Below are 281,825 nucleotides of genomic sequence, written 5' to 3'. Positions count from 1 at the left end.
TCTGAACTCTGAACTGTGGGAGAGTCAGCTGAGGCTGAGGACCAATAGGATGCGAGACTCTGGTTAGAGAGAAGAGGATGCGTGTGGGCGGTGGGAGACATGAGTAAGAGGTGAAGGAGGAAGGAGGCGGAACCTCGTGTGCGTGAGCGGAAGGTCAGTGACCCATCCGCTTAGGTCAGAGACATTCCCCAGCCCCCAGGAGCATTACCCCTGTCATCGTAGGGTGCCGCTTTTGTAGGGACGGCCGTAGTAGTTAGGGACCTACCCTTTAGTGCGGGTTCAGCTGCGGAGTTGCGGACGCCATCTTGGTCTGGAGGACAGACCGCACAGATAACGGAGTGTCGGCGCAAGGCTGGAGCAACACTGGGGACCTGTGTGAAGTGGTGTGGTCACCGTAGTGACCGGAAGGTATCTTTAATCAACAAGTGCACCTACACCGGTCAACAGGCGCTGATCCCGCCTCCCACTAACTAATTGGGGGCACCAGTGTGCCAGCATACTATGCTGTACAGATACTAGTTACAGGACATACCCTTACAGGGCAAGCTGCATGACTACCTGTATGGGGTACAGTTCGAAGTACGCACGGACAACAACCCCATGACCTATATAAATACATCAGCCAAATTGGACGCCACTGGGCACCGTTGGTTAGCTGCCCTGGCCAACTATAGGTTCAACCTCAAATACAAACCCGGACCCACCAACATAGGTGCCGACGCTCTGTCTCGTCGACCTGGCCTTCAATCTACCCCTGATGAGGAAGTATGGGAAGAAATATCGGGTCCCGGGATTCGTGCTCTCTGCTCCGTGGCTGCGGTAGTCGACAATCAGGTAGCATTCTCGGAATTACGGGTTGCTGACTCTTTGGGATGCCACTCGCGAGCCATTCCTCGGGCCTATCAAGGTCGAGAAGGGATGAATATCACGGAAGATAATATCATCTCATGGAGGGATCTAGTGCATTACCAAACTCAAGACCCCATAGTGGAGATGGCTCGTCAAGCGGTACAACGAGATAATCCTTCTATACTGAAGCAAGCCCCCAAAAACTTGGTGAAACTCCTGTTGAACGAGTTTGGGAAGTTCGAAATGGACAATTGTTTGTTATATCGGGTGATACCATATCATAACCATCCCGATCGGCGTCAGCTGTTTCTACCGGAACGCTTGAGGACCCTTGTCCTCCGGGCCCTTCACGATGACCATGGCCATCTGGGCATTGATAAGACATTTGGGCTACTACAGGATAGGTTCTACTGGCCTAGGATGAGGGAGTCCGTGGAGCAGCATTGTCGAAGGTGTAACCGCTGCCTACAAAGGAAGACACTGCCCACCAGGGCGGCGCCCATGGCACACTTGAAAAGTTCGGGCCCCATGGATCTGGTGTGTATGGACTTTCTCTGTATTGAGCCCGACAGTCGGGGAGTTAGTAATGTTCTCGTGATCACTGACCACTACACCAGGTATGCCCAGGCGTTCCCTACGAAAGATCAGAAGGCCGTAACGGTGGCCCGAGTCCTGTGGGAGAAGTATTTCATTCATTATGGATTACCAAATCGTCTTCACTCTGATCAGGGCAGGGACTTTGAGAGTACACTGATAAAGGAATTGCTCACACTACTAAACATTGCCAAGTCACGGACTACCCCGTACCACCCCGAAGGGGATGCGTTGCCCGAACGGTTCAATCGCACCTTGTTAGATATGTTGGGGACACTGACAAGCCCACAAAAGACGGAGTGGAGTAAGCACGTCGAAGCGTTGGTGCATGCGTATAATTGTACCCGGCATGAGTCCACTGGGTACACCCCGTACTTTTTGATGTTCGGAAGAGAAGCCCGGTTACCGGTGGATGTGCGACTACGGATATCTACCGATGGGGTATCCAATAGGACGCATTTTCGATATGTACAGCGACTAAGGGACAGTTTGCAGCAGGCTTATAAATTGGCTGAACGAACGGCCGCGCAATTGAATGCGGGAAATAAAAGACGCTACGATCACAAAGTACGTCACAAGGAGATTCACCCCGGGGACGCGGTCCTCTTACGCAACTTAGGTGTTCCTGGGAAACATAAATTGGCGGACCGGTGGCGGGAAGGTGTGTACGAGGTGGAGTCACAAATGCCTGGCCTTCCTGTGTATCGGATCAAGGACTCCGAAGGCCGCGTAAAAGTGTGGCATAGGAATCATCTACTTCCCATACCTCAAGTAGGGAACAATGAGTTAGAATTATCTGCTACGCCAATAGATGGAGAAGCTGAAACCCCAGAGGATGGCCTAGAGACTGTGAAAATTGCCACCTCTGAGGATCCGATGGAAGGAACCTCTCAAAGGGGCCTTCCGGCCGCGGGGGCATCTCCCGAAGGAGCTACGGGTAAAGAGCCTCTTGGCCCGAACATTGATAATCTGACTCCAGTGAGTCAGTCCCTAGATCCACAAAGTCCATGTTTCACACCCCAAAGAGACTTTAATAATGCTGAAAACCCCTTAAGGGTAGAGATGGAAATACCAGATGAGACTGGATACTCTGCAGAGGAAGCAGAGGAGAATCAACCTCGGCAAAGTCAAAGAACCAGTCAGCCTCCCATGCGAATGGCATACGATCAATTTGGGGCACCCCATTATGAGGCTCAGCAGTGGGCTCGGCATAGAATGCAAGCTATGGTGGTGCTGTTCAACGAAATTTGTAACCTGATCTAGGAAAGAGAGGGCGGTGTAAATAAGTTCACATATATGTTGTTTAGGTAGTCCAGCGGGGACGTTGGATTCTGGAGAGGGGAGAATGTAAGGATGTGTATACATATATTTGATGGTTCCGCGCTGTCACTGACATAGGAAGCGCCATACTGTTCTTTTGCCAGTAAGGTCACTGAGTAAGAGTCAGGCTGCGCATGCGCGAGGAAAGCGCGCGAACGGCAACCAATCTGGAGAGACTTTGGGGGTTGCACTCTGAACTCTGAACTGTGGGAGAGTCAGCTGAGGCTGAGGACCAATAGGGTGCGAGACTCTGGTTAGAGAGAAGAGGATGCGTGTGGGCGGTGGGAGACAGGAGTAAGAGGTGAAGGAGGAAGGAGGCGGAACCTTGTGTGCGTGAGCAGAAGGTCAGTGACCCATCCGCTTAGGTCAGAGACATTCCCCAGCCCCCAGGAGCATTACCCCTGTCATCGTAGGGTGCCGCTTTTGTAGGGACGGCCGTAGTAGTTAGGGACCTACCCTTTAGTGCGGGTTCAGCTGCGGAGTTGCGGACGCCATCTTGGTCTGGAGGACAGACCGCACAGATAACGGAGTGTCGGCGCAAGGCTGGAGCAACACTGGGGTACCTGTGTGAAGTGGTGTGGTCACCGTAGTGACCGGAAGGTATCTTTAATCAACAAGTGCACCTACACCGGTCATCAGGCGCTGATCCCGCCTCCCACTAACTAATTGGGGGCACCAGTGTGCCAGCATACTATGCTGTACAGATACTAGTTACAGGACATACTCCTTGGGAGAGTGGCAGAGCCACCTGTGTGCAGAACATTATCCCTAACAAGGTGTGGCTGAGCCACTGTGTGTGTGTTACATGATGTGATATATAGAGTATAAGGGTTAAGACGTGTCATGTATACTCTCTAAGCTTTCGTTAACTAATTGCAATAGTAAAAGGTTGCCTGTTGCACAATACCGTTGTATGTTTCTTACTCAGGGCAGATTCTCTAATATGGGGATCCTGGGTAAGTGGAGGCGCTGCACCATGATAAGTAAGGGTATGACCCCAGGCTCCCCATCAGCGGAGGCTCAGAGCTCCTGAAGCCACAGGTATATACAACACCAGTAGTTCCTTTAGAGCAGGGATTCACAAAAAGGGCTACATATATATATAAACATAAATAATTTTCTTTTAGGCACTTTATTTATTATGATTCATGCATTCCCAATCAATGTTCATGTTCCATCATGTTATTCTGTTTCTGTCATTATGGGGTCTCTTTCACTATATATTCTTCTGTTCATTCATGTGTGTTTAACTTATGTAATAGCTTAATTTAAATGTAAGTATTTTATGCATCTTCCCTTAATGATATATATGGGAATTTATGAGCTAATAATAATTATCATACACACAGTAACCATGTCCTCAATGAATTTCAAGGTTTTAAATTTTTTCCCTGTTATAGGTACTATGTTGTATTTCAGACTTAGACATTTATAATTAGATAGCTATTGTGCAGATGATATGATTAACTATATTGTTTTTAATTATTGCATTTATTATTATTATTTTTTCATATCTTCAATACAGCACAGTATTTCAGGGATGCTGCGATTTAAGCAACAAGTTATTTGTTTTTTTTAAATTATGTCTTGTGTTCTTTTAACTAAGTTCTGTGTTTATATTGATAAGTTTTGAATAAAGTTTGTTGAAAGGAAAAAAATTGTTTATCACCTGACCTGCCTGGCCCATAGGAATGAACGTGACGTCAGCGCGACAACGTCTCTGGACGCGCGCTGATGACGTCATTCGTATGGCGCGACGGACAGCTCTTGTGAGAGTAGATACACCACCTGACTTGACCAGCCTATGGCTGTGTACGTTGCGTCACCGCGACTCTATGCAGACGCCGGTTGATGACGTCACACCCGCTGGACAACTCAGGTAAGTATAAATAGGCAGCATTTGTTTTACCTTGTCACCTTGATAAAGTACTCTGTGTACGAAACGCGTAGGTGCATTCATCTAGTCCCTTTTTTAACTGTATGTTCAGCTTGCAATAAATTACCCCCTTTGTCAGTTTTGGAGTGGCCTGGCCTTTTTTCCCTCTCTGGATACCGGAAGAAGGATTTCCTCGGCTGTGCTTCATCTACACCTACTATCTTCTTGAATCTACCACAGATGGATTGCACGCCAATGATGACAAGAGTGCCCCTGGGGTAACACAGGTAAAGAGCCGCAGTGCCTTATCATTTCCTGTTTACCACGGACATTGTCCTTTATATATAGTATAGCTGGTTAGGTACTCATTATAGTTGTGGATGTCAGGCCGACTCCACTAGTCACTAATCCCTTCTTGTTTTGTTCTATTACATTGGGGGGCACTCCATCATTACTTGGACTATCAATTATGGAATCATGATGTTCTTATCTATCGTATATAGAATTGGTTACAATTGTTGAGCACCACAGTTACCACGTTTTTGTCTATAATAAATCACCAATTTATGCAAGTTTGTATAGCATCCCTCACTGGATAACCTCAAGAAATTTTAAATTGATATTGAGAGATACACGGAGAGAATCTCACTGGGTTATAGCCAGGCAGTATCTATATAAGGACTAAATAGGATGATATACCTATAGCCCTGGTAGGTTTGGGCTATTATTCTTTACTCCTCCTGTGCAATAATCCCAGGTAAGGGCAGGTTTGCCAGGAGGTAAAATGGGTTTGCCCCAACCACTGTGATTCAGTTGGTCAGAGAAGGTAGTGCTCATGCCTTGTGTCAGTCAAGGGCACAGGGGTGGAACTACTGGATCTGTACTAAAGGGATTACCTTTTCCTGTTTGTGTGTGTTCCTCTCTAGCTTGGAGAGAGGTGGTTCCTATGAGTTCAGAGAAAGAGGATGGTGGGTTCCAATTAAGCTACCAGGGCTCTGGTACGCTGAAGGCTCTCACTTAGGGGAGAGGAGAGATACTCTCTTGCTCCACAAAGGAGTAAGGGAAGGAAAGGGCAGCTCTTATATTGGACAAGAAGTGTGTCTAGAGAGCATCCTGGTGGTGAACACCGTTCTGATTAAGTGCTGTGTGCTGTGCATAAACTGCTGCTGATCAGGACAATAAAGAACCCCTTTGTTTTACCTCCTGCCTGAGATGGGAGTATATTGGGAGGAGAGGGAGATAACTCTTTTGCAGATACTCCACCCCATACACCTGGGGGCTGCACAAGATGGAGGCACTGCACCATTAAGAAGAATTCGGGCTCAGCCCCAGAGAAGCCTGTCCTGTTATCCCCCATGACATCGCGGGAGACCCAGGCCCTCCTGTTACCAGTAGGTATGCACCACCAAAGTCCCTGTAACCAGAGTGAGAATCCCCTGAGGAGGTTCAATGTGAGATTGGGTGGGGGAAGACTGGCTACATACCCATATCCATACTCATATGCCACTGTCACGGTAGACCAGAACTTTTAACACCAAAATACCCGGATCCTTTGATTGAGCAAAGCAAGAGATAAAATAAATTATGATTTATTTACAGAATGAACACACACAGCTTGGTTTACAAAAACAACAAAAATACACTCACTTTGGTACTGGGATACAAAACGAATCTTTCCTAGTTGCAAAACAAACAGCAAAAATAATCCAGGCAGCATTTCCTTCAAGTAGCCTCTTCCTGCTGGAGTCTTGTAACTGGACACTTAGCATCTGAGAAACTTAGATGACTTAGGCTAAGGCCCCGGTCTCTCCGCTGTAACGCGCGCCTGCGCTTTTGGCGGCGCGTTCAGCCGATTCCCCGGTCTGCAGCTCACTGCAGGAGGAGAGACCGGGGGGGGCGTGGCGGAGGAGTGACGGGGGCGCGGACATGACGTCACCCGGCAGGTTCGCCCTCATTGGCTGAACCGCCGGGGGGCGTGCCTAATCGGTCGACGCGAGTCCTGCTCTCAATTCTATTGAGAGCAGGAATAGCTCTCGCGCGAGCGCTGTGGCCCCCCCTCGCAGCGGGCCCAGCGCCATTGCGGGGAGGGCTCTCGTGCGCACAGCGTCCGCCACAGCGGGGGCAAGGCCTTACTCAGAGCTTGGAATTCTTGAACAACACATTGAATCTCGGGTGAATCTGTTACAGCATGATGACTCTTAGGTGAATCTGTTACAGCATGATGACTCTGCAAACTTTGCCCCTTTGCCGCTTAGCATATGAGACCTTGCTCCTCTTACCTGATGCCGCTCAGTCTGGACAGGGTGACATCTTGCCAGGATGGCTTATTGAAGTTCTCTTCCCCTACCAAGCAAGCTAACAAATAGTTTAATACCTCCATATCCTGGATTGCCTCTGAAGCTTAGAGGGCAGAGTAGCCCCTCTGTCTCCCATGCAAATGGATTTTTACCCCTACGGAACATTACTGTAACTTAAAAACATATAACTCTCGCCACCTTATACCTGGTGAGAGATGTACTGAACCCCACACTGGGTTTTGGGCACTCAAATAAACGGTGGTAAGTAAATTGATACAGGGTGCAACAGGAACATAGGGGACACTATTTCCCCTAAAATCATGTACAAACATAAACAAATGTTCCAGCACTCTCTGTCTCTACTAACAAAATTATAAGAATCAACTGGGAGTAATGTCCAAAATTGAAATAAATTTAATGTGAACACAAGAAAACAGTAGCTTGGAGTGATGTCCCACAATGGAAAGAATGCCTCTGGGATATATGTGGTATGGGGAAAGAACACAGGGAAAGGGAGTGAAAAACCAAGACAAAGTGTGGGGGGAAAAAACAACACGGGAGGAGGGTATGGTAGGGGGGCAACGTTCCGAGGTGAAAACCTCTTCTTCAGGCCCATTCCCTTTGGTCCAAAGGGACCAAGAGGTGCTTCCCTTATCCCTCTTTCCCCAACAAAACGTCCAGCCCTATCCCAGATGCGCCTGTCGCCCATCATTTCACACAAGCTGGGCATAACGGTAGTCAGTGTAGATACCAGGTCATCGATGGTATGAGGAGGAAACGACGCAGGGGAGATTTACAGAGGGCACTACTGCAAAATGAGACACAGTGGATCAGTCGCCTTGACACGGTAAGCCCGAGAAGCATGAACAAAGAATTGGACCTCAGTTGCTATTTTTAAATACAACTTATAAGATAACGTCCCTGCAGACGTTTATAGGTGTTGCTCCTAATATCGTACGCCTTGATGCCAGGTACCTCCTCACCAGACCTGGTACACGGGTGCTTTGGCGGCGTGGGTTGCTCTGTGGTCTTGAACTATGTGGCTGGCCCATACTGTGTTCACTAGTGGTGGCTTTGTGTCAGTGATCCGTCCTTCCAACAGAGTCATCTACATTCACCTCTATCCCATGACTCCACTCTGGGAAGGTTATAAACAGTCTGATTTTTAATGGGGTCTTGCTTTTATTTTATTAGATATCTGTTGATGGGATGTCTTCCATGTGGTTCCATGGGATAGTGTGCATTGTGCCGTGCACATACTAATCATGTTTTCTCCCTTCTCATTCTACATGATCTCTGTATGCCCTTTTGGAGACGCTGACTATGTGATGTCTTCCTGAGCGGTTTTAACATCATCAAAGGAGGGCGTCACCATGACAACGGGAGACGCTACCAGTATATTGCATGCGCATGCGCCGGACAGTCACCGCGTTCAGCGGGTGAGGAAATTTGTGCGCATCGGGGCGCATGCGCAATGCGATGTTCTGGGGCACTGCCACAGAGACAAACTCCCGATTCATGCACGCGCAATGGAGAGGGAAGCTCTGATTGGTCGTGACGTCATTGGGCACTGACACAGAGACAAACTCCCGATTCATGCACGCGCAATGGAGAGGGAAGCTCTGATTGGTCGTGACGTCATTGGGCACTTACACAGCTGATCCACACACACATACTGCGGAAGCAATCAGTGTGCCGCTTTATAAGAAAAAAATAAAAACCGGGCGCTTCTCAAAGTGAATAATTAAATAACTATATAATATACGTGACAGTGATGTATAATTAATAATCAGTGCACAAAATTGTGTTTAGTGACCTTCACCAGTGTATGAAAAATTATATAAATATTAAAGTGCAATACAATGAATAAAAAAGCAGCTCTACACCCTTAGGATGGACTGTTCAGGTCCAGATGGTTCTTGTGTAGATTTTCAAATTGGAGCGGAGCGCTGGGTGACTCAGGATTATGAAAAAGAAAAATAAATACAATAGTGCAGATGGTAATGATATAAAAATATAATAAAATGTTCTCTGTAGTAGTGGTACTCACAGATTGCACTATCAAATATAAGCGTATCAGAGACCCTTCTCTCTCTGATGGGAGCCCTTTAATGGAAATCCCTCAGAGTGGTATGCTGATACTGGAAGCTTGTATTATGGTGGTTCAGTTATCCTCCCAGGGGTATGTAAAAGTGAAAGAGAGAACACACAATAGAGTAGTATAGTCTAAAATTGTATTGGCAGCAATCGATAATCATATGTATAATACACTCACATTTTGTAATAAAATTTGGTTCGTGGGAGAGGACAGCTGTGAATGGAGAACGCCGGTTGTTCCTGGAGCGGAGGAGCCCTTCCGCATACGTCACTGGTACCTTCGTCACGTCCTGTGGTGTCGTAAGTCAGGGCGGAAGAGGCTGCCTGGTGTGTCCGTCTCCTACTGGTTTGCCAGCAGTTGTCTCCCGGTTTCCTCAGCACAATCACCTCCCACAGCGGATCGATTCAACGCGTTTCGCTGTGGCTTCTTCAGGAATCGAATAGGTTAACCCCATAGGTCCTCCCTTATATATATAGTCCATCATAGAGCTAATTGGGGGGTCCTATCAGCTGATTACAATATTACATATCATTGGTAATGACGGTGTGTGTCAGTTATTTTAAACAGTGCAAGCAATATAAAAAGTTCATATCCTCCAATACAATTAATACAATTTCTATTACAACAGATAAAACAATAAGATTTTAATTCATAATATTTAAAACAAAAGATGATGTAAAAAGAAGTATATAAAAAGATATATGAAAAATATATGGAAAACGACGCAATGAGTGACGGAGTTCTAAAATGGATGAGGAAGATACACAAAATTAGAAGCAAATACTTTCTATAATATTATTGAAATACAAACATCACATTCTCTTAATGAAATTATATTAAGAACTTTGATATTAAAATTACCATAATAAAAACACCATAATGTAGTTAAAAACACATATTATATAAGAACAATATTATAAAAGACAATATTTTAAGAATGATGATGTTAATTAAGAACGTGTGTGCAAACTATTATATTAAGAAGGCACCAATGTCTATGTCAACATTCAGACCCTTTGGACTGAGGGTCTGTAACTTATGAATCCAAAAGGTTTCCCTTTTTGCTAAAGTGTTTAATCTATTGCCCCCCCTCCAATGTACTGGGACATGTTCAATACCTTTAAAAGTTGCAAAATTGGGATTTGATTGATGACATATAAAAATGTTTGGAGACATTGTGTGTTAAAATACCCTTCTTAATATTTAAAATATGCTCTAAAATCCGTACTTTTAGAGGCCTTGAGGTACGTCCTATGTATTGGAGACCACAAGGACACTCTAAAAGGTAGATGACAAAGTCAGTTTTACAATTGATGTACCCCTCAATTTTAAAAATTTCACTAGTAGTGTGAGATTTAAAATTGAATTTGTCCTTGTGTTTATGCGTGCATGCTTTGCATGCATAACAACCATAGAAACCTTTTGGTTTATCTAGCCATGTACTGGGTTCTTCATTTTTTTTTTTTTTTTCCTCTTCAGGAAGGTGGTCGGTGCTAATTTGCTCTTAAGATTTGGAGCTTTTTTAAAAATGACAACAGGTTTGTCAGGTATATGATCTTTTAAAATCACATCATTTTGAAGGATATGCCAATGTTTACGTATTATATTTTTGATCTGTGATGCTTCTCTATTGTACTGAGTAAGAAAAGCCATATTAAAATTGACATTTTTGCTTGTATTCTTATCTTTTTTACTTAATATTTCTTTGCGGTCTACAGTGTCTGCTCTAGTGACAGCTTTATCGATAGTATTTGAGTTATATCTCCTTTCCTTGAATTTATTCAACAGGACCTTAGATTGATCGTGATATATCTGTTCATCAGTACAGTTTCTTTTGATTCGTCTTAACTGACCATACGGGATATTACGAATCCACTCTGGATTATGGCAGCTGCTTTCTAATATGAAGTTGTTGCTATCCACTTTTTTAAAAAATGTTTTCGTTTTTATCAAATTATTTTCAACATAAATGGTTAAGTCCAAGAATTCTACCTCTTTTTTACTCCAATTGGTAGTAAATTTTAGATTCAAATTGTTCTCTCCCATATGTGTGAAAAAAGCTTCAAGTTCTTCTACACTGCCTCTCCATATGAACAGGATATCATCTATAAAACGACTCCATGAGACGAGGTTCGCACCAAATTCCTGGTTGGACCATATATAATCGTCCTCCCAGATTCCCATAAATAGATTCGCGTATTCATGCACCAAGTTACGCGAATCTATTTATGGGAATCTGGGAGGACGATTATATATGGTCCAACCAGGAATTTGGTGCGAACCTCGTCTCATGGAGTCGTTTTATAGATGATATCCTGTTCATATGGAGAGGCAGTGTAGAAGAACTTGAAGCTTTTTTCACACATATGGGAGAGAACAATTTGAATCTAAAATTTACTACCAATTGGAGTAAAAAAGAGGTAGAATTCTTGGACTTAACCATTTATGTTGAAAATAATTTGATAAAAACGAAAACATTTTTTAAAAAAGTGGATAGCAACAACTTCATATTAGAAAGCAGCTGCCATAATCCAGAGTGGATTCGTAATATCCCGTATGGTCAGTTAAGACGAATCAAAAGAAACTGTACTGATGAACAGATATATCACGATCAATCTAAGGTCCTGTTGAATAAATTCAAGGAAAGGAGATATAACTCAAATACTATCGATAAAGCTGTCACTAGAGCAGACACTGTAGACCGCAAAGAAATATTAAGTAAAAAAGATAAGAATACAAGCAAAAATGTCAATTTTAATATGGCTTTTCTTACTCAGTACAATAGAGAAGCATCACAGATCAAAAATATAATACGTAAACATTGGCATATCCTTCAAAATGATGTGATTTTAAAAGATCATATACCTGACAAACCTGTTGTCATTTTTAAAAAAGCTCCAAATCTTAAGAGCAAATTAGCACCGACCACCTTCCTGAAGAGGAAAAAAAAAAAAAAAATGAAGAACCCAGTACATGGCTAGATAAACCAAAAGGTTTCTATGGTTGTTATGCATGCAAAGCATGCACGCATAAACACAAGGACAAATTCAATTTTAAATCTCACACTACTAGTGAAATTTTTAAAATTGAGGGGTACATCAATTGTAAAACTGACTTTGTCATCTACCTTTTAGAGTGTCCTTGTGGTCTCCAATACATAGGACGTACCTCAAGGCCTCTAAAAGTACGGATTTTAGAGCATATTTTAAATATTAAGAAGGGTATTTTAACACACAATGTCTCCAAACATTTTTATATGTGTCATCAATCAAATCCCAATTTTGCAACTTTTAAAGGTATTGAACATGTCCCAGTACATTGGAGGGGGGGCAATAGATTAAACAATTTAGCAAAAAGGGAAACCTTTTGGATTCATAAGTTACAGACCCTCAGTCCAAAGGGTCTGAATGTTGACATAGACATTGGTGCCTTCTTAATATAATAGTTTGCACACACGTTCTTAATTAACATCATCATTCTTAAAATATTGTCTTTTATAATATTGTTCTTATATAATATGTGTTTTTAACTACATTATGGTGTTTTTATTATGGTAATTTTAATATCAAAGTTCTTAATATAATTTCATTAAGAGAATGTGATGTTTGTATTTCAATAATATTATAGAAAGTATTTGCTTCTAATTTTGTGTATCTTCCTCATCCATTTTAGAACTCCGTCACTCATTGCGTCGTTTTCCATATATTTTTCATATATCTTTTTATATACTTCTTTTTACATCATCTTTTGTTTTAAATATTATGAATTAAAATCTTATTGTTTTATCTGTTGTAATAGAAATTGTATTAATTGTATTGGAGGATATGAACTTTTTATATTGCTTGCACTGTTTAAAATAACTGACACACACCGTCATTACCAATGATATGTAATATTGTAATCAGCTGATAGGACCCCCCAATTAGCTCTATGATGGACTATATATATAAGGGAGGACCTATGGGGTTAACCTATTCGATTCCTGAAGAAGCCACAGCGAAACGCGTTGAATCGATCCGCTGTGGGAGGTGATTGTGCTGAGGAAACCGGGAGACAACTGCTGGCAAACCAGTAGGAGACGGACACACCAGGCAGCCTCTTCCGCCCTGACTTACGACACCACAGGACGTGACGAAGGTACCAGTGACGTATGCGGAAGGGCTCCTCCGCTCCAGGAACAACCGGCGTTCTCCATTCACAGCTGTCCTCTCCCACGAACCAAATTTTATTACAAAATGTGAGTGTATTATACATATGATTATCGATTGCTGCCAATACAATTTTAGACTATACTACTCTATTGTGTGTTCTCTCTTTCACTTTTACATACCCCTGGGAGGATAACTGAACCACCATAATACAAGCTTCCAGTATCAGCATACCACTCTGAGGGATTTCCATTAAAGGGCTCCCATCAGAGAGAGAAGGGTCTCTGATACGCTTATATTTGATAGTGCAATCTGTGAGTACCACTACTACAGAGAACATTTTATTATATTTTTATATCATTACCATCTGCACTATTGTATTTATTTTTCTTTTTCATAATCCTGAGTCACCCAGCGCTCCGCTCCAATTTGAAAATCTGCCGCTTTATAAACCTGGCAAGCACGTGTCATCCTTACCAGCCGCCCCGCAGCAGCAGCAGCAGCCCCGCAGCAGCAGCAGCCCCCCCGCAGCAGCAGCAGCCGCCCCGCAGCAGCAGCCGCCCCGCAGCAGCAGCAGCCCCGCAGCAGCAGCCCCCCCGCAGCAGCAGCAGCCCCCCCGCAGCAGCAGCCGCCCCGCAGCAGCAGCCGCCCCGCAGCAGCAGCAGCCGCCCCGCAGCAGCCGCCCCGCAGCAGCAGCAGCCGCCCCGCAGCAGCAGCAGCCGCCCCGCAGCAGCAGCAGCCGCCCCGCAGCAGCAGCCCCACAGCAGCAGCAGCCGCCCCACAGCAGCAGCCCCACAGCCGCAGCAGCCGCCCCGCAGCAGCCGCCCCGCAGCAGCAGCCCCACAGCAGCAGCAGCCCCACAGCCGCAGCAGCCGCCCCGCAGCAGCAGCAGCCCCACAGCAGCAGCAGCAGCCGCCCCGCAGCAGCAGCCCCACAGCCGCAGCAGCCGCCCCGCAGCAGCCGCCCCGCAGCAGCAGCAGCCCCACAGCAGCAGCAGCCGCCCCACAGCAGCAGCAGCCGCCCCACAGCAGCAGCAGCAGCCCCACAGCAGCAGCAGCCCCGCAGCAGCAGCCGCCCCACAGCAGCCGCAGCCCCGCAGCAGCAGCCGCCCCACAGCAGCAGCAGCCCCACAGCAGCAGCCGCCCCGCAGCAGTCGCCCCGCAGCAGCAGCCGCCCCACAGCAGCAGCAGCCGCCCCACAGCAGCAGCCCCACAGCCGCAGCAGCCGCCCCGCAGCAGCCGCCCCGCAGCAGCAGCAGCCCCACAGCAGCAGCAGCCCCACAGCCGCAGCAGCCGCCCCGCAGCAGCCGCCCCGCAGCAGCAGCAGCCCCACAGCAGCAGCAGCAGCCCCACAGCAGCAGCAGCAGCCGCCCCGCAGCAGCAGCCCCACAGCCGCAGCAGCCGCCCCGCAGCAGCCGCCCCGCAGCAGCAGCAGCCCCACAGCAGCAGCAGCCGCCCCACAGCAGCAGCAGCCGCCCCACAGCAGCAGCAGCAGCCCCACAGCAGCAGCAGCCCCGCAGCAGCAGCCGCCCCACAGCAGCCGCAGCCCCGCAGCAGCAGCCGCCCCACAGCAGCAGCAGCCCCACAGCAGCAGCCGCCCCGCAGCAGCAGCCCCACAGCCGCAGCAGCCGCCCCGCAGCAGCCGCCCCGCAGCAGCAGCAGCCCCACAGCAGCAGCAGCCCCACAGCCGCAGCAGCCGCCCCGCAGCAGCCGCCCCGCAGCAGCAGCAGCCGCCCCGCAGCAGCAGCCCCACAGCCGCAGCAGCCGCCCCGCAGCAGCCGCCCCGCAGCAGCAGCAGCCCCACAGCCGCAGCAGCCGCCCCACAGCAGCAGCAGCAGCCCCACAGCAGCAGCAGCAGCAGCCCCACAGCAGCAGCAGCAGCCCCACAGCAGCAGCAGCAGCAGCAGCCCCACAGCAGCAGCAGCCGCCCCGCAGCAGCAGCAGCCGCCCCACAGCAGCCGCCCCGCAGCCGCAGCAGCAGCCCCACAGCAGCAGCAGCCGCCCCGCAGCAGCCGCCCCGCAGCCGCAGCAGCAGCCCCGCAGCAGCAGCAGCAGCCCCGCAGCAGCAGCAGCAGCCCCGCAGCCGCAGCAGCAGCCCCACAGCAGCAGCAGCCCCACAGCAGCAGCAGCCGCCCCACAGCAGCAGCAGCCGCCCCACAGCAGCAGCAGCCGCCCCACAGCAGCAGCAGCAGCCCCACAGCAGCAGCAGCCCCACAGCCGCAGCAGCCGCCCCACAGCAGCAGCAGCAGCCCCACAGCAGCAGCAGCCGCCCCACAGCAGCAGCAGCAGCCCCACAGCAGCAGCAGCCGCCCCACAGCAGCAGCAGCAGCAGCCCCGCAGCCGCAGCAGCCGCCCCACAGCAGCAGCAGCAGCAGCCCCGCAGCCGCAGCAGCCGCCCCACAGCAGCAGCAGCAGCCCCGCAGCAGCAGCAGCCGCCCCGCAGCAGCAGCAGCCCCACAGCAGCAGCAGCCGCCCCGCAGCAGCCGCCCCGCAGCCGCAGCAGCCGCCCCGCAGCAGCAGCAGCCCCGCAGCAGCAGCCGCCCCACAGCAGCAGCAGCCGCCCCGCAGCAGCAGCCCCACAGCCGCAGCAGCCGCCCCACAGCAGCAGCAGCCGCCCCGCAGCAGCAGCAGCAGCCGCCCCGCAGCAGCAGCAGCCGCCCCGCAGCAGCAGCAGCCGCCCCGCAGCAGCAGCAGCAGCCCCGCAGCCGCAGCAGCAGCCCCGCAGCAGCAGCAGCAGCCCCACAGCAGCAGCAGCAGCCCCACAGCAGCAGCAGCAGCAGCCCCACAGCAGCAGCAGCAGCCCCGCAGCAGCAGCAGCAGCCCCACAGCAGCAGCAGCAGCCCCACAGCAGCAGCAGCAGCCCCACAGCAGCAGCAGTCCCGCAGCAGCAGCCCCACAGCCGCAGCAGCCGCCCCACAGCAGCAGCAGCCGCCCCACAGCAGCAGCAGCCGCCCCGCAGCAGCAGCAGCCCCGCAGCCGCAGCAGCAGCCCCACAGCCGCAGCAGCAGCAGCCCCACAGCCGCAGCAGCAGCAGCCCACAGCAGCAGCAGCAGCAGCCCCACAGCAGCAGCAGCAGCCCCGCAGCAGCAGCAGCAGCCCAACAGCAGCAGCAGCCCCACAGCAGCAGCAGACCCGCAGCAGACCCGCAGCAGCAGCCGCCCCACAGCAGCAGCAGCATCAGCCCCACAGCAGCAGCCCCACAGCAGCAGCAGCAGCAGCCCCACAGCAGCAGCAGACCCGCAGCAGACTCGCAGCAGCAGCAGCAGCCCCACAGCAGCAGCAGCAGCAGCCCCACAGCAGCAGCAGCAGCAGCCCCACAGCAGCAGCAGCCCCACAGCAGCAGCAGACCAGCAGCCGCCCCACAGCAGCAGCAGCAGCAGCCCCACAGCAGCAGCCCCACAGCAGCAGCAGCAGCAGCCCCACAGCAGCAGCAGTCCCGCAGCAGCAGACCCGCAGCAGCAGCCCCACAGCAGCAGCAGCCCCGCAGCAGCAGCCCCACAGCAGCAGCAGTCCCGCAGCAGCAGACCCGCAGCAGACCCGCAGCAGCAGCAGCAGCCCCACAGCAGCAGCAGCAGCAGCAGCAGCAGCCCCACAGCAGCAGCAGCAGTCCCGCAGCAGCAGACCCGCAGCAGCAGCAGCAGCCCCACAGCAGCAGCAGCAGCAGCAGCAGCCCCACAGCAGCAGCAGCCCCGCAGCAGACCCGCAGCAGCAGCCCCGCAGCAGCAGGAGCCCCGCAGCAGCAACAGCCCCACAGCAGCAGCAGCCCCGCAGCAGGATTGCAGAAGACACACGTTGCTGACAAGGATCAGACGGTTTGATTTCGCTCTATCCTGCTCTCCAGTTTGGAGCTTTTACTCTAGTTTTCTGTTTACCACATTATATTGATTTGTGGGATAGGGCTGGATGTTATTTTGGGGAAAGAGGGATAAGGGAAGTAAATCTTGGTCCCTTTCTCACCCTGTTAGCTCTCTCACTCCTGCGCTCTGCTCCCTTTCTCACCCTGCTAGCTCTCTCGCTCCTGCGCTCTGCTCCCTTTCTCACCCTGCTAGCGCTCTCACTCCTGCGCTCTGCTCCCTTTCTCACCCTGCTAGCTCTCTCCCTCCTGTGCTCTTCTCCCTTTCTCACCCTGCTAGCTCTCTCGCTCCTGCGCTCTGCTCCCTTTCTCACCCTGCTAGCTCTCTCGCTCCTGCGCTCTGCTCCCTTTCTCACCCTGCTAGCTCTCTCGCTCCTGCGCTCTGCTCCCTTTCTCACCCTGCTAGCTCACACCCCTGCGCTCTGCTCCCTTTCTCACCCTGCTAGCTCACACCCCTCCGCTCTGCTCCCTTTCTCACCCTGTTAGCTCTCTCGCCCCTGCGCTCTGCTCCCTTTCTCACCCTGTTAGCTCTCTCGCCCCTGCGCTCTGCTCCCTTTCTCACCCTGTTAGCTCTCTCGCCCCTGCGCTCTGCTCCCTTTCTCACCCTGTTAGCTCTCTCACTCCTGCGCTCTGCTCCCTTTCTCACCCTGTTAGCTCTCTCACTCCTGCGCTCTGCTCCCTTTCTCACCCTGTTAGCTCTCTCGCCCCTGCGCTCTGCTCCCTTTCTCACCCTGTTAGCTCTCTCGCCCCTGCGCTCTGCTCCCTTTCTCACCCTGTTAGCTCTCTCACTCCTGCGCTCTGCTCCCTTTCTCACCCTGTTAGCTCTCTCACTCCTGCGCTCTGCTCCCTTTCTCACCCTGCTAGCTCACACCCCTGCGCTCTGCTCCCTTTCTCACCCTGCTAGCTCACACCCCTGCGCTCTGCTCCCTTTCTCACCCTGCTAGCGCTCTCACTCCTGCGCTCTGCTCCCTTTCTCACCCTGCTAGCTCTCTCCCTCCTGTGCTCTTCTCCCTTTCTCACCCTGCTAGCTCTCTCGCTCCTGCGCTCTGCTCCCTTTCTCACCCTGCTAGCTCTCTCGCTCCTGCGCTCTGCTCCCTTTCTCACCCTGCTAGCTCTCTCGCTCCTGCGCTCTGCTCCCTTTCTCACCCTGCTAGCTCTCGCTCCTGCGCTCTGCTCCCTTTCTCACCCTGCTAGCTCACGCTCCTGCGCTCTGCTCCCTTTCTCACCCTGCTAGCTCACGCCCCTGCGCTCTGCTCCCTTTCTCACCCTGCTAGCTCACGCCCCTGCGCTCTGCTCCCTTTCTCACCCTGCTAGCTCACACCCCTGCGCTCTGTTCCCTTTCTCACCCTGCTAGCTCACACCCCTGCGCTCTGCTCCCTTTCTCACCCTGCTAGCTCACACCCCTGCGCTCTGCTCCCTTTCTCACCCTGCTAGCTCACACCCCTGTGCTCTGCTCCCTTTCTCACCCTGCTAGCTCACACCCCTGCGCTCTGCTCCCTTTCTCACCCTGCTAGCTCACACCCCTGCGCTCTGCTCCCTTTCTCACCCTGCTAGCTCACACCCCTGCGCTCTGCTCCCTTTCTCACCCTGCTAGCTCACACCCCTGCGCTCTGCTCCCTTTCTCACCCTGCTAGCTCTCTCACTCCTGCGCTCTGCTCTTTTCCTCACTGTGGCGGTGAAGGGGTTAACCAGGCCAATAATATAGGTATTATGCCCGGCTGGTTACCCCTAAACCTTGTTGGGGAGGAAGGGGTTAATTGTATGGTCACTACAATGCCATGTTTCCCATATGCATCTGTAATGTCTCTGTTTTGCAGCTCAGAAACTAGCTGCAGTCTTATTAATGTATGTTGAATGTGCAAACTGTGTTCGCGACACAAGGGGGAGCTCCTAGCGCTGTGCCAAGCGTTAATTGCATAAGCGTGCCTGCGGGTAGTGGCTACATTGAAGCTGTGTATCACTTCCTAAACCGCAGACGTCTGAACTTCACAAAGTCAATTGATTTAAGTGGTCTGGGTTCTAGCTGAAGTGCCTGAGCGCAACAATGTATCCAGCCCTCTCATTATCCACTTAATGTGAAATTGGTGAAGTGCGTCTGCGGTTACCGATCAAAGCCAGCACGGATACCTTGTATGTCGGCATGTAACCCAGAATGATTATAGGTAAACCACAACCCACCTCACAGAGCCTATTCAATTAAGTGGATAACTTGCGCTAGGAAGGAGCTAGGACTCTAAATTTTGGAATGCAGATAGTGGAGAATTTAACATTCACAAAAATATTATTGTATATCACCCCACACATACAGAAACCATATATAAAAATAAAATGTGTTTCAGCTATGTTTTAAAATGTGAAGACAGGAACCTTTTCCTGTCAGCCCGGCAATGGATCCATTAACATGTTAATATGTTTAGGATGAATGAGCTGAGGGATTTTTCACCTCCGTACTTCAAAGGGCACCCTGCTGAGTTGGTGCCCCAGTGTCTAGAGAAGTCCGGAGTTGAAAAACCTCAGAGACCCTAGGTGTTAGGGTGGCCGGAATATTGCAAAGTAGCAGATACCGGTGTGAGGTATGGGCTATCAACACTTGGTAGCCAAACCCCAGACTTACTGTTGCCAGGTAAGAGGTTGGGCCCGGTATACTAAGCAGCTTAGGTGCCAAGTTAGCGCATGCTCTTAGCAGACCGGGAAGCAACTTCTGCCTGTTTTGTGAGATACTGGCAAGTCTGGGATAGGTGGGAAAAGTTGTTCCCACTGGAGGATTGGCTGTGTAGGTTAGAGATAGGACCCTTAACCCTATAAAAGTGCCTGCAGCCCAGTCCTCGAGAGATTCATCTGAGATTCACCAAGGTTTGTCCAACTTACAGCGTCAGCGGTTCCGGAGTGCGAGGGGTTAAGAACATCGTAACAAGGATCGTGCCCCTCTTCCAGAATTCGTTTGAGCTAAGGATTCCTGAACAAATCTTGTAAGGACTTAAAAGATTTCCTTCGGCGGAGATATAGGGGTGGCAACTTGCGCCCCTAGCCAAGGACTGTCGCACGGCTCTATTCGCGCACCCACTCCCATCTGTGCAGGGGTGCCCAGAGACTTTGCTTGCAAGTCATTCGTTCCGTGGACATTTTATTTCGTTTCCTCATCCCAGTAAGTGTTTATCCAGTGTATTTGTGGGATAGGGCTGGATGTTATTTTGGGGAAAGAGGTATAAGGGAAGTAAATCTTGCTCCCTTTCTCACCCTTCTAGCTCACACCCCTGCGCTCTGCTCCCTTTCTCACACTGCTAGCTCTCTCACCCCTGCGCTCTGCTCCCTTTCTCACCCTGCTAGCTCTCTCGCTCCTGCGCTCTGCTCCCTTTCTCACCCTGCTAGCTCTCTCGCTCCTGCGCTCTGCTCCCTTTCTCACCCTGCTAGCTCTCTCGCTCCTGCGCTCTGCTCCCTTTCTCACCCTGCTAGCTCTCTCGCTCCTGCGCTCTGCTCCCTTTCTCACCCTGCTAGCTCTCTCGCTCCTGCGCTCTGCTCCCTTTCTCACCCTGCTAGCTCTCTCGCTCCTGCGCTCTGCTCCCTTTCTCACCCTGCTAGCTCTCTCGCTCCTGCGCTCTGCTCCCTTTCTCACCCTGCTAGCTCTCTCGCTCCTGCGCTCTGCTCCCTTTCTCACCCTGCTAGCTCTCTCGCTCCTGCGCTCTGCTCCCTTTCTCACCCTGCTAGCTCTCTCGCTCCTGCGCTCTGCTCCCTTTCTCACCCTGCTAGCTCTCTCGCTCCTGCGCTCTGCTCCCTTTCTCACCCTGCTAGCTCACACCCCTGCGCTCTGCTCCCTTTCTCACACTCCTGCGCTCTGCTCCCTTTCTCACCCTGCTAGCTCTCACTCCTGCGCTCTGCTCCCTTTCTCACACTGCTAGCTCACACCCCTGCGCTCTGCTCCCTTTCTCACCCTGCTAGCTCACACCCCTGCGCTCTGCTCCCTTTCTCACCCTGCTAGCTCTCTCACCCCTGCGCTCTGCTCCCTTTCTCACCCTGCTAGCTCTCTCACCCCTGCGCTCTGCTCCCTTTCTCACCCTGCTAGCTCTCTCACCCCTGCGCTCTGCTCCATTTCTCACCCTGCTAGCTCTCTCACTCCTGCGCTCTGCTCCCTTTCTCACCCTGCTAGCTCTCTCACTCCTGCGCTCTGCTCCCTTTATCACCCTGCTAGCTCACACCCCTGCGCTCTGCTCCCTTTCTCACATTGCTAGCTCACACCCCTGCGCTCTGCTCCCTTTCTCACCCTGCTAGCTCTCTCACCCCTGCGCTCTGCTCCCTTTCTCACCCTGCTAGCTCTCTCACCCCTGCGCTCTGCTCCCTTTCTCACCCTGCTAGCTCACACCCCTGCGCTCTGTTCCCTTTCTCACCCTGATAGCTCACACCCCTGCGCTCTGCTCCCTTTCTCACCCTGCTAGCTCACACCCCTGCGCTCTGCTCCCTTTATCACCCTGCTAGCTCACACCCCTGCGCTCTGCTCCCTTTATCACCCTGCTAGCTCTCTCGCCCCTGCGCTCTGCTCCCTTTCTCACCCTGCTAGCTCTCTCACTCCTGCGCTCTGCTCTTTTTCTCACTGTGGCGGTGAAAGGGTTAACCAGGCCAATAATATAGGTATTATGCCCGGCTGGTTACCCCTAAACCTTGTTGGGGAGGAAGGGGTTAATTGTATGGTCACTACAATGCCATGTTTCCCATATGCATCTGTAATGTCTCTGTTTTGCAGCTCAGAAACTAGCTGCAGTCCTATTAATGTATGTTGAATGTGCAAACTGTGTTCGCGACACAAGGGGGAGCTCCTAGCGCTGTGCCAAGCATTAATTGCATAAGCGTGCCTGCGGGTAGTGGCTACATTGAAGCTGTGTATCACTTCCTAAACCGCAGACGTCTTAACTTCACAAAGTCAATTAATTAAGTGGTCTGGGGTCTAGCTGAAGTGCCTGAGCGCAACAATGTATCCAGCCCTCTCATTATCCACTTAATGTGAAATTGGTGAAGTGCGTCTGCGGTTACCGATCAAAGCCAGCACGGATACCTTGTATGTCGGCATGTAACCCAGAACGATTATAGGTCAAACCACAACCCACCTCACAGAGCCTATTCAATGAAGTGGATAACTTGCGCTAGGAAGGAGCTAGGACTCTAAATTTTGGAATGCAGATAGTGGAGAATTTAACATTCACAAAAATATTATTGTATATCACCCACACATACAGAAACCATATATAAAAATAAAATGTGTTTCAGCTATGTTTTAAAATGTGAAGACAGGAACCTTTTCCTGTCAGCCCGGCAATGGATCCATTAACATGTTAATATGTTTAGGATGAATGAGCTGAGGGATTTTTCACCTCCGTACTTCAAAGGGCACCCTGCTGAGTTGGTGCCCCAGTGTCTAGAGAAGTCCGGAGTTGAAAAACCTCAGAGACCCTAGGTGTTAGGGTGGCCGGAATATTGCAAAGTACCGGATACCGGTGTGAGGTATGGGCTATCAACACTTGGTAGCCAAACCCCAGACTTACTGTCGCCAGGTAAGAGGTTGGGCCCGGTATACTAAGCAGCTTAGGTGCCAAGTTAGCGCATGCTTTTAGCAGACCGGGAAGCAACTTCTGCCTGTTTTGTGAGATACTGGCAAGTCTGGGATAGGTGGGAAAAGTTGTTCCCACTGGAGGATTGGCTGTGTAGGTTAGAGATAGGACCCTTAACCCTATAAAAGTGCCTGCAGCCCAGTCCTCGAGAGATTCATCTGAGATTCACCAAGGTTTGTCCAACTTACAGCGTCAGCGGTTCCGGAATGCGAGGGGTTAAGAACATCGTAACAAGGATCGTGCCCCTCTTCCAGAATTCGTTTGAGCAAAGGATTCCTGAACAAATCTTGTAAGGACTTAACAAAAAGATTTCCTTCGGAGATATAGGGGTGGCAACTTGCGCCCCTAGCCAAGGACTGTCGCACGGCTCTATTCGCGCACCCACTCCCATCTGTGCAGGGGTGCCCAGAGACTTTGTTTGCAAGTCATTCGTTCCGTGGACATTTTATTTCGTTTCCTCAACCCAGTAAGTGTTTACCCAGTGTATTTGTGAAGAGTTGTGTGTTTGTCTTAAAAGGAAATAAATTACAATTTATTTTATCCTCCTTGTTGTGCTCAATCCAGAATCCCGGTATTAATGTGTCGATGAGACCTGGTCTCCCGTGACATTCACCATGTCTGCGCTCTCCTCCCTTTCTCACCCTGCTAGATGTCTCACTCCTACGCACTCCTCCCTTTCTCACCCTGCTAGATGTCTCACTCCTACGCACTCCTCCCTTTCTCACCCTGCTAGATGTCTCACTCCTACGCACTCCTCCCTTTCTCACCCTGCTAGATGTCTCACTCCTACGCTCTGCTCCCTTTCTCACCCTGCTAGATGTCTCACTCCTACGCTCTGCTCCCTTTCTCACCCTGCTAGATGTCTCACTCCTACGCTCTGCTCCCTTTCTCACTCTTGTGATCTCTCTCACTCCTGTGCTCTGCTCTCTTTCTCACCCAGCTGGCTCACTCCTGCGCTCTTCTCTTTCTCACCCTGCTAGCTCTCTCACTCCTGCGCTCTGCTCCCTTTCTCACCCTGCTAGCTCTCTCACTTCTACGCTCTGCTCCCTTTCTCACCCTGCTAGCTCTCTCACTCCTGTACTCTGCTCTCTTTCTCACACTGCTAGCTCTCTCACTCCTACGCTCTGCTCCCTTTCTCACTCCTGTGATCTCTCTCACTCATACGCTCTGCTCTCTTTCTCACGCCTGTGATCTGCTCTCTTTCTCACCCTGCTAGCTCACACTCCTGCGCTCTGCTCTCTATCTCACACTGCTAGCTCTCTCAATCCTGTGCTGTGCTCCCATTCTCACCCTGCTAGCTCTCTCACTCCTGTGCTCTGCTCCCTTTCTCACCCTGCTACATGTCTCACTCCTACGCTCTGCTCCCTTTCTCACTCCTGTGATCTCTCTCACTCCTGTGCTCTGCTCTCTTTCTTACCCTGCTAGCTCTCTCACTCCTGCGCTCTACTCTTTCTCACACTGCTAGCTCTCTCACTCCTGTGCTGTGCTCCTTATTCACTTGATTTACTCTCACCTCTGGGACTCACTTTCCATCACTATTTGTTTGATACATTTATACTCCTGCTTCTTGTTATGTTGAAACTAATTTGTGCAAAAAACAAAAACTAATTTGTGGCCATGTTTCTTGCATACTATAGATTAGACATTAATCAATGTACTTAGTACATTCTCAGAGCTATGTACAGTATATAATACATACCCACTCACAGTGCAGACAGTAACTCATACATTACAGGACAAGCTGCACTCAGTGCAAAGTATAGAATATATACCCACTCACAGGGCAGAGAGTAACTCACATATTACAGGACACGCTGCACTCAGTGCTATATATATATAGAATATATACCCACTCACAGTGCAGACAGTAACTCACACATTACAGGACAAGCTGCACTCAGTGCTATGTCTAGAATATATACCCACTCACAGTGCAGAGAGTAACTCACATATTACAGGACACGCTGCACTCAGTGCTATATATATATAGAATATATACCCACTCACAGTGCAGGCAGTAACTCACATATTACAGGACATGCTGCACTCTGTGCTATATATATATATATATAGAATATATACCCACTCACAGTGCAGGCAGTAACTCACACATTACAGGACACGCTGCACTCAGTGCTATATATATAGAATATATACCCACTCACAGTGTATACAGGACATGCTGCACTCAGGACAGGACATGCTGCACTCAGAGCTATGTACTGTACAGAATATTTACCCACTCACAGTGCATATAGTAACTCACATGTTACAGGACACGCTGCACTCAGTGCTATGTACAGAATATATACCCACTCACAGCGCATACAGTAACTCACATATTACAGGACATGCTGCACTCAGTGCTATGTATAGAATATATACCCACTCACAGCGCATACAGTAACTCACACATTACAAGACAAGCTGCACTCAGTGCTATGTATAGAATATATACCCACTCACAGCGCAGACCGTAACTCACACATTACAGGACACGCTGCACTCAGTGCTATGTATAGAATATATACCCACTCACAGTGCATACAGTAACTCACATATTACAGGACCAGCTGCACTCAGTGCTATGTATAGAATATATACCCACTCACAGTGCAGGCAGTAACTCACATATTACAGGACCAGCTGCACTCAGTGCTATGTATAGAATATATACCCACTCACATGTCAGGCAGTAACTCACATATTGCAGGACACGCTGCACTCAGTGCTATGTATAGCATATATAACCACTCACAGCGCATACAGTAACTCACATATTACAGGACAAGCTGCACTCAGTGCTATGTATAGAATATATACCCACTCACAGTGTATACAGTAACTCACACATTACAGGACATTGCTATGTATAGAATATATACCCACTCACAGTGCATACAGTAACTCACATATTACAGGACCAGCTGCACTCAGTGCTATGTATAGAATATATACCCACTCACAGTGCAGGCAGTAACTCACATATTGCAGGACAGTGCTATGTATAGCATATATACCCACTCACAGTGCAGGCAATAACTCACACATTACAGGACAAGCTGCACTCAATGCTATGTATAGAATATATACCCACTCACAGTGCAGGCAGTAACTCGCATATTACAGTGCATGCTGCACTAAGTGCTATGTATAGAATATATACCCACTCACAGTGCAGGCAGTAACACATATGACAGGACACGCTGCACTCAGTGCTATGTATAGCATATATAACCACTCACAGTGTATATAGTAACTCACACATTACAGTACATGCTGCACTCAGTGCTATGTATAGAATATATACACACACAGTGCAGGCAGTAACTCACACATTACAGGCACACTGCACTCAGTGCTATGTATAGAATATATACCCACTCACAGTGCAGGCAGTAACTCACACATTACAGGACACGCTGCACTCAGTGCTATGTATAGAATATATACCCACTCACAGTGTATACAGTAACTCACACATTACAGGACATTGCTATGTATAGAATATATACCCACTCACAGTGCATACAGTAACTCACATATTACAGGACCAGCTGCACTCAGTGCTATGTATAGAATATATACCCACTCACAGTGCAGGCAGTAACTCACATATTACAGGACCAGCTGCACTCAGTGCTATGTATAGAATATATACCCACTCACATGTCAGGCAGTAACTCACATATTGCAGGACACGCTGCACTCAGTGCTATGTATAGCATATATAACCACTCACAGTGTATATAGTAACTCACACATTACAGTACATGCTGCACTCAGTGCTATGTATAGAATATATACACACACAGTGCAGGCAGTAACTCACACATTACAGGCACACTGCACTCAATGCTATGTATAGAATATATACCCACTCACAGTGCAGGCAGTAACTCACACATTACAGGACACGCTGCACTCAGTGCTATGTATAGAATATATACCCACTCACAGTGTATACAGTAACTCACACATTACAGGACATTGCTATGTATAGAATATATACCCACTCACAGTGCATACAGTAACTCACATATTACAGGACCAGCTGCACTCAGTGCTATGTATAGAATATATACCCACTCACAGTGCAGGCAGTAACTCACATATTACAGGACCAGCTGCACTCAGTGCTATGTATAGAATATATACCCACTCACATGTCAGGCAGTAACTCACATATTGCAGGACACGCTGCACTCAGTGCTATGTATAGCATATATAACCACTCACAGTGTATATAGTAACTCACACATTACAGTACATGCTGCACTCAGTGCTATGTATAGAATATATACACACACAGTGCAGGCAGTAACTCACACATTACAGGCACACTGCACTCAATGCTATGTATAGAATATATACCCACTCACAGTGTATACAGTAACTCACACATTACAGGACATTGCTATGTATAGCATATATACCTACTCACAGTGTATACAGTAACTCACACATTACAGTACATGCTGCACTCAGTGCTATGTATAGAATATATACCCACTCACAGTGCAGGCAGTAACTCACACATTACAGGACACGCTGCACTCAGTGCTATGTATAGAATATATACCCACTCACAGTGTATACAGTAACTCACACATTACAGGACATTGCTATGTATAGAATATATACCCACTCACAGTGCATACAGTAACTCACATATTACAGGACCAGCTGCACTCAGTGCTATGTATAGAATATATACCCACTCACAGTGCAGGCAGTAACTCACATATTACAGGACCAGCTGCACTCAGTGCTATGTATAGAATATATACCCACTCACATGTCAGGCAGTAACTCACATATTGCAGGACACGCTGCACTCAGTGCTATGTATAGCATATATAACCACTCACAGTGTATATAGTAACTCACACATTACAGTACATGCTGCACTCAGTGCTATGTATAGAATATATACACACACAGTGCAGGCAGTAACTCACACATTACAGGCACACTGCACTCAATGCTATGTATAGAATATATACCCACTCACAGTGTATACAGTAACTCACACATTACAGGACATTGCTATGTATAGCATATATACCTACTCACAGTGTATACAGTAACTCACACATTACAGTACATGCTGCACTCAGTGCTATGTATAGAATATATACACACTCACAGTGCAGGCAGTAACTCACACATTACAGGACACGCTGCACTCAGTGCTATGTATAGAATATATACCCACTCACAGTGCATACAGGAACTCACAAGCTTTGCTTTACTTACACAGATCTGTTTCCTTGATGTTCCCCAGAAAGCCAGACGATGGTGGGGTGCTGTCACAGCTCCTGAGATTCCCTTTTATTCAGGTCTGTTACATACAGGGGGAGCGTCCTGTAAACCCTTTAATGTTCAGACCAGACTATCTGTGTATGAGCTGCTAATAACTGTCACTGTTTAATGAGGATATAAAGGAGAGATCTGTCCATCTTTAAGATGTTTATAGTTCATCAGGTTCTCTCTTCGCAAGCTTCACTTATCCGAATCTCAAAGTTGTAGGATCTGTTTATAACTATATATAAGTGTGTGTATGTATACTGTATGTATGACTATATCTCAGACTGTCTCTGCTCGAACTGAAAACATATATATCTATATGAATATAATGGAAATAGTCGTGTTAGTCCAGTTGTGATAGAGGAAGAGAGGAAAACTCTCGAAAGCTTGTCCTAGGACATAAATTGTTAGTCCAAATAAAAAAAGGTATCACCTAATTCTGAGGAACTCATTTATTCTCCACTATATGAATATAGGTATTTTGTTTGTTTATATAAACCCCAATAATATGTGTTACAGAGTATCCGAGTCCTGTGCTTGCCCTCTCGGTATGTCCCATATATATATGTGTGTGTGTTACAGAGTATCCCAGTTCTGTGCTTGCCCTCTCGGTATGTCCCATATATATATGTGTGTGTTACAGAGTATCCCAGTTCTGTGCCTGCCCTCTCGGTATTGCCCATGTATATATACAGTATGTGTGTATATCTCAGGTAGCAGCTGGGAACTTGGTACTCAGAGGACACTGTAACATTATAATTAGTGGGGTTGGTTGTAACATTATAATTAGTGGGGTTGGTTTCCTTCTCTCACATCCCTTGGGCATCACAAAGTCCCAACACGTCCAGTGAATCCCCCAGTACCAAGGGGATCAGTAATTACAGTCTCGCTCTCACCTAATTACAGGGTCTCTGTCCCTCTACATCGGGGGAAATTAGATATAATGGGGGATTAATGGTGGAATCTGCATGCTGTGTAACTTTATGGGGAGAACTGCTGGCTGTTAACTTCATGGCCTGCCTCTGCTGACTGTCTCTCTCCCGTGTATAGCTCTGCTGACTGTCTCTCTCCTGTGTATAGCTCTGGTGACTGTCTCTCTCCCGTGTATAGCTCTGGTGACTGTCTCTCATGTCTATAGCTCTGCTGACTGTCTCTCTCCTGTGTATAGCTCTGCTGACTGTCTCTCTCCCGTGTATAGCTCTTGTGACTGTCTCTCTCCTGTGTATAGCTCTGCTGACTGTCTCTCTCCTGTGTATAGCTCTGCTGACTGTCTCTCTCCTGTGTATAGCTCTGCTGACTGTCTCTCTCCTGTGTATAGCTCTGCTGACTGTCTCTCTCCTGTCTATAGCTCTGGTGACTGTCTCTCTCCTGTCTATAGCTCTGGTGACTGTCTCTCTCCTGTCTATAGCTCTGGTGACTGTCTCTCTCCTGTCTATAGCTCTGGTGACTGTCTCTCTCCTGTCTATAGCTCTGGTGACTGTCTCTCTCCTGTCTATAGCTCTGGTGACTGTCTCTCTCCTGTCTATAGCTCTGGTGACTGTCTCTCTCCTGTCTATAGCTCTGGTGACTGTCTCTCTCCTGTCTATAGCTCTGGTGACTGTCTCTCTCCTGTCTATAGCTCTGGTGACTGTCTCTCTCCTGTCTATAGCTCTGGTGACTGTCTCTCTCCTGTCTATAGCTCTGGTGACTGTCTCTCTCCTGTGCATAGCTCTGGTGACTGTCTCTCTCCTGTGCATAGCTCTGGTGACTGTCTCTCTCCTGTGCATAGCTCTGGTGACTGTCTCTCTCCTGTCTATAGCTCTGGTGACGGTCTCTCTCCTGTGTATAGCTCTGGTGACTGTCTCTCTCCTGTGTATAGCTCTGGTGACTGTCTCTCTCCTGTGCATAGCTCTGGTGACTGTCTCTCTCCTGTGCATAGCTCTGGTGACTGTCTCTCTCCTGTGCATAGCTCTGGTGACTGTCTCTCTCCTGTCTATAGCTCTGGTGACGGTCTCTCTCCTGTGTATAGCTCTGGTGACTGTCTCTCTCCTGTGTATAGCTCTGGTGACTGTCTCTCTCCTGTGTATAGCTCTGGTGACTGTCTCTCTCCTGTGTCTCACTCTCTACTGAAAGTTGAAGTTATTGGGATGCTGACGTAAAATATCAATAAAAATATGAAATATAAAGGTTGTGAATTACCTGTGTGAGATTTGTGATATCTTAGAAAATGACGTGTTAGAGTCCTGCAGCTGGAGCACAATATAGGGGGTCTCTAGCCCCCTGTAAACAAGTGGAGAGAAAAAAAGGCTCTAGTGCATGAACTCTTACTAATGGCTTAAATAGTACTTAGATTATTGAAACACATTTTTGACCGTGGTCCTGAATGACAAAGCATATGAACTATAAAATAATACACATTTATTCAAATATAAATATTTAAACATAAATATTACAATCTAGTCTGTTTCCCGTCATAAAGCAATAGACATAGTCTGATTTATTGAAAACGTATATATCGCAATAATGCGCATTTATAATAATTAAATATGAAAAGCATCTAAATTAGGCACATATACTATACAAGTAAGACACCTAACTAATTTCGAAAAAAAAAATACCTAACCAATATTAATCCCTATTGGCAAAATTTAGAGTCACATCAATTTCAACAAAGTGTTTTTCTCTGTGTAAATATTATGCATATGACTGTGCATTTGTGGCCTGGTTCAAGGTATAGAAATATATTCCTCTATTGAGAAAATTGCAACAAAGCTAACAAACTTTAACAAATCCTAAATGATGGCAACGCTTTACAATGTATACAATTTGGAAAAGGGAGGAATTATACACCTCATACACATGGTTACATTGTTGCAGTGAAGTCAGTGAACATGTGATATACTGCTTTGGCTCACTATGACTTTAATAGTATGATGTTCTTAAAAGATACTCTGTATAAAATTGGTAAATCACATTTTGACAAGTATACACAGGTGCAGCGGCCGCTATTCGAACATTTTACGCGCTGTATCCTTTTGCTTATCGGGTCACGGTGCGGGATTTGTCGAAATAATCTCACGTTAAGACACGAGATTACTAGTGTTTTGATCGAGTGTAGGAAACGGGCATGGTCTCTTTGCCCAGCTCCAGACATGCAACATAGAAAATAAGCATTAAACAATGAAATAATTTAAAAAAATCAACTGACTTTTTTTTTTAGATTTAAAAACATTGGCGGCGCATCTATATATTAAAATAAATGCATAACTAGTAGTCATCAAACAGGTGGGAGGACTTCCAGGGAAGAGCCCTTGTATGCCTCAAAAGGGCGTTGATGCTGTCTCTGACAGTTCTCACATGATGACTGTTAAAATTAAATTAGCATTTCACTTCTTCCATAATTGTGCTCCTTACATTTGCAGGAAGACCCATCTTATATTTATTCCCTTCATAATTAAAATTTTTGGTCCACTCGCTGTACATCTTAAAACTGACGTGGTGTTTAAAGATGAACTTGGCATATTTCTGTGGTAGACCACCACATCTGATCTTGTATTTCTCACGGATGCTCGGGTGCAGGTCTCTCAGCATGATGTCTGAGACCAGTACAATCCTGGGTGCTGGAGCGGGTGTGCTTCTGGCAGCGGGTAGGGATAGATGGTCTGGGAGGATGCTTTCCTCCTGTCTTGGCCTTACCGGGGTTGTCATGACCTCCAACAGAAGGGTATGTGTGTATCCTGGAAGCGTGATGGTAAAATCGAGGGATTGAGAGGGTGTACGGGGGCTAGTGTATGCCACCAGTTCACCCTCCTGCTATGCGTCGGACATACAGGGGCAGGGGCTCCAAGCAAAGAATAGAGCCCCATGATGTACCTCTCAATCTTATCCAGACAAACACCCATGCACCTATCCATATTCTCCATGCGCCCCAAAAGACGATCCATCTTGGCCTCCATTCTGCCCCTGTATTTCTCTATGGAGTGGTCAGTCATTTCGATACCACTAAAAACATCCTGCATGAGGGCGACAGAGCTGGGTCACATTATGTTTTCTTAAAATCACTCATTTATTAAGCCCTTGTTGAGAAATAAATAAATAAAAAAAGATATGCTTTTTTCCCCTTTCTTTTTTCTGACTTGCAATTAACATTGGCTGTGAAGTCATTCTTGAGAAATCACAATGCAGGACTTATCACCCCTGCGCATGCGTGTGAAAACGGCAAAGACATTTCTCAGCCAAGATGTAAAGGCTCAAAGATAATGTGCCTTTTTGTTTTTTTTACCTAACGTCTCATGGCCAGGCAGAGGGAGGTGTGGAGAACATGTCCAAAACTTTTTCCTTGGCTTTGAGAGGGTGAGGGGGTGGGGAAAGGTGCAATGAAGTTAAGCCATCTTTGGCTAAAGCTGGGATGAGCACGCTGCAGGTTTACAGTAGAATGAAAATCATTTGAACTGTTTTACAATGTAATAAAAGTTAAAACTCCCTTGAGAACATGTTTCTGTGTGTGTGGTTTTTCCATAAACAGTATGAAAGCAGACCAGGCCTACTCAAATTTGAAGGTTTTGAATAGTATTCTCCCTCCTTAAAAAAAAATGTATGCCACCTCCTAAAGAAATCAAAAGGAAGTGATTTTATGAATGTAATAATTGATAAAATATTTAAAAAATGCATCACATTATGTTTTCTTAAAATCACTAATTTTTTAAGCCCTTATCGAGAAATAAATGTAAAAAATATATCCCTTTTCTTCTTCTTTTTTTTGACTTGCAATTAACATTGGCAGTGAAGCAGTGAAGTCATTCTTGAGAAATCACATTGCAGGTCTTATCACCTCTGTGCATGCGTGTGAAAATGGAAAAGACATTTCTCAACCAAGAATCAAAGGCTCAAAGATAATGTGCCTTTTTTGTTTTTTTGTTTTTTTTCTGACTTGCAATCAACATTGGCAGTGAAGTCATTCTTGAGAAATCATAACGCAGGACTTTATTTATTTAGTTATTAATATTTATTTTTGGGGTTTCTTATTCGAATTAATTACACATGCAAAGTCTAATGACTGTATACTGCAAAATGCAACATTATTGATAAAAGAAAACAGTAACATACAGTAGTGTTTTCCATTAACCAGGAAGTGGAATACTGTAAAAACAAAACACATCTCGTTGTGAAATTTTTGTACGGGCTATGACGTGCAGTAATTGAATCGATCACATACTGTACAGTACTACAGTGCATACTGTAGTGTTTTGTCAAAAATATTAGCGTGGCAAAGTTTTAAAAGCGTTTGCTGGTATTACTGACAAACTGTATAAAAGATAAAAAGGCAAAGTTAAAAAAAAGCGAAATTAGAGTTCCATCAAACTTCATCCTTATCTTTTGCTGCTCGATTTCAAAAGTTTATTTTCTGGAAAAAAAAATTATGCTATTAGTTCCCTACTGCACATGCGTCAACTTGCGCTATTTGATGCATGTCTACAAGCATACTTTACACTACTGTAGTGTCATTGGGAATTAAAGCTAATGCTGTATAGTGTAACCCTGTATAGTAACAGTACATTATATTTATCTTCATTATACATTTTGCCAACCGGGTGGAGATGAGCCAATGTCAGAGGTGTATTGTGCGTTGAAGCTGGGGTCACTCATGTCGTCTGCATTATAGTTGACAGGTGACTGCAGGTAGTCAGATGGGGCCAGGTAATAATGATTGTAATCAAGCGGGGTCAGGGTGCAATGATTGTAATCAGACGTGGTCAGGTAGCAATGATTGTAATCAGGCAGCTTCACTAGGTTTTCAGTGACGGTCGGCCAGCTTTGCAATTGTATTGGCATGGTGGGGTGTATTGTGCGTAGATGCTGGGGTCACTCATGTCATCTGCATTATAGTTGACAGTTTACTGCTGAAGCTGGTAGTCAGACTGGGCCAGGTAGCAATCATTGTTGACAGGTGGGGTCAGTTAGCAAGGATTGTAATCAGGCGGGTTCACTAGGTTTTCAGTGATGTCAGTGACGATCATCCTGTTATTGCGATTGTATTGGCAAGCCGAGGTTGGTACATTGCGGGGTCGGGAAATACGAATCTTAAATGGATTAAACCCAACCTTTCTCCTTTTGAAGTTGCTACCGACAAACATACCGGCAAAACCTGGGAGCACAGACCAACAACCCCTGCTATCTCCCTCAGGAGGGGCAGTGCGAAAAAAAACTATCCTCTGTAGTTAAAGTTTGCCTTATCGAATGCTTCCACCCACGATGATTAGGTGAAATTTGAAAAAATCGTAGTTCTCAATGATATGATGATATATCTATGCTAAAGTCGCCTTCTTATCTGTTCCAGCATTAATTGCAGAAAATATTAGATATGCGTAACCGACGTTCGGTTTTGAATAAAGACTTGGCATGATGTTGAGTGTACAGGTTCGGTCTATTCAGCAATTGTGCGGGCATAGTAATTGAGAATAATTTACACAACATTGTGTTTACTGTAGATACTGAAATTATGAAAACGTCTATATGTGATAACGTCTTCAGCGACCAAGGTCATTTTACAATGGTTCACTGTGGTGGACTCTCTTTTTATCTGGGTTTTAAACACCTGCAAATTGACACATACAGTACAGTAACTGTGCTATACACTGGATAGTGCAAAGGGGATTCATTTTGCACATGGCGGATATGCGAAGAACTGCACCCAAACAAATCGGAATCCAGGTAATTCAAAGAAATCAACAATGCTAAACACATGTGTAATTGGGGTGATTGGCCGCGTTAACGCTAGCGTTCACCGAGAATAAGGAGTGAATCACGCATTGGAATACAGCAGACTTTATGAAAACAGGTCAGAGAAATGTTCGAATAACGGCTGCTGCATCTGTAAATTCAAGGATATGTATAGCTTATTGCCCTGTTTCTATTATAAAACCAATAAACACAGGGAAGATTGCTGGGGACTGATGAAATTCCAACATTTTTCAACATGAATACTTTGTGAAGCATAAAAAAATCCCGATCTCCAATTTCAAAGCTGACTAAAATCTTTTATAAGGAAGCTATGGTTCTTATCATTGTCTGTATAAAAAGGTGTAAGACAGAGCATCCAATTAAACCCCTGAGGAAGCACACGTGAAACGCATAGGGTGAGAACCCAGGACTTTGAGAACACCCATAGCAATTACCTTTGTACTGTGTTTAAAAACCTCACCAAAAGCATTGAATTTGTACCATCTAAATCAGAGAATATAAGTATATATGTACATACAGTTTGTTTATTATCTCATTTCATGCATTGGGAATCCGTCATCACCGAATTCTGATTGCAACAACCAGGGCATTTGTCTACAACAGCCGACGGTTGGATATTACACCAGTGTGACTATTGTCGTGCTAAGCAACAGATATGATTGTTATTATGTCCTGATATGTAAAACCATGGAATTCAAAGAGGGTGCGCTTTCTTTTTCACACAACTGTATATAGTTTTCCAACACAATCCTCCTAGCAAGAGGTAATGTAACTGGATATTCAACAACAAATGGACACATGAGAGCTTTGCATTGTGGTACAATATATCTATAATATTAATTAAGCTTAATGTCCCTCCAACAGTACATTGATAAAAAGATTATACCTAGAGGTTTAAGAATTTTAAAGAAACCGTCGTTTGATATGGATGACGTATTTCTTAGTAATTGGAATGGGGCGTTAGAACAGTGATCTCCATCTTTAATGAAAATGTAGTCTTTTATAGAGAAGCGAAACTTGGGGCACTGGAAACTATTATTGAAGCAACTCAGACTGAGCTCTGAGTACATTCCACGGACCTTGAGTTTTTTAGACTTGAAACTATTACTAACATTAAGGTTGAAACATTTGAGAAGGAAATATTGTAAAGGAAGAAGTTTAAGCTCTACAGGTACAATGAGGACTATTCTAGCGGCAAGATAATGAACTGGAAACGTGCACATGTCTCTAAAACTACTGTTATGGTAATAAACAAACAAAAAAACACTTTAACTGGAATCACTTAAGAGTTGATTCCACTGGGGAAGTTTTTGAGGGACGTACGGAATCAGTTGATGAATCTGTAGAAAATGTGGATAAATTTCACACTATTAATAGATTTGAAACACTCACAGATTCAAACTCTTTAGCCAGACCCCATGAACATTCGGGTGCTCAGTCAGCATGCTCTACTAGAGACTTGAGAACAAGGCAGAAAGATGTAGGTACATCTAGTAAACATGAATCTAACAAATCTATTATCTCTTTTTTAGGCAATGGCCGAATAAATCCATCCGTAAGGATGGAGAAACCATATCCATTATGGGAAAACCAACCTCTGACATCAAACACGGATAAGGGTATAAAAAGAGGACAAGAGGAACTAGAGCAGGGAGGCAAATTCAGCAGAAGAAAAATAGATCGTTAATCGAAATCTCGGAGCCTCCCGGAGCCTAGCAGTATTTATAATCTACCCTCACATATTCTCACAGTCCAGCAAACATCATTACTCAACAAAGGGTTACATTTTGCTCCTAGCTCAAAACCTCAGGCCTTTGACCTCTTCGTGGATCTCAATAGTTTTGTACGTAAGTTAATACTCAAACTTTTTTTTCTAAGGGCCATGAAGATATATTACTAGGGCTTAATAAGAGTGACTCCAATTGCCTTGAAGTTCTCACCGATTTACTGGGAGAATCCGCTTCACAGGTGGATTTACATTCCCTGTTCTCTGATGACCATGATATTGGTGAAAACTGGTTCGACTTTATAGAGGATTCCTCTCCACAAGGAGTAGTTCAAACTTCATACAAACCTAAGTCCTTGTTCTATCCATATCATTCGAAGGGGTTGACCTTGACATTGAGACCTTTTATACTCTTGTGTTACAGCACCTTGAGAAGCTGTGTACTGAATCAACTTTCATTAAGAGTAATCTCACTGTGGGTGAGTCTGGAGCATTTAATGAATTAAAACAGTTGGACAATAAGATCACGATTAGACAAGTTGATAGGGGGGGTAGCATTGTGCTACAAGAACGCAAGGAGTACGTGGCCGAAGGATATAGACTATTGTCAGATAGTAGCTCTTATATCTCTCTTTGAAATGACCCAACATTGGATTATCAGTCTGAGCTTTGCACTCTATTGAAACAAGCTTTAGATAATAAGATGATTACGAAAGATGAGTTTAGATTTCTGTACATTAAAAATCCACATATTCAGATCTTCTATCACCTCCCAAAGGTGCACAAGAGCCTTGTGAACCCACCAGGTAGGCCCATCATTTCAGGGGTGGAGTCGATGACATCGAGCATGTCATGGTACATGGACCACTTTTTACAGCGTTATGCCCTCCTACTGTCTATGAACGTTCTCCCTACTAATTAGATTGTAAACTCTTCGGAGCAGGGACTCCTCTTCCATAATGTTAATTTTATGTCTGAAGCACTTATTCCCATGATCTGCTATTTGTAGTTATTTGTTATTTATATGATTGTCACGTGTATTACTACTGTGAAGCGCTATGTACATTAATGGCGCTATATAAATAAAGATATACATACTTATTGTAGATTATGTGGTCCAACTTCCTTCGTACATCAGGGACATGCTCCATGTTATTGACTCCCTCTCTTCCATCGTGTGGAAGTCCACCTATCGATGGGCCTCCTGTATCGTGTAGTCACTTTACACCTGCATTCAGCACGACAAGGGTCTAGAGGCTGTTGGGCACTCTCTGGGAGGTGGTGGAACATTACAGGATACTCAGTGTGCATTTATCCTCTCCCTTATCGGATTTATTCTTAATCATAACTATTTCCTGTTCGGTGAAAGCTTCCATCTCCAGACCTGTGGTATGGCCATGGGTATCAGGTTCGCCCCCAGCTATGCTTACCGCTTTATGGGGTTCTGGGAAACCAAGTACATCTGTTCCAATGCACGGCTGGGTGGCGGGCCTGGTGTTCTATGGCCGGTACATTGATGACATCCTTATCATATGGGATGGAGATGAGAGTGATCTCGAACAGGTCCTGGTGGATTTCAATCAGAATGATCTGGGCCTCAGATTCACCCATCAGATAAGCTCCTGTGGCACAGTTTTTCTTGATCTTGAATTATCAGTTGACGCTGACATGATTATTAACACTAAAGTGCACTTCAAAAGGGTGGCGGTTGTGACGGTGAGGATGTGACCAGGCTCTTAATAAAGGTAAAGCTCTGTTTTGGTTACCTCTGATCCGAGTATAAAAGTTCAAGAGTGTCAGCTCTTGAGCCCAGAAACTGTATACAGTATGCATAACCTGTAAAATGCGGTAAAAAATAATGTTTGTGTTTCTACCTTTCCAGGGATGCCAGCGAGCAGGGATTGTGACACTCCTGATGAATCTGTGACTAAGCAGGCAAAATGCGTAGAGTGGGAGGACCTTGTTACGCTTGGCCACGTAGGAGACGCGCCACAAACAGCCTGCACACCACGAGAACCAGAGTGGGTGTGACGTCAGAGTTCCGAGGACGCGACGGAGCAGACAATATGAACACAGTCCACGCTGAGTACTCACCTGGGACTGAGAGACGTCCAACCGAGGCGGGGCGGTGAGATCATTTGCTGTGCGGTTTCTTGTCCACACTGACTAGTGTTACGTGTCCATTTTAAATTGTACTATTGTAAGTGCTTTTTTATATATGACATAAATACTATCTTTTATCTGACTGATCTGTGCTATAGAGTCCCTTTCCATTTCTCGTTATTGGGGTCATCTCTTCTGAGATTCGTGGATGAGATTCTGATTGCCCCAGACCCACTGGGAATTACCAGATACAGCTTTGTCTGAAACTACCTTTTAACATCTAGTATCCTGTGAGTAGGCTTTGTATAGAGCCAAGCTACTAGCTGAGTATCACCCAACATTGCACTACACCTGCACTTAAATTGTTTGTGTTGCTGTCTTTTCTCCCTACATGCTCCCCCTGGATTGTATGAATACATTCCCACGTTTTGGAACCGGCGAAGACAGGTCCCACCGAGGGTCTGAGCAGGGAGTCAAGACTCTATTTTTGTATTATCACAGTTTATATTTTATATCACATTTTGTCACTTATACTTGCACTATAGACTGTTTCTTGAGTGCTGGATTTAGGTATTCACTTTATTAATAGTGATCACTTTATGTTGTTTGCACCTTTTCTTCACTTTCACTTGTTCACTATAAAGGTTCAAGAGTGTCAGCTCTTGAGCCCAGTAACCGTGTATGCATACCAGCACAAACGGAGCAGGAAGGACCCAGGACAAAAAATGATTAAAAGGGCACTTTAATGTGACAAAAGACCCATCCAACGCTGTGACGTTCGAAACGCGTTGGATGGGTCTTTTGGGACATTAAAGTGCCCCTTTAATCATTTTTTGTCCTGGGTCCTTCCTGCTCCGTTTGTGCTGGTGCGCTTTTTGGTCTCCTTTTTCCCTGTATTGCATTGAGTAGCTGCACAGCCTGCCTGCCTGCCCTACCAGGATGTGAGTATTTGTATATTTTTCAGGGGAACCTGCCAATGAGACTGATGGTGAGTGGGTTGCACCACACACCACCTGTCTTCAGGAGGATAGTACCCATTATATCACACAATAGGTACTATATCAATTGCTAGTACCCTGGTATAGTGGTCTGGCTTAATATCATTTTGAGATATACCTGCATTTGAGCGCTTCAGCTATTTTCCACCGTGTATGCATAACCTGTAAAATGCGGTAATAAAGAATGTTTGTGTTTTTACCTTTCCAGGGCTGCCAGTGAGCAGGGATTGCTAATGTATGAGTTTCAAGGGGTGTTTTGTAGAGGAATTGTTGTCAGAATGTGAATAAGTAGTTGGGATTCCGGAGTTGTCGGTTCCCCTAAAAATGTACCCGGGAATCATGTCTGATTTCTGGATACATGTAGGCACATTGTCGCGGCAATATCTCCCCTTGAGGGTTCCCTGCTTCAGCACAGCCCAGAAAGGTAAATGGGACAAAGGGATGAAAAGTGTCCCTGTAACTATAAGGGGTCCCTAGGTTAGGATACCCCCAGTTAATGCCCAGATAGCCCAGAACCTGTATTGGGGTTCTTGGGTGCTCCAACTGTCGATAAAGTTGTGAGGGGACTCAGAGTCCAGTCTAAGTCTAAAGATAGTGTGTATGGGGAATAAAGGCTCGTAGAAATATAAAGTGCAGCTTTCTATTCTATTCCCCATACCCAGAGACATGGGAAAGTATTAAAAATATATTTTCTTTAATACTGTAATATTGCTGGTATGTACTGTTGTGCACTGTATATGAGCTTGGACTTTCGGAACCAATGTTCAGACAGGCTGCCAGGGCAACCACGTTGGTTCCAGTAAGTCTGCTGGACATCAGAGCTGAAAGCCGCCAGAGGTGTGAAAGCCATTTGGCTAACAAGGAAAGGCTCAAGTACCCACGTCCTGGGATCAATGGCAGTTGCCCGGGCTGCCATTTGTCCTGCCAGACCTGGAGGAGCCTGACCCAGCGGGTGGCATGAGATAGCCAGGGACGGAGGTGGCAGGCTTGCGCATGTCCCTTGGCAATTTCAGATTTCCCACAGACCCGACATTCTATACCCGGCTTCGCTCTGATTGGCTACTGAGAAAGTTCCCACGCTCTCATTAGCTGTAGTATATTATGAATGGAGCCCAAAATACTACAAGAAACCCCTAAGCCAATCAGGTTAGAGATTCTCAACATATTTTAAGTAGGAAGGTGGCTCATTCCTGCTCAACCTTAATATCCATCATTAAATAGTTGTAGTGGCGGTGCAATGGGAAGAAACCGATATATTTCCAAAAAAGGTGTTCGAGAGATGATCACCAAAAAAGATTCCCAGTTAAGTTGCACTCAGCCTATTGTTTATTTTTCCTTATAATTAAACAGTAGGTTTCTTAAGGTTACTTATATTTCAAAAAACCCCAAGGAGATAAGTACATAGGGAAATACTAACATTTAAAATCATTTTATTAAACTCATCTATCAAAAATAAACCCAAATAAACTATACTATATTAAAATTCTTGCTTCTCTTTTTTACACAGTATGTGCTAATTGTTACACCAGTGATAATTATATCTTAGTCGTTTGGTTATCACACAGTCTACAGACGCTAGTATATGCAGAAGTGAAGCACCTTAATCCTAGATTTATCACTCTCAGTTGTACAGAGTATCAGTCGCACAAAGTATCAGTCTATGAAATTGAATACTTTTCTCAATGGTGGATGGTTACTATTGTAACACTGCTAAGTTGCAAACACAGCAATAGTCAGAACACAGTTATTCCTTACAGAAGGTAAGTATCAGTGTATGTTGTGTATTGTGTAGGACTGTGAACTCGCTCTGTAGGCTGCCCCTAGGGTCAATGCAGCCTTACTAAGAATTATTTTGGTGTCTTAGCTATGTAATTAGTATCCATGAACAGGATAAAATGCGGCTCTGATTTTACACGGGTTAAACAAGGGGTTAATGCCTTATAAGCACATATACAATATTAACACCAGATGTTACGTTTGCATATGGTATCGTGTAGGACTGTGAGCTAGCTGGGTAGGCTGCCCTAAAGGTCAATACAGCCCTACTAGGAATTATATATATTTAATTCTCACTACTTATGTCTTAGCTATATGTGCTTATTCACCATAGACAGAGTATAGTACAAATGTGGTTCTGATCTCACATGGATAAAGCAAAGGGTAAATGCCTTATCAACACATATATGCATACAATAATAGCACCATGTGTTTTAACCCAGGTCAGGTACTTCATATGAGTCAGTAATTGCACTTCAAAATACACTGTAATTATAAACCACTTCAGTTACCTTTTCATACTGTATGAAAAGATCAGAACCACATTTGTACTATACTCTGTCTATGGTGAATAAGCACATATAGCTAAGACATAAGTAGTGAGAATTAAATATATATAATTCCTAGTAGGGCTGTATTGACCTTTAGGGCAGCCTACCCAGCTAGCTCACAGTCCTACACGATACCATATGCAAACGTAACATCTGGTGTTAATATTGTATATGTGCTTATAAGGCATTAACTGTAAGGAATCCACTACTGGCTTTGACTTTTGCCTTGCAGACCTGTGCAGTTGCAGGCTTCCTCTGGCAATCTATGGCACAGGTGCTGCCTCTCATTGCAGCTTCTGCCCTGTGCTACTTCATTGGAGGAATTCTCACACACCCTCCCCTCCTGTGATTGGATCTCCGCCCTTTATATTCTAGGCGTTGGCTCTGAACCAGGGCCGAGCATAATTATTCCTACCTCTATGTTACTGTCTCTGCCACAAACCACCCCAGGCCTCTCTCCTAGCGTTCTTACCTTCCAAGTTCCTGAGTATCCAGAGGCCTGGTCCTGGACGTCTGTGCTGAAGCGTTGTTGCCAGCACTGGCCTGCTGCTATCTCCTTGCAGTGGCCTACCCTGGACGTCTGTGCTGAAGCGTTGATGCCAGCACTGGTACTGCTGCATTCCCTCCTAGCAGTAGCTACCCTTCCTGTCCTGTGGCCTGCCGCTATTCTCCTGTAGTGGCCTATCCTGGACGTCTGTGCTGAAGCGTTGATGCCAGCACTGGTACTGCTGCATTCCCTCCTAGCAGTGGCTACCCTTCCTTTCCTGCGGCCTGCTGCTATCTCCTTGCAGTGGCCTGCCCTGGACGTCTGTGCTGAAGCGTTGATGCCAGCACTGGCCTGCTGCTATTCTCCTGCAGTGGCCTACCCGGGACGTCTGTGCTGAAGCGTGTTGCCAGCACCGGTACCTGCTGCATTCCCTCCTAGCAGTGGCTACCCTTCCTTTCCTGCGGCTTGCTGCGATCCTCTTGCAGTGACCTGCCTTGGACTTCTGCGCTGAAGCGTTGGTTCTACCCGACGCTGCCCTGCGGTGAACTTCGGCCACTGCTGTCTCCTCCTGCTGAGATCGGCGTCATGGGCCGAGGCCGCTCCTCGCGCAGAAGCCACCCCCGCGCTCACGCTCCTAAGCTGAAGCGGGGAAATCCTGACTACCTGTTGCCGAACTCCTGCTTCCATAACGACGATGCTGCCTTCTCCAATCCTGACCCTGCGATGTACGACTACGAACTGCGCACTCCGGATCAGTCTGCGTGGACTCAGGTCGGTGATTATATAACCCCACCTCAGCCCCGCGGTCCGGTCCCGGTTTGTGGCGAGCATCGGCGTAACAGTATGCTCGGCCCGTTAAAACCGGACCGCGCCGTGGCGGGGGATGGCAATTTTCCAACTGAAGTTATGTCCCGTCCTGCGTATCAGCCCCACTATGAAGGCCAGTATTTGTGTGAAGTAATACCCCTGATGGATGAAATGTTTACCTATGAAGGTTTAACCCCTTTGCAAAGACAATGCCGTTGTGATCTCTTTATTAAGGCTTACTGTATCCTGAGCTTAAAACAGTCTCTAGCCGAATGTATTCGCTCCCCTGATTCCCCTTTAACCTGGGATAATGTGAACCCTATGGAACTGGCCGACGCCCAAGAGGCAATCTATGCCCTGGCCTCATCACTGGACATTCATCTAGTAGAACAGAGCGCCCTCCTCATGTTGGCTCAGTCTCAAGATACACTCCATGTATTTTCCTCAACACTAGACACTCACATAATAGAACAGGATCCCCTCCTTGCCAGCTATGCTGCTGCTTGGCAGATTCTCTGTGCTACCAGTCCTGTTACTAAACCTGTGGGGTTACCTCTCTCTCCTAAGAATGGTCAAACCATTTCTCTGTCGCTGCCCGCTAAGGAAGAAGCTGCCACGCTCCCTAATCCTGAGTTAACCTCCCTAAGTTCTGTCCCTGAGGTTATTTCGGTCTTAACCCCTGCTAGTCAGGCTTATGCGTTCCCCACTGTAAATCCCTGCAGTACCCAGGTCAGTGTGTCTTCCCTAGCACCAGAGAATGAATCCTGTTTGCCCTCTTTTCCTAAACCAAAAATTCTAAGCTCTGTTTCCGAGGTTTTTTCTGTATTAACCCCTGCTAGTCTGCTCTGTGAGGTTCCTACTGCTAACCCTAGTATTCCGCAGTCTAATGATAGGTTCCTAGGGCAAGAGGCAGAACCCCCTATGACCCCACTCTCGGAGACTAGCTTCTATTTCTCTGATTCTCAGGTACAGAGTAATTTAACCCTTGGGGTTTTTCCTATGTTAACCCCTGCAGGTCAGCCCTGTGAACCTTCCTTGGTAGATCCCTTTAGTTCGTCAGTCAGGGACACCTCCTTAGCCTCAGAGGATCAACCCCTTTTGTCCTCTGACTCGGCTAAAATTCTCGGGGCTATGCCCCCTGAACTTTCGGCAATAATACTGGCTCCAGTAAAAAGTATTCTGGAGCCGTTTGTTTCTCTAAACCTGTTCGCAGAATCCCTACTCCTAGGTATTTCACTCACCCCGTCTGCCACTCAGAGAGCTGAGACCCCTGCTTCTGAGCATAGACCCCTTTTCGTGGAATCTGTTGTCGTTTCTGAAGTCCCAGACACTCTTTCCCAAATACCCACTTCAGAGGCCAGCACAGTCGTGGTTGCCCCACTTGCACTGTCTGAGTTCTCCTTTTCCCAAATCCTAGGGTTTAAAGCGAACAGTACATATTATTCTCCTTTCCAAGTGACCCCTTCTGAGATCAGCGTATCTGCTGTTGCTTCCTCAGTACCATTAAAGTTAGGGCCCTTCTTTTTGAATGATCAGGCTTTCAAGTTTGAGACTCCCTTTATCCCTGACTTTGTAAAACTGCAGTCCCTTCTCACTGTAGTTAAAAGTTCTCCAGCAGCCGCTGAGTTAAGCTTTGCCGCTGCCAAATCTTCTGTTATAGAAGCAACCTTGCCTAGCTTACTTCTGTCTGCCCTATCTGTGATGCCTATCACCTTTACTAAAATTTCTGTTTTGCAAGGTATTTCTCCTAGTAAATCTGTGATACCTGCCATTCCTTTAATCAGTTCCAAAACCCCTGTCACTAAGTCTCCCATGGAGTCTGATGCCCTCACTAGGGATTCTCAGGGACCCAATTCTGTAACAAGCAAGATGTCCCTTGTGTCTGTTGGAGAGTTTACCCCAGTTTCTCTCACGGATCATGCCACAGCCTCCGGGATGATTAAAAATGACTTTAAGTCTGGGATGCCCATTCCTGTAATAATACTGTTTCACGCTGATTCGCCCACAGTATTCGGGGTATCCACTACTGACTGTATGTCTACTACCACGCACTCAGGGGTATCGCATTTGGAACGTTGCCTTTTTTCAGAAGATCCCGTCTTTAAAATGGACTTATTTTTCTCTGTGTCTTCCACAATACTTGGGGTACTTGCTATTGACTGTCCTGTCCCAAAACTAGGGTTACCTCTCAAAAAGGTGCCTGGAGCTACCGATGTTAAAGACCCTATGTTTAAAACAGTAACAATTTGCATTGCTTCTCCCACAGTATCATGTGAGACCTGGGTACCTGGGACCTCCACTCCGAAGCCAAGCTCTAGTTCTCTGTCTTCTTTCTCTGTGTTGGAGGCACCCAGCTTTAACCCCAAGACTTTTTTCCCTAAGGTTGATGCACCGCTTAACCGCCTGCCTTGTTTTTTGGATAAAATCTGTTTTCTCACCTTTCAAACAGACTCCTTACTCGCAGGTCTCTGTGCGGTGCCCAAAGTGCCCAATCGGTATGGCAATTGGCCTCTCCCTAAGACGAAGACACCCTTACTGGACCTCGTCGCTTTACCTGAAGCGTCCGTTCCTGTTCTCTATGGGTCCACTATGGGTATAGACATGCCTATTATGTCCTTCGCCAAGGCCACAATTTCGGATTTGATTCTCTCTAAAGATCACAAACCAAAGGAAGCGGATTCTTCTGCAACTGCCAGTACCATGAGTTGCATACACACTGCTACAGACTCTCGCAAATTGCTTGGGATAGCAACCCTGCTTTGTATCAAAAGTACCGCTGCAATAGTGTGTAGTGAACCCTCCCGCCCCATTCCCTTGCTAACCACCACCCGGAATTCCTTGGAAGCTAAAGACTCTCGCAACTTCCTCCGTGCTGATTTCACCAAAGACATTGCCTTCTCTGAAGGTCCCTCTGCCATTTTTGTCCAACAATCTGTGTCCTGTGTCCCGTACTCTTGGACTATTACTATGCACCGGACACCTGGCTACCGTCCTTCCGATGTTCCCATTCCGGAGCCCTCAGGTCCCATTGTCCATGTACTAAGAACTGCAGTACCACCGCTGTCTTTCATGGCACTCGCCAATGTACATCTGGATTGTGGACCTAATTCTCGCCGGAGACACTTCAGGAACAACTCAATGTCTCCCAGACCTATGAATGGTCCTGTTCACCCAGGCTTTTCACCCAGTGGTGGGGGTACTGTAAGGAATCCCAACAAACTATGGGCTTTCAACGCCACCTCTCGCCTAAGGAGGTTTAGGAACAATTCCATGTCCCCCAAATCTGTGATGGATCTTGTTCGTCCGGAGGTCTCACCTGAAGGGGGGGGTACTGTAAGGAATCCACTACTGGCTTTGACTTTTGCCTTGCAGACCTGTGCAGTTGCAGGCTTCCTCTGGCAATCTATGGCACAGGTGCTGCCTCTCATTGCAGCTTCTGCCCTGTGCTACTTCATTGGAGGAATTCTCACACACCCTCCCCTCCTGTGATTGGATCTCCGCCCTTTATATTCTAGGCGTTGGCTCTGAACCAGGGCCGAGCATAATTATTCCTACCTCTATGTTACTGTCTCTGCCACAAACCACCCCAGGCCTCTCTCCTAGCGTTCTTACCTTCCAAGTTCCTGAGTATCCAGAGGCCTGGTCCTGGACGTCTGTGCTGAAGCGTTGTTGCCAGCACTGGCCTGCTGCTATCTCCTTGCAGTGGCCTACCCTGGACGTCTGTGCTGAAGCGTTGATGCCAGCACTGGTACTGCTGCATTCCCTCCTAGCAGTAGCTACCCTTCCTGTCCTGTGGCCTGCCGCTATTCTCCTGTAGTGGCCTATCCTGGACGTCTGTGCTGAAGCGTTGATGCCAGCACTGGTACTGCTGCATTCCCTCCTAGCAGTGGCTACCCTTCCTTTCCTGCGGCCTGCTGCTATCTCCTTGCAGTGGCCTGCCCTGGACGTCTGTGCTGAAGCGTTGATGCCAGCACTGGCCTGCTGCTATTCTCCTGCAGTGGCCTACCCGGGACGTCTGTGCTGAAGCGTGTTGCCAGCACCGGTACCTGCTGCATTCCCTCCTAGCAGTGGCTACCCTTCCTTTCCTGCGGCTTGCTGCGATCCTCTTGCAGTGACCTGCCTTGGACTTCTGCGCTGAAGCGTTGGTTCTACCCGACGCTGCCCTGCGGTGAACTTCGGCCACTGCTGTCTCCTCCTGCTGAGATCGGCGTCATGGGCCGAGGCCGCTCCTCGCGCAGAAGCCACCCCCGCGCTCACGCTCCTAAGCTGAAGCGGGGAAATCCTGACTACCTGTTGCCGAACTCCTGCTTCCATAACGACGATGCTGCCTTCTCCAATCCTGACCCTGCGATGTACGACTACGAACTGCGCACTCCGGATCAGTCTGCGTGGACTCAGGTCGGTGATTATATAACCCCACCTCAGCCCCGCGGTCCGGTCCCGGTTTGTGGCGAGCATCGGCGTAACATTAACCCCTTGTTTAACCCGTGTAAAATCAGAGCCGCATTTTATCCTGTTCATGGATACTAATTACATAGCTAAGACACCAAAATAATTCTTAGTAAGGCTGCATTGACCCTAGGGGCAGCCTACAGAGCGAGTTCACAGTCCTACACAATACACAACATACACTGATACTTACCTTCTGTAAGGAATAACTGTGTTCTGACTATTGCTGTGTTTGCAACTTAGCAGTGTTACAATAGTAACCATCCACCATTGAGAAAAGTATTCAATTTCATAGACTGATACTTTGTGCGACTGATACTCTGTACAACTGAGAGTGATAAACCTAGGATTAAGGTGCTTCACTTCTGCATATACTAGCGTCTGTAGACTGTGTGATAACCAAACGACTAAGATATAATTATCACTGGTGTAACAATTAGCACATACTGTGTAAAAAAGAGAAGCAAGAATTTTAATATAGTATAGTTTATTTGGGTTTATTTTTGATAGATGAGTTTAATAAAATGATTTTAAATGTTAGTATTTCCCTATGTACTTATCTCCTTGGGGTTTTTTGAAATATAAGTAACCTTAAGACACCTACTGTTTAATTATAAGGAAAAATAAACAATAGGCTGAGTGCAACTTAACTGGGAATCTTTTTTGGTGATCATCTCTCGAACACCTTTTTTGGAAATATAGAGATTCTCAACGCCAGAAGTGCGGGCAGGCTTTTCAAAAGTGCTCTTGTTCGAATAGCAGAGCACCGGCTTCAGAAAAGTCTGCCCGGTGTCTACTTTTTTCGGCCAAGTTGTAATAATCGCACGTAGCGGCCGCGGCTGGGATTGCAAGCCAGTTTTTAGTTCCAGGAGTTTGGGACTAACAAACGGTCAAGAAAAAGTCCAAGTTCTCAGAAGAGAAGGGAGCGATGGCGTGTGGAACTTCACGCCGATTTGGGAACCAGAGGATTTCGGGCTAAGTCCCGGTCAGGGGAAAACTCTTATTTAGAGTTCCCCGCACCTAGGACAGTCTAATTTTCGAACCCCAGACCCCCAGTAAGTGTGGTTTTCGTCTGTATTTTGAGTTTCACTGTGTGTATGCCTATTTATGCGAATAAAATACAATTTATTTCATTATCTTGTTTTGGTCAGTCAATGACCCTGGTAAAGATGTACAATAAACCTGGTCTCCCGTGGCAGTGTCCCGTTCCCGAAGTCCCAGTTTTGTACCTAAATCACATAAAGGATCAAAACATACAAACTTTCCACGGCTTCACCTTTATTATGAAGACTGGCCACCCCTACCATCAGTCATCACTAGAGTCTAGGCACAAAGTTTATCTTTCCTGTCTTGCCTTCAAATTTTTTCTGGGAAAGCTACCCACCTATCTGAACAAGCTCCTCACCCCTACCACATGCAGCACTTATCATCTGACATCTGACTCCAAACGATTGTGCGCGGTCCCAAGGTTCAACAAAGTATCCTTCTCTTACCATGCACCTCACACCTGGAACAATCTACCGGAGACTCTCATAGCCGCCACCAGTCTAAGTTCTTTCAAAACTAAAGTTGTCTCCTGTGACAGGGTGAAGGAACGTCACCAGCCATATACCTGGCAACCCTATGTTTAGGCTTGCAGTGCAGCAGTGACGAGGTTAAGTTTCAGTGGAGAAGGGCTGCTTAATTAGTCTGACCCCAGCTGCATAATCAAGGTGTTTTAAACCCCCCAGGCTGTACACACATGCAGGCTAGCTGGTCAAGAGAGAGGACTGAAATACTGAAGAGATTACTGCTATAAGGTCTGTTTTCAAAGTACATGTGTGATGAACTGTCTGTGTCCTGCATGCTGAAGAGAAGCTGCCTTGTTTTCTATGCTGAAGAGAAGCTGCCTTGTTTTCTATGCTGAAGAGAAGCTATTTTGTTTTTGTCTGCTGAAGAGAAGCTATTTTGTTTTTGTCTGCTGAAGAGAAGCTATTTTGTTTTGTGTGCTGTATGTTTTAAGGCTCAATAAATAAGCCTTATCAAGAGACCCCGCGTGTGTGGTTGCATGTACCCTGCAACATCTCCCATTTTAATAAGGTCTGCAACTGTGTCATATGCCTAAAAGATAAAATATGTTAAACTGTTCATGCAATGCCTTTATTCATAATGTAATGTATAACCCAGGACATACTTGAAAACAAGAGGTAACTCAATGTATTACATCCTGGTAAAATATTTTATAAATAAATAAGTATCTCGTTAACGATGAAACCTATTCCACGTATTCTTCCATTATCTGTACCTCTGTAATGTAATAGATGTCCGCTTTTGAGCTCAATGAGGCCTTCAGCTTTTCTTCTTACTTCCCTAAGGCCAACAATATCCCATTTCATCTTTTCAAGTTTGTCTTCTAGTTTTTGCAGTGCTGCTTCACTGCAGAGAGTACAGCAGGCGTAGGTAGTCAGGTTTAGGTTTGAATGGAAGCTTTTGTTTAACCTCCAGGGAAACTGAGCACCCTCTGACTTCATGCCTTTTTCCTGAATGCCGTCATGCCCAGGGATAACCCGGCCTCTGGAGAATTGGGGCCATAGCTTTTTGGGGTGTTCCATATTTGGGGGTTGAGGCCTTACTTTTGATGCCGGTGTCATTTGGATGTTGGCAAATACCTTTTCCAGTTTAGCCAGGTATATTGTTCAAGCTTTCATAGTACAGTTAAACCTACCAGCAAAAGTGCCACTATACATCTTTCTGACACCCACTGCCATCTTCCCGCCACTTTGAGGCAGTGAGATGAGGATTTCAGGGAAGAACAGCGTGTGTATAATATATGTATGTTAGACAAGCAGAGCATGTATTTAAATAGAATACGCCAATATATTGTACTAGGATGTGTGTTCTAGTAAAACATATCAGTCTCTTATTGATTCAGTTTAATGAATAACCCTGAATGTGTCTACAGTATGTATCCAATACAATGTGTCTACAGTATGTATCCAATACAATGTGTCTACAGTATGTATCCAATACAATGTGTCTACAGTATGTATCCAATGCAATGTCTCTATGTATCCAATGCAATGTGTCTATATAGCCAATTTAATGTATCTATATAGCCAAAACAACGTGCCTATGTATCCAATGTAATGTGTCTATGTATCCAATGCAATTTGTCTATGTATCCAATGTAATGTGTCTATGCAGCCAATGTAATGTGTCTATGTAGCCAATGTAATGTCTCTATGTAGCCAATCTAATGTGTCTATGTATCCAATGTTATGTGTCTATGTATCCACTGCAATGTGTCTATGTATCCAATACAAGGTGCCTATGTATCCAATGTAATATCTATGTATCCAATGTAATGTATCTATGTATCCAATACACGGTGCCTATGTATCCAATACAAGGTGCCTATGTATCCAATGTAATATCTATGTATCCAATGTAATGTGTCTATGTATCCAATGTAATGTTTCTATGTATCCACTGCAATGTGTCTATGTATCCAATTTAATGCTTCTATGTATCCAATACAATGTTTATTTTATTTCAATATCTAATGTGTATTTGAATCCACTATCTATTGTGTTTTCTGAAAGAATGTGCTTGTGATTTCCACTAGAACATGAATTTCAATTGATTATGTATTATTGTTAATTAATGTGTCTAACATCCAATCAGTATTCTAAAATAATGCAACTATATTCCGAATAGATCATGAATGCTATAAAATGTTTCCATGGTTACTACAACTAAATGTGTATTCAAATAAAATTTGGCCATTATTCTAACATTACTGTGCGTGCATCCAATAATCAATATACAATTCCAATGGTGCTAAAGACTTAATATAATGTGGCCATGATTCTAAAAGGATGGGCATTAATGTTTCCCGTGGAATTTATTTTCTAGAAAGTGGCAAACATCTTGTGTACCCCCCATAGTTCCAAAGGAAAATGTATTCTAATGTGTAATTCCAATACAAATTGTGCTCTAAACCAACGCGTTCTGCGGCATTAGGGTGAAGCTCTGTGCATCCTATTTTGGACAGATTATTTCTGCTATTAAAACAGAAAAAGAGAGTCTATAATATTTCCTTTTTTATTTTTAAACGAAAGTGTAACTAAATGTGTGTAGATAGAAATGTAGAAATACTCTGGGTTTGTAACTATAAAAGTGCATCACACTTCAACCTCTGATTGTTTCCTTTAGTCCGGTAGGATATGAACTAATATTGAATGTATCTGTGATCCCGACTCGTTTATCTTTCATTTTGCCAACACGTGATTTAGATTTCTAATATTTGTTAATTTGTTGTTGTTCGAATCAATTAAAATATCACTTGTGAGCACAGTCACACGTCTTAGGCAGGTCTGCAACCCCGCCTTTCACCGTTATCTCCTAGAATACAGCGCTACCACTGCAGCAAGGGATTCTGGGAAATGCCATGTAAATGAGCACAGTGTCACCATTTGCTTCTTACCTATTTTAACATGGTGGTTTATAGGCTTATGCCTGCTGTATTACCCAGCTTTTCAGCACAGCCAGGGTTAAAGAATGACATAGGCAGTAAACCTACCAACAGACAGCAGTTCCAACCTTTTGGGTCTCACCAGTGTGAGGCCGGTTACACCGGCTTTGCAATATGAGCTTGAATAGGTTTCCACTTCCGTCAGAGGTTCCAGGAAAGGACATGCACATGAGCACACAGTGTCACTGCAACATGGTGGCTCCTCTGTCACACAGGGGGACAGGGGAAATCACCTGTTTACATAGAGCGATCGAGCACGGAGGAAGTTAATATTAAAGCAGTGTGCCTGACTGATCTTCTCTGCGTTCCCATTAGCAGGCTTAAAAAACCCTGCACAAATCCCTCTGATCCAGGAACCTGGGTGCATCTGGACCACACAAGAGGTACCACGCTGCACAACAGTCAGACCCCCTGGGCCGCTGTGGAGGATACCCGGGCTTTGGACTTTCTAAACCCCAATACTGACAGGAGGAAGCCGGGGGCCCAGAAGGTAAACCTTACCCCACACTGGACTTAGTTTTATTGTTGGTAAGGGGCATAGCCCCCCGACTCAGAGATAGGGAATAAAGGTCGGATGTTAGTCAGAGCCCCACGCAGAGATAGGGAATAAAGGTCGGATGTTAGTCAGAGCCCCACGCGGAGATAGGGAATAAAGGTCGGATGTTAGTCAGAGCCCCACGTGGAGATAGGGAATAAAGGTCGGATGTTAGTCAGAGCCCCACGCGGAGATAGAGAATAAAGGTCGGAGGTTAGTCAGAGGGAAAAAAAGGGGGGAAAATTTGCGCCAAAAAAGAAGGGATTAGCCTACTGTTCAATTTGTGGTTCCAGTCCTTTCCACGGAGTGATTTCGCTGCCTGAGTCTTTCAGAGGTTATTCACCAACCTCTGTATGGATTTGAATGGAAAAAAGGGGTTGAATGTCCTCGGGCGCGTCACTCTGCTTGCGGCTCCACAGCGTGTATTATATGCAAGGCAAAAGAGAGAGAGAAGGGCCACAGTGAAAAAAGACAGCTCAAAGTTTTGCACACTTTTTCATCAGGGTGGAGGGAAGGGGGGGGGGTGGTTGCGAGGGGTGAGAAAATAAAGACAAGGGATGGCTATTGTTAATTCAAATTTGTTGACTGGGGACACACTCACATTAAAACTCTCAAAACTTGAATTGGTATTTCTTTCTCTTTTTGTAGTAGGTGTCTTCAACAGATGTCTTCTCTTCTATGTGCAGGTAGATGGGTTGAGGCCGAGGAGATGCCTTCTCAAATCTTCCTTAGTAAAAAATAAAGGGAAAAATAGTGCAATACAATTTATTAACGAATAAAAACTTGAGATTTAAAACTTACAAGCGACCGATCAATTCGAGCATAGGAAGGAGATGCCGCCAGGTTCCACAATTAATCCCTTTCTGGGCAGTGATGTCCTGTATCGGCTGGTTCCCACTTGGCAGATGTATGCTGTCTGTGGCTTGGGTTGCAGGTAGCCGCAGTGTGGATGTCCAGAGCCCGTGCACAGGCTATGTCCTCCCCCTCCGGCTGCCTATCTTCCCCGTGCAGACAATTCCAGACTTCTCTGCTCCGCTGTGCATGCGCATGCGCAGACGGCGAGACGCTGGGCCAGGGAAATCAGACCTCCTCACTATGGTGGCTTGTAGAGACCAAAAAACGTCAGACGCGTTTCGCCAATGCTTCCTCAGTGACGTCAGCAGCTTCGGGGTAGCAGTAGCCTTTTATACCTTGTGGAGTCTCTGATCTTAACCTTTGCATTGCTGGTTTTGCTCTGACTGATTATCATTCCTTTTTCAGCCAAAAGTACACTATTACATCAATATACACAATAAAATTAAAGTGTTACACATAAATTTAAAAACAGGTGGCATATTTAGAAAACCTTTATTAGTCATATGTCTCCTGTAAGTTTAAAAAGGAAGTCTAAGAGTAGAGATCAATTGCGTATTTGAGATAGAAGGATAATTAAAACCTATTAAAGGATTTTGTATTCCTAAATTTAAATGAAAGTCTTCGATGAGGGAAAATTAAGAACATATTTTATTTAAGAATGTGAGTGGATAACTAATTTAATAATTTTAAAACCATGGTTTTTTGAAGATGCCATCTGCTTCACACCAATTTGTAACCCGACGTTTGCAATAAATACTTTGTAATAACTACTATTATTTTGACATGCTAGATAACTAATAAAACATATGTATTGCGTCAGAGTCTTTATTTGTTTGGAAGGATATTTTGACATTAAGGGAGAAATGCGGTGATTTCCATGTCTAGATTTAACCCCTTAGGTGCCAGGGATTGGAGTGTGAAAATCCAGAAGGATTCTCTTCTATTGATTTTCCTAATGTAATCTCCTCCCCTCCAGTCAGGTTTAACAATTTCAATCCCAAAGAATTTTAGACAAGATGGGTTTTTGTTGTGTTTGATTTTGTAATGGTTTGAGACACTATGCGTCTCTAAACCATTGCATATGTTTCTGATATGTTCTCCCAATCTTGTTTTCAATTTCCTTATTGTTCTGCCCACATACTGTAGGTTGCAACCACATTGTAGCACATAGATCACCCCTTTACTGTCGCATGTGATGTGGGATTTAATATTATAATTTAGATTTGACACGATACTATTAAAAGAAGTTACCCTACTGTTAGTTAATGTATTATTCCGACAGGCCTTGCAGTTTAAACATTTCTTGAAGCCCTTTGTTAGTTGATCTAGCCAACAGCTTTTGGTTTTGGGAGGTAGAAAGCTGGGCACCAATTTCTGCTTGATATTTGGTGCTCTTGAATAAATTACAGTAGGCTTATCTCCGATAATTTCTTTTAAAAGGTCATCTTGTTTTAAAATAGGCCAGTGTTTCTTTAAAATCACTTCAATTTCTTTTGAGTTTGTGCTGTATGTTGTGGTAAAAGGAATAAAAACATCTGATTTGTTTTGTATCTTTTTCTTATTGTAAACTAGCATATCTTTCCTATCAACCTCCCCTACTTTTTGTAACGCTTTGTCAATAGTTTCTTTATTGTAATCCTTCTCTAAGAACTTATTTTTCATAGGGATTATCTGTTCCTCAAAATCTCTTATTTTTGTACAGTTGCGTTTTAAGCGTCGAAATTCCCCGTATGGGACATTCTCCAGCCAATTTTGCTTATGGCAGCTATTGGCTTTGATAAAATTATTACAGTTGACTGTTTTAAAATGTGTTCTTGTATTAATTGCTCCGTCTTCAATAAAAATTTCTAAGTCTAAAAATATCACTTTGGATATGCTTGAATCATACGTAAAAATCAGATTCAGATTGTTGATATTTATAGTGGTGAAAAAGGTTTGTATTGATTCAAGGTCGCCTTTCCATATGATGATGATATCATCTATGTAGCGTTTGTAGAGCACCAGGTTTGCCTCCCATGTCTTGTTGGGCCAAATTATTTGATCTTCCCACCAACCAAGAAACAGATTCGCATAGCTGGGGGCAAACCTGGTGCCCATTGCGGTCCCTCGTTTCTGCAAGAAGTATTCCCCCTCAAACCAAAAAACATTGTGATGTAGAATAAAACTGATCCCCTCTGTTAGAAAACTTTTTTGTGTATCTTCCAGTTCTAAATACTTATCTAGACAATACCTTGTGGCATCACACCCCTGCACATGATCTATGCATGTGTAGAGTGATGTGACGTCACAGGTAGCAAGTATATAATCAGACTGCCATTGAATCTTCTCTAGTGATTGTATCACCTGTGTTGTATCTTTAATGTGTGAAGGCAGCTTTTTAACTGCAGGTTGCAGGATGGTATCTATATAGGCAGAGAAGTTCTGGGTTAAGGAGCCGATCCCCGATATTATGGGTCTTCCTGGGGGGTTTGTTAAGGATTTGTGCATCTTTGGCAGGTAATAAAAGACCGGTGTTCTCGGATTCTGAGTTGTTATAAAATCATATTCTTTTTTTAAAAGAATCCCTTTCTGGAGGCCATCGTTTAGGAGTTCTGAGAGTTCTTTTGTATAAGATATAATTGGATTTGATCTTAATTTCATATATGTATTAGTATCCCCCAGAAGTCTTTCTGCCTCCTTTATGTAATCTGGAGTGTCTAGAATCACCACTCCACCTCCTTTATCGGCTGGTTTGATTACCAGGTCTTTATTATCGGCTAAATTATCCAAGACTTCTCGTTCCTTCTTAGTAAGGTTTGGTCTTGTTTTACCTTTTTTAGTTCCTATTTTTCTTATATCTTCTTCCACCAGCTTTTGAAAGGTTTCCAAATATGGGCCCCTACAAAAGCTTGGGTAGAATGTAGAGGGTTTTTTTAAAGCCGTATGAGTAAAGAGATTATTTGTATCTCCTCCAATTGGCAGGCCTGTATCTCCCTGATCAGTTTTGGATTTTTCAAAGTACCTTTTAAGGGTCAGTCTTCTTATATATTTTTGAGCATCCATGAATGTTTGAAATACTGACGCTCTATTAGATGGGGCGAAATTGAGCCCTCTACTTAGAATACCCTCTTCTTCTTTAGTCAAAATGTGTTTACTAAGATTGAATATTCCTGAATTGTTGTTAGCTTTCTCTATCTTCGTTGCTCTCTTCTTCCCCCCTCTACAGCCTCTCTTCTTCCTCCATCTCTTCTTTCCCTGGACGTTATGTCCGAGGTTGCTCTCCACATCCGTGGGTAGTATCCCTCTGGTTCTATGTCTCGTTCCCACCCTCTCCTTTGATCTAGAAAAGGGAGGTCTCTATTCTGATATTGATTATCACTCCTCCATGGTGATCTCATCCTTTCACCCTCTCTTCTTTCTCTTTGATTGCCTCCTTCATAGCCTTTATCCCTTCTATATTGATACTCTCTAGAGGTTGTATCTTTATTCTCTCTGTCTTGATATTCTCTTTCTTTATATGCTCTGGAATTTCCGTCATCTTTTCTATTATTGTTAGTGGCTTTCCAATTTGTATATTTACTTTGTTTAGAGTTATCCCTAAAATAATCTCTATTCTCCTTGCGATTATTGGGCTGTGTATATCTATGCCTGTCTCTCCCTTTCTCTTTTTCCTTTTCTTTTTGCTCTGGTTTTTGTTTTCTTACTGACTTACTTCTTTCTCTTTTTTCTCTTTTATCAATTGTCCTTGAGCTACTTCTTTCCTTTTGTGTTACTGCTACCCCATTGCTCTTATCTTTGGTTTTGTAATCTCGATATTTATTTTCTTCATAATCTATTCTGTCCCTTTTAAATTTAGTCCTCTTATTGTCTTTTGTTGTTTCTTCTAGTTTATCTAGTCTATCTTTAATTTCTATTTCACAGTGGTTAAACTCCTCATGTTCTTCATATGCTTCTAAATTTCGTTGTGTTTCAATAATTTCTTTATCAATCCTTTTTAGAGTCTCCCCCCTTGTAATTGTTATAAATCGCATTAGTTCAAAAGAACAGTTGTCTAGGATTCTGTTCCATTCTTTAATGAATGTGGGGTTATCTTGTTCTAACGTTGGATTTTTATAGAGACGTAACCCCCTGGGTATTCTAGATTTTGCAATATATTTTTCTATTGCTGCCAGTTCCCAACACACTTTTATTTCTTCTGTCATTAGCTTTTCTAAGTTTTGGAATTCGAAAAACATTTATGTGTAACACTTTAATTTTATTGTGTATATTGATGTAATAGTGTACTTTTGGCTGAAAAAGGAATGATAATCAGTCAGAGCAAAACCAGCAATGCAAAGGTTAAGATCAGAGACTCCACAAGGTATAAAAGGCTACTGCTACCCCGAAGCTGCTGACGTCACTGAGGAAGCATTGGCGAAACGCGTCTGACGTTTTTTGGTCTCTACAAGCCACCATAGTGAGGAGGTCTGATTTCCCTGGCCCAGCGTCTCGCCGTCTGCGCATGCGCATGCACAGCGGAGCAGAGAAGTCTGGAATTGTCTGCACGGGGAAGATAGGCAGCCGGAGGGGGAGGACATAGCCTGTGCACGGGCTCTGGACATCCACACTGCGGCTACCTGCAACCCAAGCCACAGACAGCATACATCTGCCAAGTGGGAACCAGCCGATACAGGACATCACTGCCCAGAAAGGGATTAATTGTGGAACCTGGCGGCATCTCCTTCCTATGCTCGAATTGATCGGTCGCTTGTAAGTTTTAAATCTCAAGTTTTTATTCGTTAATAAATTGTATTGCACTATTTTTCCCTTTATTTTTTACTAAGGAAGATTTTAGAAGGCATCTCCTCGGCCTCAACCCATCTACCTGCACACAGAAGAGAAGACATCTGTTGAAGACACCTACTACAAAAAGAGAAAGAAATACCAATTCAAGTTTTGAGAGTTTTAATGTGAGTGTGTCCCCAGTCAACAAATTTGAATTAACAATAGCCATCCCTTGTCTTTATTTTCTCACCCCTCGCAACCACCCCCCCCCCTTCCCTCCACCCTGATGAAAAAGTGTGCAAAACTTTGAGCTGTCTTTTTTCACTGTGGCCCTTCTCTCTCTCTTTTGCCTTGCATATAATACACGCTGTGGAGCCGCAAGCAGAGTGACGCGCCCGAGGACATTCAACCCCTTTTTTCCATTCAAATCCATACAGAGGTTGGTGAATAACCTCTGAAAGACTCAGGCAGCGAAATCACTCCGTGGAAAGGACTGGAACCACAAATTGAACAGTAGGCTAATCCCTTCTTTTTTGGCGCAAATTTTCCCCCCTTTTTTTCCCTCATATCTATTTTATTCATTTAAGTTTGCAGCCTAAAAGTAACCTACACTATGGAGAAATTATCACTATACTACACCAGACTACATAGAGGTTCCATCTTAGAAGATGTTTTTGACACCTCACTAGGAGAAGACATGATCACTACAGATGAAATTGTTATTAGTCCTGGTCTAGATGAGGATAAAATGTTTTTCGAATTCCAAAACTTAGAAAAGCTAATGACAGAAGAAATAAAAGTGTGTTGGGAACTGGCAGCAATAGAAAAATATATTGCAAAATCTAGAATACCCAGGGGGTTACGTCTCTATAAAAATCCAACGTTAGAACAAGATAACCCCACATTCATTAAAGAATGGAACAGAATCCTAGACAACTGTTCTTTTGAACTAATGCGATTTATAACAATTACAAGGGGGGAGACTCTAAAAAGGATTGATAAAGAAATTATTGAAACACAACGAAATTTAGAAGCATATGAAGAACATGAGGAGTTTAACCACTGTGAAATAGAAATTAAAGATAGACTAGATAAACTAGAAGAAACAACAAAAGACAATAAGAGGACTAAATTTAAAAGGGACAGAATAGATTATGAAGAAAATAAATATCGAGATTACAAAACCAAAGATAAGAGCAATGGGGTAGCAGTAACACAAAAGGAAAGAAGTAGCTCAAGGACAATTGATAAAAGAGAAAAAAGAGAAAGAAGTAAGTCAGCTAAAAAACAAAAACCAGAGCAAAGAGAAAAAGAAAAAGAGAAAGGGAGAGATAGACATAGATACACACAGCCCAATAATCGCAAGGAGAATAGAGATTATTTTAGGGATAACTCTAAACAAAGTAAATATACAAATTGGAAAGCCACTAACAATAATAGAAAAGATGACGGAAATTCCAGAGCATATAAAGAAAGAGAATATCAAGACAGAGAGAATAAAGATACAACCTCTAGAGAGTATCAATATAGAAGGGATAAAGGCTATGAAGGAGGCAATCAAAGAGAAAGAAGAGAGGGTGAAAGGATGAGATCACCATGGAGGAGTGATAATCAATATCAGAATAGAGACCTCCCTTTTCTAGATCAAAGGAGAGGGTGGGAACGAGACATAGAACCAGAGGGATACTACCCACGGATGTGGAGAGCAACCTCGGACATAACGTCCAGGGAAAGAAGAGATGGAGGAAGAAGAGAGGCTGTAGAGGGGGGAAGAAGAGAGCAACGAAGATAGAGAAAGCTAACAACAATTCAGGAATATTCAATCTTAGTAAACACATTTTGACTAAAGAAGAAGAGGGTATTCTAAGTAGAGGGCTCAATTTCGCCCCATCTAATAGAGCGTCAGTATTTCAAACATTCATGGATGCTCAAAAATATATAAGAAGACTGACCCTTAAAAGGTACTTTGAAAAATCCAAAACTGATCAGGGAGATACAGGCCTGCCAATTGGAGGAGATACAAATAATCTCTTTACTCATACGGCTTTAAAAAAACCCTCTACATTCTACCCAAGCTTTTGTAGGGGCCCATATTTGGAAACCTTTCAAAAGCTGGTGGAAGAAGATATAAGAAAAATAGGAACTAAAAAAGGTAAAACAAGACCAAACCTTACTAAGAAGGAACGAGAAGTCTTGGATAATTTAGCCGATAATAAAGACCTGGTAATCAAACCAGCCGATAAAGGAGGTGGAGTGGTGATTCTAGACACTCCAGATTACATAAAGGAGGCAGAAAGACTTCTGGGGGATACTAATACATATATGAAATTAAGATCAAATCCAATTATATCTTATACAAAAGAACTCTCAGAACTCCTAAACGATGGCCTCCAGAAAGGGATTCTTTTAAAAAAAGAATATGATTTTATAACAACTCAGAATCCGAGAACACCGGTCTTTTATTACCTGCCAAAGATGCACAAATCCTTAACAAACCCCCCAGGAAGACCCATAATATCGGGGATCGGCTCCTTAACCCAGAACTTCTCTGCCTATATAGATACCATCCTGCAACCTGCAGTTAAAAAGCTGCCTTCACACATTAAAGATACAACACAGGTGATACAATCACTAGAGAAGATTCAATGGCAGTCTGATTATATACTTGCTACCTGTGACGTCACATCACTCTACACATGCATAGATCATGTGCAGGGGTGTGATGCCACAAGGTATTGTCTAGATAAGTATTTAGAACTGGAAGATACACAAAAAAGTTTTCTAACAGAGGGGATCAGTTTTATTCTACATCACAATGTTTTTTGGTTTGAGGGGGAATACTTCTTGCAGAAACGAGGGACCGCAATGGGCACCAGGTTTGCCCCCAGCTATGCGAATCTGTTTCTTGGTTGGTGGGAAGATCAAATAATTTGGCCCAACAAGACATGGGAGGCAAACCTGGTGCTCTACAAACGCTACATAGATGATATCATCATCATATGGAAAGGCGACCTTGAATCAATACAAACCTTTTTCACCACTATAAATATCAACAATCTGAATCTGATTTTTACGTATGATTCAAGCATATCCAAAGTGATATTTTTAGACTTAGAAATTTTTATTGAAGACGGAGCAATTAATACAAGAACACATTTTAAAACAGTCAACTGTAATAATTTTATCAAAGCCAATAGCTGCCATAAGCAAAATTGGCTGGAGAATGTCCCATACGGGGAATTTCGACGCTTAAAACGCAACTGTACAAAAATAAGAGATTTTGAGGAACAGATAATCCCTATGAAAAATAAGTTCTTAGAGAAGGATTACAATAAAGAAACTATTGACAAAGCGTTACAAAAAGTAGGGGAGGTTGATAGGAAAGATATGCTAGTTTACAATAAGAAAAAGATACAAAACAAATCAGATGTTTTTATTCCTTTTACCACAACATACAGCACAAACTCAAAAGAAATTGAAGTGATTTTAAAGAAACACTGGCCTATTTTAAAACAAGATGACCTTTTAAAAGAAATTATCGGAGATAAGCCTACTGTAATTTATTCAAGAGCACCAAATATCAAGCAGAAATTGGTGCCCAGCTTTCTACCTCCCAAAACCAAAAGCTGTTGGCTAGATCAACTAACAAAGGGCTTCAAGAAATGTTTAAACTGCAAGGCCTGTCGGAATAATACATTAACTAACAGTAGGGTAACTTCTTTTAATAGTATCGTGTCAAATCTAAATTATAATATTAAATCCCACATCACATGCGACAGTAAAGGGGTGATCTATGTGCTACAATGTGGTTGCAACCTACAGTATGTGGGCAGAACAATAAGGAAATTGAAAACAAGATTGGGAGAACATATCAGAAACATATGCAATGGTTTAGAGACGCATAGTGTCTCAAACCATTACAAAATCAAACACAACAAAAACCCATCTTGTCTAAAATTCTTTGGGATTGAAATTGTTAAACCTGACTGGAGGGGAGGAGATTACATTAGGAAAATCAATAGAAGAGAATCCTTCTGGATTTTCACACTCCAATCCCTGGCACCTAAGGGGTTAAATCTAGACATGGAAATCACCGCATTTCTCCCTTAATGTCAAAATATCCTTCCAAACAAATAAAGACTCTGACGCAATACATATGTTTTATTAGTTATCTAGCATGTCAAAATAATAGTAGTTATTACAAAGTATTTATTGCAAACGTCGGGTTACAAATTGGTGTGAAGCAGATGGCATCTTCAAAAAACCATGGTTTTAAAATTATTAAATTAGTTATCCACTCACATTCTTAAATAAATTATGTTCTTAATTTTCCCTCATCGAAGACTTTCATTTAAATTTAGGAATACAAAATCCTTTAATAGGTTTTAATTATCCTTCTATCTCAAATACGCAATTGATCTCTACTCTTAGACTTCCTTTTTAAACTTACAGGAGACATATGACTAATAAAGGTTTTCTAAATATGCCACCTGTTTTTAAATTTATGTGTAACACTTTAATTTTATTGTGTATATTGATGTAATAGTGTACTTTTGGCTGAAAAAGGAATGATAATCAGTCAGAGCAAAACCAGCAATGCAAAGGTTAAGATCAGAGACTCCACAAGGTATAAAAGGCTACTGCTACCCCGAAGCTGCTGACGTCACTGAGGAAGCATTGGCGAAACGCGTCTGACGTTTTTTGGTCTCTACAAGCCACCATAGTGAGGAGGTCTGATTTCCCTGGCCCAGCGTCTCGCCGTCTGCGCATGCGCATGCACAGCGGAGCAGAGAAGTCTGGAATTGTCTGCACGGGGAAGATAGGCAGCCGGAGGGGGAGGACATAGCCTGTGCACGGGCTCTGGACATCCACACTGCGGCTACCTGCAACCCAAGCCACAGACAGCATACATCTGCCAAGTGGGAACCAGCCGATACAGGACATCACTGCCCAGAAAGGGATTAATTGTGGAACCTGGCGGCATCTCCTTCCTATGCTCGAATTGATCGGTCGCTTGTAAGTTTTAAATCTCAAGTTTTTATTCGTTAATAAATTGTATTGCACTATTTTTCCCTTTATTTTTTACTAAGGAAGATTTGAGAAGGCATCTCCTCGGCCTCAACCCATCTACCTGCACATAGAAGAGAAGACATCTGTTGAAGACACCTACTACAAAAAGAGAAAGAAATACCAATTCAAGTTTTGAGAGTTTTAATGTGAGTGTGTCCCCAGTCAACAAATTTGAATTAACAATAGCCATCCCTTGTCTTTATTTTCTCACCCCTCGCAACCACCCCCCCCCCTTCCCTCCACCCTGATGAAAAAGTGTGCAAAACTTTGAGCTGTCTTTTTTCACTGTGGCCCTTCTCTCTCTCTTTTGCCTTGCATATAATACACGCTGTGGAGCCGCAAGCAGAGTGACGCGCCCGAGGACATTCAACCCCTTTTTTCCGGAGGTTAGTCAGAGCCCCACGCGGAGATAGAGAATAAAGGTCGGAGGTTAGTCAGAGCCCCATGCGGAGATAGGGAATAAAGGTCGGATGTTAGTCAGAGCCCCACGCGGAGATAGGGAATAAAGGTCGGATGTTAGTCAGAGCCCCACACGGAGATAGGGAATAAAGGTCGGATGTTAGAGCCCCACGCGGAGATAGGGAATAAAGGTCGGATGTTAGTCAGAGCCCCACGCGGAGATAGAGAATAAAGGTCGGAGGTTAGTCAGAGCCCCATGCGGAGATAGGGAATAAAGGTCGGATGTTAGTCAGAGCCCCACGCGGAGATAGGGAATAAAGGTCGGATGTTAGTCAGAGCCCCACGCGGAGATAGGGAATAAAGGTCGGACGTTAGTCAGAGCCCCACGCGTAGATAGGGAATAAAGGTCGGATGTTAGTCAGAGCCCCACACGGAGATAGGGAATAAAGGTCGGATGTTAGTCAGAGCCCCACGCGGAGATAGAGAATAAAGGTCGGATGTTAGTCAGAGCGCCACGCAGAGATAGGGAATAAAGGTCGGATGTTAGTCAGAGCCCCACGCGGAGATAGAGAATAAAGGTCGGAGGTTAGTCAGAGCCCCATGCGGAGATAGGGAATAAAGGTCGGATGTTAGTCAGAGCCCCACGCGGAGATAGGGAATAAAGGTCGGATGTTAGTCAGAGCCCCACGCGGAGATAGGGAATAAAGGTCGGACGTTAGTCAGAGCCCCACGCGTAGATAGGGAATAAAGGTCGGATGTTAGTCAGAGCCCCACACGGAGATAGGGAATAAAGGTCGGATGTTAGTCAGAGCCCCACGCGGAGATAGAGAATAAAGGTCGGATGTTAGTCAGAGCGCCACGCAGAGATAGGGAATAAAGGTCGGATGTTAGTCAGAGCCCCACGCGGAGATAGAGAATAAAGGTCGGATGTTAGTCAGAGCGCCACGCAGAGATAGGGAATAAAGGTCGGATGTTAGTCAGAGCCCCACACGGAGATAGGGAATAAAGGTCGGATGTTAGTCAGAGCCCCACGCGGAGATAGGGAATAAAGGTCGGATGTTAGTCAGAGCGCCACGCAGAGATAGGGAATAAAGGTCGGATGTTAGTCAGAGCCCCACACGGAGATAGGGAATAAAGGTCGGATGTTAGTCAGAGCCCCACGCGGAGATAGGGAATAAAGGTCGGATGTTAGTCAGAGCCCCACGCGGAGATAGGGAATAAAGGTCGGAGGTTAGTCAGAGCCCCACGTGGAGATAGGGAATAAAGGTCGGGTGTTAGTCAGAGCCCCACGTGGAGATAGGGAATAAAGGTCGGGTGTTAGTCAGAGCCCCACGCGGAGATAGGGAATAAAGGTCGGATGTTAGTCAGAGCCCCACGCGGAGATAGGGAATAAAGGTCGGATGTTAGTCAGAGCCCCATGCGGAGATAGGGAATAAAGGTCGGATGTTAGTCAGAGCCCCACGTGGAGATAGGGAATAAAGGTCGGATGTTAGTCAGAGCCCCATGCGGAGATAGGGAATAAAGGTCGGATGTTAGTCAGAGCCCCACGCGGAGATAGGGAATAAAGGTCGGATGTTAGTCAGAGCCCCATGCGGAGATAAGGAATAAAGGTCGGATGTTAGTCAGAGCCCCACGCGGAGATAGGGAATAAAGGTCGGATGTTAGTCAGAGCCCCATGCGGAGATAGGGAATAAAGGTCGGAGGTTAGTCAGAGCCCCATGTGGAGATAGGGAATAAAGGTCGGATGTTAGTCAGAGCCCCACGCGGAGATAGAGAATAAAGGTCGGATGTTAGTCAGAGAACCATGCAGAGATAGGTATGTTTAATTTTGTTTTCTTCTTATACTGTATGCTGATCAGAAGCAAAAGCAGTCTCCTGTTTTCACTTCTGCGCTCACCTCCTACAAGTCGCCTTTTGGATTTCAAAGATATCCGCTGCTAGTTTCTTCTAAAAGTCGTCAATACGTGTAAATGCGAAAATGTGAACGCAGAGAACGTTAGAAAAAAAACGGGAGAACATTCGCAAACTGGAAAACAAAAACAGTAATTCAAAAACTATTTGATAATAGGCACGAAATAGAGACAGCTTTGAGACCCCGGGACCATTGGAAGGTAGGCACCAGAAGCAAAATAATATTTATATGCTCTTTACAAACAGTGGTGTGCCATTTAAACCTACTATTGCTCCTCAAAAACTATGACACATTCGCAATTTTTTTTTACGTTTTCCCAAAAATTCCAAAAAATCCGGCGAATTGAATTTCAACGAATTGGCCCATTTGTACCCAAGGCATCATGTATTCTTGGGAGAACACGGATGTGAATTCATATACAGAAACACATGCATGCCGCCTACTGCTCACCAATGTCCTTCTGCCTTCTGGGACTTACAGTAACGGAGAAATATAACAAGCCTCGTCTGTGAATCAAATACTCACCAGTCAGGGACCCAATAGCATGCAGGGATTCAAAATGGCATAACATTAATAATACAGTATGTGCCCATTATTACAAGACAGGTTCTAACTGACGGAGACTGCTGGTGTAGAAATGCCGTTTTAGACCCCGCCACCATTGCCGGCTCACTTAACCGGGACCAAAAAAAAAAACAATTAATCCCGATTCTTTTCAAATTGCCTTTATTTTGATCTTATATTACATAACTCGGCTATGATAATAAGAGATACTGCAGCTTTACGAGAGGTAAACGGCTGTCCAGATTAGAATATAATTACATAAAACGCTCATTAATCCTCATTAATGCAATGTGCAGCCCCCGCGGACAGGGAAAAGGGTCCAATGAGGCCATCACAGTATGAAGTGACAATGTTTTTCTCCGTCCCATTAACGGACAGTGGCTGTATTATCTGCCTCCCCTCTTCTGTCTTCACTGACGTGGAAGGTTTCTGGTCACTTCCGATATCTCAGGCCACGGATTCCGATGAAGACTCCACTATGGGGGGGGGGAAACAAGAGAGCGGCTCCTATTAAAGTCCCGTGATATTCACCGTGGTATTATCAGCTTTCTGAGCTGAGATCTGAGGACGTGGCCTGGATTCTGTGGCTGCATTACATGCAGATCGATTCCTTACCCTTCCTAAGCCATTGGTGAGCAACATCCTATACTATAAGGGCTGGAAGTATATATATATATATATTGAGTTAAGTTATGGTGAGTAAAAAAAGTGACAAAAACCCTCCACAGCAAAGCATATAGCAAATGTAAATATACTGTATGCTCATCTGCATGTCTTAGACAGGCTGCAACCCCACCTTTCCCCATTATCACCCAGCACACAGCACTTCCACTGCAGCAAGGGATTCTGGGAAATTACATGCAAATGAGCACACAGTGCCACGTTTTGCTTCAAAAACCATTTTATACATGGTTCCCTATAGGCTTAAGCTTGCTGCATGGTCACAGCTTTGAGCACAGCCAGGGTTAAGGTGCATACCCAGAAAACCACCCACAGACAGCTGTTTCGACCTTAATGGGTCTCATCAGTGTGGGGTTGGTAAACTGGGTATGGAATGAAGTGCTGGGTGATAATGGTGAAAGGCAGAGCTGCATGTCATTTCCCAGAATCCCTTGCTGCAGTGGAAGTGCTGTGTGCTGGGTGATAATGGTGAAAGGCGGGGTTGCAGACCTGCCTAAGACATGCAAATGAGCATACAGTATATTTACATTTGCTATATGCTTTGCTGTGGAGGGTTTTTGTCACTTTTTTTACTCACCATAACTTAACTCAGTATGGTAGACCCCATCTTTTCACTTCATTGCATAGCCAGTGTAACCAACCCCACACTGATGAGACCCATTAAGGTCGAAACAGCTGTCTGTGGGTGGGTTTTCTGGCTATGCATCTTAACCCTTGCTGTGCTCAAAGCTGTGACCATGCAGCAAGCTTACGCCTATAGGGAACCATGTATAAAATATTTTTGAAGCAAAAAGTGGCACTGTGTGCTCATTTGCATGTCATTTCCCAGAATCCCTTGCTGCAGTGGAAGTGCTGTGTGCTGTGTGATAATGGTGAAAGGTGGGGTTGCAGACCTGCCTAAGACATGCAAATGAGCATACAGTATATTTACATTTGATATATATATATATATATATATATATAAACATAGTTACATAGTTACGTAGTAGATGAGGTTGAAAAGTACCAAGTGACATATACTGCTAAAAACACATTTATACAATACATGGAGAGATGGCAAACTCAACACATCAGAGATATCCGGGAGATATCCAAATGAGCATATGTTAAGTATATTTAAATTACTTAAATTAGCATTAGACTCTCATACACTCCCACCTAGTACACCTAGCACACCTAGCACACCTAGCAAACCTAGTACACCTAGTACACATAGCACACCTAGTACACATAGCACACCTAGTACACCTAGTACACATAGCACACCTAGTACACCTAGCACACCTAGTACACATAGCACACCTAGTACACATAGCACACCTAGTACACCTAGTACACCTAGTACACATAGCACACCTAGTACACCTAGCACACCTAGCACACCTAGTACACCTAGTACACATAGCACACCTAGTACACATAGCACACCTAGTACACCTAGTACACCTAGTACACATAGCACACCTAGTACACATAGCACACCTAGCACACCTTGCACACCTAGTACACCTAGCACACCTAGCAAACCTAGTACACCTAGTACACCACTGGCACATGTTCTTCATATACACTTTTTGTTCTTATTGAGCAGTCAGTGTAGGCAAAGTTATCTCTTGAAAGCAAGTTGAGGTCCAAATATTAAACCTGTCCATGAATATTCTATCCTCTTGTTATTCCTTTCCTGAGGTCCGAAGTTTAGAACATAGTACCACCACTTTTTAAGGCACTTTGACCCCTGACTTACAACTTTTCTTATTAACACGTGCGGTACGTACGAGGCATGTTCGTGTTTTGCCTCTTTGTATGACAGCATAAGACAGCTTAGTGCACAAAGTCCCAGAAACGTGTTCCTGATGAGTTATAATTACTTTTTTGCTGTGTTATCCGTGTGACGGGTTCAACGCACATCCATATACAGCCATAGTCGCAGCATTTCTGTTGGTGAGGACATTGGCTGTCACTTTGGCACTGCGCAGGAGGATATGGGTGATGACATGGTAGAAGTGTGTTCACCACCGGGCACTTCCCGGGTTTCTCTGCAACACAAAATGTTGAAAAATGTAGATATTTATCAGCACTAAAGTATGGCAGAATAAGGCCTTACCCCCCCTCTATCTCACCCCGCCATAAGCTCTTTCACACCAGGTAATAAGCGGCACTAGCAGTTTTATATAAGAAAACTAATAGGCTAATTGTGACCTTTCACATATTTATCCGATCTTCCCATGTAAGCGAGTGCTATGGGTACTGTTAAAGAATAATACATATCACTAATGTGAATCTAACGATAGGTAAAGCAGCAGACGGATTCTCAGGTAACTTGAGAGTGTGTTTCATACAGTAGGTTATTATTATCTCACATAAACACTACAAAGAAACGGTCACCTGGAAACCGTATCTCATTGCATTGTTACTCTGAGAATACAAGTGTAGCGGGGTACCCCCTGGCTACTAATTTTACCTGATGGGCTGGCAGTAAACCCTGGTATTCACAGGTCTGCCAGTAGTTATTTCGGGATTTTACCCTTCACCTAGGTAATGCATTTGAGTGACAGCAGTAGGTGGTACATGCATTGTAGCTGCCCGCCCTCTGGCTGTACTTAAGGGCAGGAACGCCCTAAAGTTAGTGCGTTCGTCCTTCCCCCTGAGGAAGGCAGGTCACGAATGGGAGCCTGAGATTGGGGCCTTCCCATGTGCTCTTCCCTCCGGGAGGAGTAGAGTGACTATACCTCTGCCTCCGCAAGGGAGGTGGGGAAGAGCTAGGACGGCTGCAGTGGCCCTAGGCCCGTAGTGACTGTCTAGGGACTATCTCCGGTGATACCGGGAAAGATAAGACTGTGATCCGGCAGACGACTGTCGAGTACCTGTAACTACCGAGAGAAGAGTGATAATAAACCGTTCCTGTTTTGCAATATACCTCCAGCCTGATGTGTGATCTTATCAGGGGGAGTGTTATAGTTCTACGTGGGAGATCGCCTCCATATCCCTGGGGCCTACGGCAGACGGAGGCGCTGCACTGCTAAGTATAATGTGGGGTATGAACCCCAGAAGCCTGTTCCAGCAAGTCCCAGCGTTACCGCGGACGCTCGGCCCTCCTGTTGCCAGCAAGTATGCACCACATACACCCAGTAATGGCCCCGATATGCGATTGGGGGGGAAACACCTTTACACATAGAACACAGTGTTGTGAATGTGGAGTTAATTGAGGAACAATAATGTCTGTTACCATTTTTCACAATGTATCGGGCGTGACCAAATGTATACAACAAAATAGAAAATTACACAATGCTACATCCAGTGTGGCAAAAATACAGAGTTAAATACGTAAATGTCCGTATTCTCATGAGAAAGGGTCATTTAGTTAAACCCTTTGGCCAAAGCGTTATAAGCCACGACATGACCACTATGCAGCCACGCCACGACATGACCACTATGCAGCCACGACATGACCACTATGCAGCCACGCCACGACATGACCACTATGCAGCCACGTCACGGCATGACCACTATGCAGCCACGCCACGACACGACCACTATGCAGCCACGCCACGACCACTATGCAGCCACGTCACGGCATGACCACTATGCAGCCACGCCACGGCATGACCATTATGCAGCCACGCCACGACACGACCACTATGCAGCCACGCCACGCCACGACATGACCACTATGCAGCCACGCCACGACATGACCACTATGCAGCCACGACACGACCACTATGCAGCCACGCCACGACCTGACCACTATGCAGCCACGACACGACACGACCACTATGCAGCCACGTCACGACACGACCACTATGCAGCCACGCCACAACATGACCACTATGCAGCCACGCCACGAAATGACCACTATGCAGGTCCTGTAGCATGGGGTATTTCTGTATTGTGTTGTACACTAAGGGGACTCCTGTTTTTAACTGCCCCACTTCTGATTTATTGTTCCCTCTCTGTGAGCATAGGCCATGGGGGTGTTAGAGAGGGAGGGGAGAAGTGGGGGTGTAAGAGGGGGAGGTGGAGAGGTGGCTGTAAGAGAGGAGGGGAGTGGTGGGGGGGGTAAGAGAGAGAGGGGAGAAGTGGGGTAAAAGGGAGGGGAGGGGTGGGAATGTAATAGAGAGAGGGGCAAAGGAGGGATGTAAGAGAGGGAGGAGGGGAGGTGGGGTAGGAGAGGGAGGGGAGAGGTGGGGGTAAGAGAGGGAGGGTGAGAGGTGGGGGTAAGAGGGTGAGAGGTGAGATAAGGGAGGGAGGGGGAGAGGTGGGGGTAAGAAAAGAGGGGGTGAATGGGAGGGAGGGGGAGAGGTGGAGGTAAGAGAGGGAGGGGAAGAGGTGGGGGAAAGAGGGAAGGGAAGAGGTGGGGGTAAGAGAGGGACGGGAAGAGGTGGGGGTAAGAGAGGGAGGGGGAGAGGTGGGGGTAAGAATGGGAGTAGGATAGGTGGGGGTAAGAGAGGGAGGGGAGAGGTGGGGGTAAGAGAGGGAGGGGAAGAGGTGGGAGGTAAGAGAGGGAGGGGGAGAGGTGGGGGTAAGAATGGGAGGAGGATAGGTGGGAGTAAGAGAGGGAGGGGGAGAGGTGTGGGTAAGAGAGGGAGGGAAAGAGGTGGGGGTAAGAGAGGAAGGTCGCTGATGGGGTGTATGTCACTGAGAGGGAGGACGAGAGGAGGGGGTAAGAGGGGGAGGGCGATAGGTGGGGGTAAGAGAGGGAGGGGGAGAGGTGGGGGTAAGAGAGGGAGGACGAGAGGATGGGGTAAGAATGGGAGGAGGATATGTGGGGGTAAGAGAGGGAGGGGAGAGGTGGGGGTAAGAGAGGGAGGGGAAGAGGTGGGCGGTAAGAGAGGGAGGGGGAGAGGTGGGAGTAAGAATGGGAGGAGGATAGGTGGGAGTAAGAGAGGGAGGGGGAGAGGTGGGGGTAAAAGAGGGAGGGGGAGAGGTGGGGGTAAGACAGGGAGGGAAAGAGGTGGGGGTAAGAGAGGGAGGACGAGAGGATGGGGTAAGAATGGGAGGAGGATAGGTGGGAGTAAGAGAAGGAGGGGAAGAGGTGAGGGTAAGAGAGGGAGGGGGAGAGGTGGGGGTAAGAGACGGAGGGGGAGAGGTGGGGGTAAGAATGGGAGGAGGATAGGTGGGGTAAGAGAGGGAGGGCGAGAGGTGGGGTATGAGAGGGACAAGAGGTGGGGGTGAGAGAGGGAGGGGGAGAGGTGGGGGTAAGAGAGGGAGGGGGAGAGGTGGGGGTAAGAATGGGAGGAGGATAGGTGGGGTAAGAGAGAGAGGGGGAGAGGTGGGGTATAAGACAGGGACAAGAGGTGGGGGTGAAAGAGGGAGAGGTGGAGTGTAAGAGAGGAAGGTCACAAGTGAAGTGAGTGGGTGTCACTATAATTTGGGATGAGAGTCTCAGTGACTGGGGGTTTGAGTGGGAGTTATTAGTGTCTGTGGGTTGGAGTGGGAGTGTCAGTGACTGGGGGTTGGAGTGGGAGTGTCAGTGCCAGGGGGTTGGAGTGGGAGTGTCAGTGACTGGGGGTTGGAGTGGGAGTGTCAGTGACTGGGGGTTGGAGTGGGAGTGTCAGTGACTGGGGGTTAGAGTGGGAGTCTCAGTGACTGGAGATTGGGGTGGGAGTCTCAGTGACTGGGGGTTGGAGTCTCAGTGACTGTGGGTTAGAGTGGGAGTGTCAGTGACTGGGGATTGGAGTGGGAGTGTCAGTAACTGGAGGTTAGAGTGGGAGTGTCAGTAACTGGAGGTTAGAGTGGGAGTCTCAGTGACTGGGGGTTAGAGTGGGAGTGTCAGTGACTGGGGGTTAGAGTGGGAGTGTCAGTGACTGGGGGTTAGAGTGGGAGTGTCAGTGACTGGGGGTTAGAGTGGGAGTGTCAGTGACTGGGGGTTAGAGTGGGAGTCTCAGTGACTGGGGGTTAGAGTGGGAGTCTCAGTGACTGGGGGTTAGAGTGGGAGTCTCAGTGACTGGGGGTTAGAGTGGGAGTCTCAGTGACTGGGGGTTAGAGTGGGACTCTCAGTGACTGGGGGTTGGAGTGGGAGTGTCAGTGACTAGGGGTTAGAGTGGGAGTGTCAGTGACTGGGGGTTAGAGTGGGAGTGTCAGTGACTGGGGGTGGGAGTGGGAGTGTCAGTGACTGGAAGTTGGAGTGGGAGTGTCAGTGACTGGGGTTTAGAGTGGGAGTGTCAGTGACTGGGGGTTGGAGTGGGAGTGTTAGTGACTGGGGTTTGGAGTGGGAGTCTCAGTAACTGGGGGTTGGAGTGGGAGTGTCAGTGGCTGGGGGTTAGAGTGGGACTCTCAGTGACTGGGGGTTGGAGTGGGAGTGTCAGTGACTGGGTGTTGGAGTGGGAGTGTCAGTGACTAGGGGTTAGAGTGGGAGTGTCAGTGACTGGGGGTTAGAGTGGGAGTGTCAGTGACTGGGAGTGTGAGTGTCAGTGACTGGAAGTTGGAGTGGGAGTGTCAGTGACTGGGGGTTAGAGTGGGAGTGTCAGTGACTGGGGGTTGGAGTGGGAGTGTCAGTGACTGGGGGTTAGAGTGGGAGTGTCAGTGACTGGGGATTGGAGTGGGAGTGTCAGTGACTAGGGGTTAGAGTGGGAGTCTCAGTAACTGGAGGTTAGAGTGGGAGTCTCAGTGACTGGGGGTTGGAGTGGGAGTGTCAGTGACTGGGGATTGGAGTGGGAGTGTCAGTGACTAGGGGTTAGAGTGGGAGTATCAGTGACTGGGGGTTAGAGTGGGAGTGTCAGTGACTGGGGGTGGGAGTGTCAGTGACTGGAAGTTGGAGTGGGAGTGTCAGTGACTGGGGGTTAGAGTGGGAGTGTCAGTGACTGGGGGTTGGAGTGGGAGTGTCAGTGACTGGGGGTTAGAGTGGGAGTGTCAGTGACTGGGGTTTGGAGTGGGAGTCTCAGTAACTGGGGGTTGGAGTGGGAGTGTCAGTGACTGGGGGTTAGAGTGGGAGTGTCAGTGACTGGGGGTTAGAGTGGGAGTCTCAGTGACTGGGGGTTGGAGTGGGAGTGTCAGTGACTGGGGGTTAGAGTGGGAGTCTCAGTGACTGGGGGTTAGAGTGGGAGTCTCAGTAACTGGAGGTTAGAGTGGGAGTCTCAGTGACTGGGGGTTGGAGTGGGAGTGTCAGTGACTGGGGGTTAGAGTGGGAGTCTCAGTGACTGGGGGTTGGAATGGGAGTGTCAGTGACTGGGGGTTGGAGTGGGAGTGTCAGTGACTGGGGGTTAGAGTGGGAGTGTCAGTGACGGGGTTGGAGTGGGAGTGTCAGTGACTGGGGGTTAGAGTGGGAGTGTCAGTGACTGGAGGTTGGAGTGGGAGTCTCAGTGACTGGGGGTTGGAGTGGGAGTCTCAGTGACTGGGGGTTAGAGTGGGAGTCTCAGTAACTGGAGGTTAGAGTGGGAGTCTCAGTGACTGGGGGTTGGAGTGGGAGTGTCAGTGACTGGGGGTTAGAGTGGGAGTCTCAGTGACTGGGGGTTGGAATGGGAGTGTCAGTGACTGGGGGTTGGAGTGGGAGTGTCAGTGACTGGGGGTTAGAGTGGGAGTCTCAGTAACTGGGGGTTGGAGTGGGAGTCTCAGTGACTGGGGGTTAGAGTGGGAGTCTCAGTAACTGGGGGTTAGAGTGGGAGTCTCAGTGACTGGGGGTTAGAGTGGGAGTCTCAGTGACTGGGGGTTGGAGTGGGAGTCTCAGTGACTGGGGGTTGAGTGGGAGTCTCAGTAACTGGGGGTTAGAGTGGGAGTCTCAGTGACTGGGGGTTAGAGTGGGAGTCTCAGTGACTGGGGGTTGGAGTGGGAGTCTCAGTGACTGGGGGTTGGAATGGGAGTGTCAGTGACTGGGGGTTAGAGTGGGAGTCTCAGTGACTGGGGGTTGGAATGGGAGTGTCAGTGACTGGGGGTTAGAGTGGGAGTCTCAGTGACTGGGGGTTGGAATGGGAGTGTCAGTGACTGGGGGTTAGAGTGGGAGTCTCAGTGACTGGGGGTTGGAATGGGAGTGTCAGTGACTGGGGGTTAGGCTAAGGCCCCGCTCCCAGAGTCAGCGCACCCGCACTGCTGACAGGCGGTGCGCTGAGATACACAGACCGCGATATGCGGTCTGTAGGGAGCGGGAGCCGGAGCGGGAGGTGGGCGGGAGGTGGGAGGTTTGATCGGGAGGTGGGCGGTTTGATCGGGAGGTGGGCGGGAGGTGGGCGGTTTGACAGGGAGGGGGGGCGTGGCTTGAGCGGAGGGACCCGCTACTCTCCCCCCCCTCCCTCCACGGACTCGGGCTGGAGCTGGAAGGTAAGTTTAAACACACACACGCAGGCACTCATTCATACACGCGCACACACACACACACACACACACACACAGGCAGGCACTCACGCACTCATACACACACACACGCGCGCACACACAGGCAGGCACTCATACACACACACACACACACACAGACAGAGGCAGGCACTCGGGCACACACACACACAGGCAGGCACTCACGCACTCATACACACACACACACACACACACACACACACACACACACACACACACACAGACAGAGGCAGGCACTCGGGCACACACACACACACAGACAGGCACTCACGCACTCAGACACATACACACACAGACAGGCACGCACTCAGACACACACACAGAGAAAGGCACTCACCTGCTTTCACTCCACACTCCTCCCCGCTCCCCGAAGCCTCTCCTCCTCCCGAAGCCTCCCCTCCCCATTGGCTCACAGCCACACACGTCACGCGTCGAAGCTAGGAAACACCATTCTGTGGTGTCTCCAGCGGCTGACGCGCGACAGCGTGTGATCAGCTGTGCAGCCAGTGGGGACCGGGACCGGCTCGCGAGGATTCCCCTGCTGGTGGGGAACTCGCTACATTGCCGCCCGCGCCAACGAGCGCAGCGGGACCGAGGCCTTAGAGTGGGAGTCTCAGAGACTGGGGGTTAGAGTGGGAGTCTCAGTGACTGGGGGTTAGAGTGGGAGTGTCAGTGACTGGGGGTTAGAGTGGGAGTCTCAGAGACTTGGGGTTAGAGTGGGAGTGTCAGTGACTGGAGGTTATAGTGGGAGTCTCAGAGACTTGGGGTTAGAGTGGGAGTGTCAGTGACTGGGGGTTAGAGTGGGAGTCTCAGAGACTTGGGGTTAGAGTGGGAGTGTCAGTGACTGGGGGTTAGAGTGGGAGTCTCAGAGACTTGGGGTTAGAGTGGGAGTGTCAGTGACTGGAGGTTAGGTGAAGTATCAGTTACATAGTTACATAGTAGATGAGGTTGAAAAAATACATACGTCAATCAAGTTCAACCTATGCTAAATTTAGACAACAGATACTTTATCCTATATCTATACTTACTTATTGATCCAGAGGAAGGCAAACAAAAAACCCCAGTGTTATATCATCCCATGCTATCTCATAAGGGGAAAAATAAATTCCTTCCTGACTCCAAGAATTAGCATTCAGATTAATCCCTGGATCAACATCCTTCCCATGTATAATTATTTGGTATATCCCTGTATACCTTTCCCATCTAAAGAGATGCCCAACCTTTTTTTGAACAAATCTAACACATATCTCTGGTATATATTTGGGAGAGCTGTTTGGTCTGCTCGCTATGCGTTCGGACGTCTCATTAAATATCACGACCACATGTTGCATTATGGTTTCTGAGATCAGAAAAGGACGGAAAGGCGCTCACCTATACACACAATCAATGCAGCAGCACCACCCAGTGGTAAAACTCAACATGACAGTTAAAAACTAAATATATAAAATAAACAATAAATATAGAAATAAAAACGTCTGTCTCAACTACTCAACCTTCATAACAAACAGCCAGGTTCTTCAGGGAGCACAGGTACAAAAGGGCGAGGGAGTGGTTGATAACAGCAATCACAGTAGATGAAACAAAGCGCATAGGTTCTGTGGCTAATAGCGCAGTACTGTATGTTAAAACTTTGAATACACAACGCAAACGGACACATCCCCCGGGATGCCTGTTATGCCATTCAGGCATCTTTAACGAGGGCAGTCTCTCTCCTCGCCGACGCTGATATCCGGCGTGTGTGGTTGCTTGGTGCTTTGCCTTGTGTCACTTCCGTATGCGGCTGCACCGAAAATCACCCCCCGCCCCCAGCACAGCTCTCACGTCCCGTCTCCCGGTCTGGTCGGTCTCTCCTCGGAGTGAGCAGAGGAGGGGACACCCGACCAGACCAGGAGATGTGACGTGAGAGCTGTGCTGGGGGCGGGGGGTGATTTGTTTTATTAAAAGTTTTGCCATACTGCGCTACTAGCCCCCTTTCTCCGTTCCCTGTAAAAGGTCTACACGGCACCTTCTGAGATCAGGGAGCAGGTGTTTGTCTGGGTTTGGATACATTCTATTTTGAATTCTATGAGTTATTACAATTTTGCGAAGAACGTCAGCCACTCGGTGTTGTATCCAGTAGGCTATGTATCTGGCACGTGACATCACACTGGTGACATCATAATGCACATAGCCTGGTGGCAGATAAGGAGGGTCGGATAGGTATAACGGCTACAATAGCAGGAAGAAATGGCAGAGCACAACCTGGGCTGTGCTCTGCCATTACTTCCTTCTATTTGGTTATGCTCTGCCATTTCTTCCTTCTATTGCATCCAATCTACACGGACGGAGGCACCAAGATTTCCTGGAACCTGGACTAACATGGACGCTGCAGCAGACCTGTGAGTTTTTGCTTGCTACCTGGTTATTGTGTTCCTTAAGGTATTTGGGTATTCAAGTGGGGTGATATTTAGCACTTTGGTTCCTGGATTTATTGAGTGCCGCTTTTGCTGGTTTACCAACTGGGATACCACACCCAGTACCCTACCCTAATCAAGATATATACTCCAGGCATCACACAGGAATAATCATCATCATACTACATCAATTGTTCTGTACACAGCCTTTAGCACCATGCATGGATACATTTGTTTTGTTATAACGGCTATGCAGAATTTTCGAATTAAGAACCATGTCCTAGTTACATAGTTACATAGTTACATAGTTACATAGTAGATGAGGTTGAAAAAAAGACATAGGTCGATCAAGTTCAACCTATGCTAAATTTAGACAACAGATACTTTATTCTATATCTATACTTACTTATTGATCCAGAGGAAGGCAAACAAAAAACCCCATTAAGGGGAAAAATTAATTTCTTCCTGACTCCAAGAATTGGCAATCGGATTAATCCCTGGATCAACATCCTTCCCATGTATGCTTATTTAGTATATCCCTGTATACCTTTCCCATCTAAAAAGATGTCCAACCTTTTTTTGAACAAATCTATTGTATCTGCCATCACAGTCTCCATGGGTAATGAATTCCACATTTTAACTGCCCTTACTGTAAAGAACCCTTTCCTTTGTTGCTGGTGAAATTTCCTTTCCTCCAACCTTAAGGGATGGCCCCGAGTCCTTTGTACTGCCCGTGGGATGAATAGTTCTTTTGAAATCTCCTTGTATTGTCCCCGAATTTATTTGTATATAGTGATCATATCCCCTCTTAGACGCCTCTTTTCTAATGTAAATAAATCTAATTTAGCTAGTGTAAGGAATAGGGGAACACACCCCCTTCGGCGTGCTCCCTCCTTACTTGCCGCATCTCAGTTCCCGCTCTCCTTATAGAGCATGCATGCACCCGCGGTTCCCTACTCGTACCACGGAGCCCGGCCACCCTCGGTCGCATCACACATTCTCTCACGCGTGGCGCGTACACGTGATGGCGTGCGCCGCCCTCCAGCTGCGAGTCAACTTCACGCCCCCTTGTGGCGTATTCTCTACCCATGCCTAGTTTCCCTGATGTCTCCCTGTATGGCGTGCGCCGTCCTCTAGCTGCGAGTCAAGATTCCCTGTTGATTCTCTGTGTGGTAGAAAAAGCAGGATATTCAGCGCTCGTGCTGTGTGATGGTGGTGATGATCCCTTTGCAGCATGTACATAGGTGTTCTCCTTGGTAGTACTTAGCCGTCCAGCTGCACAGCTGTTCTGAGGTGGGGTTGGATCCCCTCAGTTTTTGTGTATTTTTAATAAATTACCTTCCACTAATCCCTGGTGCGCATTTGTGCATTTTTTATTATCTTGATTCTCTGTGTGGCGGGCGCTGCCCCTAGCTGCGAGTCTTCCTTCCTATGCATCGCTGCCCCTAGCTGCGAGTCTTCCTTCCTATGCATCGCTGCCCCTTAGTCTGTTGGATCGCTCGGGGTTTGATCCTTAAGAGGGGGGCACTGTAACGATGCGCGGAACACGCCCCCTGCGGCATGTTCCTTCCGTACCTGTTTCCTTCTGATCGCCGCCCTCTAGCTGCGAGTCAAGATCCTGTGTCTTTAAGGATTCTGACGCAAACGACGCCATCTTGCTTCCTGGCAAATCCTGCCCTCCTCCTCCTGACAGGAAGTAAGCCTCTCTCTGACTTTCTCATTGCTTACAGCTGCTGCTTCCTTTAAATAGCACTCAGTGGCTACCTATCTGGGTTCCTGTAAGTACTACCATTGTATGCTGCTCCTGACTGGACCTCCTTGGGATCTTTACTCATCTCCTTTGGATTCCAGAAGACTGGGACAGTCACTCTTATACTACTGAGGTTAGTTTACCGTCGGGTAGTGTAGGTACCTGCTTAGTAGGGTTCACCTTGACGTGGTAGCAGGCTTATAAATCCTTGGCCAATGGATTAGACTAAGAACCCTTATGTTATATTTAGTTTCCCTGCACCTTGCTGTTTCTGGCATTATGCCTTTAAGGAGGCTGGACGTCCTCCAAGAAGCAATTACCCTTGTGGATGTTACCTTATGCTCTGGACTCCATGCTTATGTTCCTGTTCCATATTCCTGGTTTCCGTTTCCAGACTCCTGTGCTGAAGCGTTGGCTTCCCGCAATCCCCACGTTGGTGCCTGAGAGCGCGTGCACTCCTGCTCTGCTGTCAGAGCGTGCGCGCGCGTGCAGCGGGATCACTCGTGTCCCTGAGTAGGCACCGCACCTCCGGACGTGTAGCTAGCCTCTCCTCATAAGTTAGATTGTCCATCCCCTTTATTAATTTGGTTGCTCTTCTCTGCACTCTCTCTAGTTCCATAATGTCTTTTCTTAGGATTGGTGCCCAAAATTGTACTCCATATTCAAGGTGTGGTTACCACCATTGGGATTAAATGAAGAACTGTTTTATAAATATTTATTGTACATCCATAGTTCAACATTTGTTGTTTTCTCTTCCATGGTCATGCCATACCACACATTTCCCCACTTGTCACACTCTCTTCCCCCGTTGGACCTGTTCTGCGCGTTATCTTCATCTATCCCGCCTGCTGCACTGGCTCATTATCCCATCTATAGTTGCCAGTGGCACGGCTCACCCTTCGCGCGCATGCGCCAGTTGCTAAGGACACGATCAGGAGCTGCACTTGGATACCCTACTCAAACCAGCCAAAGGAGAGACGCGTCACCATGGGTACAGTGGTCTGCACTCGGCTCGCATTGAATCATGGGACCCTCACAAGCGCAGGTTACCAATGATGCCTGCGCACGCTACCAACAGACCGTGCTGTGAGCCGCCCCTGGATACCTGACGTCAGCCAGCTCAGTGAGAGACGCGTCGCCATAGATGCACATCCCGCCCCAGTGCGCGCAATGCATAGGATTTGGCCATGGCATTGTTTACACCAGCGCAAGCCACCCTCATTCCCAATGACGAGTTGCGTTGGGCTTCACTCACATTGGCAGTTTGTGCTACACATGAGCTGGCCTGTGATTGGTCTACAGACCAGGGTGGGGGTTCTACATCAGCTGCAGCAGGAGATTTTCGCTGACTTTGTATTGATTGCATTATTGATTCAGGTGGGGGTTTGCACATTGGTGTGGGGTATATATAGGAGTCACATTCAGGCACTCACTGCACTACCCTGGGGAAGGTCCACCTGCGAGGACCGAAACGTCGGTAGCGGTGCCCTGTATAACTAATACAAATCTCTCTGAACTTCAAACTTGCTGTGTGCTGTCTCTCTGTCATCGGACTGGTTCTGGTAACTGTACATTTATCTCATTTCTATGGGACAAGCATCAGCATTTTCTAGAGACGGCGTGTCCAAACTGCTATGCAAAAGCCACCGCCTGGACTGGAACCCTTACCCTGCTTAGATCAGCTGCCTAATCCTGGCGCGCTGGTAAATACTGTCCCGCTCCTCTCCATACACTGGGAACCAGTCATTAGCACAGGAGAGGAGCGGTATTTATCAGCTGAGGGGGCGGGGTGAAGCTTCGATCAACAGCAGCATCCCGTCTCCCTCGGCATTGGGGGGCCAGCGGTCGGGCCTGCAAGTGAGGGCCCACGGGGCTGGCGGGGACCCCAGGTCACGTGTTCCACCAATGTCCTACGCCTACTGGGACGTATGACAAGTCATCTGATTATTCCTGTTCCAGCTGCAGATCTATTATGGTTTGTGTTCCCTTCTCTTTAAATTGCGCACCTTGTTTATTGCACAAACTGCCTTTCCTTCTGCTGTATGTAGGTTTTATGTAAGATTCTGCCGCTGTTTTCCTGGGAATAAAACATACAATTAATCCGTTCGCTTTTGTCCATTAGGAAAGCTTTTCACTCCTGAGGCGAGCGCTTTTATTTGGCACGCACACCCAAAGTATGTGTGTGTGCTTCTCAGTGCAGGGAGGTGGCACTGAGCACATTGTGTTATCAGGGTGTCAGGGACTCCTGGGGAGCCCGCAAACAAACGGGCCTGGGGTGGGGTGCTACTCCTGGAACCCGTGGTAAAGTAGAAGGGCACCTGTGAGATTTGGGGGCTGTGCTCCTGTGGGGAGGGGAATGGTCTGACAGCCAGTAATGGTTTAACCCCTTACTCATAATCACGTGAGAAGCAGCCAGTGCACCTGGAGGTGCTTGCCCCCCAAAAAACCTGATTGGGGCAATATTTATTATCATCCGGCATCCAATGGAATTGGGTTTCTAGAAGTCGAGATTAGTGTGAGATAATAATATACGAAGGAGGCATCTGCTATATTTGCAGAACCCCAAGGTGTGTATAGTACGAGAGGCACAGTGTAGTAACACTTTGTGTTTATTAGTTGTGGAGACGGATGTGTTACTACATCTACATACAAGATGGTATTCCATGCCAGAATTACTACTGAATCCTATCGGTAATCTGTGGCATCCTGGGATCTCTGGATCAATGCACAGATAGGTTTTCTTTGATATACAGAAATGTATTGTTAACCTGTATCTACTGTACTTGTCACTCCCCAAATCCCAAGCCTGGGCACTTAAGAAAATATGCACTTTATTGCTTGGAAATGCCTCTCTACATGTCAATTTAGCAGTGAAAATACAGTGGTTTTGCCTTGTTACTGTTGGATCGCGCATGGTGCGTCTTGCCGTTCAGCTGGAGGGGTGCGTGGACTCCCCTCTCCACGTGCACACACGCAAGTCGGCCGTTCCTCCCGGACACGCACACGCAACTGCAGTGAGCGCACGCTGCGCGCTCCCTGCGCATGCGCGTCATCATAGAAGCAATGACGGGACCATCCTCAGCTGCGTTACACCTGGATCTAAGGTAACTGCTTCCTATCAGCTCTCTACTTACTGCTAATACACTCCCTCCTGCCTCCTCCTCATTGGCTCATCTCCCTACTTATATCCACCCAGTCCTGTCTTGTAGCTGAGCATAGACCCTTGTTAACGCACCGTGCTCATTGCAGCCTGAGCTTGCTTGTATCTGAACCTGTCTTGTAGCTGAGCATAGACCCTTGTTAACGCACCGTGCTCATTGCAGCCTGAGCTTGCCTGTATCTGAACCTGCCTTGTTGCTGAGCATAGACCCTTGTTAACGCACCGTGCTCATTGCAGCCTGAGCTTGCCTGTATCTGAACCTGTCTTGTGGCTGAGCATAGACCCTTGTTAACGCACCGTGCTCATTGCAGCCTGAGCTTGCTTGTATCTGAACCTGTCTTGTAGCTGAGCATAGACCCTTGTTAACGCACCGTGCTCATTGCAGCCTGAGCTTGCCTGTATCTGAACCTGCCTTGTTGCTGAGCATAGACCCTTGTTAACGCACCGTGCTCATTGCAGCCTGAGCTTGCCTGTATCTGAACCTGTCTTGTAGCTGAGCATAGACCCTTGTTAACGCACCGTGCTCATTGCAGCCTGAGCTTGCCTGTATCTGAACCTGTCTTGTTGCTGAGCATAGACCCTTGTTAACACACCGTGCTCATTGCAGCCTGAGCTTGCCTGTATCTGAACCTGTCTTGTAGCTGAGCATAGACCCTTGTTAACGCACTCTGCTCATTGCAGCCTGAGCTTGCCTGTATCTGAACCTGTCATGATCTCCGTTGTGACCCCTGCCTGTACCTAACCTGTCTCTTCTACATCCCTGGACTTCGGCGCGTTATTGGACTTCTGCTCTCTCCACCCCACGGCCACGGCTTACAGACTATGACTATTCTCCTCTTTCCAACCCCGGACCACGGCAAGTACTCTGACCCACCTACACTCTCCTACCCTGACCCGGCTACACATCCCTGGCTCTGCTATCCGGACCTGGCCCCGTGGTTGTAGGGCGGCGGAATATACACATCCCTGACTCTGCTATCCGGACCTGGCCCCGTGGTTGTAGGGCGGCGGAATATACACATCCCTGACTCTGCTATCCGGACCTGGCCCCGTGGTTGTAGGGCGGCGGTATATACACATCCCCACCTCGGCCCCGCGGTCTAGTCCAGGTTGTAGTGAGCCTCCGTGACAGAGACACAGGTGAGTTGTATAACTATATATCATGTTACCAGGACACATCTAAAGTGCATGTTGTTACCTTCTTCAGACTGCACACACTTCTTGCCACCATCGGAGATACAGCACTTCTCATTCCGTGAGCAGTCAGCATCACTACTGCAGTACACAGAGCTACAGGACAGGTGCTTCTCCTCCTCACCCCTGGGGCATGTCCCAGGAGGCTCTGCAGAGACAGACATGTGTAAGGACTGACGCCGAGGAAGGCTGTCAGTGATGTATGTATCGTCAATGTCTTGTCTCAGTAAGACACCGAGTAACGGGGAGCGCAGGGGGACTCAGAGACGCAGGATCGTACCCGAGAAACAGGACGAAGGTATAACTTGGATTGTGGCTTAGAGATACTATTCCTTGGATGCGATAAAAGGTGTTTCTCTTTCATGTGTTAATAAGAAGGAATGCACAGCCGTGAGGGAAAAATGTAACATAGCATATACAATATTAAACACACACGCACACACACACACACATGCGCACACAATATAACCCAAGAGATTTTAAAGGATTAACTGTTTGAGATTATGAATTAGGTCTAAAGACTCACGAAAGAACAACTTTTGTTGCTAATGTTGTGAATAAAGAATCAATAAAGTTGTCACGTTTCAAATCACCGTAGACCAGTTTAATTACAGTATTAGACCACAGAGATAACCATTAGTTTAAAACAGGAGACCAACAATTATTTAGAATTCAAGTCAACATTTACAAATCTAGAAGAGTAAAGAATAGCTATAATTATTTAATCGAAGGAGATTCTAGTGTGAATTTTGAGCTCTAAGGCTGGGATTCTGAATAAAAAACAGCATCACTGCTTTGTTCTAGAGTAAGTATCCCACTTCACACACCAACCAGAAATGTGACATTGTTCTGTTACCTGGTTCAGCGTGCCAGCAGCTCTTTCCACAGATATCACAGCACTTCCGTTGGCCAGGGCAGTCACAGTCGCTCTTACACGTTGGCTCTGAGAGAGGTAACTGACACGTCGCAAAAATAAAAGGACACCGCCCCTGTTTCACTGCAACGGGAGATCAATAATTTCAAGAGTGCATGGAATTTGCCTGTTTCTGCATTATCTTAATTAATAATAATTATATATATATATATTATATCCATAGTCTTTTACAGTTAAATATCCGAGCCTTTCATGTGGTCACCTCTGGTTTGGAATCCTGGCAGAATATTTACACAGCTAAATAGCAGACTCCCAAGGAGAGGAAAGGATGACATTGTTACCGCAGTGTGCAGAATGTGGGTGACTGAGGAGAGACTAAGTAATGTTCCCCTGGTCACACACACAGACTGCAAGGGGCTGAGGCAGGAAAAGAACCCACAAGGTTGTGTATTACCTGCTCTAATCCCTACACTACATACACAATCACACCGATACTGTGATGTATCGCTTAATTAGTTATTCTCTAACCCACAGGTTTCTCTGCGGAGGACTTAATAGGATTAATGCTTCCCCTCCTGTTTCTCTGGAACACTTCTAACGTACTTATCCTAACACAGCGCAGTCACCATACACAAGGGGGGGATGGGTGAGGCACAACCTTCTTCTGGGCAACACAACGGGATAATGCGGGGCAACTCCTACCTTTTACAGCGGTAACACATTTCCACCCACAGTCAGCACAGCAGCATTTTTGGGAGCTGCGACACTCGCGGTCACTGTGACACTCAGCCCGTCCAGGCTTGGTATAGAGGCAGGCGCTGGGATCAAAGTGAGGACAAACAAGTTGCACGTCTAACGGAGGAACAAGGACATCTGCTGGGGTTAGAGAAAGGATCAAGGTGAGGAACTGAGCTGGCAAAGTGTCTGTAGACATTTGGTCTTCTGGACTATTATTATCTCCGCGTTCATAGCTTTGCCACTGTGATGCATACACCACAGGTAGGGGCTTCCACAAGGGGTCACTAGTACTTCAGGTAGAACCTTCACAGACCTGTGCTCCTATCCAGGCTTTATTATTTATTAGTGGCTCCTCCTTCCCAGGGTTTAAGCCCGCCCCTCCCCACCTCCCTAGTTTGCAGGTCCTTTCATTCTGCTGGATATAGACCCAAGGTGGTCTTTCTCCCTCCTAATAGAGGTAAATGAGAATTGTAATCCAAATAGAGATATATATAAGTATTTTATCTGGTAGTGTTAGGACTTGCGAACAGGTGTCTGCATTGTGGTGGCTCGCAGGCTTACAACGCTTTGGCCAAATGGTTATAGTAAATGACCCTATTTTCAAGAGAATATATAAGTATTTTACTGTGTATTTTTGTCATTGTGATGTAGCATTGGGCTTCTGTGTTGTTGCTTTATAATACTTATAATGTACAGCACTGTTCATCGTAGTGTGGCCTTCAGTGAGATTGGAGGTGAGTTAATAACAAGCAATCTTCAATCCCTTCTGTGTATCCTCAGATAATGACAGACTTCTCTGTTCCTGACGGCTGCAGACGGCACCTATACAAGATTCCTGCCGCTGCCAGCAAAGGGATTACATTTTTCCGATTCCCAGGGATCCCACATGGCAGAATCTTGGTAATCCCACGCATCAGATTCCTGGTGATCTGATACAGCAGATTAACGGGGACCCCATGTGGCAGATTCCTGGGGATCCCATGCAGAAGATTCCCGGGGAATCCATATGGAAGATTCCCAGGAATTCCACGCGGTTGATTCAAAGGGATCCCACAAGCAGATTCCTGGGGATCCCACATGGCAGAATACATACCAACGTTATTTAAAAGGGTCCTACTCAATCTCCTGATTGCTGGCAAACAGCAAGAAATCAATGGATAAGTCTCTCCTAATTCCTCCCTTAGGCCGCACTCATGGTGGGGGCATTGCTATGCGCGTGCGCACTTTTGGGACTCTTACCTGATTTCCTATTGCAGTTCCTCAAGTGCTCGCGACGCTGTAGCGCGTCGATGCTGCTACATTTTGGCCAGGCAAGTCAATTTGTGATTTCGGGCTGCAGTCGCGTGATGTCTGCGTAACGTAAGCTGGTTCAGCCAATGAGGGCGCACCAACTTTGTGACGCGTCCGTGACTTGTTCGCCACGCATCCGCCATGCCCCCGATCACCTCCCCAATCTCCTGTAGCCCAGTGCACACATCGCTGGGGCTGCAGGAGTGTGCACGGTGGCGTGCACTGTGTGGCGCGCCTGCGCCACCATCTTGTGCTCGGTCTTAAGCTCCAAACCCCACATTAGATCTGCCTGTAGCACTTAGGATGAGGGAGGGGGCCCCCAGGAGCACTTTATGTCAAAGCGGGGATGGGATTAAAGATGTTTTGGGGCAGGGCTAATGACTATTCAGAAGCAGAGTCAACAATGTCTTGGGGGGAGCAAACCCCCCAATTTTGGTGGAGGAAACTCTGGCATGCATGTTACAGGGATCCCATGACTAGTTCTGTGAGATAGGTCAGTCTGCAGATGGAGGCGCTGTGGATGTGTTACTCCATGTTACCTGTGGTGGGCACCACACACTGCATTCTGCCCTCCGACAAGCAGCACTTCTCATGTGTTGTGCAGTCAGTGTCCCTGCTGCAGAGCATAGAGGAGCATTGCATCTTCTCCTCCGTCATCACAGGTAAGGGACAGACCCCTGGTGGCTCTGCAGAGACAGACACACAAACATGAATTACAGCACTGAGCGGGGATACACCATGACACCTCCTGGCACTGGAACACGCCTTGCATGGGCTCTTATGTCTTATACTGAGAAAATATGGGTCATAACTAGTAATAACTAGGTACAGGCCCAAGTATGGGATGCCGGAATCGACTGCAAGTTTAATTCTCTCACGTCACGGCCCACGTTACCGGGGCATTTAAACTTGCAGACGATACCAGCCCCCCCCATACCGAGGCTTGTATTCCGGCAAGCAGGATGTGAAACTAATGTGGTTCAACTCTGGAGACCCCCTGCTTCAATACTACGTAATTAAAATAAATACATTATGATCGCCTGTTAGAGCTGTGCAGGGAGAGGGACCGAGTCTGTCTGCTCTCACTGCGCAGCTCTTTCACACTGGTGCAGCCCGGCAGGATTAACACAGTCAGAGTCCCATTCAAAAGGAGGGACCCCCGCTGTAGTAATACTGATGCGTAATTGTGAGCAGAAAAAAGATTGGTTGAAACAGCCAAATCCAGTAAAAAGCACCATCAACGCACCGGGTATGTACAAAAATAAAAAACTTTTATTGTACTACATATTAAAAAACATACGAAGGAGAAAACAGGAAAATTCTCCCACGCGTTTCAGGCTACACAGCCCTTTCTCAAGGAGTATGCGTAATTAGTCGGGCCCTGGGAAAGACAGGCAGTTGTCAGGCAGCTTTCAACTGCAGTTTCCTTGCAGAATACTCATCAATACAGCTGCAACTGCCAGTTGTAGACTGCTTGAGAAGTCTGCACTAAAACCCATCCCACGCTGTGAGATTCCTGAAGCCAGGGTAATGGCCCATCGGATTAACACCGCAGGGGTTTCCTGCATTTCAATGGGTCTCACGCTGTGTGATCCTATCCGGGCTGGGAGTCCCATTCAAACACAGAGCCCCCTGCTGTGTTAATCCGATGGTCCATCACAGCCTGCTCTGGACCATCTCAGGAGTTACTGAGAGATGGTCACAGATTTTCCTTGGCAAGCTGTCTAAAACCAGCAGTTGCATCTGTACATCTTGCTGCACCTGTAAACGGGAATACGCAATTAACATGAAAAAGTCAAGGTTGTGGCAATACTGTACTGTATGTAACTTAAACGATGCATCATTTGCAGGCTGAGTAATTAAGCTGCACCTTTTAAAACTATAATGGCCTGAAAAAGAATCCAGGATAATATTACATGGGATGTAGGCAAGATTTGATTATCATGTACAACTGAGCCTGAGTTAAGGTCAAGGTTAAGGTCATCCAACACACACAATAACAACACACACACACACACACACACACACACACACACACACACACACACACACACACACACACACACACACACACACACACACACACACACACACATACTCAATCACAACACACACAACACACAATCATAAGTCACACACTTTCACCTGGGGGGAGTATTAAGCATGCTCCGGTGGGTAAACACGACAGGAGGAGGGGATGTCTGTGTGCAGGGAAGGCCCCGCCCCCGCAGCAAGGCCCCGCACCCACAGCAGGCAGACAGCACAGAGAAGCAGCAGCAAGCCCCGCCCCCTCTGCCGGCAGACAGCACAGAGAAGCAGCAGCAAGCCCCGCCCCCTCTGCAGGCAGACAGCACAGAGAAGCAGCAGCAAGCCCCGCCCCCTCTGCAGGCAGACAGCACAGAGAAGCAGCAGCAAGCCCCGCCCCCTCTGCAGGCAGACAGCACAGAGAAGCAGCATTACGGAGCTTCTGGCCACCCGTGCACAGCTCTGCCCGCCCCCCAGGTTTCGCTGCATGCTGCCTGCGCCCCCCCTAAATAATCTTTTGCCCCCCTAAAGGGGCGCGCCCCCCAGTTTGCGCACCACTGCTCTTGGAAATAATAGCTGAAGATCGGAGGGGGTTCCTGGACAGCTAAAGATACTTTGATGTGAGGAGCTCACACGCCTGTGTGAGTATAGCCGCTATCTTTTACAAGCTTTTACCCCAAACACTATTGATGCCTTTTTGGTTTATTATTTTTTTGGTGATTACATTCATGTTCAACCACTAACTGAGTTTTTTTATATACTTTTTATATACGTTTTGTATCCTCTGCTCTCACCACAACTATATCTCTACTTTCATTACACGGAGTAAGTATCCCACAGCACACACCAACCAAGAAGGAGATGTCGCTCGGTTACCTGGGGCAGGGTCCCTGCAGCTCTTTCCACAGACATTACAGCACTTCTGTTTGCCAGGGCAGTCACTGTCATTCTCACACGTTGGCTGTGGGAAAGGCCACGGACACCCATCAATAGAGGGGCATCGCCCAAATTTCACTGCAACAGAGAGACAGTAGAGAGAAAACTATTTAATAAATAGCCTGCAAACCTGTACGTTCATATCTATAGCAGCACAAAGTATGAAAGCAGACTGGAGCGGTACTGATAGTTCTGAAAAAAAACATGATTCAATTTATGAAAATACACAATATAATTTCAATCCATATTAACTATCTGAAGGAGTTAACTTAATGGACAGATACTGCCCTCTTATGAAGTAATTACAACTATTATAGGCTACATTTATTTTAATTAGTATTCATTTTTATGTTTTATCTGGAACCATTTAGAAATTGTTCTGAGTGCTCTAAGATTTTATTAATAAAAATGCAATAACTACACACAAACTGGTTCATAGACATTGTCACGTGAGACCAGGTTACTACAGGAGCCTGGTGTAAGGTTCGGGCTTAGGCCCCGTCCCCTTGACACGTCCCCGACGCCACGGGTAACGCGCATCAGGCTGAACTTGCGCGCAGGCACTGCGCTGTCAGGCAGGGGGGCGCCGCAAGTATCGGCCTCAGGCTCCGCCCCCGTGACGCATCCCGTGACAACATGGGTGATGTGTATCGCACTCAAGCTACGCGCAGGCACCACATGGTTGCAACTAGACTCGCTGCTAACATTAATCCACACCTGCAGGCAGGCACCTCCCCTGCGGATCATGTTCTTACTCACAGCCCTGTGCTTCTCTGCCATTGGTTATCTGTCCTTTATATGCTCAGCCAGCCCTGCTGCCAGTTGGCTGAGCATAAACTTCCTCCTTGTGACGTTGTGCTTGCCTCAAGCATCCTGCTGCCTTGTCTCTTACCTTGAACTTTCTTATCTTGCCTCCTTGCACCTTGACCTCGGCTTTTACCTTGACCCCCACCTTTCCAGACCCCTTGACCTCGGCTTGCACCTGGACCCCCTTGATATATGTTATGTTTTTCTATTCTATGACTTCGAGACGAACTCCCCTGACACATGTGCGGAGGTGTCAGGTTTCTGGTTCTGGAATGTTCCTTGAGAGTGCTAGCAGAGCAGCAGCAATCCCAGTGGACAAGTATAGGTACTGCAGGCTTAGAACATGACAAACACAAAACCAATTGTGTCCCTAATATACTGACAACAAAAGGCCAAGGTGTCATTTTCTATGTGAATGTCATGTTTAAAGTTACAAATGTCTTATTAATTTAGTGGTTTAGCTTGTGCATAATTTGTTACTGTTTGTTTATATTTAGGGAATATTGTTTTCACTGTATTGGTGTTATACTGAGGTATATTATCAGTCCAGAGAGATAGGAGAACAAACAAATATAAAGGTAATTTTATGTTAAATGGTCTGAAATATCTGTATAAAACCATAACAATAATACATCATTGGGTACATATGTATGGTATGCTTATTTATTGGTGTTATACAGCACTGGCAATGTATACAGCACTTTACAAAACACACAATAGGAGTACAGGACATTTCTATACAATAAGTGCAACAAACAGAATTACCATAAGGTAATGGGGCAGAAGGCGGAGCTCGAGCAATTAGGTAGAGCTCAGAGCAGAATGTGGGGCTCACGGCAGAAGGTGGGGCATTAAGTGGGGATCTGGGCATGGGGCAGAAGGAGGTGCGTGGGGTAGAAGGAGGTGCGTTGGGTAGAAGGAGGTGCGTGAGGTAGAAGGAAGTGTGTGGGGTAGAAAGAGATGCGTGGGGTAGAAGGAGGTGTGTGGGGTAGAAGGAGGTGCGTGGGATAGAAGGAGGTGCGTGGGGTAGAAGAAGGTGCGTGGGGTAGAAGGTGGTGCGTGGGTAGAAGGAGGTGCATGGGGTAGAAGGAGGTGCGTGGGGTAGAAGGAGGTGCGTGGGGTAGAAGGTGCGTGGGGTAGAAGGAGGTGCGTGGGGTAGAAGGAGGTGCGTGGGGTAGAAGGAGGTGCGTGGGGTAGAAGGAGGTGCGTGGGGTAGGAGGTGGTGCGTGGGGTAAAAGGAGGTGCGTGGGGTAAAAGGAGGTGCGTGGGGTAGAAGGAGGTGCGTGGGGTAGAAGGAGGTGCGTGGGGTAGGAGGTGGTGCGTGGGGTAAAAGGAGATGCGTGGGGTAGGAGGAGGTGCGTGGGGTAGAAGGAGGGGCGTGGGGTAGAAGGTGGTGCGTGGGGTAGAAGGAAGTGCGTGGGGTTGAAGGAGGTGCGTGGGGTAGAAGGAGGTGCGTGGGGTAGAAGGAGGTGCGTGGAGTAGAAGGAGGTGCGTGGGGTAGAAGGAGGTGCGTGGGGTAGAAGGAGGTGCGTGTGGTAGGAGGTGGTGGGTGGGGTAGAAGGTGGTGCGTGGGGTAGAAGGTGGTGCGTGGGGTAGAAGGAGGTGCGTGGGGTAGAAGGAGGTGCGTGGGGTAGAAGGAGGTGCGTGGGGTAGGAGGTGGTGCGTGGGGTAGAAGGAGGTGCGTGGGGTAGGAGGTGGTGCGTGGGGTAGAAGGAGGTGCGTGGGGTAGAAGGAGGTGCGTGGGATAGAAGGAGGTGCGTGGGGTAGAAGGAGGTGCGTGGGGTAAAAGGAGGTGCGTGGGGTAAAAGGAGGTGCGTGGGGTAAAAGGAGGTGCGTGGGGTAAAAGGAGGTGCGTGGGGTAAAAGGAGGTGCGTGGGGTAAAAGGAGGTGCGTGGGGTAAAAGGAGGTGCGTGGGGTAAAAGGAGGTGCGTGGGGTAAAAGGAGGTGCGTGGGGTAAAAGGAGGTGCGTGGGGTAAAAGGAGGTGCGTGGGGTAAAAGGAGGTGCGTGGGGTAAAAGGAGGTGCGTGGAGTAAAAGGAGGTGCGTGGGGTAAAAGGAGGTGCGTGGGGTAGAAGGAGGTGCGTGGGGTAGAAGGAGGTGCGTGGGGTAGAAGGAGGTGCGTGGGGTAGAAGGAGGTGCGTGGGGTAGAAGGAGGTGCGTGGGGTAGAAGGAGGTGCGTGGGGTAGAAGGAGGTGCGTGGGGTAGGAGGTGGTGCGTGGGGTAGGAGGTGGTGCGTGGGGTAGGAGGTGGTGCGTGGGGCAGGAGGTGGTACGTGGGGTAGAAGGCTGTGCGTGGGGTAGGAGGAGGTGCGTGGGGTAGAAGGAGGTGCGTGGGGTAGGATGTGGTGCGTGGGGTAGAAGGAGTTGCGTGGGGTAGAAGGAGATGCGTGGGGAAGAAGGAGGTGCGTGGGGCAGGAGGTGGTGCGTGGGGCAGGAGGTGGTGCGTGGGGTAGAAGGCTGTGCGTGGGGTAGGAGGAGGTGCGTGGGGTAGAAGGAGGTGCGTGGGGTAGGATGTGGTGCGTGGGGTAGAAGGAGTTGCGTGGGGTAGAAGGAGATGCGTGGGGAAGAAGGAGGTGCGTGGGGCAGGAGGTGCGTGGGGTAGAAGGAGGTGCGTGGGGTAGAAGGTGGTGCGTGGGGTAGAAGGAGGTGCGTGGGGCAGAAGGAGGTGCGTGGGGTAGAAGGTGGTGCGTGGGGTAGGAGGAGGTGCGTGGGGTAGAAGGAGGTGCGTGGGGTAGAATGAGGTGCGTGGGGTAGGAGGAGGTGCGTGGGGCAGAAGGAGGTGCGTGGGGTAGAAGGATGTGCGTGGGGTAGGAGGAGGTGCGTGGGGCGGAAGGTGGTGCGTGGGGCGGAAGGAGGTGCGTGGGGCGGAAGGAGGTGCGTGGGGTAGGAGGAGGTGATTGGGGTGGAAGGAGGTCCGTGAGGTAGAAGGAGGGGCGTGGGGTAGAAGGAGGTGCGTGGGGTAGAAGGAGGTGCGTGGGGTAGAAGGAGGTGCGTGGGGTAGAAGGAGGTGCGTGGGGTAGAAGGAGGTGCGTGGGGTAGAAGGAGGTACGTGGGGTAGGAGGAGGTGCGTGGGGTAGAATGAGGTGCGTGGGGTAGGAGGAGATGCGTGGGGTAGAAGGAGGTGCGTGGGGTTAGAAGGAGGTGCGTGGGGCAGGAGGTGCGTGGGGTAGAATGAGGTGCGTGGGGTAGGAGGAGATGCGTGGGGTAGAAGGAGGTGCGTGGGGTAGGAGGAGGTGCGTGGGGTAGAAGGAGGTGCGTGGGGTAGATTGGTGTGCGTGGGGTAGAAGGAGGTGCGTGGGGTAGAAGGAGGTGAGTGGGGTAGAAGGAGGTAAGTGGGGTAGGAGGAGGTGCGTGGGGTAGGAGGAGGTGCGTGGGGTAGAAGGAGGTGCGTGGGGTAGAAGGAGGTGCGTGGGGTAGAATGAGGTGCGTGGGGTAGGAGGAGATGCATGGGGTAGAAGGAGGTGCGTGGGGTTAGAAGGAGGTGCGTGGGGCAGGAGGTGCGTGGGGTAGAATGAAGTGCGTGGGGTAGGAGGAGATGCGTGGGGTAGAAGGAGGTGCGTGGGGTAGGAGGAGATGCGTGGGGTAGAAGGAGGTGCGTGGGGTAGATTGGTGTGCGTGGGGTAGAAGGAGGTGCGTGGGGTAGAAGGAGGTGAGTGGGGTAGAAGGAGGTAAGTGGGGTAGGAGGAGGTGCGTGGGGTAGGAGGAGGTGCGTGGGGTAGGAGGAGGTGCGTAGGGTAGGAGGAGGTGCGTGGGGTAGAAGGAGGTGCGTGGGGTAGGAGGTGGTGCATGGGGTAGAAGGCTGTGCGTGGGGTAGGAGGAGGTGCGTGGGGTAGGAGGAGGTGCGTGGGGTAGAAGGAGGTTCGTGGGGTAGGAGGAGGTGCGTGGGGTAGGAGGAGGTGCGTGGGGTAGGAGGAGGTGCGTGGGGTAGGAGGAGGTGCGTGGAGTAGGAGGAGGTGCGTGGGGTAGGAGGAGGTGCGTGGGGTAGGAGGAGGTGCGTGGGGTAGGAGGAGGTGCGTGGGGTAGGAGGAGGTGCGTGTGGTAGGAGGAGGTGCGTGGGGTAGGAGGAGGTGCGTGGGGTAGGAGGAGGTGCGTGGGGTAGGAGGAGGTGCGTGGGGTAGGAGGAGGTGCGTGGGGTAGAAGGAGGTGCGTGGGGTAGAAGGAGGTGCGTGGGGTAGGAGGAGGTGCGTGGGGTAGGAGGTGGGGCTCAGGGTAGGGTCTCTTACCTCGCACAGGGGCCACACATTTCCTCCCACACTCGGAGCAGCAGCATTTCTTGGAGCTGGGACACTGGACGTCGTTGCTACATTCATCAGGTCCCGGTTTGGAAGTTAAACAGGTCGTTCGGTCATAAGGAGGGCAAGCGTTGTATACGTCTGGCAGGGGAGGAGACACGTGGGACTTACTGACGGAGCCACGGAGCAGCTCAGCCCCCGCCATGTCTCAGAGTATTAGTACACACACATAGCATGGTATACACAGCATACAGGTGTTTGGGAGGGGAGCAGCCCAGCCCCCGCCATGTCTCAGAGTATTAGTACACACACATAGCATGGTATACACAGCATACAGGTGTTTGGGAGGGGAGCAGCTCAGCTCCGCCATGTCTCAGAGTATTAGTACACACATAGCATGGTATACACAGCATACAGGTATTTGGGAGGGGAGCAGCTCAGCTCCGCCATGTCTCAGAGTATTAGTACACACACATAGCATGGTATACACAGCATGCAGGTGTTTGAGAGGGGAGCAGCTCAGCCCCCGCCATGTCTCATAGTATTAGTACACACACATAGCATGGTATACACAGCATACAGGTGTTTGGGAGGGGAGCAGCTCAGACCCCGCCATGTCTCAGAGTATTAGTACAGACACATAGCATGGTATACACAGCATACAGGTGTTTGGGAGGGGAGCAGCTCAGCCCCCGCCATGTCTCAGAGTATTAGTACACACACATAGCATGGTATACACAGCATACAGGTGTTTGGGAGGGGAGCAGCTCAGCCCCCGCCATGTCTCAGAGTATTAGTACACACACATAGCATGGTATACACAGCATACAGGTGTTTGGGAGGGGAGCAGCTCAGCCCCCGCCATGTCTCAGAGTATTAGTACACACACATAGCATGGTATACACAGCATACAGGTGTGTGGGAGGGGAGCAGCTCAGACCCCGCCATGTCTCAGAGTATTAGTACACACATAGCATGGTATACACAGCATACAGGTGTGTGGGAGGGGAGCAGCCCAGCCCCCGCCATGTCTCAGAGTATTAGTACACACACATAGCATGGTATACACAGCATACAGGTGTTTGGGAGGGGAACAGCCAAGCCCCCGCCATGTCTCAGAGTATTAGTACACACACATAGCATGGTATACACAGCATACAGGTGTTTGGGAGAGGAGTAGCCCAGCCCCCGCCATGTCTCAGAGTATTAGTACACACACATAGCATGGTATATACAGCATACAGGTGTTTGGGAGGGGAGCAGCTCAGCCCCCGCCATGTCTCAGAGTATTAGTACACACACATAGCATGGTATACACAGCATACAGGGGTTTGGGAGGGGAGCAGCCCAGCCCCCGCCGTGTCTCAGAGTATTAGTACACACACATAGCATGGTATACACAGCATGCAGGTGTTTGAGAGGGGAGCAGCTCAGCCCCCGCCATGTCTCATAGTATTAGTACACACACATAGCATGGTATACACAGCATACAGGTGTTTGGGAGGGGAGCAGCCCAGCCCCCGCCATGTCTCAGAGTATTAGTACAGACACATAGCATGGTATACACAGCATACAGGTGTTTGGGAGGGGAGCAGCTCAGACCCCGCCATGTCTCAGAGTATTAGTACAGACACATAGCATGGTATACACAGCATACAGGTGTTTGGGAGGGGAGCAGCTCAGCCCCCGCCATGTCTCAGAGTATTAGTACACACACATAGCATGGTATACACAGCATACAGGTGTGTGGGAGGGGAGCAGCTCAGACCCCGCCATGTCTCAGAGTATTAGTACACACATAGCATGGTATACACAGCATACAGGTGTGTGGGAGGGGAGCAGCCCAGCCCCCGCCATGTCTCAGAGTATTAGTACACACACATAGCATGGTATACACAGCATACAGGTGTTTGGGAGGGGAACAGCCAAGCCCCCGCCATGTCTCAGAGTATTAGTACACACACATAGCATGGTATACACAGCATACAGGTGTTTGGGAGAGGAGTAGCCCAGCCCCCGCCATGTCTCAGAGTATTAGTACACACACATAGCATGGTATATACAGCATACAGGTGTGTGGGAGGGGAGCAGTTCAGCCCTCGCCATGTCTCATAGTATTAGTACACACACATAGCATGGTATACACAGCATACAGGTGTTTGGGAGGGGAGCAGCTCAGCCCCCGCCATGTCTCAGAGTATTAGTACACACACATAGCATGGTATATACAGCATACAGGTGTTTGGGAGGGGAGCAGCTCAGCCCCCGCCATGTCTCAGAGTATTAGTACACACACATAGCATGGTATACACAGCATACAGGTGTTTGGGAGGGGAGCAGCTCAGCCCCCGCCATGTCTCAGAGTATTAGTACACACACATAGCATGGTATACACAGCATACAGGTGTTTGGGAGGGGAGCAGCTCAGCCCCCGCCATGTCTCAGAGTATTAGTACACACACATAGCATGGTATACACAGCATACAGGTGTTTGGGAGGGGAGCAGCTCAGCCCCCGCCATGTCTCAGAGTATTAGTACAGACACATAGCATAGTATACACAGCATACAGGTGTTTGGGAGGGGAGCAGCCCAGCCCCGCCATGTCTCAGAGTATTAGTACAGACACATAGCATGGTATACACAGCATACAGGTGTTTGGGAGGGGAGCAGCTCAGCCCCCGCCATGTCTCAGAGTATTAGTACAGACACATAGCATGGTATACACAGCATACAGGTGTTTGGGAGGGGAGCAGCTCAGCCCCCGCCATGTCTCAGAGTATTAGTACAGACACATAGCATAGTATACACAGCATACAGGTGTTTGGGAGGGGAGCAGCTCAGCCCCCGCCATGTCTCAGAGTATTAGTACACACACATAGCATAGTATACACAGCATACAGGTGTATGGGGTCATTGCTACTTTAACTGGAGTTGGACGAAGAATGAACATCTATGGTAGTGATTTTAAAACCTCTCCTCAGACCCCCGGGGCCAGAGCAGGTTCTAGGGACAGGGACCTCCTTACTATTGTCTCAGTTTGTATTTTTATTGTTCTCCCTCCCACATTGTACCGCGCTGCGGAATATGTTAGTGACAAACAAATAAATGATGATAATTATACCATTCAATTTATATGAAAATTAGTTGAGTTCATCTGTGTGCCAAGGTATTGGTTATACTCTATAGTATTGGGTATTGGGTTAGTATTGTATTTCTTACCTGAGGAAGGCTTCACACACTGCTGGCGGTCTCCAGACACGCAGCACTTCTCGTACACTGCACAGTCATCGTCCCTGCTGCAGAAGACAGAATCGCACTGCAGGCTCTTAACCTCCTTTACCTCATTCACGGGGCAAACTCCATTAGGTTCTGCACAGACAGATGCATTATACCAACCAAAAAGGGTAAGACGTTTTGTAAACATGTCTGCAGGTTATCAAGAGCACTTTAGGACAGTGTCCTGAACTGTGTGACTGACTGTAGTATACTATATTTCTTTCATTACACAGAGTAAGTATCCCACCGCACACACCAACCAGGAAGGAGAAGTTGTTACCTGGGACAGGGTCCCTGCAGCTCTTTCCACAGACATTACAGCACTTCTGTTTTCGAGGGCAGTCACTGTCACTCTCACACTTTGGATCTGGGAAAGGCCACGGACACCCCATAATAAGGGGGCATCGCCCAGGTTTCACTGCAACAGAGAGACAGTAGAGAGAAAACTATTTAATAAATAGCCTGCAAACCTGTACGTTCATTTCTATAGCAGCACAAAGTATGAAAACAGACTGGAGCGGTACTGATAATTCTTTTAAAAAAAACATGGTTCAATTTATGAAAATACACAATATAATTTCAATCCATATTAACTATCTGAAGGAGTTAACTTAATGGACAGATACTGCCCTCTTATGAAGTAATTACAACTATTATAGGCTGCATTTATTTTATTTAGTATTCATTTTTATGTTTTATCTTGAACCATTTAGAAATTGTTCTGAGTGCTCTAAGATTTTATTAATAAAAATGCAATAACTACAAACAAACTGATTCATAGACATTGTCACGTGAGACCAGGTTACTACAGGAGCCTGGTGTAAGGTTCGGGCTTAGGCCCCATCCCCTTGACACGTCCCCGACGCCACGGATAACGCGCATCAGGCTGAAGTTGCGCGCAAGCACTGCGCTGTCAGGCAGGGGGACGCCGCAAGTATCGGCCTCAGGCTCCGCCCCCGTGACAACATGGGTGATGTGTATCGCACTCAAGCTACGCACAGGCACCACATGGTTGCAACTAGACTCGCTGCTAACATTAATCCACACCTGCAGGCACCCACCTCCCCTACGGATCATGTTCTTACTCACAGCCTTGTGCTTCTCTGCCATTGGTTATCTGTCCTTTATATGCTCAGCCAGCCCTGCTGCCAGTTGGCTGAGCATAAACTTCCTCCTTGTGACATCGTGCTTGCCTCAAGCATCCTGCTGCCTTGTCTCTTACCTTAAACATTCTTATCTTGCCTCCTTGCACCTGGACCCCCACCTTCTCGGACCCCTTGACCTCGGCTTTTACCTGGACCCCCACATTCTCGGACCCCTTGACCTCAGCTTGATATTGGACTCCCACCTTCTCTACTCCCTGGACCCCGGCTACGCTCAACAACTATCCGAATTCTCCTATCCTAGACCACGGCGAGTATCACGACCATCCCGACCTCTCCTACTCTGACCTGGCTACACGACTACCACTCTGCTCTCCGGACACGGTTACGCGGTTGTACGTTGGTGTTTATCAATATCCCCACCTCAGCCTCGCGGCCCGTCCTGTTTGGTGAGCACCCGTTTCACCTGGTTACCCCCTACCGTCACAGACATGCCATCTTGTGTTCACAGTAACGTGTAAAGTGCAGCAATGTAACTGCTAAAACCCTTTATCAGAGACATGTATTCGGTGAGATGTATCTCTCTGTATAGTGTCACGGGAGAACTGGAATTGACACCTTTTTACTGGGATCATTCACTGAGCAAAACAAGTTAGTAAAACAAATTGTCATTTATTCACTTAAAATAGGCGTACACACAATGGAACAGAAAATAAATAGGAAAGACACACTTACTGGGGGTCTGGGCTAAAAAACGAGACTTTCCTAGCTTAAATAGAATGTAAAACAACATTTTTAGTTGACCGGGACTTAGTCCGAAATATCCTGGAACTCAAATCGGCATGAAGTTCCTGACGCCACCGCTGTATCAGCTCCGGAGGACTTGAAATAACTTGACCTCGACTTACGGTAGTGTCATGGGAGAGGGGGTTTGGCCTGGTATTAAAGGGGTTACACCCCATTTGGCCACCCCCTGCTCTCACTTTGGAAGCAAGGGGTTAACTGGACTGTGGTCCAGTAATGTGTTTTTACATTGCTTCAGCATCCAACTGTTTATTCCCCTGTAAAAATGTATTGTTCTCATCCCTGTGTTTGCACCAACACATACACTGGGATTGATGCGGGAGGGAAGGGGTTAATGTTAATTCAGTGATTATAGCCCTTTGTTCCCTTTTTCCGCCTTTTCAGGCTCCAGTTTGCAGCCTTCCATAGGCCACCATTGCAGCTCTAAGCATTCCTATGGCAGATTTGGCGGTTTTGGACCTGTTTCCAGCGACGACCAGCAGGTGGCGTCCGAGAGGAGGAGCGGCGGATTCCAATTGTAAGTCAATGGGGCCATTGACTTCAATGGGGATTTCTCGACGTCGACCTCCAGGAACAGGTTGGCAGCCATCCAAACCGCAAAACCGCAGAAGCGGATACAATGTCTTTGAAAAGAGCTTTATCACTTGGTTCAAGTTCAATGACAATTGGCGTGGGAATCTTAGGTTCTAGGGTACCCAGAAATAAAATTATTTTTGCCCCTAGCCCCTAGGAACCCCCACACACGACCCCCATCGAGTCCGGGAATGAGGGACCCCCGTAAAGGGTCGTACTCATGAACAAGGGTCCTGCCATTGACTTTAATGGCGGAGCGGAGGTCCCATTGAATCCAATGGCGGCGCTCGCCCATGCATTGTCTATGGCGGCGCCGGCCATTGATTCCAATGGGGAAAAAGCTGCGTGACGTTAAAACGGCTAAGTCCGAATTGGTAAAAAGTGTAAGCCCATATCTCCGGTTCTGGAGGGACCAGAGGGCTGGGAGTTGGGTCGCATGCAGCCACGGTTCCGGCTTGAATGCATGTCCATTTCCAGCCCTCTCCGAACAACCAGACAGAGTGTGGGCAAATGTAAAGATTTGTGTTTTTCTCATAGACTTCAGTGGCGGAGCTTCCCCCATTGAAAGTCTATGGCGGCGAAGCCCATTGACTTCAACGGCGGAGCGCCCCATTGAAACCTATGGCGGCGGAGCCCGTTGATTTCAATGGGGAAAGAGTGAAAAGCAGAGATTCATTTTTAAAGGGAAGAATCCTGTATTTTAAAAGTGTTTTAACCTGCATTTGTGTATCTCCGGTTCTGGGGGTCGCAGGAGGCTGAAACTTGGCCACATTGGAGAGCCACTTCCGACAGGAAAAACTGGCAAGTATCAGCCCACTGGGCCCAACAGAACTGATTATTTTAATAGGTGAAGATATTAAACTGTGAATGGTATTTTGGGTCTGGTATGAGAACGCAGAGCCCATCTGCTATGTTAATAGGTCAGGAGGGCCTATTGTATATTAAAGCTTGTCATAAGTTACCGTGACAGGTAGCTCCAAAAGTCCTGGAACTAAAATCATCTTGAAATCCTAGCCGTGACCGCTATGTTCAATTCTCAGAAATTGGGCGCTACAAAGTGGGATTTAGAAAATATTTTGACTTGAAATTTCTTAAGTCGGCTCGCTTCTATTTCTCCAAGAGCATCATTTGGTACATTCAAATTTGCCGCTGCTGTTCTGGCGTTTAGAATCTGCTCATCAGTCTTGTGGGGCAAATGGGAGTCAAATCCAAGAGGCTGTCTGGCACACGTTTACTTCCGGTTGATAAGGATATCACGTGCCGGTGCTCACGGATGGAAGGGACAGTCCTGCAGAGTCCTCAGGGATTCACATGTAGAAGGCAAAATCCAGGCACACGGACTTCAATATCGCAAATTTATTCAGCAAATGTTAGTCCGAGGACTTTCCATTCAGCCCAGGATGTGGATACCCAAGCCTGAATCTCCTGCCCAAATTTTCTTCACACCTCTTGCATACTCTGAGGCACCAAGCTTGGTAGTCAAACGGTCTCTCAGAACCTTGGACTTGGAAGTCCCAGCTCATTATACCGTGTGTGACGGTAGGGGTTGCTATCGTCATAAAACTGCAATGAAGCCCAGCTAGCTACCCCTAAATCCATGTAACTTGGCCACCTATGTAAGGCTTATTTCAATCAAATGTAATTAATATCTGGGGGAGAACAGGGAATGTATAATGCACTATGTATGTGAGAATGTATTCCAAATGCAATCCCCAAGTCTAGTTGAGCAAGAAATATGAGGTAAAGTGTTTGTGATCTATGTGTAAGCATTGTGCTGTGTTTTGGGAGTCAGCCCTGTAAAGTGTTAATTGGATTATGTGTACATTTGTATGGAGGGGACTCTGATTTAATCAGCTGAGGTTCTTGTAGATAAATGTGTATTGAGACAATGGTTGGGATCGTGGAGGTGTTACAGACATTTGATGAGTGAGAAAGAGTATACAATCAGGGATGGGGATGGGTTCTAAGCACGTAGGGCTATATAAGGGGTGCTGCTGATCAGAGAATCAGATCTACCTTCAGAGAGCATCTGAGAGCAAGAGAGGCTAACAGAGACCGAGAGGCACTCTGGGAAGGAGTGTGGAGATTCTCTCAGAGGACCATCTGAGAGACTAAGAGACACTCTGTGAAGGAGTGTGGAGATTCCCTCAGAGGACCATCTGAGAGACCCTCTGGGAAGGAGTGTGGAGATTCCCTCAGAGGACCATCTGAGAGACACTCTGGGAAGGAGTGTGGAGATTCCCTCAGAGGACCATCTGAGAGACACTCTGGGAAGGAGTGTGGAGATTCCCTCAGAGGACCATCTGAGAGACACTCTGGGAAGGAGTGTGGAGATTCCCTCAGAAGACCATCTGAGAGTCCCAGAGACATTCTGTGAAGGAGTGTGGATATTGACAGTGACCAGCTGGAGATACATGTGAGTAGCTGCTGTGTGATCAGCACTCTGATATCCTGGACGAGAAGCGGACAGGGCAAGCCTTCTTGAAGCGGCTCCCTGTACCTAGCGAGGCTAGTCTGCTCCCCATCCCCCCAGTTGATATGGTATCATGTTTTGTGCATCTTTGTTTTGTCTGCTGGCGTGCCAGAATAAACCCCATTGTATTCACAAACTTTGTCCTGCACCGTGGCTAGACCAAACAGACATCCCAGGGGTGGACAGGTCCACAATCTGGCTCTAATAGTGGCAAGTGCGTCCTCCTTTGATGTAGGAGGCGGAAGGAGGGTTAGATTGTAGTTAATCTAAGCGACCCGAGTAGGAATACAGAGGGTCGTATACAGGGTGAGATACAAGGTGAGGCGGTGACCCAAGGAAAAGAAGCATGCAGAAGAGGTGTCACCCCCCCACCCCCCTCTCCCTCCCCAACCCCCTCCCGCATAGGGAGTGTTATGATGTATTATTATTTCACTAGAAAATGGGAGTTACACGGTGTTCAATGTTGAAAATCATTACAAATATTGTATGTACGCATGTATTGTAACATTGTGAAAACTAATAAAAATTTAAGTTATATAAAAAAAAAAAAACTTTGTCCTGCCTGGTGCTGGTGATCCGGTGGTTTTGGTGTAAAAGTACTGTTCTCCCGTGACACAGCGCACAAGCATATGTATTTTAAACACACTGTTCAATAAAATATACTTTATACTTTCCTAAGTCTTTTGGTTATGGGGAATAAAATAAGAACCTGCATTTTCATTCTTACTAGCCCCACACACAATAAAACTGACTTAGTACCCCCAGAACCTCTATACTTGGGCATTAACTGGGGATCCCCCCCTTTACTAGGGATATCTCACACACCTATGCCCCATTTACCTTTCTGGTCTGTGCTGAAGCAGGGAGTCCTAGCGGTGAGTCGTGCAAGCATTTTCAAGAAGGGATTTTGACCGGAGCATTGTGCCTATATGTATCCGGGATTCCGACCTGATTCCCGGGTACATTTTTGGGGTATCCAGCAACTCTGGACCCCGACTATCTAGGCAAAATCTGACAAGACTTTCTCCACAAAATCCCACTTGGAACTTGTAGCCCAGCAATCACTGCTTGCTAGCACACCTGGAAAGGTAAAAACAACCATTGCTTGCCCCCTGTATGTATGTATAACTATAAAATTAAAAAAAAACCTGTAAAAGAAAAATAACATACATTCCATGTTTTTCCTTACCTTTAGATGTCTTCACCCTCCGATTCCTGGGGACACCGCAAGCTCTCGAACCAATACACGAACCCAAACAGCAACAGGCCACAGGTAAAAAAAAATTAAAAGTCCTTTTCTTCTTTCTTTTTCTTCATCTGTCATTTGTAATCTAATTTCGGGGTCTTCTGGGGTCTTTGTGGGTCTTCTTCATCATCTGTATCTCCTTCCATCTTCGGTAGGCACAACCTTGTAATCCAATAGGAGGAGGAGGTCCTCCCTCCTCGGCTTCTTGCCGTCAAATTAGGCTGCATAGGCTTTTGTAGGCCTATGACGTCACATTTTCGACAACATGGTTCACACGGCTCTGATTGGCCAGTTAAAACCATGTGCCTTGTCTTTTTTTTTGGGGTGACGTCATGTCAAGGAAATGAAGCCAGCCAATCAGAAGGGCTGTGCTTCCTTTCCCTTTAACATGACGTCATCAAAAGCAACATGGCTGCCGTCACATGGTACTTGAGCCAATCAGACTGTGGGAACTAAATCCCCAATCTGATTGGTTGTTTTACACCATGTGACTCCCTTTGGATGACGTCACATCCTTTCCCCAAAAAAGTCTGTTACCAGACCGTGCCCAGGTTGTTTTTACCAAGGCACGCAATATCAAAGATAGAATTGCTCCAAGTATGCTTAAACCTCCACCCACTAATGGTACATGGTTAGGCCAAAAACCTGAAGGCTTTTTTAAGTGTACAGGCTGCAAAGCCTGAAAATTCTGTTTAAGTAAGGCTGATTGTTTCACCTCCTACGTGACTAAAGAAGTATTTAAAATTGATAATTGTATTAATTGTAAAAGCACATCTGTTATTTATTTACTACAATGCCCGTGCGGCCTACAGTATGTGGGCCGCACAATTGGACCCCTCCTCCCGGTGAGGGTTCTGGAACACATTAGAAACATTGTGAATGGGCTGGAAAATCACAGTGTACCTTTACACTTTAAAAAGTTCCATGACTCAAACCCGGAGGGGCTAAGCTATCTAGGCATAGATACGGTCACCTTACATTGGAGAGGAGGCAATCGTATTCAGGAGAATCCCCAAAAAGAAACCTTGTGGATACACAAACTGCGTACACTTAAACCAGGGGGTCTTAATATTGATATTGATCTGGTTTCTTTTCTGCACTGATCTTCATATATATATATATATGTGTGTTTTTGTACTGCGGACTATTTTTTAATATAGGGATATATTTATATATATATATATATATATTTATACATATTTTTTATATATATATCTATATTTGATACATGTTTTTTATGTCCATTTATGTTATAACACCACATATATATATTTTATGAAGCACTGAAGAATGTATATCTATTTAGGGTCTTTTATATATTTTAGATTTTATTATGTACTGATTGTTTTTCTTGTCTTCACTTAGATCCACCGGCACTTTACAAAACACACAATAGGAGTACAGGACATTTCTATACAATAAGTGCAACAAACAGAATTACCATACGGTAATGGGGCAGAAGGCGGAGCTCGAGCAATTAGGTAGAGCTCAGGGCAGAATGTGGGGCTCACGGCAGAAGGTGGGGCATTAGGTGGGGATCTGGGCATGGGGCAGAAGGAGGTGCGTGGGGTAGAAGGAGGTGCGTGGGGTAGAAGATGATGCGTGGGGTAGAAGGCGGTGCGTGGGGTAGGAGGTGTGTGGGGTAGAAGGAAGTGTGTAGGGTAGATGGGGGTGTGTGGGGTAGAAGGAGGTGCGTGGGGTAGGAGGTGTGTGGGGTAGGAGGAGGTGCGTGGGGTAGAAGGAAGTGTGTCGGGTAGATGGAGGTGTGTGGGGTAGAAGGAGATGCGTGGGGTAGAAGGAGGTGTGTGGGGCAGAAGGAGGTGCGTGGGGTAGAAGGAGGTGCGTGGGGTAGAAGATGATGTGTGGGGTAGAAGGCGGTGCGTGGGGTAGAAGGAGGTGTGTGGGTTAGAAGGAAGTGTGTCGGGTAGATGGAGGTGTGTGGGGTAGAAGGAGATGCGTGGGGTAGAAGGAGGTGCGTTGGGCAGAAGGAGGTGCGTGGGGTAGAAGGAGGTGCGTGGGGTAGAAGATGATGCGTGGGGTAGAAGGCAGTGCGTGGGGTAGGAGGTGTGTGGGGTAGAAGGAAGTGTGTCGGGTAGATGGAGGTGTGTGGGGTAGAAGGAGGTGCGTGGGGTAGAAGGAAGTGCGTGGGGTAGAAGGAGATGCGTGGGGTAGAAGGAGGTGTGTGGGGTAGAAGGAGGTGCGTGGGGTAGGAGAAGGTGCGTGGGGTAGAAGGAGGTGCGTGGGGTAGAAGGAAGTGCGTGGGGTAGAAGGAGATGCGTGGGGTAGAAGGAGGTTTGTGGGTAGAAGGAGGTGCGTGGGGTAGAAGGAGGTGTGTGGGGTAGAAGGAGGTGCGTGGGGTAGAAGGAAGTGCGTGGGGTAGAAGGAGATGCGTGGGGTAGAAGGAGGTGCGTGGGGTAGAAGGAGGTGCGTGGGGTAGAAGGAGGTGCGTGGGGTAGAAGGAGATGCGTGGGGTAGGAGGAGGTGCGTGGGGTAGGAGGTGGTGCGTGGGGTAGGAGGAGGTGCGTGGTGTAGGAGGAGGTGCGTGGGGTAGGAGGTGGTGCGTGGGGTAGGAGGAGGTGCGTGGGGTAGAAAGAGGTGCGTGGGGTAGAAGGAGGTGCGTGGGGTAGAAGGAGGTGCGTGGGGTAGGAGGTGGTGCGTGGGGTAGGAGGTGGTGCGTGGGGTAGGAGGAGGTACGTGGGGTAGGAGGAGGTGCGTGGGGTAGAAGGAGGTGCGTGGGTTAGAAGGAGGTGCGTGGGGTAGAAGGAGGTGCGTGGGGTAGAAGGAGGTGCGTGGGGTAGGAGGAGGTGCGTGGGGTAGAAGGAGGGGCGTGGGGTAGGAGGTGGTGAGTGGAGTAGGAGGAGGTGCGTGGGGTAGGAGGAGGTGCGTGGGGTAGGAGGTGGTGCGTGGGGAAGGAGGAGGTGCGTGGGGTAGAAGGAGGTGCGTGGGGTAGAAGGAGGTGCGTGGGGTAGGAGGAGGTGCGTGGGGTAGAAGGAGGTGCGTGGGGTAGGAGGAGGTGCGTGGGGTAGAAGGTGGTGCGTGGGGTAGAAGGTGGTGCGTGGGGTAGGAGGAGGTGCGTGGGGTAGAAGGTGGTGCGTGGGGTAGAAGGTGGTGCGTGGGGAAGGAGGAGGTGCGTGGGGTAGGAGGAGGTGAGTGGAGTAGGAGGAGGTGTGTGGCATAGAAGGAGGTGCGTGGGGTAGAAGAAGGTACGTGGGGTAGAAGGAGATGCGTGGGGTATAAGGAAGTGCGTGGGGTAGAAGGAGGTGCGTGGGGTAGAAGGAGATGCGTGGGGTAGAAGGAGGTGCGTGGGGTAGAAGGAGGTGCGTGGGGTAGAAGGAGATGCGTGGGGTAGAAGGAGATGCGTGGGGTAGAAGGAGGTGCGTGGGGTAGAAGGAGGTGCGTGGGGTAGGAGGAGGTGCGTGGGGTAGAAGGAGATGCGTGGGGTAGAAGGAGATGCGTGGGGTAGAAGGAGGTGCGTGGGGTAGAAGGAGGTGTGTGGGGTAGAAGGAGGTGCGTGGGGTAGAAGGAGGTGCGTGGGGTAGAAGGAGGTGCGTGGGGTAGAAGGAGGTGCGTGGAGGAGGTGTGTGGGGTAGAAGGAGGTGCGTGGGGTAGAAGGAGGTGCATGGGGTAGAAGGAGGTGCGTGGGGTAGAAGGAGGTGTGTGGGGTAGAAAGAGGTGCGTGGGGTAGAAGGTGTGTGCGGTAGAAGGAGGTGCGTGGGGCAGAAGGAGGTGCGTGGGGTAGAAGGAGGTGCGTGGGGTAGAAGGAGGTGCGTGGGGTAGAAGGAGGTGCGTGGGGTAGAAGGAGGTGCGTGGCGTAGAAGGGGGTGCGTGGGGTAGGAGGAGGTGTGTGGGGTAGAAGGTGGTGCGTGGGGTAGAAGGATGTGCGTGGGGTAGAAGGAGGTACATGGGGTAGAAGGAGGTGCGTGGGGTAGAAGGAGGTGTGTGGGGTAGAAGGTGTGTGGGGTAGAAGGAGGTGCATGGGGTAGAAGGAGGTGCGTGGGGTAGAAGGAGGTACATGGGTAGAAGGAGGTGTGTGGGATAGAAGGGGGTGCGTGGGGTAGTAGGAGGTGTGTGGGGTAGAAGGAAATGCGTGGGGTAGAAGGAGGTGTGTGGCGTAGAAGGGGGTGCATGGGGTAGTAGGAGGTGCGTGGGGCAGAAGGGGGAGCGTGGGGCAGAAGGAGGTGCGTGGGGTAGGAGGAGGTGCGTGGGGTATGAGGAGGTGCGTGGGTTAGAAGGAGGTGCTTGGGGTAGAAGGAGGTGCGTGGGGTAGAAGGAGGTGCGTGGGGTAGGAGGAGGTGCGTGGGGTAGAAGGAGGTGCGTGGGGTAGGAGGTGGTGAGTGGAGTAGGAGGAGGTGCGTAGGGTAGGAGGAGGTGCGTGGGGTAGGAGGTGGTGCGTGGGGAAGGAGGAGGTGCGTGGAGTAGAAGGAGGTGCGTGGGGTAGGAGGAGGTGCGTGGGGTAGGAGGAGGTGCGTGGGGTAGAAGGAGGTGCGTGGGGTAGGAGGAGGTGCGTGGGGTAGAAGGTGGTGCGTGGGGTAGAAGGTGGTGCGTGGGGTAGGAGGAGGTGCGTGGGGTAGAAGGTGGTGCGTGGGGTAGAAGGTGGTGCGTGGGGAAGGAGGAGGTGTGTGGGGTAGAAGGAGGTGCGTGGGGTAGAAGGAGGTGCGTGGGGTAGAAGGAGGTACATGGGGTAGAAGGAGATGCGTGGGGTAGAAGGAGGTGTGTGGGGTAGAAGGTGTGTGGGGTAGAAGGAGGTGCGTGGGGTAGAAGGATGTGCGTGGGGTAGAAGGAGGTACATGGGTAGAAGGAGGTACATGGGTAGAAGGAGGTGTGTGGGATAGAAGGGGGTGCGTGGGGTAGTAGGAGGTGTGTGGGGTAGAAGGAAATGCGTGGGGTAGAAGGAGGTGTGTGGCGTAGAAGGGGGTGCATGGGGTTGTAGGAGGTGCGTGGGGCAGAAGGGGGAGCGTGGGGCAGAAGGAGGTGCGTGGGGTAGAAGGAGGTGCGTGGCGTAGAAGGGGGTGCGTGGGGTAGGAGGAGGTGTGTGGGGTAGAAGGTGGTGCGTGGGGTAGAAGGATGTGCGTGGGGTAGAAGGAGGTACATGGGGTAGAAGGAGGTGCGTGGGGTAGAAGGAGGTGTGTGGGGTAGGAGTGTGGGGTAGAAGGAGGTGCATGGGGTAGAAGGAGGTGCGTGGGGTAGAAGGAGGTACATGGGTAGAAGGAGGTGTGTGGGATAGAAGGGGGTGCGTGGGGTAGTAGGAGGTGTGTGGGGTAGAAGGAAATGCGTGGGGTAGAAGGAGGTGTGTGGCGTAGAAGGGGGTGCATGGGGTAGTAGGAGGTGCGTGGGGTATGAGGAGGTGCGTGGGTTAGAAGGAGGTGCTTGGGGTAGAAGGAGGTGCGTGGGGTAGGAGGTGGTGCGTGGGGTAGGAGGAGGTGCGTGGGGTAGAAGGAGGTGCGTGGGGTAGGAGGTGGTGAGTGGAGTAGGAGGAGGTGCGTAGGGTAGGAGGAGGTGCGTGGGGTAGGAGGTGGTGCGTGGGGAAGGAGGAGGTGCGTGGAGTAGAAGGAGGTGCGTGGGGTAGGAGGAGGTGCGTGGGGTAGGAGGAGGTGCGTGGGGTAGAAGGAGGTGCGTGGGGTAGGAGGAGGTGCGTGGGGTAGAAGGTGGTGCGTGGGGTAGAAGGTGGTGCGTGGGGTAGGAGGAGGTGCGTGGGGTAGAAGGTGGTGCGTGGGGTAGAAGGTGGTGCGTGGGGAAGGAGGAGGTGTGTGGGGTAGAAGGAGGTGCGTGGGGTAGAAGGAGGTGCGTGGGGTAGAAGGAGGTACATGGCGTAGAAGGAGATGCGTGGGGTAGAAGGAGGTGTGTGGGGTAGAAGGTGTGTGGGGTAGAAGGAGGTGCGTGGGGTAGAAGGATGTGCGTGGGGTAGAAGGAGGTACATGGGTAGAAGGAGGTACATGGGTAGAAGGAGGTGTGTGGGATAGAAGGGGGTGCGTGGGGTAGTAGGAGGTGTGTGGGGTAGAAGGAAATGCGTGGGGTAGAAGGAGGTGTGTGGCGTAGAAGGGGGTGCATGGGGTAGGAGGAGGTGCGTGGGGTATGAGGTGGTGCGTGTGGTAGGAGGAGGTGCGTGGGGTAGAAGGAGGTGTGTGGGGTAGAAGGAGGTGCGTGGGGTAGGAGGAGGTGCGTGGGGTAGAAGGTGGTGCGTGGGGTAGAAGGTGGTGCGTGGGGTAGAAAGAGGTGCGTAGGGTAGAAGGAGGTGCGTGGGGTAGGAGGAGGTGCGTGGGGTAGAAGGAGGTGCGTGGGGTAGGAGGTGGTGAGTGGAGTAGGAGGAGGTGCGTAGGGTAGGAGGAGGTGCGTGGGGTAGGAGGTGGTGCGTGGGGAAGGAGGAGGTGCGTGGAGTAGAAGGAGGTGCGTGGGGTAGGAGGAGGTGCGTGGGGTAGGAGGAGGTGCGTGGGGTAGGAGGAGGTGCGTGGGGTAGAAGGAGGTGCGTGGGGTAGGAGGAGGTGCGTGGGGTAGAAGGTGGTGCGTGGGGTAGAAGGTGGTGCGTGGGGTAGGAGGAGGTGCGTGGGGTAGAAGGTGGTGCGTGGGGTAGAAGGTGGTGCGTGGGGAAGGAGGAGGTGTGTGGGGTAGAAGGAGGTGCGTGGGGTAGAAGGAGGTGCGTGGGGTAGAAGGAGGTACATGGGGTAGAAGGAGATGCGTGGGGTAGAAGGAGGTGTGTGGGGTAGAAGGTGTGTGGGGTAGAAGGAGGTGCGTGGGGTAGAAGGATGTGCGTGGGGTAGAAGGAGGTACATGGGTAGAAGGAGGTACATGGGTAGAAGGAGGTGTGTGGGATAGAAGGGGGTGCGTGGGGTAGTAGGAGGTGTGTGGGGTAGAAGGAAATGCGTGGGGTAGAAGGAGGTGTGTGGCGTAGAAGGGGGTGCATGGGGTAGTAGGAGGTGCGTGGGGCAGAAGGGGGAGCGTGGGGCAGAAGGAGGTGCGTGGGGTAGGAGGAGGTGCGTGGGGTATGAGGTGGTGCGTGTGGTAGGAGGAGGTGCGTGGGGTAGAAGGAGGTGTGTGGGGTAGAAGGAGGTGCGTGGGGTAGGAGGAGGTGCGTGGGGTAGAAGGTGGTGCGTGGGGTAGAAGGTGGTGCGTGGGGTAGAAAGAGGTGCGTGGGGTAGGAGGAGGTGCGTGGGGTAGGAGGTGGTGCGTGGGGTAGGAGGAGGTGCGTGGGGTAGAAGGAGGTGCGTGGGGTAGGAGGAGGTGCGTGGGGTAGAAGGAGGTGCGTGGGGTAGAAGGAGTTGCGTGGGGTAGAAGGTGATGCGTGGGGTAGAAGGAGTTGCGTGGGGTAGAAGGTGATGCGTGGGGTAGAAGGAGGTGCATGGGGTAGAAGGAGGTGCGTGGGGTAGAAGGAGGTGCATGGCGTAGAAGGGGGTGCGTGGGGTAGGAGGAGGTGCGTGGGGTAGAAGGTGGTGCGTGGGGTAGAAGGAGGTACATGGGGTAGAAGGAGGTGCGTGGGGTAGAAGGAGGTGCGTGGGGTAGAAGGTGTGTGGGGTAGAAGGAGGTGCGTGGGGTAGAAGGAGGTGCGTAGGGTAGAAGGAGGTACATGGGTAGAAGGAGGTGTGTGGGATAGAAGGGGGTGCGTGGGGTAGTAGGAGGTGTGTGGGGTAGAAGGAAATGCGTGGGGTAGAAGGAGGTGTGTGGCGTAGAAGGGGGTGCATGGGGTAGTAGGAGGTGCGTGGGGCAGAAGGGGGAGCGTGGGGCAGAAGGAGGTGCGTGGGGTATGAGGTGGTGCGTGTGGTAGGAGGAGGTGCGTGGGGTAGAAGGAAGTGCGTGGGGTAGGAGGAGGTGCGTGGGGTAGGAGAAGGTGCGTGGGGTAGGAGGAGGTGCGTGGGGTAGAAGGAGGTGTGTGGGGTAGAAGGAGGTGCGTGGGGTAGGAGGAGGTGCATGGGGTAGAAGGTGGTGCGTGGGGTAGAAGGTGGTGCGTGGGGTAGAAAGAGGTGCGTGGGGTAGGAGGAGGTGCGTGGGGTAGGAGGTGGTGCGTGGGGTAGGAGGAGGTGCGTGGGGTAGAAGGAGGTGCGTGGGGTAGGAGGAGGTGCGTGGGGTAGGAGGAGGTGCGTGGGGTAGGAGGAGGTGCGTGGGGTAGGAGGAGGTGCGTGGGGTAGGAGGAGGTGTGTGGGGTAGAAGGAGGTGCGTGGGGTAGGAGGAGGTGCGTGGGGTTGGTGGACGTGCGTGGGGTAGGTGGAGGTGCGTGGGGTAGAAGGAGGTGCGTGGGGTAGAAGGAGGTGTGTGGGGTAGAAGGAGGTGTGTGGGGTAGAAGGAGGTGCGTGGGGTAGGAGGAGGTGCGTGGGGTAGAAGGAGGTGCGTGGTGTAGAAGGAGGTGCGTGGGGTAGGAGGAGGTGCGTGAGGTAGGAGGAGGTGCGTGGGGTAGGAGGAGGTGCGTGGGGTAGGAGGAGGTGCGTGGGGTAGAAGGAGGTGAGTGGGGTAGAAGGAGGTGCGTGGGCTAGAAGGAGGTGTGTGGGGTAGGAGGAGGTGCGTGGGGTAGAAGGAGGTGCGTGGGGCAGAAGGAGGTGCGTGGGGTAGGAGGAGGTGCGTGAGGTAGGAGGAGGTGCGTGGGGTAGGATGAGGTGCATGGGGTAGGAGATGGTGCGTGGGGTAGGAGGAGGTGCGTGGGGTAGGAGGAGGTGCGTGGGGTAGAAGGAGGTGCGTAGGGTAGGAGGAGGTGCGTGGGGTAGGAGGAGGTGCGTGGGGTAGAAGGAGGTGCGTGGGGTAGGAGGAGGTGCGTGGGGTAGAAGGAGGTGCGTGGGGTAGGAGGAGGTGCGTGGGGTAGGAGGAGGTGCGTGGGGCAGGAGGAGGTGCGTGGGGTAGGAGGAGGTGCGTGGGGTAGGAGGAGGTGCGTGGGGTAGGAGGAGGTGCGTGGGGTAGGAGGAGGTGCGTGGGGTAGAAGGAGGTGCGTGGGGTAGGAGGAGGTGCGTGGGGTAGAAGGAGGTGCGTGGGGTAGGAGGAGGTGCGTGGGGTAGGAGGAGGTGCGTGGGGCAGGAGGAGGTGCGTGGGGTAGGAGGAGGTGCGTGGGGTAGGAGGAGGTGCGTGGGGTAGGAGGAGGTGCGTGGGGTAGAAGGAGGTGCGTGGGGTAGAAGGAGGTGCGTGGGGTAGGAGGAGGTGCGTGGGGTAGGAGGAGGTGCGTGGGGTAGAAGGAGGTGCGTAGGGTAGGAGGAGGTGCGTGGGGTAGGAGGAGGTGCGTGGGGTAGAAGGAGGTGCGTGGGGTAGGAGGAGGTGCGTGGGGTAGAAGGAGGTGCGTGGGGTAGGAGGAGGTGCGTGGGGTAGGAGGAGGTGCGTGGGGTAGGATGAGGTGCATGGGGTAGGAGATGGTGCGTGGGGTAGGAGGAGGTGCGTGGGGTAGGAGGAGGTGCGTGGGGTAGGAGGAGGTGCGTGGGGTAGGAGGAGGTGCGTGGGGTAGGAGGAGGTGCGTGGGGTAGGAGGAGGTGCGTGGGGTAGGAGGAGGTGCGTGGGGTAGAAGGAGGTGCGTGGGGTAGGAGGAGGTGCGTGGGGTAGAAGGAGGTGCGTGGTGTAGAAGGAGGTGCGTGGGGTAGGAGGAGGTGCGTGAGGTAGGAGGAGGTGCGTGGGGTAGGAGGAGGTGCGTGGGGTAGGAGGAGGTGCGTGGGGTAGAAGGAGGTGAGTGGGGTAGAAGGAGGTGCGTGGGCTAGAAGGAGGTGTGTGGGGTAGGAGGAGGTGCGTGGGGTAGAAGGAGGTGCGTGGGGCAGAAGGAGGTGCGTGGGGTAGGAGGAGGTGCGTGAGGTAGGAGGAGGTGCGTGGGGTAGGATGAGGTGCATGGGGTAGGAGATGGTGCGTGGGGTAGGAGGAGGTGCGTGGGGTAGGAGGAGGTGCGTGGGGTAGAAGGAGGTGCGTAGGGTAGGAGGAGGTGCGTGGGGTAGGAGGAGGTGCGTGGGGTAGAAGGAGGTGCGTGGGGTAGGAGGAGGTGCGTGGGGTAGAAGGAGGTGCGTGGGGTAGGAGGAGGTGCGTGGGGTAGGAGGAGGTGCGTGGGGCAGGAGGAGGTGCGTGGGGTAGGAGGAGGTGCGTGGGGTAGGAGGAGGTGCGTGGGGTAGGAGGAGGTGCGTGGGGTAGAAGGAGGTGCGTGGGGTAGGAGGAGGTGCGTGGGGTAGGAGGAGGTGCGTGGGGCAGGAGGAGGTGCGTGGGGTAGGAGGAGGTGCGTGGGGTAGGAGGAGGTGCGTGGGGTAGAAGGAGGTGCGTGGGGTAGGAGGAGGTGGGTGGGGTAGAAGGAGGTGCGTGGGGTAGAAGGAGGTGCGTGGGGTAGGAGGAGGTGCGTGGGGTAGGAGGTGGGGCTCAGGGTAGGGTCTCTTACCTTGCACAGGGGCCACACATTTCCTCCCACACTCGGAGCAGCAGCATTTCTTGGAGCTGGGACACTGGACGTCGTTGCTACATTCATCAGGTCCCGGTTTGGAAGTTAAACAGGTCGTTCGGTCATAAGGAGGGCAAGCGTTGTATACGTCTGGCAGGGGAGGAGACACGTGGGACTTACTGACGGAGCCACGGAGCAGCTCAGCCCCCGCCGTGTCTCAGAGTATTAGTACACACACATAGCATGGTATACACAGCATACAGGTGTTTGGGAGGGGAGCAGCTCAGCCCCCGCCATGTCTCAGAGTATTAGTACACACATAGCATGGTATACACAGCATACAGGTGTGTGGGAGGGGAGCAGCCCAGCCCCCGCCATGTCTCAGAGTATTAGTACAGACACATAGCATGGTATACACAGCATACAGGGGTTTGGGAGGGGAGCAGCCCAGCCCCCGCCGTGTCTCAGAGTATTAGTACACACACATAGCATGGTATACACAGCATACAGGGGTTTGGGAGGGGAGCAGCCCAGCCCCCGCCATGTCTCAGAGTATTAGTACACACACATAGCATGGTATACACAGCATACAGGTGTTTGGGAGGGGAGCAGCCCAGCCCCCGCCATGTCTCAGAGTATTAGTACACACACATAGCATGGTATACACAGCATACAGGTGTTTGGGAGGGGAGCAGCTCAGCCCCCGCCATGTCTCAGAGTATTAGTACACACACATAGCATGGTATACACAGCATACAGGTGTGTGGGAGGGGAGCAGCTCAGGCCCCGCCATGTCTCAGAGTATTAGTACACACACATAGCATGGTATACACAGCATACAGGTGTTTGGGAGGGGAGCAGCCCAGCCCCCGCCATGTCTCAGAGTATTAGTACACACATAGCATGGTATACACAGCATACAGGTGTTTGGGAGGGGAGCAGCCCAGCCCCCGCCATGTCTCAGAGTATTAGTACACACATAGCATGGTATACACAGCATACAGGTGTTTGGGAGGGGAGCAGCCCAGCCCCCGCCATGTCTCAGAGTATTAGTACACACACATAGCATGGTATACACAGCATACAGGGGTTTGGGAGGGGAGCAGCCCAGCCCCGCCATGTCTCAGAGTATTAGTACACACATAGCATGGTATACACAGCATACAGGTGTTTGGGAGGGGAGCAGCTCAGCCCTCGCCATGTCTCAGAGTATTAGTACACACACATAGCATGGTATACACAGCATACAGGGGGTTGGGAGGGGAGCAGCTCAGCCCCCGCCATGTCTCAGAGTATTAGTACACACACATAGCATGGTATACACAGCATACAGGTGTTTGGGAGGGGAGCAGCTCAGCCCCCGCCATGTCTCGTAGAGTATTAGTACACACATAGCATGGTATACACAGCATACAGGTGTTTGGGAGGGGAGCAGGTCAGCCCCCGCCATGTCTCAGAGTATTAGTACACACACATAGCATGGTATACACAGCATACAGGGGTTTGGGAGGGGAGCAGCTCAGCCCCCGCCATGTCTCAGAGTATTAGTACACACATAGCATGGTATACACAGCATACAGGTGTTTGGGAGGGGAGCAGCCCAGCCCCCGCCATGTCTCAGAGTATTAGTACACACATAGCCTGGTATACACAGCATACAGGTGTTTGGGAGGGGAGCAGCTCAGCCCCCGCCATGTCTCAGAGTATTAGTACACACACATAGCATGGTATACACAGCATACAGGTGTTTGGGAGGGGAGCAGCTCAGCCCCCGCCATGTCTCAGAGTATTAGTACACACACATAGCATGATATACACAGCATACAGGTGTTTGGGAGGGGAGCAGCTCAGCCCCCGCCATGTCTCAGAGTATTAGTACACACATAGCCTGGTATACACAGCATACAGGTGTTTGGGAGGGGAGCAGCTCAGCCCCCGCCATGTCTCAGAGTATTAGTACACACATAGCATGGTATGCACAGCATACAGGTGTTTGGGAGGGGAGCAGCTCAGCCCCCGCCATGTCTCAGAGTATTAGTACACACACATAGCATGGTATACACAGCATACAGGTGTGTGGGAGGGGAGCAGCTCAGCCCCCGCCATGTCTCAGAGTATTAGTACACACACATAGCATGGTATACACAGCATACAGGTGTGTGGGAGGGGAGCAGCTCAGCCCCCACCATGTCTGAGAGTATTAGTATACACACATAGCATGGTATACACAGCATACAGGTGTTTGGGAGGGGAGCAGCCCAGCCCCCGACATGTCTCAGAGTATTAGTACACACACATAGCATGGTATACACAGCATACAGGTGTTTGGGAGGGGAGCAGCCCAGCCCCCGACATGTCTCAGAGTATTAGTAAACACACATAGCATGGTATACACAGCATACAGGTGTTTGGGAGGGGAGCAGCCCAGCCCCGCCATGTCTCAGAGTATTAGTACACACATAGCATGGTATACACAGCATACAGGTGTTTGGGAGGGGAGCAGCTCAGCCCCCGCCATGTCTCAGAGTATTAGTACACACACATAGCATGGTATACACAGCATACAGGGGGTTGGGAGGGGGAGCAGCTCAGCCCCCGCCATGTCTCGTAGAGTATTAGTACACACATAGCATGGTATACACAGCATACAGGTGTTTGGGAGGGGAGCAGCTCAGCCCCCGCCATGTCTCAGAGTATTAGTACACACACATAGCATGGTATACACAGCATACAGGGGTTTGGGAGGGGAGCAGCTCAGCCCCCGCCATGTCTCAGAGTATTAGTACACACATAGCATGGTATACACAGCATACAGGTGTTTGGGAGGGGAGCAGCCCAGCCCCCGCCATGTCTCAGAGTATTAGTACACACATAGCCTGGTATACACAGCATACAGGTGTTTGGGAGGGGAGCAGCTCAGCCCCCACCATGTCTCAGAGTATTAGTACACATACATAGCATGGTAAACACAGCATACAGGTGTTTGGGAGGGGAGCAGCTCATCCCCTGCCATGTCTCAGAGTATTAGTACACACACATAGCATGGTATACACAGCATACAGGTGTTTGGGAGGGGAGCAGCTCAGCCCCCACCATGTCTCAGAGTATTAGTACACACACATAGCATGGTATACACAGCATACAGGTGTTTGAGAGGGGAGCAGCTCAGCCCCCGCCATGTCTCAGAGTATTAGTACACACATAGCATGGTATACACAGCATACAGGTGTTTGGGAGGGGAGCAGCTCAGCCCCCGCCATGTCTCAGAGTATTAGTACACACACATAGCATGGTATACACAGCATACAGGGGGTTGGGAGGGGGAGCAGCTCAGCCCCCGCCATGTCTCGTAGAGTATTAGTACACACATAGCATGGTATACATAGGATACAGGGGTTTGGGAGGGGAGCAGCTCAGCTCCGCCATGTCTCAGAGTATTAGTACACACACATAGCATGGTATACACAGCATACAGGTGTTTGGGAGGGGAGCAGCCCAGCCCCCGCCATGTCTCAGACTATTAGTACAAACACATAGCATGGTATACACAGCATACAGGTGTTTGGGAGGGGAGCAGCTCAGCCCCCGCCATGTCTCAGAGTATTAGTACACACACATAGCATGGTATACACAGCATACAGGTGTTTGGGAGGGGAGCAGCTCAGACCCCGCCATGTCTCAGAGTATTAGTACACACACATAGCATGGTATACACAGCATACAGGTGTTTGGGAGGGGAGCAGCCCAGCCATCGCCATGTCTCAGAGTATTAGTACACACATAGCATGGTATACACAGCATACAGGTGTGTGGGAGGGGAGCAGCTCAGCCCCCGCCATGTCTCAGAGTATTAGTACAGACACATAGCATGGTATACACAGCATACAGGTGTTTGGGAGGGGAGCAGCTCAGCCCCCGCCATGTCTCAGAGTATTAGTACACACACATAGCATGGTATACACAGCATACAGGTGTGTGGGAGGGGAGCAGCTCAGCCCCCACCATGTCTCAGAGTATTAGTACACACACATAGCATGGTATACACAGCATACAGGTGTTTGGGAGGGGAGCAGCTCAGCCCCCGCCATGTCTCAGAGTATTAGTACACACACATAGCATGGTAAACACAGCATACAGGTGTGTGGGAGGGGAGCAGCTCAGCCCCCACCATGTCTCAGAGTATTAGTACACACACATAGCATGGTATACACAGCATACAGGTGTTTGGGAGGGGAGCAGCCCAGCCCCCGACATGTCTCAGAGTATTAGTACACACACATAGCATGGTATACACAGCATACAGGTGTTTGGGAGGGGAGCAGCCCAGCCCCCGACATGTCTCAGAGTATTAGTACACACACATAGCATGGTATACACAGCATACAGGTGTTTGGGAGGGGAGCAGCTCAGCCCCCGCCATGTCTCAGAGTATTAGTAAACACACATAGCATGGTATACACAGCATACAGGTGTTTGGGAGGGGAGCAGCCCAGCCCCCGACATGTCTCAGAGTATTAGTACACACACATAGCATGGTATACACAGCATACAGGTGTTTGGGAGGGGAGCAGCTCAGCCCCCGCCATGTCTCAGAGTATTAGTACACACATAGCATGGTATACACAGCATACAGGTGTTTGGGAGGGGAGCAGCCCAGCCCCCGACATGTTTCAGAGTATTAGTACACACACATAGCATGGTATACACAGCATACAGGTGTTTGGGAGGGGAGCAGCTCTGCCCCCGCCATGTCTCAGAGTATTAGTACACACACATAGCATGGTATACACAGCATACAGGGGTTTGGGAGGGGAGCAGCCCAGCCCCCGCCATGTCTCAGAGTATTAGTATACACACGTAGCATGGTATACACAGCATACAGGTGTATGGGAGGGGAGCAGCTCAGCCCCCGCCATGTCTCAGAGTATTAGTACACACATAGCATGGTATACACAGCATACAGGTGTTTGGGAGGGGAGCAGCCAGCCCCCGCCATGTCTCAGAGTATTAGTACACACACATAGCATGGTATACACAGCATACAGGGGGTTGGGAGGGGGAGAAGCTCAGCCCCCGCCATGTCTCGTAGAGTATTAGTACACACATAGCATGGTATACACAGCATACAGGTGTTTGGGAGGGGAGCAGCTCAGCCCCCGCCATGTCTCAGAGTATTAGTACACACACATAGCATGGTATACACAGCATACAGGTGTTTGGGAGGGGAGCAGCTCAGCCCCCGCCATGTCTCAGAGTATTAGTACACACACATAGCATGGTATACACAGCATACAGGGGTTTGGGAGGGGAGCAGCTCAGCCCCCGCCATGTCTCAGAGTATTAGTACACACATAGCATGGTATACACAGCATACAGGTGTTTGGGAGGGGAGCAGCCCAGCCCCCGCCATGTCTCAGAGTATTAGTACACACATAGCCTGGTATACACAGCATACAGGTGTTTGGGAGGGGAGCAGCTCAGCCCCCACCATGTCTCAGAGTATTAGTACACACACATAGCATGGTATACACAGCATACATGTGTTTGGGAGGGGAGCAGCTCAGCCCCCACCATGTCTCAGAGTATTAGTACACACACATAGCATGGTATACACAGCATACAGGTGTTTGAGAGGGGAGCAGCTCAGCCCCCGCCATGTCTCAGAGTATTAGTACACACATAGCATGGTATACATAGGATACAGGGGTTTGGGAGGGGAGCAGCCCAGCCCCCGCCATGTCTCAGAGTATTAGTACACACATAGCATGGTATACATAGGATACAGGGGTTTGGGAGGGGAGCAGCCCAGCCCCCGCCATGTCTCAGAGTATTAGTACACACACATAGCATGGTATACAAACATACAGGTGTTTGGGAGGGGAGCAGCTCAGCCCCCGCCATGTCTCAGAGTATTAGTACACACACATAGCATGGTATACACAGCATACAGGTGTTTGGGAGGGGAGCAGCCCAGCCATCGCCATGTCTCAGAGTATTAGTACACACATAGCATGGTATACACAGCATACAGGTGTGTGGGAGGGGAGCAGCTCAGCCCCCGCCATGTCTCAGAGTATTAGTACAGACACATAGCATGGTATACACAGCATACAGGGGTTTGGGAGGGGAGCAGCTCAGCCCCCGCCATGTCTCAGAGTATTAGTACACACACATAGCATGGTATACACAGCATACAGGTGTTTGGGAGGGGAGCAGCTCAGCCCCCGCCATGTCTCAGAGTATTAGTACACACACATAGCATGGTATACACAGCATACAGGTGTGTGGGAGGGGAGCAGCTCAGCCCCCACCATGTCTCAGAGTATTAGTACACACACATAGCATGGTATACACAGCATACAGGTGTTTGGGAGGGGAGCAGCTCAGCCCCCGCCATGTCTCAGAGTATTAGTACACACACATAGCATGGTATACACAGCATACAGGTGTTTGGGAGGGGAGCAGCTCAGCCCCCGCCATGTCTCAGAGTATTAGTACACACACATAGCATGGTATACACAGCATACAGGTGTGTGGGAGGGGAGCAGCTCAGCCCCCACCATGTCTCAGAGTATTAGTACACACACATAGCATGGTATACACAGCATACAGGTGTTTGGGAGGGGAGCAGCTCAGCCCCCGCCATGTCTCAGAGTATTAGTACACACACATAGCATGGTATACACAGCATACAGGTGTGTGGGAGGGGAGCAGCTCAGCCCCCACCATGTCTCAGAGTATTAGTACACACACATAGCATGGTATACACAGCATACAGGTGTTTGGGAGGGGAGCAGCCCAGCCCCCGACATGTCTCAGAGTATTAGTACACACACATAGCATGGTATACACAGCATACAGGTGTTTGGGAGGGGAGCAGCCCAGCCCCCGACATGTCTCAGAGTATTAGTACACACACATAGCATGGTATACACAGCATACAGGTGTTTGGGAGGGGAGCAGCCCAGCCCCCGACATGTCTCAGAGTATTAGTACACACACATAGCATGGTATACACAGCATACAGGTGTTTGGGAGGGGAGCAGCTCAGCCCCCGCCATGTCTCAGAGTATTAGTACACACATAGCATGGTATACACAGCATACAGGTGTTTGGGAGGGGAGCAGCCCAGCCCCCGACATGTTTCAGAGTATTAGTACACACACATAGCATGGTATACACAGCATACAGGTGTTTGGGAGGGGAGCAGCTCAGCCCCCGCCATGTCTCAGAGTATTAGTACACACACATAGCATGGTATACACAGCATACACGTGTTTGGGAGGGGAGCATCTCTGCCCCCGCCATGTCTCAGAGTATTAGTACACACACATAGCATGGTATACACAGCATACAGGTGTGTGGGAGGGGAGCAGCTCAGCCCCCACCATGTCTCAGAGTATTAGTACACACACATAGCATGGTATACACAGCATACAGGTGTTTGGGAGGGGAGCAGCTCAGCCCCCGCCATGTCTCAGAGTATTAGTACACACACATAGCATGGTATACACAGCATACAGGTGTGTGGGAGGGGAGCAGCTCAGCCCCCACCATGTCTCAGAGTATTAGTACACACACATAGCATGGTATACACAGCATACAGGTGTTTGGGAGGGGAGCAGCCCAGCCCCCGACATGTCTCAGAGTATTAGTACACACACATAGCATGGTATACACAGCATACAGGTGTTTGGGAGGGGAGCAGCCCAGCCCCCGACATGTCTCAGAGTATTAGTACACACACATAGCATGGTATACACAGCATACAGGTGTTTGGGAGGGGAGCAGCCCAGCCCCCGACATGTCTCAGAGTATTAGTACACACACATAGCATGGTATACACAGCATACAGGTGTTTGGGAGGGGAGCAGCTCAGCCCCCGCCATGTCTCAGAGTATTAGTACACACATAGCATGGTATACACAGCATACAGGTGTTTGGGAGGGGAGCAGCCCAGCCCCCGACATGTTTCAGAGTATTAGTACACACACATAGCATGGTATACACAGCATACAGGTGTTTGGGAGGGGAGCAGCTCAGCCCCCGCCATGTCTCAGAGTATTAGTACACACACATAGCATGGTATACACAGCATACACGTGTTTGGGAGGGGAGCATCTCTGCCCCCGCCATGTCTCAGAGTATTAGTACACACACATAGCATGGTATACACAGCATACAGGTGTTTGGGAGGGGAGCAGCTCAGCCCCCGCCATGTCTCAGAGTATTAGTACACACACATAGCATGGTATACACAGCATACAGGGGTTTGGGAGGGGAGCAGCCCAGCCCCCGCCATGTCTCAGAGTATTAGTATACACACATAGCATGGTATACACAGCATACAGGTGTATGGGAGGGGAGCAGCTCAGCCCCCGCCATGTCTCAGAGTATTAGTACACACATAGCATGGTATACACAGCATACAGGTGTTTGGGAGGGGAGCAGCCCAGCCCCCGCCATGTCTCAGAGTATTAGTACACACACATAGCATGGTATACACAGCATACAGGTGTTTGGGAGGGGAGCAGCCCAGCCCCCGCCATGTCTCAGAGTATTAGTACACACATAGCATGGTATACACAGCATACAGGTGTTTGGGAGGGGAGCAGCCCAGCCCCCGCCGTGTCTCAGAGTATTAGTACACACACATAGCATGGTATACACAGCATACAGGTGTGTGGGAGGGGAGCAGCTCAGCCCCCGCCATGTCTCAGAGTATTAGTACACACACATAGCATGGTATACACAGCATACAGGTGTTTGGGAGGGGAGCAGCTAGGCCCCCACCATGTCTCAGAGTATTAGTACACACAAAGCATGGTATACACAGCATACAGGTGTTGGGAGGGGAGCAGCTCAGCCCCCACCATGTCTCAGAGTATTAGTACACACAAAGCATGGTATACACAGCATACAGGTGTGTGGGAGGGGAGCAGCTCAGCCCCCGCCATGTCTCAGAGTATTAGTACACACACATAGCATAGTATACACAGCATACAGGTGTTTGGGAGGGGAGCAGCCCAGCCCCCGCCATGTCTCAGAGTATTAGTACACACATAGCATGATATACACAGCATACAGGTGTTTGGGAGGGGAGCAGCCCAGCCCCCGCCATGTCTCAGAGTATTAGTACACACACATAGCATGGTATACACAGCATACAGGTGTTTGGGAGGGGAGCAGCTCAGCCCCCGCCATGTCTCAGAGTATTAGTACACACACATAGCATGGTATACACAGCATACAGGTGTTTGGGAGGGGAGCAGCCCAGCCCCCGCCATGTCTCAGAGTATTAGTACACACACATAGCATGGTATACACAGCATACAGGGGTTTGGGAGGGGAGCAGCTCAGCCCCCGCCATGTCTCAGAGTATTAGTACACACACATAGCATGGTATACACAGCATACAGGTGTTTGGGAGGGGAGCAGCCCAGCCCCCGCCATGTCTCAGAGTATTAGTATACACACATAGCATGGTATACACAGCATACAGGTGTATGGGAGGGGAGCAGCTCAGCCCCCGCCATGTCTCAGAGTATTAGTACACACATAGCATGGTATACACAGCATACAGGTGTTTGGGAGGGGAGCAGCCCAGCCCCCGCCATGTCTCAGAGTATTAGTACACACACATAGCATGGTATACACAGCATACAGGTGTTTGGGAGGGGAGCAGCCCAGCCCCCGCCATGTCTCAGAGTATTAGTACTCACATAGCATGGTATACACAGCATACAGGTGTTTGGGAGGGGAGCAGCCCAGCCCCCGCCGTGTCTCAGAGTATTAGTACACACACATAGCATGGTATACACAGCATACAGGTGTGTGGGAGGGGAGCAGCTCAGCCCCCGCCATGTCTCAGAGTATTAGTACACACACATAGCATGGTATACACAGCATACAGGTGTTTGGGAGGGGAGCAGCTAGGCCCCCGCCATGTCTCAGAGTATTAGTACAGACATAGCATGGTATACACAGCATACAGGTGTTTGGGAGGGGAGCAGCTCAGCCCCCACCATGTCTCAGAGTATTAGTACACACAAAGCATGGTATACACAGCATACAGGTGTGTGGGAGGGGAGCAGCTCAGACCCCGCCATGTCTCAGAGTATTAGTACACACACATAGCATAGTATACACAGCATACAGGTGTTTGGGAGGGGAGCAGCCCAGCCCCCGCCATGTCTCAGAGTATTAGTACACACATAGCATGATATACACAGCATACAGGTGTTTGGGAGGGGAGCAGCCCAGCCCCCGCCATGTCTCAGAGTATTAGTACACACACATAGCATGGTATACACAGCATACAGGTGTTTGGGAGGGGAGCAGCTCAGCCCCCGCCATGTCTCAGAGTATTAGTACACACACATAGCATGGTATACACAGCATACAGGTGTTTGGGAGGGGAGCAGCCCAGCCCCCGCCATGTCTCAGAGTATTAGTACACACACATAGCATGGTATACACAGCATACAGGGGTTTGGGAGGGGAGCAGCTCAGCCCCCGCCATGTCTCAGAGTATTAGTACACACACATAGCATGGTATACACAGCATACAGGTGTTTGGGAGGGGAGCAGCTCAGCCCCCGCCATGTCTCAGAGTATTAGTACACACACATAGCATGGTATACACAGCATACAGGGGGTTGGGAGGGGGAGCAGCTCAGCCCCCGCCATGTCTCGTAGAGTATTAGTACACACATAGCATGGTATACACAGCATACAGGTGTTTGGGAGGGGAGCAGCTCAGCCCCCGCCATGTCTCAGAGTATTAGTACACACACATAGCATGGTATACACAGCATACAGGGGTTTGGGAGGGGAGCAGCTCAGCCCCCGCCATGTCTCAGAGTATTAGTACACACATAGCATGGTATACACAGCATACAGGGGTTTGGGAGGGGAGCAGCTCAGCCCCCACCATGTCTCAGAGTATTAGTACACACACATAGCATGGTATACACAGCATACATGTGTTTGGGAGGGGAGCAGCTCAGCCCCCACCATGTCTCAGAGTATTAGTACACACACATAGCATAGTATACACAGCATACAGGTGTGTGGGAGGGGAGCAGCTCAGCCCCTGCCATGTCTCAGAGTATTAGTACACACACATAGCATGGTATATACAGCATACAGGTGTTTGGGAGGGGAGCAGCTCATCCCCTGCCATGTCTCAGAGTATTAGTACACACACATAGCATGGTATACACAGCATACAGGTGTTTGAGAGGGGAGCAGCTCAGCCCCCACCATGTCTCAGAGTATTAGTACACACATAGCATGGTATACATAGGATACAGGGGTTTGGGAGGGGAGCAGCCCAGCCCCCGCCATGTCTCAGAGTATTAGTACACACACATAGCATGGTATACACAGCATACAGGTGTTTGGGAGGGGAGCAGCTCAGCCCCCGCCATGTCTCAGAGTATTAGTACACACACATAGCATGGTATACACAGCATACAGGTGTTTGGGAGGGGAGCAGCCCAGCCATCGCCATGTCTCAGAGTATTAGTACACACATAGCATGGTATACACAGCATACAGGTGTGTGGGAGGGGAGCAGCTCAGCCCCCGCCATGTCTCAGAGTATTAGTACACACACATAGCATGGTATACACAGCATACAGGTGTGTGGGAGGGGAGCAGCTCAGCCCCCACCATGTCTCAGAGTATTAGTACACACACATAGCATGGTATACACAGCATACAGGTGTTTGGGAGGGGAGCAGCTCAGCCCCCGCCATGTCTCAGAGTATTAGTACACACACATAGCATGGTATACACAGCATACAGGTGTGTGGGAGGGGAGCAGCTCAGCCCCCACCATGTCTCAGAGTATTAGTACACACACATAGCATGGTATACACAGCATACAGGTGTTTGGGAGGGGAGCAGCCCAGCCCCCGACATGTCTCAGAGTATTAGTACACACACATAGCATGGTATACACAGCATACAGGTGTTTGGGAGGGGAGCAGCCCAGCCCCCGACATGTCTCAGAGTATTAGTACACACACATAGCATGGTATACACAGCATACAGGTGTTTGGGAGGGGAGCAGCCCAGCCCCCGACATGTCTCAGAGTATTAGTACACACACATAGCATGGTATACACAGCATACAGGTGTTTGGGAGGGGAGCAGCTCAGCCCCCGCCATGTCTCAGAGTATTAGTACACACATAGCATGGTATACACAGCATACAGGTGTTTGGGAGGGGAGCAGCCCAGCCCCCGACATGTTTCAGAGTATTAGTACACACACATAGCATGGTATACACAGCATACAGGTGTTTGGGAGGGGAGCAGCTCAGCCCCCGCCATGTCTCAGAGTATTAGTACACACACATAGCATGGTATACACAGCATACACGTGTTTGGGAGGGGAGCATCTCTGCCCCCGCCATGTCTCAGAGTATTAGTACACACACATAGCATGGTATACACAGCATACAGGGGTTTGGGAGGGGAGCAGCCCAGCCCCCGCCATGTCTCAGAGTATTAGTATACACACATAGCATGGTATACACAGCATACAGGTGTATGGGAGGGGAGCAGCCCAGCCCCCGCCATGTCTCAGAGTATTAGTACACACATAGCATGGTATACACAGCATACAGGTGTTTGGGAGGGGAGCAGCCCAGCCCCCGCCATGTCTCAGAGTATTAGTACACACACATAGCATGGTATACACAGCATACAGGTGTTTGGGAGGGGAGCAGCTAGGCCCCCGCCATGTCTCAGAGTATTAGTACAGACATAGCATGGTATACACAGCATACAGGTGTTTGGGAGGGGAGCAGCCCAGCCCCCGCCATGTCTCAGAGTATTAGTACACACACATAGCATGGTATACACAGCATACAGGTGTTTGGGAGGGGAGCAGCTCAGCCCCCGCCATGTCTCAGAGTATTAGTACACACAAAGCATGGTATACACAGCATACAGGTGTATGGGAGGGGAGCAGCCCAGCCCCCGCCATGTCTCAGAGTATTAGTACACACACATAGCATGGTATACACAGCATACAGGTGTTTGGGAGGGGAGCAGCCAGCCCCCGCCATGTCTCAGAGTATTAGTACACACACATAGCATAGTATACACAGCATACAGGTGTTTGGGAGGGGAGCAGCCCAGCCCCCGCCATGTCTCAGAGTATTAGTACACACATAGCATGATATACACAGCATACAGGTGTTTGGGAGGGGAGCAGCCCAGCCCCCGCCATGTCTCAGAGTATTAGTACACACACATAGCATGGTATACACAGCATACAGGGGTTTGGGAGGGGAGCAGCTCAGCCCCCGCCATGTCTCAGAGTATTAGTACACACACATAGCATGGTATACACAGCATACAGGTGTTTGGGAGGGGAGCAGCTCAGCCCCCGCCATGTCTCAGAGTATTAGTACACACACATAGCATGGTATACACAGCATACAGGGGGTTGGGAGGGGGAGCAGCTCAGCCCCCGCCATGTCTCGTAGAGTATTAGTACACACATAGCATGGTATACACAGCATACAGGTGTTTGGGAGGGGAGCAGCTCAGCCCCCGCCATGTCTCAGAGTATTAGTACACACACATAGCATGGTATACACAGCATACAGGGGTTTGGGAGGGGAGCAGCTCAGCCCCCGCCATGTCTCAGAGTATTAGTACACACACATAGCATGGTATACACAGCATACAGGTGTTTGGGAGGGGAGCAGCTCAGCCCCCGCCATGTCTCAGAGTATTAGTACACACATAGCCTGGTTTACACAGCATACAGGTGTTTGGGAGGGGAGCAGCTCAGCCCCCGCCATGTCTCAGAGTATTAGTACACACATAGCATGGTATACACAGCATACAGGTGTTTGGGAGGGGAGCAGCCCAGCCCCCGCCATGTCTCAGAGTATTAGTACACACATAGCCTGGTTTACACAGCATACAGGTGTTTGGGAGGGGAGCAGCTCAGCCCCCGCCATGTCTCAGAGTATTAGTACACACACATAGCATGGTATACACAGCATACAGGGGTTTGGGAGGGGAGCAGCTCAGCCCCCGCCATGTCTCAGAGTATTAGTACACACATAGCATGGTATACACAGCATACAGGTGTTTGGGAGGGGAGCAGCTCAGCCCCCACCATGTCTCAGAGTATTAGTACACACACATAGCATGGTATATACAGCATACAGGTGTTTGAGAGGGGAGCAGCTCAGCCCCCGCCATGTCTCAGAGTATTAGTACACACATAGCATGGTATACATAGGATACAGGGGTTTGGGAGGGGAGCCGCCCAGCCCCCGCCATGTCTCAGAGTATTAGTACACACACATAGCATGGTATACACATCATACAGGTGTTTGGGAGGGGAGCAGCTCAGCCCCCGCCATGTCTCAGAGTATTAGTACACACACATAGCATGGTATACACAGCATACAGGTGTTTGGGAGGGGAGCAGCCCAGCCCCCGCCATGTCTCAGAGTATTAGTACACACACATAGCATGGTATACACAGCATACAGGTGTTTGGGAGGGGAGCAGCTCAGCCCCCGCCATGTCTCAGAGTATTAGTACACACACATAGCATGGTATACACAGCATACAGGTGTTTGGGAGGGGAGCAGCCCAGCCCCCGCCATGTCTCAGAGTATTAGTACACACATAGCATGGTATACACAGCATACAGGTGTGTGGGAGGGGAGCAGCTCAGCCCCCGCCATGTCTCAGAGTATTAGTACAGACACATAGCATGGTATACACAGCATACAGGTGTTTGGGAGGGGAGCAGCTCAGCCCCCGCCATGTCTCAGAGTATTAGTACAGACACATAGCATGGTATACACAGCATACAGGTGTTTGGGAGGGGAGCAGCTCAGCCCCCGCCATGTCTCAGAGTATTAGTACACACACATAGCATGGTATACACAGCATACAGGTGTGTGGGAGGGGAGCAGCTCAGCCCCCACCATGTCTCAGAGTATTAGTACACACACATAGCATGGTATACACAGCATACAGGTGTTTGGGAGGGGAGCAGCTCAGCCCCCGCCATGTCTCAGAGTATTAGTACACACACATAGCATGGTATACACAGCATACAGGTGTGTGGGAGGGGAGCAGCTCAGCCCCCACCATGTCTCAGAGTATTAGTACACACACATAGCATGGTATACACAGCATACAGGTGTTTGGGAGGGGAGCAACCCAGCCCCCGCCATGTCTCAGAGTATTAGTACACACACATAGCATGGTATACACAGCATACAGGTGTTTGGGAGTGGAGCAGCCCAGCCCCCGACATGTCTCAGAGTATTAGTACACACACATAGCATGGTATACACAGCATACAGGTGTTTGGGAGGGGAGCAGCCCAGCCCCCGCCATGTCTCAGAGTATTAGTACACACACATAGCATGGTATACACAGCATACAGGTGTTTGGGAGGGGAGCAGCTCAGCCCCCGACATGTCTCAGAGTATTAGTACACACACATAGCATGGTATACACAGCATACAGGTGTTTGGGAGGGGAGCAGCTCAGCCCCCGCCATGTCTCAGAGTATTAGTACACACATAGCATGGTATACACAGCATACAGGTGTTTGGGAGGGGAGCAGCTCAGCCCCCGCCATGTCTCAGAGTATTAGTACACACATAGCATGGTATACACAGCATACAGGTGTTTGGGAGGGGAGCAGCCCAGCCCCCGACATGTCTCAGAGTATTAGTACACACACATAGCATGGTATACACAGCATACAGGTGTTTGGGAGGGGAGCAGCTCAGCCCCCGCCATGTCTCAGAGTATTAGTACACACACATAGCATGGTATACACAGCATACAGGGGTTTGGGAGGGGAGCAGCTCAGCCCCGCCATGTCTCAGAGTATTAGTACACACACATAGCATGGTATACACAGCATACAGGTGTTTGGGAGGGGAGCAGCTCAGCCCCCGCCATGTCTCAGAGTATTAGTACACACATAGCATGGTATACACAGCATACAGGTGTTTGGGAGGGGAGCAGCTCAGCCCCCGCCATGTCTCAGAGTATTAGTACACACACATAGCATGGTATACACAGCATACAGGTGTTTGGGAGGGGAGCAGCTCTGCCCCCGCCATGTCTCAGAGTATTAGTACACAAACATAGCATGGTATACACAGCATACAGGGGTTTGGGAGGGGAGCAGCCCAGCCCCCGCCATGTCTCAGAGTATTAGTATACACACATAGCATGGTATACACAGCATACAGGTGTTTGGGAGGGGAGCAGCTCAGCCCCCGCCATGTCTCAGAGTATTAGTACACACATAGCATGGTATACACAGCATACAGGTGTATGGGAGGGGAGCAGCTCAGCCCCCGCCATGTCTCAGAGTATTAGTACACACATAGCATGGTATACAGAGCATACAGGTGTTTGGGAGGGGAGCAGCTCAGCCCCCGCCATGTCTCAGAGTATTAGTACACACACATAGCATGGTATACACAGCATACAGGTGTTTGGGAGGGGAGCAGCTCAGCCCCCGCCATGTCTCAGAGTATTAGTACACACACATAGCATGGTATACACAGCATACAGGTGTTTGGGAGGGGAGCAGCCCAGCCCCCGCCATGTCTCAGAGTATTAGTACACACATAGCATGGTATACACAGCATACAGGTGTTTGGGAGGGGAGCAGCCCAGCCCCCGCCATGTCTTAGAGTATTAGTACACACATAGCATGGTATACACAGCATACAGGTGTTTGGGAGGGGAGCAGCTCAGCCCCCGCCATGTCTCAGAGTATTAGTACACACACATAGCATGGTATACACAGCATACAGGTGTTTGGGAGGGGAGCAGCTCTGCCCCCGCCATGTCTCAGAGTATTAGTACACACACATAGCATGGTATACACAGCATACAGGTGTTTGGGAGGGGAGCAGCTCAGCCCCCGCCATGTCTCAGAGTATTAGTACACACACATAGCATGGTATACACAGCATACAGGTGTTTGGGAGGGGAGCAGCCCAGCCCCCGCCATGTCTCAGAGTATTAGTACACACACATAGCATGGTATACACAGCATACAGGGGTTTGGGAGGGGAGCAGCCCAGCCCCCGCCATGTCTCAGAGTATTAGTATACACACATAGCATGGTATACACAGCATACAGGGGTTTGGGAGGGGAGCAGCCCAGCCCCCGCCATGTCTCAGAGTATTAGTACACACACATAGCATGGTATACACAGCATACAGGCGTTTGGGAGGGGAGCTGCTCAGCCCCCGCCATGTCTCAGAGTATTAGTACACACACATAGCATGGTATACACAGCATACAGGTGTTTGGGAGGGGAGCAGCTCTGCCCCCGCCATTTCTCAGAGTATTAGTACACACACATAGCATGGTATACACAGCATACAGGGGTTTGGGAGGGGAGCAGCCCAGCCCCCGCCATGTCTCAGAGTATTAGTATACACACATAGCATGGTATACACAGCATACAGGTGTATGGGAGGGGAGCAGCTCAGCCCCCGCCATGTCTCAGAGTATTAGTACACACATAGCATGGTATACAGAGCATACAGGTGTTTGGGAGGGGAGCAGCTCAGCCCCCGCCATGTCTCAGAGTATTAGTACACACACATAGCATGGTATACACAGCATACAGGTGTTTGGGAGGGGAGCAGCCCAGCCCCCGCCATGTCTCAGAGTATTAGTACACACACATAGCATGGTATACACAGCATACAGGGGTTTGGGAGGGGAGCAGCCCAGCCCCCGCCATGTCTCAGAGTATTAGTATACACACATAGCATGGTATACACAGCATACAGGTGTTTGGGAGGGGAGCAGCCCAGCCCCCGCCATGTCTCAGAGTATTAGTATACACACATAGCATGGTATACACAGCATACAGGGGTTTGGGAGGGGAGCAGCTCAGCCCCCGCCATGTCTCAGAGTATTAGTACACACACATAGCATGGTATACACAGCATACAGGTGTTTGGGAGGGGAGCAGCTCAGCCCCCGCCATGTCTCAGAGTATTAGTACAGACACATAGCATAGTATACACAGCATACAGGTGTTTGGGAGGGGAGCAGCCCAGCCCCCGCCATGTCTCAGAGTATTAGTACACACACATAGCATGGTATACACAGCATACAGGTGTTTGGGAGGGGAGCAGCTCAGCCCCCGCCATGTCTCAGAGTATTAGTACACACATAGCATGGTATACACAGCATACAGGTGTTTGGGAGGGGAGCAGCTCAGCCCCCACCATGTCTCAGAGTATTAGTACACACATAGCATGGTATACACAGCATACAGGTGTTTGGGAGGGGAGCAGCTCAGCCCCCGCCATGTCTCAGAGTATTAGTACACACACATAGCATGGTATACACAGCATACAGGTGTTTGAGAGGGGAGCAGCTCTGCCCCCGCCATGTCTCAGAGTATTAGTACACAAACATAGCATGGTATACACAGCATACAGGGGTTTGGGAGGGGAGCAGCCCAGCCCCCGCCATGTCTCAGAGTATTAGTATACACACATAGCATGGTATACACAGCATACATGTGTTTGGGAGGGGAGCAGCTCAGCCCCCACCATGTCTCAGAGTATTAGTACACATACATAGCATGGTATACACAGCATACAGGTGTATGGGAGGGGAGCAGCTCAGCCCCCGCCATGTCTCAGAGTATTAGTACACACATAGCATGGTATACAGAGCATACAGGTGTTTGGGAGGGGAGCAGCCCAGCCCCCGCCATGTCTCAGAGTATTAGTACACACATAGCATGGTATACACAGCATACAGGTGTTTGGGAGGGGAGCAGCTCAGCCCCCACCATGTCTCAGAGTATTAGTACACATACATAGCATGGTATACACAGCATACAGGTGTATGGGAGGGGAGCAGCTCAGCCCCCGCCATGTCTCAGAGTATTAGTACACACATAGCATGGTATACAGAGCATACAGGTGTTTGGGAGGGGAGCAGCTCAGCCCCCGCCATGTCTCAGAGTATTAGTACACACACATAGCATGGTATACACAGCATACAGGTGTTTGGGAGGGGAGCAGCTCAGCCCCCGCCATGTCTCAGAGTATTAGTACACACACATAGCATGGTATACACAGCATACAGGTGTTTGGGAGGGGAACAGCTCAGCCCCTGCCATGTCTTAGAGTATTAGTACACACATAGCATGGTATACACAGCATACAGGTGTTTGGGAGGGGAGCAGCTCAGCCCCCGCCATGTCTTAGAGTATTAGTACACACATAGCATGGTATACACAGCATACAGGTGTTTGGGAGGGGAGCAGCTCAGCCCCCACCATGTCTCAGAGTATTAGTACACATACATAGCATGGTATACACAGCATACAGGTGTATGGGAGGGGAGCAGCTCAGCCCCCGCCATGTCTCAGAGTATTAGTACACACATAGCATGGTATACAGAGCATACAGGTGTTTGGGAGGGGAGCAGCTCAGCCCCCGCCATGTCTCAGAGTATTAGTACACACACATAGCATGGTATACACAGCATACAGGTGTTTGGGAGGGGAGCTGCTCAGCCCCCGCCATGTCTCAGAGTATTAGTACACACACATAGCATGGTATACACAGCATACAGGTGTTTGGGAGGGGAGCAGCTCTGCCCCCGCCATTTCTCAGAGTATTAGTACACACACATAGCATGGTATACACAGCATACAGGGGTTTGGGAGGGGAGCAGCCCAGCCCCCGCCATGTCTCAGAGTATTAGTATACACACATAGCATGGTATACACAGCATACAGGTGTATGGGAGGGGAGCAGCTCAGCCCCCGCCATGTCTCAGAGTATTAGTACACACATAGCATGGTATACAGAGCATACAGGTGTTTGGGAGGGGAGCAGCTCAGCCCCCGCCATGTCTCAGAGTATTAGTACACACACATAGCATGGTATACACAGCATACAGGTGTTTGGGAGGGGAGCAGCCCAGCCCCCGCCATGTCTCAGAGTATTAGTACACACACATAGCATGGTATACACAGCATACAGGGGTTTGGGAGGGGAGCAGCCCAGCCCCCGCCATGTCTCAGAGTATTAGTATACACACATAGCATGGTATACACAGCATACAGGTGTTTGGGAGGGGAGCAGCCCAGCCCCCGCCATGTCTCAGAGTATTAGTATACACACATAGCATGGTATACACAGCATACAGGGGTTTGGGAGGGGAGCAGCTCAGCCCCCGCCATGTCTCAGAGTATTAGTACACACACATAGCATGGTATACACAGCATACAGGTGTTTGGGAGGGGAGCAGCTCAGCCCCCGCCATGTCTCAGAGTATTAGTACAGACACATAGCATAGTATACACAGCATACAGGTGTTTGGGAGGGGAGCAGCCCAGCCCCCGCCATGTCTCAGAGTATTAGTACACACACATAGCATGGTATACACAGCATACAGGTGTTTGGGAGGGGAGCAGCTCAGCCCCCGCCATGTCTCAGAGTATTAGTACACACATAGCATGGTATACACAGCATACAGGTGTTTGGGAGGGGAGCAGCTCAGCCCCCACCATGTCTCAGAGTATTAGAACACACATAGCATGGTATACACAGCATACAGGTGTTTGGGAGGGGAGCAGCTCAGCCCCCGCCATGTCTCAGAGTATTAGTACACACACATAGCATGGTATACACAGCATACAGGTGTTTGAGAGGGGAGCAGCTCTGCCCCCGCCATGTCTCAGAGTATTAATACACAAACATAGCATGGTATACACAGCATACAGGGGTTTGGGAGGGGAGCAGCCCAGCCCCCGCCATGTCTCAGAGTATTAGTATACACACATAGCATGGTATACACAGCATACATGTGTTTGGGAGGGGAGCAGCTCAGCCCCCACCATGTCTCAGAGTATTAGTACACATACATAGCATGGTATACACAGCATACAGGTGTATGGGAGGGGAGCAGCTCAGCCCCCGCCATGTCTCAGAGTATTAGTACACACATAGCATGGTATACAGAGCATACAGGTGTTTGGGAGGGGAGCAGCCCAGCCCCCGCCATGTCTCAGAGTATTAGTACACACATAGCATGGTATACACAGCATACAGGTGTTTGGGAGGGGAGCAGCTCAGCCCCCACCATGTCTCAGAGTATTAGTACACATACATAGCATGGTATACACAGCATACAGGTGTATGGGAGGGGAGCAGCTCAGCCCCCGCCATGTCTCAGAGTATTAGTACACACATAGCATGGTATACAGAGCATACAGGTGTTTGGGAGGGGAGCAGCTCAGCCCCCGCCATGTCTCAGAGTATTAGTACACACACATAGCATGGTATACACAGCATACAGGTGTTTGGGAGGGGAGCAGCTCAGCCCCCGCCATGTCTCAGAGTATTAGTACACACACATAGCATGGTATACACAGCATACAGGTGTTTGGGAGGGGAACAGCTCAGCCCCTGCCATGTCTTAGAGTATTAGTACACACATAGCATGGTATACACAGCATACAGGTGTTTGGGAGGGGAGCAGCTCAGCCCCCGCCATGTCTCAGAGTATTAGTACACACACATAGCATGGTATACACAGCATACAGGTGTTTGGGAGGGGAGCAGCCCAGCCCCCGACATGTCTCAGAGTATTAGTACACACACATAGCATGGTATACACAGCATACAGGTGTTTGGGAGGGGAGCAGCTCAGCCCCCGCCATGTCTCAGAGTATTAGTACACACACATAGCATGGTATACACAGCATACAGGTGTTTGGGAGGGGAGCAGCTCAGCCTCCGCCATGTCTCAGAGTATTAGTACACACATAGCATGGTATACACAGCATACAGGTGTTTGGGAGGGGAGCAGCTCAGCCCCCGCCATGTCTCAGAGTATTAGTACAGACACATAGCATGGTATACAGAGCATACAGGTGTTTGGGAGGGGAGCAGCTCAGCCCCGCCATGTCTCAGAGTATTAGTACACACACATAGCATGGTATACACAGCATACAGGGGTTTGGGAGGGGAGCAGCTCAGCCCCCGCCATGTCTCAGAGTATTAGTACACACATAGCATGGTATACAGAGCATACAGGTGTTTGGGAGGGGAGCAGCTCAGCCCCGCCATGTCTCAGAGTATTAGTACACACACATAGCATGGTATACACAGCATACAGGGGTTTGGGAGGGGAGCAGCTCAGCCCCCGCCATGTCTCAGAGTATTAGTACACACACATAGCATGGTATACACAGCATACAGGTGTTTGGGAGGGGAGCAGCTCAGCCCCGCCATGTCTCAGAATATTAGTACACACACATAGCATGGTATACACAGCATACAGGTGTTTGGGAGGGGAGCAGCTCAGCCCCCGCCATGTCTCAGAGTATTAGTACACACATAGCATGGTATACAGAGCATACAGGTGTTTGGGAGGGGAGCAGCTCAGCCCCCGCCATGTCTCAGAGTATTAGTACACACACATAGCATGGTATACACAGCATACAGGTGTTTGGGAGGGGAGCAGCTCTGCCCCCGCCATGTCTCAGAGAATTAGTACACACACATAGCATGGTATACACAGCATACAGGGGTTTGGGAGGGGAGCAGCCCAGCCCCCGCCATGTCTCAGAGTATTAGTACACACACATAGCATGGTATACACAGCATACAGGTGTTTGGGAGGGGAGCAGCTCAGCCCCCGCCATGTCTCAGAGTATTAGTACACACATAGCATGGTATACACAGCATACAGGTGTTTGGGAGGGGAACAGCTCAGCCCCTGCCATGTCTCAGAGTATTAGTACACACACATAGCATGGTATACACAGCATACAGGTGTTTGGGAGGGGAACAGCTCAGCCCCTGCCATGTCTCAGAGTATTAGTACACACATAGCATGGTATACACAGCATACAGGTGTTTGGGAGGGGAGCAGCTCAGCCCCCGCCATGTCTCAGAGTATTAGTACACACACATAGCATGGTATACACAGCATACAGGTGTTTGGGAGGGGAGCAGCCCAGCCCCCGCCATGTCTCAGAGTATTAGTACACACACATAGCATGGTATACACAGCATACAGGCGTTTGGGAGGGGAGCTGCTCAGCCCCCGCCATGTCTCAGAGTATTAGTACACACACATAGCATGGTATACACAGCATACAGGTGTTTGGGAGGGGAGCAGCTCTGCCCCCGCCATGTCTCAGAGTATTAGTACACACACATAGCATGGTATACACAGCATACAGGGGTTTGGGAGGGGAGCAGCCCAGCCCCCGCCATGTCTCAGAGTATTAGTATACACACATAGCATGGTATACACAGCATACAGGTGTATGGGAGGGGAGCAGCTCAGCCCCCGCCATGTCTCAGAGTATTAGTACACACATAGCATGGTATACAGAGCATACAGGTGTTTGGGAGGGGAGCAGCTCAGCCCCCGCCATGTCTCAGAGTATTAGTACACACACATAGCATGGTATACACAGCATACAGGTGTTTGGGAGGGGAGCAGCCCAGCCCCCGCCATGTCTCAGAGTATTAGTACACACACATAGCATGGTATACACAGCATACAGGGGTTTGGGAGGGGAGCAGCCCAGCCCCCGCCATGTCTCAGAGTATTAGTATACACACATAGCATGGTATACACAGCATACAGGTGTTTGGGAGGGGAGCAGCCCAGCCCCCGCCATGTCTCAGAGTATTAGTATACACACATAGCATGGTATACACAGCATACAGGGGTTTGGGAGGGGAGCAGCTCAGCCCCCGCCATGTCTCAGAGTATTAGTACACACACATAGCATGGTATACACAGCATACAGGTGTTTGGGAGGGGAGCAGCTCAGCCCCCGCCATGTCTCAGAGTATTAGTACAGACACATAGCATAGTATACACAGCATACAGGTGTTTGGGAGGGGAGCAGCCCAGCCCCCGCCATGTCTCAGAGTATTAGTACACACACATAGCATGGTATACACAGCATACAGGTGTTTGGGAGGGGAGCAGCTCAGCCCCCGCCATGTCTCAGAGTATTAGTACACACATAGCATGGTATACACAGCATACAGGTGTTTGGGAGGGGAGCAGCTCAGCCCCCACCATGTCTCAGAGTATTAGTACACACATAGCATGGTATACACAGCATACAGGTGTTTGGGAGGGGAGCAGCTCAGCCCCCGCCATGTCTCAGAGTATTAGTACACACACATAGCATGGTATACACAGCATACAGGTGTTTGAGAGGGGAGCAGCTCTGCCCCCGCCATGTCTCAGAGTATTAGTACACAAACATAGCATGGTATACACAGCATACAGGGGTTTGGGAGGGGAGCAGCCCAGCCCCCGCCATGTCTCAGAGTATTAGTATACACACATAGCATGGTATACACAGCATACATGTGTTTGGGAGGGGAGCAGCTCAGCCCCCACCATGTCTCAGAGTATTAGTACACATACATAGCATGGTATACACAGCATACAGGTGTATGGGAGGGGAGCAGCTCAGCCCCCGCCATGTCTCAGAGTATTAGTACACACATAGCATGGTATACAGAGCATACAGGTGTTTGGGAGGGGAGCAGCCCAGCCCCCGCCATGTCTCAGAGTATTAGTACACACATAGCATGGCATACACAGCATACAGGTGTTTGGGAGGGGAGCAGCTCAGCCCCCACCATGTCTCAGAGTATTAGTACACATACATAGCATGGTATACACAGCATACAGGTGTATGGGAGGGGAGCAGCTCAGCCCCCGCCATGTCTCAGAGTATTAGTACACACATAGCATGGTATACAGAGCATACAGGTGTTTGGGAGGGGAGCAGCTCAGCCCCCGCCATGTCTCAGAGTATTAGTACACACACATAGCATGGTATACACAGCATACAGGTGTTTGGGAGGGGAGCAGCTCAGCCCCCGCCATGTCTCAGAGTATTAGTACACACACATAGCATGGTATACACAGCATACAGGTGTTTGGGAGGGGAGCAGCCCAGCCCCCGCCATGTCTCAGAGTATTAGTACACACACATAGCATGGTATACACAGCATACAGGTGTTTGGGAGGGGAGCAGCTCAGCCCCCGCCATGTCACAGAGTATTAGTACACACACATAGCATGGTATACACAGCATACAGGTGTTTGGGAGGGGAGCAGCTCAGCCCCCGCCATGTCTCAGAGTATTAGTACACACACATAGCATGGTATACACAGCATACAGGTGTTTGGGAGGGGAGCAGCTCTGCCCCCGCCATGTCTCAGAGTATTAGTACAGACACATAGCATGGTATACAGAGCATACAGGTGTTTGGGAGGGGAGCAGCTCAGCCCCGCCATGTCTCAGAGTATTAGTACACACACATAGCATGGTATACACAGCATACAGGTGTTTGGGAGGGGAGCAGCTCAGCCCCCGCCATGTCTCAGAGTATTAGTACACACACATAGCATGGTATACACAGCATACAGGGGTTTGGGAGGGGAGCAGCTCAGCCCCCGCCATGTCTCAGAGTATTAGTACACACATAGCATGGTATACAGAGCATACAGGTGTTTGGGAGGGGAGCAGCTCAGCCCCGCCATGTCTCAGAGTATTAGTACACACACATAGCATGGTATACACAGCATACAGGGGTTTGGGAGGGGAGCAGCTCAGCCCCCGCCATGTCTCAGAGTATTAGTACACACACATAGCATGGTATACAGAGCATACAGGTGTATGGGAGGGGAGCAGCTCAGCCCCCGCCATGTCTCAGAGTATTAGTACACACACATAGCATGGTATACACAGCATACAGGTGTTTGGGAGGGGAGCAGCTCAGCCCCCGCCATGTCTCAGAGTATTAGTACACACATAGCATGGTATACACAGCATACAGGTGTTTGGGAGGGGAGCAGCTCAGCCCCCGCCATGTCTCAGAGTATTAGTACACACACATAGCATGGTATACACAGCATACAGGTGTTTGGGAGGGGAGCAGCTCAGCCCCCGCCATGTCTCAGAGTATTAGTACACACACATAGCATGGTATACACAGCATACAGGTGTTTGGGAGGGGAGCAGCTCTGCCCCCGCCATGTCTCAGAGTATTAGTACACACACATAGCATGGTATACACAGCATACAGGGGTTTGGGAGGGGAGCAGCCCAGCCCCCGCCATGTCTCAGAGTATTAGTACACACACATAGCATGGTATACACAGCATACAGGTGTTTGGGAGGGGAGCAGCTCAGCCCCCGCCATGTCTCAGAGTATTAGTACACACATAGCATGGTATACACAGCATACAGGTGTTTGGGAGGGGAACAGCTCAGCCCCTGCCATGTCTCAGAGTATTAGTACACACATAGCATGGTATACACAGCATACAGGTGTTTGGGAGGGGAGCAGCTCAGCCCCCGCCATGTCTCAGAGTATTAGTACACACACATAGCATGGTATACACAGCATACAGGTGTTTGGGAGGGGAGCAGCTCTGCCCCCGCCATGTCTCAGAGTATTAGTACACACACATAGCATGGTATACACAGCATACAGGGGTTTGGGAGGGGAGCAGCTCAGCCCCGCCATGTCTCAGAGTATTAGTACACACACATAGCATGGTATACACAGCATACAGGTGTTTGGGAGGGGAGCAGCTCAGCCCCCGCCATGTCTCAGAGTATTAGTACACACATAGCATGGTATACACAGCATACAGGTGTTTGGGAGGGGAGCAGCTCAGCCCCCGCCATGTCTCAGAGTATTAGTACACAAACATAGCATGGTATACACAGCATACAGGGGTTTGGGAGGGGAGCAGCCCAGCCCCCGCCATGTCTCAGAGTATTAGTATACACACATAGCATGGTATACACAGCATACAGGTGTTTGGGAGGGGAGCAGCTCAGCCCCCGCCATGTCTCAGAGTATTAGTACACACATAGCATGGTATACACAGCATACAGGTGTATGGGAGGGGAGCAGCTCAGCCCCCGCCATGTCTCAGAGTATTAGTACACACATAGCATGGTATACAGAGCATACAGGTGTTTGGGAGGGGAGCAGCTCAGCCCCCGCCATGTCTCAGAGTATTAGTACACACACATAGCATGGTATACACAGCATACAGGTGTTTGGGAGGGGAGCAGCTCAGCCCCCGCCATGTCTCAGAGTATTAGTACACACACATAGCATGGTATACACAGCATACAGGTGTTTGGGAGGGGAGCAGCCCAGCCCCCGCCATGTCTTAGAGTATTAGTACACACATAGCATGGTATACACAGCATACAGGTGTTTGGGAGGGGAGCAGCTCAGCCCCCGCCATGTCTCAGAGTATTAGTACACACACATAGCATGGTATACACAGCATATAGGTGTTTGGGAGGGGAGCAGCTCTGCCCCCGCCATGTCTCAGAGTATTAGTACACACACATAGCATGGTATACACAGCATACAGGGGTTTGGGAGGGGAGCAGCCCAGCCCCCGCCATGTCTCAGAGTATTAGTATACACACATAGCATGGTATACACAGCATACAGGTGTATGGGAGGGGAGCAGCTCAGCCCCCGCCATGTCTCAGAGTATTAGTACACACATAGCATGGTATACACAGCATACAGGTGTTTGGGAGGGGAGCAGCTCAGCCCCCGCCATGTCTCAGAGTATTAGTACACACACATAGCATGGTATACACAGCATACAGGTGTTTGGGAGGGGAGCAGCCCAGCCCCCGCCATGTCTCAGAGTATTAGTACACACACATAGCATGGTATACACAGCATACAGGGGTTTGGGAGGGGAGCAGCCCAGCCCCCGCCATGTCTCAGAGTATTAGTATACACACATAGCATGGTATACACAGCATACAGGCGTTTGGGAGGGGAGCTGCTCAGCCCCCGCCATGTCTCAGAGTATTAGTACACACACATAGCATGGTATACACAGCATACAGGTGTTTGGGAGGGGAGCAGCTCTGCCCCCGCCATGTCTCAGAGTATTAGTACACACACATAGCATGGTATACACAGCATACAGGGGTTTGGGAGGGGAGCAGCCCAGCCCCCGCCATGTCTCAGAGTATTAGTATACACACATAGCATGGTATACACAGCATACAGGTGTATGGGAGGGGAGCAGCTCAGCCCCCGCCATGTCTCAGAGTATTAGTACACACATAGCATGGTATACAGAGCATACAGGTGTTTGGGAGGGGAGCAGCTCAGCCCCCGCCATGTCTCAGAGTATTAGTACACACACATAGCATGGTATACACAGCATACAGGTGTTTGGGAGGGGAGCAGCCCAGCCCCCGCCATGTCTCAGAGTATTAGTACACACACATAGCATGGTATACACAGCATACAGGGGTTTGGGAGGGGAGCAGCCCAGCCCCCGCCATGTCTCAGAGTATTAGTATACACACATAGCATGGTATACACAGCATACAGGGGTTTGGGAGGGGAGCAGCCCAGCCCCCGCCATGTCTCAGAGTATTAGTATACACACATAGCATGGTATACACAGCATACAGGTGTTTGGGAGGGGAGCAGCCCAGCCCCCGCCATGTCTCAGAGTATTAGTACACACATAGCATGGTATACACAGCATACAGGGGTTTGGGAGGGGAGCAGCTCAGCCCCCGCCATGTCTCAGAGTATTAGTACACACACATAGCATGGTATACACAGCATACAGGTGTTTGGGAGGGGAGCAGCTCAGCCCCCGCCATGTCTCAGAGTATTAGTACAGACACATAGCATAGTATACACAGCATACAGGTGTTTGGGAGGGGAGCAGCCCAGCCCCCGCCATGTCTCAGAGTATTAGTACACACACATAGCATGGTATACACAGCATACAGGTGTTTGGGAGGGGAGCAGCTCAGCCCCCGCCATGTCTCAGAGTATTAGTACACACATAGCATGGTATACACAGCATACAGGTGTTTGGGAGGGGAGCAGCTCAGCCCCCACCATGTCTCAGAGTATTAGTACACACATAGCATGGTATACACAGCATACAGGTGTTTGGGAGGGGAGCAGCTCAGCCCCCGCCATGTCTCAGAGTATTAGTACACACACATAGCATGGTATACACAGCATACAGGTGTTTGAGAGGGGAGCAGCTCTGCCCCCGCCATGTCTCAGAGTATTAGTACACACACATAGCATGGTATACACAGCATACAGGGGTTTGGGAGGGGAGCAGCCCAGCCCCCGCCATGTCTCAGAGTATTAGTATACACACATAGCATGGTATACACAGCATACATGTGTTTGGGAGGGGAGCAGCTCAGCCCCCACCATGTCTCAGAGTATTAGTACACATACATAGCATGGTATACACAGCATACAGGTGTATGGGAGGGGAGCAGCTCAGCCCCCGCCATGTCTCAGAGTATTAGTACACACATAGCATGGTATACAGAGCATACAGGTGTTTGGGAGGGGAGCAGCCCAGCCCCCGCCATGTCTCAGAGTATTAGTACACACATAGCATGGTATACACAGCATACAGGTGTTTGGGAGGGGAGCAGCCCAGCCCCCGCCATGTCTCAGAGTATTAGTACACACATAGCATGGTATACAGAGCATACAGGTGTTTGGGAGGGGAGCAGCCCAGCCCCCGCCATGTCTCAGAGTATTAGTACACACATAGCATGGTATACACAGCATACAGGTGTATGGGAGGGGAGCAGCTCAGCCCCCGCCATGTCTCAGAGTATTAGTACACACATAGCATGGTATACAGAGCATACAGGTGTTTGGGAGGGGAGCAGCTCAGCCCCCGCCATGTCTCAGAGTATTAGTACACACACATAGCATGGTATACACAGCATACAGGTGTTTGGGAGGGGAGCAGCTCAGCCCCCGCCATGTCTCAGAGTATTAGTACACACACATAGCATGGTATACACAGCATACAGGTGTTTGGGAGGGGAACAGCTCAGCCCCTGCCATGTCTTAGAGTATTAGTACACACATAGCATGGTATACACAGCATACAGGTGTTTGGGAGGGGAGCAGCTCAGCCCCCGCCGTGTCTCAGAGTATTAGTACACACATACAGTAGCATGGTATTCACAGCATACAGGGGTTTGGGAGGGGAGCAGCTCAGCCCCCGCCATGTCTCAGAGTATTAGTACACACACATAGCATGGTATACACAGCATACAGGTGTTTGGGAGGGGAGCAGCTCAGCCCCCGCCATGTCTCAGAGTATTAGTACACACACATAGCATGGTATACACAGCATACAGGTGTTTGGGAGGGGAGCAGCTCAGCCCCCGCCATGTCTCAGAGTATTAGTACACACACATAGCATGGTATACACAGCATACAGGTGTTTGGGAGGGGAGCAGCTCTGCCCCCGCCATGTCTCAGAGTATTAGTACACACACATAGCATGGTATACACAGCATACAGGTGTTTGGGAGGGGAGCAGCTCAGCCCCCGCCATGTCTCAGAGTATTAGTACACACATAGCATGGTATACAGAGCATACAGGTGTTTGGGAGGGGAGCAGCTCAGCCCCGCCATGTCTCAGAGTATTAGTACACACACATAGCATGGTATACACAGCATACAGGTGTTTGGGAGGGGAGCAGCTCAGCCCCCGCCATGTCTCAGAGTATTAGTACACACATAGCATGGTATACACAGCATACAGGGGTTTGGGAGGGGAGCAGCTCAGCCCCGCCATGTCTCAGAATATTAGTACACACACATAGCATGGTATACACAGCATACAGGTGTTTGGGAGGGGAGCAGCTCAGCCCCCGCCATGTCTCAGAGTATTAGTACACACATAGCATGGTATACACAGCATACAGGTGTTTGGGAGGGGAGCAGCTCAGCCCCCGCCATGTCTCAGAGTATTAGTACACACACATAGCATGGTATACACAGCATACAGGTGTTTGGGAGGGGAGCAGCTCAGCCCCCGCCATGTCTCAGAGTATTAGTACACACACATAGCATGGTATACACAGCATACAGGTGTTTGGGAGGGGAGCAGCTCTGCCCCCGCCATGTCTCAGAGTATTAGTACACACACATAGCATGGTATACACAGCATACAGGGGTTTGGGAGGGGAGCAGCCCAGCCCCCGCCATGTCTCAGAGTATTAGTACACACACATAGCATGGTATACACAGCATACAGGTGTTTGGGAGGGGAGCAGCTCAGCCCCCGCCATGTCTCAGAGTATTAGTACACACATAGCATGGTATACACAGCATACAGGTGTTTGGGAGGGGAACAGCTCAGCCCCTGCCATGTCTCAGAGTATTAGTACACACATAGCATGGTATACACAGCATACAGGTGTTTGGGAGGGGAGCAGCTCAGCCCCCGCCATGTCTCAGAGTATTAGTACACACACATAGCATGGTATACACAGCATACAGGTGTTTGGGAGGGGAGCAGCTCTGCCCCCGCCATGTCTCAGAGTATTAGTACACACACATAGCATGGTATACACAGCATACAGGGGTTTGGGAGGGGAGCAGCCCAGCCCCCGCCATGTCTCAGAGTATTAGTATACACACATAGCATGGTATACACAGCATACAGGTGTATGGGAGGGGAGCAGCTCAGCCCCCGCCATGTCTCAGAGTATTAGTACACACATAGCATGGTATACAGAGCATACAGGTGTTTGGGAGGGGAGCAGCTCAGCCCCCGCCATGTCTCAGAGTATTAGTACACACACATAGCATGGTATACACAGCATACAGGTGTTTGGGAGGGGAGCAGCCCAGCCCCCGCCATGTCTCAGAGTATTAGTACACACACATAGCATGGTATACACAGCATACAGGTGTTTGGGAGGGGAGCAGCTCAGCCCCCGCCATGTCTCAGAGTATTAGTACAGACACATAGCATAGTATACACAGCATACAGGTGTTTGGGAGGGGAGCAGCTCAGCCCCCGCCATGTCTCAGAGTATTAGTACACACATAGCATGGTATACACAGCATACAGGTGTATGGGGTCATTGCTACTTTAACTGGAGTTGGACGAAGAATGAACATCTATGGTAGTGATTTTAAAACCTCTCCTCAGACCCCCGGGGCCAGAGCAGGTTCTAGGGACAGGGACCTCCTTACTATTGTCTCAGTTTGTATTTTTATTGTTCTCCCTCCCACATTGTACCGCGCTGCGGAATATGTTAGTGACAAACAAATAAATGATGATAATAATACCATTCTATTTATATGAAAATTAGATGAGTGACAAGGTATTGGTTATACTCTATAGTGTATATACTCTCCCTCTTCGGCCACCAGGGTTACTGCGGTATTTCTCACCTGTGTGCCAGGGTATTGGTTATACTCTATAATCTATACAGTATACTCTCCCTCTCCGGCCACCAGGGATACTGCGGTATTTCTTACCTGAGGAAGGCTTCACACACTGCTGGCGGTCTCCAGAAATGCAGCACTTCTCGTACACTGCACAGTCATCGTCCCTGCTGCAGAAGACAGAATCGCACTGCAGGCTCTTAACCTCCTTTACCTCATTCACGGGGCAAACTCCATTAGGTTCTGCACAGACAGATGCATTATACCAACTAGGAGGACGCGCACAGAGGTATGCAAGGGAGACTTGTTATGGTGAAATTAAATAAGCCTATTATTGCGCCTGTTTCCTTAACATCAGAAAATCACCCAAACAAGGGGTCAAACAAAGCTTCTATTCACTTGGGAGTATGTCTAGTGAAACGTATGCAGTCCATAACTCCTTTTAGATAAACATGTCTCCCAGCCCCAAACATATAGCTTGATATGAGCAGATATACAAAAGTCTTATAAAGGAAAGTCTTATCTGTTTCTTGTGATTGGAGAGAAAGTCTTCTCTGTTCCTGGGTTGCTGCCTTTTCCTCAGGTTTTGTCAGCATTCAGGTTTAGAGGTGTTTTCCCCTGTGTTTTGCAAGCAGCTCTGCTATTTCTTCTGGCAGGCTCAAGACATCTGTCCCCATGGTCAGTCTCACAACTTGTGAGACTCAGACACAATCTCCCTCCCTGTCTCAAAAGACAGGCTTTTCTAAGAAGCTAATCGGGCAGGTGGTGTCGGATAATAATCTACCAGCAGTTAACCACCACACTGCTGGATCAGAGGCAAATTTCCTGAACAGGGATAACTCCCCTGTTACATACCTCCCCTGTTTGTGGGAAGCTCGGGCTTGCCACGGCCAAAGCCCATCCTTCCACTCTCATTCTAGATATCTCTGTGACTTGAATGAGAGTGAATGGAGGAAGAGAACCCTCAGTCCCGCTGGGATCGGAGCCCTTTCTCCAGTTCATTCGTGTCTCCTCCCAAAGGTGCTTGAGATCAGCATTCCTCCATCGCTCGAGGAGGACTTTTTCTAAGTATAGTCTTTGTGCTACGTGCGCGGTCATGAGATTTCCCTCGCGTCGGGTGCTCGTTTTATTGCCGGTAGACTGTATGGCAGCAGTTGCAGAGCATTTAAAAACAGCCCTTTGAGTTTTCCGCTCTGGAAGCTGTCTCTCTGCACTTTTTCCACTTAATGGAGTTGCTAGTTCAGCCTCTTTGGGATTAAGTTGCAAATCCATATCTACTTCCAGAGAATGTCCCATCTTTTCAGCTTCATCAGCTAAGGATACTTCTGATTTTGATTCAGCACGTGTACCTTCTTTTGTTGCCTGTTCAGTGGCTGAAGGTTTTGCTAGTGCTTGTTTAGGTGGTTCAAATTTTGTAACCTTGTTTTTCAGACGAGCGGTATTCCCAGCTCTCACTGTACCCTTGTCTTCATGGGATTTTGTGGCTGTGGGATACTGACGCTTAGTCAGGGTCAATACTTGTCCTTGTAGAACTGTAATCTCATCCTCGAGAGATCCCTGTTTTTTGAGTGCGTCTTGCAAGTCTCTTCTCAGGGAATTTATCTGTACACTTTGTTTTTCTGAGCTTGCTTCCACATTTTCACTGCATTGTGAAGCACTATGAATTTCTTTGCTCGGGCCACAGTTACTTGTTTCAGTTTCTGGACCTTCTTGTGCTCCCTTTTGTGCCGAGTCACCTGGGTTCTAAACTTGGCATCTAGCGATGCTTTGGTGAGGTTCAGGGTAGCCTTCAGTTTCTCATGCTGCTTTGCGGGGACATACTGGGTAATCAGACGTTCCTGCAGCACCTGTATTTCTTTAACAGCCTGCAGATTGTCTTCCTGCAGAGTTCGCTGCTTCTCCTCAGCCATCTGGAGGTGCGTACGCAGACCTTGCAGTTGGTTCTGCAGTCGGGGCTCTGCTTCAAACTTCTCATCTTCCAACAGTCTATTTATTTCTTTAAGCTCGTGCAGCTTTTCATTCTTTTCCTTGACTTCGTCTGTCAAATTAAAATTTTCTTCTTCCAGTTTTAAGTTTTCTCTTTTTAATCTTAAATGTTCTCCTTTTTCAGTCTTTGTACTATTCAGGGCCTCCTTGCAGTCCTTCTTCCATTTACGCACATCTGCTTTGAGAATGACAGTCTCCTGGCGTGAGACTTCCTTCTCTAGGTTGAGGGTCTGAAGATCCTTCTGAGAGACTTTGAGATCTGTATAAATATTGACAATAGTTTCTTTAGAAATGTCCAGCTCCTCAGTAAGACTGTGTAGTTCCTTTCTGGAGACTTCCAGGTCTGTGTGGCAGCAGTTGGTCTCATGATGTGAGGCATCCAGTGCTCTGCGGAGTGTCTGAACCTCTTTCTGAGATACGTCTACCTCTGTCCTGGCACTGTTGACCTCCTGTTGTGCGGCATTCAGCTCTACGCAAAGAGTGTGAACCTCTTGCTGAAAGACTGTCATCTGCTTTAGTGCCTCCTCATACTTCCGCCTCAGCTTAGTCATCATTTTATCAGATTGGCTTTGCTTTTCATCCATGGCGGAAATAGTAGCGTTTGTAGTATCTAGCTCAGTCTTGAGATCGTCCAATTCTGTTCCAGATTCAGAGTACATTGCGAGCAATGTCTTCTGTAACTCATCATTATCTTCCCTCTCAAGTTTCAAATGTTCCCGGAGTAGATCACAGTCACGCCTGGCAATTTTCAGGGCGTCTTCAGGGCTGGTCAAGGGATCGTCACTCACTAGTTCTGGCTCTGCTTCCCTGGGATGACTGGTTAAGGGTTCCTCACTGTTGGCACCGGACAGACACTTCTTTGGGGTACACGACTTCTGCCTTGGGCCCTCTGGATATTCGATTATTCGCGGGACAAATTCTCCATTTTATCTAGGCTGCAGGGCATCTCAGTCCCCCTATTTCACCAAAGGATCTCCGGACGTGTCTGTTCCTTCCATGGTACGTGAAGAACCGCTTTCTTTTTCTTTTTTCGCCTTTTTGTTTTGGATGACTCCGTCTGATCCGGAATACTGGGGTCTCCTTCTTTATTTAATACTTCAGCGGCTTCATTGTATACGCCAGGCTTTTCTTGCAGTCACTTTAGCTGACAGAAATATTTGATGAGCTGCTGCTCCCGCGCTCTCTCCTGTCGACCATATTCGTCATCATAGAGAGCGGTCTTTTCGGTTTGTGCCGAGTTCAGGCACCCCCACCATTCTTGGGGTGTTTTGTGGGTGTGACTCGGTTCGGGTTCCCCGTAAAAGATGTCTTCCTCTTTATTGGACTGGAAGGGCCACTCTTCCGTGGGGTAGGGTCCATTACAGGCTGTTACCACTGTATTTGCTAGAACCCCCAAATGTGGTAGTCCTACAGGTGGGCATATTTTGCTTGTAGAGGTCGTAGCTCTCACAGGCATCTCTGTAGACTTTTCTTTTTCTTGGGTAAGTTTTACAATATCCGCAGTACTATGCATGCATTTTCTCTCATCAGGTATACTGGATGTGCAGTTGGTAGGTAAAAACTTCTGTTTGCTTTACACCATTTACTTGCTAGGTGCAAAACCCTCTGCTTCAGCCAAATAATGTGGTTTTCTCCTTCAGTTCAGTAGTGTTCAGTCTCAACTTTGGGTATTATGGCATTCACTCTTCACACTTTGGGATACCTTTTACACAGCTCAGCAATTCCTTTTCCCCAGTAGGGCAATTTTACCCTCAGCACTTGTTTACTGAAAATTCCCCTGCTTCAGCACAGTCTTGAATCAATTTTCACACTTTTCTGCATATACTCCATTCACAACTGGTAGTCCTATGCGGTGTGGCAGCCTTTACTTGCAGAATCAGTACCGCTCGTGTTTCACCATCTGTATTCACTGCTTCAGCGAAACATTTGAAAACAACAAACGCCTATCCTTTTTAAGGGCTAACTTACTTCTTGAACCCTGACTACAGCTGGAAGGAATAAAACGTATTTCAATGACCATATTACACTTTATTTGTGATAGTCAAAAAAGGTTTACCTGCTTCAGCACGGCCTCTCTCTCGCTCCTCTTGGAATCGGGGAAAAGAGTCCATCTGTGGTTTTGTAAGTTTCAGTGCAGTGTAGATTTCCTGCCTGGGTGTGTATCACTTTAAACTCTGTCTCTGCTGCATGAGATCTTTGTTTATGTTGCTCAGACTGTTTGTAGGCAAAAAGCACAAAAAAAATTTCACAGGCAATCTCCGGGCCCCTTTTAACTTCAAGGCCCACCCCTCGTCCCACTTCTGACAACCATATGTAGGAGGACGCACACAGAGGTATGCAATGGAGACTTATTATGGTGAAATTAAATAAGGCTATTATTGCGCCTGTTTCCTTAACATTAGAAAACCATCCAAACAAGGGGTCAAACAAAGCTTCTATTCACTTGGGAGTATGTCTAGTGAAACCTATGCAGTCCACAACTTCCTGTAGATAAGCATGTCTCCCAGCCCCAAACATATACCTTGATATGAGCAGATATACCAAAAGTCTTATAAAGAAAAGTCTTATCTGTTTCTTGTGATTGGAGGGAAAGTCTTCTCTGTTCCTGGGTTGTTGCCTTTTTCCTCAGATTTGTCAGCATTCAGGTTTAGAGGTGTTTTCCCCTGTATCTTGCAAGCAGCTCTGCTATTTCTTCTGGCAGGCTCAAGACATCTGTCACCATGGTCAGTCTCACAACTTGTGAGACTCAGGCACAATCTCCCTCCCTGTCTCAAAAGACAGGCTTTTCTAAGAACTAATCAGGCAGGTTGTGTCGGATAATTAACTACCAGCAGTTAACCACCACACTGCTGGATCAGAGGCACATTTCCTGAACAGGGATAACTCCCCTGTTACACAAACCAACAAGGGTAAGACGTTTTGTAAACATGTCTGCAGGTTATCAAGAGCACTTTAGGACAGTGTCCTGAACTGTGTGGTTGACTGTAGTATACTATATTTCTTTCATTACACAGAGTAAATATCCCACCGCACACACCAACCAGGAAGGAGATGTTGCTCGTTTACCTGGTTCAGGGTCCCTGCAGCTCTTTCCACAGACATTACAGCACTTCTGTTTGCCAGGGCAGTCACTGTCATTGTTACATTTTGGCTCTGGAAAAGGCCATGGACACCCCATAATAAGGGGGCATCGCCCAAGTTTCACTGCAACAGAGAGACAGTAGAGAGAAAACTATTTAATAAATAGCCTGCAAACCTGTACGTTCATTTCTATAGCAGCACAAAGTATGAAAGCAGACTGGAGCTGTACTGATAATTCTTTAAAAAAAAACATGGTTCAATTTATGAAAAAACACAATATAATTTCAATCCGTATTAACTATCTGAATGTGTTAACTTGTTTACCTGGGGGGGGGGTACATTAATGACCGATAATGCCCTCTTCTGAAGTAATTACAACTATTATAGGCAACATTTGTTTTAATTCGTATTACATAGTTACATAGTAGATGAGGTTGAAAAAAGACGTACGTCCATCCTATGCTAAATTTAGACAACAGATACTTTATCCTTTATCTATACTTACTTATTGATCCAGAGGAAGGCAAACCGAAACCCCCAGAATCATATAAACCAATGATGTCTCATAAGGGGAAAAATACATTCCTTCCTGACTCCAAGAATTGGCAATCGGATTAATTCCTGGATCAACATCCTTCTCATGTATACTTATTTGGTATATCCCTGTATACTTTTCCTATCTAAAAAGATGTCCAACCTTTTTTTGAACAAATCTATTGTATCTACCATCACAGTCTCCATGGGTAATGAATTCCAGATTTTAACTGCCCTTACTGTAAAGAACCCTTTCCTTTGTTGCTGGTGAAATCTCCTTTCCTCCAACCTTAAGGGATGGCCCCGAGTCCTTAATACTGCCCATGGGATGAATAGTTCTTTTGAAAGCTCCTTGTATTGTCCCTGAATATATTTGTATATAGTTATCATATCCTCTCTTAGCCGCCTCTTTTCTAATGTAAATACATCTAATTTAGCTAGCCTCTCCTCATAAGTTAGATTGTCCATCCTCTTTATTAATTTGGTGGCTCTTCTCTGCACTCTCTCTAGTTCCATAATGTCTTTTCTTAGGATTGGTGCCCAAAATTGTACTCTATATTCAAGGTGTGGTCTTACTAATGCTTTGTAAAGGGGCATAATTATGTTTACTTCCCTTCCATCCATTGCCTGTTTGATGCAAGATAAGATCTTGTTTGCCTTTGCAGCTACTGCCTGACTTTGGGCACTATTGCTAAGCCTGCTCTCTACAAGCACACCTAAATCCTTCTCCATCAAGGATTCCCCCAATATATCCCCGTTTAATTTGTAATTCGCCTTTTTATTCTTGCATCCCAAATGCATAACCTTACATGTATCTGTATTTACCTGCCTCACCTGCCTACCTCATCTGCCATTTACCCACCCAAGTTTCGAGTCTCTCCAAGTCCTTCTGAAGAGAAATTACATCCTGCTCTGATTCTACTACCTTACACAATTTAGTATCATCAGCAAAGATGGAGACTTTGCTCTAGATCCCAACCTCAAGGTCATTAATAAACAAGTTATAAAGCAGGGGTCCCAGTACCGATCCCTGAGGTACTCCACTCACGACTTTAGCCCAACCTGAAAAAGTTCCATTTATAACAACCCTCTGTTGTCTGTCCTTTAACCAGTTTTCAATCCAGGTGCATATATTATTACTGAGTCCAATTTGCTTTATTTTGTACACCAACATCTTGTGTGAAACCGTATCAAAAGCCTTTGCAAAATCTAAGAAGACCACATCAACTGCATTACCCTGATCTAAATTCCTACTTACCTCCTCAAAGAAACAAATAAGGTTAGTTTGGCAAGATCTATCCTTCATAAATCCATGCTGACTATTACTAATAATTTTATTTTCCATTAGGTATTCCTGAATATTATCCCGTATTAAACCTTCAAGAAGTTTCCCCACTATTGAAGTCAGGCTTACAGGTCTGTAATTCCCCGTTTGTGATCTAGCTCCCTTTTTAAATATAGTATTATTAAGTATAGTATTATTAAGTATTCATTTTCATGTTTTATCTGGAACCATTTAGAAATTGTTGTGAGTACTCTAAGATTTTATTAATAAAAATGCAAAAACTACACACACAACTGATTCACAGACATTGTCACGGGAGACCAGGTTACTACAGGACATGCCATTCTTGTGTTCACAGTTGACGTGTAAAGTGCAGCAATGTAACTGATAAAACCCTTTATCAGAGACATGTGTAACAGTGTTTCCCCCATCCGGTGGGAGATGTGGCCATTACGGGTCGTGTGGTGATATCTGCTGGTAACAGGAGGGCTGAGTCGTCTGCCGATGGTAGTGGGGACACAGGAACAGGCTTCTGGGGTCCATACCCCACATATCTCCTTAGCAGTGCAGCGCCTCCATCTGCCGTAGACTCCAGGAGCTGAAGTTGATCTCCCATGGTAGAACTTATTACCTCTCCCCCCCGTATGGTCACGCACCCGGCAGGAGGTATAACAACAGGAACATGTTTATTACTCTTCTGTACAGTTACAGGAACAAGGCAGGTTCTGCCGATACATTACTCCCAGCTATTAACTCAAGGATGGTCCCTGGACCATCACTTGAGGCCAAGGGCACAGAGCCATCCTAGCTCTTCCCGGTGGGAAGAGGACAGGAGAAGACCCAATCTCAGCCTTTCCTCTGTGCAATCTGACTTCCTCAGTGGGGAAGGACAACAACCAAATTTAGGGCAGTCCTGCCTTTAAGTACTGACAGGAGGAGGGCGCCAGGTCTGGCTCATCATAGGTCATGCCCAGGCCTGATGTCACCGCCTCCTGCTGTCACTCAAGTGCAGCTCCTCAGAGGGGAAAAATCTGATATCAACTACTGGCAACCTGATTGTACCAGGGTTTACTGCCAGCCCAAGGGCAGAATATTAGCCATCAGGTGACCCGGCTACATATGTATTATGTGAGATGTATCTCTCTGCATAGACTCTGTTACAGATGTAGCTAAGCTAATTGTCTTCGGGGGGATGATTAACACTATGGGGTTTCTTTTTGGAAGCATTGACTCCCCGCAGCGCAATAGTGGCAGAAACGGTCTCCGGTACCGTGGACTTAATCTTCTTTAACCGCGGCGCCCAGTGAGAGTGAGTCTTACTACATATATAGCTTGAACTGACTCAGAGCTGTGTTTCAGCATGCAACCATGGAAGTAATCGGGAAAGGGGGCAGGGTTTACGCGTAATAATGCACACATATATATATATACTGTATATTCATACATGTAGGTTAGGTATTCTCTTACCTTGCACAGGGGCGACACATTCCCACCTGCAGTTGTGGCAGCAGCATTTCTCGGAGCTGGGGCACTGGTTGTCATTGTGACACTGATCAGGTCCTGGTTTGGCCGTGGAACAGATCGCAGGGTCAAAGGCAGGACAAACATGTTGTACCTCTAAAGGTGGAGAGAGGACAGTGTTGGATCAGAGATGAAGGGAAGAAGTACTTAACAGCTCATGTACTGTATAGTCTCTGTGCAATCACGTAATTAATCCCATTCAGTGGATACCTCCCTAGGTGCCAAAATCCGGGAGAAGTGTAGGGTGGTCACAGAAGGTGGTAGCTCTTCCAGGACCCGAATGGAATTTCTTTATAGTGTGTGCAGAACTTCCCAAACCTCACAGGTCACTTCTTCATGTGCCCATTAAAACGTATCACAAAATCTGACTAATCTACATCTCTCCCAGAACAATATGGCTATTCAGACTTCACACTACATCATGGTATAAGACCACAATCCACTGGGTGACTTGAAATCTCAAAGGGATCATCGCAAAGGAAGCACAGATTGGAATTAGCATCTACTTCCCAACATCTTCCCCAGGCATCTTAGTATCACCCATAATTCTCCATCAGCATGATATCTGTGTCACTAGACTGCAGACAGAGAAGAGAGACCATTCTCCCATTGCTAGTTTATTTGAATGCCGGCAGTACCGCTCAGCACTACATTTCTTAGTGTACTCGTAGTCTGTTATACGGCAGTACAGTATATGTTAAACTTGGAAAGCCTCGGTGCTCCCTCAGTGCTGCTCACAGCAAAGCTTGAAGTCCCATTTAAAACAAAATGTAGTGGTAAGGTCAGTAGCGAGAGCTGAATCACTCCTTCTACATGCTCATTTTACAAAACTGCTCAACCAATTAAAAAAAACCCATTACATTTGGTATTGTTTCACTAATGAAACAAGTCATTTTAAATAAGGAATCAAGAAGAACGTCATTTATTTTCATTCCGCTGAGCAGCGTCTTCAAGTACTTTCCAAGTCTCCCAGAATCCCCAGGAATTAATATCTAGTTTCCCAGCAGTGATTGCTGCATTTAAATCCCCATTGCTTCCCCATTGGGGGCAGAAATGTTGGTTCTGTTGCCGTTACACCTATTTAATATGTTAGTATGACTATACAATTCTAAGCAGAGTTCAGTAGTTTTTAATTTGTTTAAAATACAATTTCTAATCTTTTTGCTACAAGAACGGGCAAAAAGAGATGCTTTTAAATCTGTCCTTTCATTTAAAGAGAAGTTAATGTCAGGCTCTGGGAACGGAAAAGTAGCATGTCTATATACTCTCCATCTCCGGCCATCAGGGATACGGCGCTATTTGTTACCCGGGGAAGGCTTCACACACTGCTGGCGGTCTCCAGAAATGCAGCACTTCTCGTCCACTGCACAGTCATCGTCCCTGCTACAGAAGACAGAAACGCACTGCAGGCTCTTAACCTCCTTCATCTCATTCACGGGGCAAACTCCGTAGGGCTCTGCACAGACAGACACACATTATATCAACCAAGGCGGGGAACAATATTTTCAAACATATCTGCAGGTTATCAAGAGAACTTCAGGACAGCGCCCTGAGCTGTTTGACTCCTAATGTGTAAAGAAATAAAAATAGTGTACTGCAGAGTAAGTATCCCACTTCACACACCAACCAAGAAGATAATGTTGCTCCGTTACCTGGTGCAGGGTCCCAGCATCTCTTTCCACAGATAATACAGCACTTCTTTTTGCCAGGACAGTCACTGTCACTCTCACACTTTGGCTCTGGGAAAGGCCACTTACATTTCGCCATAATAGGGATAATAGCGGGGCATCGCCCCAGTTTCACTGCAACAGAGAGACCAATCAGAGTGATACCCTACATGTATAGTCTGCGTGTCTGTGACGGTGAGGGGGTAACCAGGCTCAATAATAAAAGTTAAGCCCACTTGGTTACCCTGATCCGAGTTCTAAGGTCCTAGAGTGTGAGCTCTTTGACCAGACTGTCATATATGTATTACTGTGACTGTGTGTAAATTATGCAACAACACGTCAGACGCTCCTGACGAAGCCGACACTATCACATGGCGAAACGTGTTGAGTGGGAGTCTTTCTGCTACACGGAGCGCTTTGAAGAGGAGCCGCAGGCTGCTGGGTTGCCACCGGGGTGAAACCGGATCTGACGTCAGACTCCCAGACTCACGGAGACGCGACAGAGCAGGGGCTGGAGACAGAGATCTATCGGTGGCTGCAGGACGGTGAGCTGGTGTGCTGAGCGGTCTCTCCTGCTCACTATGGTAGTGTGACATGCCCGTTTTTTACTTATATATTGTAAGTGCAAATTTTTACATTTAGATTAAAACTTTTAAACCTGGTTGATCTGCGCTATGTAGCTTTTTCCTCTGTCTCTGCATTGGGGCAACATCTCCCTGAGTACTGGGGTCACTTTTCCTCTGATGACGTTGAGCTGATACATATCTACCCTGGATAGACTGCCAAAGCCTTGATGATATATTGCTGTTGAAACTCTTACATCTTGTAAGTAGGCCCTCTATATGAGCCAAGATTGGAGCTGACACTCGTCCGCCCTGCATTTCTCCTGCACTTAGATTTTCTGTGCTTTTGTGTTTTTTCCTCTATGCTCCCCCTGGAATCTGTGAATCTACTAAATTATGCAACAATACAGTATTTTTGTGTTTTTGCCTTTCCAGGAGTGCCAGCATGCAGAGAATGCTGGGCTAGGAGTTTCAGGGTGGGTTTAGCGGAGAAAGTCTAGTCAGATTGTGGCTATGTAGCTGGGTCCCCGAGTTACGGGATACCCCAAAGATGTACCCAAGAATCAGGTAAGATTCTCCGATACATTGAAGCACAGTGCTCCGGTCAAAATCCTACCCTGGAAACGTTCTTGTGACTCACTGCCAGAATTCCCTGCTTTAGCAAAGACAGGAAAGGTAAAAAGGGTATAGAGGATCAAGGTATCCCCAGAACAGTACAGGGTTCCCTGGTATAAAGGGGGATGCTCAGTTCATACCCATTTCACCCTGACCCAGGTATAGGAGTTCAGGGGGTGCCCCAGCTATGTGATAAAGCTGCAAGGTTTTTATTTGTGGAATGAGATAAAGTCAGGTTTTTACAGTGTGGCAGGGATAAGGCTGGTAAGAGTAGAGAGTATATATTCTTATTCTATCCCTAACACCAGAAAAGAAAAATTAGACATGTTTAACCCAATATACAGAGTCACAGTATATTTTATTAAAGGTTAATATTTGATACAGGTATAAACTTGTAGCCTGTGAATGAACTACGGTATTTCCAAGTTCGGGGATCTAAGAGACCAGACAGCCTTCAGGCTTGGTGCCACTGGGTCTCCTCTGGTCCCGGATTTGAAAGCCTCAGGGATGGCAAGGTGTTAGGGCAGGCGGAGTACAGGAGTTACACCTCGAGTACCCCCATTCTGATAGCAGAAAGGGCTATCCGGCCAACATTTGCCCAGCCGCAGACTTTGCGGAGCCAGGAACAGCGGGGGGCTCAATATGCTAAGAGGCAGAGGTGCCAGGTTGGCGCATGCCCCTTAGCAGAAATTAAATAGGTGCCCGCCTGGCTTCAGTATACCGGTAACTTGGTGATAGGCTGGCAGGGAAATTCCCACGCGCTGATTGGCTGTAGTAGTTTGTGAATGAGACTCCAAAACCTATAAGAAACCTTGCAGCCAATCAGGACCTCAGATTCTAAGCGCCAAACCATCAGCAGAAAATGTAAAGATGCGCTGGAAGGAATAGACGCGAGCCGGCTAAGAAGATTTTAACTCAAGAAATGTTCTAAATCCTGTTTTTCAGGGGCCAAGTTCTGAAAACGGGACGTAGCGGTCGCGGCTGGAATTACACGCCGAATTGCGTTCCAGGACTTTTGTGAATACCTCCCAGTACTGGAAAGGACTCGTTTGTTAACATTTAGTTCTAGGAAAGTTTAGTCCGTTAGCCCAGATCCCAGTAAGTGTGTTTTTCATTGCAAATTGTGATCCATTGTGTGTACTGTATATCTTTTCCTGGAATAAATGACAATTTATTTTACCTCCTTGTCTTGCTCAATCATATGATCCCCGTATAAAAGGTGTTAATAACCCTGGTCTCCCGTGACAGTGTCCAATAACAATATCGGAAATGTCTTGCAGGATTACCAAAGTATTTGTTAATTTCCCCCTATTTCTTTGTCCATCATGCATATGGCGTCATAATGTTGTTTGTATTAGACTTGTGACTTAAGAAGAAATTGATTGCCTAACCCAAGTGTAGCCAGGTCCCCTCTGACTCCCCAGACATCTGTTACTCTCTCCCTTACCTGCGACAGCGTGAGGGCAGTTGCAGGGTTGAGTGCATCGCCGGGTGCTCCCGGCGACATCAGTGGCAGGGCGCCGCCATCTTTGAGTCCGCGCATGCGCAGAAGCGACACGGCGGCCATCTTGCGTTTGGCGTTAGGCTTGCGCATGCGCAGACGCGATGTGGCGGCCATTACAGGGAGTGAGAAGAGGCGCTCCATAGTCAGGGACATCCCCCAGTTTGCACATGCGCAGTTAGCAGCAGTGGCGGCCATTACAGATCGCGCACGCGGCCCTAATGTTAAGGAGCTCGGCAAAGAACTACAACACCCAGCAGCCTCTGGGGGCTGCCCTATGATCTCTGTCACATGCAGCCAGACAGCCAATAGGGCTTGCAGCTTCTCCTGCTGAAGAAAGATACATTGTTGCGCACAGACCATGCGAGTTAGTTGGTGCTGAGATAAGGTAGGGGAGGTGTGTGTAGGTAGCAATGCTCCTACACTAGGCCAGGTTACCCCCTAGGCCCCAGCTAGGCCCAACTCCCCTTCAGTTTGTGCTGCTGTAGGGACGGCCCCTTAGGCCGTGGGCATGGTCAGTGCTTAGGCGCTGACCCGTGCTCACGCTCGGCAGTGAGCCCCTGCAGCCGCAATTACAGCGGCTTTAGCAGGGGCTCGCACACGATTCCGCAGGCATGCGGAAGCGTAGCCGAAAAGAACATTCTAGTTTCGGCGCTCATGGGAGCGCAGGGCCGGTCACGTGAGCGGTTCACCCAATGAGGGCGAATCAGTTCCGTGACGTCACTGGCCCCAAATCACCAAGTGCACAAACATACACCTCATCTTAGTGGGCAGCGCTGTTCCACACATGGGTGGGGTTTTGAGACTCTTGGGGACTTTTGGGTACAAGGACTTTGGGAATGCAGTGTGGGGTTAAGGACCTGCGAGTCGGAGGATAGTTGTGCTTAGTAGTGTTTCAGGGTGACACTGAAGGTTGCTGTTGATGTATGTGTAATGTGTTTATTTGCCCCTAAAGTAAACTGTTTCTATATATACACCTGTGGTGTATGTGGTTTAAATATGTGGATTCTGTATCAGGGATCATTCTACACTCCTAGAATCCTGCACAGGTGGAGGCGCTGTATATTGTAAGATCGTTCCAGAGGATCCACCCCAGGCTCTCAGTGGCGGAGGCTCAGGGCTCCTGTGAGCCTGACAGGTAAAAGCACCACACACCTGGTAACATACATATAGCTTCTCCTCACATGGTCTCTATCTGCGATTGGGGGGGTGGGGAGAATATGTATTACACAAGCAATAATAATAATGTCTATTTTAAATGCACTGCAATGTACACAACACAATACATTACGTGTTTCAGAAACCAGTCCCGTCACTGCAGAGGTTACAATGCAATATTTGGCACTTGAAGCACAGGGAATTAACGGGACAGGCACAAGGTCACAAGTAGTTGGCCATATTATTATTATCATTTATTTAGAACATGACAACATATTCTGTAGCGCAGTACAATGTGTGAGGGAGTTGGTGTTGGGGAAGCAGTAAGTGTGAGTGTGTGAAGGTAGAGCTGTGAGAGCAGGTAATGTGTGAGTGAGTTGGCGTTGGGGAAGCAGTAAGTGGGAGTGTGCGGAGGTAGAGCAGTGAGAGCAGGTAATGTGTGAGGGAGTTGGCGTTGGGGAAGCAGTAAGTGGGAGTGTGCGGAGGTAGAGCTGTGAGAGCAGGTAATGTGTGAGGGAGTTGGGGAAGCAGTAAGTGGGAGTGAGCGGAGGTAGAGCTGTGAGAGCAGGTAATGTGTGAGGGACCTGGTGTTGGGCAAGCAGTAAGTGGGAGTGTGCGGAGGTAGAGCTGTGAGAGCAGGTAATGTGTGAGGGAGTTGGTTTTGGGGAAGTAATAAGTGGGAGTGTGGGGAGGTAGAGCTGTGAGAGCAGGTAATGTGTGAGTGAGTTGGTGTTGGGGAAGCAGTAAGTGGGAGTGTGCGGACGTAGAGCTGTGAGAGCAGGTAATGTGTGAGGGAGTTGGTTTTGGGAAAGCAGTAAGTGGGAGTATGCGGAGGTAGAGCTGTGAGAGCAGGTAATGTGTGAGGGAGTTGGGGAAGCAGTAAGTGGGAGTGTGCGGAGGTAGAGCTGTGAGAGCAGGTAATGTGTGAGGGAGTTAGCGTTGGGGAAGCAGTAAGTGGTAGTGTGCGGAGGTAGAGCTGTGAGAGCAGGTAATGTGTGAGGGAGTTGGTGTTGGGGAAGCAGTAAGTGGGAGTGTGCGGAGGTAACGCTGTGAGAGCAGGTAATGTGTGAGTGAGTTGGGGAAGCAGTAAGTGGGAGTGTGCGGAGGTAGAGCTGTGAGAGCGGGTAATGTGTGAGGGAGTTGGGGAAGCAGTAAGTGGGAGTGTGCGGAGGTAGAGCTGTGAGAGCAGGTAATGTGCGAGGGAGTTGGGGAAGCAGTAAGTGGGAGTGTGCGGAGGTAGAGCTGTGAGAGCAGGTAATGTGTGAGTGAGTTGGCGTTGGGGAAGCAGTAAGTGGGAGTGTGCGGAGGTAGAGCAGTGAGAGCAGGTAATGTGTGAGGGAGATGGTGTTGGGGAAGCAGTAAGTGGGAGTGTGCGGAGGTAGAGCTCTGAGAGCAGGTAATGTGTGAGGGAGTTGGGGAAGCAGTAAGTGGGAGTGTCCGGAGGTAGAGCTGTGAGAGCAGGTAATGTGTGAGGGAGTTGGTGTTGGGGAAGCAGTAAGTGGGAGTGTGCGGAGGTAGAGCTGTGAGAGCAGGTAATGTGTGATTGAGTTGGTGTTGGGGAAGCAGAAAGTGGGAGTGTGTGGAGGTAGAGCTGTGAGAGCAGGTAATGTGTGAGGGAGTTGGCGTTGGGGAAGCAGTAAGTGGGAGTGTGCGGAGGTAGAGATGTGAGAGCAGGTAATGTGTGAGGGAGTTGGCGTTGGGGAAGTAATAAGCGGGAGTGTGGGGAGGTAGAGATGTGAGAGCAGGTAATGTGTGAGTGAGTTGGTGTTGGGGAAGCAGTAAGTGGGAGTGTGCGGACGTAGAGCTGTGAGAGCAGGTAATGTGTGAGGGAGTTGGTTTTGGGAAAGCAGTAAGTGGGAGTGTGCGGAGGTAGAGATGTTGGAGCAGGTAATGTGTGAGGGAGTTGGGGAAGCAGTAAGTGGGAGTGTGCGGAGGTAGAGCTGTGAGAGCAGGTAATGTGTGAGGGAGTTGGGGAAGCAGTAAGTGGGAGTGTGCGTAGGTAGAGCTGTGAGAGCAGGTAATGTGTGAGGGAGTTGGTGTTGTGGAAGCAGTAAGTGGGAGTGTGCAGATGTAGAGCTGTGAGAGCAGGTAATGTGTGAGGGAGTTGGGGAAGCAGTAAATGGGAGTGTCCGGAGGTAGAGCTGTGAGAGCAGGTAATGTGTGAGGGAGTTGGCGTTGGGGAAGCAGTAAGTGGGAGTGTGCGGATGTAGAGCTGTGAGGGCAGGTAATGTGTGAGGGAGTTGGTGTTGGGGAAGCAGTAAGTGGGAGTGTGCGGAGGTAGAGCTGTGAGAGCAGGTAATGTGTGAGGGAGTTGGTGTTGGGGAAGCAGAAAGTGGGAGTGTGTGGAGGTAGAGCTGTGAGAGCAGGTAATGTGTGAGGGAGTTGGCGTTGGGGAAGCAGTAAGTGGGAGTGTGCAGAGGTAGAGCTGTGAGAGCAGGTAATGTGTGAGGGAGTTGGCGTTGGGGAAGTAATAAGCGGGAGTGTGGGGAGGTAGAGATGTGAGAGCAGGTAATGTGTGAGTGAGTTGGTGTTGGGGAAGCAGTAAGTGGGAGTGTGCAGACGTACTGCACCGACACACTTTATTCGAGCAAATACCCGGTATGTACCTGGCAGATACCTGGAATGCGCCACTCCTCACCTCTGACAAGCCCCGTTGCATTTGCCTTCCCAGCCTGGGTTCATGCCTGGCTGATGGGCGGCTGATCTGTTAAATGATAATGATTAGGATTTAATAGGCTGCAATGCTTCGTGTGTCTACCAGATGGCATAAATTCATGAATTGTAATGCAGTATATATATATATACTGTGCAGTATTGCAGCCAGCGGGAATAAAATGCTTCAATCCCTGCTTGGAAAATAACTCAATGCACTCGGGCAGAAAACAGTCACAAACCTCAATACACCCGGGTATACCCGAATTCGTGGGACTAGCCAAGCTCGAATAAAGTGTGTCGCCAGTGTAGAGCTGTGAGAGCAGGTAATGTGTGAGGGAGTTGGTTTTGGGAAAGCAGTAAGTGGGAGTGTGCGGAGGTAGAGATGTGGGAGCAGGTAATGTGTGAGGGAGTTGGGGAAGCAGTAAGTGGGAGTGTGCGGAGGCAGAGCTGTGAGAGCAGGTAATGTGTGAGGGAGTTGGTGTTCGGGAATCAGTAAGTGGGAGTGTAAGGTTAAAACTGTCTTCTGACAGCTCTGGAATTGATAAGGTTAAACAGAATACGCTGGCCTTGCTATTTTCACGGGAGGCTATTGTAAATAGCTTTTAGACCAACTGTTTCGTGCCTGTCAAATGTTGTTAAAACAAGGCTACAGAGGATAGGGCTGCCTTATAAGTCACCATTGTATATTACTCTTGCTCAGCAGTTAAATGTTTTAAGATCTACAGAAAAGGCATTATGTAGAGGTTACATGTAAATTTAGATGTGTACCCATATTTGTAACAGATGACAACTGTATTTTTGTCCCTGCCTTATGTATAAATCCTGCTTCGTGAACCATTAAAACTCAGTTGTGGGAATTCAACTACGAGCCTCCTTGAATTCTTACAGCTCCGAGCTCGTATGCTCGTATTTGAAAGCATCCCATATCCGTTGCGTTTCAGTTGCTCCCGGGAGAAGTTATGTTTTGCTTACCCTAGAAGGACCTGATCTGTAGAGATCTAACAGGGAGTGTGCAGAGGTAGAGCTGTGAGATCAGGTAATGTGTGAGGGAGTTGGTGTTGGGGAAGCAGTAAGTGGGAGTGTGCGGAGGTAGAGCTGTGAGAGCAGGTAATGTGTGAGGGAGTTGGGGAAGCAGTAAGTGGGAGTGAGCGGAGGTAGAGCTGTGAGAGCAGGTAATGTGTGAGGGAGTTGGTGTTGGGGAAGCAGTAAGTGGGAGTGTGCGGAGCTAGAGCTGTGAGAGCAGGTAATATGTGAGTGAGTTGCCGTTGGGGAAGCAGTAAGTGGGAGTGTGAGGAGGTAGAGCTGTGAAAGCAGGTAATGTGTGAGGGAGTTGGCGTTGGGGAAGTAATAAGTGGGAGTGTGGGGAGGTAGAGATGTGAGAGCAGGTAATGTGTGAGGGAGTTGGGGAAGCAGTAAGTGGGAGTGTGCGGAGGTAGAGCTATGAGGGCAGGTAATGTGTGAGGGAGTTAAGGAAGCAGTAAGTGGGAGTGTGCGGAGGTAGAGCTGTGAGAGCAGGTAATGTGTGAGGGAGTTGGTGTTGGGGAAGCAGTAAGTGGGAGTGTGCGGAGGTAGAGCTGTGAGAGCAGGTAATGTGTGAGGGAGTTGGGGAAGCAGTAAGTGGGAGTGAGCGGAGGTATAGCTGTGAGAGCAGGTAATATGTGAGGGAGCTGGTGTTGGGGAAGCAGTAAGTGGGAGTTTGCGGAGGTTGATCTGTGAGAGCAGGTAATGTGTGAGGGAGTTAGGGAAGCAGTGAGTGGGAGTGTGCGGAGGTAGAGCTGTGAGAGCAGGTAATGTGTGAGTGAGTTGGCGTTGGGGAAGCAGTAAGTGGCAGTGTGCGGAGGTAGAGCTGTGAGAGCAGGTAATGTGTGAGGGAGTTGGCGTTGGGGAAGCAGTAAGTGGGAGTGTGCGGAGGTAGAGCTGTGAGAGCAGGTAATGTGTGAGGGAGTTGGTGTTGGGGAAGCAGTAAGTGGGAGTGTGCGGAGGTAGAGCTGTGAGAGCAGGTAATGTGTGAGGGAATCAGAAAAGGGAAGGGAAACACAAAATGGATGTGCACCCTAAAAGAATCCACTTATATGCACACCAAACTAATGTAAAAATTAACTTTTAATAAGTATCTTAAAACATATATTACCTAAGTAATGTGCAATGTGGATTAAAAATATATTAAATCAGACATATCTGGCATCCGTGTCTTTAACTATTAGGTCGTGCTGTCCCAGATATCCACTTAGTGTTGATGGGATACGAAAGACAGAGGATGCTAAGAGTCAGGGTGTTAACCGCTCTGGAGCAACGATGAGACCCAGTAGTGATAATATATACTTGTTCACAGATAGAGCTTCCTTGCTAGTTAGACCAGTGCTACGCACTGCAATAGGGGCGTTGGTGTATTGAAGTGCAAGTGCCTGGATAGTGAAGTTAACATATACAGTGTAATGATAATACAGACACTGCAACATACAACCACCAGACTCAGCAGTGCTGGAGTAAATAGCACAAAGATAATTGTGAAGGCACCTCTCATAGAGTGCAAGGAAAGCAAGCACACAAACTGTGAAAGTAAATAAATAAATAAACAACTATCTGCTAGGGTCTACAAAGTTAAAACCAGGAGACTACAGACACTGCATTAAAACAGCTCCAAGTAGGAGACTGACAACATTGCGCGTCCAACGCGCGTTTCCCTCCAGCAAAGGAGCTTCTTCAGGGACAAAATTTGTGTTTCCCTTCCCTTTTCTGATTCACTTTTCAGTTCACAGTTTGCACCCATCTTTTTGATTACCTCACTTACATAATTGATTACATTATACAATTGGTATGGTCCTGTGATCACTCCCTATCCCTTCGTTGTTTCTAAATGTGTGAGGGAGTTGGCGTTGGGGAAGCAGTAAGTGGGAGTGTGCGGAGGTAGAGCTGTGAGAGCAGGTAATGTGTGAGGGAGTTGGTGTTGGGGAAGCAGTAAGTGGGAGTGAGCGGAGGTAGAGCTGTGAGAGCAGGTACTGTCTGAGGGAGTTGGCGTTGGGGAAGCAGTAAGTGGGAGTGTGCGGAGGTAGAGCTGTGAGAGCAGGTAATGTGTGAGTGAGTTGGCGTTGGGGAAGCAGTAAGTGGGAGTGTGCGGAGGTAGAGCAGTGAGAGCAGGTAATGTGTGAGGGAGATGGTGTTGGGGAAGCAGTAAGTGGGAGTGTGCGGAGGTAGAGCTCTGAGAGCAGGTAATGTGTGAGGGAGTTGGGGAAGCAGTAAGTGGGAGTGTCCGGAGGTAGAGCTGTGAGAGCAGGTAATGTGTGAGGGAGTTGGCGTTGGGGAAGCAGTAAGTGGGATTGTGCAGAGGTAGAGCTGTGAGGGCAGGTAATGTGTGAGGGAGTTGGTGTTGGGGAAGCAGTAAGTGGGAGTGTGCGGAGGTAGAGCTGTGAGAGCAGGTAATGTGTGATTGAGTTGGTGTTGGGGAAGCAGAAAGTGGGAGTGTGTGGAGGTAGAGCTGTGAGAGCAGGTAATGTGTGAGGGAGTTGGCGTTGGGGAAGCAGTAAGTGGGAGTGTGCGGAGGTAGAGATGTGAGAGCAGGTAATGTGTGAGGGAGTTGGCGTTGGGGAAGTAATAAGCGGGAGTGTGGGGAGGTAGAGATGTGAGAGCAGGTAATGTGTGAGTGAGTTGGTGTTGGGGAAGCAGTAAGTGGGAGTGTGCGGACGTAGAGCTGTGAGAGCAGGTAATGTGTGAGGGAGTTGGTTTTGGGAAAGCAGTAAGTGGGAGTGTGCGGAGGTAGAGATGTTGGAGCAGGTAATGTGTGAGGGAGTTGGGGAAGCAGTAAGTGGGAGTGTGCGGAGGTAGAGCTGTGAGAGCAGGTAATGTGTGAGGGAGTTGGGGAAGCAGTAAGTGGGAGTGTGCGTAGGTAGAGCTGTGAGAGCAGGTAATGTGTGAGGGAGTTGGTGTTGTGGAAGCAGTAAGTGGGAGTGTGCAGATGTAGAGCTGTGAGAGCAGGTAATGTGTGAGGGAGTTGGGGAAGCAGTAAATGGGAGTGTCCGGAGGTAGAGCTGTGAGAGCAGGTAATGTGTGAGGGAGTTGGCGTTGGGGAAGCAGTAAGTGGGAGTGTGCGGATGTAGAGCTGTGAGGGCAGGTAATGTGTGAGGGAGTTGGTGTTGGGGAAGCAGTAAGTGGGAGTGTGCGGAGGTAGAGCTGTGAGAGCAGGTAATGTGTGAGGGAGTTGGTGTTGGGGAAGCAGAAAGTGGGAGTGTGTGGAGGTAGAGCTGTGAGAGCAGGTAATGTGTGAGGGAGTTGGCGTTGGGGAAGCAGTAAGTGGGAGTGTGCAGAGGTAGAGCTGTGAGAGCAGGTAATGTGTGAGGGAGTTGGCGTTGGGGAAGTAATAAGCGGGAGTGTGGGGAGGTAGAGATGTGAGAGCAGGTAATGTGTGAGTGAGTTGGTGTTGGGGAAGCAGTAAGTGGGAGTGTGCAGACGTAGAGCTGTGAGAGCAGGTAATGTGTGAGGGAGTTGGTTTTGGGAAAGCAGTAAGTGGGAGTGTGCGGAGGTAGAGATGTGGGAGCAGGTAATGTGTGAGGGAGTTGGGGAAGCAGTAAGTGGGAGTGTGCGGAGGCAGAGCTGTGAGAGCAGGTAATGTGTGAGGGAGTTGGTGTTCGGGAATCAGTAAGTGGGAGTGTAAGGTTAAAACTGTCTTCTGACAGCTCTGGAATTGATAAGGTTAAACAGAATACGCTGGCCTTGTTATTTTCACGGGAGGCTATTGTAAATAGCTTTTAGACCAACTGTTTCGTGCCTGTCAAATGTTGTTAAAACAAGGCTACAGAGGATAGGGCTGCCTTATAAGTCACCATTGTATATTACTCTTGCTCAGCAGTTAAATGTTTTAAGATCTACAGAAAAGGCATTATGTAGAGGTTACATGTAAATTTAGATGTGTACCCATATTTGTAACAGATGACAACTGTATTTTTGTCCCTGCCTTATGTATAAATCCTGCTTCGTGAACCATTAAAACTCAGTTGTGGGAATTCAACTACGAGCCTCCTTGAATTCTTACAGCTCCGAGCTCGTATGCTCGTATTTGAAAGCATCCCATATCCGTTGCGTTTCAGTTGCTCCCGGGAGAAGTTATGTTTTGCTTACCCTAGAAGGACCTGATCTGTAGAGATCTAACAGGGAGTGTGCAGAGGTAGAGCTGTGAGATCAGGTAATGTGTGAGGGAGTTGGTGTTGGGGAAGCAGTAAGTGGGAGTGTGCGGAGGTAGAGCTGTGAGAGCAGGTAATGTGTGAGGGAGTTGGGGAAGCAGTAAGTGGGAGTGAGCGGAGGTAGAGCTGTGAGAGCAGGTAATGTGTGAGGGAGTTGGTGTTGGGGAAGCAGTAAGTGGGAGTGTGCGGAGCTAGAGCTGTGAGAGCAGGTAATGTGTGAGGGAGTTGGTGTTGGGGAAGCAGTAAGTGGGAGTGTGCGGAGGTAGAGCTGTGAGAGCAGGTAATGTGTGAGGGAGTTGGGGAAGCAGTAAGTGGGAGTGAGCGGAGGTATAGCTGTGAGAGCAGGTAATATGTGAGGGAGCTGGTGTTGGGGAAGCAGTAAGTGGGAGTTTGCGGAGGTTGATCTGTGAGAGCAGGTAATGTGTGAGGGATGGGGAAGCAGTGAGTGGGAGTGTGAGGAGGTAGAGCTGTGAGAGCAGGTAATGTGTGAGTGAGTTGGCGTTGGGGAAGCAGTAAGTGGCAGTGTGCGGAGGTAGAGTTTTGAGAGCAGGTAATGTGTGAGGGAGTTGGCGTTGGGGAAGCAGTAAGTGGGAGTGTGCGGAGGTAGAGCTGTGAGAGCAGGTAATGTGTGAGGGAGTTGGTGTTGGGGAAGCAGTAAGTGGGAGTGTGCGGAGGTAGAGCTGTGAGAGCAGGTAATGTGTGAGGGAATCAGAAAAGGGAAGGGAAACACAAAATGGATGTGCACCCTAAAAGAATCCACTTATATGCACACCAAACTAATGTAAAAATTAACTTTTAATAAGTATCTTAAAACATATATTACCTAAGTAATGTGCAATGTGGATTAAAAATATATTAAATCAGACATATCTGGCATCCGTGTCTTTAACTATTAGGTCGTGCTGTCCCAGATATCCACTTAGTGTTGATGGGATACGAAAGACAGAGGATGCTAAGAGTCAGGGTGTTAACCGCTCTGGAGCAACGATGAGACCCAGTAGTGATAATATATACTTGTTCACAGATAGAGCTTCCTTGCTAGTTAGACCAGTGCTACGCACTGCAATAGGGGCGTTGGTGTATTGAAGTGCAAGTGCCTGGATAGTGAAGTTAACATATACAGTGTAATGATAATACAGACACTGCAACATACAACCACCAGACTCAGCAGTGCTGGAGTAAATAGCACAAAGATAATTGTGAAGGCACCTCTCATAGAGTGCAAGGAAAGCAAGCACACAAACTGTGAAAGTAAATAAATAAATAAACAACTATCTGCTAGGGTCTACAAAGTTAAAACCAGGAGACTACAGACACTGCATTAAAACAGCTCCAAGTAGGAGACTGACAACATTGCGCGTCCAACGCGCGTTTCCCTCCAGCAAAGGAGCTTCTTCAGGGACAAAATTTGTGTTTCCCTTCCCTTTTCTGATTCACTTTTCAGTTCACAGTTTGCACCCATCTTTTTGATTACCTCACTTACATAATTGATTACATTATACAATTGGTATGGTCCTGTGATCACTCCCTATCCCTTCGTTGTTTCTAAATGTGTGAGGGAGTTGGCGTTGGGGAAGCAGTAAGTGGGAGTGAGCGGAGGTAGAGCTGTGAGAGCAGGTACTGTCTGAGGGAGTTGGCGTTGGGGAAGCAGTAAGTGGGAGTGTGCGGAGGTAGAGCTGTGAGAGCAGGTAATGTGTGAGTGAGTTGGCGTTGGGGAAGCAGTAAGTGGGAGTGTGCGGAGGTAGAGCTGTGAGAGCAGGTAATGTGTGATGGAGTTGGCATTGGGGAAGCAGTAAGTGGGAGTGTGCGGAGGTAGAGCTGTGAGAGCAGGTAGTGTGTGAGGGAGTTGGTGTTGGGGAAGCAGTAAGTGGGAGTGTGCGGAGGTAGAGATGTGAGAGCAGGTAGTGTGTGAGGGAGTTGGTGTTGGGGAAGCAGTAAGTGGGAGTGTGCGGAGGTAGAGCTGTGAGAGCAGGTAATGTGTGAGGGAGTTAGCGTTGGGGAAGCAGTAAGTGGGAGTGTGCGGAGGTAGAGCTGTGAGAGCAGGTAATGTGTGAGGGAGTTCGTGTTGGGGAAGCAGAAAGTGGGAGTGTGCGGAGGTAGAGCTGTGAGAGCAGGTAATGTGTGAGGGAGTTGGTGTTGGGGAAGCAGAAAGTGGGAGTGTGCGGAGGTAGAGCTGTGAGAGCAGGTAATGTGTGAGGGAGTTGGTGTTGGGGAAGCAGTAAGTGGGAGTGTGTGGAGATAGAGCTGTGAGAGCAGGTAATGTGTGAGTGAGTTGGCGTTGGGGAAGCAGTAAGTGGGAGTGTGCGGAGCTAGAGCTGTGAGAGCAGGGAATGTGTGAGGGAGTTGGTGTTGGGGAAGAAGTAAGTGAGAGTGTGCGGAGGTAGAACTGTGAGAGCAGGTAATGTGTGAGGGAGATGGGGAAGCAGTAAGTGAGAGTGTGCGGAGCTAGAGCTGTGAGAGCAGGTAATGTGTGAGGGAGTTGGGGAAGCAGTAAGTGAGAGTGTGCGGAGGTAGAGCTGTGAGAGCAGGTAATGTGTGAGGGAGTTGGGGAAGCAGTAAGTGGGAGTGTGCGGAGGTAGTGCTGTGAGAGTAGGTAATGTGTGAGGGAGTTGGTGTTGGGGAAGCAGTAAGTGGGAGTGTGCGGAGGTAGAGCTGTGAGAGCAGGTAATGTGTGAGGGAGTTGGTGTTGGGGAAGCAGTAAGTGGGAGTGTGCGGAGGTAGAGCTGTGAGAGCAGGTAATGTGTGAGGGAGTTGGTGTTGGGGAAGCAGTAAGTGGGAGTGTGCGGGGTAGAGCTGTGAGAGCAGGTAATGTATGAGGGAGTTGGGGAAGCAGTAAGTGGGAGTGTGCGGAGGTTGAGCTGTGAGAGCGGGTAATGTGTGAGGGAGTTGGTGTTGGGGAAGCAGTAAGTGGGAGTGTGCGGAGGTAGAGCTGTGAGAGCAGGTAATGTGTGAGGAGTTGGTGTTGGTGAAGCAGTAAGTGGGAGTGTGCGGAGGTAGAGCTGTGAGAGCGGGTAATGTGTGAAGGAGTTGGTGTTGGGGGAAGCAGTAAGTGGGAGTGTGCGGAGGTAGAGCTGTGAGAGCAGGTAATGTGTGAGGGAGTTGGGGAAGCAGTTAGTGGGAGTGTGTGGAGGTAGAGCAGTGAGAGCAGGTAATGTGTGAGGGAGTTGGTGTTGGGGAAGCAGTAAGTGGGATTGTGCGGAGGTAGAGCTGTGAGAGCAGGTAATGTGTGAGGGAGTTGGTGTTGGGGAAGCAGTAAGTGGGAGTGTGCGGAGGTAGAGCTGTGAGAGCAGGTAATGTGTGAGGGAGTTGGCGTTGGGGAAGCAGTAAGTGGGAGTGTGCAGAGGTAGAGCTGTGAGAGCAGGTAATGTGTGAGGGAGTTGGCGTTGGGGAAGCAGTAAGTGGGAGTGTGCGGAGGTAGAGCTGTGAGAGCAGGTAATGTGTGAGGGAGTTAGGGAAGCAGTTAGTGGGAGTGTGTGGAGGTAGAGCTGTGAGAGCAGGTAATGTGTGAGGGAGTTGGCGTTGGGGAAGCAGTAAGTGGGATTATGCGGAGCTAGAGCTGTGAGAGCAGGTAATGTGTGAGGGAGTTGGTGTTGGGGAAGCAGTAAGTTGGAGTGTGCGGAGGTAGAGCTGTGAGAGCAGGTAATGTGTGAGGGAGTTGGGGAAGCAGTAAGTGGGAGTGTGCGGAGGTAGAGCTGTGAGAGCAGGTAATGTGTGAGGGAGTTGGGGAAGCAGTAAGTGGGAGTGTGCGAAGGTAGGGCAGTGAGAGCAGGTAATGTGTGAGGGAGTTGGGGAAGCAGTAAGTGGGAGTGTGCGGAGGTAGAGCTGTGAGAGCAGGTAATGTGTGAGTGAGTTGGGGAAGCAGTAAGTGGGAGTGTGCGGAGGTAGAGCTGTGAGAGCAGGTAATGTGTGAGGGAGTTGGGGAAGCAGTAAGGGGGAGTGTGCGGAGGTAGAGCTGTGAGAGCAGGTAATGTGTGAGGGAGTTGGGGAAGCAGTAAGTGGGAGTGTGCGGAGGTAGAGCAGTGAGAGCAGGTAATGTGTGAGGGAGTTGGGGAAGCAGTAAGTGGGAGTGTGCGGAGGTAGAGCTGTGAGAGCAGGTAATGTGTGAGGGAGTTGGGGAAGCAGTAAGTGGGATTGTGCGGAGGTAGAGCTGTGAGAGCAGGTAATGTGTGAGGGAGTGGGGGAAGCAGTAAGTGGGAGTGTGCGGAGGTAGAGCTGTGAGAGCGGGTAATGTGTGAGGGAGTTGGGGAAGCAGTAAGTGGGAGTGTGCGGAGGTAGAGCTGTGAGAGCAGGTAATGTGTGAGGGAGTTAGTGTTGGGGAAGCAGTAAGTGGGAGTGTGCGGAGGTAGAGCTGTGAGAGCAGGTAATGTGTGAGGGAGTTGGGGAAGCAGTAAGTGGGAGTGTGCGGAGGTAGAGCTGTGAGAGCGGGTAATGTGTGAGGGAGTTAGTGTTGGGGAAGCAGTAAGTGGGAGTGTGCGGAGGTAGAGCTGTGAGAGCAGGTAATGTGTGAGGGAGTTGGTGTTGGGGAAGCAGTAAGTGGGAGTGTGCGGAGGTAGAGCTGTGAGAGCAGGTAATGTGTGAGGGAGTTGGGGAAGCAGTAAGTGGGAGTGTGCGGAGGTAGAGCTGTGAGAGCGGGTAATGTGTGAGGGAGTTAGTGTTGGGGAAGCAGTAAGTGGGAGTGTGCGGAAGGAGAGCTGTGAGAGCAGGTAATGTGTGAGGGAGTTGGTGTTGGGGAAGCAGTAAGTGGGAGTGTGCGAAGGTAGAGCTGTGAGAGCGGGTAATGTGTGAGGGAGTTGGTGTTGGGGGAAGCAGTAAGTGGGAGTGTGCGGAGGTAGAGCTGTGAGAGCAGGTAATGTGTGAGGGAGTTGGGGAAGCAGTAAGTGGGAGTGTGCGGAGGTAGAGCAGTGAGAGCAGGTAATGTGTGAGGGAGTTGGTGTTGGGGAAGCAGTAAGTGGGATTGTGCGGAGGTAGAGCTGTGAGAGCAGGTAATGTGTGAGGGAGTTGGTGTTGGGGAAGCAGTAAGTGGGAGTGTGCGGACGTAGAGCTGTGAGAGCAGGTAATGTGTGAGGGAGTTGGTGTTGGGGAAGCAGTAAGTGGGAGTGTGCGGAGGTAGAGCTGTGAGAGCAGGTACTGTCTGAGGGAGTTGGCGTTGGGGAAGCAGTAAGTGGGAGTGTGCGGAGGTAGAGCTGTGAGAGCAGGTAATGTGTGAGTGAGTTGGCGTTGGGGAAGCAGTAAGTGGGAGTGTGCGGAGGTAGAGCTGTGAGAGCAGGTAATGTGTGATGGAGTTTGCATTGGGGAAGCAGTAAGTGGGAGTGTGCGGAGGTAGAGCTGTGAGAGCAGATAGTGTGTGAGGGAGTTGGTGTTGGGGAAGCAGTAAGTGGGAGTGTGCAGAGGTAGAGATGTGAGAGCAGGTAGTGTGTGAGGGAGTTGGTGTTGGGGAAGCAGTAAGTGGGAGAGTGCGGAGGTAGAGCTGTGAGAGCAGGTAATGTGTGAGGGAGTTAGCGTTGGGGAAGCAGTAAGTGGGAGTGTGCGGAGGTAGAGCTGTGAGAGCAGGTAATGTGTGAGGGAGTTGGTGTTGGGGAAGCAGAAAGTGGGAGTGTGCGGAGATAGAGCTGTGAGAGCAGGTAATGTGTGAGGGAGTTGGTGTTGGGGAAGCAGTAAGTGGGAGTGTGCGGAGGTAGAGCTGTGAGAGCAGGTAATGTGTGAGGGAGTTGGTGTTGGGGAAGCAGTAAGTGGGAGTGTGCGGAGGTAGAGCTGTGAGAGCAGGTAATGTGTGAGGGAGTTGGTGTTGGGGAAGCAGTAAGTGGGAGTGTGCGGGGTAGAGCTGTGAGAGCAGGTAATGTATGAGGGAGTTGGGGAAGCAGTAAGTGGGAGTGTGCGGAGGTAGAGCTGTGAGAGCGGGTAATGTGTGAGGGAGTTGGTGTTGGGGAAGCAGTAAGTGGGAGTGTGCGGAGGTAGAGCTGTGAGAGCAGGTAATGTGTGAGGAGTTGGTGTTGGTGAAGCAGTAAGTGGGAGTGTGCGGAGGTAGAGCTGTGAGAGCGGGTAATGTGTGAAGGAGTTGGTGTTGGGGGAAACAGTAAGTGGGAGTGTGCGGATGTAGAGCTGTCAGAGCAGGTAATGTGTGAGGGAGTTGGGGAAGCAGTTAGTGGGAGTGTGTGGAGGTAGAGCAGTGAGAGCAGGTAATGTGTGAGGGAGTTGGTGTTGGGGAAGCAGTAAGTGGGATTGTGCGGAGGTAGAGCTGTGAGAGCAGGTAATGTGTGAGGGAGTTGGTGTTGGGGAAGCAGTAAGTGGGAGTGTGCGGAGGTAGAGCTGTGAGAGCAGGTAATGTGTGAGGGAGTTGGTGTTGGGGAATCAGTAAGTGGGAGTGTGCGGAGGTAGAGCTGTGAGAGCAGGTAATGTGTGAGGGAGTTGGGGAAGCAGTAAGTGGGAGTGTGCAGAGGTAGAGCTGTGAGTGCAGGTAATGTGTGAGGGAGTTGGCGTTGGGGAAGCAGTAAGTGGGAGTGTGCAGAGGTAGAGCTGTGAGAGCAGGTAATGTGTGAGGGAGTTGGTGTTGGGGAAGCAGTAAGTGGGAGTGTGCGGAGGTAGAGCTGTGAGAGCAGGTAATGTGTGAGGGAGTTGGCGTTGGGGAAGCAGTAAGTGGGAGTGTGCAGAGGTAGAGCTGTGAGAGCAGGTAATGTGTGAGGGAGTTGGCGTTGGGGAAGCAGTAAGTGGGAGTGTGCAGAGGTAGAGCTGTGAGAGCAGGTAATGTGTGAGGGAGTTAGGGAAGCAGTTAGTGGGAGTGTGTGGAGGTAGAGCTGTGAGAGCAGGTAATGTGTGAGTGAGTTGGCGTTGGGGAAGCAGTAAGTGGGAGTGTGCGGAGGTAGAGCTGTGAGAGCAGGTAATGTGTGATGGAGTTGGCATTGGGGAAGCAGTAAGTGGGAGTGTGCGGAGGTAGAGCTGTGAGAGCAGGTAGTGTGTGAGGGAGTTGGTGTTGGGGAAGCAGTAAGTGGGAGTGTGCAGAGGTAGAGATGTGAGAGCAGGTAGTGTGTGAGGGAGTTGGTGTTGGGGAAGCAGTAAGTGGGAGTGTGCGGAGGTAGAGCTGTGAGAGCAGGTAATGTGTGAGGGAGTTAGCGTTGGGGAAGCAGTAAGTGGGAGTGTGCGGAGGTAGAGCTGTGAGAGCAGGTAATGTGTGAGGGAGTTGGTGTTGGGGAAGCAGAAAGTGGGAGTGTGCGGAGGTAGAGCTGTGAGAGCAGGTAATGTGTGAGGGAGTTGGTGTTGGGGAAGCAGAAAGTGGGAGTGTGCGGAGGTAGAGCTGTGAGAGCAGGTAATGTGTGAGGGAGTTGGTGTTGGGGAAGCAGTAAGTGGGAGTGTGCGGAGATAGAGCTGTGAGAGCAGGTAATGTGTGAGTGAGTTGGCGTTGGGGAAGCAGTAAGTGGGAGTGTGCGGAGGTAGAGCTGTGAGAGCAGGTAATGTGTGATGGAGTTGGCATTGGGGAAGCAGTAAGTGGGAGTGTGCGGAGGTAGAGCTGTGAGAGCAGGTAGTGTGTGAGGGAGTTGGTGTTGGGGAAGCAGTAAGTGGGAGTGTGCAGAGGTAGAGATGTGAGAGCAGGTAGTGTGTGAGGGAGTTGGTGTTGGGGAAGCAGTAAGTGGGAGTGTGCGGAGGTAGAGCTGTGAGAGCAGGTAATGTGTGAGGGAGTTAGCGTTGGGGAAGCAGTAAGTGGGAGTGTGCGGAGGTAGAGCTGTGAGAGCAGGTAATGTGTGAGGGAGTTGGTGTTGGGGAAGCAGAAAATGGGAGTGTGCGGAGGTAGAGCTGTGAGAGCAGGTAATGTGTGAGGGAGTTGGTGTTGGGGAAGCAGAAAGTGGGAGTGTGCGGAGGTAGAGCTGTGAGAGCAGGTAATGTGTGAGGGAGTTGGTGTTGGGGAAGCAGTAAGTTGGAGTGTGCGGAGATAGAGCTGTGAGAGCAGGTAATGTGTGAGTGAGTTGGCGTTGGGGAAGCAGTAAGTGGGAGTGTGCGGAGCTAGAGCTGTGAGAGCAGGGAATGTGTGAGGGAGTTGGTGTTGGGGAAGAAGTAAGTGAGAGTGTGCGGAGGTAGAACTGTGAGAGCAGGTAATGTGTGAGGGAGATGGGGATCAGTAAGTGAGAGTGTGCGGAGCTAGAGCTGTGAGAGCAGGTAATGTGTGAGGGAGTTGGGGAAGCAGTAAGTGAGAGTGTGCGGAGGTAGAGCTGTGAGAGCAGGTAATGTGTGAGGGAGTTGGGGAAGCAGTAAGTGGGAGTGTGCGGAGGTAGTGCTGTGAGAGTAGGTAATGTGTGAGGGAGTTGGTGTTGGGGAAGCAGTAAGTGGGAGTGTGCGGAGGTAGAGCTGTGAGAGCAGGTAATGTGTGAGGGAGTTGGTGTTGGGGAAGCAGTAAGTGGGAGTGTGCGGAGGTAGAGCTGTGAGAGCAGGTAATGTGTGAGGGAGTTGGTGTTGGGGAAGCAGTAAGTGGGAGTGTGCGGGGTAGAGCTGTGAGAGCAGGTAATGTATGAGGGAGTTGGGGAAGCAGTAAGTGGGAGTGTGCGGAGGTAGAGCTGTGAGAGCGGGTAATGTGTGAGGGAGTTGGTGTTGGGGAAGCAGTAAGTGGGAGTGTGCGGAGGTAGAGCTGTGAGAGCAGGTAATGTGTGAGGAGTTGGTGTTGGTGAAGCAGTAAGTGGGAGTGTGCGGAGGTAGAGCTGTGAGAGCGGGTAATGTGTGAAGGAGTTGGTGTTGGGGGAAGCAGTAAGTGGGAGTGTGCGGAGGTAGAGCTGTGAGAGCAGGTAATGTGTGAGGGAGTTGGGGAAGCAGTTAGTGGGAGTGTGTGGAGGTAGAGCAGTGAGAGCAGGTAATGTGTGAGGGAGTTGGTGTTGGGGAAGCAGTAAGTGGGATTGTGCGGAGGTAGAGCTGTGAGAGCAGGTAAAGTGTGAGGGAGTTGGTGTTGGGGAAGCAGTAAGTGGGAGTGTGCGGAGGTAGAGCTGTGAGAGCAGGTAATGTGTGAGGGAGTTGGTGTTGGGGAATCAGTAAGTGGGAGTGTGCGGAGGTAGAGCTGTGAGAGCAGGTAATGTGTGAGGGAGTTGGGGAAGCAGTAAGTGGGAGTGTGCAGAGGTAGAGCTGTGAGTGCAGGTAATGTGTGAGGGAGTTGGCGTTGGGGAAGCAGTAAGTGGGAGTGTGCAGAGGTAGAGCTGTGAGAGCAGGTAATGTGTGAGGGAGTTGGTGTTGGGGAAGCAGTAAGTGGGAGTGTGCGGAGGTAGAGCTGTGAGAGCAGGTAATGTGTGAGGGAGTTGGTGTTGGGGAATCAGTAAGTGGGAGTGTGCGGAGGTAGAGCTGTGAGAGCAGGTAATGTGTGAGGGAGTTGGGGAAGCAGTAAGTGGGAGTGTGCAGAGGTAGAGCTGTGAGTGCAGGTAATGTGTGAGGGAGTTGGCGTTGGGGAAGCAGTAAGTGGGAGTGTGCAGAGGTAGAGCTGTGAGAGCAGGTAATGTGTGAGGGAGTTGGCGTTGGGGAAGCAGTAAGTGGGAGTGTGCAGAGGTAGAGCTGTGAGAGCAGGTAATGTGTGAGGGAGTTAGGGAAGCAGTTAGTGGGAGTGTGTGGAGGTAGAGCTGTGAGAGCAGGTAATGTGTGAGGGAGTTGGCGTTGGGGAAGCAGTAAGTGGGATTATGCGGAGCTAGAGCTGTGAGAGCAGGTAATGTGTGAGGGAGTTGGTGTTGGGGAAGCAGTAAGTTGGAGTGTGCGGAGGTAGAGCTGTGAGAGCAGGTAATGTGTGAGGGAGTTGGGGAAGCAGTAAGTGGGAGTGTGCGGAGGTAGAGCTGTGAGAGCAGGTAATGTGTGAGGGAGTTGGGGAAGCAGTAAGTGGGAGTGTGCGAAGGTAGGGCAGTGAGAGCAGGTAATGTGTGAGGGAGTTGGGGAAGCAGTAAGTGGGAGTGTGCGGAGGTAGAGCTGTGAGAGCAGGTAATGTGTGAGGGAGTTGGGGAATCAGTAAGTGGGAGTGTGCGGAGGTAGAGCTGTGAGAGCGGGTAATGTGTGAGGGAGTTGGGGAAGCAGTAAGGGGGAGTGTGCGGAGGTAGAGCTGTGAGAGCAGGTAATGTGTGAGGGAGTTGGGGAAGCAGTAAGTGGGAGTGTGCGGAGGTAGAGCAGTGAGAGCAGGTAATGTGTGAGGGAGTTGGGGAAGCAGTAAGTGGGAGTGTGCGGAGGTAGAGCTGTGAGAGCAGGTAATGTGTGAGGGAGTTGGGGAAGCAGTAAGTGGGATTGTGCGGAGGTAGAGCTGTGAGAGCAGGTAATGTGTGAGGGAGTGGGGGAAGCAGTAAGTGGGAGTGTGCGGAGGTAGAGCTGTGAGAGCGGGTAATGTGTGAGGGAGTTGGGGAAGCAGTAAGTGGGAGTGTGCGGAGGTAGAGCTCTGAGAGCAGGTAATGTGTGAGGGAGTTAGTGTTGGGGAAGCAGTAAGTGGGAGTGTGCGGACGTAGAGCTGTGAGAGCAGGTAATGTGTGAGGGAGTTGGGGAAGCAGTAAGTGGGAGTGTGCGGAGGTAGAGCTGTGAGAGCGGGTAATGTGTGAGGGAGTTAGTGTTGGGGAAGCAGTAAGTGGGAGTGTGCGGAGGTAGAGCTGTGAGAGCAGGTAATGTGTGAGGGAGTTGGTGTTGGGGAAGCAGTAAGTGGGAGTGTGCGGAGGTAGAGCTGTGAGAGCAGGTAATATGTGAGGGAGTTGGGGAAGCAGTAAGTGGGAGTGTGCGGAGGTAGAGCTGTGAGAGCGGGTAATGTGTGAGGGAGTTAGTGTTGGGGAAGCAGTAAGTCGGTGTGTGCGGAGGGAGAGCTGTGAGAGCAGGTAATGTGTGAGGGAGTTGGTGTTGGGGAAGCAGTAAGTGGGAGTGTGCGAAGGTAGAGCTGTGAGAGCGGGTAATGTGTGAGGGAGTTGGTGTTGGGGGAAGCAGTAAGTGGGAGTGTGCGGAGGTAGAGCTGTGAGAGCAGGTAATGTGTGAGGGAGTTGGGGAAGCAGTAAGTGGGAGTGTGCAGAGGTAGAGCAGTGAGAGCAGGTAATGTGTGAGGGAGTTGGTGTTGGGGAAGCAGTAAGTGGGATTGTGCGGAGGTAGAGCTGTGAGAGCAGGTAATGTGTGAGGGAGTTGGTGTTGGGGAAGCAGTAAGTGGGAGTGTGCGGAGGTAGAGCTGTGAGAGCAGGTAATGTGTGAGGGAGTTGGTGTTGGGGAAGCAGTAAGTGGGAGTGTGCGGAGGTAGAGCTGTGAGAGCAGGTAATGTGTGAGGGAGTTGGGGAAGCAGTAAGTGGGAGTGTGCAGAGGTAGAGCTGTGAGTGCAGGTAATGTGTGAGGGAGTTGGCGTTGGGGAAGCAGTAAGTGGGAGTGTGCAGAGGTAGAGCTGTGAGAGCAGGTAATGTGTGAGGGAGTTGGTGTTGGGGAAGCAGTAAGTGGGAGTGTGCGGAGGTAGAGCTGTGAGAGCAGGTAATGTGTGAGGGAGTTGGGGAAGCAGTAAGTGGGAGTGTGCAGAGGTAGAGCTGTGAGTGCAGGTAATGTGTGAGGGAGTTGGCGTTGGGGAAGCAGTAAGTGGGAGTGTGCAGAGGTAGAGCTGTGAGAGCAGGTAATGTGTGAGGGAGTTGGTGTTGGGGAAGCAGTAAGTGGGAGTGTGCGGAGGTAGAGCTGTGAGAGCAGGTAATGTGTGAGGGAGTTGGCGTTGGGGAAGCAGTAAGTGGGAGTGTGCAGAGATAGAGCTGTGAGAGCAGGTAATGTGTGAGGGAGTTGGCGTTGGGGAAGCAGTAAGTGGGAGTGTGCAGAGGTAGAGCTGTGAGAGCAGGTAATGTGTGAGGAAGTTAGGGAAGCAGTTAGTGGGAGTGTGTGGAGGTAGAGCTGTGAGAGCAGGTAATGTGTGAGGGAGTTGGCGTTGGGGAAGCAGTAAGTGGGATTATGCGGAGCAAGAGCTGTGAGAGCAGGTAATGTGTGAGGGAGTTGGTGTTGGGGAAGCAGTAAGTGGGAGTGTGCGGAGGTAGAGCTGTGAGAGCAGGTAATGTGTGAGGGAGTTGGGGAAGCAGTAAGTGGGAGTGTGCGGAGGTAGAGCTGTGAGAGCATGTAATGTGTGAGGGAGTTGGGGAAGCAGTAAGTGGGAGTGTGCGGAGGTAGAGCAGTGAGAGCAGGTAATGTGTGAGGGAGTTGGGGAAGCAGTAAGTGGGAGTGTGCGGAGGTAGAGCTGTGAGAGCAGGTAATGTGTGAGGGAGTTGGTGTTGGGAAAGCAGTAAGTGGGAGTGTGCGGAGGTAGAGCTGTGAGAGCAGGTAATGTGTGAGGGTGTTGGGAAAGCAGTAAGTGGGAGTGTGCGGAGGTAGAGCTGTGAGAGCAGGTAATGTGTGAGGGAGTTGGGGAAGCAGTAAGTGGGAGTGTGCGGAGGTAGCGCTGTGAGAGCAGGTAATGTGTGAGGGAGTTTGGGAAGCAGTAAGTGGGAGTGTGCAGAGTTGTGAGAGTAGTGAAGGTGGAAATAATTCAATATACTTCTGAAATATTTTACCAAACACCAGTAACAGATATGCTGTTATATCAGCTAACGGCAGACACCTTTTGGCTGCCGTATTTGCTGCGACTCGTGTTATTTCTAAGAGAATGTGAGGACCACAGGATCTGTATTGAGTTCATCTGCTTCAAGAGATGTGATTTTCACAGTGTACCCATCCTTCTCCTCTCTTACCTTTAACTGGGGCAACACATTTCCACCCACAGTTGGAGCAGCAGCATTTCTTGGAGCTGGGACACTGGTTGTCATTGCTACACTGATCACGTCCAGTTCTTGCCATGAGACAGAGTGCGGGATCGAAGGGAGGACAGACACTTTGTATGCCTTAAAATGAGAAAGGATATTGTGAGGTTAGAGAAGGAACCAAGAAGGCCAAAGCCGCTCACTAAAAGTTTGTTAGCATTTGCCTTGTTCTCCCTTCTTACCAGATTATTGGTAGCACGACCAGTCTGGTACATGACGTCAGGAGGTTTTGTGTTAAGCCCTCAGTACCGGAACAACCCAACCCCCAACTTGTCAGCCACAGACTCCAAAATTGGCTTAAAATGGAGTCGGCTTGTTTTAATCCACCTGCATCTTATTAACGCACCAAAATCATAGATTGTAAGCTCTATGGGGCAGGGACTCACTGTGCCATTCAACCTACACTGAGAGCGCTATGTAAGAAGAAAAAAATATCACTCATTTCCTTTCTGCCAGGGGGAACCCCCTCCCCTTTAAATCCTGTCGATGTAATTTATGACCCTGTTTGACTCTAAAGCCTTGCACGTTCTTCTTGTTCCAGGAAACGTCACCGATTCAACATGAGTGTCTCATTATTCCTACTGACAAGGACACTGAGGGACAAGAAACATAGAACACACAACCTCCAAGGAAATAGTAGGGCCTGTGGTTACTTAGTGACACTATTCCATACGACACGTTTCAGCGTTGGAAGACACGCTGCGCCTCATTCACTTGAGTGGGCAGGAAGGTGTCCCCTCAGCTACAGGAATACCTATTCAACCCTGTGCCTCATTCTCCTTTCTGGGCTGTGCTGAAGCAGGGTACCGTAGCGGTGAGTCGTGCTTATGTTTTCAGGGAGATATTATGGGGACAACGTGCCTACATGTATCCGAGACTCGGGCATCAACCTGGGTACATTTATAGGGGAACCGACAACTCCAGACCCCGACCTCCTAGGCACATTCTGTCAACGGTTCCTCTGCAAAACCCCCCTGAAACTCATACCCCAGCAATCCCTGCTCGCTGGCACGCCCGGAAACTCATACCCTAGCAATCCCTGCTCGCTGTCACGCCCGGAAACTCAAACCCTAGCAATCCCTGCTCGCTGGCACGCCCGGAAACTCATACCCTACCAATCCCTGCTCGCTGGCACTCCCGGAAACTCATACACCAGCAATCCCTGCTCACTGGCACACCCGGAAACTCTTACCCTAGCAATCCCCGCTCGCTGGCACGCCCGGAAACTCATACCCCAGCAATCCCTGCTCGCTGGCATGCCCGGAAACTCATACCCTACCAATCCCTGCTCGCTGGCACGCCCGGAAACTCATACCCTAGCAATCCCTGCTCGCTGGCACACCCGGAAACTCATACCCTAGCAATCCCTGCTCGCTGGCACACCCGGAAACTCATACCCTAGCAATCCCTGCTCGCTGTCACGCCCGGAAACTCAAACCCTAGCAATCCCTGCTCCCTGGCACGCACGGAAACTCATACCCTAGCATTCCCTGCTCACTGGCATGCCCGGAAACTCATACCCCAGCAATCCCTGCTCGCTGGCACGCCCGGAAACTCAAACCCTAGCAATCCCTGCTCCCTGGCACGCACGGAAACTCACGCCCCAGCAATCCCTGCTCGCTGGCACGCCCGGAAACTCATACCCTAGCAATCCCTGCTCGCTGGCATGCACGGAAACTCATACCCTAGCATTACCTGCTCACTGGCATGCCCGGAAACTCATACCCCAGCAATCCCTGCTCGCTGGCACGCCCGGAAACTCATACCCTAGCAATCCCTGCTCGCTGTCACGCCCGGAAACTCAAACCCTAGCAATCCCTGCTCGCTGGCACGCCCGGAAACTCATACCCTACCAATCCCTGCTCGCTGGCACTCCCGGAAACTCATACCCCAGCAATCCCTGCTCGCTGGCACGCCCGGAAACTCATACCCTACCAATCACTGCTCGCTGGCACACCCGGAAACTCATACCCTACCAATCCCTGCTCGCTGGCACGCCCGGAAACTCATACCCTACCAATCCCTGCTCGCTGGCACGCCCAGAAACTCACACTAGCAATCCCTGCTCGCTGGCACGCCCGGAAACTCATACTAGCAATCCCTGCTCTCTGACATGCCCGAAATTCATACCCTAGCAATCCCTGCTCACTGGCACGCCCGGAAACTCATACCCTAGCAATCCCTGCTCGCTGGCACACCCGGAAACTCATACCCTAGCAATCCCTGCTCGCTGGCACACCCGGAAACTCATACCCTAGCAATCCCTGCTCGCTGTCACGCCCGGAAACTCAAACCCTAGCAATCCCTGCTCCCTGGCATGCACGGAAACTCAAACCCTAGCAATCCCTGCTCCCTGGCACGCCCGGAAACTCAAACCCTAGCAATCCCTGCTCGCTGGCACGCCCGGAAACTCATACCCTAGCAATCCCTGCTCGCTGTCACGCCCGGAAACTCAAACCCTAGCAATCCCTGCTCCCTGGCATGCACGGAAACTCAAACCCTAGCAATCCCTGCTCCCTGGCACGCCCGGAAACTCATACCCCAGCAATCCCTGCTCGCTGGCACGCCCGGAAACTCATACCCTAGCAATCCCTGCTCGCTGTCACGCCCGGAAACTCAAACCCTAGCAATCCCTGCTCGCTGGCACGCCCGGAAACTCATACCCTACCAATCCCTGCTCGCTGGCACTCCCGGAAACTCATACCCCAGCAATCCCTGCTCGCTGGCACGCCCGGAAACTCATACCCTACCAATCACTGCTCGCTGGCACACCCGGAAACTCATACCCTACCAATCCCTGCTCGCTGGCACGCCCGGAAACTCATACCCTACCAATCCCTGCTCGCTGGCACGCCCAGAAACTCACACTAGCAATCCCTGCTCGCTGGCACGCCCGGAAACTCATACTAGCAATCCCTGCTCTCTGACATGCCCGAAATTCATACCCTAGCAATCCCTGCTCACTGGCACGCCCGGAAACTCATACCCTAGCAATCCCTGCTCGCTGGCACACCCGGAAACTCATACCCTAGCAATCCCTGCTCGCTGGCACACCCGGAAACTCATACCCTAGCAATCCCTGCTCGCTGTCACGCCCGGAAACTCAAACCCTAGCAATCCCTGCTCCCTGGCATGCACGGAAACTCACGCCCCAGCAATTCCTGCTCGCTGGCACGCCCGGAAACTCATACCCTAGCAATCCCTGCTCGCTGGCACGCCCGGAAACTCATACCCTAGCAATCCCTGCTCGCTGTCACGCCCGGAAACTCAAACCCTAGCAATCCCTGCTCGCTGGCACGCCCGGAAACTCATACCCTACCAATCCCTGCTCGCTGGCACTCCCGGAAACTCATACCCCAGCAATCCCTGCTCGCTGGCACGCCCGGAAACTCATACCCTACCAATCCCTGCTCGCTGGCACACCCGGAAACTCATGCCCTAGCAATCCCTGCTTGCTGGCACGCCCGGAAACTCATACCCCAGCAATCCCTGCTCGCTGGCACGCCCAGAAAGGGAAAACACAACAAATGGTTTTATTACAGACAGTATAATGCAGTAATACAATGTTACTGGGCCCAAGAGCTAACTCTCTTGGACCCTTATACACGGAGCAGGGGTAACCAAAAACAGGCTTGACCTTTATTATAGAATCTGGTTACCCCCTCCCGTCACGATATTCATAAAAGTGCCTCTGACTGAAAGTCTATGTGACATGTCGGAGACTGTGAGGACAGGATTATAATGAGATGGGAACGCATTAAAACTGCGCTCCACCAGAGTGACTGTGCTGCCCGCTCACCTGACGGACTCCGGCCGGGCAATGCCAGGCAGGTGTCCCATGTCACTGGGACATGACTCAGAGCGTTTCCTGGCCTCTTAACTCCTTCCACGTGTCATTGTTTGGGATTGGAGAAAGGGGGTACGGCTCAGGAAGGGGGTGCTGACCTTAAATGGCGACTCTTCCGTTTGCAGAGAGATTTACATATTACAGGTAGTCTTCGCTTTCCAACGTTTCCCTTTACAATGAACGGCAAATCCAACGCTTTACAATGCAACCCTATGGGCTGCTTTTCGACGCCGGAATGCGTTATCCGACGCTCACCGTCACTGATTAACATGGGACTCACTTTACAACGCTACTTCCAGAACGGGTTCTGGTGGATAACCGAGGACTACCTGTATACCTGATAGTTGTCTTTGGCACACAGAGCAGAATTTGATACATCCAATTGATATATACTGTATATATTTTATTCTTCATCAATTACCCATATTGCTCCATAACTCCTCCTATTGCTTCATATAACCACTCCCTAAAAGACATCCCTATTTCCTCTTAATGCTCCATATAACTACTCCCTATATATCCTCCTTCCTCCCTTCTTCATTCATCCACTTTCCCTCCCTTTGTTACTTCTCCTTCATTATCTCCCTGTCGTGTTACTCACCTCCATCCCATATCTTCCTGCATGTTACTCACCTCCCTCCCATATCTCCCTGCTGTGTTACTCACCTCCCTCCCATATCTCCCTGCTGTGTTACTCACCTCCCTCCCATATCTCCCTGCTGTTACTCACCTCCCTCCCATATATCCCTGCTGTGTTACTCACCTCCCTCCCATATCTCCCTGCCGTGTTACTCACCTCCCTCCCATATCTCCCTGCTGTGTTACTCACCTCCCTCCCATATTTCCCTGCTTTGTTAATCACCTCCCTCACACATCTTCCTGCATGTTACTCACCTCCCTCCCATATCCTCCTGCGTGTTACTCACCTCCCTCCCATATCTCCCTGCCGTGTTACTCACGTCCCTCCCATATCTCCCTGCTGTGTTACTCACCTCCCTCCCATATCTCCCCGACCTGTTACTCACCTCCCTCCCATATCTTCCTGCTGTGTTACTCACCTCCCTCCCATATCTCCATGCCCACTTACTCACCTCCCTGCCATACCTTCCTGTCGTGTTACTTACCTCCCTCCCATATCTTCCTGCATGTTACTCACCTCCCTCCCATACCTTCCTGTCGTGTTACTCACCTCCCTCCCATATCTCCCTGCTGTGTTACTCACCTCCCTCCCATATCTCCCTGCTGTGTTACTCACCTCCCTCCCATATCTCCCTGCCGTGTTACTCACCTCCCTCCCATATCTCCCTGCTGTGTTACTCACCTGGTCCATCTGCTGCCCAGGTCCCCACACAGCACAGAACGAGCCCCAGGAGGGAGCCAGCGGTTGGAGACATGTTGGTCTCTGGATCTGTATCTGAGTCCCCAGGGCTGTCACACACTGGGATTTATACCCTGAGCTCAGGTAGAGTGTGGGTGGGGGCACTAAACAATACTCAAATAACAAATCACACCCACAAATCCCTGTCAGGGACCTGCAGAGCATCATTGGGAAAAGAGTTAACCCTCTGTTTGCCAACTTTACAAAGAAAGCTCTTAGGAGGGATTAGGTTAAAATGAATCCTTTAGAATGGGAGACAATCTAGCAGAATGGAATGGATTCAGTGTGATAATAACTATAATACAAAGAAGGTGGTTTATCGGAGGTCTCCCTGCTTTAATATCAGTGTGAGAAACAGAACTATATAGAACCCCCTTCCCCTATGGGAAACTACGGGTGATGACGCGTGCTGCTGTACCTGTGCGGCTCACAGGAGGCCAAAGTTTCCGCTTCTGGGGGGTCCTGGGGTACTATATCTCGCGGTGCAGCGCCTCCACCTATGAGGATCCCAGCGTAAGCGGGACGGCATTTCATAGGACACAATAATTACTATACAACCTGGTATAATATAAATGCGCTACCGTATTACTGTTTAACAAAGATAACAATATATCCCATCAATACAATGCACTAACATCAATGGTGGTCCCCAAAGTACTGAGGGAGCCCTGGGCACCAATACCCCATGTGTCCTGCCCAGCAAGTCCCACCCAAATGTGTGTAGGTGCACGTTGGGGATCTGCCTGGGTACTCCAGTACCCAGGTGCTGCTTATCGCGATAGGTTGGAGCGGGACCGACATAGCGGGGCCACCAACACAAATCCCCTCTCCTCTAAGGGGTCCGGATCCTCCTTGCTGTGTGAGCTCCAGCCGGAGGGCCTCACAAAATGTCTGTGGCGCCTGTAACCTGCTCCCAGGCCGCTGGCGCTGCAAGGGCGTCCGTCAACCGGTGCAGCAGTACTGCCTGATACTAAGGGAAGGGCCCCTTGTCACGGGAGACCAGGCACTTCCACCTTTATACCAGGATCATACACTGAGCAGAACAGGTAAATGAAATAAATTGGAAATGTATTCGCAGGAAAAGGCATACACACAATGATACACAAACTACATAAGAGACACACAATGATACACAAACTACGTAAGAAGAGACACACAATGATACACAAACTACATAAGAGACACACAATGATACACAAACTACATAAGAGACACACAATGATACACAAACTACATAAGAGACACACAATGATACACAAACTACATAAGAGACACACAATGATACACAAACTACATAAGAGACACACAATGATACACAAACTACATAAGAGACACACAATGATACACAAACTACATAAGAAGAGACACACAGTGATACACAAACTACATAAGAGACACACAATGATACACAAACTACATAAGAGACACACAATGATACACAAACTACATAAGAGACACACAATGATACACAAACTACATAAGAAGAGACACACAGTGATACACAAACTACATAAGAAGAGACGCACAGTGATACACAAACTACATAAGAAGAGACACACAGTGATACACAAACTACATAAGAGACACACAATGATACACAAACTACATAAGAGACACACAATGATACACAAACTACATAAGAGACACACAATGATACACAAACTACATAAGAGACACACAATGATACACAAACTACATAAGAGACACACAATGATACACAAACTACATAAGAAGAGACACACAGTGATACACAAACTACATAAGAGACACACAGTGATACACAAACTACATAAGAGATACACAGTGATACACAAACTACATAAGAAGAGACACACAGTGATACACAAACTACATAAGAGACACACAGTGATACACAAACTACATAAGAAGAGACACAATGATACACAAACTACATAAGAGAGGCACAGTGATACACAAACTACAGAAGAAGAGACGCACAGTGATACACAAACTACATAAGAGACACACAGTGATACACAAACTATAGAAGAAGAGACACACAGTGATACACAAACTACAGAAGAAGAGACACACAGTGATACTCAAACTACATAAGAAGAGACACACAGTGATACACAAACTACATAAGAAGAGACACACAGTGATACACAAACTACAGAAGAAGAGACACACAGTGATACACAAACTACAGAAGAAGAGACACACAGTGATACACAAACTACAGAAGAAGAGACACACAGTGATACACAAACTACAGAAGAAGAGACGCACAGTGATACACAAACTACAGAAGAAGAGACACACAGTGATACACAAACTACAGAAGAAGAGACGCACAGTGATACACAAACTACAGAAGAAGAGACACACTTACTTGGGACCTGGGCAGAAAACTAGACTTTCCTAGCTTAATAGAACGTAAAACATGAGTCTTTAGTTGACCGAGACTTAGCCCGAAATGTCCTGGAACTATAATCGGCATGAAGTTCCTGACGCCACCGCTCCCTTCCCTCCGTAGGACTCGAAATGGCTTCACCGGGACTTAACCCCAAACGTCCTGGAACTAAATTCGTCTTGCAATCCCAACCGCGACCGCTACGTTCCTTTCTGAGCACTTGGCCGCACAAAGCTGGACTTGGAAAACATTTCTCCTCGGATTTCCTGGAGCCGGTGTCTTTACTATTCGTCTTGGAGCATCTTCTGGTACATTCAAATTTGTTGCTGCTGTTCTGGCGCTTAGAATCCGATGACCGGATTGGCTGGGGGATTCTTATAGTATTTCTGAGTTCATTCATGAAATACAACAGCCAATTAGAGCGTGGGAATTTTCTTACCAGCCAATCAGAGCGCTGCCAATCTTGTGAAGTCGGGCAAGCGGGATTCTGAATCAGCCAAGGTCATGCGCGAGTTTGCCACCTCTGCCACTTGCTATTCAGAAGCCGTCCGCTGTGCTAGGCTCCTCCATGTCTGGTTGGGGCAAATGGTAGTCCGATGACTTTCATTCATCCCAGGACGTGGGTACCTGAGCCTAGCCCCGCTACTCAAATGGCTTTCACACTTGGCAATCTCTGGTGGCTTTCATCTCCTATGTTTGAGCAGACTCACTGGCACCAAGTTGGTAGCCCAGTGGCCAGCTCAGAACATTGGTTCTGAAAGTCCCAGCTCATTTTTACCGTGCACAAGCATATACTGTATGTATTTAAAACACTCTGTTAATAAAATACACACTAAAATATCCTAATTCTTTCTGGTTATGGGGAATAGAATACGAAGCTGCACTTTATTCCTTACTCGCCATATTCCCCACGCGTTGTAAAATAGACATTTAGTTTAGTCTTTTAAAACTCCTCACCTTATTTATGGTTGGAGCACCTCAGAACCCCTATAATGGTTCTGGGTGACCTGGGCATTAACTGGGTATCCCCCTTAACCTAGGGACCCCATGACTGTTCCAGGGACCCCTCACATCCCTATGCCCCATTTACCTTTCTGGTCTTCGCTGAAGCAGGGAATCCTAGGTGAGTCGCGCAAGCGTTTTCAAGGGGAGATATTGCCGGGACAATGTGCCTATATGTATCAGGGAATAACACATGATTCCAAGGTACATTTTTGGGGTATCCAGCAACTCTGAACCCTGATTACCTAGCCACAATCTGACAACACTTTCTCCGCAAAACCCACCCTGAAACTCACAGCCCAGCAGTCTCTGCTCGCTGGCACTCCTGGAAAGGCAAAAACACATACATTCTTTACTGTCGCAGAATTTTACAAGCATGTACAATCATTGGGCTCAAGAGCTGACACTCCCGAACCCAATTCAAGGATCAGAGGTACCCAGATGGGCTGAAACCTTTGTTGTGAGCTTGGTTACCCGCTCACCCTCACAGCTACATTGATGTGGTCAGACTGGGTGAGCCAAGGGGTTCTAATCTGCCATGAAAAGCTATGTTTGTATGTATGTGTAAAGTGACTCGCTGGGTTATATTCACTGAAGTGACACAGACATTATTGCATGATGAAGAGCTTTCATGTGACTTAATCTACTGATCTATAACAGATACTAAAGTGAACACTCATTTATCAAAAGCCTTCCTGCTGATAAACGTTGGTAATTCTGGTTCAAAAACTAGAACCAGATTAATAAATAAAATTATCTAATTCCTTCCAGTGAATAGCTTTGCCTGAATATATGGCATACAGTATGTTGCACCTCAGTTTCGCAGCTGGGAGACATTGATCACTGACTTACTTGGAGGTGAAGGGGTTAAGAGCTCTTCTGACTTATAATATGCCAACATTTTCACAGTTAGATGGGTAAAATCTATAACTGTTGTGTAACTTGTACAGACGTTAATGTCACACTGATCTCTGGCAGAGGATGGATGTGCAGTGGTGTATTGTATTAGAGGGATTATTGCAAAACTGAAGAAGTCCCTCCTAGAATTACCTGTGCTGCACATGCTGTAATGTTCCCCCTTTCATACGTCTTATCATAGCTAAGAATTTGGTTTCTCCCCAGTCCAGGGAATGGCGCATATTCAGCCCTGGACTTCTAAAGACACCCCACTTGCGTGCTGCCAGGATGTCTGAAAAAGTCCGGAGTTGAAAGGCTTGCCGGTACCGGTTAAAGAAGTTCCGTTGTCGTTGCCGTTAGCCAAGGTCGGGGAAGGAGAATTCCGGAAGGTCGAAGTCCAAGCAGGATTAGAGAGCCAGAAGATAGCGTCCGCCAAGCCAAGTAGATCCTGTGTAAATAAAGAGAGTGCCAGAGAAGACTTCCACAGTGGAGACTATGTCGAGCAATGAGTGAGTGACAGAACAGGCAATATAAAGTGCGGCTGACCAATCAGAGCCGGGGGCAGACCTGGAGGAATGCGTGGAGCTGTCTCAGATAGGTCCGCTTGATTGGTAGGCAGGTGAGTACCTCCATTCTGGTATGACAAAGAAAGGACATAGAGTCCAACCAAGGTGCAACAGAAATAATTCACAGGTATGTCATATACCATCCAATAAATCCCATATGTAACGGATAATAGCAATCTTGATCCTGGGTATACAAGTCCTAATAAAGCTGCTCCAATATATTAAATAGGAGTACTGACATGAAGTGTCATCAGAACCTATAGTTCATGAACACGTGACCGCCAAATTGAAGGGCTTAAACCGCAGAGTGGGATTTATAGGGTACTGAGGAGACACAAATACCAATGGTAGAGTGTCCCCTTTTAACCAACCACACTCAGATAGAGCCCCAGAGCATATAGGTAACACAGTCAGTAAACAGCCAGGCAATACCACAGTACACTCACTGTTTGTATAAAGTGAAAGCGAACAGCAGGAACTCCGTGTAAGCGTGCATCCAACTTGATAGAAGATCAGGAGAAGAACAGCCTCTGGGGAGGAAAGTGGAGCACAGCGCAGGGCCAAAATACAGGAACCAGCACACCATAGGTTAAAAACTACTTTATAAAGCGACTAGGGGAGACACCAACTGTGGAGCAACCACCCACTGACGCGTTTCGGGCTAAGCCCTTTGTCAAAGGGTATGACCCCAATACAAAAAACACACATTTATATACACAATTTACATAATAGATCGCGTCTTTAGCCGGAAGTGACGTCAGCGGACCCAGCCGAGGGTCTCGCGAGACTTACCAGTGTACCCGGAGTCTCAGGAGACAAACAGAGTAGATCTCACTGCGCCACCTGGCTTGGAGGACGCGTCAGTACATAAACAAAGACAGTGTATCCGGATACACAGTTGGTGTCTCCCCTAGTCGCTTAATAAAGTCGTTTTTAACCTATGGTGTGCTGGTTCCTGTATTTTGGCCCTGCGCTGTGCTCCACTATCCTCCCCAGAGGCTGTTCTTCTACTTCCATTCTGGGGAAACCGCCTGCACGCCAGCTGGGGGCGTGGTTTCACTGCTAGTGCAGTGAATAAATTATTTTCACCCGGCACGCGCTGTCCATGCGCGCGCCCGGGACAAATGGCAGCCGCATGATAGAGGGATGGGTTAGGAGCCGAGGCGGACCGCCGGGGATGGCGGGGAACCCCCAGGGCAGCGGAAGAAGACCGGCACCGGCGAGGGGCATGCATCACGGCAGCAGCGGGAGGCAAACGAGGTGAGGAGGGGCCGGGCCGCGGGCGCCGCGATCCCCGAATCCTCACACTTAGAGGGCGGAGCAGCCACTCTGTGTATAATAACATGATACCAGGCAATAATCAGTATATAATATCATACCAGGCAATAATAATGATATAATATCATACCAGGCAATAATAATGATATAATATGATATCAGGCAATAATTAGTATATAATAACATGATAGCAGGTCCAGGGTACATCCTGAGGGTGAAGCCCAAGAACTGTCTGAGGCTGTGTATGCTGATCATCTGCAGTGTAACCAAATTAAGTGATCCTGTTCAAATATATCTTCCAGCCTGAGACTACAATCTATCAGGGGGAGGGGAAGTAAGTTCTCCTGTAGGGATTGCCCCCACATCCCTGGGGCCCGCAAGAGATGGAGGCGCTGTCACCGTGAGAAAGAATCAGTTACTACCCCCCAGAAGCCTGTCCTGTTCTCCTCCACAACACCGCAGGAGACTCAGATCCACTGTGAGACAGCAGGTATGCACCACACCACACACCGTATAGCAGTGAAATCTCCCAGAGGGTGGGGGGAACATGTGTTACAATTAGTATATACAGGAGGGCCCCGGGCATGCGGCGGGTTCTGTTCTAAGGGCCCGTCGCAAAGCGAAAATCGCTAGAAAGCAGAACCGGCGATTTTCAGTGAGTGCGCATGCGCAGACCGGCAATTCGCCCTTCTACGCATTCACAACTTCAACAAACCCCCCCCCCTCATTCTGCGCATGCGCGACCTCGGACCGTTCTGCGCATGCGCAGATATGGTGGCCCCCTGTTCAATACCGCCAAATCGGCGAATCACAGAGAAGCGGGGCCTTGTTGTAATAACATGATATCAGGCAATAATTATTATATGAACAAACAAAAATACAGTTATCGCTCAGTACCGAAGACATACAATTTAGTATCAGGCTCCAGGTGCGTAGGGAGAAGATAAAGCACAAACACAAATGGCGAACAGAGTCACCCGGGTCCCTATTACAGTAGCACGCAATCATGGTGCACAAGTACAATTGACAAGGATTCATATCCATTGCTTTAACCAATATCCCACTACCCCAATGAGGGTATAACAACAGTAACAGACAGACGGTCTGTATAAAAACAGAAAATAACAAAACTTTAATGTTGACAGATAGTCACGCCGAAACAAGTGTAAGTATGTACAAGTGAGTTAAAAAAGGAATAAAAATGATCTCGAGGGGGGGTGTATCAGGTTGGAAGCTGGTAGTGAAATCAATCAGCTTAATAGCTATATTATGATATAATATAGGCCCCCTGAAGAAGTGTCTGTAGACACGAAACGGCGTCGGGGTGCAGTGACTTCACGGTTGTGGCGCCTGCGAGCGGGACGGTGTTCAGGACAGTGGTAGCGGGAGATCTTCTCACTCTGCTCGGAGATACGGTTGTATACAAGACACCACTGACATTGTGGTGTTGCAGCTGCAGCTTTCTGATAATGTCAGTTCTGGGGTTGAGGGTTGGCGCATTATCTGACAAGAGGCATCCTTAGGTGTACAGGTGTTTACCACTGCACCACTATATACTGCCTGCACTTACAGCGTGTATGTTGTTATACACCACACTCTTTATTATAGCTACCTCTGCTGCGGCTGCAGCTTATGATATACCACGTGTGTATTCAGTTTGTGGTATATATACCTTAGCAGGGTTATATTAGTATTGACTATACCGCACCACTATTATATATGGATTGATTGGTAGTGAGGCTAAGATTATCATAATATAGCTATTAAGCTGATTGATTTCACTACCAGCTTCCCACCTGATACACCCCCCCTCAGGGGAACATTTTTATTCCTTTTTTAACTCACCTCTACTTACTTACACTTGTTTCGGCGTGACTGTCAACATTAAAGTTTTGTTATTTTCTGTCTGTCTGTTACTGTTGTTATACCCTCATTGGGGTAGTGGGATATTGGTTAAAGCAATAATTATTATATGTAATCCATGCGGGACCCACCCACCGTAGAGGCTACACCAACATCGCTGGGATCAGTGGATCCGCTTCACCTTCTGGCCGTACCCGGGTGCAGGAGCACCTGGGCAGGTACTCCAAGTGCACCAACTGTACACACATTAGTGGGGCAGCGCTGTCTCACACTTTGGGTGGGTTATCTCTGTGGACACCAGGGTGGTTGGGTGCCCAGGGGCACCGCAGTACTTTGGGGTGACCACTACCGGGGTGTAGACACGGTGAGGGGTGATGGCCATGCGAGGCCTGGTGGGTAGCTGTAACCATTAGTTATCGTTATATAGTAAACTTGTTCTGCGTGACCCAGTGCGTGCTCGTTATTATGTGTCCGGTAACGGGGTTATTCTACATATAGAATCCCGTACAGGTGGAGGCGCTACCGAGCACCGATCCAGGTACACCCCAGGTTCCCAGCAGCGGAGGCTCAGGACTCGTGAGCCACAGGTATTGCACCACACATACGCTGTAGCTACACATCTCCCAAGGGGGTGGGGAAAGTGTGTTACATATATAATATGATATCAGGCAATAATTATTATATAATAACATGATATCAGGGAACAATTATAATATGATATCAGGCAATAATTATTATATAATAACATGATATCAGGGAATAATTATAATATGATATCAGGCAATAATTATTATTATATAATAACATGATCAGGCAATAATTATTATTATATAATAACATGATATCAGGGAATAATTATTATATAATAACATGATATCAGGGAATAATTATTATTATATAATAACATGATATCAGGGAATAATTACAATATGATATCAGGCAATAATTAATATATAATAACATGATACCAGACACTAATGTTCATATATAAATATAGCACGGACAGAAACCTCGCACTGTCTCTGGCTGTCCCAGGCTACTGTCCTCACCTCCACCACGCATGCGCAGGACACTGATCACAGCCCTGCCCCCCGGCCGATTAGCTGCGCATGCTCAGAGCGGGTTGAACGCTTGTGTCTTGCGCGGTGGGAGGGAGAGAGCTCGCGCGGCCGGCTCCGGCTTTCTGCAGTGATTGGTTGCGCGCGCGCAGAACGGCCGCGCGCGCGCCTTGGCCGCCATTTTTCGGACTGGATAAACGCCCCCGTCGGTTACCATGGGGATGACGTTACATGTTCTCCAGCGGCCATCTTTAATTTAGGATAAAAACAAAATAGCCAGCACTGTATCTTTATTTTATTCACACTTATTACTGCTGGGGTCCCCTGCCTGCCCTGAGACCAGTGTGAGCTCACTGGGGGGGAGGGAACTCTCACAGAAAAGGGGATTTATCAAAGTAACATCCCATTAACACACTTATAAAGGAAGGAATGTGTGTTTATTTGGGCTGGTGTCACTCGGTGTGCTGTGGCCTTATTATTACAGTATAGTAAGTAAGCGCTTGTGGTTACAGTGCCCCTGGGTAGGCACGCTCAGCACTGAGCCCCTGCAGCCGCAATGAGAGCGGCTTTAGCAGGGGCTCGCGCACGCTTCCGCCAGCGCGCGGAAGTGTGTGACATGAAAATTTTAGATTTGGCGCTCGCCGGAGCACAGGGCCGGTCACGTGAGCGGTTCGACCAATGAGGGCAAACCAGCTCCGTGACGTCACTGGCCCGCCCCCGGACGACGCGCTAACCAAGGCCAGGGAAAGCACCCGCTTTCCCTCAGCCTCAGCGCGCCTCCGCACGGGAGAAGGCACCCTGGACGCAGCCTAACACAGTGTTATAGGAGAAACTGCTGCAATGTGAGGGCCGCGCGGGACGTGTCACATTTGTGGCGTCCTCATTCTCACAAGGCCCAGCCCTGATTCTCTGGGAGTCCCGCTCATTATTAATACCGGCGTCCCGTCACCGTGCCACATTAAAATGCAACTGAGAATGACATTGATTTCAGTCCCTGACACCCGGAGGCCGGTGCGGTTTTGTGTAAGAAGCAGCAGAGATAATGAAGCTGTCAGAGAGTAATATCAGACCCTCCGGACACAGGCGCTTAAATGTCACTTTTGTAAATAGCAGATCTTCCGCCATTTAGCACAGATCAGTAGGCACCATCGCAGTTTCTCTGCTCGTGCTGGATGGAGACACTTTCAAACGATGGGGTAATACACTGTTCGCGATGCTCAACAGGTCTCTGGCAGTGATGGGGTAAATACACCGTTAGCGATGCTTTGCGGGTGACTGGCAACGATGGGGTTAATATAGTTAGCAATGCTCTGCGGGTCTCTGGCAACGAAGGGGTTAATACGTTACTAGTGATGCTCTTCGGGTCTCTGGCAGTGATGGGGTTAATACATTGCTATTGATGCTAAGCGGGTCGCTGGCAGTGCTGGGTATAATACATCACTAGTAATAATCTCAGGTCTCTGGCACTGCTGGGGTTAATACATTGCTAGCGATGCTCTGCAACTCTCTGGCAGTGCTGGGGTTAATACATTGCTAGTGATGCTCTGCAGGTCTCTGGCAGTGCTGGGGTTAATACATTGCTAGTGATGCTCTGCAGGTCTCTGGCAGTGATGGGGTTAATACATTCCTAGTAATGCTCTCGGGTCTCTGGGAGTGATGAAGTTAATACATTGCCAGTGATGCTCTGTGGGTCCCTGGCAATGATGGGGTTAATACATTGCCAGTGATGCTCTGTGGGTCTCTTGCAGTGCTGGGGTTAATACATTGCTAGTAATGATCTTCGGGTCTGTGGCAGGGATGGGGTTAATACATTGCTAATAATTCTCAGCGGGTCTCTGGCAGTGCTGGGGTTAATACATTGCTAGTGATGCTCTGCGGGTCTCTGGCAGTGCTGGGGTTAATACATTGCTAGTAATGCTCTGCGGATCTCTGGCAGTGATGGGGTTAATATATTTCTAGCGCTACTCTGATAGTCTCTGGTAGTGATGGGGTTAATACATTGCTAGTGATGCTCTGCGGGTCTCTGGCAGTGATGGGGTTAATAGATTGCTAGTGATGCTCTGGCAGTGCTGCGGTTAATACATTGCGTGTCTGGCAGTGCTGGGGTTAATACATTGCGGGTCTCTGGCAGTGCTGGGGTTAATACATTGCTAGTGATGCTCTGTGTGTCTCTGGTAGTGATGGGGTTAATACATTGCTAGTGATGCTCTGCAGGTCTCTGGCAGTGATGGGGTTAATACATTGCTAGTGATGCTCTGAGGGTCTCTGGCAGTTATGGGGTTAATACATTGCTAATAATGCTCTGCGGGTCTCTGGCAGTGATGGGGTTAATACATTGCTAATAATGCTCTGCGGGTCTCTGGCAGTGATGGGGTTAATACATTGCTACTGATGCTCTGCAGGTCTCTGGCATTGCTGGGGTTAATACATTGCTAGTGATGCTCTGCGTGTCTCTGGTGGTGATGGGGTTAATACATTGCCAGTGATGCTCTGGCAGTGCTGGGGTTAATATATTGCTAGTGATGCTCTGCGGGTCTCTGGTGGCGATGGGGTTAATAGATTGCTAGCAATGCTCTGCGGGTCTCTGGCGGCGATGGGGTTAATAGATTGCTATTGATGCTCTGCGGGTCTTTGGCAGTGATGGTGTTAATGGAAAAAAGGATGGTGTGTTTAGCGCTAAAAATGAAGTGTATACAAATGCAGTGCAAGAAATATCTAACAACGTGGTAAAAATATTAATACAGTATGGCAAGGCTGCCAGGAAAAACTAACCCAAACACAGTTAGTGATAGACAAAGAAAACAATACAGACCGGCGCCTTAAAGTCCAAATGGGAGATATAAAAGTTCAATGGATGATTGGAATGACCAATGGATGTTAATAGCAGGTCCCTAGGAAAGGCGCAGGTGAGGGTAGTATATCTCTCTGATGGATGGTGTTGGTGGACCCGTGCCACGTGTAGATGCCTGCCGGAGCTTCCTTGGATATACTACCCTCACCTGCGCCTTTCCTAGGGACCTGCTATTAACATCCATTGGTCATTCCAATCATCCATTGAACTTTTATATCTCCCATTTGGACTTTAAGGCGCCGGTCTTTATTGTTTTCCCAGTGATGGTGTTAATACATTGCCAGTGATGCTCAGCAGGTTTCTGGCAGTGATGGGGTTAATACATTGCCAGTGACAGCTGTTTGCAGTAATAAGTACCTCCTGTATCTCAGGCTGCGTGGGTCCCTCCCTCCTCCTGTATCTCAGGCTGCGTGGGTCCCTCCCTCCTCCTGTATCTCAGGCTGTGTGGGTCCCTCCCTCCCCCTGTATCTCAGGCTGCGTGGGTCCCTCCCTCCTCCTGTATCTCATGCTGCGTGGGTCCCCTCCCTCCTCCTGTATCTCAGGCTGCGTGGGTCCCCTCCCTCCTCCTGTATCTCAGACTGCGTGGGTCCCTCCCTCCTCCTGTATCTCAGGCTGCGTGGGTCCCCTCCCTCCTCCTGTATCTCAGGCTGCGTGGGTCCCTCCCTCCTCCTGTATCTCAGGCTGCGTGGGTCCCCTCCCTCCTCCTGTATCTCAGGCTGCGTGGGTCCCTCCCTCCTCCTTTATCTCAGGCTGCGTGGGTCCCTCCCTCCTCCTGTATCTCAGGCTGCGTGGGTCCCTCCCTCCTCCTGTATCTCAGGCTGCGTGGGTCCCCTCCCTCCTCCTGTATCTCAGGCTGCGTGGGTCCCTCCCTCCTCCTGTATCTCAGGCTGCGTGGGTCCCTCCCTCCCTCCTGTATCTCAGGCTGCGTGGGTCCCCTCCCTCCCTCCTGTATCTCAGGCTGTGCTGGGTCCCTCCCTCCTCCTGTATCTCAGGCTGCGTGGGTCCCCTCCCTCCTCCTGTATCTCAGGCTGCGTGGGTCCCTCCCTCCTCCTGTATCTCAGGCTGCGTGGGTCCCTCCCTCCCTCCTGTATCTCAGGCTGCGTGGGTCCCCTCCCTCCTCCTGTATCTCAGGCTGCGTGGGTCCCTCCCTCCTCCTGTATCTCAGGCTGCGTGGGTCCCTCCCTCCTCCTGTATCTCAGGCTGCGTGGGTCCCTCCCTCCTCCTGTATCTCAGGCTGCGTGGGTCCCTCCCTCCCTCCTGTATCTCAGGCTGCGTGGGTCCCTCCCTCCTCCTGTATCTCAGGCTGCGTGGGTCCCTCCCTCCTCCTGTATCTCAGGCTGCGTGGGTCCCTCCCTCCTCCTGTATCTCAGGCTGCGTGGGTCCCTCCCTCCCTCCTGTATCTCAGGCTGCGTGGGTCCCTCCCTCCTCCTGTATCTCAGGCTGCGTGGGTCCCCTCCCTCCTCCTGTATCTCAGGCTGCGTGGGTCCCCTCCCTCCTCCTGTATCTCAGGCTGTGCTGGGTCCCTCCCTCCTCCTGTATCTCAGGCTGCGTGTGTCCCCTCCCTCCCTCCTATATGTCAGGCTGCGTGGGTCCCCTCCCTCCTCCTGTATCTCAGGCTGCGTGGGTCCCCTCCCTCCTCCTGTATCTCAGGCTGCGTGGGTCCCCTCCCTCCTCCTGTATCTCAGGCTGCGTGGGTCCCTCCCTCCTCCTGTATCTCAGGCTGCGTGGGTCCCCTCCCTCCCTCCTATATGTCAGGCTGCGTGGGTCCCCTCCCTCCTCCTGTATCTCAGGCTGCGTGGGTCCCCTCCCTCCTCCTGTATCTCAGGCTGCGTGGGTCCCCTCCCTCCTCCTGTATCTCAGGCTGCGTGGGTCCCTCCCTCCTCCTGTATCTCAGGCTGCGTGGGTCCCCTCCCTCCCTCCTATATGTCAGGCTGCGTGGGTCCCCTCCCTCCTCCTGTATCTCAGGCTGCGTGGGTCCCTCCCCCCTCCTGTATCTCAGGCTGCGTGGGTCCCCTCCCTCCTCCTGTATCTCAGGCTGCGTGGGTCCCTCCCTCCCTCCTGTATCTCAGGCTGCGTGGGTCCCCTCCCTCCTCCTGTATCTCAGGCTGTGCTGGGTCCCCTCCCTCCTCCTGTATCTCAGGCTGCGTGGGTCCCCTCCCTCCTCCTGTATCTCAGGCTGCGTGGGTCCCTCCCTCCTCCTGTATCTCAGGCTGCGTGGGTCCCTCCCTCCTCCTGTATCTCAGGCTGCGTGGGTCCCTCCCTCCTCCTGTATCTCAGGCTGCGTGGGTCCCTCCCTCCTCCTGTATCTCAGGCTGAGTGGGTCCCTCCCTCCCTCCTGTATCTCAGGCTGCGTGGGTCCCTCCCTCCTCCTGTATCTCAGGCTGCGTGGGTCCCCTCCCTCCTCCTGTATCTCAGGCTGCGTGGGTCCCCTCCCTCCTCCTGTATCTCAGGCTGCGTGGGTCCCCTCCCTCCTCCTGTATCTCAGGCTGTGCTGGGTCCCTCCCTCCTCCTGTATCTCAGGCTGAGTGGGTCCCTCCCTCCCTCCTGTATCTCAGGCTGCGTGGGTCCCTCCCTCCTCCTGTATCTCAGGCTGCGTGGGTCCCCTCCCTCCTCCTGTATCTCAGGCTGCGTGGGTCCCCTCCCTCCTCCTGTATCTCAGGCTGCGTGGGTCCCCTCCCTCCTCCTGTATCTCAGGCTGTGCTGGGTCCCTCCCTCCTCCTGCAGGTGATGTCAGAGTTTCTGTTGTCTTCTTAAGATCCCTGTGACTCAGCCACAGCTCCGGAGACCAACATGTCGCCAGCCACTGGCATCCTCATCCTGGGACTCGTTCTGTGCTCTGTGGGAAGCTGCGTAGCAAGATGGGGAGCAGTTACTCCAAGTAAGTAACACGGCAGGAAGGTATGGGAGAGGAGTAATACAGCAGGAAGGTATGGGAGAGCAGTAACAGAGCAGGAAGGTATGAGAGGGGAGTAACACAGCAGGATGGTACTGTATGGGAGGGGAGTAACACAGCAGGAAGGTATTTATTTATAAGATGTTTTTTACCAGGAAGTAATACATTGAGAGTTGTTTTCAAGTACAGTATGTCCTGGGCATAGGAGTTAAAATGACAAATAATACATGGTTACAAATACAGTCACATAAATGAACAGGGTATACATTATATACAAGACATTGCATGCATACTTAAAGATAATATATATTATAAGCGTATGTAACAGTTACAGATCAGATTAAAATGTGAGACAGCTTTGGTTTTGAAAGAACTGAAACTGGTGGTGGATGTGAGAGTCTCCGGTAGACTGTTCCAGTTTGGGGTGTAATGTGAGAGAAGGAGGAACGTCCGGATACTTTGCTGAATCTTGGGACCATGAACAGTCTTTTGGAGTCAGATCTCAGATGATAAGTTCTGCATGTGGTAGGGGTGAGGAGCTTGTTCAGATAGATGGGTAGCTTGCCCAGAAAGTATTTGAAGGCAAGACAGGAAAGGTGAACTTTGCGCCTAGACTCTAGTGATGACCAATCTAGTTCTTTGAGCATTTCGCAGTGATGTGTGTTGTAGTTGCATTGGAGAACAAAACTGCATATTGAATTGTAGAGGGTGTCAAGTTTGCTAAGGTGGGTTTGAGGTGCTGAGCCATATACTATGTCTCCATAGTCAATAATTGGCATTAGCATCTGCTGTGCGATATGCTTTCTGACCAGCAGGCTTAGGGAGGTTTTGTTCCTGTAAAGTACACCTAGTTTGGCATAGGTTTTGGATGTCAGGGTATCAATGTGCATTCTGAATGTTAAGTGGGAGTCAAACCATATGCCCAGGTATTTAAAACTAGTGACAGGGGTTAGGGTGGTGTTAGTGTTTGTTCTAATCAGGAGCTCAGTCACTCGAAGGTTTAAAAATTAAGTCTTGGTCCCAAATACCATTGTTACAGTCTTGTCAGTGTTTAAAAACAGTTTGTTTTGGGAAATCCAGTTTTCGAGTCTCAAAAAGTCAGACTGAAGTATGTGTTGAAGGTCAGAGAGGCTATGGCTGTGTGCATATAGGATTGTGTTATCTGCATACATGTGTATTGAGGCTTCCTGACAAGCTGTGGGAAGATCATTGATGAACACTGAGAAGAGTAGGGGCCCCAGAACATAGCTTTGTGGGACACCACAGGTGATATCCAGGGGGTTGGAGTTAGAGCCTGAGATGGACACATGTTGGGATATACTTGATAGGTAGGACTGAAACCAGTTTAAAGCATGTTTCCCTATTCCAGAGCTCTGGAGTTTGTTAAGCAGGATAGCATGATCAACTGTATCAAAAGCCTTTGCAAAATCTAGGAATACTGCACCAGTGAGTTGTCCCAGTTCCATTCCACACTGGATTTCATTGCAAACTTTTAGCAGGGTAGTTACGGTGGAGTGTTTGGGGCGAAAGCCTGATTGGAATTGGCTAGGGAAAATTGTCTTGGTATAGTAATCGCTTAATTGGGAGTGGACACATTTTCCCATGACTTTGGATAGTATTGGGAGAAGAGAGATTGGCCTGTAGTTTGAGACAGTGTTTTTGTTCCCACTTTTGAAGATTGGGACAACTCTGGCAGTTTTCCAGGTCTTAGAGATATGGCCTGCAGACAGGATAGAGTTGACTATGGAAGCAAGCGGTTTGGCAATGGCTGGGGCACCAAGTCTTAGGAACTTAGATTGTAGTAAGTCAGGTCCACAGTGGCTGCTTAGTTTTAATTTGAGGAGTGCTTGTGTAATCTCCTCTTCGGATACTGGACCAAATTGAAAATTGTGGGCAGTGTTGGGACGGGGTGGGGCTAAAGGGGTACTCCCAGGATGAGATTCAGGTTTGTGGTTTGGGCTGCGTTTCGCTAATAAGTTAGTAGCACACCCCACAAAGTAATCATTGAATGCATTTGCAATGTTGGTGGGGTTTGTCAGAGTAATATCCCCCTTAGTGATATTACTTGGTTGTTGATGGTTAGGAGCCTGGAATATGTTGTTGATAACCTTCCAGAAGTTAGCTGGTTTGATGTATTCTGGAGGAGATTGTCAGAGTAATATCGTGCTTTTGCATGCCTTGTTTGGTATGTGAGGGAGGTGAGTAACACAGCAGGGAGATATGGGAGGAAGGTGAGTAACACAGCAGGGAGATATGGGAGGGAGGTGAGTAACACAGCAGGGAGATATGGGAGGGAGGTGTGTAACACAGCAGGGAGATATGGGAGGGAGGTGAGTAACATGGCAGGGAGATATGGGAGGGAGGTGAGTAACACGGCAGGGAGATATGGGAGGGAGGTGAGTAACATGGCAGGGAGATATGGGAGGGAGGTGAGTAACACGGCAGGGAGATATGGGAGGGAGGGGAGTAACATGGCAGGGAGATATGGGAGGGAGGTGAGTAACATGGCAGGGAGATATGGGAGGGAGGTGAGTAAAACGGCAGGGAGATATGAGAGGGAGGTGAGTAACATGGCAGGGAGATATGGGAGGGAGGTGAGTAACATGGCAGGGAGATATGGGAGGGAGGTGAGTAACACCGCAGTGAGATATGGGAGGGAGGTGAGTAACATGGCAGGGAGGTATGGGAGGGAGGTGAGTAACATGGCAGGGAGGTATGGGAGGGAGATTGTGGTGTAGCCGTGTGTCTATGAGGCTCCAATAAAGTTTTTTCTACTAACCCGGAAGTGCCCTGAAGTTTGTCACGGGCTTTGGCACCGGAACCTTTTCCTTCTAGGGACAGGATACGTGACTGAATTAGGATTTTAGTTGCATCATGATTGAGAAAAGTGCATATTCCGGCAATATCTCTGAGGTGATATTCCCATGTTTACTTGTATCTGCCATCACAGTCTACATGGGATTGTGGGTCAGAGCAACAGTCTTAAGCGTACCCCAGTGACACATTTCCTAATGATATCTCATAAGGGGAAAAATAAATTCCTTCCTGACTCCAAGAATTGGCAATCGGATTAATCCCTGGATTAACATCCTTCCCATGTTTACTTATTTGGTATATCCCTGTATACCTTTCCTTTCTAAGATGTCCAACCTTTTTTTGAACATCTATTGTATCTGCCATCACAGTCTCCATGGGTAATGAATTCCACACTGTAACTGCCCTTACTGTAAAGAACCCTTTGTTGATGGGATATGGGAGGGAGGCGAGTAACATGGCATGTAGATATGGCATAGTACCAGAGGATTATCCGATCCAGAACCACGTACCCCCGCCTTGCAGCGCAGCCGCGGCAGCATCATCACCAGAACCGCGGCTTTAAGCTTTTTCAGCTGCAGTTCCAGAGACCAGAGATGTATTGATACATCTCTCTGTCAACTAAATCCAATTCACACCGCTTCCTCAACCATGCATTGAAATCTCTTGTAAGAAGAGTCGTGCCTATAGACTCGCAATACCTGAGGATGCCACCTGCCTAAACGCTGTCCCTAACCCCAGAACTCCCTAATCGCCTCCTGTACTACTCTAACTGCATTCCTAGCCAGGTCATCGCTTAGGTGGACAACGACCTCTCTCCCTCCTGTCTTGCTGCCCTAACAACTCCCAGAATGCACCTCCTATTCATCTGATCTGTAGCGCAGGTGGGCACCTTATCTCTTCCCCTCACTAGCTGCTCCCACATCTATACCCCTGGGATCCCATTATCCTCGCTGTGCGCCTCCTAAACCAGAACCTCCCCCTCCCCCACCTCTCTCCCACATCTATACCCCTGGGATCCCATTATCCTCGCTGTGCGCCTCCTAAACCAGAACCTCCCCCTCCCCCACCTCTCTCCCACATCTATACCCCTGGGATCCCATTATCCTCGCTGTGCGCCTCCTAAACCAGAACCTCCCCCTCCCCCACCTCTCTCCCACATCTATACCCCTGGAATCCCATTATCCTCGCTGTGCGCCTCCTAAACCAGAACCTCCCCCACCTCTCTCCCACATCTATACCCCTGGAATCCCATTATCCTCGCTGTGCGCCTCCTAAACCAGAACCTCCCCCTCCCCCACCTCTCTCCCACATCTATACCCCTGGAATCCCATTATCCTCGCTGTGCGCCTCCTAAACCAGAACCTCTCTCTCTCTCTCTCTCTCTCTCTCTCTCTCTCTCTCTCTCTCTCTCTCTCTCTCTCTTTCTTTCCCGAAATATGAATCTTTTAAAGCGGTCTTAAACAAGCGAAACCGTGCATGTACTGAGGCAGCGTTACTGAGGCAGCGTTCTGTTTGGGGTTTCCTGAAGATTAGATATCCTGTTTCTCTGAGTCTGATGCTACAGTAGCAAACCTTCTCGTCACAGATGGCAGAGAAACCCCTTCCACTGCCTGTACCTGCTCTCTCCTCTGTTTCTAAGGGCCGTTTGATACTGTGTGCGGCCGTGCCCAAGTGCATGTGTGAACGCGCGTGCACGTGCCGCATGCATTTCGCGTGTGGCGTGTATTAAATAATATTTTTTAAATAAAATAAAATGTAATAAAAATAATTTTTATTTATTTAACTTTGACACACACACACACACACACACACACACACACACACACACACACACACACACACACACACACACACACACACACACACACACACACACACACACACACACACACACACACACACACACACACACACACACACACACACACACTACAGCGCGGGTAGCGGGACACAAAATCATTCCTTTTCTCATCTTCTCCCTCGTCGGTCCGCTCTAAGCTCCCTGCCGTGCGCGCGGCACTATTATAGAATGGCTGGCTATCCTCAGCCAACTTAAACTGCCGCACGCGCGGCATCTGCAGGATGTATAGAAGGCATGCACTCTCTCTGCATACAGGATGTATAGAAGGCATGCACTCTCTCTGCATACAGGATGTATAGAAGGCATGCACTCTCTCTGCATGCAGGATGTATAGAAGGCATGCACTCTCTCTGCATGCAGGATGTATAGAAGGCATGCACTCTCTCTGCATACGGCATGCACTCTCTCTGCATACAGGATGTATAGAAGGCATGCACTCTCTCTACATACAGGATGTATAGAAGGCATGCACTCTCTCTGCATACAGGATGTATAGATGGCATGCACTCTTTCTGCATACAGGATGTATAGAAGGCATGCACTCTCTCTGCATACAGGATGTATAGAAGGCATGCACTCTCTCTGCATACAGGATGTATAGAAGGCATGCACTCTCTCTGCATACAGGATTATAGAAGGCATGCACTCTCTCTGCATACAGGATGTATAGAAGGCATGCACTCTCTCTGCATACAGGATGTATAGAAGGCATGCACTCTCTCTGCATGCAGGATGTATAGAAGGCATGCACTCTCTCTGCATACAGGATGTATAGAAGGCATGCACTCTGCATGCAGGATGTATAGAAGGCATGCACTCTCTCTGTATGCAGGATGTATAGAAGGCATGCACTCTCTCTGCATACAGGATGTATAGAAGGCATGCACTCTCTCTGCATACAGGATGTATAGAAGGCATGCACTCTGCATGCAGGATGTATAGAAGGCATGCACTCTCTCTGCATGCAGGATGTATAGAAGGCATGCACTCTCTCTGCATACAGGATGTATAGAAGGCATGCACTCTCTCTACATACAGGATGTATAGAAGGCATGCACTCTCTTTGCATACAGGATGTATAGAAGGCATGCACTCTCTTTGCATGCAGGATGTATAGAAGGCATGCACTCTCTCTGCATACAGGATGTATAGAAGGCATGCACTCTCTCTGCATGCAGGATGTATAGAAGGCACGCACTCTCTCTGCATACAGGATGTATAGAAGGCATGCACTCTCTCTGCATACAGGATGTATAGAAGGCATGCACTCTCTTTGCATACAGGATGTATAGAAGGCATGCACTCTCTTTGCATGCAGGGTGTATAGAAGGCATGCACTCTCTCTGCATGCAGGATGTATAGAAGGCATGCATTCTCTTTGCGTGCAGTCTCTGCAGGATGTATAGAAGGCATGCACTCACTTTGCGTGCAGTCTCTGCAGGATGTATAGAAGTCATGCACTCTCTTTGTGTGCAGTCTGTATAGAAGGCATGCACTCTCTCTGTGTGCAGTCTGCAGGATGTATAGAAGGCATGCACTCTCTCTGCGTGCAGTCTCTGCAGGATGTATAGAAGGCATGCACTCTCTCTGCATGCAGGATGTATAGAAGGCATGCACTCTCTTTGCGTGCAGTCTCTACAGGATGTATAGAAGGCATGCACTCTCTTTGCGTGCAGTCTCTGCAGGATGTATAGAAGGCATGCACTCTCTTTGCGTGCAGTCTCTGCAGGATGTATAGAAGGCATGCACTCTCTCTGCGTGCAGTCTGCAGGATGTATAGAAGTCATGCACTCTCTGTGTGCAGTCTCTGCAGGATGTATAGAAGGCATGCACTCTCTCTGCGTGCAGTCTGCAGGATGTATAGAAGGCATGCACTCTCTCTGCGTGCAGTCTGCAGGATGTATAGAAGGCATGCATTCTCTCTGCGTGCAGTCTGCAGGATGTATAGAAGGCATGCACTCTCTCTGCGTGCAGTCTGCAGGATGTATAGAAGGCATGCACTCTCTCTGCGTGCAGTCTGCAGGATGTATAGAAGGCATGCATTCTCTCTGCGTGCAGTCTGCAGGATGTATAGAAGGCATGCACTCTCTCTGCGTGCAGTCTCTGCAGGCTGTATAGAAGGCATGCACTCTCTCTGCGTGCAGTCTCTGCAGGATGTAAAGAAGTCATGCACTCTCTTTGCGTGCAGTCTCTGCAGGATGTATAGAAGGCATGCACTCTCTCTGCGTGCAGTCTGCAGGATGTATAGAAGGCATGCACTCTCTCTGCGTGCAGTCTGCAGGATGTATAGAAGGCATGCACTCTCTCTGCGTGCAGTCTCTGCAGGATGTATAGAAGGCATGCACTCTCTCTGCGTGCAGTCTCTGCAGGATGTATAGAAGTCATGCACTCTCTTTGCGTGCAGTCTCTGCAGGATGTATAGAAGGCATGCACTCTCTCTGCGTGCAGTCTGCAGGATGTATAGAAGTCATGCACTCTCTGCGTGCAGTCTCTGCAGGATGTATAGAAGGCATGCACTCTCTCTGCGTGCAGTCTGCAGGATGTATAGAAGGCATGCACTCTCTCTGCGTGCAGTCTGCAGGATGTATAGAAGGCATGCATTCTCTCTGCGTGCAGTCTGCAGGATGTATAGAAGGCATGCACTCTCTCTGCGTGCAGTCTCTGCAGGATGTATAGAAGGCATGCACTCTCTGCAGGATGTATAGAAGTCATGCACTCTCTTTGCGTGCAGTCTCTGCAGGATGTATAGAAGGCATGCACTCTCTCTGCATGCAGTCTCTTTGCGTGATGTCTCATACTTCTTTCTCATTGCAGGTGATCAGACCCTGGACAGAGCGTGTCGCCTTACAGGGGGAATGTGCCTTGACAGCTGCTACTCTCCGCTGTTTCAGAGAGGATCATGTAACAACGGTCCCTGCTGTTCTCCGATCCTCGGGTGACCCCTCAGAAGCACCCAACACCCCTGATATCCCTGTGACAAGAACCTCTGCAGGTTGTGATACCTTTTACTGGACCAACCCGAGCAATATGCCCAGATGTTACTATACAGGAGATGTTGATATCTTATGAATGACTTCTTCAAAAAGAGGCACAAATACTATTTGCAAAACTGATATTAAATACCTCTCCCTCACATTCATGTCTGTCCTGGCAAAGGTATTAGAACCTGCAACGAATCATCTTTTTTTCAAGCCAAACCTGTGTACCATGTCCCTACGTGTATCCTATAATTAACCTTTTTAATCAACGTGGGGTGCACAGTAGTCACAGTCCCAGAGAAACAAGCACCAACTATACTAATGCTGTACAAATAAAAATAGTCTCCCATCCACTGTTATACTGTGCCGCTGTTATCTGAATGCAAGTTTCCCCTCGTCATCCCTGTCCCCCGTACCCCGTCCCGTATCCAGTGTCGTACACGACAGATCGTCAAACCCTACAGTGATCCAGCAGCCGTATCAGGCCAAACAGGGGCACAAAACTACATCAATGTGATATATTGGGTACAATTGATTGGCTCAGATTGGCACCAGTTTTGACCTGATATAAGTCCCGTATTTAATATGCTGTTAAACCGCTTCCCTGGTTTTGGGGAAGAAATTGGCTCCATTGAAATGCACTTGATGAAAATCTTCTGCTCGGGGAATAGCCTTCACAATACTAACAGGGGCCATGGGGGTATCAGGGCCCGATCCTGCGATACCTGCCATACAAGTCACTGTCCGTTAATGCTGGATCCAGCTACGATAGTCCCATGTAGGAGCTTTGTGAGTTCTGGTTACAGATGGAGCAGACTAAATTGCCCCCACTGATAACTCTGCACATTCCGTTATAACGCAGAATAATTTCCATAGGATTCAATGGCTGTGATAACGCAGACTATCGCACCATGACACACCAGCGGGTACAATTACCTTTCCTACATCTGTATGACCTTTATATCTAACTTCAAACCCGTAAGTCTCTTATGCAATCAGAAATATTTAGGAGAGAAACCGGTTTATATATAACCGGAATTACTTAGTACTTGGGGTGTTACAAAGCTGGTTTCTCGGCCTCTTCCTGCCCTCCTTTCATGCACATTTACTTTAATATCATTCCCATGTAATTACCTCGATCATTAAGAGCAACACTTTCTTACAGTATTTGTCATAACACGATTGTTGGGTGATATTTTAATAACCAAACACAATAATCTCTTACCCCCTCTTCTCCTACCTCCCCCTGCTGGCTACTGTGACCTCCCTCTGTCCTTCTCTGTATGTAGCAATCTTCAGAAGCTTGGGGTGCACAGGAACTGGAAAAAGAGACGGCGTACACAATGGTACAACATTGCTTCTCACACAACTGAAGGGGCCGCACTTACATTTTCCTAATTACAATTAGGCCAAGCGTGGCAATTTTAAAGTGGATTCAATTTACTTTTGCAATACAGGTGTTCTCCCTCCAGACCGATCTCAAAGAAGGGAGAAAAAAGGTGCAGTAGTGTAGATCGTACTGAATAAAAGGCAAATTAATATATTAATATATATATACACATACAGAACATATATATATACAGTGTATATACACATATATATATATATTATATATGTAGCCTCCCCGTCCCAATCGCAGATCGGCCCCCCCTAAGGTGTACTGGGGTCTGGCTACGTGTCTTTATGTGGTGCATACCTGCTGGCAACAGGAGGGCCTGAGTCTCCCGCGATGACATGGGGGATAACAGGAACAGGTTACTGGGGTGAATGCCTTCGTTCTGATTCAATGGTGCAGCGCCTCCATCTTTAGTAAGCCCCAGGAATGCGGGGTGGAATCCTTATCAGAGAGTGTTCCCACACAGGGATGAGAGATTCCAGTCTCACACAAGTTTGTCTTTACAATCAGCAGTCTATATTCTCAGCAGGGCAGCAGCAGCAGCAGCCAACAGGTACAGTTTAGTTCATACACCGTCCACCAACTGTTCTCCCTTTGTGATGGTCCTTCCCTGCCTCCACTCTGGATCAAGGGCATCCAGAGTGGGGCTAACTCTTCCCTCACACCCTAAGCATGGTGAGAGGTATTGGTCCACCTCACTAACTACACTATGGTTGGATCAGCTCTACTCATGAGCTGATCACTCCTCTCCTCCAACTGTAACTCACTACCAACTTGTCACTTCTACACATCACACTCGTCTTGTCACACTAAATAGGAAGTGCACTGCTCTTTTATGATATCAGCAGGCACCGCCCCTGTGTCTCTTGCTTTGACACAGGGTCAGGTGACCTACCTCCACCACTCAGGGCAAGTGCTTGAAGTGGGGGAAACCCATGATAACTCCTGGCAACCTGCCCTTACCAGGGATTATACCAGGAGGAGGATAGAACTATAGCCTCATTTCTTACCAGGGCTACATATCTATACATTTATATTTTCCCTTTGCAAAAGTCACTTCAGTGACGAAACGCATCAGGGTACGTCACCACGACACTACGTCATCACGCAAGTGCGCACTTTACTGCCGGAGAGCGCATGGAGCTGATCTGAGGCTGACAACTTGAAATTGCATTCCAAGCAGAGACACAGTGTTCTCATTCATCAGAAACTGCTGAAGGTGAACCGGATCGGCTATCGATCCTCGGACGTGTTCCAGGACGGTGTTGCCCTGTTGGTGGTGATTATATCACAAACTGCTTATAATTATTTTACTTTTGTGAGTGTCCTTAATCCCCTTGTCCTCTTTTTAATATTAAATGTACTTTTTTACACTATGGGACGTGCGCTCTCTGTTCTTCTCTTTCTATAGATTTCTGTTGGAATTGGTTATTCCTTCTGAGAGCAGCCTTGGATCCCTGGCACTCATCTTATTCCTCATTTTGAATTTTTCTGGACTTGCACTAAGGGTTGGACTTTCTACATTTTTGTTTTTGTTTTTTCTTTTTTGTTATATGTTATCACTATTGTTGGCACGTAATATAGTTTTTTAGATTAATATATTGTCATGTATATATATATTGTTCTTTATATTTTTATTTTTTAGTTAAATATTGTTTATATCACCTTGTTTCACAAGTGGCGCTACTGTATTTTCTTTGTATATATAAAATATATATATATATAAAAAGTAGATTTTACCAGATTTGGAGTCCGGAAAAAACGAGACAGTACACAGTCCAGTAGTTCCAATGAAGTTGTATTCAAAGTAACATGGCACCACCTCCAAGTTCACGTTTATTGCTGTTCTAATAAAATCATGTTCATTGTCTGCACCTGATGAGCATCCAGTTCTTTTCACATCAGTTTAATTTAATCATATTTGTGGTATATATTAGAGTGCTTCTTAGGGGATTGTCTTAGTTCTTTTTTGTGTGTTTTATATTATTCTTATCCCCTAGCACCAACAGTTTACCTTTTACACTTTTTCTGATTTTCTTTTGGGTTTAATTTTTTAATACCCAATTAATCAGTAATATTTAGGTTCTGGTTTAGCCACTTATTATTAGTGTGAGAAACATCCCCTTTTTGTGTGTTTATATATATATATATATATATATATATATATATATATATTTATATAGACCATACGATACCGGTTGCAACACGACATCAAGGGACAGCACGCAGGTAAGTAAATCAAAAATGTTCTATATTTGATAGAAGACACAAAAACCGACGTTTCGGTCCCCCAGTGGGACCTTTCTCAAGGTGTATATACACCTTCCCCAGCCTGTCTCAAGCTGCAGCTCCAGCCCCGCCCCCTGACCTAGGTCTCGCCCCTTCCCTCCCTCTCACCTTTCCAAGCCTGTCTCTCAGGCTGCAGCTCCAGCCCTGCCCACTGACCGAGGCCCCGCCCATTCCCCTCCCTCTTACCTTTCCCAGCCTATCTCTCAGGATGCAGCCCTGCCCACTGACTGAGGCCCCGCCCCTTCCCCTCCCTCTTACCTTTCCCAGCCTATCTCTCAGGATGCAGCTCCGCCCACTAACTGAGGCCCCGCACCTTCCCCTCCCTCTTACCTTTCCCAGCCTATCTCTCAGGATGCAGCCCCGCCCACTGACTGAGGCCCCGCCCCTTCCCCTCCCTCTTACCTTTCCCAGCCTATCTCTCAGGATGCAGCCCCGCCCACTGACTGAGGCCCCACCCCTTCCCCTCCCTCAACTTTTAAGGGTTTTTGATCAACTGCTGTTTCTGCAATCTCCCCCCACGTGGGATTGTATTTGGTTCAAAGACAAAACACCTCGCACAGAACCCTGCTCCCAGAATGAGAGAGCAGGGCTGCACACAGCAAAAAATGGCTGGGCTGGAGGCAAAAAGTAAAAATAAATCATTTATTCAGACATAACAGCCACATCGACAAACAGACAAAAAAGGTGAGTCCTCTGACGCGTTTCCCGTCTCTATCGGCGATTTATCAAAGAGTAACCCGTGTTCAGCAAGCAACTGCCTTTATAGCAGAATCCGTGCTACCGCTGGCAAAAATCACCTGCACCTGATTGATCCGATGGAGTGGGACCAGGTGAGAAATCACAGAAGCCCATAGGTCAGATCTGCCGACGATGCAAAGAGCCCACCCACAAAAACAGGGAACCAAACCTATTTGTTCATTTTGGTGTCAGTATCACTGAGGTTTTGTAGAGTATATAAAAAAGCCATTGCACGGGACGCAACAGGTTGAAACAGCTGTCTGTAAGTAGGTTCACTGCCTCTGCATCTTAACCCCGGCTCTGCTGAAAAGCTGTGCAATGCAGCAAGCATATGATTATAGGCAGTGGTTGACAAATCACCAAAAAAATCTACTCGCCACACAAAAAAATCTACTCGCCACCTAGTACCAAACGTGTGCTGCTTGGGCCAATATTTACTCGCCCGGGGGTTAAATCCACTCGCCCGGGGCGAGCAAATGTATAGGTTTGTCGAACACTGATTATAGGGGTCCATGTCAAAATGGATTTGAAGCAAAAGGTGGCACTGTGTGCTCATTTGCATGTAATTTCCCAGTATCCCTTGCTGCAGTGGGTGATAATGGTGAAAGGCAGGCTTGCAGACCTGTCTAAGACATGCAAATGAGCACACAGTAACGGCTTACTCGGGGGGCTCCAACGTCTGTCCGGGTCTGCTAGAACATGGTCTTTTAGGGTAAGAAAACGATGAGGCGTAATGTACTGTTCCTTTAAACAGGCTTCTGCCTTGTTTATTCAGTCCCAGGCACCGAGACTACAACACTGAATACAAATGCAAAACGAAACCCTGCTGAAATGAGCAATAATTAAACACAGGTTCAGCCTGACTGGGGTTGGGTGGCTCGCCCGCTAACAACAAACAAAATAAGGAACTTTTCAAGTTAACAAAGGAGCAGAATGATTTGTCCTGTTTGGGGGAAAGGCTTTAACCCTTTCTGCTTCCAGCAGCATCCCTGCCTCCAGTCTCTTGGGGAGAGAGGCGAGAGGAACCAGGAAACCAGCTTTAAATACCTGTTTTCTAATTAGCAGGACAGGTGACAGAAATCAGGCAGCAGACAAACTCTGGTCGAGATCCCTCATCCCTCAGGTCCAGCACCTGCCAAACTGTGGGATGGAGAACATCCATTCTGTGGCTGATCTTACCAGCCTAAAGAGGATAGAAGCTGCCCCGTATCCCGGGAGCCCTATATATCGAATGTATTACTATTCCCTGGTTTCTGTCACAATATATATATATATATATAAAAAGGAAAAAAAGTAGCGCCAATAAATTAACAAAAATCTATGTAATTAGCAAAAAAATGATACTAGATACCCTAAATTAATAAAACCATTAATGATATAATATGACATACTAGAATAAACAATTATATAAAAAATTAAATAAAAAAATATTTAAATAACATAACAAATTCAAAGTCCAATGTCCAAACCCTAAGGTGAGTCCTGACAGGTAACAACAGGACAATGTACAGGATCCAGGTGTCCACGGCAGCTCTCACATGGAAAAGCCAATTCCACAGCAAAATCTATGAGAAAAACAAAACAGAGAGCGCACGCCCCATAGTGTAACACTGTAACATTTAATGTAGGGAAGGATGGGTGGGGGGATTTAAAACACTCACAATGTGCAAGTTAAAATATAGCAGTATGTGATTTATAATCACCACCAAGGCTGGTACAATCCGCAACAGATAGAGAGTCCAAGAACAGCTGGAATCAGGCTCCCAAACAGCGCTGTCTCTCCGGTACCACTTGAAATCCTCCAAATCAGTAAGGTATCAGAGTAAGCCTTACTATAACTCCATGTGTTCCCCGGCCGTAAAGGATACACACAACGTGATGACGTAATGTCGCAAGGTACATCCCTGACGCGTTACGTCGCAACAAATGCAACTTTATTAAGAAACATTCCAGAGAAGCACCCCAGGCTCTCACTAGCGGAGGCTCAGGCCTCCTGTGAGCCTGACAGGTATAACGCACCACACCTGGTAACATTAGGTTCCCCGCACACACACACTATATGCGATTGGGTGGGGCAATACCCGTTATATATAAATATATATGTATCATTTGGCGCAATAAGGAAAATAATCCTCTATAGAGAATCCTGTTGGGAGAGGGACTAGATATAGTATGTTGATTGTAGATCAGAAAGTGTTTTGAACTTGTTGCACTAAGCAATAGAAAATGTCAGTGTAACCAGAACATAGACAAATATTGTGCAACAGAAGAAAAGGTTACAGCAAACAATGTCGCTTTTCAAATCGTTGATACAAAATCGCATAGGAGTGTGCCGTGTTATTTCTCTGCTTCTGTGCCCCACGTGTCAGTAACCTCTGACGTAGAGTCCAGCAAAATACATGTGAAGTGGGTGTCTGTGCCTTTTAGTTAGAGACAATGTGATCAGTACCTCGGGCTGCAGACTGCTCGGGACCACGTAAGTGGTAGGATTTTACCGCTGATTAGACAATTCACCTTATGTCAGTTGTGCCTATTGATCCTTGCACTTCAGCGCCTCAGCTTCTCCACCAAGTCTTCCTCCGACAATACACCCCATTTTAGCATCTCTCTGCCGGACCTCTAAATGGATCCCCCAAACAGAGCACCTGCTCAGTCTGCCCAGTTGTTGCACAGCTCACCGCGCCTCCCGCTCCGACCAGCAGTGCCTCAGTTCACGTTGTCCTCCGACCATTAAAGTTAATTCACGTTATTCTTTAAAGGCAGTATATGGGAGTATTTTGAGGTGGTCTCTGATCTTTCAGTTCCCTTCCTCGCGTCACAGGAGGATGTCGGCTTTCTCGTCCGGTATTCACTTCCTGATTCTGACGTCAGGGATCTTGCGTCTCGCAATATTTTGGGATTGAATCAGTGGAACCGCTCTCCGTACCTCAATCGCCTCCCTCTCCACACTGACGCTTACCTCTGAAATATAGCAGGATTTGTTAAGGAGGCTTGGTGCGACAAGAGCCACATAACATACAAAAAAGTGCTCTATTATGGCAGAAACAGAAGTGCAAAGTAACCATTTAAGACATAATCTAACTTGTATACCATGAGAAGCATGGAGACGAAGAGCTATATTATGTTAAAGAGATAAGGGTACAGATACGCAGTTTTGCTGATAACACCAAAAATATAACTAATATATATTGGTTTAAAAGATTCAAAAAATGGAATGGAAGGAGATGAACCCCGTGTAATTTCGTCCTATACTCCAACATTAGTATGGACCGTCCCCTTCAACTCAGAAGACCCTCACGAGAGGCCACGACCCTCTAAGGTGCTGGACAGGAAAAGAACGAGCGCTCAAGTAAACGAGTCAGACACAGCTTTGTCAAATACTTCTCCTAGTTTATTCTTTGTTACAGTCAGGTTTTATAGTCAAGCAAACGAACAAGTATACGTGCAGAAACTTACTTCCCATATTCTGGCATTAACTCCTTATCTACAAGGCACAATAGTCTGTCTCTTAACAGAAGTCATATATTCTGACTTAGAATACTGAGAACTGAAATGCTCAGACAGCACAATGAGAAATAACGTATGTGTCCAGACTTCCTGCCTTTACTTCAGGAACTGCCATCTGACCACATTCCAGGCATTCAGCCAACGTATATGGGGCAAACAAAAGAATAGCTAGATTTTTACAAATCAACTTTATAAATCAATATAGAGTACCCCCTATAAAATATACATTATCACCCAGCAAGAAATATAGGCTTAGCCAGTTCGGTTAAAAGATATTACAACGAACTGTACAAACATAAATCGCTACATAGAGCACTCATAAAAACACTGCAAAGCCCATATATTCATTCAATCCGTTTGGTAATAGTGTGCCCAATTTAATTATCCACCGGCATTCACGTTGTAAAAGTAACCTATCCAGGTCACCGCCACCGATTCCTAGGGACACTTGGTCGATTGCAAAAGCTTTCAAAACACTGGAATCAAACTTGTGTCACAGTTTAAAGTGTCTTGCGACCGTTGTTAGTTTACGACCCACCTGCAGGTCTCGTTTGATATTTTTGATATTCCGCACGTGTTCCAGGACATGAAACCTTAGTTCACGTGTCGTCATGCCTATATAAACCATAGGACACGAGCAGGTAAGGTAGTAAACTACCGCTTTAGATTTACAATTCAGTTTTGATCTTATCTCATATCTGGTCTCACCCTTAGAGCCAAAAAACTCTGAGCTCTTTTTCATATGTTGGCAAGCCGAACACGAACGGCATAAAGAGAACCTGTACTGACATCTCTTGACAAAAAGGTAGAAGGCATTCTGAAGTTGTAGTGACTGTTCACTAATTTGTCACCCAATTTGGGTGCTCTGTGGCTTACCATATTGACCCTCTCACCTAGTACTTTTTTGAGATCTTGATCTGAGGTGAGTATATGCCAATATTTCTGTATTTGCATTTTTTAATTTCTTCCAAGTTTCTATCAAATGTTCCAATAAAACGTATTGTTTTATTCTCATGACTTGTGATTCTGTCCTCCCCACCGGCCGCCAGAAGGGAAGTACGAGATCTTGCATGGCTGTTTGTTCTGCCTCTTTTGATGACTGATTTGCTATAGCCTCGATCCTGGAATCGAGAAGGCATTTCATTAGCCCTAATGTTGAAAGTGTGGTTGCTAGAACAGTTGCTTTAAGATGTAAGAATTCTCCCACCGGTATCCCCTTAATTTGATGCGTGGTGTGTACTTGATGCATGGAGTATTTTATTTGTTGCTGTTATTTTCCGATGGATAACTCCATCTTGATCTATAAGAATTCTTTCGTCCAGGAAGTCAACACTTTCAGGGCTAATGGTGCTGGTCAATTTGATGTTAAATTGGTGATGGTTGTGGCTCTCGATGAACTTCTTGAGAGCCAAAGATGACCCATCCCAGAGTATAAAGACATCATCTATGAACCTCAACCATATCAGGACATGCCCCACTCCAGGATTGAGGTCCTCCTGGAATACCACCTCCAGCTCCAAGTGTCCCAAAAAGAAATTGGCATAGGAGGGCGCGCATGTAGCGCACCTGATCTGCAAATAAAATTGACACTTAAAAACAAAATAATTATGTGTTAAAATAAATAAAACTAAATCAAAACTTAAACCAGATCTACAGCCAGATTGCCCCCGGTCAGGAGGTAACATGCCACCTGAATACCATCACTGTGATAAATGCTGGTATATAAATATTCGACATCACAGGTGACAAGCATGGTACCCCTGTCCAGGGCAATCTAGCCCAGACTGAGTAAAAGATCCATAGTGCCCCTAAGATGAGAGGAAAGGGTTTCTACATATGGCATACAAAAGTGATCAAGGAAACGGCAAACGGGCTCAAACAGCCCTCTTATGCCTGACGCTATGGGGCGGAGTGCAATGGCATTATGGACCTTCGGCAACATGTAGAATGTTTGGACCACTGGACGTTTTGAAATAAGCCCCTCACTTTATTTTAAGGTGATAATCCCAATGCACAACTGCATCCTTGATAATAATATCAAGTTGTGATTTAAACCTCGTTGTGGGGTCATTGGGGAGTACCTTATAACAACCTACATCTCTTAATTGACGATCGGTCTCCTTCTCATACAAGGCCTTGTACCACAGCACCACAGCACCACAGCACCACAGCACCACAGCACCACAGCACCACAGCACCACATTACCACAGCACCACATTACCACAGCATCACATTACCACAGCATCACATTACCACAGCATCACATTACCACATTACCACATTACCACATTACCACAGCACCATATTACCACAGCACCACATTACCACAGCACCACAGCACCACATTACCACAGCACCACATTACCACATTACCACAGCACCACATTACCACAGCATCACATTACCACAGCACCACATTACCACATTACCACATTACCACATTACCACAGCTCCACATTACCACAGCACCACAGCATCACATTACCACATTACCACAGCACCACATTACCACATTACCACATTACCACAGCTCCACATTACCACAGCACCACATTACCACATTACCACATTACCACAGCACCACAGCACCACAGCACCACATTACCACAGCACCACATTACCACATTACCACAGCACCACATTACCACAGCATCACATTACCACAGCACCACATTACCACAGCACCACAGCATCACATTACCACATTACCACAGCACCACATTACCACATTACCACATTACCACAGTACCACATTACCACAGCACCACATTACCACATTACCACAGCACCACATTACCACATTACCACAGCACCACATTACCACAGCACCACATTACCACATTACCACAGCACCACATTACCACATTACCACAGCACCACATTACCACATTACCACAGCACCACATTACCATAGCACCACATTACCACATTACCACAGCACCATATTACCATAGCATCACATTACCACATTACCACAGCACCACATTACCACATTACCACAGTACCACATTACCACAGTACCACATTACCACAGCACCACATTACCACAGCACCACATTACCACATTACCACAGCACCACATTACCACATTACCACAGCACCACATTACCACAGCACCACATTACCACATTACCACAGCACCACATTACCACATTACCACAGCACCACATTACCACATTACCACAGCACCACATTACCATAGCACCACATTACCACATTACCACAGCACCACATTACCATAGCATCACATTACCACATTACCACAGCACCACATTACCACATTACCACAGTACCACAGTACCACATTACCACAGTACCACATTACCACAGCACCACATTACCACATTACCACATTACCACATTACCACATTACCACATTACCACATTACCACAGCACCACAGCACCACAGCACCACAGCACCACATTACCACATTACCACAGCACCACATTACCACAGCATCACATTACCACAGCACCACATTACCACAGCACCACAGCATCACATTACCACATTACCACAGCACCACATTACCACATTACCACATTACCACAGTACCACATTACCACAGCACCACATTACCACATTACCACAGCACCACATTACCACATTACCACAGCACCACATTACCACAGCACCACATTACCACATTACCACATTACCACAGCACCACATTACCACATTACCACAGCACCACATTACCACATTACCACAGCACCACATTACCATAGCACCACATTACCACATTACCACAGCACCATATTACCATAGCATCACATTACCACATTACCACAGCACCACATTACCACATTACCACAGCACCACATTACCACAGTACCACATTACCACAGCACCACATTACCACATTACCACAGCACCACATTACCACATTACCACAGCACCACATTACCACAGCACCACATTACCACAGCACCACATTACCACATTACCACAGCACCACATTACCATAGCATCACATTACCACATTACCACATTACCACATTACCACATTACCACATTACCACAGTACCACAGTACCACAGTACCACATTACCACAGCACCACATTACCACATTACCACATTACCACATTACCACATTACCACATTACCACATTACCACATTACCACATTACCACATTACCACAGCACCACAGCACCACAGCACCACATTACCACATTACCACATTACCACATTACCACATTACCACATTACCACATTACCACATTACCACATTACCACATTACCACATTACTACAGCACCACATTACCACATTACTACAGCACCACATTACCACATTACTACAGCACCACATTACCACATTACCACAGTACCACATTACCACAGTACCACATTACCACAGCACCACATTACCACAGCACCACATTACCACAGCACCACATTACCACATTACCACAGCACCACATTACCACATTACCACAGCACCACATTACCACAGCACCACATTACCACATTACCACAGCACCACATTACCATAGCACCACATTACCACATTACCACAGCACCACATTACCATAGCATCACATTACCACATTACCACAGCACCACATTACCACATTACCACAGTACCACATTACCACAGTACCACATTACCACAGCACCACATTACCACATTACCACATTACCACATTACCACATTACCACATTACCACATTACCACAGCACCACATTACCACATTACTACAGCACCACATTACCACATTACCACATTACCACATTACCACATTACCACATTACCACATTACCCCCTTTATTGTATGGTTTGATTTCTAAATCTGTGAGATTTTTTAGCTGTTCAATAGCAAAGCATTCACCTTTAGTAGGATTACTTGGTCCACGAGTCATAGGCATTGTTAAAAACTCTTGGGCCACCATGTTAGTGATATATATATATATATATATATATATATATATATATATATATATATATATATATAGTGTTTATTAAAGCATCAAAACAAAAAATACAGGGTCCTCTGACGCGTTTCTCGCCCGGCGGGCGTTTTATCAAAGAGTAACCGCACTTGTGAAAAGACCTCCTTAAGTAGCAAACTAACCCCACGGTGCAGGGGTGGCTGCATCAATTTCACCCGAGTCACAGCTGCTACAAGCCGGATGATGGACTACGGAGACTCAAATGGGACAAATCACAGAGCCAAGGGGTTAGTTGCATAAGGGGTGAAAACAGACAGGACAAAAAGAATAAATAAATAGAGAAGTAAGCCTAATATTCAAATCAAGCATAAACACAAAATGATAAAGCATTAAAAGACGTAAAAAAACTAAATAAAAAAAAAACTAAAGTAAATATATAAGATAAAATAACAAAAGTATATAAAAACACAAGCAAAAAAAGGATAAAAATGCATAACTGAAAATCTAAAAAAAGATAAAAAAAGGTATTAATAAAAGAAGTAATATACAATAAGGACATATATAATGAAAAAATTATAAATACAAGGTAGAGACAAACTCAAATATACAGATGAAACAGTGCCCCCTTGTGTCAGAATAATACAGTGAAATAGACACAATGTTAAAACATAGTATCAATGTGTAATACAAACTAATAAAAAGGGAAGTTGCAAAACTTCTAAGTGTTGGATGTTGAAGCAAAATAATAGAATTGATTTGAAGTGAATATGTAAAAGAATATACATATACACTAAGAAGGTATCAACACCCAATAAAGAAGTGAACATACCACAAGTCAGACATATAATAAAAGAATATATAAACATAATGAAGAATAATAAACATTAATAATTAAGTATACGCATATATATCCATGAAAACATACAAATGCATGAATAGACCCATACATACACATATATATATACACACATATATATATAAAATAAAACACATAAAGATTAATGACACTTTTTTTCTCTGCAGTGATCAACCCTACACCCGATTTTTGTTATGTTTACCCCCGGACTGAAGCACGCCTCCCCGGGACTGAAGCACGCCTCGCCGGGACTGAAGCACGCCTCGCCGGGACTGAAGCACGCCTCGCCGGGACTGAAGCACGCCTCGCCGGGACTGAAGCACGCCTCGCCGGGACTGAAGCACGCCTCCCCGGGACTGAAGAACGCCTCCCCGGGACTGAAGCACGCCTCCCGGGACTGAAGCACGCCTCGCCGGGACTGAAGCACGCCTCCCCGGGACTGAAGCACGCCTCCCCGGGACTGAAGCACGCCTCGCCGGGACTGAAGCACGCCTCCCCGGGACTGAAGAACGCCTCCCCGGGACTGAAGCACGCCTCCCGGGACTGAAGCACGCCTCGCCGGGACTGAAGCACGCCTCGCCGGGACTGAAGCACGCCTCGCCGGGACTGAAGCACGCCTCCCGGGACTGAAGCACGCCTCCCCGGGACTGAAGCACGCCTCCCCGGGACTGAAGCACGCCTCGCCGGGACTGAAGCACGCCTCGCCGGGACTGAAGCACGCCTCGCCGGGACTGAAGTACGCCTCGCCGGGACTGAAGCACGCCTCGCCGGGACAGAAGCACGCCTCCCCGGGACTGAAGCACGCCTCGCCGGGACTGAAGCACGCCTCGCCGGGACTGAAGCACGCCTCGCCGGGACTGAAGCACGCCTCGCCGGGACTGAAGCACGCCTCGCCGGGACTGAAGCACGCCTCGCCGGGACTGAAGCACGCCTCTCCGGGACTGAAGCACGCCTCCCGGGACTGAAGCATGCCTCGCTGGGACTGAAGCACGCCTCTCCGGGACTGAAGCACGCCTCTCCGGGACTGAAGCACGCCTCACCGGGACTGAAACACGTTTCTCCGGGAATGTAGCACGCCTCGCTGGGACTGAAGCACACCTCGCCGGGACTGAAGCACGCCTCGCCGGGACTGAAAAACGTTTCTCCGGGACTGTAGCACGCCTCGCTGGGACTGAAGCACGCCTCGCCGGGACTGAAGCACGCCTCGCCGGGACTGAAGCACGCCTCCCGGGACTGAAGCATGCCTCGCCGGGACTGAAGCACGCCTCTCCGGGACTGAAGCACGCCTCTCCGGGACTGAAGCACGCCTCACCAGGACTGAAACACGTTTCTCCGGGAATGTAGCACGCCTCGCTGGGACTGAAGCACGCCTCGCCGGGACAGAAGCACGCCTCGCCGGGACTGAAGCACGCCTCGCCGGGACTGAAGCACGCCTCGCCGGGACTGAAGCACGCCTCGCCGGGACTGAAGCACGCCTCGCCGGGACTGAAGCACGCCTCTCCGGGACTGAAGCACGCCTCGCTGGGACTGAAGCACGCCTCGCCGGGACTGAAGCACGCCTCGCCGGGACTGAAGCACGCCTCGCCGGGACTGAAGCACGCCTCGCCGGGACTAAAGCACGCCTCGCTGGGACTGAAGCACGCCTCGCTGGGACTGAAGCACGCCTCGCTGGGACTGAAGCACGCCTCGCTGGGACTGAAGCACGCCTCGCTGGGACTGAAGCACGCCTCTCCGGGACTGAAGTACGCCTTGCTGGGACTGAAGCACGCCTCTCCGGGACTGAAGCACGCCTTGCTGGGACTGAAGCACGCCTCTCTGGGACTGAAGCACGCCTCGCTGGGACTGAAGCACGCCTCGCCGGGACTGAAGCACGCCTTGCTGGGACTGAAGCACGCGTCTCCGGGACTGAAGCACGCCTCGCTGGGACTGAAGCACGCCTCGCCGGGACTGAAGCACGCCTGGCTGGGACTGAAGCACGCCTCTCCGGGACTGAAGCACGCCTTGCTGGGACTGAAGCACGCCTCGCTGGGACTGAAGCACGCCTCGCTGGGACTGAAGCACGCCTCGCCGGGACTGAAGCACGCCTCGCTGGGACTGAAGCACGCCTCGCCGGGACTGAAGCACGCCTCTCCGGGACTGAAGCACGCCTCTCCGGGACTGAAGCACGCCTCGCTGGGACTGAAGCACGCCTCTCCGGGACTGAAGCACGCCTCGCTGGGACTGAAGCACGCCTCGCCGGGACTGAAGCACGCCTTGCTGGGACTGAAGCACGCCTCTCCGGGACTGAAGCACGCCTCGCTGGGACTGAAGCACGCCTCGCCGGGACTGAAGCACGCCTCGCTGGGACTGAAGCACGCCTCGCTGGGACTGAAGCACGCCTCGCCGGGACTGAAGCACGCCTTGCTGGGACTGAAGCACGCCTCTCCGGGACTGAAGCACGCCTCGCTGGGACTGAAGCACGCCTCGCTGGGACTGAAGCACGCCTCGCCGGGACTGAAGCACGCCTCGCCGGGACTGAAGCACGCCTCTCCGGGACTGAAGCACGCCTCGCTGGGACTGAAGCACGCCTCGCCGGGACTGAAGCACGCCTCGCCGGGACTGAAGCACGCCTCTCCGGGACTGAAGCACGCCTCGCTGGGACTGAAGCACGCCTCGCTGGGACTGAAGCACGCCTTGCTGGGACTGAAGCACGCCTCTCCGGGACTGAAGCACGCCTCGCTGGGACTGAAGCACGCCTCGCTGGGACTGAAGCACGCCTCGCCGGGACTGAAGCACGCCTCGCTGGGACTGAAGCACGCCTCGCTGGGACTGCAGCACGCCTCGCCGGGACTGAAGCACGCCTCGCCGGTACTGAAGCACGCCTCTCCGGGACTGAAGCACGCCTCTCCGGGACTGAAGCACGCCTCTCCGGGACTGAAGCACGCCTCTCCGGGACTGAAGCACGCCTCTCCGGTACTGAAGCACGCCTCGCTGGGACTGCAGCACGCCTCTCCGGGACTGAAGCACGCCTCGCTGGGACTGAAGCACGCCTCTCCGGGACTGAAGCACGCCTCGCTGGGACTGAAGCACGCCTCGCTGGGACTGAAGCACGCCTTGCTGGGACTGAAGCACGCCTCTCCGGGACTGAAGCACGCCTCGCCGGTACTGAAGCACGCCTCTCCGGGACTGAAGCACGCCTCTCCGGGACTGAAGCACGCCTCTCCGGGACTGAAGCACGCCTCTCCGGTACTGAAGCACGCCTCGCTGGGACTGCAGCACGCCTCGCTGGGCTCAGCTGACTCCCACACGGAGTTTCATTCATTATTTGTTCTCACGGACCTTTCTCCGGCGGCCAGTGTGTGTTTTCTATCTGCTGCAGCCGCATAGACCGCCGGATGGTGACGAGCGCTCCAGTTCAGGGTGAGAGTTGTTTCACACACTACTTACCCTCGGTAGTACCGTCTTTTCTCCTGCCTTTGGCCTTATCTTATGGGGCTTATTAGTGAGCTAGATTCTTCATTGTACACACGGCCTTGAGCTACTCGGATGGATTATTGTTATACTACATATGAGTCCCGGGCCTGTTCATTATCTCTCTCCATGCTGTGATATTTTGTAGCACCAGTCAGGGGATTGTTCCCATTTCTCCTATGCTTCACATATACATGTACAGATACACACATACTATGTGTAATCAAATGTGGGACTGTGTAACCGATATCCCCACTTAAATATTATATGAATAACATATTTATATCAGAATACAGTCAAGCCATGATCTAAGATTAAAAAAATCTAATACATTATTTCGTTGTTAAATGCATATTTTGAATGGCCAAATAGCAAAAAGATCACGTAAAAACAAAATAAATCTCAATTATCCCATGTGTTAACCAAAAAACACGAAATATTTAGATAACACATTTTTTTACATTCATGCAAAAGAGATATTGCTGAACAATCCCAGTTTGAATATATCATCAATATATAAATGTATAAAATTTGACCATCACACTAGAAGTGTACACATACTGTACTGTAATCCTCATGATATTACATCTGATTTAACACATTAACTAATATGCAATATCAGGTTTGTCTGTACCATCCGAAAAAAAGTGGAGAATAATATTTAACATCAAAATCCTGTCATGCAAACTGAGATGGAGATGAAATCGGTTCAGGTGAAGTGACTGAATATCCTCAAAGATCCAGGTATACATTAATTACGTTGATTAGAAGAACCTTTGTGGATATTGTTGATGTTTCTTTGGAAATCTTTAACCATTTTATAATAAAACATTGTGTTATGTGTTATTATTATTATTATTATTATTATTATTATTATTATTACAGTATTATTATTATATAATGCACATTCATTTGAATCATTGACCAATTTTATATAATCACACATGTTCAAAAAATTAATAGTAACTACTGTGCAGAATCCGCTAGTTAGGTCAATGTTATGTTTCATTGAAATGTAGCTAAAAAAAAGCCATTGAAACACACAGATGCTTATCGCTCTCCAAACTATTCAGGTTATAATATAGTTATCTCATTGTGCATAGGGTAGAACTAGCATAAACACAAAAAAATCCAGATACGGTAGGAGCCCCCAGTAGGACAAGAAACTCAGAATTGCACTCAAGAGAGAATAAACTTAAAGGGACTACACAATATGTCCCAGGCCAATAGCCCAGTGCGACGCAACGCAAAACAAAAAAGTTTTATTATATACAAAAGGGAACAGCATCAGGGAGTGTGGGGTAAAAAAAGGAAGTGTGTTTTAAAGTATGGTAGGTGGTGACCAGAACAGAAGAAATTGTCTCATATATATCAGGTATATTATACATGTAGGGCAACACAATGCCAAACCCCTCATATTCTGTATAACACTTAATGAAATACCTGATACTGGGCTAAATTAGCCACGAGACTGACAGAGTGTACAATCAAAATGCTGCGATCAGCTGGGGATACTAAACACAATGTGACACTAATAGTATATGACTGTGCTAAAAAAAGGCCAGCCTGTAACTATTACTGTATTTGAAACAGGAGCCCTGATATAATCTCCTCAGCCTGATCCGATGAAGCCCCATCGGTGATAAGCCTGTGCATTGTGAAGGCGTGTGGCTGCCCCTGGTGACCTGTCCTTTTTGACATGTAACGTTGTGCTGAAATGAACGAAGCCTTGTGCTGTATGACCTTAAAGTTCACACAATTTCTCTCACAAAGCAATTATCTCTTTCTCCTTAATGATCCCCTCTCTCTGCTTGCGAGAAATAATTAATTCAATCAATTTAATGGAACAATCAAATAGAATGTTGTTCGATGCTTCAACATACAGGCGTAGAAGGAAAGATGACAGCGCACAGCCATAGAGAACCAGGGTCAAAATAATGGAAAAACAGATTTATATTTACATTGAATAAATCAGTTTCCTGACTCTCTGTGGCTCTGCGCTGTCAACTTATCTTCTACTCCTGGACTTTCACAAATGGCTGCACGCCCCGTGGGAAACACAGATTACCACGTGTATTACTGCTGTGAAGCGCTATGTACATTAATGGCGCGATATAAATAAAAACATAAATTCATACATATGTAACGGGTATTCCACCCCACCCAATCGCATATATAGTGTGGGTGAGTAGAACATGCGGTGTTACTGGTGTGGTGCGTATACCTGCAGGCTCACAGGAGGTCTGAGCCTCCGCTAGTGAGAGCCTGGGGTGAATCCTCTGGAACGTATCTTCTTTCAGCGCCTCCACCTATGTAGGATTCTAGGGAAGTGTAGAATGACCCTACATAGGAACCCAATCAGAAACCACAGACACAGTGATTATATAACTAATGACTTTACTAACAAATAATAATAACCTGTGTCCCTCTCACTAGGAGACACTAACAGTGACGTCTCGCAGGACGATTCCCCAACACTAGGTGATCCCACCCAGTGTCCCAAGAACCCCACCCAATGTCCCGTACTCCTACAGAGATAGTCAATGGGTGACTGCGCAGTCACTAAGAACCTCTAGGCCTGTTGGTGCACATGTGTTGGTATAATACCTGCCGAGCACTCCGGTGCTCGGGTCAGCAACAATCTTCTTTCAGGGTCAGACGTGTGATGAATCCGTCTGATCCTCCAACCGAACTCCTTGCACGTGCGGACCGCTAGGGCGGTCCCACTCTGTAATCGTCTCTGTGGACCCCAACGTGGGTCCAACCGCTTCCACAGGAACAGCAGCAGCCGCTGTGTCCCTATCTATATAAATGGTACTAACGTGACAGGAACCCTAACCTAGGGCCTGTCCCTGTAGTACAGCAACCTGCGGTGGCTTGGGGAACTCCTATGGCCGGTAGGGGTAATGACCTGTCCCACTCCCCTAACTACCCAAGTCCCTTCAGCCTCACTACTGTCTAACTAGTCCCAGCGCCTACAGCAGCAAGCTGTAGCTCACTGGAGGCTGCAGCCACGTGCTGCGCAACAAGGTGCCTGCCTGTCAGACCTCACGGCACTGCCCGCTGTGACTCTGACAAGGCAGCACTCTAACAACACTAAGGGCAGCGTCCCTATCTTGGGCCTCCCTCAGCACTTAACCCACTACACTAGTGGGGGGAGTTGGGGCCTACCTGGGGTGTGGGTACCTATGGGGTGCAGGAGCTGCTCTCACTCCCCGCACCCTTCTTCCCTCACAGCTCCCTAGCTCCAACTCTCTATCACCTTCTGAACAGTTACCCACCCAACTAGTGGGGAGTTGGGGTCTACCTGGAGTGTGGGTACCTATGGGGTGCAGGAGCTGCACTCGCTCCCTACACCCTACTTCCCTAACAGCTCCCTGACTCCAACTCTCTAACTGCAGACTTCCTTCTTCCAGCTCCCATTAATGTAAGTGGCAGGGTCCCTAACCTGAGGGCTGCCCCTGGCAACACTCACCTTCTGGGGAGCTGAGCTATCTCTGATTAAGGGGGTGCTGGCCTAATACAGGGGAGTCCCTCTCTCCTGTACCCTACCTCCTTCCCTTGTCTGCTCCTTCCTCTGACTGACTAACGTGCTCTTCTGCCCGCGAAATGTATCCACTTGCTTTACTGGCAGTCCTGCAGCCCTATTGGCTCCTATGAAGCACCTGATGTGCTTGGCCCTAAGCCTCATGGGAATTGTAGTCCCGTGGAGGCTGTACTTACATTGGGGCCGCGTGCGCGCCTTTCCTGCACCTACACTAACCCCTAATGGCCGCCACAACCTCTCACTATCTATCCCTACTCTCGCGCGACTCTCCTGCGCCTTCCCTGCCCTCACGCAACTGTTCCCTGCCCTCGCGCGATCTTCTGCGCATGCGCGACTATCTCGGGCCGCCGGGGACTCACTGCGCATGCGCGACCCGGCGCAACATGGCGGCGCCCTATTCGCCCGGCTCCGGGAGCGCCGGGAGCCCTGAGACGCGCGTGCGGCCTTGGCAACCGGCCGCACGCGTCCCCGGCAACCCCCGAGCCGGTACCTGACCGCCCTCTCCCCTGCCATCGCCGGACGGAGCCGCCATTGGACGCGGCGGCCCCCGCGATCGGCAGGCAGGTGAGGGGGATGCTGGAGTGCTGGGGAGACCTGGCTACACTCTCCCCCTGGTGAAACACCCAACGCCCTCGCTTGGGGAACGACATAGCATGGTACAATTTTACACACTGAAAATTTTCGTGGCATAACCCGTACACATAACATATCGGCTGCAACATCCCTGAAACCCAGCACATCACACCCATTATTACCCCCAGTAACCGAGACCAGCTGAGACCATTTGTGGGGTGCCCCTGACTGATCATGTGGGGGTACCTCACTTTTGCGTCCGTGAGCCTCCCCCAGAAAATTCTCTTGAAGAGCACACTCTGGGGTGACAGTCACTGGTTCAGTGCTACTTCCTCCCCCTGGTGGAAGGAATAGCACAGTGTCTCTGAAACAGGCCTTTACCCGGTCATCCGCGGCTGGGATGCGGTAGACCAGGAGGCCGGGACCTTTCCCGCGATCCACCACCTGACGAATGGAGCGTTCCTTTTTGGGCTCCAAGGAGGCAGCTTTCCCTGAATCTCTCTCCACACAGTCTTTGTCCCTACATACTGGCGAGGCTTCCACTTGGAAGCGAGCAATGGACAATGTCTCGTTCCTCAAAGTCTCTGTTTCACCTGGCAGGGGGTAAAGGGTAGATACCTTACCACTGCGGTGATTCACGGTGGCCAACAGGTCCTCGGGGACGCTGTCAGTTCCCACCTCGGCTGTCTTGGGACCTGCCCCCGGCACTTCTGGGGCAGTCCACTTACTGACTCGAACTTCGGGAGCATTGGATCCCAGTCCTGGGACCATTTGGGTCGGAGCGCCCGGGCTCACACTACGCTCAGGAGCCGTAACTCTGACCTTCTTCACGGCCACCTCCATCGGAGTCTGTGGGGAACAAGGGGGTTCCTTACCACTCGGCTGGCTGACGATGGGCTTCTCTTCTTCTGGCACGATAGGCAGTGGGCACTGGTCCACTCGCACCACTGGACAGCTATCTTCTAATGAGGACACCTCCGCCAGGACGCGATGAAGAGGGGAGCCCTTCGCCCGAGCGACCAGACTTAAGGAGCCATCGTGCCCTGCGGTCACCTGGAGGCTCACCCCCGACACCCCTGGGGCAGTCGACTCACCCTTGTCGTCTGTAGGTACTGGTCCCAAGCCTAGGACCGATGGTACCTCTGCATCACCGCTGGGGTGGTTCGCCGGGAGGCGCATCGCCACCGATGGGACTTCCACCTTTTCCCCGGAAGATATCATGACAGTATCCTCCGCAAGGTAGTCACCAGATTCTTCTGTAATACAACCAGTGGTTGTGGGTACGAAGCTGGCGTGCTCCGGTACCTCCACTGTATTCGCGCTCTTCTCCGCCAAGGGTTCACTTGGCTCCTTAGCTGACTCTGTAGGCTGGGGTACAATAGGCATCATCTCATCCTCAGAGATCAGAGTGTCTATCACAGCGTCCACGTATGGTTGCAAATCACAGTGCTTGCTCCCCCTGGTGGAATCTGAAGGAAGGGCACTTTCTACAAGGGAGTGGTTTTGGCTCTGCACTGAGTCACTCACATCACAGGGGAGGGGCTCTGAGTTTCGCGCCAATCCCGGACAGATTGTTGCAACATCTTTCTGTGCAAGTTGGCAGTCAGCAGCACGTGCGCTCTCCTGATTTGGCGGGAAACGCCATCCTGCTTGGTCTGCGTAGACTAGGGGGTACCCTTCTGAGGGGCCTCCGGGCATGAACAGTGCGGACGGTGCCTCTGCCAGGCATATATTCTCAGTGTGGGTTACTACAAAAAGAATGGTTTTCCATGTGGACGTGGGATCTTGTTCCTCATCTAAGACACATGTCCACGGCCACTCAGGAATTTTACACATATACTCCCGGACCTTCATTTTGGGTATAGTTACGGGAATGCCTCCTACCGCCACTACCTGTCCAGGGTCTAGATATTGCCTCAAAGCCCAGGCTAGGACCTCGTGTCCGGACTTCACAAACATGGTGACAAAAATAGGGACGGGACAATTTGGAAAAAATTGGAACAGGGCACCCCAGGTGGTATCTCAGCAGCGCCTCCAAATGTAGCGGGTATTCCACCCCACCCAATCGCATATATAGTGTGGGTGAGTAGAACATGCGGTGTTACCGGTGTGGTGCGTATACCTGCAGGCTCGGAGGTCTGAGCCTCCGCTAGTGAGAGCCTGGGGTGAATCCTCTGGAACGTATCTTCTTTCAGCGCCTCCACCTATGTAGGATTCTAGGGAAGTGTAGAATGACCCTACATAGGAACCCAATCAGAAACCACCGACACAGTGATTATATAACTAATGACTTTACTAACAAATAATAATAACCTGTGTCCCTCTCACTAGGAGACACTAACAGTGACGTCTCGCAGGACGATTCCCCAACACTAGGTGATCCCACCCAGTGTCCCAAGAACCCCACCCAATGTCCCGTACTCCTACAGAGATAGTTAATGGGTGACTGCGCAGTCACTAAGAACCTCTAGGCCTGTTGGTGCACATGTGTTGGTATAATACCTGCCGAGCACTCCGGTGCTCGGGTCAGCAACAATCTTCTTTCAGGGTCAGACGTGTGATGAATCCGTCTGATCCTCCAACCGAACTCCTTGCATGTGCGGACCGCTAGGGTGGTCCCACTCTGTAATCGTCTCTGTGGACCCCAACGTGGGTCCAACCGCTTCCACAGGAACAGCAGCAGCCGCTGTGTCCCTATCTATATAAATGGTACTAACGTGACAGGAACCCTAACCTAGGGCCTGTCCCTGTAGTACAGCAACCTGTAGTGGCTTGGGGAACTCCTATGGCCGGTAGGGGTAATGACCTGTCCCACTCCCCTAACTACCCAAGTCCCTTCAGCCTCACTACTGTCTAACTAGTCCCAGCGCCTACAGCAGCAAGCTGTAGCTCACTGGAGGCTGCAGCCACGTGCTGCGCAACAAGGTGCCTGCCTGTCAGACCTCACGGCACTGCCCGCTGTGACTCTGACAAGGCAGCACTCTAACAACACTAAGGGCAGCGTCCCTATCTTGGGCCTCCCTCAGTACTTAACCCACTACACTAGTGGGGGGAGTTGGGGCCTACCTGGGGTGTGGGTACCTATGGGGTGCAGGAGCTGCTCTCACTCCCCGCACCCTTCTTCCCTCACAGCTCCCTAGCTCCAACTCTCTATCACCTTCTGAACAGTTACCCACCCAACTAGTGGGGAGTTGGGGTCTACCTGGAGTGTGGGTACCTATGGTGTGCAGGAGCTGCACTCGCTCCCTACACCCTACTTCCCTAACAGCTCCCTGACTCCAACTCTCTAGCTGCAGACTTCCTTCTTCCAGCTCCCATTAATGTAAGTGGCAGGGTCCCTAACCTGAGGGCTGCCCCTGGCAACACTCACCTTCTGGGGAGCTGAGCTATCTCTGACCAAGGGGGTGCTGGCCTAATACAGGGGAGTCCCTCTCTCCTGTACCCTACCTCCTTCCCTTGTCTGCTCCATCCTCTGACTGACTAACGTGCTCTTCTGCCCGCGAAATGTATCCACTTGCTTTCCTGGCAGTCCTGCAGCCCTATTGGCTCCTATGAAGCACCTGATGTGCTTGGCCCTAAGCCTCATGGGAATTGTAGTCCCGTGGAGGCTGTACTTACATTGGGGCCGTGTGCGCGCCTTTCCTGCACCTACACTAACCCCTAATGGCCGCCACAACCTCTCACTATCTATCCCTACTCTCGCGCGACTCTCCTGCGCCTTCCCTGCCCTCACGCAACTGTTCCCTGCCCTCGCGCGATCTTCTGCGCATGCGCGACTATCTCGGGCCGCCGGGGACTCACTGCGCATGCGCGACCCGGCGCAACATGGCGGCGCCCTATTCGCCCGGCTCCGTGAGCGCCGGGAGCCCTGAGACGCGCGTGCGGCCTTGGCAACCGGCCGCACGCGTCCCCGGCAACCCCCGAGCCGGGACCTGACCGCCCTCTCCCCTGCCATCGCCGGACGGAGCCGCCATTGGACGCGGCGGCCCCCACGATCGGCAGGCAGGTAAGGGGGATGCTGGAGTGCTGGGGAGACCTGGCTACACATACATACATACATACATACATACATACTGTGGTGCCATCGCTGTCCTCTAGGGGCTGAATGGGGCAGCTATTGAACTTTTTCACCACAGAGAGTTAATTTAATCCTCCTTGTAACGGCTATTCAGGTGATTACTAATGAAGCTAATCAACCTGTTCTGAATAGTCAGGAAGTGCTTTAAAAGGCTGGAAGCTGCAAGGCACAGAGAGACAGTTTTCCCCAGAGAAGGGGGGAGACAGAGGAGCTCCCCAGCTACCAGGAGCGGGCTAAAGAAGGCTGAGAGACACTGCTGAGAGAGCTGTGCTGAAGCAGTGACGGCTGGTTACAGAGGAACACAGGAGTTTCCCTGAGCTCCCGTGGGGTGTAATCCCAAAGAGAAGAAGGAAGGACGATAGACTGTGCTGAAGCAGGGACATCTCCAGATGGACTAAGATAAGCACAACCCTTTCTATTGTTTACTATTCGTATTATTTATCCCTGTAAATAAACCCCAAGTATAAAGACATACAGCGTTTCCTGCCTCATTTGGGATAAAAGAGACTGCAATGTGGTGTCGGCATCACAATATGGTGGAGAATGCGGGCAGTCCCTAAGGCACCAAGCAGTGGAAAATGTGGGTTTGAAGATAAATGCGGGGATTTAAAATGGCCACCCAACTGAAGTAAAAAGCAAACAAAGCCTGTCCCACTATGAGTGATCAGTTGTGCTTACAGCATGCACAGAGAATGTGTGAAGTATGGATGCAATAGCAGTCAGAGGTCAGAAGATATGTTAATGTGCTGAACTCAAGCAGAAAAAAAAAAATTCTGAAGAAGAAAGTGTAAAGTCTGCCGGTCGGTTATGAAAAGGATTGCAGTGCTGTATGTTAAGTTGATGCTTTTTGCTGAAGCGAGTGAATTTGCAGCTAGCAAGTGCTGTGTGTAAATAAAATAGCACCTCCAGTAGTTCAAGGTGAAGAACACATCTGAAGGTAGAAAATGGAGGAAACAATGTCCTTTCAGGAATGGGTATCCTGGCGTGATCCCACAAAAGGAGCCGCACCAGAGATGTTTATGGTGTGAAAAGCTGAACCATACCAAAGACTGCCCCTTCAGGCAGGATGATGATGACGACGATGATGATGATGACGGTGATGATGAGAGAGAATGGTTGCCCAGTAATGCTACCTTAAAGCAGAAGTTACAGCCCAGAGCATTTGGCGCAATAGTAACGGGAACGACAACACGCCTAGAGATGACAGAGGTTGCCGCTACCACCATGTGCAGAGAGCCGAGCGACCCAGAGAGAACAAGTCCTGACTGGAGACTATGCTATGAAATGTTCCAGAAAGATGTGCAGAACTTCATCAAAGACTTAGAAGTTTCGCAGCAAGAGGCTCGCGCGCTCAAAACAGAGCTGGAACTCTCACGCCATGAGGTCTCTGAATTGAAGGATTCTGAGGAAGAGATCCTTATTCGTTTAGAAAATGTAAAAAGAGCAAATACAAGCCTGGGACAGAAAAAATCAGACTTGACTGACCAGATCAGTAAAGGTGCTAAGAAGCTTCACCAAGCAGGGAAAGTGGAGAAGCAATTGATCCAGGAAAAGCTAAAGGTGCAGGAAGCACTGCAGAATGCAGAGAGGATGCATCGTGTCTCCCTGGAGCAGCACACACAAGCAGCGGACCTATGGCAGAGACAGCTGCAAGAGCTACGTGCAAGTCTGCAAGCGGCCAAGGAGAAGCAGCGAGTGCTACGAGAATGGCTGAGTACCCAGTATGTCCCCACAGAACAGCATGAGGAGCAGAAGGCCACACTGCGTGTCACCAGAGTATCGCTGGAGGCGGAGCTTAGATGCCAGGTGACTTTATATGAGAGGGAGCACGAGAAGGTCCAGAGACTGGAGCAAGAGCTGGAGAAGCAGAGAGGAAACTCCATCTCCATGAGTCAGTATGCCAAGGAGAAAGAAGCCTGGAAAACAGAAGCAACATCGATACTGGCGACAAAAACTGCAGAGCTCCAAAAGATGAAGGAGGCGCTGACGCAAACCCAGAGCAAGCACCGTGAAGAGGTGAAGGCCCTGAGAGGGGACTTGCAGGATCAAACTGAAGTCCTGCAGATGCAGATTGCTGAGCGCAAAATACAGCTCACCAAGAGGGAGGAGGTGACCGTCCATCAGGTGGCTTGCCTGACATTGCGCTATGAAACCGAGATGGCCGATACCCGCAAGCTGCTGGACCACACGGCCAATGAGAGGGCCCAACTGCAGCTGGAGCTGGACAAGGTCTGGGAGGAGCACCAGCAGTTGCAGGTCAGAAATAGATTAAAAGAAACAGATTTAAGCCTTGCGCTGAACCAGCTAGGAGATGTGGAGTCACAACTCAACGCAAAGAAGATGAACTGGCAGCTGTACTGGATGAAAGAAGAAAGGCAGAAGGACTGCTTCAAGACCTGAGGAAAGATCTGGAGTCTGAGCGTGCTGGCTGCAAGATGGCGGAGAAACAAAAGTGTGACCTAGGCAAGGAGCTTGAGGCTCTGAAGACTGAGCTGGATGCTATGTTGGACTCTACTACTGCCCAGCAGGAGGTTTCTCAGATCAAGCTGGAGGAAAAGCTTACAACCCGAAGACAGACGTTTGGGTCACTGAAGCAGTCCAAGGAAAAAGTGGCGGTAGAGATAAAGCAAGGGAGACGCACCAGGAAGCATGACCGTGATACCGTTGCAGTACAACAGTCTACTTTCCACAGGGAACGGAATGGGAAGACCAAGGTGCGATGTAGTAGCACAGTAAGAAGCCAGTTGTACTATGGGACCCATAGTGGATTCCTTGCAAGGAAGGCAGCCGCTGTGAAGAGACAGTCGAGAATGGGACTAAAGATTGTCCATGTTTGTAAGATGAGAACGACCTCACAGTTTGTTCAGCAACACTCCCAACGCAGTAAGTTAAGGGGACAAGAAAGACAGGCCCAAGCCTTCGAGTCTGCTGACTGTAATAGAGAGGCATCATGGGGTGCACTTGGGGTTAATAAGACCCCCACCCAAATTGAAGTTCTGAAGATAAATGATGTGAAACCCAACACTAAAGGTATGCTGATGGGAAAAGGTTCAAAAGCCATCACCGCTGAAGCGGAGTTGCTGTCTTCACGAGAAAAGGCCAAACAGGCACTGGCGAGCGAACGCCATGATCTTCTACAGGGTAAGGGAGACTCTGAGCACAAGAGGACGAGGACAACGATGCATCTTCAGGATTTACAGATCAAGGTCACAGCGTGGCGTAGAGTCCTGGCAGAGAGCTAATAGACAGCAGGATGCTCAGGAACCTTGGCAAGAAGAGACACAACAAAAGCGGAGCATCAACCTTAAACTGAAACTGGCACAAGACAAGGAGATAGTGAGGTACCAGTCTTCAGGCCCAGATGGCCTTGAAATTACCCCAAAAAGAAAATGCCTAAATTGGAAGGCAAGAAAAAGAAAGGGGGGGAGGGAAGGGCCGAAGTCTGACAAAGAGGTGGGTGCACAGGTCGCTCACAGGATAATGTTTCGCTGGGGTGAGGGATATGTGGTGCCATCGCTGTCCTCTAGGGGCTGAATGGGGCAGCTATTGGACTTTTTCACCACAGAGAGTTAATTTAATCCTCCTTGTAACGGCTATTCAGGTGATAACTAATGAAGCTAATCAACCTGTTCTGAATAGTCAGGAAGTGCTTTAAAAGGCTGGAAGCTGCAAGGCACAGAGAGACAGTTTTCCCCAGAGAAGGGGGGAGACAGAGGAGCTCCCCAGCTACCAGGAGCGGGCTAAAGAAGGCTGAGAGACACTGCTGAGAGACACTGCTGAGAGACACTGCTGAGAGACACTGCTGAGAGACACTGCTGAGAGACACTGCTGAGAGAGCTGTGCTGAAGCAGTGACGGCTGGTTACAGAGGGACACAGGAGTTTCCCTGAGCTCCCGTGGGGTGTAATCCAAAGAGAAGAAGGAAGGACGATAGACTGTGCTGAAGCAGGGACATCGCCAGATGGACTAAGATAAGCACAACCCTTTCTATTGTTTACATGTTTTGGGCTGACAACTGGCTTAGCTGGCAGCCCTGATAGTAAGGGCCTGAGAAGTCAGTTAGTTTTCCTAATGGAAATAGGATTTTATTCTATTTGTTTTTTCTTAAAGGGCCGGTGGGCCTATTCGTATTATTTATCCCTGTAAATAAACCCCAAGTATAAAGACATACAGCGTTTCCTGCCTCATTTGGGATAAAAGAGACTGCAATGTGGTGTCGGCATCACAATACATACATACATTTATACATACATACATTTATACAAACATACATACATACATACATACATACATACATTTATACATACATACATACATTTATACAAACATACATACATACATACATACATACATTTATACATACATACATACATACATACATACATTTATCACCAGAGTCCAGTATAAATGAGAGTAACATTTTAACAAAAGGTTGAAGAGAATTGTTAACATATCTAGAAAGACCATCTTCTGACTCGGGTGATCTTCTGAGTCAACTCGAGCATGTCACTTGGGATAATCATTACCTGTGGGTCACACTTGATGTGATATCTCTCTATTCAATCATACAACACGATCAGGGAATGGCGGCTGTTCGCCATTTTATTGAGATACCAGAAATTTAAATTTTTCAATCAGCATTTATTTTAGATGCAATTTCATTTCTTCTCATGCACAATTTCTTCACTTTCAATTACAATTTTTATTTACATGTAGCAGGGTCCCCCCTGGCCCTCCTCACCTGCGCCGTGTAGCGGGTACCCCCGCACCATGTCAGGCAGTTGCAGGGGCGATCGCGGCTCCCGGCGGCATCTGTGAGAGGGCGCCGCCATCTTGTGCGTGTTTGCGCATGCGCGGTGCGCATTTGCAGTCGCGGCGGCCATTACACCTAGCGCAGGAAAGTGAAGGGAGGCAGGAAGGACCTCTAGAAGTCACGCATGTTCAGTTAGGGTGATGCGGCGGCCATTACAGGTTTGCACAGGCTCCATTGAGAGTAGCGGTGTCCATTATAGTGCGCACACGCGGCCCCAATGTTAAAGAGGGCCATAAAAGACTACAATTCCCAGCAGCCTCTGGGGACTGCACTTTCACCTTGGTCACAGACAGCCAGACGGCCAATAGAGCTTGTAACTTCTCCTGCTGGAGAAGGATACATTGTTGTGTGCAGAGTCAGGAAGCAGACTGTGAAGCACATGAGTTAGTCTGGCTAAGGAGACAGTGGGGGAAGGAAGGGGGCAGAGAGCTGCGAGCTTCTGCCCTAGGCCAGAAATCCCCCGGGCTAGAGTTGAGGCCCTGACTCCCCACTAGTGAGGGTGGGTGGTCATAGGGACAGGCCCTTAGGTAAGGACCCTGTGCCCCTTCAGCTGTGTGCTAGGAAGGGACCTAGTGACAGACCTGGTGCAGTTCCTTTGAGCAGGGAGAGACCCTGTGCAGTTCCTTAGTGCAGGGAGAGACCCTGTGCAGTTCCTTAGAGCAGGGAGAGACCCTGTGCAGTTCCTTAGAGCAGGGAGAGACCCTGTGCAGTTCCTTAGAGCAGGGAGAGACCCTGTGCAGTTCCTTAGAGCAGGGAGAGACCCTGTGTAGTTCCTTAGTGCAGGGACCCAGTGAAAGGGTTTGCTGCATGTTCCTATAAGCTGTGTTGCTGATCCAGAGACTGTCCTTACGGTGGGATGTCCGGCGGGACCCCATCCCACACGGAGGTACAGATCAGCGCTGGACCAAGCGGCGCCAGTAGACCCTTTGCAAAGACACCCAGGTGCAGGAACACCTGGGCAGGTATTTACAACCTTCCACACGTGCACCAACTTTAACTTGCTCCTCACATGTGACAGGCCTGTTCACACACTTGGGTGGGCTTGGACTCTTTGGACACGGGGTTGGGAAGGGGGTGTAAAGGTATAGCCCAGTTAGGGGCAAGGTTATAGCTGCCAGCTAGTGGCAGAGAGTAACACGGCTGTGTTGCTATACAGTGTGATGTGATGTGATGTTATTGTGTTATTTGCCCATATAGTAAACCTGTGTTATGTATACCTTGGTGCATGTGGTTCATATTTATTTATTTATAAAAATGTTTTACCAGGAAGTAATACATTGAGAGTTGTCTCTCTTTTTCAAGTATTTCCTGGGCACAGAGTTATACAAATACATGGTTACATTAAAAGAACAGGGTTATACAGTCACTTCACGGACATTTCATGGACAGATAAAGTAGGAAAATTGGGTACAGGGGATAAAGGGCTTGTGAGTTTCTGATAGAAATAGAGCAGCTTTAACATCAACTAACATCAGCGAATGGCAGCAAACGGCTCACGCCTTTTGGCTGCGCCAAAGGCTGTGCGCCTTTGGGGCAACGCAGATGTACGCTGGAGTGAACAAAAATATATTTCCTTTGTGTCCCCTTGGCTCATTAACATTCCAGTGGGTGGGGTTGCCAATTCAACAAAGATCAAGCACATGTTAACCCTTAGCATGCTGGTACTGTGCAGAGGGGAGCAGTTCTTGGGGGGGGGGGGGGGCGGCATCAGGCTGTGCGCCTTTGGGGTAACGCAGATGTACGGTCCTGTGTAGGGGACATTCTATACTCCTGGAAACCTGCACAGGTGGAGGCACTGTAATAAGAAAGATCGTTCCAGAGGATTCACCCCAGGTTCCCAGCAAGTGGAGGCTAAGGCCTCTTGTGAACCTACATGTAGACGCACCACACAGGTAACACATAGATTCCCCCTCACATGCATTCTATCTGCGATTGGGATAGGGGGAATAACCGTTACATTTGGAGGCGCTGCTGAGATCAGATCTGGGGTGCCCTATTCTATTTTTGTGTCAAATTGTCCACCATGTTACTACCCACAAGCCAGGAGGTTCATGCCTGGGCCGTCAGGATGGGAGAGCTGCCCAGTCACGTGGTAGCAGTAGGGAACGTGCCCAAGCATGAGGAGGGGAGTACGCTTCAACAATCCCTAGGGAAACTTCTGGGCTTAGGCAAAGTGCGACCGATAGGAGAAAAGTATGACCCCACCTTTTACTGGTGTACCATACTATGGGCGGTAGATCAGGAAATATGCCAAGAAAAGGCCCCTCGGACGTTAAAGGCCCCAGAAGCCCCACCAGAAGGCTACTCCCTTATCTATGCAAAAATCTGCAGTGTAGTTAACAGAACTGTGATCAAAATGGAGGCTCTCTCATCCAGTGAGTCACATCATAAAATGGCGTCTCCCGCCAAATCCGGAGAGCACATGTGCTGCTGACTGCCAGCCTGCACCAAATTATGTTGCAAAAATCTGCCCGGGACTGGAGGGAAACCCAGACCCCCGCCCCCGCAATATGAGTGACAGTGCAGAGCCAGAAACACTCAGTGATAGAACGTGCCCCTTCTCTAAATTCCACCAGGGGGAGCGAGCACAGTGTGCAGCAATCAGCAACTGCTGTTCCCACTAAAGAGAGTACAGAATGCAGAGAAACACACCCTCAGTTGTATGGAGTATGGCGATCGAAAGGAGGGAAAGTATCCTTTCTTGTGTGCCCGTGCCTACAAAAGGACTTGAATCTGTCTGGTGGTATGGACTTTAACCACTTTAGGCTACTAATAGAATACCGGGTGGCAGTGGTGGATGGAGAGGGGTGCATAAGATGTATTTGTAACCAGTGTGACTTCCCAGGTGGCAAACAGACCTGGGGTCCCAAATGTGCTTGCTGCGGAGCACAGTTTCTGAAGCCCGTGCTGCTGCGGCCTACGGAACCTGCCAAGAAAGAAGCGGTCAACTTCAAAACTGGACCGGTCAATGTGGGTAACCAACCTACCCCTCTCCCAGAAGTTTCGGCGGGCTTGAGCACTCTAACCGCGGTTCTAGATCCGGTTCCTGAGTCGGTTCTAGAGCCGGAACCAGCAGAGAAAGCTGCGACTGACCTCTCCACCAGGGTGAACAATGCTGTTAACCCCTCTACCTCAACCACGGAGGTTTCGGAGGCCTCGTGAACTAACCACGGTTCTAGACTCTGCTCTAGAACCGCAAGATTTTCAAGCTACGTTGACCAAAATGGACAGCTGCAATGCTGCGGTCGCACCGAGTTAGTGTGCTACAACAGATGTTCCAGGGGGTCCGTGCACCCCGGTTCTAGACTCGGTTCCACACTCAGAACTGCAGATTCCGGAATCACAGGGTAAGGTGTCTCTACCCCCATCCTCTCTTAGTGATTGCAGCGACCAACAACCACCTGTGGTGATGCGTCAGCCGGCAGACCAAACTAGTGAAGCTGAAGATAAAGAGACATTTATCCCATCTGCTGCGGACCGTGCTGTGGGCCTGTGTGCCCTACCACTGCCAGTCCGGCCTACTACGATGGTACCATCGGTCCTAGGCTTGGGATCAGTACCTGCTAACAACGCCAAGGGTAAGGTGAATGCCCAGGAAAAGTTAGGTGCACTTCCGCTAGTGGGACCGGAGCAAGACTGCTTACTGCTGATGGCCAACAGCAAATACCAGGTACCCAGATGCTGTTCCCCTGTGGAAGTGTCTCTTCTCCCTTCTATCACTGACCCTGATCAACCATCAGTGGTGATGCGCCTACCGGCGGGCCACTACAACGGTGCGGCAGAGGCAGAGCGGCTTACCTGTGACTTGGGCCCGCTGCACATCGACATCCCTCGGCAGCAAGCGCTGGGGCGGCCAGAGCCACGGAAGAGTCCCACGGCCGTGGTGACTCCTAGTGTGTCGGAGGGACATCCGGAGACGGGACCGGAGGAAGAGGAACCCCTCGCAAGCCAGCGGAGTGGTGAGGAACCTCCTTACTCCCCACAGGCTCCGATGGAGGCGGCCGTGGAAAAGGCTCCAACTAAAGCTCATGCTGAGCAGCAGAACATCTCTGGACATCCGCGTGCTCGAGGTGAGACTGCTCATGACCTGACGGTGGGCCCGGACGCCACCATAACCACTACCATAACTGAACTGAGTGTGAGCCCGTGCGCTCCAACTCAAATGGCCCCAGGACTGGGATCCAATGCTCCTGAGTTTCCAGAAAGTGAGTGGACTGCCCCAGAAGTGCCGGGGACAGGTCCCAAGACAGCCGAGGTGGTAACAATCAGCGTTCCTGATGACCTGCTGGCCACCGTGAATCAATGCAGTGGTAAGGTATCAACCTTTTACCCCCTGCAGGATGTAACAGAGACATTGCTAATCGCTCGCTTCCCAGTGGAAGCCTTACAAGTGCTTATAGGCAAAGTTGTGAATACCCCAGTGAAATTTGCCTCCTCTAAGCCCGACATGGAGCATTTCATTCGCCATGTGGTGGACCGAGGGAAAGGTCAAGACCTCCAGGCCTACTTCATCCATACCGCAGATGGCCGGGTAAGGGTCTGGCACAGAGATACCTTGCTGATCCTTCCACCAGGGGGAGGAAGTAACTTGGAACCAGAGACTGTTGCACATGACCATAATCTCAAAGAGTCTACAGAGACTCCAGTGTCGGTAATGGAGACTACCCAGATGGAGGCTCAAAAAAGTCAAAGTGAGGTACTCCCACATTATTAGTTAGGGGCACCACACAATTGGTCTCAGCAAACAGCTAACACTCAGCTGGCCTCTGGTATTACTGTGTGTGATATGTCATGTACCAATGATGTTAAAGTCAACATGTTAAGTTGTACAATTTATGCAATGCATTTTTATTGTGTAACTTTCTGTAATGTGACGCTGTCCCAAGCGAGGCCGTTGGGGATTTCACGAGGGGGAGAGTGTAGCAGGGTCCCCCCTGGCCCTCCTCACCTGCGCAGAGTAGCGGGTACCCCCACACCATGTCAGGCAGTTGCAAGGGCACCATGTCAGGCAGTTGCAGGAGAGATCGCGGCTCCCGGCGGCATCAGTGACAGGGTGCCGCCATCTTGTGCACGTTTGCGCATGCACGGTGCACGTTTGCAGTCGCGGCGGCCATTACACCTAGCGCAGGAAAGTGTAGGGAGGCAGGAAGGACCCCTAGAAGTCGCGCTTGCACAGTTAGGGTGATGCGGTGGCCATTACAGGTTTGCACAGGCTCCATGGAGATTAGCGGCGGCCATTATAGTGCGCACACGCGGCCCCAATGTTAAAGAGGGCCATAAAGGACTACAATTCCCAGCAGCCTCTGGGGACTGCACTTTCACCTTGGTCACAGACAGCCAGACAGCCAATAGAGCTTGCAACTTCACCTGCTGGAGAAGGATACATTGTTGTGTGCAGAGTCAGGAAGCAGACTGTGAAGCACACGAGTCAGTCAGGCTAAGGAGACAGTGGGGGAATGAAGGGGGGCATTGAGCTGCGAGCTTCTGTCCTAGGCCAGAAATCCTCGGGCTAGAGTTGAGGCCCTGACTCCCCACTAGTGAGGGTGGGTGGTCATAGGGACAGGCCCTTAGGTAAGGACCCTGTGCCCCTTCAGCTGTGTGCTAGGCAGGGACCTAGTGACAGACCTGGTGCAGTTCCTTAGAGCAGGGAGAGACCCTGTGCAGTTCCTTAGAGCAGGGAGAGACCCTGTGTAGTTCCTTAGTGCAGGGACCCAGTGATAGGGTTTGCTGCATGTTCCTGTAAGCTGTGTTGCTGATCCAGAGACTGTCCTTATGGTGGGACGTCAGGCAGACCCCATCCCACACGGAGGTACAGATCAGCGCTGGACCAAGCGGCGCCGGTAGACCCTTTGTGAAGACACCCAGGTGCAGGAACACCTGGGCAGGTATTTACAACCTTCCACACGTGCACCAACTTTAACTTGCTCCTCACATGTGACAGGCCTGTTCACACACTTGGGTGGGCTTGGACTCTTTGAACACGGGGGTTGGGAAGGGGGTGTAAAGGTATAGCCCAGTTAGGGGCAAGGTTATAGCTGCCAGCTAGTGGCAGAGAGTACACAGCACCACGCCTGTATCACGGACACAGTGCCACAGCTGTATCACAGACACAGTGTCACTGCTGTATCACAGTCACAGCGCCACTGCTGTATCACGGCCACAGTGCCACTGCTGTATCACAGACACAGTGCCACAGCTGTATCACAGACACAGTGCCACTGCTGTATCACGGTCACAGATCCACTGCTGTATCACGGTAACAGTGCCGCCACTGCTGTATCACGGACACAGTGCCACTGCTGTATCACGGACACAGTGCCACTGCTGTATCACGGTAACAGTGCCACTGCTGTATCACGGACACAGTGCCACTGCTGTATCACGGTCACAGCGCCACTGCTGTATCACAGACACAGCGCCACTGCTGTATCACAGACACAGCGCCACTGCTGTATCACGGACACAGTGCCACTGCTGTATCACGGTCACAGCGCCACTGCTGTATCATGGACACAGTGCCACTGCTGTATCACGAACACAGTGCCACTGCTGTATCACAGACACAGTGCCACTGCTGTATCACGGACACTGTGCCACTGCTGTATCACAGTCACAGCGCCACTGCTGTATCACAGTCACAGTGCCACTGCTGTATCACGGTCACAGTGCCACTGCTGTATCACGAACACAGTGCCACTGCTGTATCACGGACACAGTGCCACTGCTGTATCATGGTCACAGCGCCACTGCTGTATCACGGTCACAGTGCCACTGCTGTATCACGGACACAGCGCCACTGCTGTATCACAGTCACAGCGCCACTGCTGTATCACAGTCACAGTGCCACTGCTGTATCACGGTCACAGTGCCACTGCTGTATCACGAACACAGTGCCACTGCTGTATCACGGACACAGTGCCACTGCTGTATCACGGTCACAGCGCCACTGTTGTATCACGGTCACAGTGCCACTGCTGTATCACGGTCACAGTGCCACTGCTGTAATACGAACACAGTGCCACTGCTGTATCACGAACACAGTGCCACTGCTGTATCACGGTCACAGTGCCACTGCTGTATCACGAACACAGTGCCACTGCTGTATCACGAACACAGTGCCACTGCTGTATCACGAACACAGTGCCACTGCTGTATCACGGACACAGTGCCACTGCTGTATCACGGTCACAGCGCCACTGCTGTATCACGGTCACAGCGCCACTGCTGTATCACAGACACAGCGCCACTGCTGTATCACAGACACAGCGCCACTGCTGTATCACGGACACAGTGCCACTGCTGTATCACGGACACAGTGCCACTGCTGTATCACGAACACAGCGCCACTGCTGTATCACAGACACAGTGCCACTGCTGTATCACGGACACAGTGCCACTGCTGTATCACGGACACAGTGCCACTGCTGTATCACAGACACAGTGCCACTGCTGTATCACGGACACAGTGCCACTGCTGTATCACGGACACAGTGCCACTGCTGTATCACGAACACAGTGCCACTGCTGTATCACAGACACAGTGCCACTGCTGTATCACGGACACAGTGCCACTGCTGTATCACGGACACAGTGCCACTGCTGTATCACAGACACAGTGCCACTGCTGTATCACGGACACAGTGCCACTGCTGTATCACAGACACAGTGCCACTGCTGTATCACAGACACAGTGCCACTGCTGTATCACAGACACAGCGCCACTGCTGTATCACAGACACAGTGCCAGTGCTGTATCACAGACACAGTGCCACTGCTGTATCACGGACACAGTGCCACTGCTGTATCACGGACACAGTGCCACTGCTGTATCACGGTCACAGTGCCACTGCTGTATCACGGACACAGTGCCACTGCTGTATCACAGTCACAGTGCCACTGCTGTATCACAGTCACAGTGCCACTGCTGTATCACGGTCACAGTGCCACTGCTGTATCACGGACACAGCGCCACTGCTGTATCACGAACACAGTGCCACTGCTGTATCACGGACACTGTGCCACTGCTGTATCACAGTCACAGCGCCACTGCTGTATCACAGTCACAGTGCCACTGCTGTATCACGGTCACAGTGCCACTGCTGTATCACGAACACAGTGCCACTGCTGTATCACGGACACAGTGCCACTGCTGTATCATGGTCACAGCGCCACTGCTGTATCACGGTCACAGTGCCACTGCTGTATCACGGACACAGCGCCACTGCTGTATCACAGTCACAGCGCCACTGCTGTATCACAGTCACAGTGCCACTGCTGTATCACGGTCACAGTGCCACTGCTGTATCACGAACACAGTGCCACTGCTGTATCACGGACACAGTGCCACTGCTGTATCACGGTCACAGCGCCACTGTTGTATCACGGTCACAGTGCCACTGCTGTATCACGGTCACAGTGCCACTGCTGTAATACGAACACAGTGCCACTGCTGTATCACGAACACAGTGCCACTGCTGTATCACGGTCACAGTGCCACTGCTGTATCACGAACACAGTGCCACTGCTGTATCACGAACACAGTGCCACTGCTGTATCACGGACACAGTGCCACTGCTGTATCACGGACACAGTGCCACTGCTGTATCACGGTCACAGCGCCACTGCTGTATCACGGTCACAGCGCCACTGCTGTATCACAGACACAGCGCCACTGCTGTATCACAGACACAGCGCCACTGCTGTATCACGGACACAGTGCCACTGCTGTATCATGGACACAGTGCCACTGCTGTATCACGAACACAGTGCCACTGCTGTATCACAGACACAGTGCCACTGCTGTATCACGGACACAGTGCCACTGCTGTATCACGGACACAGTGCCACTGCTGTATCACAGACACAGTGCCACTGCTGTATCACGGACACAGTGCCACTGCTGTATCACGGACACAGTGCCACTGCTGTATCACGGACACAGTGCCACTGCTGTATCACGAACACAGTGCCACTGCTGTATCACAGACACAGTGCCACTGCTGTATCACGGACACAGTGCCACTGCTGTATCACGGACACAGTGCCACTGCTGTATCACAGACACAGTGCCACTGCTGTATCACGGACACAGTGCCACTGCTGTATCACAGACACAGTGCCACTGCTGTATCACAGACACAGCGCCACTGCTGTATAACAGACACAGCGCCACTGCTGTATCACGAACACAGTGCCACTGCTGTATCACGAACACAGTGCCACTGCTGTATCACAGACACAGTGCCAGTGCTGTATCACAGACACAGTGCCACTGCTGTATCACGAACACAGTGCCACTGCTGTATCACAGACACAGTGCCAGTGCTGTATCACAGACACAGTGCCAGTGCTGTATCACAGACACAGCGCCACTGCTGTATCACAGACACAGTGCCAGTGCTGTATCACAGACACAGTGCCACTGCTGTATCACGGACACAGTGCCACTGCTGTATCACGGACACAGTGCCACTGCTGTATCACGGTCACAGTGCCACTGCTGTATCACGGACACAGTGCCACTGCTGTATCACGGTCACAGTGCCACTGCTGTATCACGGACACAGTGCCACTGCTGTATCACAGTCACAGTGCCACTGCTGTATCACAGTCACAGTGCCACTGCTGTATCACGGTCACAGTGCCACTGCTGTATCACGGACACAGCGCCACTGCTGTATCACGGACACAGTGCCACTGCTGTATCACGGACACAGTGCCAGTGCTGTATCACGGTCACAGTGCCACTGCTGTATCACAGACACAGCGCCACTGCTGTATCACAGTCACAGTGCCACTGCTGTATCACGGACACAGTGCCACTGCTGTATCATGGACACAGTGCCACTGCTGTATCACGGACACAGTGCCACTGCTGTATCACGGACACAGTGCCACTGCTGTATCACGAACACAGTGCCACTGCTGTATCACGGTCACAGTGCCACTGCTGTATCACGGACACAGCGCCACTGCTGTATCACAGACACAGCGCCACTGCTGTATCACGGTCACAGCGCCACTGCTGTATCACGTACACAGTGCCACTGCTGTATCACGGTCACAGTGCCACTGCTGTATCACGGTCACAGTGCCACTGCTGTATCACAGTCAAAGCGCCACTGCTGTATCACAGACACAGTGCCACTGCTTTATCACAGTCACAGCGCCACTGCTGTATCACGAACACAGTGCCACTGCTGTATCACAGACACAGTGCCACTGCTGTATCACGGACACAGCGCCACTGCTGTATCACAGACACAGTGCCACTGCTGTATCACGGACACAGTGCCACTGCTGTATCACGGACACAGTGCCACTGCTGTATCATGGACACAGCGCCACTGCTGTATCACGGACACAGCGCCACTGCTGTATCACAGACACAGTGCCACTGCTGTATCACGGACACAGTGCCACTGCTGTATCACGGACACAGCGCCACTGCTGTATCATGGACACAGTGCCACTGCTGTATCACAGACACAGTGCCACTGCTGTATCACGGACACAGTGCCACTGCTGTATCACGGACACAGTGCCACTGCTGTATCATGGACACAGCGCCACTGCTGTATCACGGACACAGCGCCACTGCTGTATCACGGACACAGTGCCACTGCTGTATCACGGACACAGCGCCACTGCTGTATCATGGACACAGTGCCACTGCTGTATCACAGACACAGTGCCACTGCTGTATCACGGACACAGTGCCACTGCTGTATCACGGACACAGCGCCACTGCTGTATCACGGACACAGTGCCACTGCTGTATCATGGACACAGTGCCACTGCTGTATCACGGACACAGCGCCACTGCTGTATCATGGACACAGTGCCACTGCTGTATCACGGACACAGCGCCACTGCTGTATCATGGACACAGTGCCACTGCAGTATCACGGACACAGTGCCACTGCTGTATAACGGACACAGTGCCACTGCTGTATCACGGACACAGTGCCACTGCTGTATCACGGACACAGCGCCACTGCTGTATCACAGACACAGTGCCACTGCTGTATCACGGACACAGTGCCACTGCTGTATCACGGACACAGCGCCACTGCTGTATCACGGACACAGTGCCACTGCTGTATCATGGACACAGTGCCACTGCTGTATCACGGACACAGTGCCACTGCTGTATCACGAACACAGTGCCACTGCTGTATCACGAACACAGTGCCACTGCTGTATCACAGACACAGTGCCACTGCTGTATCACGGACACTGTGCCACTGCTGTATCACAGTCACAGCGCCACTGCTGTATCACAGTCACAGTGCCACTGCTGTATCACGGTCACAGTGCCACTGCTGTATCACGAACACAGTGCCACTGCTGTATCATGGACACAGCGCCACTGCTGTATCACGGACACAGCGCCACTGCTGTATCACAGACACAGTGCCACTGCTGTATCACGGACACAGTGCCACTGCTGTATCACGGACACAGCGCCACTGCTGTATCATGGACACAGTGCCACTGCTGTATCACAGACACAGTGCCACTGCTGTATCACGGACACAGTGCCACTGCTGTATCACGGACACAGTGCCACTGCTGTATCATGGACACAGCGCCACTGCTGTATCACGGACACAGCGCCACTGCTGTATCACGGACACAGTGCCACTGCTGTATCACGGACACAGCGCCACTGCTGTATCATGGACACAGTGCCACTGCTGTATCACAGACACAGTGCCACTGCTGTATCACGGACACAGTGCCACTGCTGTATCACGGACACAGCGCCACTGCTGTATCACGGACACAGTGCCACTGCTGTATCACGGACACAGTGCCACTGCTGTATCACGGACACAGCGCCACTGCTGTATCATGGACACAGTGCCACTGCAGTATCACGGACACAGTGCCACTGCTGTATCATGGACACAGTGCCACTGCTGTATCACGGACACAGTGCCACTGCTGTATCATGGACACAGTGCCACTGCTGTATAACGGACACAGTGCCACTGCTGTATCACGGACACAGTGCCACTGCTGTATCACGGACACAGCGCCACTGCTGTATCACAGACACAGTGCCACTGCTGTATCACGGACACAGTGCCACTGCTGTATCACGGACACAGCGCCACTGCTGTATCACGGACACAGTGCCACTGCTGTATCATGGACACAGTGCCACTGCTGTATCACGGACACAGTGCCACTGCTGTATCACGAACACAGTGCCACTGCTGTATCACGAACACAGTGCCACTGCTGTATCACAGACACAGTGCCACTGCTGTATCACGGACACTGTGCCACTGCTGTATCACAGTCACAGCGCCACTGCTGTATCACAGTCACAGTGCCACTGCTGTATCACGGTCACAGTGCCACTGCTGTATCACGAACACAGTGCCACTGCTGTATCACGGACACAGTGCCACTGCTGTATCACGGTCACAGTGCCACTGCTGTATCACGGACACAGCGCCACTGCTGTATCACAGACACAGCGTCACTGCTGTATCACGAACACAGTGCCACTGCTGTATCACGGTCACAGCGCCACTGCTGTATCACGGTCACAGTGCCACTGCTGTATCACAGTCACAGCGCCACTGCTGTATCATGGACACAGTGCCACTGCTGTATCACGGACACAGTGCCACTGCTGTATCACAGACACAGTGCCACTGCTGTATCACAGACACAGTGCCACTGCTGTATCACGGACACAGTGCCACTGCTGTATCATGGACACAGAGCCACTGCTTTATCATGGACACAGTGCCACTGCTGTATCATGGACACAGTGCCACTGCTGTGTCACGGACACAGTGCCACTGCTGTATCACGGACACAGTGCCACTGCTGTATCACGGACACAGCGCCACTGCTGTATCACGGTAACAGTGCCACTGCTGTATCACAGACACAGCGCCACTGCTGTATCACAGTCACAGTGCCACTGCTTTATCACGGACACAGTGCCACTGCTGTATCACAGACACAGCGCCACTGCTGTATCACAGTCACAGTGCCACTGCTGTATCACGGACACAGTGCCACTGCTGTATCACGGACACAGTGCCACTGCTGTATCACGAACACAGTGCCACTGCTGTATCACGGACACAGTGCCACTGCTGTATCACGGACACAGTGCCAGTGCTGTATCACGGAGACAGTGCCACTGCTGTATCACGAACACAGTGCCACTGCTGTATCACGGACACAGTGCCACTGCTGTATCACGGACACAGCGCCACTGCTGTATCACAGACACAGTGCCACTGCTGTATCACGGACACAGTGCCACTGCTGTATCACGGACACAGTGCCAGTGCTGTATCACGGAGACAGTGCCACTGCTGTATCACGAACACAGTGCCACTGCTGTATCACGGACACAGCGCCACTGCTGTATCACGGACACAGCGCCACTGCTGTATCACAGACACAGTGCCACTGCTGTATCACGAACACAGTGCCACTGCTGTATCACAGACACAGTGCCACTGCTGTATCACGAACACAGTGCCACTGCTGTATCACAGACACAGTGCCACTGCTGTATCACGGACACAGAGCCACTGCTGTATCACAGACACAGTGCCACTGCTGTATCACGGACACAGTGCCACTGCTGTATCACGGACACAGTGCCACTGCTGTATCACGGACACTGTGCCACTGCTGTATCACAAACACAGTGCCACTGCTGTATCACGGACACAGTGCCACTGCTGTATCACAGACACAGTGCCACTGCTGTATCACGGACACAGTGCCACTGCTGTATCACGGACACAGTGCCACTGCTGTATCACGGACACAGTGCCAGTGCTCTATCACGGACACAGTGCCACTGCTGTATCACGAACACAGTGCCACTGCTGTATCACAGACACAGTGCCAGTGCTGTATCACGGACAGAGTGCCACGGCTGTATCACAGACACAGTGTCACTGCTGTATCACGGACACAGTGCCACGGCTGTATCACAGACACAGTGCCACTGCTGTATCACAGACAGTGTCACTGCTTTATCACGGTCACAGTGCCTCTGCTGTATCACGGACACAGTGCCACTGCTGTATCACGAACACAGTGCCACTGCTGTATCACAGACACAGTGCCAGTGCTGTATCACGGACACAGTGCCACGGCTGTATCACAGACACAGTGCCACTGCTGTATCACAGACACAGTGCCACTGCTGTATCACAGACACAGTGCCACTGCTGTATCACAGACACAGCGCCACTGCTGTATCACGGTCACAGCGCCACTGCTGTATCACAGACACAGTGCCACTGCTGTATCACGGTCACAGCGCCACTGCTTTATCACGGTCACAGTGCCACTGCTGTATCACGGACACAGCGCTACTGCTGTATCACGGACACAGTGCCACTGCTGTATCATGGACACAGTGCCACTGCTGTATCACGGTCACAGTGCCACTGCTGTATCACGGACACAGCGCCACTACTGCATCACGGACACAGCGCCACTGCTGTATCATGGACACAGTGCCACTGCTGTATCACGGACACAGTGCCGCCACTGCTGTATCATGGACACAGATCCACTGCTGTATCACGGACACAGTGCCACTGCTGTATCACAGACACAGCGCCACTGCTATATCATGGACACAGTGCCACTGCTGTATCACGGACACAGCGCCACTGCTGTATCACGGTCACAGATCCACTGCTGTATCACGGTCACAGTGCCACTGCTGTATCACGGACACAGTGCCACTGCTGTATCACGGACACAGTGCCACTGCTGTATCACAGACACAGCGCCACTGCTGTATCACTGACACAGTGCCACTGCTGTATCACGGACACAGTGCCACTGCTGTATCACGGACACAGAGCCACTGCTTTATCATGGACACAGTGCCACTGCTGTATCATGGACACAGTGCCACTGCTGTATCACGGACACAGCGCCACTGCTGTATCACGGTAACAGTGCCACTGCTGCATCACGGACACAGTGCCACTGCTGTATCACAGACACAGCGCCACTGCTGTATCACAGTCACAGTGCCACTGCTGTATCACGGACACAGTGCCACTGCTGTATCACAGTCACAGTGCCACTGCTGTATCACAGACACAGCGCCACTGCTGTATCACAGTCACAGTGCCACTGCTGTATCACGGACACAGTGCCACTGCTGTATCACGGACACAGTGCCACTGCTGTATCACGGACACAGTGCCAGTGCTGTATCACGGACACAGTGCCACTGCTGTATCACGGACACAGTGCCACTGCTGTATCACGAACACAGTGCCACTGCTGTATCACAGACACAGTGCCAGTGCTGTATCACGGACACAGTGCCACGGCTGTATCACAGACCCAGTGCCACTGCTGTATCACAGACACAGTGCCACTGCTGTATCACAGACACAGTGCCACTGCTGTATCACAGACACAGCGCCACTGCTTTATCACGGACACAGCGCCACTGCTGTATCACAGACACAGCGCCACTGCTGTATCACGGACACAGTGCCACTGCTATATCACGGACACAGTGCCACTGCTGTATCACGGACACAGTGCCACTGCTGTATCACGGACACAGTGCCACTGCTGTATCACGGACACAGCGCTACTGCTGTATCACGGACACAGCGCCACTGCTGTATCACGGTCACAGATCCACTGCTGTATCACGGACACAGTGCCACTGCTGTATCACGGACACAGTGCCACTGCTGTATCACGGACACAGTGCCACTGCTGTATCACAGACACAGTGCCACTGCTGTATCACTGACACAGTGCCACTGCTGTATCACGGACACAGTGCCACTGCTGTATCACGGTAACAGTGCCACTGCTGTATCACGGACACAGTGCCACTGCTGTATCACGGTCACAGCGCCACTGCTGTATCACAGACACAGCGCTACTGCTGTATCACAGACACAGCGCCACTGCTGTATCACGGACACAGTGCCACTGCTGTATCACGGTCACAGCGCCACTGCTGTATCATGGACACAGTGCCACTGCTGTATCACGAACACAGTGCCACTGCTGTATCACAGACACAGTGCCACTGCTGTATCACAGACACAGTGCCACTGCTGTATCACGAACACAGTGCCACTGCTGTATCACAGACACAGTGCCAGTGCTGTATCACAGACACAGCGCCACTGCTGTATCACAGACACAGTGCCACTGCTGTATCACGGACACAGTGCCACTGCTGTATCACGGACACAGTGCCACTGCTGTATCACAGACACAGTGCCACTGCTGTATCACTGACACAGTGCCACTGCTGTATCACGGACACAGTGCCACTGCTGTATCACGGTAACAGTGCCACTGCTGTATCACGGACACAGTGCCACTGCTGTATCACGGTCACAGCGCCACTGCTGTATCACAGACACAGCGCTACTGCTGTATCACAGACACAGCGCCACTGCTGTATCACGGACACAGTGCCACTGCTGTATCACGGTCACAGCGCCACTGCTGTATCATGGACACAGTGCCACTGCTGTATCACGAACACAGTGCCACTGCTGTATCACAGACACAGTGCCACTGCTGTATCACAGACACAGTGCCACTGCTGTATCACGAACACAGTGCCACTGCTGTATCACAGACACAGTGCCAGTGCTGTATCACAGACACAGCGCCACTGCTGTATCACAGACACAGTGCCACTGCTGTATCACGGACACAGTGCCACTGCTGTATCACGGACACAGCGCCACTGCTGTATCACGGACACAGCGCCACTGCTGTATCACAGTCACAGTGCCACTGCTGTATCACAGACACAGCGCCACTGCTGTATCACGAACACAGTGCCACTGCTGTATCACGGTCACAGCGCCACTGCTGTATCACGGTCACAGTGCCACTGCTGTATCACAGACACAGTGCCACTGCTGTATCACAGACACAGTGCCACTGCTGTATCACGGACACAGTGCCACTGCTGTATCACAGACACAGTGCCACTGCTGTATCACGAACACAGTGCCACTGCTGTATCACAGACACAGTGCCACTGCTGTATCACGAACACAGTGCCACTGCTGTATCACAGACACAGTGCCACTGCTGTATCACGGACACAGAGCCACTGCTGTATCACAGACACAGTGCCACTGCTGTATCACGGACACAGTGCCACTGCTGTATCACGGACACAGTGCCACTGCTGTATCACGGACACTGTGCCACTGCTGTATCACAAACACAGTGCCACTGCTGTATCACGGACACAGTGCCACTGCTGTATCACAGACACAGTGCCACTGCTGTATCACGGACACAGTGCCACTGCTGTATCACGGACACAGTGCCACTGCTGTATCACGGACACAGTGCCAGTGCTCTATCACGGACACAGTGCCACTGCTGTATCACGAACACAGTGCCACTGCTGTATCACAGACACAGTGCCAGTGCTGTATCACGGACAGAGTGCCACGGCTGTATCACAGACACAGTGTCACTGCTGTATCACGGACACAGTGCCACGGCTGTATCACAGACACAGTGCCACTGCTGTATCACAGACAGTGTCACTGCTTTATCACGGTCACAGTGCCACGGCTGTATCACAGACACAGTGCCACTGCTGTATCACGAACACAGTGCCACTGCTGTATCACAGACAGTGTCACTGCTTTATCACGGACACAGCGCTACTGCTGTATCACGGACACAGTGCCACTGCTGTATCACGGACACAGTGCCACTGCTGTATCACGGACACAGTGCCACTGCTGTATCACGGACACAGTGCCACTGCTGTATCACGAACACAGTGCCACTGCTGTATCACGGACACAGTGCCACTGCTGTATCACGAACACAGTGCCACTGCTGTATCACGGACACAGTGCCACTGCTGTATCACGGACACAGTGCCACTGCTGTATCACGGACACAGTGCCACTGCTGTATCACGGACACAGCGCCACTGCTGTATCACAGACACAGTGCCACTGCTGTATCACGGACACAGTGCCACTGCTGTATCACGGACACAGTGCCAGTGCTGTATCACGGAGACAGTGCCACTGCTGTATCACGAACACAGTGCCACTGCTGTATCACGGACACAGCGCCACTGCTGTATCACGGACACAGCGCCACTGCTGTATCACAGACACAGTGCCACTGCTGTATCACGGACACAGTGCCACTGCTATATCATGGACACAGAGCCACTGCTTTATCATGGACACAGTGCCACTGCTGTATCATGGACACAGTGCCACTGCTGTATCACGGACACAGTGCCACTGCTGTATCACGGACACAGTGCCACTGCTGTATCACGGACACAGTGCCACTGCTGTATCACGAACACAGTGCCACTGCTGTATCACGGACACAGTGCCACTGCTGTATCACGGACACAGCGCCACTGCTGTATCACAGACACAGTGCCACTGCTGTATCACGGACACAGTGCCACTGCTGTATCACGGACACAGTGCCACTGCTGTATCACGGACACAGTGCCACTGCTGTATCACAGACACAGCGCCACTGCTGTATCACAGACACAGTGCCACTGCTGTATCACGGACACAGTGCCACTGCTGTATCACGGACACAGTGCCACTGCTGTATCACGGACACAGCGCCACTGCTGTATCACGGTCACAGTGCCACTGCTGTATCACAGTCACAGTGCCACTGCTGTATCACAGACACAGTGCCACTGCTGTATCACGGTCACAGCGCCACTGCTGTATCACGGTCACAGTGCCACTGCTGTATCACAGACACAGTGCCACTGCTGTATCACGGACACAGTGCCACTGCTGTATCACGGACACAGCGCCACTGCTGTATCACGGACACAGTGCTACTGCTGTATCACGGACACAGTGCTACTGCTGTATCACGGACACTGTGCCACTGCTGTATCACGGACACAGTGCCAGTGCTGTATCACGAACACAGTGCCACTGCTGTATCACGGACACAGTGCCACTGCTGTATCACGGACACAGTGCCACTGCTGTATCACGGACACAGTGCCACTGCTGTATCATGGACACAGCGCCACTGCTGTATCACGGACACAGCGCCACTGCTGTATCATGGACACAGCGCCACTGCTGTATCACGGACACAGCGCCACTGCTGTATCACGGACACAGTGCCAATGCTGTATCACGGACACAGTGCCACTGCTGTATCACGGACACAGCGCCACTGCTGTATCACAGACACAGGGCCACTGCTGTATCACGGACACAGTGCCACTGCTGTATCATGGACACAGTGCCACTGCTGTATCACGGACACAGTGCCACTGCTGTATCACGGACACAGTGCCACTGCTGTATCACGGACACAGTGCCGCCACTGCTGTATCACGGACACAGCGCCACTGCTGTATCACGGACACAGTGCCACTGCTGTATCACGGACACAGTGCCACTGCTGTATCACGGACACAGTGCCACTGCTATATCACAGACACAGCGCCACTGCTGTATCACGGACACAGTGCCACTGCTGTATCACGGACACAGTGCCACTGCTGTATCACGGACACAGTGCCACTGCTGTATCATGGACACAGTGCCACTGCTGTATCATGGACACAGTGCCACTGCTGTATCACGGACACAGTGCCACTGCTGTATCACGGACACAGCGCCACTGCTGTATCACGGACACAGCGCCACTGCTGTATCACAGACACAGTGCCACAGCTATATCACGTACACAGTGCCACTGCTGTATCACGGACACAGTGCCACTGCTGTATCACGGACACAGTGCCACTGCTGTATCACGGACACAGTGCCACTGCTGTATCACGGACACAGTGCCACTGCTGTATCACGGACACAGTGCCACTGCTGTATCACGGACACAGTGCCACTGCTGTATCACGGACACAGTGCCACTGCTGTATCACGAACACAGTGCCACTGCTGTATCACGAACACAGTGCCACTGCTGTATCACGGACACAGTGCCACTGCTGTATCACGGACACAGTGCCACTGCTGTATCACGGACACAGTGCCACTGCTGTATCACGGACACAGTGCCACTGCTGTATCACGGACACAGTGCCACTGCTGTATCACGGACACAGTGCCACTGCTGTATCACGGACACAGTGCCACTGCTGTATCATGGACACAGTGCCACTGCTGTATCACGAACACAGTGCCACTGCTGTATCATGGACACAGTGCCACTGCTGTATCACAGACACAGTGCCACTGCTGTATCACGGACACAGTGCCACTGCTGTATCACGGACACAGCGCCACTGCTGTATCACGGACACAGTGCCACTGCTGTATCACGGACACAGTGCCACTGCTGTATCACGGACACAGTGCCGCCACTGCTATATCACGGACACAGCGCCACTGTTGTATCACGGACACAGTGCCACTGCTGTATCACGGACACAGTGCCACTGCTGTATCACAGACACAGCGCCACTGCTGTATCACGGACACAGTGCCACTGCTGTATCACAGACACAGCGCCACTGCTGTATCACGGACACAGTGCCACTGCTGTATCACGGACACAGTGCCGCCACTGCTATATCACGGACACAGTGCCACTGCTGTATCACGGACACAGTGCCACTGCTGTATCACGGACACAGTGCCACTGCTGTATCACGGACACAGTGCCACTGCTGTATCACAGACACAGCGCCACTGCTGTATCACGGACACAGTGCCACTGCTGTATCACAGACACAGCGCCACTGCTGTATCACGGACACAGTGCCACTGCTGTATCACGGACACAGTGCCACTGCTGTATCACGGACACAGTGCCACTGCTGTATCATGGACACAGTGCCACTGCTGTATCATGGACACAGTGCCGCCACTGCTATATCACGGACACAGTGCCACTGCTGTATCACAGACACAGCGCCACTGCTGTATCACGGACACAGTGCCACTGCTGTATCACAGACACAGCGCCACTGCTGTATCACGGACACAGTGCCACTGCTGTATCACGGACACAGCGCCACTGCTGTATCACGGACACAGTGCCACTGCTGTATCACGGACACAGCGCCACTGCTGTATCACGGTAACAGTGCCACTGCTGTATCACGGACACTGTGCCACTGCTGTATCATGGACACAGTGCCCCTGCTGTATCACAGACACAGTGCCACTGCTGTATCACAGACACAGTGCCACTGCTGTATCACGGTAACAGTGCCACTGCTGTATCACGGACACAGTGCCACTGCTGTATCACGGACACAGTGCCACTGCTGTATCACGGACACAGTGCCACTGCTGTATCACGAACACAGTGCCACTGCTGTATCACGAACACAGTGCCACTGCTGTATCACGGACACAGTGCCACTGCTGTATCACGGACACAGTGCCACTGCTGTATCACGGACACAGTGCCACTGCTGTATCACGGACACAGTGCCACTGCTGTATCACGGACACAGTGCCACTGCTGTATCACGGACACAGTGCCACTGCTGTATCACGGACACAGTGCCACTGCTGTATCATGGACACAGTGCCACTGCTGTATCACGAACACAGTGCCACTGCTGTATCATGGACACAGTGCCACTGCTGTATCACAGACACAGTGCCACTGCTGTATCACGGACACAGTGCCACTGCTGTATCACGGACACAGCGCCACTGCTGTATCACGGACACAGTGCCACTGCTGTATCACGGACACAGTGCCACTGCTGTATCACGGACACAGTGCCGCCACTGCTATATCACGGACACAGCGCCACTGTTGTATCACGGACACAGTGCCACTGCTGTATCACGGACACAGTGCCACTGCTGTATCACAGACACAGCGCCACTGCTGTATCACGGACACAGTGCCACTGCTGTATCACAGACACAGCGCCACTGCTGTATCACGGACACAGTGCCACTGCTGTATCACGGACACAGTGCCGCCACTGCTATATCACGGACACAGTGCCACTGCTGTATCACGGACACAGTGCCACTGCTGTATCACGGACACAGTGCCACTGCTGTATCACGGACACAGTGCCACTGCTGTATCACAGACACAGCGCCACTGCTGTATCACGGACACAGTGCCACTGCTGTATCACAGACACAGCGCCACTGCTGTATCACGGACACAGTGCCACTGCTGTATCACGGACACAGTGCCACTGCTGTATCACGGACACAGTGCCACTGCTGTATCATGGACACAGTGCCACTGCTGTATCATGGACACAGTGCCGCCACTGCTATATCACGGACACAGTGCCACTGCTGTATCACAGACACAGCGCCACTGCTGTATCACGGACACAGTGCCACTGCTGTATCACAGACACAGCGCCACTGCTGTATCACGGACACAGTGCCACTGCTGTATCACGGACACAGCGCCACTGCTGTATCACGGACACAGTGCCACTGCTGTATCACGGACACAGCGCCACTGCTGTATCACGGTAACAGTGCCACTGCTGTATCACGGACACTGTGCCACTGCTGTATCATGGACACAGTGCCCCTGCTGTATCACAGACACAGTGCCACTGCTGTATCACAGACACAGTGCCACTGCTGTATCACGGTAACAGTGCCACTGCTGTATCACGGACACAGTGCCACTGCTGTATCACGGACACAGTGCCACTGCTGTATCACGGACACAGTGCCACTGCTGTATCACGGACACAGTGCCACTGCTGTATCACGGACACAGTGCCACTGCTGTATCACGGACACAGTGCCACTGCTGTATCACGGGCACAGTGCCACTGCTGTATCACGGACACAGTGCCACTGCTGTATCACGGACACAGTGCCACTGCTGTATCACGGACACAGTGCCACTGCTTTATCACGGACACAGTGCCACTGCTGTATCACGGACACAGTGCCACTGCTGTATCACGGACCCAGTGCCACTGCTGTATCACGGACACAGTGCCACTGCTGTATCACGGACACAGTGCCACTGCTGTATCACGGACACAGTGCCACTGCTGTATCACAGACACTGTGCCACTGCTGTATCACGGACACAGTGCCACTGCTGTATCACAGACACAGCGCCAGCTGTATCACGGTCACAGCGCCACTGCTGTATCACGGTCACAGCGCCACTGCTGTATCACAGACACAGCGCCACTGCTGTATCACGGTCACAGTGCCACTGCTGTGCCGCCAGTGCCTACGTTCGATTATTGGCCATAAAAATTGGGACTTAGAAACTTTTCCGGGCAGACTTTCCTGAAGCCGGTTTCTCTGCTAGTCGCGCAAGAGCACTTTTGAAAAGCCCGCCCGCGCTTCTGGCGCTAAGAATCTCAAATCTGATTGGCGCAGGGGTTCCTTATAATATTTTAGACTCCATTCACAAAATACTACAGCCAATCAGAGCGTGGGAACTTTCTCAGTAGCCAATCAGAGCAAAGCCGGTCTGAAAAGGCGGGTAAGCGTGGAATCTGAATCTGCCAGGGACATGCGCGAGTTTGCCACCTTTGTCCCTTGCTATTCAGATGCCACCAGCTGGGTCAGGCTCCTCAAGGTCTGGGCGAGCAGATGGCAGCCAGGATGATTGCCACTGTTCCCCGGACTGGGTACTTGAGCCCTTCCCTCCTTCCCAAATGGCTTTCCCACCCCCTGCATCCTCTGGCTACTTTGAACTCTGATGTACACTAGACTTACTGGCACTAACCTGGTAGCCCTGACAGTCTAAATGGGCATCGATTCTAAAAGTCCCAGCTCATACACAGTGCATAACAGTACATTACAGTATTAAACACAATGTTAATAAAATATACTTTTAAGACATCCTGAGTCTCTGGGTATGGGGAAGAGAATAGAAAGCTGCACTTTTAATTGTATCAGCCCTTATTCCCCACACACTATCTAAGGGATTTAGACTGGACTCTAAGAGTCCCCTCCCAACCTTATATTTATTATATACATCTCTTAACATGTGTCAAAATTATCTTTATGGTTAATTATTGGGGCTTTACTAATCTGTCACCAGGATTCCATTGCAGGTTCTATTGTTGTTATAATGATAGTCAGTTCATATTGTTTTTATTCATTTTTTACATGTTGTGAATTAACATGTACTTTATCCTCCACCCAGAGGGTGGCACTGTGGTCAGCTAAATACAAAAAAGACACAGCGCACAACGCTCATAGTGCATTAAAAAAATATTATTCACATAAACAATAACATGGGTGAGTAATGTGCGTACATCAATTGCAGTAAAATCAAGCAGTTTCGGGATATGTTACCCAACGCCTCCTGAAACCGGATCAGGTGTCTTTGCAGGGGTGAAAATGCTGTCCTCGGTGGTGCAGGGTCCTATTGTGGTAGTTGCACAACCTCTGCTGGTCCTTGCTCCCCGGAGCACGAGTGGACCGGGAGCTGCTGATCCCTGCAGTACTTCAATGAGTCAGATCTGGGCATCAGCTGGGCGCTAGCATTCTCCTCCGTGTGGAGCGCTTCCTGGTTGGTGACGTCACCACGGGGATTTCGGCGCCGTCAGGACACGATCGGATCGCGCAATAAGGTGCTTGTCAAGAGCTAGAACACTTGTCACGTTGTCCTACGCGTTTCGAAACAGAATGTTTCTTCATCAGGGACTGAAATTAGGTGGATTCAAGTGAAATCTAAATACCCCGCGATCGAGCCTCATTGGCTCAGCCATCAGTTCTATTGTCCAATGGGAAGGCAGCTGGGGCGGGGTTAAAGACCCGATTAGCATGCGTCACTGTCAAGGTTTAACAAATGCAAGAAAAACTTCAACAAACTTTATTAACAAAAGCAATGTTAACCATGACGCGATTGATGTGCTAAAACAAAGAAAAAAATTATTAAAACATGGCAAAAGTACACAATATCTAATTGTATGATATGCCCTATGGACCTGGATGACTAATTAAGGGATAAGTGATGTAGAAGAAGCATAAAAAATGTTCAGAACGGGCTAAAACATGTAAGCAGCAGATAAAAATGAAAAAGTATTAAAGTAAACTTATAATAGCATAAATTAGTAAAAGGGCATGAGATAGTTTAAAATATTTATAGACTGCTTAAAAAAGAGTTGATAGTATTATAAAATAATTAATACAGAGACCAAATATCTATGTCTTCATTTAAACCCCCTGGATGCAAGGTGTTTAGTTTGTGTATCCAGAAGGTTTCTTGCCTGGAGAGTTCCTTAACCCTATCCCCCCCTCTCCTGTTTTTAGGGATATGCTTGATACCCCTAAACAGGAGGGTTGAGGGATCACTATTGTGACACATTGCATAGTGTTTCGAGAGGCTATGTTTCATAAACCCCAGTTTTATATTCCGCAGATGTTCTAAAATGCGTACTTTTAAAGCACGCTTTGTGCGTCCCACATAAGAAAGGCCACAAGGGCATTCTAATAAATAGACTACATGGTCAGTATTACAAAGAATAAAATCATTAATATTAATAATATCACCATTTGGACATTTGAAAGTTTTTTTGTCAGGATGCATAAATTTGCAAACAGAGCACTTCCCACACTTGAAATTTCCGGTTGGTTTAGTACTCAGCCAATGCCTCTCCCCACTAGGTTGTTCTTTTAATTTAATATCACTGGGGGATAACATATTCTTTAAGTTTTTGGCCTTTCTGTAGATAAATTTTGGAAATTTCGAAAGGTGGGTACCCAGGAGTGGGTCATTAGAAAGAATTGGCCAGTGTTTTTTTTATAATTTTTTCTATCCTGCCTGTCATGGAATTAAAATTTGTAATAAAAGATACATTGCACTTATCCTCATTTTGGGATTTTTTATATATTTTACTTTTTTTGTCTTTAGTTAATAACATAGATTTTCTCTCTATTTTTCTTATTTTCTCTAAATCCCCATTTAGTTTTTCTAGATGGTATCCCCTCTCTAGAAATCTTGATGTTAATTTCTTGGCCTGATCCTCAAAATCTCCTACTGTACTGCAGTTTTTCTTCAATCTGTAATATTGGCCACTGGGGATATTAGATATCCACGTTTTTTTGTGGTTACTTGTGGCCATAAGGAGGTTGTTTGAATCAACCTCCTTAAAATGGGTCTTTGTTACCACAGTCCCATCAGGTGATGCCTTCAGATTGAGATCCAGGAAATGTATTTCATTTTCATGTTGTACATGGGTAAAGGTCAGATTCCTGTCATTATTATTTATGTACTGCAAAAAAAGATCAATTGAACACTGGTCGCCGTCCCAAATACACAGAATATCATCTATGAATCTACGCCACACAATGATATTCAGTTTGAAAGGGTTTTTATTATCATTATAGACAGTGGTTGACAAATCACCAAAAAATCTACTCGCCACACAAAAAAATCTACTCGCCACCTAGTACCAAACGTGTGCTGCTTGGGCCAATATTTACTCGCCCGGGGGTTAAATCCACTCGCCCGGGGCGAGCAAATGTATAGGTTTGTCGAACACTGATTATAGATATAGTCCTCCTCCCATTTTCCCATGTACAGGTTTGCGAAACTGGGGGCAAATCTCGTGCCCATCGCAGTTCCGCAAACCTGCAAAAAGAAGTCATCAAGAAACATAAAATAATTATGCTTCAAGATAAAATCTATTGATTGTAAGACAAATTGGCTATTTGAGGGATGCAGGGTGGTGTCATTCAATAAAAAGGATTGAACTGCATTTAAACCTTCTGCGTGTGGGATGTTGGTATATAAGGCCTGCACATCGCAGGTTAGCCATCTGTAGGAATCCTTCCACACAACACCTTCCATCAGATTCAACACTGATGTTGAATCTCTAAAATCAGAGGGGAGTTTTACCACATGTGGTTGGAGGAAAAAATCCACATATTGGGATAGGTTAGATGTTAAACTATCTATTCCCGATATAATCGGTCTACCTGGCGGGTTCGTTAAGCTCTTGTGTGTTTTTGGGAGATGATAAAAGATCGCAATTTTTGGGCAACTACAGTGCAAAAAATCATATTCTCTTTTTTCTAGGACATTCTTTATTAGGGCGTCATCTAGGAGTTTTTTCAAAAGGACCAAAAATTCCCTTGTGGGGTCCCTCATAAGCCTTTTATAGGAGGTGGTGTCGTTTAGGAGTCTGAGGGCTTCACCTTCATAGTCCTTCCTATCTTGTAACACAACACCACCCCCCTTGTCAGCCTGCCTGATAATCAGGTTTTTATTTTCTTTGAGGAATTTAAGTGCTAGTGCTTCATTTTTATTTAGATTATGTTTAAAATCATTATTATTTTTAGCGTCGTTAGTTAAAAGGTTAAAATCTTTGTTGACCATGTTAAAAAACGTATCTATATGGTGGCCTTTAGAATGTGCTGGGTAGAAAGTTGACTTCCCCCTAAAGTGGGTATGTGTGCAGGTTAAATCTCCTTCTCCGGTCTCGGTCTGAGTGGGATCTACAGTACTTGTCTCGGCTATTGCTTTTTGTGAAATGTTTTCTGTGTCAGATTTAATAAAATGTCTCTTCAGAGTGAGATTTCTTACAAACTTCTGAAGGTCTGAATAAAGCTGAAAACCACTTGGACCACAAGACCGGGAGAAAGTGAGACCTCTGTCTAAAACTTTTTTTTGGTCATTTGTCAGAATAACAGTAGACAGATTGAAAATCCCATTATAGGGTATAGTTTTTACGGCATTTCGCAGTCTCTTTTCTTTAAGTCTGGCCCCCCCTCTTGTTCCCCGCCTGACAAGACCCTTTTCCTTCTTTCTTTTACCTCTGGTTTGTGTACTCCGCCCATAGTCTCCCCCTTTTTCTGGGGATCTATGTGTCTGTTTTTGACGGAGTCTAAAAAACCCGAGGGTGAGGGATGGGCTGGTGATCTCTGTCTGGGGCTTGGTTTAAAAACTCTTTGATTAAAATTCGACTCATATTTAACATATTCTCTTTGCCCATATTTAAAATTTGGAATGTAGTTTTTTCCCTTATAATTGGGGTTCCTAAAGTGACCCTCTTGTCTATGTTGACGGGGATACCCATTACTTGGGTTATAACCCCTCCTATCCTCATAAGATTGGGTATCCCTGCCCCTCTCATTCCAATTTTCCCAACCTCTTTGGTTAGGGATAGGTGTAAAGTTTCTATGCTGCTCATTGTTTCTAGTTTGGGATTGGGAAGAGTCCCTTTTTTCCCCACCTTTCTGGTTTGCTTTTACAGACCTACTTCTTTCTGGGTCTTTAGCCCAATTTCTTTGCCTATTATTATCATAATCGGCCTTATCTCTGAAGAATTTTTCATGCTTCTTTTTTATAATTTCTTCCTCCGCATGTTCAAGTTTCATGCCGAGGTCGTGCTCCAGCTCCGAGCAGTCATATTCGACCACCAGGGGCTCAAGCACTTTAATAACATCAGAAATCTCCTTATCCATTAATTTTAGCGTTTTCGTTCTCTCGTAAATAATAAGCTTCATTACTGATATGGAGCAGTCATCCAAGATCCTGTTCCACTCTTTTAAAAAATGCTCATTCTCCTTACCGAAGGTGGGTGATTTACGGAAACGTAGGCCCCTAGGGACCCTATCACACTCCACATACTTCTGAATAGTTCTTTTTTCAAGATGTATTTTTACTTCGGTAAGGAGTAATTGCTCTAAAATTTTAAAATTCTTTTCAATGGACCCCTTAATGTTTCCTTCGCTAGGAACTGCAATATTTTCCTCACTAAATAGTGAGTCAAAATTATCGTCACGTTTCTTCCTGCATTCTACCAGGCTCCACACCAGCTGGTCAGCTGACTGGTTATTGTCTTTGACGTCAGTCTCGCTGGTACCACACATGCCGCGTTGCCCGGCGTCGTGTCACTTCCGACTGGGGATAAGTTACTTAAACTACCGGCTTCAATAGAGTAATACACTCTTTGAAAAAGCACTGAAACGCGCGAAACGCTTTAGTGATCCACCCTGCTTACGCCATGTTGTGACCTTAACAAAATTAAGCTGTTTTTAACGTAGCTTTTGCATTGTAGCCCCAATCTTTTATTGCATCCTGTGCTCCATTTTCTTCACCTTCTGGATTTCTTGTACTCATACCAATTAGGCTAAAATAAAATAGTGATCTCATAAATAAGGGTTATTTAGCTAAACCCTTTGTCCAAAGCGTTATAAGCCTGCAGCCAACGTCAAGTCATAACCAAATTTGCAGACACCTACACTGAATATTTGTAATTATTGTCCCTTGGACTAGTGAAAAATGTGAAAAAGCCCCGAAGAGGTTAAATAAAGCATATGCTTTTGTGAGTAGTGCAATTAAAAGCTGGCTAAAGCCATTATAATAGTTACCTTACTATAGAGGTAAACTGTGGGTGCCCAAATTCCCTGCTGTGAATTGTGATGGTGAAGGGGTACCAGGCCAATAAATAAAGGTATTATGCCTGGCCGGGTACCCCTAAGTCATATTGGGAAGTGTAAAGTGTCAGCTCTGCAGCCCAATAATGGCTGCAACCCTGTATTGTATTATACACTGTGTGTGTGTCCCGCTAGGCATAAGGGGACCAGATCATTATCCTGAGTTACATTGTATATGTCTTTCCCCAGTTATGTATCAGTTATAAGCTTTGTAATAATGTTTCACTGAAAACCGCAAGAAAGGGAAAACGTTTATAAAACACGGCAGCTTGCTGCACAGCATATAAACAGCCAGCTAACTTTGGAATGGAATGTCCTAGCGCTCTGATTTGTGCTATGCAGAGGGCTAGGGGGTAATCATTAAAATGGTTATGGTTTCCATATTTTTAACTTTCATAAAAGGTAATTAATGAAAGTCCCCCTCTTTTTGGTGCATTAAAGTTATAAGAGCAAGGACATTTACGTTCAAGCGGGCGTAGCAGCGGAAACACTTGGTTCACAAGTACAGTGATTCCCAGATATATGGCCAGCCATTGCGGCAAGTGAATCATGCACAAATTAAGTTAGGACTTCTAAAGCATCCCGCTGAGATTACTCCGGAATGTCTAGGAAAGTCCGGACTTAAAGTGCTAAGTGAAGCAAAGTACATGTAAACAGTTTTTGTCTGCCAGATGTCCAGATGGCCAGGAACAGGTAGACAACATGTCGCCTAGGAAGTGGGCTTGGTTAGGTATGTTAAACAGTTGAGGTGCAAAGTTAGCGCATGACCGTAGCATACCTTGAAGCCTCTGCCCGGCTCCATGAAGTATTGGCAAACCTTGCCAATAGGTGGGATACGTTGTTCCCACACAGTGATTGGCTGCATATTATACCGATAAGACGGGTGTGGTTTTAAAAGTCTTTGCAGCCGATAGGGAGATAGATTGACCTAAGATTCAACCAAGATTCATATAAACTGAATTCAAAACTTTATCCCATTGTAACGCAAGTCTGTAGTTTGTAAGAACTAAGGAATCCAAGACGAATCCTACAGCGGGAAAACGAAAAGATTATCTTTGATGGAGAAAGAGTGGTTGCGAGGCGCGCCACTAGCCAAAGACTGTTTGGTGGCTCTATTTGCGCACAAACCTGGTTCCTGGGAATTTGTGCCTAGAGCCTTCATTTATGGGAAGTTCGTTCCGGAAACATTTTATTTAGTTTTGCCCCGTCCCAGTAAGTGTTATTTCGTATTATTTCGTAAATCAAGCTGTGTATGTTCATGTTGTAAATAAATCACAATTTATTTTATCTCACGCTCTGCTCAATCAAAGGATCCAGGTATTAAGGAGTTAAAAGCATTGGTCTCTCGTGACATGAATATAATAAAACTTACATATATGTCTTTCTGTCAGCTTTATACATTCATCTACTTTTGGAGGATGATGTGCAGACTGACACTGAAGTGTAATATACCTGTACTAATTGGAAAATTGGTAGGGGCTCATTCCTGAAGGGAAGAGACATACACCTCCAAGGAAATGCTATGTAAAGCATATAAGACAATCTCCTGTTCTCAGAATTTCAATTGATATATGTGGCGGGAGGGGGTTAACCAGGTCAATATTAAAGGTATTATGCCTGGCTGGTTAACCCTAATCCCTGTTGGGACTGAAGGGTTTAAACTGTATTGTCCCCATCATAACATGTTTTCCCCTACACTACCATTATTGTCCCCATTTTGCAGCTCAGTCTATAGCTGCAGTGTAGAAATGAATGAATGAAAATGTGCCAACTCTATTTGTGACACAAGGGGGAGCCTCTAGTGCTGAACCAAGTGCTTTGTGAAGAAGCGTGCCGATGGATTGGTGGCCGCTTTGAAGTATAGGTATCACTTTCTAAGCCCTGGACCTCCAAACCGCAAGGTCAATTGGATAAGTGGTTTGCTGTCTAGCTGAAGTGGTTTTCTGTCAAAATGTATCTACCGGGCTTGTTAGCCACTTAACGTGAAGGGGGAAAGTACATTGGCGTGGGAACTGGGTTAAACCGCTGACCACATCACAGCCCGTTCAATTAAGTAGCTAACTCACGCTAGGAGTGAGCTAGCAATCTAATTTTTGGAGTGCAGTTAGGAGAAGAGAAACCATACACATACATATAAGGTTTATAATAGTTGCATAAGCAGAACATACTTTTCTAAATAAACTGTGTTGAACTGGTGTTTTTAAATGTACAGGCAGGAAACATTTTCTGTCAGCCCGGGAAAAATGCTTTAGTATGCAAATATGTGAAGGGTGAACGAGCTCAAGGCCTTTTCATCTCCATACTTCAGAGACACCCTGCAGAGTTGGTGCCTCAATTTCTATGAGAAGTCCGGAGTTGAAAAGCCTCACAGATCCTAGGTGTTAGGAGGGCCGGGATATTGTAAGTGCTAGATACCGGTGTGAAGTATGGACACTTTACACTTGGTGGCCAAACCCCAGACTTAGTGCCACCAGGGAAAGGGTTGGATCCGGTATGCTAAGGAGCTCAGGTGTGAAGTTAACGCCTGCTCCATGCAAACCGGGAAGCAACTTCTGCCCTTTTTGAAAAGTACTGGCAAGTTGGGGATAGGTGGGAGAAATGTTCCCATGGGCGGGATTGGTTGTGCATGTCAAATATAGGACCCTCAACCCCATAAAAATGCCTGATGCCCAGTCCCTAGCAGATTCACCTGATTCATCTAAGAGAAACGTCCAAGGTTTAGCGTCAGCGGTTCTGGAGTGTGAAGGGTTAACCTACATGACAACGAAGATTTACACCCTCTTCTGGAATTCGTTAGAACTAAGGGTTCACGAACGAACCCTGTAAGGACTGAATGAACTTTGTCCTTTTGGTGGAGATACAGGGGTGACAACTTGCGCCCCTAGCCAGGAACTGTTACCCGGATCAATTTGCGCACCCACTTGCATGTGTTCAGGGGCACCAAGAGACTTTGTTTCGTTCCAAGGACATTTGATTTAGTTTCCCACATCCCAGTAAGTGTTTTATTGAGTGTAACTGTGAAGATTTGTGTGTTTGTCTGAAAATAAATAAATTACAATTTATTTTACTCATCTTGTGTGCTCAGTCCAGAATCTTGGTATTAATGTGTGCATAAGTCTTGGTCTCCCGGGATAATATATTTCCTAATTTCCACTTTTTGCTTAGTACTACAGTATGTCACACAATTAATTTATCTTTAGTCATGTGTTTTCACATTCTGCAGACACCTCAGGCATAATTCCCCTTGGTTTTACTGAACAATGTAGGGGCCAATGCAACAAATTAATGTACTGTACTCCTAAATCCCTTTCAGCTACTTAGTTTCAGGTATCAGAACGATCTAAAAGGCTTTAGTCACTGAGCCTTTACTCTGAGCCCTTGCTCACTGAGCCTTTGCTCTGAGCCCTTACTCACTGAGCCGTTACTCACTGAGTCTTTACTCTGAGCCCTTACCCACTAAACCTTTACTCACTGAGTCTTTACTCCGAGCCCTTACTCACTGAGCATTTACTCTGAGCCCTTACTCACTGAGCCTTTACTCTGAGCCCTTACTCACTGAGCCTTAACTCACGGAGCCTTTACTCACTGAGCCATTACTCACTGAGCCTTTACTCACTGAGTCTTTACTCTGAGCCCTTACTCACTGAGCCTTTACACTGAGACCTTACTCACTGAGCCTTTACTCACTGAGCCTTTACTCTGAGCCCTTACTCACTGAGCCTTTACTAACCTAGCCTCTCCATCTTATTAAGCTTCAGTTATAGCTTGGCTCCCTGTCTCGTTACTGATGTTTACAACACCCTCGCGTATTCCTCATCACACTTTTAATTGACTACTCAATTCAACAGTAATTATTTAAATAAGTGTGGCTGATTTTAGTAGACAATAAAGGTTGAGTTGCATCTGTCTGACAGCCAGGTGTGTGCTCTGCAATTTGGAGCTAGTCTCTTTCACTAGCTTGGGAATAATGTGTGCCTGTGCTATCACTACACTGTGGCACCCTGCGTTATTGTATTACAGCTCTATGTTCTGTAGTGCGAGGTATCACTGTGGCACCCTGCGTTATTGTATCACAGCTCTATGTTCTGTAGTGCGAGGTATCAGTGGGGTACCCTGCGTTATTGTATTACAGCTCTATGTTCTGTAGTGCGAGGTATCAGTGGGGCACCCTGCGTTATTGTATCACAGCTCTATGTTCTGTAGTGCGAGGTATCACTGTGGCACCCTGCGTTATTGTATCACAGCTCTATGTTCTGTAGTGCGAGGTATCACTGTGGCACCCTGCGTTATTGTATCATAGCTCTATGTTCTGTAGTGCGAGGTATCAGTGGGGCACCCTGCGTTATTGTATCACAGCTCTATGTTCTGTAGTGCGAGGTATCACTGTGGCACCCTGCGTTATTGTATCATAGCTCTATGTTCTGTAGTGCGAGGTATCACTGTGGCACCCTGCGTTATTGTATCACGGCTCTATGTTCTGTAGTGGGAGGTATCAGTGGGGCACCCTGCGTTATTGTATCACAGCTCTATGTTCTGTAGTGCGAGGTATCACTGTGGCACCCTGCGTTATTGTATCACAGCTCTATGTTCTGTAGTGGGAGGTATCAGTGGGGCACCCTGCGTTATTGTATCACAGCTCTATGTTCTGTAGTGCGAGGTATCAGTGGGGCACCCTGCGTTATTGTATCACAGCTCTATGTTCTGTAGTGCGAGGTATCAGTGGGGCACCCTGCGTTATTATATCACAGCTCTGTGTTCTGTAGTGCGAGGTATCAGTGGGGCACCCTGCGTTATAGTATCACAGCTCTATGTTCTGTAGTGCGAGGTATCAGTGTGGCACCCTGCGTTATTGTATCACAGCTCTATGTTCTGTAGTGGGAGGGATCAGTGTGGCACCCTGCGTTATTGTATCACAGCTCTATGTTCTGTAGTGCGAGGTATCAGTGGGGCACCCTGCGTTATTGTATCACAGCTCTATGTTCTGTAGTGTGAGGTATCAGTGGGGCACCCTGCGTTATTGTATCACAGCTCTATGTTCTGTAGTGCGAGGTATCAGTGGGGCACCCTGCGTTATTGTATCACAGCTCTATGTTCTGTAGTGAGAGGTATCAGTGGGGCACCCTGCGTTATTGTATCACAGCTCTATGTTCTGTAGTGCGAGGTATCACTGTGGCACCCTGCATTATTGTATCACAGCTCTATGTTCTGTAGTGCGAGGTATCACTGTGGCACCCTGCGTTATTGTATCACAGCTCTATGTTCTGTAGTGCGAGGTATCACTGTGGCACCCTGCGTTATTGTATCACAGCTCTATGTTCTGTAGTGCGAGGTATCAGTGGGGCACCCTGCGTTATTGTATCACAGCTCTATGTTCTGTAGTGAGAGGTATCAGTGGGGCACCCTGCGTTATTGTATCACAGCTCTATGTTCTGTAGTGCGAGGTATCACTGTGGCACCCTGCGTTATTGTATCACAGCTCTATGTTCTGTAGTGCGAGGTATCACTGTGGCACCCTGCGTTATTGTATCACAGCTCTATGTTCTGTAGTGCGAGGTGTCACTGTGGCACCCTGCGTTATTGTATCACAGCTCTATGTTCTGTAGTGCGATGTATCAGTGGGGCACCCTGCGTTATTGTATCACAGCTCTATGTTCTGTAGTGTGAGGTATCAGTGTGGCACCCTGCGTTATTGTATCACAGCTCTATGTTCTGTAGTGAGGGGTATCAGTGGGGTACCCTGCGTTATTGTATCACAGCTCTATGTTCTGTAGTGCGAGGTATCAGTGGGGTACCCTGCGTTATTGTATCACAGCTCTATGTTCTGTAGTGCGAGGTATCAGTGGGGTACCCTGCGTTATTGTATCACAGCTCTATGTTCTGTAGTGCGAGGTATCAGTGGGGCACCCTGCGTTATTGTATCACAGCTCTATGTTCTGTAGTGCGAGGTATCAGTGGGGCACCCTGCTTTATTGTATCACAGCTCTATGTTCTGTAGTGCGAGGTATCACTGTGGCACCCTGCGTTATTGTATCACAGCTCTATGTTCTGTAGTGCGAGGTATCACTGTGGCACCCTGCGTTATTGTATCACAGCTCTATGTTCTGTAGTGCGAGGTATCACTGTGGCACCCTACGTTATTGTATCACAGCTCTATGTTCTGTAGTGCGATGTATCAGTGGGGCACCCTGCGTTATTGTATCACAGCTCTATGTTCTGTAGTGTGAGGTATCAGTGTGGCACCCTGCGTTATTGTATCACAGCTCTATGTTCTGTAGTTAGGGGTATCAGTGGGGTACCCTGCGTTATTGTATCACAGCTCTATGTTCTGTAGTGCGAGTTATCAGTGGGGTACCCTGCGTTATTGTATCACAGCTCTATGTTCTGTAGTGCGAGGTATCAGTGGGGCACCCTGCGTTATTGTATCACAGCTCTATGTTCTGTAGTGCGAGGTATCAGTGGGGCACCCTGCGTTATTGTATCACAGCTCTATGTTCTGTAGTGCGAGGTATCAGTGGGGCACCCTGCGTTATTGTATCACAGATCTATGTTCTGTAGTGCGAGGTATCACTGTGGCACCCTGCGTTATTGTATCACAGCTCTATGTTCTGTAGTGAGGGGTATCACTGTGGCACCCTGCGTTATTGTATCACAGCTCTATGTTCTGTAGTGCGATGTATCAGTGGGGCACCCTGCGTTATTGTATCACAGCTCTATGTTCTGTAGTGAGAGGTATCAGTGTGGCACCCTGCGTTATTGTATCACAGCTCTATGTTCTGTAGTGAGGGGTATCACTGTGGCACCCTGCGTTATTGTATCACAGCTCTATGTTCTGTAGTGCGAGGTATCAGTGTGGCACCCTGCGTTATTGTATCACAGCTCTATGTTCTGTAGTGCGAGGTATCACTGTGGCACCCTGCGTTATTGTATCACAGCTCTATGTTCTGTAGTGGGAGGGATCAGTGGGGCACCCTGCGTTATTGTATCACAGCTCTATGTTCTGTAGTGGGAGGGATCAGTGGGGCACCCTGCGTTATTGTATCACAGCTCTATGTTCTGCAGTGCGAGGTATCAGTGGGGCACCCTGCGTTATTGTATCACAGCTCTATGTTCTGTAGTGCGAGGTATCACTGTGGCACCCTGCGTTATTGTATCACAGCTCTTTGTTCTGTAGTGGGAGGGATCAGTGGGGCACCCTGCGTTATTGTATCACAGCTCTATGTTCTGTAGTGCGAGGTATCAGTGGGGCACCCTGCGTTATTGTATCACATCTCTATGTTCTGTAGTGCGAGGTATCACTGTGGCACCCTGCGTTATTGTATCACAGCTCTATGTTCTGTAGTGTGAGGTATCAGTGTGGCACCCTGCGTTATTGTATCACAGCTCTATGTTCTGTAGTGCGAGGTATCAGTGGGGCACCCTGCGTTATTGTATCACAGCTCTATGTTCTGTAGTGAGAGGTATCAGTGTGGCACCCTGCGTTATTGTATCACAGCTCTATGTTCTGTAGTGTGAGGTATCAGTGTGGCACCCTGCGTTATTGTATCACAGCTCTATGTTCTGTAGTGCGAGGTATCAGTGGGGCACCCTGCGTTATTGTATCACAGCTCTATGTTCTGTAGTGCGAGGTATCAGTGGGGCACCCTGCGTTATTGTATCACAGCTCTATGTTCTGTAGTGAGGGGTATCACTGTGGCACCCTGCGTTATTGTATCACAGCTCTATGTTCTGTAATGCGAGGTATCACTGTGGCACCCTGCGTTATTGTATCACAGCTCTATGTTCTGTAGTGAGAGGTATCACTGTGGCACCCTGCGTTATTGTATCACAGCTCTATGTTCTGTAGTGCGAGGTATCACTGTGGCACCCTGCGTTATTGTATCACAGCTCTATGTTCTGTTGTGCGAGGTATCAGTGGGGCACCCTGCGTTATTGTATCACAGCTCTATGTTCTGCAGTGCGAGGTATCAGTGGGGCACCCTGCGTTATTGTATCACAGCTCTATGTTCTGCAGTGCGAGGTATCAGTGTGGCACCCTGCGTTATTGTATCACAGCTCTATGTTCTGTAGTGCGAGGTATCACTCTGGCACCCTGCGTTATTGTATCACAGCTCTATGTTCTGTAGTGCGAGGTATCAGTGGGGCACCCTGCGTTATTGTATCACAGCTCTATGTTCTGTAGTGCGAGGTATCACTGTGGCACCCTGTTTTATTGTATCACAGCTCTATGTTCTGTAGTGCGAGGTATCAGTGGGGCACCCTGCGTTATTGTATCACAGCTCTATGTTCTGTAGTGCGAGGTATCAGTGGGGCACCCTGCGTTATTGTATCACAGCTCTATGTTCTGTAATGCGAGGTATCACTGTGGCACCCTGCGTTATTGTATCACAGCTCTATGTTCTGTAGTGCGAGGTATCAGTGGGGCACCCTGCGTTATTGTATCACAGCTCTATGTTCTGTAGTGCGAGGTATCAGTGTGGCACCCTGCGTTATTGTATCACAGCTCTATGTTCTGTAGTGCGAGGTATCAGTGGGGCACCCTGCGTTATTGTATCACAGCTCTATGTTCTGTAGTGCGAGGTATCACTGTGGCACCCTGCGTTATTGTATCACAGCTCTATGTTCTGTAGTGCGAGGTATCAGTGTGGCACCCTGCGTTATTGTATCACAGCTCTATGTTCTGTAGTGCGAGGTATCACTGTGGCACCCTGCGTTATTGTATCACAGCTCTATGTTCTGCAGTGTGAGGTATCACTGTGGCACCCTGCGTTATTGTATCACAGCTCTATGTTCTGTAGTGCGAGGTATCACTGTGGCACCCTGCGTTATTGTATCACAGCTCTATGTTCTGTAATGCGAGGTATCAGTGGGGCACCCTGCGTTATTGTATCACAGCTCTATGTTCTGTAGTGCGAGGTATCACTGTGGCACCCTGCGTTATTGTATCACAGCTCTATGTTCTGTAGTGCGAGGTATCACTGTGGCACCCTGCGTTATTGTATCACAGCTCTATGTTCTGTAGTGCGAGGTATCAGTGTGGCACCCTGCGTTATTGTATCACAGCTCTATGTTCTGTAGTGCGAGGTATCAGTGTGGCACCCTGCGTTATTGTATCACAGCTCTATGTTCTGTAGTGAGAGGTATCAGTGGGGCACCCTGCGTTATTGTATCACAGCTCTATGTTCTGTAGTGCGAGGTATCAGTGTGGCACCCTGCGTTATTGTATCACAGCTCTATGTTCTGTAGTGCGAGGTATCAGTGGGGCACCCTGCGTTATTGTATCACAGCTCTATGTTCTGTAGTGAGAGGTATCACTGTGGCACCCTGCGTTATTGTATCACAGCTCTATGTTCTGTAGTGCGAGGTATCACTGTGGCACCCTGCGTTATTGTATCACAGCTCTATGTTCTGTAGTGCGAGGTATCACAGTGTGGCACCCTGCGTTATTGTATCACAGCTCTATGTTCTGTAGTACAAGGTATCACTGTGGCACCCTGCGTTATTGTATCACAGCTCTATGTTCTGTAGTGCGAGGTATCAGTGGGGTACCCTGCGTTATTGTATCACAGCTCTATGTTCTGCAGTGCGAGGTATCACTGTGGCACCCTGCGTTATTGTATCACAGCTCTATGTTCTGTAGTGCGAGGTATCAGTGGGGCACCCTGCGTTATTGTATCACAGCTCTATGTTCTGTAGTGCGAGGTATCACTGTGGCACCCTGCGTTATTGTATCACAGCTCTATGTTCTGCAGTGCGAGGTATCACTGTGGCACCCTGTTTTATTGTATCACAGCTCTATGTTCTGTAGTGCGAGGTATCAGTGGGGCACCCTGTGTTATTGTATCACAGCTCTATGTTCTGTAGTGCGAGGTATCACTGTGGCACCCTGTTTTATTGTATCACAGCTCTATGTTCTGTAGTGGGAGGTATCAGTGGGGCACCCTGCGTTATTGTATCACAGCTCTATGTTCTGTAGTGCGAGGTATCACTGTGGCACCCTGCGTTATTGTATCACAGCTCTATGTTCTGTAGTGCGAGGTATCACTGTGGCACCCTGCGTTATAGTATCACAGCTCTATGTTCTGCAGTGCGAGGTATCACTGTGGCACCCTGCGTTATTGTATCACAGCTCTATGTTCTGTAGTGCGAGGTATCACTCTGGCACCCTGCGTTATTGTATCACAGCTCTATGTTCTGTAGTGCGAGGTATCAGTGGGGCACCCTGCGTTATTGTATCACAGCTCTATGTTCTGTAGTGCGAGGTATCAGTGGGGCACCCTGTGTTATTGTATCACAGCTCTATGTTCTGTAGTGCGAGGTATCACTGTGGCACCCTGTGTTATTGTATCACAGCTCTATGTTCTGTAGTGCGAGGTATCAGTGGGGCACCCTGCGTTATTGTATCACAGCTCTATGTTCTGTAGTGCGAGGTATCAGTGGGGCACCCTGTGTTATTGTATCACAGCTCTATGTTCTGTAGTGCGAGGTATCACTGTGGCACCCTGTGTTATTGTATCTCAGCTCTATGTTCTGTAGTGCGAGGTATCAGTGGGGCACCCTGCGTTATTGTATCACAGCTCTATGTTCTGTAGTGCGAGGTATCACTGTGGCACCCTGCGTTATTGTATCACAGCTCTATGTTCTGTAGTGCGAGGTATCACTGTGGCACCCTGCGTTATTGTATCACAGCTCTATGTTCTGTAGTGCGAGGTATCAGTGGGGCACCCTGCGTTATTGTATCATAGCTCTATGTTCTGTAGTGCGAGGTATCAGTGTGGCACCCTGCGTTATTGTATCATAGCTCTATGTTCTGTAGTGCGAGGTATCACTGTGGCACCCTGCGTTATTGTATCACAGCTCTATGTTCTGTAGTGCGAGGTATCAGTGGGGTACCCTGCGTTATTGTATCACAGCTCTATGTTCTGCAGTGCGAGGTATCAGTGGGGCACCCTGCGTTATTGTATCACAGCTCTATGTTCCGTAGTGCGAGGTATCAGTGGGGCACCCTGCGTTATTGTATCACAGCTCTATGTTCTGTAGTGCGAGGTATCACTGTGGCACCCTGCGTTATTGTATCACAGCTCTATGTTCTGTAGTGCGAGGTATCAGTGGGGCACGCTGCGTTATTGTATCACAGCTCTATGTTCTGTAGTGCGAGGTATCAGTGGGGCACCCTGCGTTATTGTATCACAGCTCTATGTTCTGTAGTGAGAGGTATCACTGTGGCACCCTGCGTTATTGTATCACAGCTCTATGTTCTGTAGTGCGAGGTATCAGTGGGGCACCCTGCGTTATTGTATCACAGCTCTATGTTCTGTAGTGTGAGGTATCACTGTGGCACCCTGCGTTATTGTATCACAGCTCTATGTTCTGTAGTGCGAGGTATCAGTGGGGCACCCTGCGTTATTGTATCACAGCTCTATGTTCTGTAGTGCGAGGTATCACTGTGGGGCACCCTGCGTTATTGTATCACAGCTCTATGTTCTGTAGTGCGAGGTATCACTGTGGCACCCTGCGTTATTGTATCACAGCTCTATGTTCTGTAGTGCGAGGTATCAGTGGGGCACCCTGCGTTATTGTATCACAGCTCTATGTTCTGTAGTGGGAGGTATCAGTGGGGCACCCTGCGTTATTGTATCACAGCTCTATGTTCTGTAGTGCGAGGTATCAGTGGGGCACCCTGCGTTATTGTATCACAGCTCTATGTTCTGTAGTGCGAGGTATCAGTGGGGCACCCTGCGTTATTGTATCACAGCTCTATGTTCTGTAGTGCGAGGTATCACTGTGGCACCCTGTGTTATTGTATCACAGCTCTATGTTCTGTAGTGCGATGTATCAGTGTGGCACTCTGCGTTATTGTATTACAGCTCTATGTTCTGTAGTGGGAGGTATCACTATGGCACCCTGCGTTATTGTATCACAGCTCTATGTTCTGTAGTGCGAGGTATCAGTGGGGCACCCTGCGTTATTGTATCACGGCTCTATGTTCTGTAGTGGGAGGTATCAGTGGGGCACCCTGCGTTATTGTATCACAGCTCTATGTTCTGCAGTGTGAGGTATCAGTGGGGCACCCTGCGTTATTGTATCACAGCTCTATGTTCTGCAGTGTGAGGTATCACTGTGGCACCCTGCGTTATTGTATCACAGCTCTGTGTTCTGTAGTGCGAGGTATCACTGTGGCACCCTGCGTTATTGTATCACAGCTCTATGTTCTGTAGTGTGAGGTATCACTGTGGCACCCTGCGTTATTGTATCACAGCTCTATGTTCTGTAGTGCGAGGTATCAGTGTGGCACCCTGCGTTATTGTATCACAGCTCTATGTTCTGTAGTGCGAGGTATCAGTGTGGCACCCTGCGTTATTGTGTCATAGCTCTATGTTCTGTAGTGCGAGGTATCAGTGGGGTACCCTGCGTTATTGTATCACAGCTCTATGTTCTGTAATGCGAGGTATCAGTGTGGCACCCTGCGTTATTGTATCACAGCTCTATGTTCTGTAGTGCGAGGTATCAGTGTGGCTCCCTGCGTTATTGTATCACAGCTCTATGTTCTGTAGTGCGAGGTATCAGTGGGGCGCGCTTCTGCTTCTCTTGTACATTGTTTCCCTTCCAGTTCATCTGTAATGTATCTAATAAGACATTAAAGAGATACGACCCCAAAACTGACCCCCTGAGGCTCCCCAGCTGGAAAATCTCAGGATCACAGATCATATAATCCTTAGTGCCTGTCAGTGGGTCAGTAGAGCAGAGTCCTGATTGGCTATTTATGACAGGGAGCACATGGCATTGTGGAGACATACTGCAGATAGTTATTTTCAATGGTGTTTCTTTGACTCAGATGTATCAAAGTAATTTGCACCTATGTTGCACTAAGGGACTCATTTAATTCCCACGCTAGGCTAAAAACATTCTGCTAACTTGAACTTTCAGCCACTAGCAGAGGGATTCGCTGAATCAGACTTTACCGAATAAGGCATTCAATGCATCAGTTTGGGGGTTGAAGATTGTCAGTAGGAAGAGTTACCCAACACATAATATATTAGGATGTGTCACCCCTGTGTCTGTCACTTACTGTGTACTTTCTCAGGCTCTAATCTGTCAAGATAAACAGCAAGTGGGTGTATATATTATAGTATCACAAACTGTTTCAAGAGTCACACAAACATGTGTAGTGTATGTATAGTACCACACAAACATGTGTAGTGTATGTATAGTATCACACAAACATGTGTAGTGTATGTATAGTATGATGCAGACATGTGCTGTGTATGTTTAGTATCACACAAACATGTGTAGTGTATGTATAAAATCACATAGACATGTGTAGTGTATGTATAGTATCACACATACATGTGTAGTGTATGTATAATATCACACAGACATGTGTAGTGTATGTATAATATCACACTGACATGTGTCATATACACAGCAATCATATCCAATAATATCAATCTTTAGGATCAGACCCCAGAACTCTTACATAGTTATATAGTTACAGTTACATAGTAACATGTTTACATAGTTACATAGTAGATGAGGTTGAAATAATGATGTTGAAAAAAGACAT

General features: G+C 49.2%; 1 protein-coding gene and 1 long non-coding RNA gene across 3 annotated transcripts; one reads left to right on the top strand and one right to left on the bottom strand.

Moving 5' to 3' along the window:
- Positions 1-66,294: 66,294 nt before the first annotated feature.
- On the bottom strand, positions 66,295-186,397 carry LOC142492553 (uncharacterized). Of its 2 annotated transcripts, none has more exons than XM_075595252.1 (18): positions 186,250-186,397; positions 181,013-181,162; positions 156,676-156,825; positions 156,330-156,479; positions 154,970-155,119; positions 151,669-151,806; positions 146,710-146,859; positions 114,299-114,448; positions 98,068-98,205; positions 97,731-97,880; positions 94,502-94,651; positions 89,414-89,551; positions 87,052-87,198; positions 85,187-85,360; positions 84,467-84,607; positions 83,615-83,758; positions 68,699-68,866; positions 66,295-66,625 (listed from the first exon to the last, which is right to left on the bottom strand). In XM_075595252.1, the coding sequence occupies exons 1-18, from the start codon at positions 186,320-186,322 to the stop codon at positions 66,597-66,599; spliced, it is 2,490 nt and encodes an 829-aa protein (XP_075451367.1). In that variant the 5' UTR covers positions 186,323-186,397; the 3' UTR covers positions 66,295-66,596. The 2 variants fall into 2 exon arrangements, with proteins under 2 accessions (XP_075451367.1, XP_075451368.1); XM_075595253.1 differs by having other exon boundaries at positions 85,187-85,357.
- A 14,250-nt stretch (positions 186,398-200,647) lies between these two features.
- Positions 200,648-209,106, top strand: LOC142492552 (uncharacterized). Its single transcript, XR_012800842.1, has 2 exons — positions 200,648-201,076; positions 208,584-209,106. It is a non-coding gene; the product is annotated as an uncharacterized LOC142492552 (long non-coding RNA).
- Positions 209,107-281,825: the final 72,719 nt, after the last annotated feature.

This window comes from Ascaphus truei, chromosome 4 (genome assembly GCF_040206685.1).
Source record: "Ascaphus truei isolate aAscTru1 chromosome 4, aAscTru1.hap1, whole genome shotgun sequence".
Taxonomy (NCBI): Eukaryota; Metazoa; Chordata; class Amphibia; order Anura; family Ascaphidae; genus Ascaphus; species Ascaphus truei.
Note: the sequence above shows the minus strand (reverse complement) of the source record. Positions and strands in the feature narration are given on the sequence as shown.

Bases quoted from the DNA above. Each gene is read 5' to 3' on its own strand.
- LOC142492553 (XM_075595252.1), bottom strand. From the start codon at position 186,322: ATGTCTCCAACCGCTGGCTCCCTCCTGGGGCTCGTTCTGTGCTGTGTG. The intron at 156,826-181,012 runs GTAAGAGAGGAG...TCTCTGTTGCAG, and splicing joins ATGTGTTGCCCCAGTTAAAG to TGAAACTGGGGCGATGCCCC. The intron at 87,199-89,413 runs GTAACCGAGCGA...CTGTCTCTGCAG, and splicing joins CTGCAGGGACCCTGCCCCAG to AGCCACCAGGGGTCTGTCCC.